The sequence below is a fragment of the Ammospiza caudacuta genome, chromosome 8, assembly GCF_027887145.1.
Source record: "Ammospiza caudacuta isolate bAmmCau1 chromosome 8, bAmmCau1.pri, whole genome shotgun sequence".
Classification (NCBI taxonomy): Eukaryota; Metazoa; Chordata; class Aves; order Passeriformes; family Passerellidae; genus Ammospiza; species Ammospiza caudacuta.
This window is the reverse complement of record NC_080600.1, coordinates 38,710,873-38,954,665: the sequence shown is the minus strand read 5'-3', so window position 1 is coordinate 38,954,665 and position 243,793 is coordinate 38,710,873. Positions and strand designations below refer to the sequence as shown.

General features: G+C 40.6%; 1 protein-coding gene across 1 annotated transcript; it reads left to right on the top strand.

Moving 5' to 3' along the window:
• Window positions 1-274: 274 nt before the first annotated feature.
• On the top strand, window positions 275-173,224 carry LOC131560789 (von Willebrand factor D and EGF domain-containing protein-like). Its single transcript, XM_058809741.1, has 28 exons — window positions 275-453; window positions 40,910-41,094; window positions 51,688-51,913; window positions 54,405-54,637; window positions 63,534-63,623; window positions 65,185-65,320; window positions 69,604-69,821; window positions 72,845-72,918; window positions 78,659-78,929; window positions 82,047-82,225; window positions 86,464-87,383; window positions 100,438-100,574; window positions 101,632-101,787; window positions 106,260-106,364; window positions 109,059-109,173; window positions 112,579-112,829; window positions 114,054-114,273; window positions 118,854-118,991; window positions 120,497-120,637; window positions 122,448-122,603; window positions 136,305-137,150; window positions 145,044-145,139; window positions 146,112-146,207; window positions 148,476-148,571; window positions 150,068-150,163; window positions 163,878-163,973; window positions 165,675-165,770; window positions 173,073-173,224. The coding sequence occupies exons 1-28, from the start codon at window positions 357-359 to the stop codon at window positions 173,222-173,224; spliced, it is 5,622 nt and encodes a 1,873-aa protein (XP_058665724.1). The 5' UTR covers window positions 275-356.
• The last annotated feature ends 70,569 nt before the right edge of the window (window positions 173,225-243,793 follow it).

The following is a 243,793-nucleotide window of genomic DNA, read 5'->3' as shown; positions in this document are numbered from 1 at the left end:
TTTGGGATCAGCCATCCCAGAGAGGCTCAGGCTGTCCTGGAGCTCAGGGACAAATCCAGGCAGCTGCAGCCACAGCAGCTGCAGGGACACGTGTGCTCTGTGTGTGTGTCAGCGTGTGTTCCTGGAGGGCTTCCCTCCTGGAAATTCTGGCATTAATGACACAGCAAGCCCTCTCCAAGAGAGTGCATTGAAAAGAAAGAAAGAAAGGCGGGGAGGGGAAAAAAAAAAAAAAAAAAAAATATATATATATATATATACAGGCAGGCGGGCTGATGGCTTTTCCTGCAAAGTTTAGGACTTCAAAAGTTCACTTGTAAGCAAGTGCAGATGCAGGGATAAAAGCTGCCCTGGGCACTATGCAGCAGCCCCTTCCTCCCCATCAGCATCTCCAGCTCGCTGCCTGCCTCTGCTGGATTCCCCTGCTGGCCATCAGTGCTGAGTCAGCGATATTAGGTAAGGATTTTGTGCTTTTTAATTACCTGATGGGTGTTTGGGGGATAGAGTTTGTGTGTGTTTGAAGCTGAGATGATCTTGTTTGCGTTTACTTCTGAATGTGGGTTAGAGTGACAGGGGGCTATTATTAGAAAGTCTCTGAAATAGGATGGGAGTAAGGTTAAAATAAACACCTAAAGTAATGAAGAAGGTCACACTGAAAGCCAAGCACACAACGTATATTGATCATTACAGGACATTCTCTTTCCTTTCCTACATTTTTTTTAACAAAAAAAAATTAAAACCTGTGAAAAGTCTTACTTCCTTCTAGAGAAAAAAAAGTAAAATTATTTAAGGAGTATACATAACATTTTCCAAAAATGGAATAAATGAAACAAACCATAAAAGAAGAAAAAAAAGGCTTAAAATAACATTCTATTCCTCTAGGAAAGAATTATATACACCATATATCAGAGGAACATTATAGATTAGTTAATTACACATATAATAATCATACACAGCTCTACAGCCTCTAGCAATAAAAAGTTCTTGAGTAATTTCTCTACTACTGTACACATTAAATGTGAGTCTTGTGAGTTTGAAGGGGACATAGATTTCACACGTGTGGCTTGTTTATACAGCTTTATTAATTGAACACAAAAATACATTGAGAATCATGTTAGACATTATTCAGCTAGTGAAAACTGAGTTAATAAAAGAAACTGAGAAAAGCAAAGAGCGTAGTGCTGTGAGTGATTACGGGTTCAGCCTTGGCAAACTCTGCAGAGGCACTCCCCCTTAAAGGAAATGTGTTGCAATATTTTACAGTATTTAATTCCAGCAGAGTCCCAACTGGTCCTAGCAGTGACTGTCAGCCAGCCCTCATTAGCTCCACGAAGATAAAACAATTTGGAGCTCTCCTCACTTGAATATCAAAGGGTCACCCAGAAAGTTCTGCAGGACTGAACTCAAAGCAAATGACCTTATCGCCTTTATCTTCAAACAATGCCTTTAATTTCTGAAACCTTTTGAAGGGTTGTCAGTTTTGTGGAGTGTGGCAGCAACTTATCAGATAGAACAGGCTTTTCATCAGGGGGAAAGGACCTTTTAACTCCTGGTAACTAAGTAACTGTATTTTCCACTGTACTTTTCCTGCTGCAGGTAATATGTATGGACACACTCATTAAACTGGGAACACAAAGGAATTAAGTATTGTGCTGTCTCTTAGGTGATGCAGAAGGATTTATCAGGCTTGTTGTAAGGTTTTTTTTTTTCCATAAAGTGAACTTGGAGTAAATGGAACTGCTCAAAAAAGTTTACATGCTGACAGATTGGACTGTGAAATTACAAGGATATTAACAGAGCCATATGCTGTTTACTTTTGTACTCTAATAAACCTACTAATCCCATAAGAATTTAATGGTGAATAAGAAAGATCTGACCAAAGAGCTCTTTGCAGATGCTGTGTTAAAAAAAAAAAAAAAAAAGAAGATGAAAAAGTAATTTAAAGACTAAGGAAGAACTTTATAATCTTCTGCACTCTTAATTTAGGTAATGAAGCTCCCTGTGAATGAGGGAATTCTCAATATTTGGGGTTTTTACATTAAATCCCAAGACTGAGAAACACAAAAATGTTACCAGCAATACCCATAGCTGCTCTCCATTACAGGACTAAGCACCAGGGACAAAAGCAACTCAGTGAATCACAGATGTGGGAGGGCTGACACAGCACAGCTTGTCAGACTTTTCTGAGATGAAATTCAGTAAATAAGTCAGTCAGGAGAAAAAGGCAATAGATTTTTTTACAGTGGTATCTTACAGAAAAACATTTATCTTAAAACAGTTGCTTGTAACAACACCAGCAAAAAGGAATTTCTCCCCATCCCCTCTGGAGCCTTTTCATAATGTACAGCTGAGAAAGTTTTTAATTTGGATTTGAGTTTCCTGCAAAGGTACCCTTGAAACTCCCAAAATCCACTGGGGCTTCACTGCAAGGTGTTACATATGTAATAAACTCAGCTACAATTAATTGTTTGCGAGTTTGCTCCTGTGGGTTTCCCTCATCTCTGAAACACAAAAGAAGAAATTTGAGCATATCCAGAGGTGGAGAAAGAGAAAAGAGAGGATGGTGCCAGGGGAAGGGCAGGTGCCTACAGCCAGCATGGAAAGGTGGTGTATTTTCCAGTGACCCAAGTGGTCTAATTTGATTTAAGAAAGTAAATGGAAATAGTCAAAATATGGAAAATAGTCAAAATGGAAATAGGCAAAAACCACTCAGTATATCTTGCAATCACACGAGCACTGGTCTTGTTTCATACAGGAGTGAAATGAAAATCAGAGTATCCAATTTGCTTTGTGTTCTACCCACAAGCAACCCCTGATTTCACTGTGATTTTCTGCTGTAAAACCTGAGTGCCATGGGCTGGGCTGTCCATCCAGAAAAAAAAAAAACTCTGCTGGAGCTCAGAAGAGCTCCATTTCCCCATGAGTATTCCAAAAGGAACCAATCAAACTATTCAGGACTTCCCTCACCTGCTTCAAGTACCTGCCACAGGTGACAAACTCTCCCATGCCTTGGTCAGGCTCAGACATTCCACACAGATCTCCAGCATCACCAGGGAGCCCCAGGGCTTCTTCCACCTCAGGGTCCCTGAGCAGAGCGGGGTCTGACACCCAGGATCTGCAATCCCCAGAAACAGCTCACAGGGATCAAGCGGGTCTGGTCAGACCATTCCTGTGCCTCTGGAAATAGCCCTGGGATTATTCTGGCTCTGTGGCTTTGCTCTGTGGCTTTGCACAGCAGACATTCACGAGCAAACAACAACCCACTGAATGCTTTCCTGCGGGAGTGGAGCCAAGAGCCCTGGCCATGCCAGAAAAATAGTAACAAGGGAGAGGAACAACCTTTACCATATGTTTCTCTCCCAACATCAGTTTTAGTCATCAAAAGTTGTTTACACGCTAATATTTTATTTTCCTCTTTTTACATTTTTCCAATATTAAATACCACTATGGCCTCACTGTCTGGAATTATCACAGAGTCCCAGAACAGTTTGGGTTGGAAGGGACCTTAAAGACCACCTGGTTTCAACTCTCCTGCCATGGGCAGGGCTGCCACCCACCAGATCAAGCCACTGGCCCAAATTAAGCCAGTTTGTATTTTTTAAACTAAGATAGAAATCTGAATTTATCTGATTTTGTGCTGTCAAAGGGAAGCAAGGCCTGATTTCTGCTTGCTGATACCTTTTTCGTTCCACTCCTTTTTACCTGAAGGACAAGGGCTCTGCCACTTCAGGGAAAGTTCATTCATAAGGAAGGCAAAATACTGTTTCAGTTTAGGGGTGAGGGAATCTCTGTCACCTTCATTTATTGACTCTCCTGACCTGTACTGGTGTGCCACCATTGGATTTTAGAACTCTGAAATTTTCAGGGAAATATTTTTCGGTCACACATTTGCTTTTTAATCTTCTGATGAAAATTAATGATTGTCTTCAAAGTTATACAGGCTCAAAGATATGCTTGGTGTGAGAGGGCTGTCTCTCATCTGCACCTCCCAAGGATTTGCCTATTTCCCATTATCCTGCCAAACATGTAATCTGTTTAAACCCCTTAGCAGCTATTTACTACTCTGCCCTGTGCTAAAATTGAGAGTCAATTTATTACACACTGCTCATAACAGTATAGGACATCCATGGCCAAAATATTTCCTCTAATGGTCCAGTTCCTCAGAGTTATTTTGTCTCAGGATGCCACACCTGAAGAAGCATTGTGCACATCCAGCTGCCCTGGCAATCGATAGGAGTGGAGACAAATCAGTGTTTGCTGCTGGGCTGACAAGACAGATGCCTGCAGAGAGGGGGCATCATCCCTCTGCCTCCCTGATGGCATGGGCACCTGCACTGCCTCGAGGTTATTACAGCGTCCTGTGTGGGCGCTGCTGGTGAGAGAGAGACGGCGAATCTTGTATCTTGATCAGAAGGCTTGATTTATTAATATATTATATAATACATTATTACTATACTAATAGAATATAGAGAGAGGTTTGCAGAGCTGCTAGCTAAGCTAAGAAGAGATAGAAAAGAATCCAAAACAAAGTTGTGTCCAGGGACTCAGTCCCCTCACTTGCCCTGGTGATTGGCCCTTAATTATAAACATAGGAAATGAGCCAATCAAGGTGTCCCTGTTGCATTCCACAGCAGCTGATAATAATTGTTTACCTTCTCTTCGGGGGCCTCTGGCCTCCCGAAGATGCAGAAATCTGAAAGGAAGGATTTCTGTGAAGAAATGTCTGCGACACGAGGTCATGGGCAAAACCCTCTGCTGAGGCTGACAGGGGTCCCAGGAGTCACAACCCAGCCCCATCGGCTCTGGCATGGCTCAGAACTGGCACAAAAACTGTAAATTTGAGGGCAATAAAAATGCTCAGCCCCTTGCTACTCTCCCTGTAAAGCCTAAGTCAAATGGCCACACACAAACTTGAGGGGACACAAAGTATTCCTGGTAGGTTTTAGTCTGCTTAACAGGTTTTAGGCGGGCAGTACTTGAAATTCCCCCAAATTCCCATTGTTTTCAATGAGAAATGATCCATTTACCTTCCACAATGCTGTAAGTTCTTTATCATATAACTATAGTAGGAGAGCAGAAGGAAAAGTTAATCCTGAATTAGCTTCATTAGAGAGAGAATTTATCTTCCAATTGTTCCTACTTCTTCCTAGACCACTTCTGTAGCCTATTAAAATAATTTGAGCGTTGGAAATGGCTCTTTTCACCAGATACATTTAATCCCTTTTTTTGTGCCATAAGCTTGCTGCCTCAAAAAGCTGGGAACATTGTGGAAATACCATTTTGTTGATTTTGGACTGGACTGCATCTCTTTGAATTTTTTGCTGGGATAAGTCCTCAAGGCAGCCAGATTACTGATTTTGTCTAAAAATGTGTTTCCATGGAAGATTTGTACTGACTTTTTTGGTACTTACTACCTGGATGAAGTGTTGGACATTGCCAGTCCCCTGCAGAAATGGATATTGTCTTTAACATGGTGTGCAGCACGTTGCTTGTTTAAAGATTTTGAAGCTTTTTTTCAAAGTAGCATATTTTACCTTTAGTTACGACCTTTATTAATGTCATTGTGACAGCTACATTAAGTGTTTTGCCTCAGGTAGAGATTATTTATGGTGAAATCTGAAAAAACAAGGATTAGATTGAAGAATATTTTTATCTGTCTCTGAAACAGCACTAAAGCCATGTGTTAGTGCAGGCAATTGTTTGTACAGCTTTTCTGGGAAGAGTTTTCTACGTTAAGCTCTTAGGAGATTTGCTTAATGAGAGTATGGACTCATTTGCTTCTTTCTGACACATCTTATTTTGATTATTCTGACGTCTATTACTTTGATTGCTGTGTTCACACTGCATGGCATCCACAGGGAGCCACCAGGGAATATTCTACATATTGAAAGGGAAAAAAAAATTGATTGCCTAATATAGCTGAGGGATTGTAGTAGTCTGCTCTGCTCCTATTGCTGGGTTTATATTAATTCATCGATTGAGAACAAGTTTGCTTATTCCCCTATTTTTATTTTTTTTTTCCCTGCAAAGAAGCTTCCAAAAGCTGGATAGCAAATTATCTGCTTACCACAGTAATGTAATGCATCTCCTGTGGTAGCTGAAGTGTTTTACAACTCAACTGTCCCTTGGCAGCTTTGTGTGCTGACTGCTTCAGTAAGTGCCCCCTCCTGAAGTGTTTGTTAATCATTTCAGCAGCCACTGTTCTTCCCCCTGTCTGTGAAATCTCTGTCATCATAACTTTGGGGAACAGTTAAATTTAAAGCAGGTATCCCAATCACATCCCATCATTTATATGCACACACTGGTCAACTTTATCAAAACACAATTCCTATGAATTTGGTTAATAGAAGCTTAACCATTAAGAGATTATTAAAAACAAACAAAAAATAAAAAAGCAAGAGCAAGAAAGGCACCCAAAGAAAATCTTCAAGTGATATCAAAATACATCCAGATGTTCTCTTGGCAGCCAGTACTCTTTTAGCCCACTGGTTTACCACTAAGCCATTAAAAACAAAACAAAACAAAACAAAACTACAAAACAAAAACCAACTAAACAACAAACAAAAAACCCTCATGGAATTTTATCTCACTGATATCCTGATATCACCTGCAGGTCTGTATGAAGAGCAAAGGAAGGTAAAATTCAAGCAGTGGCTTATTCAACACCTAAGCTAATGTTTATTTAATTAGTCATAACTAATTAAATAAAAATTTCTTTAGAATTAGCATTATTAGACTTCACTGCATCCATCCATCAGATGTGTTATTTGTTGATCTGGTCCAGGTACTAGATCAGACCAATTCACAAACATGATTCAGAATTTGCTTGAATCTTTTTTGTCCCTTTCCTCCAATTATTTACTTTACAATCATCCGTGGGCTTGCTATAAAACTCCATGTCTGTGACTCAGCCTCCCTCAACAGCACAGCACAGATGCTTTGATTCACCCAGGCTAAATTATCATCAGCTCTTTTCTTAATGGACTAGAGGAAAAAATGTATAAAAATTCACAAAGCCATTTGTTCTGTTTTTCTATTAGATGTTAAGATTAAAGCTGGCAACAAAGACATAAACAGGATGAAATCTAATTAATTTGTTGGTTTCCTTCTGCAAGAAATAGAAGGAAAATGAAGAGCAGGCTATTTCCTATCCCACTGTACCTGCAACTCCCTCTTCAAATGCTAAAATACATGGATATTTGATTTTCTGAATATGTATAAAGCAGGATAAAGGTTTAAGAAATCTATCCTTTCCTTTAGCTAGCCCAGAAGTTTTTGCATCCAACAGAGTCTTGTGAGTGCCAGACACCCACATCCCATAAACTTCCTGGAGCATTTGGGCTCCTTTTCTCCCATATTATCCTTTCTCCCATATTACCCTATAATATGGGAGATATTATCCCATATCTCCCATATTATCCTTTTCTCCCATATTATCCTTTAACTCACAACTGTTAAATATACAAACCCTCCAGCTTCAGATAATTTTCAGTCTTTTGCCAGGTTTATTTTTTTTCCAATTGATCATGCAGCAGAAATTCCCTGGGAGAGCTGGGGTGCCCCAGAGCATTCCCAGGCTGGAGCAAAGATGCTCTTGGCTCCCCCTGCCCTCGCTGGGTGTGGGTTCAGGGCAGGACAGGCTGTGCCATCCCCTGTGGGCTCAGCAAATGCCCTCACAGGGCTCAAGGAAGCTTTGCCATTCCCTTGGGGACTCACAGCACATGGAATTTCTCAGTGCTGGCTGTGTTCAGGATGAGGTTTGGCTCAAGCCCTGTCCTGGTGTGAAGGCTTTGGGCTCTCAGCTCTGATGTGTTCAGGAGAGCTGGGCTGGGGCTGCAGGCAATCCCTGCACAGTCCTTGCATCTCCCAGAGGAATTTCACAACTCCTTGCTCCTCCTGACATGATCGCTGCCTCACAGTGCAAACAGCTCTGACATAAATCATAAATCTGCTTCCTGCCCACGCCAGTCCCTCGCTGCTTCTCTCCCTTTCCCCAATAACTGATATCTTCATCATGAAAATCCCCCACAGTTATTCCTGCTGCTTCCTAAAATCTGCTATCCACGAAGATTTCCTGTTCTGTTTGCTATTACCTCTACTCTGCATGGGTGTGGAGACACTTTCTCTCATTAATGCACCTCTGACAATGTTATCCATCTGCTGTTTCCAAACAACTTCATCTTCTGTCTTAGATCTGAGCTTGCAGTTTTCCTCCTGAGAATACCAAGTACCCCCATGAGGTGCTGGAAGGATGTGAGGGGACCTGGAGAGCTGTCCTTGGTCAACCCCACCCTGGTCCCAAGGCACAGAAACTCTCACAAGGGCAAAAAACTGTGTAGGAATAAGGCAGGAGCTTCTTCACCATTCAGAAAAGCTGGAGGCAGAAACCCTAAGTACCTGATTAGCTGGAATACAACCAGCTCTGGAAACAAAAAATCTGGGGTTTGTGGTAGCATCAGGTTTTACTTTTTAAGACCCTTAGAAGACAACTTTAGGTTGTTTTCAATGGGGCTAAACTGAGTATGGAACTAAAACACTGCAGTCCTAAAAAAGGTGGCACAGGTGGGGACCTGAGGACAGGGAACATCCCTCTGGCCTCCAGGGTTATCCCTGCTTCATGCAATAAGCACAGCAATTAGTGCTGCAGAAATGCTGCAAGAAAAATCACTGTCACAAAAAATAAACCTCACAAATCCACCCATTAAATTGGGGTTTTGCCTCTGAATTCCATCACTGCTGTTACAGCCCAGCTCCTCACTATAATAATCTGCATTATTACAGGTTATGTGACTGCCCAAAGAGCTCCTGCTTCAGCAGGAGCAACCACTGCTGTTCCACACAGAGAGCTTTTCTTCTGTCTGATTGCTGCAGACAACTGCAAACATTTGGAAATTTGAATATTTTTCCACTGAGACATAACCAGGAGAGGCCCAAAGTGTTAACTGATATTTTGTTGATGACTGCTGGCAGGACAGATGTTGTGTTTGAGGATACAGGAACAACTGGATCAATCTCTTCTGCCACAGACAGGTGCCCTCAGAGCTGCTCCATCAATTATGCCACAGAGAAGATCTTATCTGAACTGCTTCACTTTCTATTGGCAATTAAATACATCTTGAAATGAGGGCTTTGGTGTCAGTGTCCCATGTGTTCAGTAAAGGTATAAATACCTGTGATGGACAGCAGCTTCAATCATTCTATGGCATAATGTATATATGCTATTTATAAAAAATAGTAATAAAGCAGTTCTGGCATAGTTAGATGAGTAAATAGACCAATCATCAATAGATCAATACATGTTATTTTGGTGAAACCTTATGCTCAAGTGCATGAGCCTTCAAATTCTTCCTTTCCTAACATAAAACCTTCACCAACAATGAAATTTTCATTCAAATTTCTATAAAAAGTTTCAATAACAGCATGTAAAATAAACAACACTTAAAATTCCTGACCAGCTCTAACCACAACATACTTTTTATTTTTTTTTTCAGAAGAATGAACAAGCTGAATAAAAGGGGCAATACATTTCAATTTTAGTAATGATACTTGTTTGTGAGTCCCTAGCAATACAGAAAGGAGTGATTTATGTTCATTTGTGCTTGGGAAGCAATGCCTTAAAACACCAATTTCCAACTTCTTTGTTTTAATCAGAGGTCCTTTTATGCCAAAAGAAAGCCATGGACTATCCTGCACCCCCTATTGTTTCATGCTTAAGGGAAGGTATAAGGCAACTAGATATTTTGCATGAAGAAAAAGGGATAAAGAGAAGCTGATTTCTATTTTACAAAGAGCATAATTTTGCTTAAAGGACAGGACTCCTTAATTTGGGATGTTCTGGAAGAGCCTGGAGCTGGGGCAGCAGGCACAGCAGACAGGGATATATTGGAGCAATTTCTGTGTGAAGGGCTGGGGGCTCTTGGCTTATTTCTGACATGAGCTGAAATCTGACATCTTAAGAGCCCTCATAACTTAAATAATATTTCAGCCTATAAGATATTCCTGGGAACACCCATTTCCTAATATCAGAGGCTCTGAGCAAGGGGCTGGAAATATATTCCCTGCATCCAGAGTGGGCAGCTGTGGATTACAGAGGCTGCTCCTGATCTTGCTCTTTATTCATTTCCAATAACTTCTTCAAGGCCACGAGCTTATTCGTGCTCTTTAAAGCCACCTTCATTTCCTAAAGTGTTGCCTAGCACTAAAGTGCTCTGTTAAGCTGCTGCCATGTTTTTCCATTCTGCTAGAAAATATTGTTCTATATAGTTTGATTTTAAGAGTGCCTTCTGGCATCCATTTGGGGAAAAGGCACTACATAAAAGCAAAATCAATACAAGGGACAGTTATATTTCCTGAGCTTTTTCATTAGCTGTAAAATATATACATTCAAGGAGGGAGGAGGAAAGAATGTCATTTCTACCCAAAGTGAAGGAGGACAAGACAAAGCGTGGGAGAACTTGCATGAATGTTCACTGATGGCAGCACAGGCTGTGCACAGGCAGATCTCTCATCTCAGCACATCCAAACACCCCCAAAAACATTGCTCTCTCCTGTGACAGGCACCAAGCCATTGGAAAAATGCAGAACTAGATCTATTTTAAAAAGAGATTGATCCCTTGATTTGTTCTTAATGTTTGTTAAAGCCAAAATGGACATTGGCTGAATATTCACAGGTAAACTTTGCCCTTGCTCAGTACCAAGAATTTGGCTTGGCATCATTTTATTGTTCTTTTCTTCATTCTTTCTCAAATCTCCACTGAACTCCACCCATGTTATCTTTGCTATTTTGCCCCAAAATATTAATCTTTTGACCTGAGCATACTGTCCTTGGCTAAGTCCTCATCACCTCAGTGATAAATTTTCTAAGATTTGCAAGCAAAGAGCTGGAACAAATTCTGAAAAACTGTAATCTGTATTTCTACAATTTTGAACTTAAAGCTATTGTACTAAGTTTTTATCAGAATCAAATCATTGCTGCATGGTTAAAGCCCAGCTGAAAAATTAAAATTCAGACTGCTAAATGAGCCAGTATTCTGACACAGGTTACCAAACCAGAAAGGCAAATATCTTATTTTAGCTTGGAGTAAAATTTCAAATCACAGTGTCCATTCAGTATCAGCATGCAATTATGGGAGTGAGGCACTGCACACAAACCTATTTTTTTTTTCACTCTCTTTTTTTAATGCAGGCCTTCTACAATGGCATTTTCATTAGCAGGAAATACCTGTTGTCTGTAGAAAAATAATTTGTCTTGCTTTTTGAAGACTAAATTACCTTCTCTAAAAGATTAGCTGAAAACCACTGTAAAATTCATAGGCATTCCACGTTAAATAACAAAAGTTTTGCTTCTTTCTGGTGACCCCTAGTGATGCATTTTGTGAGAGAGTTCAAGAGTAAACCCAGCATGTTATTTACTTCTGCAATGCAGATAAGGCATCTGGAAGATTTTATCTGTGTGATTTTGCCACTAGCCCATAATTCAGGGAGCTGGAAAATAAAGGCCCAGGAAAGTTATCAGTGTGGGATTGTTGATTTGAAACCCAAGTGGAGCTGGGGAGGAACGTGAGCTGGCAGGCACAGACAGCACCAAGCAGCATCTGTGGGGCAGCCACTGCCCAAAATCAGCCTCCTGGGTTTAAGGGACCACTTTCATCACGCGCTTATCACCAAGAAGTTTTTACACAGCTCTGCCCATATTTGCCTCATGATCTCAGTGTCGCAGATCTTTCATGAAAAATCTTTTCTTTAGGATTTTTCCTCCTGGGAAGCTGAGAAGCCTCAAGAACAAAATGTAAACATTGATTCTCCACTGCTGTAGAATGCAACAGGTGGATCTTTGATTGGCCCATGTTGGTTGTTTGTAATTAATGGCCAATCACAGCCCAGCTGGCTCAGACAGAGTCCAAGCCACAAGCCTTTGTTATCATTCTTTGTTATTCTATTCTTAGCCAGCCTTCTGAGAAAATCCTTTCTTCTATTCTTTTAGTATAGTTTTAATGTAATATATATCATAAAATAATAAATCAGCCTTCTGAAACATGGAGTCAGATCCTCATCTCTTCCCTCAACCTGAGACCCCTGTGAACACCATCACATCTCAGTGCTGTTATTTAAAGAAACTCCCATCCTGTTTTGCCTCCTCTCAGGGCTCTCAGTGAGGTAAGACAGTGAAACAGACAAGAATTGGGCAGCAAAATGGGAGAAAAAGCAGCTGTTGAGAAGAATTTAATTTTTTTTTTTTTCACAGATATCCAACATAGAGATCAAAACTCATTTCAAGCTTATTTATTTCATGAGGGTGCAGCAGAAGGATGCCTCTGTCCCTGTTTGCCTGGCCGTTCTATTCCATGGCTGAGAGGCAGATCTTGCTGAGCAGTAAATCCAGCAGGAGAGAGCTCCAGGCTGTGTCCCAGGGAAGGGCTGGGTGGTAGCCCCAGCCAGCCCTGCCCTGCCCCTGCAGTCTCACACTGTGGCCCATACAAACAGAATTCACAGAACTCACAGAAATGAAGGTTGGAAGAGACCTCCAAGATCATGGACTCCAACCCATGGCCCAACACCTCAACTAAACCCTGGCATCCAGTGCCACATCCAGGCTTTGTTAAACACACCCAGGGATGGGGACTCCACCTCCCCAGGGAAACCATTCCAGACCTTTATCACCCTTTCTTTGAAAACTTAATCATAGCAGCAAGGTGGAACTTCACATTTTTAGCAGGTTTTTTTGCATGTCTCTGTACCCTGCTCAAACAATTGAGTCCATGTACACGAAAATAGAAGAGTGTGTGTGTCTAATTTTAAACTTGTGTTATTTAACATGCAATACCATGGGAAATTCAAGGCTGTTGGTCCTGTCCAGCTCCACTGATTTTCACTGGGAACAGAACAGCCTTACAGTGAACAGAGCTTGGCTCATTTTTTCATTGTAACAGCTGTCCTCAAACTCATTTTCATTAAAAAAACATTGAGATCAGCCTTACATGTCACAGATTCCTCTCTGCATATTTTTACAGTTTTTTCTCCTGAATCAACCTATTGAAAAAATAACATTCATCATCTTGATGTCTGAATTGCCAAGGCAAAGGAAGGCAAGAAAATTCCCCTTCTGTTTTTATAGCAGAAAATTTATTGCAGGTTGCCAGAATCTGGAGTGATTAAGTCATATTAAAGACATTTCTGTCTCCTGAAATTTTATATTTGGTTAAAGAATACAGTTTGATTTTGTATGTGACAATATTTCTTCACTGTAATACAAATATTTCTGTCCTTCCCCAATGGGTCACAATGAAGTCAATAAAATATGCACAGAAGAAATGCAAGCAGCATTTGGCTCAATATAAAGATTGATAATGTAACCACCTAAAAAAAGTACTTTTTATCATCATAAGTCTCTCCTGGTTTTTTATAGTTTTCAGTGAGCAAAACAATCCATCATACTTGAACTTCATACACAATCCTGGAGCCAATATTTAGTACAAGTCAATTTTTAATTATGATATTTTTATAAAATCGACAATTTATTTCCTGACTTTGTAAAACACTTTAAACAGAGAGTCATGGATATAAATTATGCAAATCTCAAGGGACCCCAGATTCATTAATCTGACTGGATTTCACAGCAAAGCAGAACACAGCACAATTGCCTGGCTCTCCCTCTGACACCCCAGAGCAGCAAAGATGGGTACAGCACTGAGGCACAGTGGGAAATCACCATTTTCCTCTACAGCAGAGTGGTTTTTTAACCTTTTGAATCAAGTGCCCATTGTGCTTTGAATACCTCTTGCACTCTCATTTTTAGGGCTAAAGGAAAATGGGTCTTTTAACAGTGAAAGTGTCACAGACATATTTTATGGAAAATCCTTTCCTTAGGATTTTTCCTCCTGAGAAACTGAAAGGCCTCAGGAACAAAATGTAAACAAGGATTATCTGCTGCTGTGGAATGCAACAGGTGCATCTGGGATTGGTCTCATGTGGTTGTTTCTAATTAATGGCCAATCACAGTCAGCTGGCTCAGACTCTCTGTCCAACACGAGTCTTTATCATTCTTTGTTATTCTATTCTTAGCCAGCCTTCTGAGGAAATCCTTTCTTCTCTTCTTTTAGTATATTTTTAATATAATACATATAATAAAATAATAAATCAAGCCTTCTGAAACATGGAGTCAGATCCTCATCTCATCCCTCATCCTCAGACCCCTGTGAGCACCATCACAGTGAAAGGAGTACAAAGGTTCTCATCTACAGTACTGCACCAAGAGCAGTGAACCCCTACTCCAAACTCTGAGTTTACAGTCAGCCTGTCCATGAACTTTTGGCTGTGCCATTCCTGCAGACAGCCACAGCCAATCCTGCTGGCAGCAGAAGGAAATCTGCCCAGGAGGGCTGAGAGCCCTTTGGGAGCAGCAGCCCTGTGCTGGCTTCTCCCCGACTTTCTGCTTTGAAGGGAAAACAAAAATGCCACTTGTGCCAAGCCCCTTCCCCATGGCCTTTTAGTGCCACAGCCCAGAGGCTGCAGAGCCGCTGGAATGGCTTTTCCCCCAACCTGTGTGGAGCACAAACTCTCTTTTCTCCTTCCCATCTGCCATGCTGCTCCTTTCCCAGGCGATCTCTCCTCTCCACACCCAGCACCTGCTCCTCTCACTTAAGCCAGCTTGTCTGTGCCTCCTTTAAAATAACTTTTTATTGTTTTTCAGCTGTTGTCTCTTTTGGTGGCCACCCCAGTCCTGTCCAGCTGCTGTCTCTTCAGGCACAGCTGTGCTGGCTCCATCCCCATCCCCTCCTTTGTGTGCATGGGCATGGCCTGCATCCTTCTGGAGCATTCAGCTGTGGCAAGGACAACAACACAGAGCAGGGATGAGTGAGGATAATTTTTGCTCAGGCACAGGAGAGAGAATCACAGGATTTAGCCTGTGTTCTTTAACAAAAAGAGCATTTTGTGTGTCTCTATTTATTTAAAAGTAGGATGGGGTTATTGTCTGGGTCTCAGGCTGCATGAACAGACATCACCCAAGCTCCTGTAGACCAAAGAGAGGAGGCACTATTGGAAGGCAAAGCACCCTGGCTGTTAATCCCTTCCAGCTTCTCTTGCTCTCAGTGCCTTTCCTTTCACTTTGTGAAAGTCTGTGCAGGAGACCAGCACATCTGAGGCTGTTTGCTAAAATGGAGAGTAGAGCATGACGGCTTAAAAAAAATAAAAATCCAATGGCTTTTTAACCTTTCCTAGGGGACAATTCCCACACACTCCATTCTTTTTTCAGCACTTGAAACAGTTTCTCTTCCTATTTACAGAGTAAGATATACAGTCTGTGCTTCAGTTCATATTTTCTGAACTTCAGATGCTCTTCTCCATATTCAAATATCTCACAGGCAAATGCATATCCTTATTTATACTTCTTATATTAACCCAGTTACATGGTGACTATAAAATTCCATAATAAGAAATAAGAGCTCTCATTGCACATTCACAAAGCCCTCCAAAGAACAGAGGAAGAACAGGCCATAAGCCTCATAAATCCAACTTAATTTATTCATAGGAAGAGTGTAAAAATTGGATATTTTTATATTCCAGGATATTTATGATGAGATGGTGAATGTATAAACCTCCCCCAACAAATAATTCAATAATTGATGATAAAATAACAAAATAGATAACAGGTTTCAAAATACTTGCATCAGAGGAGTAAAATATTGTAAACAATAACATGGTTGGTAAGCATTCAATCAAATCTGCAGTGGGTGAGGGCAAGAATATATTTTCAAAACTTCCAGAGCTCTCTGATCCCCTGATCCGGAATCTTCCAGCTTCAGTGTCTGCAGCAGTATGCAGACATTTTCCTTTCATTAAATATAACCAAATAACCTGGGGAGAGAGATTCTTGGATCATGGTCATTTTTGGTCTCCAGAAAGTTTTTCAGGCATTATAGCCACAAGAGAAAGAGGGTGGTAGGAGAGACCTGTTTTCCCAGTCAGTGTGGCTGGGGGTATCTCTGGGTTTTTGCTTTCCACACAGAGGACTTGTTTTGGTCACACCCATGTTCTGAGACAGAGAAAAGAGAGGATTTGGCCAATGCCAGCACACAGAGCTCCCTCAGTGCCAGGACAGAAGCCCCTCCTGAACCAGCCATGCCATGGCTCTTGCTCGGGTCAAGTCCCTTGCTATAGAGGCAAGGGACAAATCCATCTTGGAAAAAAGATATTTTGCTCAAATCACCTAGATCTTTACCTTTCAAAATAAAGAAATTCCCTGTTTTCCACCTCAAATATGTTGACAGATGTTGCTCTGAAAGCAGATGTTTTCACCACATTCTCCCCTACCCAAGTTCCCCTCCCTGCTATGCACATATCAGCAGCACAAAATGCATCCTCGCTTTCCCTTTTGCTAGGCTAAGCAAATTAATTTCAACCTATACTTTAAAATCAAGCTCTTCATTCTCCTGATTATCCTAATAGCCTTTCCCACTGCTTGTGCAAATCAGAACAAGCAGGCAGGGATCCAAATGAGCTCTGCACAGTGGCACTAATTTAACTGTTGCTCTACTGTATTTCCAACACTGCTTTTCACATTGCAGTGGGAGCAGTCACCTTGTGTTCAGATAGCACGGCCTTTTTTTATTGACCCAATTCTATTGTTAATTCTCAGGCTTGCTAATGTACTGCTCTGCCCTGGGAGTGTTCAAGGCTCATTTGTATGTGAGCAGGACTTAAAAGGATTTTTGGAGATGGTTCTGGATAGCTGTGCATAAGACATGTGCCTGCTCAATTCAATGGGATTTGCTGGAGGAAGGAGGGAAATGAATGTGCAGCAACAAAAGGAAATTCTGTAACTCAGCTAGAAAGGCAAAAAGCAAGAATCCAGTAAATATCAGTCTTTAGGTGTGGAGAGCTTGGTTCAGTTCCCAGGCTTGATTTTGTAAATAACTAGGTTCTCAGACACCTTTTCTATAAACAATAAGATTCTCAGACAGTCTTCCCATAACAGGCAAAACATTCTGTCCTTGGGCTCTCTGGGAACAGATAGCTGCTCTGGGAACAGATAAGAAGGTTTTGAGAACTTTTCATATCACAGTGAGAACGCTGGTCCTATTTTCAATAAACAAACCACAGGTGTTGTAAAACAAAAGGAGGGGTTAGAGCTTTCTCTGTAACCTATCGTGAGCTCGAATTTTGCAATATGCATGAAGTTAATTAACGCTGTTATATAAAGTGGCTGATTTAATCAATAAAGTGAAGTCAATGCTGATCAACTACAAGGTGGGTTGGCTTCCTTCGCTTTCAACATTTAGGATAAAACTTTCACTGCTCAGCTATTCTTCACAGGTTCCTTATCTAAAGCCTCTGTGGCACTCACTGAGGAGGGAGAATTCAACCCAGGAACCTCACAGGAGAAAAGGATGCACACTCTAGGCCCACTTCTCAACCACTCAGCAAATATGAATGCTTTTTCTTGATCATTTAGATTAGATATCAAGCAAAGAGGGCTTTCCTCTCTGGAAGCAATGTTCTGATTTACAGTATTTCTGCTTATAGAACCTATTTCTCCCATTTAAGATTGTTCAAGTGTTTGTCAAGGTCAGTCTTCTGTCAGGGGCCAACAATGCAAAATTTGTGCTTGCGTGATTTTGTGTGATTATGAAATCCTGTTGCTGCTCTCAGAAACTGCAGTACAGCAATCATTCCTGCTTTGTTCTTCCCCATTTAAGTGGCTGTGAAACACTCCACAAAATGCAAATGCAGATCCTCCTGCTCCTTGCCTGACAGCAGCTTACAAAACTGATGGGGAATCTCCTCACAGCTCTGCTTTATTTTATTTTTTTTCTCCCCCAGGCATCCAGGTGAGTCTATCTTTCTCTAGGAAAGATAAGAATTCCTGCTTGCCTTTTTAAAATCCAGCTTAGGGAGCAACAGCCAGCACCATCAAAGCCCCTGTAGTGTCAGAACCTGGGACATCCCTCTGGCTGTCCAGGATGGCCAAGATCCCTGCCAGGGGTCTCAGGGACCCTGGCACAGAGCCCAAAACACCTGTGGGTTTGATTATGACCCATGGAGCAAGTTACCAACCTTAGACAAAGACCTGCAAGCCATGAGAAATTAAGTAGAGTGATAGTGAATTTATCACATGGTGAAAAAGTAGATGTTCTGGTTCAGAGCAAATTTGGGAGAGGATCCCCAAAGGGGTTCCTGTGGGAAAACAGATTCAATCGGCCCCTCCCCCCCAACAAGTCCAGGAGAAACTACCTCCTTGGAGAAAGGTGAAAAGAAACTGTTTATTAAACAATAAAACCTAAACAGTATTGAACAATAAAAGCCCTTGCTGCTCCGAAAGAGATGACAAACTGAGAAAGTCCCCTCAGCTCACTCAGTCTCTGATCAGTCCCTCAGTGCTGGAAATGCCATGGCCCAGGCCCGGCCCGGCCCAGTGGGCCTCAGGTGGAGCTGCCGGTGCTCTGCTGGTGTTCAGTCCAGAGCAGGTTTGAACAGGTCCAAAGAAAAGGGAAAAAGGAAAAAAATACAGTTAGGAGAACTTCTTTGCCTCAGCTAGCTAAACTAACTAACAGCAAAGGAGAGCTCTGTCCCGCTGTCTGTCCATCCGCAGACAACACAGTCAGGAGCAGGACTGTGGAGGAGTGAGTGCAGTGTCTGAAAACAAACTGCTGCTTCTTCTCTTCCTCCTTCACTCTCTGCAACAAGTCTTAAAGGTGCAAAACTTATTATTCAACATAAACAGAATGAGACAATTGGGGATAGAAGCATCATATAGTCAACCCATGACAGTAGATTTTGGGGTTTTTTAGAATGGGGGTTCAGGGGCAAGATGGAGCCATCTGGGCATATCCAGCCTTTCTCCTTCTTCTTGGCCTCCATCTTCTGCTGTGATGGTGGCACTTACAGATTGGTTTAGAGTAGAAGCTCACTGTCTAACATAGGTGATAGGTATTGGAAAGTAATTGTAAACATTGTAAATGTAGTTTTTAGTATAAAGACATAACACTGCCCCAGGGGCAGGCAGAGTGCCTCTATCTTGCTGAGCAGATCTCAGCAGGGCAGGAGAAAGAATTTTATAGCTAAGATAAAATTAACAACCTTGAGACCAAGAAATGAAGAGCCCTGACTCTTTATCCAAGCGCTGGGCTGGGAAAAGAGACTTTGGATCTTTTCTCTGGGTCACTCTGAGCAGCTAAAGATCCCAACACTGATTTGCCTGCCTCCACCTCCCAGAAGAACATGCCATCCACAGGTCTAGGAGGGACCAATTCCACCCTTTTTCTTTCCAAAGTCAAAGAGGGGTTTTGAAGCAGCAGAACAACAATCCTGTAAGCTCAGACAGCCTCAGAGATCACCACAAGTCCCTTCTCCCTTGCTGTGTATTAAATACAGGAAAGTCAGACTAAATACAGACATGTTGAAATAAAACACCTCTTTCTAGAGTGAATTAGATAATAATTTTACCCAAGAGCTGAAGGAGAAGATTACTTATTGCTGTCTGCAGAGAGCCACAGTTTCATCTTAATGATGCTCTGGCATTCTCACTCCAGCCCTCAGCAAGCACTCACAATTAACATAAAAAGGGTGCTTCTTATGCATTAGTTTCTGTATTTGACTTGAAGAGGCAGATGAATAAAAGTAAATATATGTGAACTGTTAAACCATGGGACTCAATATGGTTCTGGAAACAGGAGATGGAAGTTATAATTGCAAACAGAAAGATTTTGAGATCACTGAGCTCGCCTCCACCTGACACTAATGGCTGTGGTTTCCCAAATCAAACCCCAGAATTTACAGCCAGGCTCAGCACCCACTCTGCTCAGATCCTTTTCCACAAGCAGTAATGAAACAGCCAAAAGCCCAGGTGGCTCTCCTGCAAATGTACATTTCAGAGCCCCAGACCTGATCCTGCAGCTGCCAGCTTCACCCTGGGAAAACCATTAGCAGCTGGCTTCACGTCTAGGAAAAGAAAATGAAATATGTTGCATTTTCACAGCCATCAATCAGCAGATGCAGTGCCAGGAAAGCTTCATAATGATGTAGATATCACCAACTGACTTTGCAAAAAAGAAATAAAAAGTATTTTTTGGAGGAAAACGTGTGCAAAAAAACCCAACAACAGATGAGCTCAGTGCGCACCTTGCTTGAGCAGGAGAGGATTGAGGTCAGAAAGCACCTCCTCGGCCAGACAGGGCTCACCCTGCTCCCTAAGGATGGCAGCAGGAGGGCACATTTCAGCCTCAGCACCTCCTCACTGGAGCCATGGCAGGGGGCTCAGCCCCAACCTCACATGATTAAAGGAGTGTCTTTTCCTGCCCTGCTGAGCTTTCTATTATTCTGTGGAGAAGAGAGTTCTGAGAGCAGAAAACCTTAAAATGGAAAAAAAGATGGAACTTTAGAGTTGCACAATGATGCAAGTAAGCCCAGAAATAAATTTAAAGAAAAAAAAAATCAATTAATAAAATGTCACTTTTGGCATTTTATTGGGTTTCCTTCTTCTTAATGTTCTGCAAAATGGCTGAAAATTATCAGCAGCATCGCTGCTCCTAAGTGTTGTATTTCCAAATGGTTTTTTCTGCTTTTACCCCTTTTTATTTATTATCTTCACTATTTTCCTGAGAGAGACACTGCAACGCCCGGCATGACTCATGCTGTGAGCAATCCTTCTGTGAGAACTGAATGAGAGCAGGCTGATAACAAGGGTGATTTCATTAAAAAGAGCTCAGCCCGGTGGTGACTGCTTCCATGGGATGTTATTGAAATTATGCATGCAGAACGCCAGCTCTGTCATATTGGCTCAGCTCGTGTTTTCCACGGCACGGGAGAAAGTCCCTTTGTCAGTTCAGTGGAGAAAGGTTGGAGATGATTGAGGTAAAGCAGCAGGAGGAGACCAATGTGATTAAGTCACACGGCCAACTGCCCATGTATAACACAGTAATGGAGGGGAAAGCAGAGGGCAAACTAAAATTGAGTCAAAAGGACACAGGAGACAAGAGGCTGCACATACAGGACATGGAGAGGGTGCACAGAGAGCTGGTTTGTACAGCAGGCAGAGTGCAGGATTGCCATGCCCTGTATTCAGATATCTCCTGTTAATATTGATGGGAACTCTGCACTCACTGATGCTGGAACGGACAGTCTGTTAAGTGAGCAGGCATGGAGAGAGGCATGTTTAATTAATTTTACAGTCATGAGCAGAAAGGTCAGATGACAGCCTGTGAGTAAAATCCCCAGCAGCCAGATTGGACAAGAGAATTTTTAAAAAAGTACAAGGAAAAAAAAAAGTATTTGAGAGGAAAGAAAGGTCAAGTCTGAACTCACTCTGGTGGTTGTTCACACCTCTCCAGCAGAAAATAAGGTCTTAATTTTGCTGCAGGTCACCAGGTAAGAACAGCCTTATTGCAGGAGATCCTGGTCACTTCAGAGACAACATAGTTCACTTTAATTGTTCCCTCTGGGTAGAGCAGTGCAGATACAAGTCACAAAACAGAGCTCACATGAGACCTGGTTCCAGCACTCAGGAGAGCAGCCCTGCCTGGCACAATCAGAGACCCACAACTCACCTGAGCAGTGGAAATGGCTACAAATGCATGTGTTCACTGAGAATATATTCATTATTCTGTCCTTTTCCAGTGGATAAGCATGGAACAGTGACAGGTGGAGGTACAATCCCAGGCAAGAGGGAAAGACCCAACTCCTTCCAGGGCAAGGAAGCACTCAGCACCCTGAGGAAGCTGACAGGACAATATCTGGCTATTCCTCATGGTCACAGATGGTGGAGAAAGAGGGAGAGCAGCCTGAGCAGGGCTGGAATAGGGTTAGCCATGATTTAAGGGCTGAGACACCATGTCTGGGAGATCATTGTTCACAAAACTCCTTCACCCTGAAGAAGCTGACTGTCGCAGACATCTTTTCTGGAAAAATCCTTTCTTTAGGATTTTTCCTCCTGAAAAGCTGAAAGGCCTCAGGAACAAAATGTAAACAATGGTTATCTGCTGCTGTGGAATGCAACAGGTGCATCTGGGATTGGTCTCGTGTGGTTGTTTCTGATTAATGGCCAATCACAGCCCAGCTGGCTCAAACAGAGACACAAATTTTTGTTATCATTCATTCTTATTCTAGTCTTAGCTAGCCTTCTGAGGAAATCCTTTATTCTATTCTTTTAGTATAGTTTTAATGTAATATATATCATAAAATAATAAATCAGCTTTCTGAAACACAGAGTCAGATCCTCGTCTCTCCTCTTATCCTAAGACCCCTGTGAACACCATCATATGCTGACAGGACACTACCAGGGCAGAGCAAATATTCCCCCTTCCATCTATCAACACATCAAGCCACAGGGGGAAGTTCTCACCAACCAGGAAACCCCAAATGTGCAGCTGCAACCCCAAATTGCACCTCTGCAATTTGTTCCTGGTGCCTGTAAATGGTGATCCAGCCCCTGTGGCACCACCAAGCCCTGATTTCTACAGGACTGATGCTTCCTGCAGCTCCCAGGACAGATGACAGAGCAGTGAGCCAGTATTTCATGTCACTCTTATTGTGAGCACATGGCTTTAATGCATGCAGTGCTCAAAGTAGCAAAACCCATCTTGGAAATGCCATTTATTTCCAGACAGTGTAATAAAGAAGGAAAAAGCCTAACTGGGTACTTAATTTGCAGTCATTAATTTACTTTCATGGCCTTTGTAGAGTGAAGGCAAAATAATATCAATGTTTAAGGCAAAGGGAATAGTGCAGAGCCATTAAGAGGGGAAAAGAACAGGTAATAGAAAGGGAACATAAATGCATTCAAAATCTCTTTTTTTGCTTCGTTTTTCTCAGAGACATTTCATTACAATCAGATATTTAGCAATTTATTTCAAGACCTTAATAAGAACACAAGGCAAAAAAATGAGAGAAAGAGCTAAAAATGGGTATACCACCATGAGTAAAAAAGAAAATCATTAGAAACAAAAGTTGCCTTCAAAAATTAACACAGAACTTCTGACATCCAAAGGGCAAAATCAGAGGCAAAAATTCAGTGCTTAACAAGAAAAAGTGAAAAAAAGGATGGTTTGAGATGCTACAAACCAGCCAGATTGCCTTCCATGCGGGCTCCTCCTAATGATTTGCAACTTGCAGAGTTATTAGGAAAAATTAGGACTGGAATTTGTTACTGAGCTCAGTGCACATAAAACACAGCAACTCATTAGACCTGTGCACATGGATTTGAGAGGCCACAGCTGGACTACTGTGACTAATTTTGATCATCCTGCTGAAATAAAGCTGGACAAATTAGAGGTAGTTCAGAAAGTGAGCTGCAATGCTAACGAGGGACCTGGAAATGTGACCTGAAAGAGAAAAGGAAATGACCTTACCTCAGAGAAGGGAGCACTGGAAGAGGCTGTGATTATTCCTCTTGCATGTGGAGCAGGGAGACAACAGCTGCCTATTCCTCATGGCCACAGATGGTGGAGAAAGAGGGAAACAGCCTGAGCAGGGCTGGAATGGGGTTAGCCGTGATTTAAATGGTGAGACACCTTGTCTGGTGATCATTGTTCACAAAACTCCTTCACCTGGGACTAGAAAAGGACAGAGAAACCTCACAGGTGCATGGCTTAGCAACCTTAAATCCTGCCTCAGAAAACAGGGAAAAAGATGGATTATTAAGAGCCAATTGCAGCATGAGAACCAATTCTCTTTTCTTACAGCATTACTGGTCTAGTAAAAGGCAAATGTGAGGTGTGGGGTATCCTGCCTTCACCAGCATCTCCAGGACAAGGAGTTAATTGTTTTTGCTAATTTGTAATTGCAGAGCCAGGGAAATGGAGCTGAGTGTGTCCCATCTGCTGAGGTGTCTGACCCCTGAACCCACAGCTGCCCAAAGCAGAGCAAGCACAGAGCCGCTCTTCCCTTTCATGAAAAGCACAGAGGCTTTTTTCCACTCTTTCACACTGAAATGAAACAAATTCTTTTGAAATGTTTAGTCAAAGCACACAGAAAGAGAGGGAAAGGGAGAAAGATCCTTTTCTCCTCCCTTTCCCCACATCCACAACCCCCTAGTAGCTATCAGCCCAGGAGATAATGACATTTGGGAAGTTTTACCCAGGCAGACCCAGAGCAGAGCCCAAGTCCCTCATTTTGCGTTTTCTCATTTGCGTTTTCTCACTTTGGCTTTGATTATGCCAAAGTGCAGAGCTCTCTCCCTTTTCTTTTCTCCCTTTTTTTGCCCTCCAGCAATTCTGTACTAAAAAATCACACAACAAGAACTTCAGTGGAGAAACACATCCTGTGAAAACTTCAGCTGTGGCGAGCCAACCTTTTCCTACAGAGGAAAAAGAAAAATAAAGATTTCCATCAGAAATCTCACAACCTGCTCCAACACCAAGATTCCAGAGGCAGCCAACTTTAGGTGCCTCGTATTTCTGCATATCAGGGTCGTCAGTCAGGCACCTAGAAAACAAGGAGCACAGGAGTAATGATCACCCCTGACACGGCTGGAGTGACTTATCCAGCATGACACAGCCCTCATGGCAGCCCTATCCATCACCTCCCCGGGCCAGCATTCCTGGAGTCATTTTTTCCCTCCAAAACATCAATACCAGCTAACATTTTTTAAACACTGCCATCCATTTCAGTCAATCTTATTCTTCATAATTTCAGTTTCTTTCTGTTGGGAAATTGGAGTGTATTTCACAGTGTGAAGTGTCAGGAGAACAACTGCGTCAAGGAACAACATCCTTTCCCCTGCCACTTATATTTGTTTGCTCTTGCAAGATGTACACAGTCACCCCAGCAAGAGATTAACTGTTCTGATGCACCACCACAGCCTGAGCACCTCCCAGACATACTAAAAACCTCAACATTCAAAACCTCTGCATGAGCAGAAATCTGATTTTTAGGTGGTTTCATCTTGCTACCCAGCCTTCTGCTGCTTTTTTTTTTCTTCCTTCATAACATTGGATCATTTAGATAAAATCTTAATGGTGAAGCTGCTGCTTGGCTGGGTTCTCCATGCCATTGCCTCAGCCTATTTATATGCAATAATCTCCCCAAGAACTTATACTTTTCACTTTTATCAGGCAAAAAGCACGCTGCAATTAACATATAGCATCTCACTCTATTTACTTGCTACTGAATCCAAATACTCAGGGGCAAGCTGTTAGCAGGGAGAGAGTAAAATGAGCACAGAAAATCCATGCCAAGCCCTGAACAGACAGGGGTGTGAAGAAGCCCCCTCGTTGTAGAGCAGCAGGGGAATGCTTGGAATCCTCTCCTCAGAGGGACCTGAGATATTCCCATGAGGAGCACAGCTCCAGCAATGGGAGCTGCTCAAAGAGATAAATGCTTTGCCAAAACAACCCAAAAACCCCCAAAATGACCCCAAAACAAGCTCTCTGCTAAGAGCACACACCCATCTCACAGAGTTATCTCATGTGTGACAGTCCCTGGGGTTGATGTTGGATGCAGGGACATTCAATGACCTTCCCCAGTCCTTTCCTGACCTGGTTGCTTTGACGTCCCATTGCAGTGCCCAAGGTCCTGCGGGACCTCAGGACAGCAGGGACAGGCAGCCTGTCCCCAAAGCATCCCTCTCTTTCTCCTTCTGGCAAGGTTTTCCCTTGTGGACAGGGATTTTCCCTCCCCTCTCAGTGTAAGAGGCGCTAACTCAGCTGCAGTGTTAATTTTACTTGGGCCAGAAGAAGTGATTAATTGGTTTATTCTGTTTAATCTTGACATTGTTTGTTAACAGGTCCAACTTCTGCTTGATCTGGCAGGAAAACAACTCTTATTTTTGTTACTATAAATATATAATAACTATATAATATAGTTAAATATATAATAACTATATAATATAGTTATTATAATAATATAATATAATATATATTATATATAATAATAATATAATATATAATATATAATATAGTTATTATATATAAATGTATAATAACTATATATAATGAATATATAATAACTATATAATATAACTGTATAATAGAGTGGTTATGCACCTATCTTTTAAAAAGGGTGAAAAATAGTCTCTTCTGCATATTTCATGTTCACACTCATATGATGGCATGTCAGTTCTTTACATCCCACTCTCAGAAGAAAGGAGATTTAGCTTAATGACTATTTGCAGAGGATTTTGCAAAGAGCTGGACTGCCATTTCTCATGTAATCACAGCCAAAATAACCTGCTGTTGTAAGGAATCTTGGAAAGGATTTTGGTGATGTGAAAATACTGCAAATCATTATTGCAAATAAGATTTAATCTGTATAAAAATCCATGTCATTCTTGGCATGTACCCTCAAGGTCTATCTCCTAAGAAAAGGTTTGCCTTGAAAGAGAAAAGGGAATTTGTCCTGCCTTAGAAGAGGATTTTAAATGATGGGACACGTTCCAAGAACAGGTCTGAGAAGAAAATATGGAGACTGCAACCCTATGATCAGAGCGATAATGTTTTTGGTCCCTGATTAAAGGGAAAAATTCCACTTTGATGTGCTCTCTGCAGCCAGGAGTCATGATGAATAAGCAACAAATACCAAGAAATGGCCTTGAGAGAAACCCAGAAATTAACTGGGGCTCGTGGCCACTGGAGTCAGGCCTGCCCTGCCTCACCCATGTCAGGTCAATCAACACATTTTCATTGTGAAGAACCATGAAAGACCATGAAGACCATGAAGAACTGCAACCCAAAAGGTCCACAAAGGTGGTAAGGACAGCTATCTCTCAGGATGGATGAAGACTGTGGTGCTGCTGAAGAAATATGTAAAAATCTTGCAGGAGTATCTAGGGGAAGTATTCATTTAGGTGCTTGTACTGTATGGGAGATAAATTACAATTAGACATCCTTGATTGAGGTGATTTGCATTTTGGACCTGGCTGTCTCGCAGCCAGAATTAAAAAAAAAAAAAATAAAAAATAAAAAAGAGCTGATCCTACAAAGCATTTCATGTGAATGAAGGCAATGGAGATAAGGAAAACAAAACCACAGGGATAATTCACCTTGGAGCAAACCCAATGCTGTGAGTGCCCTTGGGTGTGGTTTTGGGGTAACAGGGGGTTCAAATGGCACCAGTGACATTTTCCCCAGATCAGCAAGATCTACCCTAATTTTATTTTGAATCTGAAAAGCTGTTTAGCCTAGAGAAAAAGAGCTATATTTTTCTGAAAGTTTAATTTTTTTATCCTTTCAATGTCTTTGCAAATGAAATGCCTCAATGCCTCCTGCTTACAAAATGTTTAATTTTAGGCTGACAAGGGGTTTAGCTTGAATTTCAATATTATCAATCATTCTTTGTGATTTTAAAGATTTTATTTCTCTGGGAAATTGGAAGGATTATACTTTAAATGGAAAAAAGTAACTTTTCCTCAGTGGACCAGTGAATTGCAAATCATCTGCACACTAAATCTTCTGTATGCTGGTAACATCTGTTCAACAGCTGCCTTTTTTCAAAATTTACTGCAGCACACCATGATAGCCATGTCTTTCTGTCCCTCCTACATGCAATCCTTCCCTTTCTGCTTTGCTCTGGGAGCTGTCTGTGCTTATATTTTTGCAGCAGAAAAATGTAGAACATTAGCATCTGTTAATCCTTTTATACCTCAAGCCTTCACATGTTTGTCCAGCTCTGCTTTTCATTGTGCCTTCATGTCTCTGGAATAGCCTCAAAATTCCAGATACAGCAAAATAACCCATGAGTGTATCCCGGCCCTGTGGTGCTGCTGGGGGGCTGTTTCAGAATTAAGATAATTCAGTGGTTTAAGTGTGTTTGCTGGATCCCTAGGAGCAAAGTTTTACCCCACTTTGCAGGGATTTAGCCATTCAGATGTCATTAATATCAAGCCATGCTGCTGAATCTACATGTTCTGTAAGGGAATAACCTAGATTTGAGTCCCTTGCTTTGCAGCAGACATTTATTTCAGAACACAATAGAAAGGATGAAATGGAACTTGACTTTAGCCCAGAGTGTTACTGTGGCATGACAGAAGAGCAATGAGAGGCTGAGGAATACCTAGCAGAGATCTTTACACTAAAATTGGACCCTGGATTTTCTTCCACACCACATTTTAAAGCCTTTGTGGGTTAAAAATAGAATCCTGGAGTAGCACGAATTGGAACGGGCCCACAAGGACCATGGAGGGAGAGTTGAGAGATCATCACAGAGAGCTGCATTCCATGGCCAAAAGGGCAAGCTAGCTTAAGTGATGTGGGGTGAGAATGAGAGTCCAGCAAGGAGGCATTTTGGTGTTAGACCTGTCAGCTTTCTTCAAGAAAATATGCATTTTTTAAACAGTGAAAAGAAAATCTCAAAGAGAAGAAAAATTCAAAGGAAAGAAAAATTCAAAGGAAAGAAAAATTCAAAGAAAAGAAAAATTCAAAGAGAAACAGCATTGGAAGTTGGCAAACTTAGAGATTTCTTATTTATATTTGAATAGTTAACGAAATTACAGAAACAGTGGTTTCAGTGGGAGGGGATCGAATGTTCAGGCCATTGTCTCAGCACATGGCAGTCATGGTTTGAAGTCAGGGAAAATCAGCCAGTTCCAAATCTGCCCATGAAGCTCAAACCCAGCAGAAAATGTCCCCAGGTCACCCTGCCCCTCTCACTATTTTTTTGCCTTCTGCTGGGCCTGTTCTGCTGCCTGTGCCCCAAACACACCCAGAGCATTCAGAGCATTCCTGCTGCTGGCAAGCAACATTTATACAGCTCAGTTTTCACTATCAGAGCTAGTGAGGTCCTCATTGCTGAATGGAAAAGATGAGCACTGTGGGGGAAAATTAAAGAGCAGGTGCTCTTGAAGTCACCTGTGGGTGAATGTGAGAGGTGTAAGGGCTGCACCACCACTCCTCAGTCTGTCACAGGCAAAGCCCTCCTTGTTCATGGGCTGGTAGGTGAGTTACCCAAACCCCGGGGTCAAAATCATCATCACATTTCTCAAAATCATCATCACAGTTCTCAAAATCATAATCCCATTTCTGTGCTACCCCAGCCACGCTGGGGGTGCAGTGGGAGAGGCAGCAGCCACTCCTGCACAAGGAACCACAGCCACTCCTGCCCAGGGAACCACAGCCACTCCTGCACAAGGAACCACAGCCACTCCTGCACAGGGAACCACAGCCACTCCTGCACAAGGAACCACAGCCACTCCTGCACAAGGAACCACAGCTATTCCTGCACAAGGAACCACAGCCATTCCTGCACAAGGAACCACAGCCACTCCTGCCCAGGGAACCACAGCCACTCCTGCACAGGGAACCACAGCCACTCCTGCCCAGGGAAGCACGGCCACTCCTGCACAAGGAACCACAGCCATTCCTGCCCAGGGAACCACAGCCATTCCTGCACAAGGAACCACAGCCACTCCTGCACGGGGAACCACAGCCACTCCTGCACAAGGAACCACAGCCACTCCTGCACAGGGAACCACAGCCACTCCTGCACAAGGAACCACAGCCATTCCTGCACAAGGAACCACAGCCATTCCTGCCCAGGGAAGCACAGCCACTCCTGCACAAGGAACCACAGCCATTCCTGCCCAGGGAAGCACAGCCATTCCTGCCCAGGGAAGCACAGCCATTCCTGCCCAGGGAAGCACAGCCACTCCTGCACAGGGAACCACAGCCACTCCTGCACAGGGAACCACAGCCACTCCTGCACAAGGAACCACAGCCACTCCTGCACAGGGAACCACAGCCACTCCTGCACAGGGAACCACAGCCACTCCTGCACAAGGAACCACAGCCACTCCTGCACGGGGAACCACAGCTGGCTCCTGCACTATTTGCAGTTGTAGGTCCACAACTGTGGCTTTCAAAGTGGCATTTGAAGCTTTAGGAACATCTAAACCTTCTCTGAAAAGGGTTAATTGTAGAAAACTACAGGAAGTTTGCTGCCAGGACTTGCAGGCTAACACTTAGCTATGTGTGGCTGTGCAGGATATCAGCAGATGCCAGACAGGTCTACTTGTACAGACCCTCTGCTCTCCAACCAGCTCCTAGAATGGAATCACAGAATCACAGCTTCATTAAGGTTGGAAAAAACCTTTAAGATGATTGAGTCCCACCTCTGGCCAAACACCACCTTTTCAACTAGACCAGAGCACTGTGTGCCACATCCAGTCAATTCCTGAGCACCTCCAGGGATGGTGACTCCACCACTTCCCTGGGAAGTCCATTCCAATGCTTAACAACCTTTTCAGTGAATAAATGTTTCTGATTTCCAACCTGAACCTCCCCTGGCGCAGCTTGAGGTTACATCCTTTTGTCATAAAACAACTCATAAAACACAAAATGACCAAAGCCTGACACTCACCAGGTTTCACATAATCAAATTTTACAAGTTTCAAAAGCAACTCAGCAATGACTGTAAATTGCTAAAGAATAAAGTAGTAAATGATAAATTGATTGCCTGCTGGTTCTTTGTGCATTAATTTGTGTTATGGCTTTCCAATCTGAAATTGCTTGACTAGATTTTTTGCTGATTGTTTTTTATTTTTAGCTCAAATTGCAAAAGAAATGACTGTGGTAACCTGAATGCATCAAGTCTAATGAAGAATTGATCAATTGTCATATTGTAGGGTTTTTCTGAGCACTGGTTACTGGCCTATCTTCTCAGGATGAAAATTGCAGTTATTAGCCAATTACCAACTAAGAATGCAGAACTGAGTCTTGTTTTCATGACAGAAAGATGGAAGAAAACCTGAAATGCTGCCTGTCTGCCTTGTTTACCTGGGGATGGAGATGCACAGATAAGATTTTCAGTTCAATTATTCCCCAGCAAAATAACTGAGATCTGGTTGCTTCCCCCTTCACTTCAGCAATGCTATTTTTTAAAGCATGTATTTCACTAAAAGGTGTAACTTTATTTCATAATCTAAAAGCATGTTCTGGCTGTTATCAGGCAAGAAGGAGGTGGAAGAGTAGAATGAAAAGCTCAGCATGAAAATGGCTCCACAGAAATAAAAAATTGCTAGGATTCATCTCATCTGGTGAGAAGAAACTGTACTGCATTGTCAGTGTCTGAGGAGCAGAGTGGTTCCCATTGAGAATACTCCATCTGGCAATCTGATTTCCCTTTATTTTCTTTCTAAAGAACACAAAGTGGCAGCGCTATACCTCCTGTAAGAAACACCATGTAGATCATGGTGGAAGAAATCCCCATCCCATTCCAGCCCATCCCTGCATGGGAAACCCTCCCACAGCTCCATCAGCCACTGAGGGACAGGGCTCATTTCTGCTCATTTCCTCTCCTCTGAGGACACAGGCACATTTTTAAGACAGCAGAGGCTTTAAAACACACAAACCTACACTGTGATCAAAGTTAATGCAGTGTAAATGAGAAGAAATCAGTAGGTTTGCCTTCTGCACGGCTGATCCTGATCAGAGCACAGATGCCAATAATGTGCACCATATGGGGCAGCAATTGTCTCCTGTTTGTTCCTGTGCCTCCCTAATCCCCTGTGAACATGCAGATCTGTACCTGCAGCTCTGGCTGCATGGCCACAGAAAGGTGTTGGGCTTTACATATATGTAATTATGGAGATGTTTTTTCTTATTACGGTAATTACATCCTAAAAGGTTGCACAGGTAGCAGCTGTAAATGTGGTGAAGACTCAGCTGATACCAGCTGAGCTGCATTTTCTTTTACATCAAAAAACAGCTTATAGCTGAAGGCCTTATAAGTTCCTGAAACCTTACTATTTTTATTGATGGTCCTACTACTTCTGGTAAATAAGCAGAGATCTGTGGAGCAACCAAAGCAGAGATGACCCTTAATATAAAAAAAAAAAGTAAAATCGGTGCCTGTTAGAACCGAGAATTAAATTCAAGTAAATAAAAATAGCAAACACATTTATCTGGAGGTTTTTGTCTATAGGAACTGAAAGCCTTGCTGTTTCATGGTGTGAATAGGCAGTACCAGACCTCTGCCAGGTGCTAGAGACACAACCAGGTGTGTGAGATTCCCTGGAATTCCATCATGGCCCAGGGAAAATGCTGGCTGGAACTGATACAATCCTGTTTCCATGGGAGGAAGACACTGACTTTTAGGTTTGAAGATACCATGACTATATGTACCCAATCAGAGCCTTTCAAAAGCTGAAGAAACAAACAGTGGGGATTGCTGATAAATTTGGATTTTAGAAATCTATTAGGCTTAATGTCGCAATTCCACGGTTGGGAGTACACAGCTTTATCTTATCACAGTGGCCAGGCAGGCTGCTGGCTATTTCTAGCTCATGACCTTTTATTTCAATATTTTTTAAATCCATCCAGAGTGCTATATTTCATGAGAAGAACATTTTGCATCCACAGCAGGAGCTGCTATGTGCTATGAGCCTGTTTCATATCAACTCTCTCACAGTTTCACACAGCCCACAAAGGGATGGAGGACAGGGTCAAAGAAAACCTAAATTTTAGTGGAGAGATCCTTCCAGGTTAGTGCAGCAGCTGGGAAGTGGAGCATGTCCGTGTGCATTACTGCAGCACTGTAACAAATAAAACCTTACTCCAAAGGCAAGAGGGAACCCAGCCATTCATCCTAAATGTCAGAGCCCTGACAGAAAAGCCCATTATAAACACGTGAGGAGCTGAAGCCACTGCTGTGCCAGTGAATGGGATGAATAACAGCAATGAATAATAGCAAAACAATAGCAGGAAAAATTGCCTGGTCACCCTGCATCCAACAGGAGCTGAATCACACCCAGGACACACAGCAGACCTGGAATTTGGCAGCACTGAGCCGCCTGCACTCTGAGTGCCCTTATCTGCTCACCAGCCTCTGCTGGAAGCACTGACAGCAAGGGAGTGCTGACACTTTCCCCAGCTTAATATCACCCACATCCAGCACTGCATGGAGGAAGTGCAGGAAAATGTGGCCAAAATTCAGCATTATCCATGGGGGCAGTCTGGAAAAATGTGTGGCTGGCGAATGGTAATTAGCCAGTGTCATAGCTGAGGTGTAGAAACACCTCCAGCTCTCCATGGAAATCAAATTTCCATCTGAATAGAGCCCTGTGGCTTCTAAAATCAAAACCTGTGAGTTTGTTTTTGTTGCTTCTATTTAGGAAAGCTAAATTTGTGACTGTATGCTCAGCTGAGATTAGGAGGTAAGAAAGACCCTTTTCCTTGATTTCACTTTTTCATTCTGAGGGATGAGAGCAAAATAGACCAATCAATAACAATAATTATAATTTTCTTTTTATTGATTTTTATTGAGATGCCCTTAAAGGCATCATGATTAACTTAGAGATAACTTGAGGAAATTTATGAGGCTTTGAATTCTGTTGTGACACAGCAATAGTAAGTGATTTCTATATTCTGATTCTCAGCCTTCCTGGCTTTAGGACTGAGCAAGAATGAGTGAGGAGGAGATTTGGTCAAACATAATAGAGCTATTGACACAATTTGGCTTTGCTGTTTTTTCTAAATGGCACATTTATTAAATGAGGCTGCATTTTGTAAAGAAGGTGCACTGACTTCACCTGGCCTGTACAACTGCCCATTGCTTTTTATCCATGTGCTTTTTATCTTGTCCTTTTTGTGTCCCCCACATCATCCATGAGCAATTTCCACACTGATGAGAGATTCCAGACAGTGATTCTTGGAGATTTAAGCATTTTAAAAGAAAACAATTCTGCTGGACACTTCTTGGCTCATTTACTTCAGTTGGCCACACATGCATTATCCCTGAAAATAAAATGTTCCTTCATCTGCTCTATTTATAGAACACCGAAGAAGGTGTTGTTCATCCCATGTGCAGTGACAGTTCTCCAAAATCCCCAGTAACCTGCCAGGGAGATACTCAGACTTTGCTCCCACTCTCCACAGGGACCCCTTGTTTTCACCTGTTTGATCAGCCCCTCCTGGCCCCACACAAAATGCTTCTCTGCCTGTCCCTGCATCCTCCTGTGTGAGCTGTGTGCAGCTCATTATTCTGCAAATTATTCAGGGGATACACAAACCAGAAGAATATTTCACATAATCAATTCCTCCTTTCTAAACCACCAGTTAAAAATAGAAATGCAAGGCAAGATAAGAGATAGGAGCGTGAATAAATAATTGTTTGCTCTGGAACTGAGTGCTGGCCCTTGGTTTGTCAATAGTTTATTGCTTTACTCCACAGCAGACCAGGATGACAAGTGACCTTGTTCCCAGACAAATGAAATTCAGGTGCATTATAAAGCAACACCTTCAGAGTGTAGGTTTTTTGGTTTGGTTTTTATTTTTTCTCAGATCTGCCTGTTATTCAGTACAAATAACATGTCATATTCTTTTCAGCAGGTGCTCAGCCTCTTGCCTCTTCCTGGGTCAAAATTTCTATAATTACATTTATTTTGCACAATGGCTCATTTATCTCTATCAATTTTGCCTTGTGAATGCTTTGTGACTTGTTCAAGACCTGGCCATTACGAGTGTGTGGTGTTTGCACAATGGGCTCCCTTATCATTTCAGTTCAGTAGGAGGTTCCTCTGCTTCTGAAATCTCTGAAAATAGCGTTATTTATTAGCTATCAAGGTTTTTTAATACAGTTATTATGCTTTATCTACCAGAGGAGCATTCATGGTTCAAGCATTTTAATGTAGTGATCGCTGTCACATTCACAACAAATTTCTGCCTCTGGATATCATTAAGAATGAAAATTTTTGTCATCAGCAGGCAGAATAATTGAAGCAAAAATCTTTAAAGTATTGGTGAAATAAGGGCAGGAACTTTTATCTTTAATAAACTGTCAGGTGTTCCTTAGCTACAAATATCTACTAATAGATGTTTGTTCACCTGGAACATGCAACCACCAAAAGGAATTTTTAAATGTTGTCAGATGGGTTGGATTCTACTGAAATTTATTTTGAACACATCCATTAAGAGCCTGGAAAGAATTTCCCTTTCCCAACATCTGCCTTTCCTTCTCTACACAAACTCTCTTTCAATGTGTGGTAAATGACAATTTGGGGAAGAGATGGCACTGACAAGCTGAAAGCTTCAGAAACTCTTACCTGAGATTTTCTACATCACTGAAATCCAGCCCCTGAGCATGGAAGTGGCTGGTGATGAAAATGTTTCCTTCTGTTTCTAAAACAGAAATATAAGAAAGGGAACAACACATCCTTTGTCTGCAATTAATTTGGAGTTATGGTTTATTAGCCTCAGCATTTCAGAATGAGTTTTCCAAAAATATTTTATAATTTTCCTATGAAGAGAAAGTCAAACACAGCAGAAAAGGTTCTGTTCCACTGTGGATTGTAAGAAACAAAAAGCAGAAATGTGAAAATCTGCCACAGAGGGAGGGACCTCAAAAATTTACTGTATGTCACACAAGTGTCAAAAATTTGAGTACTCACGCATAATTTGAAATACTTTTATTTTAATGTATGTATGCTTACATACATATGCCTACATGTATTTTTGGGGCAAACTCCAGATTGAGTTTCCACAATATGAGAGGTGATGGCAAGAAGGAAATCTGCATGTGGGGACCCTTCATTCCTGGTCACAGAGCAATCACAGCCCATCACCAAATGCTGCTCTTGGTTAGCATTGCCTGCATCAGTCACTGGCTTTGCAATCACCCTCCACACAAAAGTTATTTTACAATTTGCCAGCTATTTCCCAAGGCTTTAGAATGCCCTTTAGATATATTGTGTGGCTTTGCCCAAAGCAAACATGCCCCTCAGGCTTGTGGACTATATTTCTTGCAGGGTTACCTGGCTGCCATCACCTATTGATATTATTTGATTTGCAGCCGCTATTCAAAGCAAACAAACAAAGTCTCACAACTTCTTAAACCTTCCTCCACCTAAGCCACTGATATTTACTGGGAGCAGGAGGGACAGGTAAAGCTCTATTACACTTGTACTCATCTGTCTTTGAAAAGGAAAGCAAAGGTTTAGCAAGTTATTTCCTTATGATTTTTCAGCCGCCACTCTTAAGTTTCCTGGGTTTATCTCTGATATGGCTGATGCTGCTTCTTCCTATGGCCATGAGCAGGAGGGACAGACCTCAGCAAAAACACCCAAAGCAGCATTTTTCTCACCAATACCTCTGCCCAAAAAGTGTGCAGAGACTCAGCTGTTTGCAGAGCATCCAGCTTGAAACAGCAGTGGGTGTTTCAGGTGTTAAATGTGTGGGCAGGGAGGGCATCCCAAAGCAGGGAGTCTCCCAAAGTGATGATGCCCTATGTTCACCTTTCCAGAGTCATGTTTGGCACAGAAAGGGCCTCCAGGCTGTCCCCAGGACCTGCTGACACCAATATCTCCTCATGCTGTGGTCACATCAATGTTTCCTTTAGCTGAGAGTCAAACCCCTGCCCTCAGCAGCACGTTCAGTTCAGATACCCATGTCCTGCTCATTTTCCATGCGATATTTCTGGATGCTTCTGCCTTCTGCAGGAGGCTCTCCTCTCCCCAGCGAGCCCACAGGCTGCCTCTCCTTTCCCACACATTAACAGGTGACTCTGAACACCCAGGCATTAACAGCAGCATTCCTGATGGCTTTGATGGAGACAGGCTTTTCCCCAAGGAACCTGCTCCGTCACGCCACCAGAGTTACTCAAATGTCATTTTCACTTAGCAGATACAGCAGGTATTATTATCTGTTTGCTTTCAGTGTCAAAAAGGAGCTACTCAGTGTCTCCTTGCCACAACTTTCTGACACAAAATTGTTAAGTTAAAAAAAATATAAAAGCTTTTGAGTCTCTAGTAAGGCAAACAAATGTTTATGTCTTAGCAACAGCTCCTTGCTATATTGAGTTGGGGGTAGTTCAAGAAGCAGCTCTTTGCAGGAGACTAAAGCACCAGATACACCCAGCATTTCATTCCAACAGCTCTGGATAGAGAGCCACAAAAATCTCACTGCAGAATGAGTCATAATGACCAGTTCCCTAAAAAGCCAGCTTTTTCTTTTTTTTTTTTTTTTTCATGGGCCCCTTAAATACAATAGTAGGAGTAGTGCTGGATTAAATTAAATTTGTTATCCTAATAAAACAAATATTTCCTTTTTAAGACAACCTAATCTGCATAGCCCAGAGCAGCACTGGTTCCATACTAGACATGAATGTGGACATGAAGGGGACAGCTGGGATGTTGAGCACTTCATGGCTGTCCGTAAGCTTGACACCTGCACCTGAATTTAAAAAGAATAGGAAAGTTTCATCTGATTTGAATGTAGCTGCAGCTACAAGTACAAGATACAAGTGGGCATCTCTCAGATGAAGAACCAGCAGGGCTCAGCTGTGCCTTCTTGTTGTTTTCTTTTAAATAACATTTTTATGATAAAGCCTGATGCCTTTATTCATTTATTTCTGCAGGAAAGCCAGTGGTAATTAACTCGCACCACAGCCTGCAATTTGCATGTTAAAGTTTACAATCACCCTGTCACGGGGCCATGATAAGCACCATTTTACAAGGGGAACTTGGTAATTGAGGGTTTGTTTTGCTCATGGCTCATGGCTGCAGAACCTGGGTGAGGCTTTTTGTGCCACCAGGGTCTGCTCTGTGTCAGGCAGGGGACAGAACCCATCAGGCTGGCTCCAGGGCAGTGACAGCAGATCAATTTGCCATCCTGCCCCTCAGTGACAGCCTGCCAGCACAGCTGAACCCAGGCACAGGTACACAAACTCACTCTGGCAGTGAACTCAGGGGAAAACACACCTTCAGAGGTGGCTGTTTGAGACGGGGCTACTTTGGGACCAAACACATGGCTTTTTGCCCCAGATGCTGTTAAATTCTCTGTTAAATTCTCCTGAGGGACCTTGGAGGTGTCCCCCATGTCCCTCCCTGGCCTCTGCCAGCCCATCTGCAGCGTTCAGCTCCTCTGGTGATGATGTGAGAAAGCCTTCTCTAAACTACTGCAAACAAAACCATGCAAGGGATGAAAAATAATTAGCCATGTGTCAGTGTCTGATATATTTGCATTGTTTAGACAGAGTAGTTAATCACTGGTAAGACCACAACATGTGGTGTGAATTTGGATTATAGCTAATACATATCAAGCAGAAGGCTATTAGTTACATCTAAAGGCACTATTTGATATTATTATTATTGAGAAACTGAATGCAATTAATTACATTACAATGCCCTTGCAAGATTCCCATGGCAAAGAGCTGTTTGCTTTTAGATTCTTTTTCCTTTTGTTCAGACAGGAGCCAATTCAGGCAAGCAAAAGGCATCAGGAGCCAAGATTCTGTCCCCATTAACACTCCTGAAGCCTTGAGTGGTACTGGAGGGGTCAGCAAGGGTCTGCATTTTTTCAAGGGGTTTTAAATATAGGGTAAACTTTTCATTTTTGTAAAATAGTTGGTCTGCTGAAATGTCACCTCTTCCCTTGGGCTGGGAATTAGCAAAGGACAGTCTCCATGTGGTCTCCAGAAAGGACTTCTGAGGGAAGGAATTTGATCCCATATTTAATTAGAGGTGCAATATTTCCAAATGTTCCCTCTCTGAAATGTCTCTTACCTATAGGAAAGAAAAGCTTAGGGCACTTCTTTTTTATTTAAAAAGGCAATTGTATTAATTCAGCAGAATTTTGCATTGGAATTGCAATGGCTTTGACAGTTTAGCTCTCTGAAAATTGCAATAAAGCCTTCGCTACGCTACATTTTGTCCCCATTTGTCTTGTGTACCGTTGCCTTGCCTTTGGCACAATCAAAATAATCTTTAAAAATACTGCCATAAATGGATTGACTTTGACCTTCTGAGTATCTTGTCAATAAAATAAAAATGATAAATGTGTTTCAGAGTGCCACTGGCGCAATATTAAAGCAGAGTTACAATCTGAAAAGTGACATTTGAAAAATTAAGTTGTGGGGAGGGGTCTTATTCTCTGTCAGCGGTGCCACATAAATAAGCTCTATTTACAGTGAAAAGAGGTGATTTTGCTAACTGCCAGTTTGTGCAATTCCTCTGATGTGGCCTCTGCCTCTTACATCATCATTAGCAATTAAAGATTACTGCAGCAAGGAGTTAGCTGAGCCCTCTGCTGCTGAGGCAGAGCAGCTCCACCTCAGTCCCCTCCTGTGCCCACTCTGCAGTGCTGACGTGGGGAAAAGGGACCTGGCCTCATCAGGGAATGGCTCAGAAAACCAAGAAAAGGCCATTTTTGCTCGGCTCTTTAGAGATAAACAACTTCTAACAGAATCACCACAAGGCCTCTTTTTATTAGGTGAGAAGAAAAGAATTCAATATTCTGTAAAAGTCAAGAAATGTATGAAAATAAACAGGGCAGGTGAGTAAACAAACACACGTCAAGGGGCAGCAGGTTTGATTCAGAGTTTGAGATGCACACACAGAAGCCCTGATGTGCTTGGCTTTATGCCAAGCTCAAGTGAGTCTGACCTGTGGCTTCAATATTTGCAAGCTTAACTTGAGCTGATTTCTCAAAACCCTTTGCTGGTGTTTTTATACCATTTCTGGGTTTTTTTGTCTTTTCAACATTTCTTGTTCTCAATCTTCTCAGCACATATTTAAAAGCATGTGAAGAGCACTTTGTACTTGAGCACCAATTTATATCATGATTAAATCATTCATGCATGTAGTAAATGAAATTAAAACCCCACATACTTTCAAAGGTCACAAGGCTTTGGAACCTCAAAACACTTGATTTCTGAGGAGGAGATACTCAGATGTTAATCCCTAAAATTAGGCTGAAAACACGTTAAAAGGTTAAGGAGTTTGGTCCTGATTCAGATATGACGAAAACGTAGATAACTAAGATCTTTATGTTACTAAGCTTCCACCTTTACATATTTAAATCTAGATTTGTTTCCCTTGAAAATTATCCCAATCCTAAAACGAATCAGAACATAAAAGGATATAGGATTGTCTTGGTTTGAAAAGACAGATGTCTGCTAAGGAAGGCAGGAGCCTTCATTCAAATGGAAAATGTAAACCTCCTCCTTCCAAATTATTAAAATTTTGAAATTAAGGGGCTCTCAGGCAAAGATATGGAAATAGGAATAATTTTAATTTTCATTTACTAGGAAAATTAAAATACAAATGCCATAGTCCAAAAAAAATAAAACCAACAACAGGACTTGGTTCCCTGTGTGTCAGGGCAGTGTCCCAGCCCCATCCCATGGGGGCTCAGCCCTCCTGCAGTGCCAGCTGTGGCTCTGCTGCAGCAGGGATCCTGCACAAGGGGGGAGTTTTCCTCTGCAGCTCCAGGGCTGCTGGAGAGGGGCCTGGGCTCCCTCTGGCCATGCAAGGCAGCACAAAGCTGCTCCTCTGGGAATGCAGTAGGAAAAAGCTGCTGTGGCGCCCAAAACTTTAGGTTATATCCAAGTAGAAATTCTTGGTTCCTCCCCCTGGGCAGAGCATCTCCCAATGGGATGATGGAATTTTATCAGCCATGCAGGGACACTCAATGGCCCATGAACAGAAGATAATTAATAATTAATGGCCCATTAACAGAAGATAATTTGTCACTGTAGGACGTGAAAGAACACAAGCGCACACCACTGCTCTCAAGGTGAAGAAAAAATGGAAGTTTATTTTCTGACTCCAACATTTATAGTTTTCCAAAAATGACAGTGGATTGAAGGCGCCACCTGCAGTCCCACCTCTCCAATGACACTGGACAAACCAACAGTCCATCAAATTTCTCCTCCTTCATAAAAGAATGCAAAACAATGAGTTATTTACAGAAACTGTGTGAGAAAGTTCGTTGCAAGAACGTCAACATCAGAAGGCTTAGAAAATCTTAAAAAATCAGGGCGACAATAATTAATAGTTAATGGCACATTAACAGAAGGTATTTCCCGGAGGGAGGATTGGTTGTGGAAGAGAAAAAGAAAACTGCCCAATGAACAGAAGATAACTGCCCCACCTCTAACAGACAGGAATAGAATACACACACCCATTTCCAACCTCAGACAAGATTTAAGCAGTTATTAGTGGCGTCTAAATTAAAGTGATTAACTAACGACTCATTGCCCTCTCCATCCTCCCCAGCTCCCGAGTGCTGGCCAGGGGGGCACCGCATCCTCCGCGACCCCCGCAGGAGCACCAGCTTCGACTCCCTGGAGCTGCAGAGGGCGGCGAGCCGGGAGCTGGTGTGTGACCACTCCTTGCCACCGGCATGGTACCGCCTCATGCTCGGCCAGCGGCCCGTGGAAATGCCCACCAGATGTGTCGAGGTCAGCAGAACCTGAGCTCTCCCCTGGGAGCTGCAATAAACCCTCTGGGGGGCTTTCCTTCCCCATCCCTCTCTGTGCCGTCCTAGGCTGTGCATCCACTGGGGATAGGGGGGTGTGTCAGAACCCAGGACATTCCTCTGGCTGCCCTGGAGGACTTGAGACCCTGGCAGGGGGCTCAGAGACCTTGGCACGGAGTCAAAGACACCTGTGCCTTCGATTTTAGCCCCTGGAAAAAATGAACAACTTTGTATGAAGAGTTACAAGCCACAAGAGTTTGAGTAGAATGATGGGAAATTTGTCACAAGGTGAAAAAGTAGAATTTTGGGGTTTTAGAATGGAGCTTCAAGAGGCAAGATGGAGGAATCTGGGCATGTCCTGTCTTTCTTCTTCTTCTTCTTCTTCTTCTTCTTCTTCTTCTTCTTCTTCTTCTTCTTCTTCTTCTTCTTCTTCTTCTCCTCCTCCATCTTCTGCTGTGATGGTGACACTCTGGATTGGTTTAGAGTAGAGACAGACTGTCTAACATAGGTGATAGATTTTGGAAAATTATTGTAAATAAAGTACGCGTAGTTCTTAGTATAAGAAGATAACACCACCCCAAGGGCAGTCAGTGTGCACCAACCTGCTGGACAGATCTCAGCAGGTCAGAGAAAGGATGTAATAGATAAGAGAAAATAAACAACCTCGAAAACCAGAGCCGAGGAATCTCAACTTCTTTGGTCGCAGGGCTGGGAAAAAAGACTCTTTAATGCCTCAGGAGCCATTTCAGTAACAAAAAACCCAATAGGAAAAACACTGAATGGTGGTGGTGATGATGATGATGATGATGATAATAATAATAATAGTAACGACAACAAAACCTCCACCATCACCATCAAACCAACAACACCACTGTCACATGCAAGGGGATCAGTCAGAAACCAGGATCCCCATGGAACAGCCAATATTCAGCCAGGCTAGGAAATACAGCATAAAGCCAGGTGTTTTTCAACTCCACAGAGAGATTTTTAGTAAACCATGTATGTCACCTCAAGCTGTGCTTTTTCCAAGCAACTGTATGGCTGTAAGAATGGATTCTGCAGCCTGTCTCTTCTCCCATATAAATTATTATGAGTTAGGGACTTCTTCTGCTGATGAAATCAGAAGGGAAAAATCAGAAAAAAATATTTAAAGTGATCTTTGGGGAAACTGAAGGAAGAGTTAAAGTTGAACCTCTTTCTGCATTGAATCAATTCTTGCATTCTTTAGTTTCATAAGTATGCTAATGGCTTTGTGGAGCAAAAAAGCCTCTACCATTCTCTATAAAAGAGACAAAACAATAATTATCTGGTTTTATCTGTGTTTAATATGTATGACAATAATGTTTGACTTGCAATCATTGTTGTCAGAGCAACTTCAACCTCTCACTAAAGTCACGGCCACCTCAAATATCCCAGCTTCAGGAGGTTAGCATAATTTCAAACATAAAGTTAAACAAAATTATTCAGAAAATAATAAACTAATTACCATAAATTATTTAAAAGATTAAATATTCAACCTAGAGTGCCAGGATCTTTGGTTTGGGGTGATTCTACTCTAGCTGGAGAACCCTCTCAAAATTAGCAAAAACATTTTATATCCATTCAAACTGGACCTGTGAACTCATCACAACTGAAGTTTACATTAATAATTTAACATTGAGTGAAATTTTAAGAGATAGTTGTTATTTCTGTAGAATTTTTAACACTTTGCATATATAAACTATAAATCTTATTGACATTTATTAAGTGGCGGGCTTATTATTGAAATATTAATTTCATTTGGCATCCTCAAATATCCCGATGCACTATGAAGTTTTCCAGGTTGCTCTGTAAGTGTACATACATATTCTATAATATTATTTAATTTTTCATTATATTTCAGCAATTCTGAGTGTGCAGCAATGCTGTTTGAGATTGCTTTTTTACAATGCATGCTTTTGTTTCTTTTAATCTCTTCTCTGGAGTTTTTCATTCAGGTTTGTGAAGGTATATTCATTAGTTTAGTTTCTTATCTTGTAACATAATTCTTGCCATTGGTTTCTACATTATCCTCTGAATGACAGTAAATCTCTGCTTCGCCATGCTGATGAAGGATTACATCTGTTAGATGTCAAAACTGAAAGAATACACTTCTTTTAGATCTTCACCTTCTAAATCTGCCTCTACATTCTATCTCTTCCACTTAATTAAATCATTGTTTGATTTGGTTTTCCATTTAATTTCAGCAAAACCTCTGGAACAAACTAATTTAAATTAATAACTGTGCAGCTTCCACTCCTTAATAAGCAGTTATTATTGGACATTCCAGTCTGGCTGGAGCGAGCTGATTTTAATTAAAAAAGTCAAAGACAAAACCTTGAACAGATAGAAGAGAAAAGAGACCAAATAAAGCCTGACAATACGGCTGCAGAATTTAAAAGTACATTACTCCAGCACCTTGTAAGATATATACCCAGTGATAGCATGTTGATACTGGCCAGATACAATTAGCTGCTTATCAACAGATGAGATTAACTCCTTAATTCAGAGCGCTGGTAGGTAAGGATTCCTGTCACCCAGCTGAGCTCAGGAGGGATTTAAGCCATAATGGAGATTTGGAGTGTGGGAGAGAAGAGTGGGAGCACAAATGGCTTGTGCTGGGGTGTGATGGTGTTCACAGGGGTCTTATGTAGAGGGAAGAGATGAGGATCTGACTCCATGTTTCTGAAGGCTTTATTTACTATTTTATGATATATATTACATTAAAACTATACTAAAAGAATAGAAGAAAAGGTTTTATCAGGATAGAACAGCAAAGAATGATAGCAAAGGCTTGTGTCTCGGACTCTCTGTCTGAGCCAGCTGGGCTGTGAGTGGTCATTAATTATAAACATCTAAGATGGACCAATCACAGATGCACCTGTTGCATCCCACAGCAGCAGATAATCAATGTTTACATTTTGTTCCTGAGGCTTCTCAGCTTCCCAGGAGGAAAAAATCCTAAGGAAAGGATTTTTCATGAAAAGATATCTGCAACACGGGAGGGGAGCTGACTGACTCCTGACTCCTGCAGGCAGCCTCTCAATGCCTGTGTTCTGAGTCTTGCCATGAAACAAACCTCCACAACAAGAATATGTCCCTGTCTGCACATTGTTCCACAAGCACAGGGAGTGTTAGATTCACACAGGGGGGTTGTGAGAGCCCCAGAATGCAGCCCTGCCACAGCTCAGGGGCACAGCAAATTTTGCACTGGAAAAAGAGCAGCAGTTCTTAAGGAGCTGTTTCTCATCCACTCATTTAATTAAAAAAGGGGGGGAAAAAGGGAGAAAAAACAGAAGAAAACCCCACAAGCTACGAAGTGAAAAAAAAGACAGAAGAAAAACCCAAAAGCTTTTATGTCAGAGAAAATGAAAATATTAATTGCATTCCTGAACTTGCCATGCCTTGAATCCAAGTGCTGTCCATAAACTTATTCCTCCAGTGGCAAAATATTTTTGATTGAAGGAGCTTTCCAATTTAGGCTTTGCCTGCTGAATTTCTCAGGGCAGGTAACAAATGATCTTGACCTTCCTCCCTCTGTTTCTTCCTTGCCTTTCCCCCCGTGCTCCCAAAGGAGGCACAGCAATTATCAGATCCTGGACACGCACTCCTGGCCACAGCCACTTCCCTATCCAAAAATATATTGTAGTAGAAGTCCAACAAAAATTTGCAAATTTTGGATCCTCCTGTGTTGAGGCTGCTGCTGCAGATCATGGTTTGTTCTTCAAGAACTGCCAAATCTTCTGTGAAAGGCAAAAACACTGAATGAAAAAAAGTACAGTGGAGCTTTTACTAAGATTAAAGCAGTATATTAAGAAGCAAGAAACAATGCACAGACATGGCCAGACCATAGTAAAATGACCTTCAGAGGAAGAACAAAAGATGGAAAAATTAAAGCTCAACAGAAAATCTATTAAAAATACAGAGAAGTACTTAACAGCCAATATGGGAAAACACACATCAATTACAGAAATTCCAGCTGAATTCTGAATTCAAATAATACAGGGTATATGCATACACCTGGATACATATGGGCAAGCCCTGTGGGAGGCACAAACATTAAAAAGAAATGTGAGGGAACATCACACACTGATGTTATTGAAGCTCTGCTCCACAGTCAGATAAAAGATCAATCTGTGGATTACAGCAGAGCAGTGCACGCTGCTGCCTGTAATGCAAATTCAAATGCCACACCACACTCACAGCAAAGCCAGAAATGGGCTGAAAATTCTCTTCTTCCCGTGGAGAAGTTCCACTGGCCCCAGGTGCTTGTCCTCACCAGCAGCTGAATGTATTTTTCTGGAGGGAATGGCAGGAAAGGGGAATAATTTCATTTTTTGCACAGTAACAATCTCCTGCAACCCTTGGTTCAGAGACTTCTGGGTTCAGACACTTCTGGGTTGCTCAGTTTTCTTGTGAGGGCAAGAGGAGGGGCAGGCACTTGGTGACAGTGACAGGACCCGAGGGAATGGCCTGAGATTGTGTCAGGTGAGGTTTAGGTTGGATATTAGCAAAAGGTTTTTTCCCCAGAGGTGGTTGGGCAGTGAACAGGCTCCCCAGGGAAGTGGCCACAGCTCCAAGAACTGCAAGGGAGTGACCCACAGGTCCTGACAGAGCTCAGGAGTGTTTGAACAATGCTCTCAGGCTCTTGGTGTGACCCTTGGGGCTGTTCCTGTGCAGGGCCAGCATTTGGACTCGATGATCCCTGTGGGTCCCTTCCAGCCCCACAGGTTCTGTGATTTAAATTAATTTCTCTCCCATGTGCCAGCCCCATAACTGCAATTTTTTGGCACACACAATTCTGTATCAAGCTTCTCTATGGGCTACTTATGGATATGAGACTCTGTTAGAGACATGTCCAATAACACCTGCCTGTGATGGGTTATCAAGATAACTTCCAATGCCTTTCTTCAGAAATTTCATCCTCTAAATGAGCAAAACCCTCTCCAAATCTGAGCGTGGTTTAAATTCATGTGCAACTGTAAATGTCCATGTAAATGGAGGATGTGTCATACCAACCCTAGTAAGGGTTGGTATTTTCTCAATAGTTTCATTTTTAGCACTATAGGTTTACTTTTTTACACATATACTAGGATCAAACACAGGTTTAAATGCTAATCTTTGGTGTATAAAACAAGGTCATGTTAAAGCATGGCAAATCTAACCTGCTCATGATGCTTAATATGTCAGTCCCTAGAGGAGATTTATTTTTTCCATACTTAGTTTCATTCTCTCCTCTTAAACCTCTTAGAGAACATTTTATACTCACAATCAAAACACAGCACCTCAGCTGCATGCCATTAATTTATTATTTTGTTCCAATTATTATTTTGCTCTGAATCCAGCCCCACTTTGATTTGCAATTGTTCTATGAATTTAAAAGCAAGTGACACCTTCAAGGTATTATTTAATCTGTAATTCTTTCTTGAACACTTATGTGAATATTCCAACTCATAATGCTAGGTATGAAGAGCCTTTGTTTTTCTTGCTTGTTTTTCAGACATGCAAAACCCCTTCTGTAGAAATTACAATTGCAGCCTTTATTGTTCAGAGGCATGTGGTTAAAAGAAAAACAAGACAAGCACCAGTTTAATTGCTACTACAGATATTCCTGACGTAATCTGATTTCTGTGGAGTTTGGCCTCAGACTGAAATTAAAAAAAAAACCCAAACTTATTTACTTTAACTAACTACAAAGAAATTTTAAAAAAATGCTAAAGTAAAGTTTTGAGTGGGCAACAGATGCAAAATCATAATGCTTTAACTGCCAACCAGCAGCACACCAAAAAGCCTTCCATCTCCATCCAACTAAAACAATGCATTCCTCACATATGGTGCTACTTATTTTTAACAGCATAATTTCAGCAATCCCCAAGTGACAAGAACAATCGAGCTTGATTTCTTTGTGCAATTATGAAGAACCACAGTGTCCAATCAATCAAACTGGTTGATACTCCAAACCCCAAGCAAATGGAAGGAGATATCATTGGATTAAACAATAATGGCTTGTTCCCTTGTTTTGGCAAAGGGAGAAAACTTTTTTTTTATTGTTTAGGTTTTCTAAATTGGATTATTTAAATTATTATCTGGTGTCTAATTAGGAATCAAAAATACCTAATGAATGCCTACCTGCCACATTGAGGTGTTGCACAGATTAATTGGGTGAGGTTTATAAAATGCTTTGAAGATTAAAACCACCACTTAATTACAATTGGATAAAGTATGGAAGGATACTAAAGAAGGCTGCCAAGAGACTGAAGCGTCCCTTCTGTTTGGAGAATTCTCCTTTGTGCTAGCTGTGTCAGTGGACACCTGGACCTGTGGAGTTTGCTCTCCCATGGAGGCAGCTGTGTAATTCCTCCTTCCTTTTGGAAATGCTGCTGAGTGAGACTCCCACATCTCTCCAACATCCCTAGAGCAGCAGTGACTGCAGGCATTGCAGGTAAATGCTCTGTTTTAAATGCCAATCATTTGCTGCCTCTGTATTCATTTTCTGGTTACTCTCCCAAATGACAGCTACAAAATTCAATGCAAATCATGCCACAGTGGGGACTTGAAAATTTTGGCTCTTTGAAGCCTCTTCTCCTAAATTATTCTTCTAAGTTTCTTTGCTTTTTTGTTTTGTTTGTTTGTTTTTCTGGGTTTTTTCCTGTTCTTATCTCTACTGCTGGTTGAACACATGAATATACATTTGCCCTTGCCTTCTCAGGTCTGTCTTCTAACTCACAGAGGCCTCATGCAGCAAATCCTTTTGGCTAGTGTGTGGCAACTTGCCTGACTCAGAAGGACCACATGCAGCTCATAAGAGAAAATAAATTCATGTGTGTCATAGAGCTGCCAGGAAAACAGAAATACTTGATTTATAGCAAAATCCTTCCTTGGCCAGCCTGTAATCCTGTATCACAGCTTGCTGCAATGACTTGCTGTCTCACAGTCTGATTTTTTACCCTCATAAGGATTGGTCATTGCTTGTAATTTTTGCATGTTATATAACAAACCGTCTCTCAAGTGGTTTCAGTGCAAGATTGGCCAGGGCAAATGCAGGAGATCTCCATGGGGGTTTATCAGAAAGCTGCATTCTGACATCAGTGATGCCAATCCACACTTTTTCCAGCACTGAAATGGCTCAGGGACTGCTGGTGAGGATAAAAACAGGGGGGGGAAACCACCATCCTCTTATTCCAGCATTTCAGGTTTTCCTCTGTGTGTTAACGAGAGATCCAGGCCCAGTTTTATGTATGGATCACTTTCTGCCTTTTTTCACAGCCAGAATTCACTCACATCTATTTATCTCCATGGCCCCCAGCACAGCAGAGAGATGGGTGTCTCATTAATGAATTACCTTCCCAGCCCTGCTGCAAGGCACCAAAGGCTATTACCATCTCAGCCACCTCCACCTCTGGCTGAGAGATAAGGAAGTGAGGTACACAGAGAGTCAGTGATTTGTTATCAGCCCAAGGTCAGGCAGCCAGGGAAACTGAGGCACTGTGTGTGCCTGGCCAGAGGCAGCCCAGCAGCTGCACTCCCAGTGCAGCAGCACTGATGTGCTGGCACCAGTTACATTGGTAAAGGCAGCATCAGGTGGATGTTGTAGCACATTTCAAGCAACAAAAGTTCTTTTACAGAGAATTGCAAGAGGATTTTTTCATTTGGGATGGGTAGGTTGTGCTGTGTCTCCTCACCAAAGCCTTTCCTAGAAGACTCTCTGAGTTTGCACACATCCATTGAAATCCAGTGCTCACCCATCCCTGCTGCTCTGCTCCCCATAACTAATTCTTCCAGCTTGTGTGGTTCCAAACACCTCCAGGGTGAAATCACTAATACCTGTGTTCAGTGTAAGTTCAAAAAGAATGTTCCAGTCCAGCAATCTTTACAGAGGCACTGAGGTTTGTGGTTTCCTTGTGTAAGAGGAAATTCAGGCTGCAGGTATCACACCCAGATGAGGATGAAGCAGAGACCATGGAGGTTTACTTTGCATTCTTCTCCTTTCCCATGCTGCTTCTCTGGATGTTGTCTTTTCCACTTTTCCAGGTCATTACAAGTGTATGCTCATAAGCATGCTTTGGAAACATGCTTCTCCACACCACTCCTTGCACTCCAGAAGTTGACCAGGATGCAATAAATTCCCATATTCTGCATTTTTACCAGCACAGAAAACACTCGTATCCCATAAAGCTGTAAATAAACAAACAGAACAATCCTCTTGAAACTTACACATAATGTGGGTATTAAAGAAAGCAAGGGAAGGGATTGGTTTAAATTCCACCTAGAAGAATTTTTGTGTTGTCCCCCTTTACTTGCAGGGTGCTGGAAGGCTGCTGCTCTCCAGGGAGCTCCAGTGCCACCTGCAAGACCACCACACAGGGGAGGCAGGGTCAGCCTCTCTGCTCAGCTGCTGCCACTTTTCAGGAGAAAAAATAAAACAAACCCAAGGATTCTCTGGAATCCTTGTTTTCAGAAGCTTACAATAACTGGCTCCAAATGGAAATCAGACTGTGCCATGTCACCTTGTTGATTGTTTTTCTCCTACCCTGGATGTCCTGGGAGTGCACCCCTTCTCCCCTGCCCCTGCTTCCTGGCTTGAATAGCTCCCAGGTGCAACTCAGCCTGCAGGAGGGAACTGGTGCGTGACATAATAAATTTATCCTTTGGCTTTCACTGCTTCCCCTGCTGTCACAAATAACGTTCGATCTTGAAAGAGAAACAGGAAACCTGGGCCAATGGGAAAAAATGCTGGGTTTTGGGTTGGTTTTTTTTTTGTTTTTTTTTTTTTTTTTTTTTCCCCAATGTGATTTATAGCCAAACACACTGAGAAGAATCACGTTCCCCAAGCTGGACTAGTAGAGATGGTTCACTGTCATTGGCTGAAGAAATGTAAAGTGACAGCAGCAGTCATGCTCTGCTGAATATGACTGATGTCTGAGAGCGAATTATTGTCAGTATTTGGTAATCATTTCCAAACTTTAGCTCAAATACCTCTGTGCTTTGCATATTGGCAAATGCTAGGTAATGGTGCAGAAAAATGAGTCACCGTTGTAATTGGCTTTGTATATTTAATAAGGCCCTGATTACACCTAATCTCCTCACTGAGGTGCTTAAATTAGAGACAGCTTTAGAGAACCATGTTCCTTTAGTCAGGAGAGAGAGCCTGACAGGTACAGAGGGCAGCTCAGATCTGAGATTCCTGAACATACATCCCTAGGTTGGGAAATGGAAATCAGTCTCTCCTGGCCATGACTCAACATGCTGTCATTTAAACCTTTTAAGACCAGTGCCTTCTGCTTTGGGATTTTCTGTATTCAGGGAATTTGTTAATAGATAAAAGCCTGAAAGCAAAAATAAAATTTAAAAAAAAAATAGAAAGTTAAGTTAAGCATATCCTGCACATATGTTTTTTCCATCTTTCATATGCGACTCTCTTGCAGAATGAGGGAGAGGTACAGACCCCACAAATGTGTCCAGGGTGTGCTGGAAGGGCAGGAGCTGTCAGGAGCAGGGCAGATGGTTTGGGGGCAGGTGATTTAGCCTGCTTTTATGCTTTCATCCTCTTCATAGAAACCAACCAAAACCAGAGGAATATACTTTGGAATCCTGTTATTGTGTCCTCTAAGCGTTTTGTCTGTGTAAGGCCACTGCTCAAAACCGTGCAAGACATTTTCATCCCCACCCACACAGCTTTTTCACTGACCCTCCAGGTTCACACAGGCTCTTGGGTTTTAGTGATCTCCGCTTTCAGGAAAGGGAATGAAATCTTGTGATTCCGATGAGGATTATTTGGGCAAGCTTCTATCCGTTTCCCTGCACTTCTTGTCATCCCATTCACTTTTATTGTTTTCACTTGGTACCAGAATTTTTCCTTTTTCTTTTTTTATAATGTTTCATTTCTTCTGTCTCTTTGTTTACTTTTCTTCCCTGATTTCAGGATTTTAATTGGAGTAATTTTGGCAAGTTTTGGTCCTTTTCACTGCCCCTCATTTCATCTCAGTCCATTTGGTTGTAGTCACTCAGTTTCCTAATTTTCTGGTTTTATTCAATTGCATTATTTTTGATCATATCTCCCTTCCAAAGTGTGTGTTGGTCTTTGTTCTCTGATTTCAAGATTTCAATGAGGATTATTTGGGCAAGATTTGGTCCAATTCCCTCCACTTCTTGTCATCTCACTCACTTTTATTATTTTCACTTGGTACCAGAATTTTTCCTTTTTCTTTTTTTTTTTAATGTTTCATTTCTTCAAATTCTTCTCCTGTCTCTTTGTTTACTTTTCTTCCCCGATTTCAGGATCTTAATTGTAGCAATTTTGGCAAGTTTTGGTTGTTTGCACTACCCCTCATTTAATCTCAGTCCATTTGGTTGTAGTCGCTCCATTTCCAAATTTTCCGGATTTTTTTTTTCATTTTATTGCATTTTATTTGATCACATCAAATGATATCAATTTGATCATATCAAATGCTTCTTTCCAGAGTGTTTGTTAGACTTTGTTCTCTGATGCCACGACTCCGTTCCTTTTCCTGAAAGGAATCTTACCATGCTTAAACGTCTCCTTTGTGTGCACGCTCAGATGAACAAATGTGGGACCCAAGCCCCGGTGTGGCTGTCCCTGAAGTCGGAATCCCTGCCAGCTCCAGGGGAGAGCAAGAGGCTGACGGGCTGTGCCACCTGGCAGGGCTTTGGGGGCACCAGGGACTGCTGCCTGTTCCGCATCCCCGTCGCCGTCAGGAACTGCGGCGCTTTCTTTGTCTATCTCCTGCAGCCCACCCCGGGATGCATGGGCTACTGTGCAGAAGGTGAGGAGCAGCACAGAATTTATCAATAAGATTGCTTGTGCCTCTCAGGCTGGGTGCTCAAAGGCCCCGGTGTTGCAGTGTGCATCTCGCTGACCTTGCGGGTCAAGCGTCGCTCCCGCTAAGGCGCGGAGCGTGTGGGAAATAAATCAGTGGCAGTCCAAGGTGTTCCTGAAGAATAGCTCCTATTACCAGTGCAAAATGTAATCTGGTGTGTATTGCTGGAGCGTTCTCTGCTTGGTCACAGCTCACGTGTAACCTTTCCCACTGTCTTTGGCTCCACTTTGGCTTGAAGTTGCAAAGCGAGTGAGCCGAGGCATCTCAGCTGTACCCAGGCTCTGTATCCAGGAGACTGTCTCTAAGGCCTCTCCTTATCTTTAATAATACAGTATCCCCCCTCAAAAAAAGGTAATTCTGAAACTCTGCAAGGAGAAAAAAAAAACCCAACCAAATTGATAACATCTTTTTCATGACATTTATATAATTGTTCTCGTCAGAAATAATTTTCAGCCTACTACGAGAGATGTAACCCCTGCTCGGTAGCTAGGAAACAAAGGGAAAGCAGAAAGCAATTGCTCATTCAGTTAAACCTCCTGAACTTTGGAGCATGGCCAGGTGCATGTAGATTTCATCAGAAAACATGCTTCTTTCTCAAAATGAAAAAATTACCTTTATACTTTCCTTTTAGTGTTTTTGGACAGAAACATGACACTGAGAAACTAGGGTTATCAGCTTTTCAGTTTTCAAACTCCAAGCTTAAATAAATTTTAAAGAGAAAGATAACTATTTTCTTATCTTTATCAATATTTTAACATTCCTACTTGAAGAAGAGGAAGGAAGGAAGAAAGGCTCAAAGGACATGAGATTAATTCAGTATTAGAAATAAAAAAATCCATTAAAATAAATGAAACCGATTCTTACTCAGAAATTACTTTTTAACTGAATAGTCATTTTTCAGTTTAAGCTTGGCTTTTTTATAAACTATAAGATTTCCACTACTCTTGTTCAAAGAACTTTTTTGCCAATACATTTTGGGTGAATAATTTTGTCCTATTTGATGATTCATACCTGTTCGGTGATATAAAGCCGCCTACATTTCTAAGAAAATAATGCTTATCCCTTCCCCATCTCATTTTCAGAGAGGTCCAGTCCTTTAGAGTCTTTAATTTCTAGACTTTAGTTTTTGCAGTCTCATGCATTGGATAGAAAAAAAAACCAAATCTAGAGTTTTTTTACTGTGTTTTTTTACCTCATGGCTTCAATTCAGCTGTAAATATTGCACCACAGGAGGCTCAGCTGGGTCCAGCTGCCATGGCTTTGTGTTGGGGTCAATTCCCTGGCTCCTTCTGCTGGAGGCTCAGGAGCAGGACAGCAATCAGCGCTTCTGAGCTGCAAAACAAGCTGAATTTAAAACTCCATAACTTGGCAGAAAGGACACAGCTGGGAAAAGCAGAGTTCGTGCTTGCAATTCCACTCACATCCTCCCCTGAGCTGATCACCTAACTCTGTCCTTCTGGGATAATTTCCTGCACACAGCCATGATGTGAGCCACGGTTTGAGGCAGCTCCTCTAAGAAATGAAATACAAAAGGGTATAAACAACTGGTCTTTATTCATTTTTTAAGTAACTTGTTTCTTGCCTCTTGCTGTTTGCCCTGGACAGATGTTAACACATTGCTTCTCTGTTCTGCTAGAACAGCTTCATATTTTATTCTCTTGGGTTCCCACATATTATATTTTCTACACTTGTCTGGAAAAGTTACTTAATTTATCCTTTCAAAGCATCTGAACCAGCTTCATGTTTTGCTTGAGTCTGGGTCCCTAGAGACGAAAAACATCCCCTTATACTATTATACCTTTCTTTGTTTCTACTTTCTAGGGGAGTTTAACAGGAAGAAAGGTTTCAGACTTCATTACTTGTTGAAGCCTACAGAAAGCAAGCTGTATTTTTAGAGCAATAGCATTATTCTGGGCAGAGGGAGACTATATTGAGCAGACCTAGCCTAGATACATCCTAAAACAGCCTGGAAAGGATGTTCAGTAAGGCAATAGAGGCTGGCTGCTTTCTGGGAGTCAGTTTACCTCTGCAACATAGTGATTTCTCATATCTCTCCTGGGCTTTTTTGCAAAACTTGGATCAAAAGGCTGTGCTCCAAGGAAATGAAAAGCTGAGGGCCTTTGCCAGAGTAATTAATTTGTATTAATCTGAGTGCTTCATTTCAATAATGTTTTTCTCACTGCCAAATTAAAAAAAAAATTCAAAACCAGCAGATCAGATGGTACAACAGCAATAGGTAGTCAGGACACAATTAGCAATTTTTGCATTTCATACAAAACACACCTTCTTGCTTGCATGGTTACTAATTAAGTCACCAGAAGACAAAACGTAGTGCTCATCCCATGTTTAATTACACTGACATCTTCTTGTTAGGTGAACAACCATAACAGCAAAATAACATTTTGTGCTCCATCCCTCTTTTGCTCTCCTTTTCCAGACAAGCTCTCAAGCCCGGCTTTGCAACCATCGATCAGCCCCGAGCTCGTGCAAGGCCGAGTGCACCTGAAGTGCAGCTACAGCCCCGCTGCCCCTGAGCCCCCAGTGCAGTTCAGGGTGCTCTGGTCTCGCCTCTCCAGCCCTGGGAAGAGGGAGCAGATCCACCAGGAGACAACCCTGCAGCCGTTTTCCTACACAGAGATGGACGGTGCGAATCTCCGCCTGGGAGACACGGTAACGCCACTGCCTCCCGCAGCACAGGGGATCCCACCTCCCTCCTAAACCTCTGTGGGGTTTTTATTAGTGCTGCTCCTCACTCCTGTGCTTAGAGCTACTCCCCAAAAAAAGATCTGAGACTGTTTCATGGCAAGATTATTTAATAACATTAACCGGGTTCAGGACCTGTAAAATTTCTGTGAATCACAGTGAGTTCTTGGAAGGTACTTTACTTTTTTTTTTAATTGATTATTTTATTACTATTTTTTATTTTATTATTACCTTTTATTTTATTCCTACATTTATTTATTTATTTTTTTTTTTTATTTTATTATTTACCTTTTATTTTACTCCTATGTGGAGATGGACGGTGCAAATCTCCGTCTTGGAGACACAGTAATGCCACCTGCCTTCAGCAGCACAGGTCACACAAACAGAGGGGATCAAATCTCCTTCCTAAACCTCTGTGGGGTTTTTATTAGTGCTGCTCCTCACTCCTTGTGCTTAGAGCTACAGCCCAAAAAAAGATCTGAGACTGTTCCATGGCAAGATTATTTAATAACATTAACCGGGTTCAGGACCTGTAAAATTTCTGTGAATCACAGTGAGTTCTTGGAAGGTACTTTACTTTTTTTTTTATTGATTATTTTATTATTATTTTTTATTTTATTATTACCTTTTATTTTATTCCTACATTTATTTATTATTATTTTTTTTTATTTTATTATTTACCTTTTATTTTACTCCTATGTGGAGATGGACGGTGCAAATCTCCGTCTTGGAGACACAGTAATGCCACCTGCCTTCAGCAGCACAGGTCACACAAACAGAGGGGATCAAATCTCCTTCCTAAACCTCTGTGGGGTTTTTATTAGTGCTGCTCCTCACTCCTTGTGCTTAGAGCTACAGCCCAAAAAGAGATCTGAGACTGTTCCATGGCAAGATTATTTAATAACATTAACCGGGTTCAGGACCTGTAAAATTTCTGTGAATCATAACGAGTTCTTGGAAGGTATTTTGCCACGTTCTAAAGGCAAATTGAATATTTGCAGTTACATTACACCTTGAATGCTGTGGGGTTTGTATAAGTGGTGGGTACAGGTGCCTGAGCCAATTTTTGTTTAGTACTTTTTGTATCTTGCAGCAGAGGCAGGCTCAGCTGCATGCACTCAGTAATTTTTATATCCATGGACCAGAGACACAATAACATCTTTTCACAGGGAAAAAAAATATATTACACATTTTAAAATAGAGGGAGATTCATTTTATGGGATTTTTTTAACTTTGTTCTGCCTCTCTGATTCCAAATTCCTGGTTCAATAGCATACTGAAAGATAGAGTTCATTACAAAACAATCTTTAAGAAGTATATTTGATGGCTTACACAGCAACAATGATCTGCTCTCAACAACAACAACGACAAAACAGAAACCAATACAGATGTGAAAAAAAAAGAATTGACTTGTGTATGAATTCATGGCCTTTTATGGTACAGAAACAAGACTTTTAAATTTAAATTAGGTTCATAACTTTTACAGGCAGAGGGACATTAGTGATGCTGCAGCAAACAGAATAAATAGGGATAATGTCCTGGTGTTGAAAGTAGGCTGGAAATAGTCTTGGCATTTTGCAGCTCTTCTTTGAGATCATGGGATCATAGAATACCAGCCCCCACAGAGGGTTCAGGGTTCATCTGGTCTAAATTGTATTGGCAAAAGCACAGTCTAGACAAGAGAGTCCAGCACTCTTTCCTGCTGAACCTGAAGTGCCCAATGCTGGGAAATCCACCAGTGCTGAGATTATTCCAATGGATAACTGCTCTCATTGTGAAAAAAATTATTTTGTGGTCAATCTGAATTTTCCCTCGTCTTTTCCATGTTCCTACTTGTAAAAAGGGACCCTCCATCTTCTTTGTATCCACTCTTTAAAAGCTGGAAAATGGGGATGAGGTTTCCCCTTAGCTTTCTTTTATCAAGGCTGGATGATGCCCTCACATGTTATAAGATGAGGCAGATAATTCTGCCAGTTTTAAGACAAGTTTGTGCTATGAAGAGATATTCTCATCCAAATTATTTCACTTGCAATCACTTCAAATCTTGTTTTAACAGTCCTGAGGGATTCAGAGAAAATATGGTTCTGTTAATGAGTAGCATTGCCAAATCTTTATAAGACTATTTTTATTGTATTGAGTTTCCAGTAAGCCCTTCTTTGTCCTCTGCTGAAAGTACGTGTTTAATTTAGTGGGTTTAGTGAGACTAAAGCATTCTCTTCCTTGTTAGGCTTTTTTAAAGGTCTTCATGGCCTATTAGACTAATTATAATTATCCATAAATCATCACGGGTGCAACCCAAGTGACGAAGCTGCAGCTGCAACTGAGAATTCAGTTTTACAAAATAAAGATTTTAAAAACAGCATGTCACCGTTGGCCATCCCAGTCTGGGTGTCCAACAGGAGTCAAAAGGGACTCTCACCTCCAGTGGTGTAAATCTGAAGAAATTTAGCATTTTTAGGGCTACCCTAGAGGAAAGCTGATGGCACTAAAAGAGGAATCAAACCCTGGCCCCAAATTCCACCACACAGAGGCAATGGGTAACTTTCACCTGCCCAGGAAAGATGCAGATGGAAGAATATTCTCTCAGGCACTATTAAAGGGAGGCCAGATTTGCACTGATATGAAAGAGGACAAAATAAATCAGGAGCATTTTCCAGTATTTTCCCCTTCTCCATGCAGAGCCCAGTGGGAGCATCCCCAAGGCTGAGCACTGCCAGGGTGCACGAGGGGCATTCAAGGCAGAATTTGGCCCCCAGGACAGAGAATTTGCAGCATTTTGAAAATTAATTGCCTTTTTTGAACCTTTTTAACTGATAGTCTCTACTTGCACAATAGCCTGCATTTGGTTCCACACATTCATGGCCTGAAATCAGCATCTTCTCTGTTCCTTTCTTGACAAAATACCACAGCCAAGCAAGATGGTTTTTTTTTTACATCACTTTTTGGGTGGTTGATGTCAATGCTATTCTTTGTAAAAACACCTCCAGGCAATAGGTCAGTCACATAATGGAATAGCTATTGATATATTTTAATACACAGTCAAACCTTAGAGAAGAGTTGAGATTTACCAGCCAACATCCCTGAACTTGTATTGACTAAACAGCCAGTTACTTTTTAATAGCCATCATGTGTCCTTTCTTCCCCCGCTCTTTGGGTTCCAATTTTGTTATTTCAGACAGTAATGCTGGCAGCACAATGTTCATGAAACTATTGCAGTCTTAAATAAATCTATACCATGCCACTATTTCTCTATAAGCTCTGAAAGGAGCCCACTCCATCTGATATGAAAATCCTGGCATTCCTAAGCCTTATTTATGTGAGAGTGACAGAGGTCATTTCATTCCTCGAGGCACAGCCATCTATAAATTATAGCAGCACACTGTGAGTAATGAGTTATGCTAGGAAAGAAAGGTGTTTAGGAGAAAACTGGGCAGATTTTGCTCAGCACAGCAATCCAAAAGTTCACGTGGTGAGGAGCAATTGTCACCCTACATAAACCATGGTGCTGGTTGTAAAATAAGAATGTTTAAGCAAAACCAGCCTTTCTGAGCTCTCTGATTGAAGTGGCTGCTTTGCATGGCACTCTGCAACAGAAGGAGATTAAGCCCCAGTCAAACAGATAGCAAACTATTGCCTCAATATATGAAATAACTATTTTTCTCTCACAAGGGAAAAAGCATGAAATTTCATAGAGTGGTTGGGATTGGAAGAGAGCCCAAAGCTCATCCAGCTCCAACCCCCTGCAAGGCCAGGGACACCTTTTGCTAGGCCAGGTTGCTCCAAACCCCATCCCAGCTGGCCTTAAACACCTCCAGTGATGAGGCAAGAGATCTTACAGCCCTGTTGTTCTTGGTGCTGAAGGAAGCCAGACCTTGCAGAGCACTTATACCTCATCTCTCAAGGAAATAGGATTTTTGTCTTATTGCAAGCACTTCTAAGAAATGCCCCAGTTCAGCCCAGGGCAGAGAAGCAGCTCATTCCAGATGATGAATTCACTACATTTATTGCATTTAGATGAAAAATCCTGGGCATATGGACTCATAAATGTTAAATCATATTAAGTCTGTACCTATGGAAATACTCAAGCACTTAGAAGGCCATCTTGAGGGTTTGCCCCTTCTCCTCTTCCAGAAATAGCAAGGTTTCATCCTACAGACCCCATTCACTGGGGTCTGTAGCACTGGCTCTCAGCATCTCCCCTCTGGGGTCACTTCATGCCCTTGGCTCAGCTCCCACTGACTCAGACTCTGTCACTGCCCAGCTCAGAGGTCTGCAGCAGCATCTGGACTCCAAAGTGACAAAGTGGCATCTCCCCATCTTAACCACTAATCCCCTCCCAGCCACTGGATTTGTCAAAATCAACAGGAATAGGAAGACCTGCCTGTTTGTAGGTCACAGCTGAGTTTACAGTTTCTCCCTCAACCTTCAGGTAGAAAATGAGAAGCATCCCCACAGAAACAGAGCTCTAGGTGAACTTGAGCAGAGATTTTAAAGCAGAAAGGGTCAGAGAGCTGATAAAACTCTGCAGATGATGAAACACCTCGCTATTACCCTGGGAAAACTTCCTTCCTTAGCAGAATGCTGACCCAGAGTCAGCTCCCACACACTGCCCGGCCATGTGGCACCTGGGGAGGAAGAGCTGCCAGCAGCAAAGTGAGCAGGGCTGGGCTGCCCACAGGGCCAGGTCACACAGCTGCACCTGCTCCCTCCTCTGCACAGCCACAGCCCCTCACAGGCAGTGATTTGTGTTCTAAAACTGCAAGGTCTAGTTCATTAATTAAATCAAAGACAGGTTCTCCCGGCTTTCCCCTTCCTGCTAACCCTTCCCAGAGACTTTGTTCCTACCCCTTCCTGCAAATACCTACAGCCAGATCATTTTCTCAAGCTAATGAGAACTATTTTTCTTTTCCTCCAGCTTCCCTAGAAATGCCATCCCTCAGTTCTGCTCATCCTTTGCTCTTTTCATCAAGGCTGCAAACCCCAGCTCCCTCCCAGCTGCCAGCAGAGTTTCTAACCCCAGCCCATTAGTGTTTAATGGAGAAGGCAAAGGCAGCTGCAGTGCCCCAGAGCCACCAGGACACACCTTTCACCTGGCCTGGTGACTCCCTGCCCTGCCTCCGCCTCCCATCCTGGAGTGTCACCCTGAGCCCTGCAGCCCCAGCCTGCCCTGACATGGGGGGTACTGCAGGAGGGGGATCAGCCCCAGGGTTAATAATCACCTTCCTGTTAATAATCACCTTCCTGTTAATAATCATCACCTTCTGCACCTTCTGCAGGCCCCAGATTGCCCTGCTGAGGGAATGGCAGCAGGAGGTGACCCTAAAGGGCTCCTTGTGGGGAAAAGGGAGCTCCCCACAGCTGCCTTGGTTAACTGAGCCCCCCGCATGATGGAGAGGGAAAAGCTGGATCTGCTGGCAAATGTCCCCATCTTTGCCCCAGCCTGGGCTCCCCACACCACATTCAGAATCATTTAGGGGAAAAGGTGAAATTGAAGACATTATTATCATCAAAACAAGTAGAAACGACTGATTTGGAGGAAACATGAAATCTGAAAGCTATAGGGAAAAATACCCACATTTATTAAGGAGAAATTTTCTGGGGATGGTGACAGGTCCTGGGATTAAAATATTGTCCTAAATTGTTTCACAGAACTAACTGACCCTCACCAAATTAATGAATGACCACATTCAGAATCATTTAGGGGAAAGGTGAAATTGAGGACATTATTATCATCAAAACAAGTAGAAATAACTGATTTGGAGGAAACCTGAATTCTGAAAGCTATAGGGGAAAATACCCACATTTTAATGGGAAAGTTACAAAGGAGAAATTTTCTGGGGATGGTCACAGGTCCTAGGATTAAAATATTCTCCTGAATTGTTTCACAGAACTAACTGACCCTCACCAAATTAATGAATGACTTCTGCCTTTAGCTAAAGAAGCTGCTCATGGGGCTCATGTCAAAATGGGTACAATTCTGTTTGGGTCCATGGAAGGGGGGAAATTTGCTCCAACACACACAAAGGGAGACACTTCTTACCTAAAAAAGCCTTTTTTGATAAGAGTTTTGTGCCTAGAAGAAGTTTTCTGCCCTATTATGGGAAGTTTTGCCAGCACACAGGGAAAACAAAGCATCCCATGTTAAAAAGCAATCCAGTCATCCTGTCCAAGGGTACCTGTCCCTTTAAAAGAGATGATGAAAAATAGAATTTGAATTTTTTAACAGATCCAACGAGTTTGTGGAAAAATACTTCCTAACTTGTCACGGCCATCAGCATACTGCTGTCAGTGGTGCTTTTATCTCTTTGCTTTAAAAAGGCTGCATCCTGAGATGGGTGTAGGGGGGGAAGAGAAAAAGAGAAAGAAAAAGTTGATTACTGAAGTGCAGAAAAAAGAGTTAGTATTTAGCTGAAGGCAAAAAAATCCCTCCTCCTTGGAATGACTATCATAATTATGTGACATATTGTCAACCTGTAGCTCAGGATCTGATGAACATTGCTGATTGTGAGGTGTGCACCCAACAAGGGTGGGAATTATATAAAAGACAGAAATAAAATGTAAATTTTGATGGCTGTCCATACATTTTGAATTTTTAAAGTTTGTGCTGACCTCCAGAAGCACTGAAGATTGAGCTGGGATATCTACAGATATCTCTGTGTGTCATTAGGGAGTACATTTTTATTTGAGTGTTTGGCGCTTTACCTATAAAATATACCTCTAAAATAGATATGAGAGGAAATACAGCGAGGCTGGGTTCTGTTTTTTGCCAGAATATCGCTTTGGGGAAGATCACCAGGCCATCCTCTGTCAGTGCTGGGCATCCCTGTGCCCGTCCCTGGCAGCTGCTGCTCCCTCCCTGGCACAAACACTCCTCGTGCTGGGCTCAGAGGGAATCTCAGTGTGAACATTCTTGGTTAAAAGCACTGAAGCCAAAAGTGCAAACAGCCCAGGGAGTGCACATGCATCACCTGCAATGTGGGTGCAGGTGATCTGCTCCATGAGCTCTGCAAGGGGGTCAGTGCTGTTTGTTTTTGGTAGGGGGAATGTGCATTATCTGAACTCTCTTTCTGCTGTCACCACCTTGCCAGTTCCTGATTTTGCAGACTCTCCCTGTGGCAGCAGCAGGAGAAGCTGCAGGAGCATGATCAACACTCACTTTCTGCCTTCCCAGCAGAAGAGGTGTTTTGGAAAGTCTGTAAGCCGAGCTCAAGCCTTTAGGGGAAGATTGGAAATAATAAATATCTAATGATAACAGGGCCTTATTACCTTGAGGAGACAACAGCTTGCTCTCCTTCAGAGGCAGGCTGGATAACTATGAAATATCTGAGGAATTTTAACTGTAAAGTGTCTCTGTGAGGTGAGATCTGTCTGGTTTTCCCCCAGTACACCCAGTATGACCTCAAGGCTTCCATCTTGTTAATGTAACAAATGGCACCATTTTCACTGGGCCAAACTGTCTGCAAGAGAGTGAGAAAAATTGTGAAGGTAAAACCATCCCAAAAGGCACATAAGCCTGGGACTGAGCTGAACTGGAAATAATCCACTTGAAGAGCACAGAAAACACTTGTTTTTCCCCACAGCCCTACAAACGGCCCTGTATTGCTGGTGGGGAATTTCTGCTCTGCACAAATGAGGTGGGAAAGAGGATTCTTCAGTTTGGAGGGAACTCATGGCTTGATGGTAACGAGGAGGGACTTTTAGGGTGCTAAAAGAAATATTCAGGATGTTATGAAGTTCACGATGGCATGAATCTTGGAATATCCTGGTGCAGAACCTGCTTTGCAGGTAGTGGTCATGAGGGTCGTGCCTGAGCCAGCAGGTGAGAGCTACAAGCATCAGCATGGCCAGTGAGTGATGCTGGAAAAATCCATCCAAAGGCATTTGTTGTAGTGGAAAATAAATTGGACTGGTCCAGTTCTTCCTTGTGGGTTACTTGAGGCTTAAAAAAGGCAGCAGCTATAAATATGTCATCTGAGTATCTGGAATTTGATTTAATGTGTCACAATCTGTTACTTCATTTCCAAGAAGACTAAAAAAAAAAAATATTCAGAACTACAGTTTCAGAGTCTATTGTCATTTGCTGTAAGGAAAATTTCTGTATTTTAATCTTATGGTCCTAGAAATGATTTTTGCAATTTGGGTTTTCTGAAACCAATGAAACATTAAGTTGGCAGATGGTGTGCAGGCTCAGCAGAGATAAAAGTTGTGTGGCTGTGCTAGGAATACAACATAAGTGTCCTAGTACATTGTGTTTGGAGGAGTTTTTTATTTGGGTGAATTTCATTTTTTTAATACAATATAAACCCTATAGGCACATGTGCATCATCTTTTATAAAACTGTAAGGAAATAAAAGGAGCTTCTCTTATTGCTGACGCAGTTTCTGAGACTGGATGACTGTCAAACAAATTTAAATTTTAAAATAAAATGCTTACAAATGTGGTACAGAGAGCAGATGCTTGATCAGTGGACAGACTGGAGTCTGAGATCCCAAGAGCAAATGTCTGAATTCTGACAGTGATATCTATGAACAATGTAGGTTTTTGTTAGTAAAATGAGTCAAAATCACAAAACAAGATGTTTAAAGAAAGAAGAAAAACACATTGTAAGAAGAAGAAAACACATCATAAGCAAAAAGTGTAATTAATTGTTGAAACAACAGCCATTTTCTTTGCTTATTAAATGCATCAAAAATTCTTCCAAATCTCAAAATTTTCACATAAATATTTCCAAATCCTAAATCCCCCAAATATATCTCAGCAGTAGAATGAAAGCTTAAAAACTCTGAGCAACAGGAAGATGCACAATTATACGAATGTTACTCAAGAAATGCTATAGCATGTGATGTTTATTTATTTATTACAGGTCTTTTGCACCGTCACAGCTTTTAGGAGGGGCTCTCCTGAGCAGCTGTCACTGCCTGAGGACAGCAAAGGTTTCTACGCTGGGATCAAGGTAACGCACATGGCCCTGAGTCACTAACTAGGGAATATTTGAAAATCATGGTGAAGAAACATGAGTCCTGATCATCACAAGCAGCACTGTTCACTGTGAGCAAATGGCTTTCAGTTTGTCTGCAAAACGCCCTGGAGCACCACTGGCACTGTTGTGGTGTTTGGGAGGTCCCCAGGACGCGGTGAGAGATGAGAACCTGACTCCAAGTTCTCAGAAGGCTGATGCATTATTTTATGATATTATATTCTATTAAAAGAAAATTATATACTAAAACTATACTAAAGAAAGAGAAAGGAGACAACAGATATAAAAACCCATGACAGACTGAGTCTGACACAGCTGGCTGTGATTGGCCATTAATGAAAAACAATTCACATGTTTGTATAAACAATTCTCCAAATCACATTCCAGAGCAGCAAAACATGGAGAAGCTGAGGCTTCTTATCTTGCCAGGAGAAGAAATCCTGGTGAAGGGATTTTTCATAAAATATCACGGTGACATGGCACCATGTACCACAAAGTATGGGAAAGCTCCATGTGCCAGTAAATGTGCCCTGAACAGCTCTGGGGGTTTTGTGGGTTTGGAAGACACACCTAAAAACCTACAAACCTACAAACCAAGGATGCACAATTCTGTTGTAAATTAACCAGGACAAAGTGAAGACAAAATATGAATTTTTATCTATCATCCTGTTACGGTCAGGCATTACAAAACAGAAGTTGCTGAAGATAAATTCATACTGGGTGCAAGGACCAGGTCTAATCCCACTCAAGGATTAGGCTGTCAGGAGATTTTTGGGATCTTCTAAGTATCTGAGTGTCATGCCTCCATGAAAGGGGCTTCAAACATCTGGCAGCACATTCTATGTGGCATCTGAAGAACAGTTTCTGAGGAATTTTTTTAAATGTCAGGATTTTCCAGGGAGTAGAAATTCCCATTTCCAACCAGCCCTGAGTGCTGTTTCTGCTCTTTTCCCAGGACAATGGGCAGACAGAAAAGGCACAACCCCAGCTTTCTCTCCAAACCTGTAAAATCTATGTGCAGAGGAATTCTTCTTCCTGGGAAGGGGAACTGGTGAAAAATTGTAATTATTTTGCACCTGGTGCAAACTACAAGCCTAGAGCCCATGACCATGAGGTTATGCCAGACTTTATGCCATGGTTCTTCTCCTACTGCACTGGGGTAGGAGCTCCTTTAAACCAGGGATATTAAAAATTAAATAAATTCCACAGCATTATTCTCAGGCTTAATAAAAGCTAGCTTTCTGATTTGGAGATGAGAAGCAATTACACATTATATATGGGAACTGAAAACATTTCCTTAATTGCAAATAATCTACTTAAAGTATGTTAACAGCAATTTTACCTTATAAAAGTGAAGATCACTATTGCAAAATGTATTATTATTAAGCAGATTATGATAAAGGTTATTATTATTTTGTGAGTAATATCTTAATAATTGGTTGAAACCACTTCAGGCTTCATAGATTTCAGCATTGCCTGATTAATGTCATCACTTTTGTCTGTCAAAGTTATCTTAAAGTTCTTTCCTTATTTCCAGTTTTTGCCAGAATCACTGGAAATTGCAGAGGATGGCAAGGAGCATGTTGTGACTGTCCTGAGCACGGTGCCCATTGCCTGTCCTGGGCAGGACAATTCCTGTAAAATCACTTTGCAACTAAGCACTGAGGACTTGGGTAAGAGTTTTACATATTGACATCTAATCCATGTGATTGCTTTTTCCAGTATGTAGGTTACAATGGATTCTAATAGAAAATATAATATATCAATAATACCAAAGGGCAGAAGGCATAAAATCAGCAAACTAGGCCATATTTTTATCTGCAAAATAAAACAGCTGATTACATCTGACAGATTTTTGAGAGAAAAAAAAACCCAAAGCCATAAATCTGACTAGCAATAACCTGAACAGTAGTCTGTTGAGATTTATGGATGAAATAACTGAAAGTAGAAGAACTTGTTTTAAATTCCAGGAGCGTAAAATTCCATTTTTAGGTTTTTTTTGTAGCAGGAATGTTCTTAGGTAGAATAATTTCATTAATTATCAATAAAAAAGCTCCCCTGCAGATTTATTATTCAGCAAATGCATAGTGAAGCCTTTTTTCTTTCTTTTGTTGGCTTATAGTTTTTGTCTAACTTCATACAGGAGGAAAAAATCATCCTTGTGCTTATGTATTATTCTCTTTCTAAACATTTAGGGGTTTTTATTTTATTAACTTGAAAACATTGACAATGTCACTGAGAAAGCTCTTGCCCTTTTATTCAATAAATGCTGTCTTCAGGTCAATCAGGTGGAATACCTGTCCTGCCTAAGGGTGGCATGTAGGTATTTACTTTCCATTTGCACCAAATAAAACACTCAAGCTTTTTTCTAACAAGTTTCTTTCTCTTCCATAAGTGACTCAACAAGAGAAATGTTTAGAGATAGGATTACAGCTGCAATTTCTCTACCCACAAAAAGCCAGCTCTAAAAAATGTTGGCAAAACCCAGACAGGTCCTGATATTTTTCTCTTTTTAATTCCCTTTCCTAGCTCTCCTCACCAATCAGCCAAGTGCTTAGACAAAAGAAGAAAATAATTTAAATGGTATCACAACACAATGAACTTAAACTGAGCAGCACCTTATGGTTCCAGCAGCTGTGCTGGCTCTCGTACTTGCAGTACTTTGCATTTCTCCATGGCTCAGTGCTGCTCTGCTCTACACACTGCTCTTGGCTTGGAGTCTGGGCTGCTCCATCAGGAAAACGTCCTCTGGGCTCATGGGAACGGATTTCCTTGGATATCCAGGTGGAGGAAAGACTGGGATGTCAGGGCTGGTGCGTGCTGGGACATCCCCACAGACCCCAAGCAGCTCAGGCACTGAGGATCAGATAGGAATGAGCCCCAGCCAAGGCCATTTGTTTAAATCACATTTTCTGGGGCATCCATCAAGGCTTTCAGAATCCCTCTGGCACTGGGAGCCTGGGCCAGGAGCTCTCAGGTGGGGGAGGCTGAGCTCAGCACATTGGACTGAGACTGACCCCTCACCAAGGTCTCCTCCAGTCCCACAGTGTGCACTTGACTGGAAAAAAGAGAGGATACAGGACTTGCAGAAGCAGCTCTGTTTCCAAGCTGTCAATGGGCTTGATGTGTTGGTGCCAAGAGGTGCCAAGAGGAAAGCACAGCTCATCCAATTAACTCATATTTGAAGGAAGTTGTCACTGAAGTGGAAAGTTCCTGTTAGTTTTGATCAACTCATTTCTGCAGCTTAGACTAGACCCAGCTCTAGCCCTTGGTTGCTCCATCCTGGGGCTGTTTCCTGGGATGACACTGGGCTGTAATCTATTGAGCTATCTATATATACTTAAGGCTGAGGATCTGCTGCTGGGTGTCTGCACAGACACATTTGCTCTGAGCCTTTATTGTCTTTAGGCTCCATTAGTTTATCTGAAGGAACACTGCAGGCTTCTGAAAAATGTGTGCTGGCCACAGTGCTGGAAATTAAAAATAAAAACCATTTCAGCTGCGATTCGTTTATACTGAATAAATTAACTGACAAGCTCCTTGTCTGGCTGAATCCATATAACTACACTCTTGTGCTAATTATGTAGGGAATAAGTGATAAGAAAGCTAATTACAAGCACAGAAATATCTCTCCAAGTTCAGACAATATCATAATGAATGCCAAGGCACAGCAGAGCCACTGGAGTTCGGCTCCTGTTAAGTTTATCGCTACTATTTTGACAAGATGATTTTCTTTGATTTTAAACTTTTGTTCTGGGTTTTGAGCACAGCTCATGGGGCTGTAATGGCAATAACTATTCCTCATGGAAACCTCCAATTTAATTGAATCAAGAACCTTGAAAATGAGCCAGGACTTTTCTATAAGATGTGAGGTGAAGCAGCCTTTGAGGATTTGATATGAGAGATAAAATGTCATTAATATCTGTAGATTTTAGTTCAGTTCCCATAGTACTTTACAGGGTTAATTTAAATTATATTTCATGAGATTTTTCCATAAGGAATAATACAGTGATTATTTGATTGTGTTAGAAATGCTATCTTAAAATTCTTTCATGCCATCTCTAGAAATTATTAAGCAATTCTACAAATGGGAAGAATGGTATAAAAATCACTTATTTTAATATCAGAAAATCACTTGTTTTCATCTCAGATTAATTTTATGCCCACCATTTCTAGAACTTTATTATCATCTGATGATAATTAGCAGTCTGGGACAGAAAACTAAGTACTCCTCAAGAAACACTGTAAGTCCTGAAATCAGCATTTAGATTCTGACTGGCTTCAGTGGGACCACAGTTTCATTTCCTATCAACCAAAGGATCCATGAAAGCTTGAGTGACTCCTTGAGAAGAAAATGCACACTGTATGTATGAAGACCAGATGGCTCAGAACTGAATGCTACCATAATTCAGTGTGTGTAAGGGAGAACACACCTGTGGAAATATAAATCCAGGTTTGCCCTTCATCTGAAACCTCAGCAGAAAGGGTCAGCACCTGAGAGAAGTGGACACTGCCATTCTGGCTGTGTGTAGAGGTCCCTTCAGGAAATATATGATGTGCAGTGCTATTGTCACGCTGATTTTGTCACCACACATCATTTCTCTACCCACTGCTGATGCTCACATAGCCAGTATCTCCATAGCTTATTATTTTCCTAATTTTTTAGTGAATTTATCAGCACAATACTTCTGTGAAGGATACAAATAAAACTACCATTGTTTTACAGATTGAAAGCAAAACACCATAACATAACTAAGCCAAAAAATATAAATATAGACCAGCTGCATTTGCCTTGCTGTTGTGAATCCACAGTTCACCAAAAAACTTACTCAAGAATCCCTCCCTTTTCACATCAAAATACCTGTTTGCTTTAAATTAAATAACTCCCAGCAGATACCTCCTTATACTCCAGACAGTGAAGGAGAATTGTTTTCCAGAACACAGGTTCATCTCTTTCTTTGTCATGACAACGACTTGTCTTCATTCCCTGGGCATGGACCCATAAAGACAACACCATTGTCCCAGAAATATTAGCACTTGTGGAAAAATAGACACCACCAAGTTTTTAGCAAACTTTGGGGATAAAAAAGCAGCACAGTGAAGAGTGCAGGGGGATGCCAGATTCAGTCAGTCACAACTGCTTTCATGTAAAGCCCATCTGGTTCCAAGGTGTCTCGGTTTGAAAAGACAGGAGTCTGCTAAGGAAGGCAGGAGCCTTCCTTCAAATGGAAAATGTAAACCTCCAAATTATTATAATTTTGAAATTAAGGGGCTCTCAGGCAAAGATATGGGAAGAGGAGTAACAGTTCTTTACTAGTAAAATTTAAAAAAATACAAATGCAATAGTACCAAAAAAAAAAAAACCAAACACCAACGTACAACGAAACCACTGCTAGAGTCAGAGTAGGATGTGACACCCTGTGTGTCAGGGTGGTGGCACAGTCCCACCCCATGGGGGCTCAGCCCTCCTGCAGTGCCAGCTGTGGTTCTGGTGCAGCAGGGATCCTGCACAAGGCGGGAGTTTTCCTCTGAAGCTCCAGGGCTGCTGCAGATGGGCCTGGGCTCCCTCTGGGAATCCAGGAGGAAAATGCTGCTGCAGTGTTCCAACCCTCAGATTGTATCCAGGTAGGAATGCTTGGCTCCTCCCCTGGGCGGAGCATCTCCCAGTGGGATGATGGCATTTGATCAGGCATGCAGGGGCACTCAGTGGCCATGAACAAGGGATTCCTGGAGGGAGGATTGGCTGTGGAAGAGATAAAGAAAACTGCCCAATGAACAGGAGATAGCTGCCCCACCTCTAAAAGATGGAAATAGAACACACACCCCAGCTAAATCCTTCAACCCAAGACACAAGGCGTGTGTGTCCTGGAACGAGAAATGTTTCTGTTAAACAGAGCATGGTAGGGGCAGCACTTTGGCTGACTCTTGTCATTCTCTGTGTTGGCGTTCCCTCCAGGCAGCCAGGTCCCAGGGCCCCCAGACATCGCCCTCTCGGCCTGCCAGGTGGATCTGCTGCCGGGGCCGTGCTCAGGGGGCAGCTGTGCAGCAGCCAGGGTGACAGTGACAGCCGTGACCGACTTCGCGCAGGACTGGGACCGCGTCAGCCGCCTCAGCGCCCAGCCGGCCGCGCCAGGGGATGTGCTCTGGAGGGCTTACACACCCAGGGATGTGAAGGTGAGGTCCTGAAATCACTTGGGAAATGTGACAAATTTTTTCTTTTTTCCTTTCTTTTTTTTTTCTCCTTTTTTTTTTTTCCAAAGAAAATAAAATTTTAGGGATGATTGTCATAATGATTTGGGTTTGAAGGGACCTTAAAGACCACCTAGTTCCATCCCCTGCCATGGGCAGGGACACTTTCCACTATCCCAGGTTGCTCCAAGCCCCATCCAACCGGGCCTTGGACACTTCCAGGGAATGGGCAGTCACAGCTTCTCTGGGCCACCTGTGGCAGGGCCTCTCCACCTTCACAGTAAAGAAATTTTTTCCTAATATCTGATCTAACCCTGCCCTCTGTCAGCAGAGTAAAGCAAATCAGTCACTTTACGCACCACGAAAATTAAATGGAATTCCCTGTGCTCTGACAGATTTAGGTTTGATTATTACTTAGCACATGAGTAAGGCCAAGAGCTGGAACACAGAGGTCACCAGGAATGCTCCTGTCCACTGGAAAAGGGGAGAGGGAGAACATGGGTTAGGGAATGAGCATCTTTTTGAGAAAGAGAGAGGGGAAAAATGAGAAGAAAATGTTTGGAGAACATTTTCTGAAAAGGCAGAGCCTCAGAAAGGAGAGAGGAGAGAGGATTGAGCAGTGCCATGTTCAATTTGTGACCGTGGTGTGAATTGCCAGGACACTTTCAATGACACGTGGCTGCTCCACTTTTTCATTTATACCACTACAAAATGTCCAAAATAAAACAAGCAAACAAACAAACAAACAAACCAACAAAAAGAAACAATCAGGAAGGCCAGCCACACTTTCCCTGTAGAAAGCCTGGCTAAAGAAATGTGGTGAGCAAGGACCAGCCCTTTCTCCATGAAGTTATTTCAGGACCTCAGCTGGGAGGTTTGAGAGCTGTAATCCCACCACTCCAAAAAATTAACCAGAGCACAGATTTGACTGAGCTGAATTTCTCAGAGCAGGGGCACATCCAAGCTGGCATATCTTAAGTAACTGAAAACAACCCCCCAGTGAAATCCACAATTCCCTGCCTTAATTTTTGTGGATTTTGTCATGAGAGAATAAGATTAAACTGGACCACAAGAATTTTTGTCTTCAAAGGCAAAATGGCTAGCATGGGTGTATAGCATTTTATCTCCAGAACTGGCTTCTTTTCAAGATTCTTAAACCAGAAATTACGGCTAATTCAGCATCGTGCACTCACACACTCATATTTTTTCTTGAAATTACAAATTCTGTCATTAAAATATGAAGATGTATCAAGTGTGAAATTGAATAAATCAATTTTAATAATAAATTCCATTTATCTCTGTTAAAACTTGATATATGGAAACATAATAGTCAATACTTCCCTCCCCCCCATTTTCACATTGCTGCTTTGTAGTTAATTAGAGGACTTAATGTAACATAGCTCTTGCAACATAGCAAGAAAAAGTCCATGTATGAAAATCCACATAATCCCTAACCCTTCTGACTTGTTCAGATATTTTTGATTTATCTAACAATTGAACAGAAATGGTGGGCAGAACATCCTAACACATCTAGATACCTGTAAACAGGATTTCCTCAGCAAACTACTCCTGCCTCCGACCAGGAATTGTGTCTTCTGCTGATATCATGCAAGAAGGAACAGAGGAGGAAGAGCCACATGGATTTGTTTGTGCTAAATTTTTACTTAGGATCTGTGAGTCTGTGGAGAAAATGGGAAAATTCTGAGACACTTCATGTCACACCATAAATCCAAATGATACAGCTGACCCCAGATCAAAAAGTTGTTCAAAGAGGAGTTCATTTTTTCAGTCCTCAAGACCATCATTCTAAAAGTTTGGTGTGCCAGACTGGGCATCTCAGTGTTTCTGTGTCATGGTTAAGGGGTATTTTGAGATACAGATGATGTATTGCTGCAGGTGAGGATCGTTGTCAGGAACTGAAGGTCTATCTTCACCCTCTAATTCATTTATTTAATTTCACCCCTGTTCCCAAGAGCCAGGTTCTGCTTTGTCACTGAGAGGCTGCACAGGGATATAGCAGCCATCCTTCTTCCCTGCTCCATGGATCCTGGTAGAACTAACTGGAGTGCACCTCTGGGCTCCTCATGGGCAGGGAGGGAGCAAAGAATTAACAGCCCTGCCCAAGAAATCAGTCTGTCAGGATGGAAAATGGAAAACCATAACACTCCATCACTCCCACCAGTATGACTGGGGGAGCTCTTCATATCACAAATCTCCACACAACCCAGTCCTGCATTTTTGGGAGCTGGTCAGCAGAGCACTCAGCCATTGAAAATCACCCTCTTGAGCAGACCTGGGTCCAGCACTGCCTGAGATTCAGGTGTTACAGCTCCAGAGCCCTGCCCCTGGCTTCTGCAGGCACATCTGCTCCCTGCAGGGCACCAGGGCTCTCTCTGTCACCCAGCTGGTGCCCAAGGGGTTAAGGGCTGCTGCAGATAAAGATCTCTGTAGCTGCAGTAGATCCTCTCCTGTTTCACCCACATACTTACATCAGTGTAATTTGGAGCCTCCTCATCGATATCTGATCAATATCCACATCAAATAGGTAAATCAGCCATTGAAATGCTGTAAAGGGAAATCTGAGGTCAAATTAGGGGACAGGCAGGTACTACTAAAACATGCTAATGTTACTTAATTATAGCATACCTTTTTACTATACTTCAGGCATTAAAATTAGTACAATTTAATGAGCACTCTATTCTCCTGGTAATTTCAGTGAATGATCTGCTCCTTGGCAAAACGTTTTAATAAAGAACTTCAGCTTTTACCAGATAAAGAAAGACATTAGATCAGATGAACAGGAACACTTTGAACTCCCTCATTGGCTATGATTAAACTCTGTTGTTTGAAAGCAAAGCCCATTTTGTCCCTATCTGCAATCATGTTTCAGAAGTCAGATTGTAGTTTGTACTTAACCCATGAATCCTGCCCCTAATGTTTTTTGAGGAACAGTAATGAAGGAAAACTGCTGTGTAGACTGTATTCATTACACATTTCATTTTAACTAGGTCACAGTTCAAGACCTCCCAACAGGGAACTGCTACTCTTTCACTGATCCACACATTATCACATTTGATGGATGGTGAGTATTTTACTTTGAAATAATTTGGCTCAATTACTGCAGTTATCAGTTTCTGGATATGGCATGCATTTGGGCTTACATTAGAATATCAAAAAAAGCATTGAACAGGTTTGCTTACAATGAGGAATGTTCTCCTTCAACAGCACAAGTGCTTTCCTTCCAGCTGTGTACTCCTTTTAACAAAAGGACTAGAAATGGATTCATGCTTGAGAAGCAATGGGTTTGAGTCTGAATAATTTTTACAAGGCAAAGGTCAGGTTCCAAAATGTTCTTTAAATAGAACCATCACCAGGGGCTTTGTGAGGGCCAGTTGTGTTAGTGACACCCCAGTGCCACCCAAGTGACACATTATGTCACCAGGGCAGCACAGCACACAGGGACAGCCTCCACAGGAGTTTAGCAACATCTGCTGCAAAGTCACTCATCAGAAGGATGCTCTTGATTTTTTCTGTTTCCAGAGCTGGTTTATGTCCAGCTGGAGTTGACAATCAGAAACACAACCAAAAAACCCCAAAAAGATGGCTCTAATGTCTCAGATAAAAAAGTGCAGAAATTATTAGTGTCAAATATCAGGAGAAGAATGCAAAAATAAACTTGTACATCCTCCTGTAGTGTCCAAATGTCCTTCTGTATTACCCAGCAATAAGCTGCTTAAAGACTTACAGAGTCAAAGTGGTGCCTTTGTGTTTGACAGCCTGAACTGTACAGAACTTTTCCACATTTAACCCCCCTAATCATTCATTAATCTATTTATCCCAGCTAATTGGCATCACTGAAAGCTTTTAAAATTTGCACCTGGCACATTTGATCCAATGTTGCAAATAGTTCAGATTACATTCCAATTTTGTCATTCTGCCATTGACCTCCTGATGGCACAGACAATGACTTTGGATGCACAGCATTCACAAGGACTTGGCAGGTGGGAATTTCTGCCCTCCTGATATCCCAGTTTCAGTCCAACAGGAGGTGGCATCTGAAATTATGTCAAAGCTGGAGAAATCTGCTGAAGAAATGTGAGTAGGAAAGGCAGTGACTCCATTAAAGGTTACACTTCTGCTTCTAACAAAGATTTCATGTAAATTCTGAGATAGGAGATAACTCTGCTTATCCATGGTTTCCCAGACCCCCTTCTGCTTTGTTGAACAGCATTTAAATGTGGCCAGGAACTTGTTTCATACAAGTTTGGGTGCTTTTCTTGCTTTGGAAGCTTTGGTAGAGCTGCATGAAGTTCAAAGATATTCTCATACCTCATGTAGCTGCAATTATTTAAACTCTGGGATATTAAACTAGATCAACCAGTATTATTTTAAACCTCTCCATACATTTATATTCTAAAATACTCCCTTTTGATTTAGGGCTGGGAACAGGCAGTGATCTGTCAGATTGTTGTGTTTTGGGAGTTATAAATAGCTGGAAAGTACATCTTGGAATGGGGATACCCTTCCAGCCATGTTGCCCATTTTTGCATTGCTTCCATGGGGGAAAAAAAAAAAGGTCTAAAAGCAAATAAAGCAATTTTATTTGAATAACTAATTTTTAAATCCTATTGTTGACATCACACAGAAATGCTTCTAAGTAATTTATGTCCTGTTTTGACCCAGGGAGTTTGGAAAAGCCCATCAGTCTGTGTCATCCTGCCTCAGAGTCACACAAACTCAAAAGAGGAAAAACCCAGGATCACTTGGCCCCTCAAAAGCTGCAGGTTTTGCATTGTGGACAGACAGACATTCATCCCTGCTCTGTCCAGTGCACTTTTAAATGAGCCACGCTGATGGAGTTTTGTCCATCTCAATAACCAGGTTATTTCCCTAAGACGTATCACTTCTTGGTATTCAGCCAAGTTTCCTACCCATCATTTCACAGTCCCATTACTCCTACTTATATTCCCATTTATTATTGTAAATAATTTCTCTTTCAATTATTATAATGATTAGGCTACCTTATTACACATCAGTTAAGCAAATTCTCTGGCTACCTATCCAAAAAAAATTGTTACCACGTTAGCAAATGATTTTTAAAGCTCTGTCTTTAAGGAGTGAGGAAAGCAATTCCTGCCTCTGTCCTGCTACAAAACTATAATCTGGAGGCAAAAGCTGACACAGGGGTCTGGAAGGGAAGCATTCTCCTTTTTTCATGTAAAGGAATCTGGTGGGAAAATGTGTTTGAAATGAGAACCTTTTTGTGGTTTCAAAATTTAAATGAAAATCATTAAAATTTAAAATTTAACTTCAGTAAAAATAGTTATTTAAATAAATTTGTAAAATTGAAAAATGGTACAAAAATCTTAAGTCTGGAAGTGCATTTCTCATTGGCAGTGCAATTTTCTTACTGAAATGGCCAATTCCAATGTAATTTTTAAACTTTTTTGTGATGTTTCCAATGGTTTTAATCTGACATAGTGAGCTCACGTTACATCTGAGGTAGTTAGCTATTCATTAGACAACTGAAATACCCAACTCCCACTCCTTAATAGCACTCCCCTTTGCAGTGCCTCCTGCTAATACATGTCTGTAGGAATATTTATCTTGTAATCTGTTCGTTCTTTTCACCAAAGGCAGTGACTGAAAATCAAAGAAGAATGTGTCATATTTTACAGCATAAGCACAATCAATTTGTGTATATTGGAGTGTAGATGTGAAATAACGTTAATTATACCAGCTAAAATCCAGAGAGAGCACTTCCTTTTATAACAAAGTACCTTCTAAATTAAACAAATGTGAAAGCCTGGTAAAGCAAAAGTATAGCGCTCATTACTGGTTATGGCACATTATAAATATAAAAGCTTTTCATGCCATAAATCGCAGATTCTTAAATATGAACTACTAGCTTAAAACTAAATATGCAGAAAATCCTTTTAGGACAAAGTAAAAAGGAGAATTTCTTTGGATTGGGGATCTATATACATAATTTATGTTATTTTGCATTTTACCTACCTAACAAAAAAAATGTTAAAAGATTTTTCAGACTTCTCAAAAATTTTCACTAATCTATATCATCCCAACAATATTATCACCAAGGAAATTGCACCATTTTCTGGTTGGCTTTAATTGCTTTCATCATAGGAGCCCACAGCAAAGTCCTGGGCATGAGCAGCCCTGCCAGGTGCTGGGGTTTGGATAGTCTGCAGCAGTTTAGCTGTCCCCAGGCATCCAGCTCCTGCTGAATATAACCCAACATCTGCTCTGACAGCAACGTGATGGGACGAACACTCTGAGAGAAGAGAACGTCCTTCAGCATCACCCAACTCTTCATGGGGTCAAGCCTGCCATGAAATTGTTCCTAGTAGCAGGGAAAGAAGGAGCCTGGAGGGTCATGCCAACAAATCAAATAATTTTGTGGCAAAGCTGTGGTGGAAAATCTTCAGGAATGACCACACTGAATAAATACAAAGGGAAAGTGCAGCTTGGTGAAGAGAAAGACCAGGGTATGAGTTAATTGAGCACTACTAGGTAGGAGTTTTCATATATCTGTCCCTCTCTTATGATTTACCAACAGAAATTATTCCTAGAAAAGCTCACTGCCATAACCAAGCACTCAGAAGTGTTTTATAATTACTGGATAAAGAGCATAACTCAAGCCATGACTTCATGCCAGGACAAGAGCTTGCTTCCCCCCTTGGAAAAGAATAGGCACACAGAGAGGGAGGGAGGGAACCCCTTTTCACCCCATCTGCCCATTGCTGCAGGCTCTCAGGGGAGCAGGGTGGGGAAGGGCACTATGGAGGGAGATTTAGACACAAACAGTAGTGCCTGGTTCACAAGGAACCCACAGAACTCCCTCCTGCAAGATCTGCTCTAAGCCTGCTTCAGGGATTTAGTACTACAGGCAACTCCAAGGTTGTCCAAAGAATCATTATCACAATTACAGTTGTGTAAACACCACAAAAGTTTACCTGACTACATCCAATTATCCATCCAACTGATTTGAAGGCTCCTGAAAGCTCTAATTTAGGCACGGTGCAGGTTTGTGCTGTGCAATCTATGCCATGACTTAATTGAACTCAGAGTGACTTCCAGGAGGGTTGGATTGGGTCCACTGTCAGTGATTATTAAGCAATAAATAGCTCCCCTGACTGCAATGACATTTATATGCATATGCAAAAAGAGCCTTGTCTACCAGACAGAGATGATTAGTCTGGGTACAGCCAATCTGATGCCTGATTTCCCATCAGCCTCCTTAAACACCTCTCCTTCTAAGCTGTTCCTGTAGAAGGAAACTGAGGAAGGTGCTCTCATAAAATATCCTCTTTCTCCCCAACAAAGATATCCAAATGGAGCGAGTACCAGAGGTTTAAAGAGATTATTTATTTTTTTATGTTGTCCTTAGCTCTGATCAATCTTAGCAGCAGCATCTATGCAGTGTAATACAGGATTTATGTATCTGATTAGAAAGTAAGATGAAACAGAAGCATTCAAAATCTTATCACTTTATGGCCAACCTAAGTTTTTCAAGATGAAAGATAAAGTCAGAGGTGTTTTCTATCAGAGAAAAGAAGCTGGAGTTTAAATTTTTTACTGTGTTTTAAACTACAAAGTTATCTATAGTTTTTTTTTTTTTCTGAAGAGGAACAAAACAGAAATATACATGTAAAAAAGTCACAGTTCATAAGCCATTTGCTCCTCTGCGTAAGAAACACTAATGGCCTGAAACAATGTGGATGTTTCTATGCACTGTTTTAAAAATAATCCTGTTATTTGGCAGAAGCATTTTTTACATGCCTTTTAATGGTTTTTTTTATTGTAGAAAATAATAAAGCTTATTATTATGAGCTTATAGTTCAGTTTCCACATTAGTTAATTTCATAAAAATTGAGTTTAAAACTAATCACAGTGCCTTAAAAGAAAGCAGAATAATCCATTGTTTTTAAAGATGGAAGCTGTTGGCTTATAGGAAGAAAACATCAGCAACATATATTAAGTATATGGCTACTATTTCCTTTTATATAACAGCATAAAATAGAGGGAGAATGAGACAAGTTTATGGAATGAGAGCACAAAGAACAAGCAGAAGAGGGTCCTCTCACAGTCCTCAGTGGTGGAAATCCATGAGGTTCCATAGGGTTCATGCAGAGGCCAAACACTTGCAAAGTTATTAAAGTTATCCTGCTCTTGGCCTCACCCACATGGAGTGGAGACGTTCCTTACAGAAAAGAATGAGAGTCCTAAATTGCTCTCCACGCTGATTGCTGATCCACTGAGTGTGAAAGTTGTGCTTATGGGCAAATCATTGAGGGGGAGGAACAAACTTCATTTTAGCTGGCTTCCAGTCGAATCCCAGATTTTCACAGGAAGCCTTCACCTAGCCACAGCCAGACTTGTAAAATTTGGTGATTAGTCACAGAAGAGGTTATTTGAGCACTGATTTCCCTTTGAACATCACACTCTAAAATCAGCCAGTTAGAACCAAAATATATTCATTAAGACCTGGAGGCAGGAAACTTCTCCCCATTTGCTTTACATCAAATGTTTACCCTTTTTATCCATGCCCATTGCCATGGCAGCAGCTGGGGCACAACTCCTGCTTTTCACGGGAATCCTTAGGCTCTTCCAGCCAACAACTGCCGCGGCGTTCCCTTGGATACAGAGCCAGAGAAACTCCTCCCCACGTGCGCGTGTTTCCATCCTCCAAGGCCAGCCAGCGCTCTGCTCTAATGATGGAGCACTGCTGTGCAATAGCCAAAGATCTCCCAACACTGAGGGTGTCTAACCCTGTCTGGTTTTGTCTCTTTGTGGTGGTTTAGGCGCTATGACAGCGATAAAATCGGGACGTTCCTGCTGAGCCGCAGCGCGTCGCGGGCGTTCGAGGTGCACGTGCGCCAGTGGGACTGCGGCGGCCACCGCTCCGTCACCGCCTGCAACTGCGGCGTGGCTGCACGAGAAGGGGGTGACACCGTGGTGCTGGACACCTGCAATGGCCACTCTCGGCACAGCAGGCCCCAGCTGACCGTCAAGAGCACCGAGGCATCGCCACAAGTCAAGATCCTGAAGTCTTACGGAGGCAGGAAAATAACAGTACGTGCGTGGATGGCTGAGCGCTCTGGTGGCGGCTGCGCTTTGAGAACACACGTTTAATATTTCTGAATTATCAATGAAGTTACACTCAGGGTTTCTGTGGTTAAGATGACCCTGAAGTGTTAGAAAATCTCCTTTTCCCAGCCCCGAGATCGAAGAAGGTGTCAGGATTCTTTGGCTGTGGTTTTTAAGGTTGTTTATTCTTTGTTATCTAACACATTCTTTTCCTGACCTGCTGAGGTCTGTCCAGCAAGTCAGTCTGTGGCACACTCCCACCCTTGAGGCAGTGTTACCTTTTTATACCAGAAACTAAGTGTACATTATTTACAATAATTTTCCAATACCTATCACCTATGTTAGACAATCTGTCTCTACTCTAAACCAATCCAAAAGTGCCACCATCACGCAGAAGGTGGAAGCTAAGAAGAAGAAAGAATAAGGACAAGGCACACCCAAATCCCTCCATCTTGGCTTCTGAACCCCCATTCTAAAAACTCCAAAATCTACTTTTCTATCTTGTAACAAATTATGATTCTACTTAAACTCTCGTGGCTTGAGAATCCACATATAAAGTTGGTAATTTTTTCCATGGGTTAAAATCAAAGCCACAGGTGTCTTTGGTTTCATGCCAGAGTCTCTGAGCCCCCTGGCAGGGTCTCGAGCCATCCAGGGCACCCAGAGGGATGTCCTGGGCTCCGACAGAAAATATCTGAAGCCATCAGAGTGCCTGCAGGAAAATGAGAGGCAGGGAAGTATCTGGTTAAAGTGTTGGTTTAGCAAAGTGTAAAACCAAACTAAAAAAATGCCTCTGGAAATTTTTGGCGACACAGCGGAGTTCTGATAGCACTGCTTACTCTCTGCAGCACTCCATGTTTGCTTATGCCAGGCACTACCCAACCACATCACATAAAGCAAATTTCTTTGCAGAGCTCAAGACATAAATACGCAAGGAAAGATCACAGGTAGCAGAGTAATGGAGTTTTTGAGTGGAGCAGTAAGATACTATTAGTCAGAGCCAGAGAGCCCCCAAAAGCTATGAAAATGGGCTGTAAATGTGCAACATTTGCTGTAACATAAAGCATTTGCCTAAACAAATATATGGCCACAACTTGCTTTGCATAAGTATTGCTTATGCACACTAATAGACTGAAATCACTGGAAAAATAAGAGCAGGCTGCAGCAGGGGTTTTGGTAAAGAAAAGAGCTGCAAATTATGGCCAAGAAGATAATTTTATCCTAGAGTTGTATCATCAAGACTTATTGCTATGAAATGTTTTGGATGAAGATCGGTCCACAGCAGAGCCAGAATGATGCAGGAAGTGCCTGTGCTTGGCTCTCCTTGTGATCTCACTTGGAACAGACCTCAGGAAGGCAGTAATTGAAAGTCTGTTAATTATAGAATAGAGAAAAAGCAGGAATCAAGCTGTCATTTCATTTTGCAACTGAATGCAATATAATTACTGTTTTATTACCAGGATAATCTTAGTGAGGAATCCCTACTCTCATTTACACCTGAGGTAAAACTCAGGGAAACAAATCAGGGCAGGCTGGGGACACAGTATGGATCCTGCTGCGAGGTGAGTGGGAATCTACAGGAACTGTGCAGCAGAGAACAAGATCCCTGAGCACACCACTGAGTAGGGTGCATCCCAATCCTCCCAGCACTTGTCCATCCTTATCCTCATGCAGCTCAGGAACTGGTTGGGTGGTTGGGTCACGCAAAGTTGGGTGGTTGGGTCACTGCCGGCTTCCAGCAGGCAGTCGCTGAATAACTCTGCAAACTGAGGGCTCAAAAAACCTTCTTTGAAGCCTCAATTAGCAGCATTACATCCAGGTGAGATGCCTTGCCCAGGGCAGCAGGATAGGAAAGGGTTAGAGCCCTCCAAACTCCCAAAATAAATCAAAATATTAATCTGGACAGCGCAGAAGACTGAGCAGCTCAGGCAATTCTGACTGCAAGAGTTTTACTCGCAGGCTAGAAAAAGCCTGAAGTAATGGGGGACTAAAATGGGCAGAATTGTAATTTAGTAAAGCCAAACTCTGAGTAAACCCTGGATTCAAGCACAAGAATAAAAATATGAGCTTGTTACAACTTCACAGGTATGAGTAGATTTGATGGGGAGGAACTTCAAAGGGACCAGAAAATCCCCACCCAAAATAAAGGAAAACAAAGGACTTTATTTGGATGAATAAATTATATTTAGGCAGAGGCCAATTAAAAAGGGAAAATAATTTGTTTGAAATTATTATAATGAGATGTTTGCAACTCTAATGTATTTTTTAAGATTAACTGAAAATATTTACTTTTGGATAAAAAGAAAGTATTAATGCTACTTATCAGGATAGCATGTTCCTGCTCCCTCTCCAGGCTCAGAAAATTTTCAAATAGTTTTTTTAACCTGTAAAAATACAGCAAATAAAAAAAGAAATCAGCTGAACAGATATTTTCTTTTTGCTTTTTTTTTCTTCTTTTTATTATTTGGTTAGTAAAGCAATCTGAAAAATCCATTATCCACACAGTTACTTCTTGTTTTGAACCCTGCTAGGTTTTTTTATCCTTTTAAAGGTCAGTGTAAGCTTACCACTAGTCCTTTAATGAGAAAATTGCTTTATCCACTTTAAAACACAATCATTTCCTGGATAATCCAGCCTTGGAAAATGAAACAGTTGTTCAGAAGGAAGAAAGATATTTTTCAATCTTGGCAGTTTCTCAAAAAAATTTATTATTATAAAATTATTAAAATAAAAGTCACAATGGTGGCCTTATTGTCATGGAAGTCACTTCAAAAATTAGCTGGTAACTTACCACTGGGAAAACTTCAATGGATGCAAATATTAATTTAAGAAGAAAGTACTCATGGAGTTATATATTTATGTGATTTATCAGATATGAATGCCATGGAATCTGAAAGCAAGCTAAATAACAGCACAAATAAATATTTATAGTGTTTCTAAGTGGTCTTAAATTACCTCTGCCATCGCTAACATCCTGCTTTGAAATTTTAGTGTATAGAAAGAGATGTTTTTTATTGCATAAAAAGAGCTTCAATTCACTTTTTAATTTTTTTTTAATTTATTTTATTTAGCTTTTTTTATTTTTTTTTTCTGCCTCTTCAGATCCTGTTCCCTTCTGGGGCATTTGTTCGAGCGGACCTGAGCGAGAGGGGAATGGGAGTGACAGTGAGGACACCGGGCAGGGACTTCAACAGCACCCGGGGCTTGTGTGGCCTCTTTGATGGGATGGCTCACAACGACCTCAACAACGTGCCTGAGGAAGATTTCGTAGAGGAGTGGAGGTACAAAGCCACAGAGATCCCACCCAGGAGATGCTCTTAGCTGTTGGGAAGGAGGAAAGTTTGACAAGAAGGTATCACAGATGCTTAGCGGAAAGATTTTTGAATGTAGAATCTGAAGAAGGAATAGAGATGGAAGCAAGTTTTGATATGGAAGAAAAGAATTGCTGAGCCAGTTTTACTGGACAACCCAGGAGGCAAAGGGTGTTTGAGTTAGAAGGGGTTTTATGGCTTAGAGCAAAGGATAAACTCACCCCAAACAAGAAGATATTTTTACCAAGCATAAAGATAGCACAGGCAAACAAGTCAGCAAATGTGGCAAGTAGAAAAAAGGTCTCAGAATTTTCCACTGCAAGAAAACTGAAAAACAACTTCCAGCTTAAACTGTACTAACTTTTAGTGATTGGAGAATAGTAACATGAATATGGTAATTATAGTAGTTATGATAGGCTATAGATAAAAGTTAAGGTATAGATTGGTTCTGCTATATTAAGATGCTCAGCAAAGAAAAGTCTATAATGCATTGTAACCAAAACCAAAGGGTCTCCAGGCCTGCCTGCAGCTGGAGCTGACAGCTGTGGGCACAGGCTCTGTCACCCACAACCCTGGGCTGCTGTAACCTCTTGGATGGGATAAATTACATTTTGGAGAGCCACCTGGAGTCCTGCATCCCTCTTTTTGGCTCTTACACTTAGCAGTGTTCCAAATGGCCTTGATGGGTTTATTTCATTACAGAGTCCCCTAATGGCCTGACAGAGAGATCTCCCTAACCTAAGGGAGAGGCCTGAAGACCCATCTCCATCCCAGCAGCACAGGGCTTAATCTTCAGTCAGCACAAAACACATCAGCAGTTTCCAAGAGAGAAGTTTTATATTCACAAGTGATGCCATGTTAATAGCTGTGTTAAGATCCCTCTCAGCTGTTAAAAAAAAAAAAATGCAGTTCTCACCCACCCTTGAAAATGTAGGTAGATGACAACAGGGATTAATTAAGGGTTTCATATTTCTCTTGTTCTTTTATTCCTGAATGCTAATTACAACATGTGAGTATAGATTAAATGTTACATTTTGACAAAGTCTGGTAATATATGTACCATGCTAAAACCTAATATCAACTCTACTAATAATGACAGTGAGCTCTGAAAACTTGTACTTTCTGGGACAGTTATCTGGAAACACAGGAGTGTAACTCTGACATCTCCCTGTCACAGTCCCTGTCCCTATCCCTGCTCCTGTCCCTATCCCTATCCTACATTTTAATTCCTGTTTCTGAACTTCAAACATGCCTAATAGGCGCCCCTAAAACCAAAATGGGTTTGCTTGTGTAGCCTGGTTTGTGAAGTAAGGAAAAAGAAGGCAAAACACTAACATAGCACTTAATCTGTACATGGAAGCTCAGCACAGTCCTATAAGACCAACAAATTTTAGACTTCTTACGCTTCAGAAAATAAACAAGCACCTCTTTCATATTCTAGTTCTATTCAGTGGGCCTAAGTAATGGCTATCTAATCTCTATTTTGGCCTGTCATTATAAATTCTACTATTTATAAGTATAATAAATTTATTTAAATTCAAAAGCCATCATTAACATCCTAATAATGGGGTAATCACTCAGAGATTGCTTCTGGGAAGGCAGATGGAGAAATAGCTTGGTGCAAGAACCAGCCAATAACTCACTGCCCCAAAAAAGAGCTAAAAGGTCCTTAGGAGAACTTGCTCAAAGCAATTTTGTTGAAAAAAGCTGAAGCCAAAGCACAGTGCAAAGGAATTTAGTTATGAAACACTGAGGAGTTTTCTAGGGCTGTGTGATGGGGATTCTTCAGGGAAGGGAGAAGCTCCTGCTAAGTGAGAAGGGCAGGAGGGCTGGTGAGTTTCATCTTGCACTGCTCCCAAGGATGGATTCTCAAGGACCTCTCAGACCTCTCTTTCTGTATAGAAAAACCAAACCAACAGAGAAACTGAGGTCACCTCCAGAAGACACTGGATCGTTCTCTGATCCACTCACTGAGAAACAGCCCAGTAAAAAACAAACCCTAGAGGGTGACTTTTCTGCTGCTGTTTTTAATTTCATTTTAAATAACCCTGAAAGCATGCTAGGCTTTCTGCAGCACCTGAAGCCATCTGAGTGCCCACCATCTGGCAGTTCAGAGCTTTCCCTGGCTCCCACCCCTCTCAAGCAGCTGCAGGGCCCTGCATGCACAGATCAGTTTTACACACCAGCTTTCCAACACAACTTTTAAACAGTAAAACAACATCAGATCTTCCCAGCCACTAAATAGCAACCAGAGAAGAGGTGAATTTTAAAACATGTGATTTAAGTAGGCAAAATAGAATCTTCAGACATTTAAAAATACGCCAAGAGACCAGCAGAAATGCTGTTAAATTCTGGACACTTTCTCTGTAATAGCATCCAACTCAATTGGATGAAAAAAAAATTTCTTTAGTTCTTCCTGGATTATAGTGGGTGGCTCAGAAGAATGACAGTCTGGTTATCTCATGCAGGGGACAGAGGGCACATTTGAGCTCACTGAGGAGCAGCTGTATATGCATGGCTGTGAGGAAAGTGGGGTTTCCTTTCTTTCCACACCATACACCTCTGTTCTGTGTTCTGACCAAAAGAAGGTAATTGGTTTCATGTGGGATAAACAGAGGATTTTGTTTCAGTAAGACATCAAAGGAAAAGACTTTCATTTTAGTGAAATTTTCATTGGTGCATTAAGTTTCTGTCCTGATTCTGGACCAGTTTATGTGGTTGATTTATTTTTTTATTAAATAAATAATACTTACAATAGTCTCTAATTTATGTATTATTATATCAAATTAGGATATTCTTCTGCTGCCCTAGTCTAGATTTAAATGTACTTGATGCTGAATCAGGGAAGCTTCAGGGGCAGATAACCCCTCTATTAGAACCAGAGGAATGGAGTGTGAAGGACACTCATTCAGACACTGAAATGTTTTGTTCAAAGGACAAATGTCTCAATCACCAAAACCATTTTATTTTCCTAGACTATAGAGAAGTGCAGAACAGCTTGTGCATTTCCATGATCATGAAAACCACCCTTTTGTCTCATACTGTCTCCTGCTGAGCCCACACTTTGGGCAAAACAGTTCCATAAATGATTGTGCTCATGTTTCAGGAGGAGAAATTGGTTCATTTTGCCATTGTCACTGAGATGTTCTGTTTTAAAGTCATGATTGTGTCAATGATCAAAATGGTAATATCAGATGTGCCATTTAAAATGTATTTCTAACAAATTGGATAAAGGCAATTACAGTTTCCAACAACAGTATCTAGTGTTTGGCTCCAATATGTTGGCAAATGCTTTCCCTTTCCTGAAACCCCAACATTCTGGCTGTAATACAAAATTAATGCCAAAATAATTTTAATTTTTGGTGCTCTTTCAAATTTTTCCAGTAATGACATGCTGCAAAATATTGGGACAAGAAACATATCCTTTCCTGTGAAGCTCTAGGATTCCTCTTGTGCTGCACAAACAAGATCAATAAGAGATATGAGATTTCTGAAGAAACTTGAATCACAGCTGTTTATTCAAACTGAAGTCTCTAGAAGTTCATCCATCATTAAAGACTAAATTTAAACAGGGGGAAGAGAATCATCTCAGCTTATATGATAGCCTAACCCTATGATCAATAGAGAACTGTTTTGTGTTGAAAGAAAAAAAAAATCAGAGAAAACTCTAGTAGAAGGAAAGAATGAAATGAAGTATGAAAAACAAAAATGGGGGAAGACATTTAAAAGAAAAAAGTTAGCAATATACATCTTAGAGGACAGATCAGGCACACAGATAAAGATGATTTTCATAATATAGGATTTGAAACAAATATGACTTTTTTGTCATTCTCCAAGAGTTAGCTGTGACATCCAGGGACAAATCCAAGGCCTTATTTCATGTATAATACACAAAGGGTAACCTGCACCTCAGAGAAAGTCCTGCAAGGAGAAGTCAAGCAGTTGGGCAATGCTCCAGCAAACCACTTAAACATCTGGTACAAAAAGTCTCCATGAAGGGCTAGAAAACACACAGGACAACTCAAGAAGGGCAGTGCAAAAGTGACTAAAGAAAACAGGTTAAACTTTTTTCAAGTTTAAGCATTTTTTCAAGTACTTTTGTAGATTGGGAATTTATGCTTACCCTACCCTCAATGAAAGTTTTCTTTTATGATAGACTAATTTGTTGGAAGTTTTCTTCTTCTAATCCTTTCCTATTTTTAAATCAGAATTCCTCCAGGTAAGAGTTTATTTGACAAGACTCCAGCACCCTCTGAGAGGAAGCAAAGGAAAAGTTTCTGCAGATGCCAGAAGGAGAGCACCAAGCCTGTGCCTGTGGCAAACACAAAATTTGCCTTTCAGACTCCTTCCCCTGAGCCCTCTGGTTGCCATCATGACCATGTGGACCTCAGCTTTGCAATCCCATATCTGGATGTTACATCTGAGTTTGTCACTCACGCAGAAGCAGACCCAACTTTGAGAAAAGATGGGAAACCACCAACCAAGGCTTTTGGTCAAAGATATTTTTCTAAATCACTCCAAAAGCGAAGAAGCCCCGAGGTCCCACTAAAGCCCCTCCCACACAATGTTTCCATGAATAGCAAGACCTCCATTGACTCTACCAAACCATCAGGAGAGCTAAGGAAAGCAAAAAGGCAAGACAAGCACTACAAGGACTCATCCTTTCACCCAGTGCAGGGCCCAGCCCAGAGACACTCCGAGAGCTTTGCATATTTTTTCCCTGAGGATTATTTTGAAGGGGTTCGGATGAAAATTCCACTGTCATGGCCCACTCCCAATGGCCTGACTGCCACCAAAGCTCGGGAGATTTGCCACCAAACTCTTGTAAACTCCACCATTGGCTTGGCATGCAAAGGCCTCCTGGCCAAACACCTGGATGAGACAATCGATATTTGCCTGTTGGACCTGCAGCTCAAAGATGACGCGGCTTGGGCGAGGCCACTGGTCGCCCTTTTGGAAAATGAGTGTGAAAGGAGAGTGCTGGGGAGCAGGAAGGGAGAGTTCCCTGTTGGAAACCAGCCCTCTGCTTCCTGGGAGGAGATCCTCGCTGCTCTCCAGTGTCCCTGCACGGAGCTGGGCTGCCACTGCCCTGCAGGCCGCAGCTCCCACCACTGCAGCTCTGCCAAAAGTGAGTAAAGCCTTCTTTCCATACTGGCAGTGAGTAAAGCCTTCTTTCCATACTGGCAGTGAGTAAAACGTTCTTTTCATATTGGCATTATTAGGCAGAACATCTGCACGGAGTTGTTTGCTCTTCAAGCGGCACTACCAGTTAGGTATTTGATGAATTAGTAATCAGGTTTTGACCTTGAGGAGCCAATCAAAATATCTGGTTGGCTGGTCCTTCGTGCTTTTTTTTTTGCCTCAGTAACTTTTTAAAAATGGATTTTACAAGCCCCTTAGCAAATTGGTTTTGCAGAAGTGATTTTCTTTACATCTGATCTATCACTGGCAAGCTGACAAGCAGGCTTCTCACACAAAAAAAAAAAGAGGAGCATCCTGCTCACCTTGTGGTCAATATTCATGTAAACAATGTAGAGATATGTCTTTCTTTTTTTTTTTTTTTTTGTTCAAGAGGCAATAAAGTTTGAACCTAATTTCAAACACTATACTAGTAACAACACAAAATTAAAAGTGACAAAATGAACAAGTAACCTTGCCAAAACCATCAAATAGGGTCAGTCTAGGATCAGTCACCATGGCTTAGCTGAGACATCCAAATCTCCAGCGAGGCCCAGGGGCTCAGTGGCACATCTGACACCCCAATGCATTTATTATCAGGGATGGGATCGCCCATATTCTTCACATTAAACATTACTTCAGTGCATGGATTTAAAGAAGTTAAAATATATCCTGACATCCTTTTTTCTGTTAATGACAGGCTAAAATGTGTAGAATAACTTCCCAAATATGGAAGAATTAATTCTCTTTCACACAGAGAAAAACTGACACCAGGGACTGAAAAGTGAGTTGAGCAATTTTGAAGCAATTGCCCAATATACAATTCAATGTTTAGCTTATTTCTCTGTGATACAGAGAGGTTATGGGGCTTGCTTGGGCCAAATTTTAAAATTTTATTTTTCTATGGCTGAAATCTCTCAGATGAGAGGAAAATAGCTTCAATATGACCTTTCAAGTAAAAGCTAATGGCACCTTGTCTTCTTGCTGTGACATCAAATATAAACAAGGACAGAGAACAGAGCTCAGCCTGGGATTGCACAGGGAGGTGAGAACTGGAAAACAAGCACACATCAGCTGTGGAAAACACCCCCAAAACCATTGCCTTCCTCTCATTGCCTTCCTCTGCCCTGACTGCTTTTTCTGCCTCTTGCTGCCTTTGCATTGTACATTTTCAATGTTCAGCTGGACAGGGTGCTGGGCCATCTTGTGTAGACAATGCTTTTTCCTGAGCTAGAGAAAAATTGAGAATAAAACAACCCATAAAAATTAAAACCAAGGTAATAACTGGCATGCTTAACTTTCAGGATATTCTCCCTTGTCTTTGGTATAAAGGCAGAGAAGTTAGGAGAAAACTTCACACAATAAATTCATCTCAACATTAACTACAGAGAGGAAAAAGTGGTGCAACTGTCTAGAGTGAATCAGTGGAATGAGCTGCATTGAGGTCCATTATTAAGGACTACTTATTAAATAATTTATTAGTGATTTAGAATATTTTTCTATATATTCAATAATGGAGAAGCTGTTATATATATACATACATATATATATACACATACATACATACATATATATACACACATACATATGTATGTATGCATATATATGAAATTATCTGATCTTGCGAATGAAATATAAAGCAGAACTATACGTACAGCCTGAGGTCTGATCCCCTACAAGGAGAAATAAAATCTTAGTTCTGGCATGCCAATCACCCTGACATTATAATACTAAGAAAAGGTCATCTAGATAATTTGGTACAGTCAATCAAGGCAAGCCTCCATGGGAGTTTCACCTTTAGCTGTTCTTGATTTTTCAACTTAATTCAAAATATATTTAAGGTTATTTGCTTGTTTTCACATTTCACATGCAGAAATGGAATAATTTAGATTGGAAAGGATCTGGGAGATCATGGAATCCAACCCTTAACTCAGCACTGCCATCTCCACCACTAAACCATGTCCCCAAGTGTCACATCTGAGGTGGTTTTTTGAACACTCACAGGCATGGTGACTCCACCACCTCCCTGGTGTTCCAATGCCTGACCACCTTTCCAGTGAATACGCTTTCCTTAATATTCAATTTAAACATCTCTTGGTGATGACAGCACCAAGATCCTCTTGTCCTGTTGCTCTTTACTTGGGAGAAGAGACCATTCCCCACCAGGTACAACCTCCTCTCAGATAGTGCAATAAAATCCCCCCAAGCCTCCTTTTCTCCAGGCTAAACACCACAGTGCTGTTCCCCTACAAATCCCAGGGTCCATGGGTGATGGGACAGAGGTGAAAGCCCAGCAGCACCACACAGCAACAATCAACCTCTCAAATGTCAATTCACAGGACTGGAGGTGCTCAGAACCGAGGTCCTGCTCATGTCACTAAAGGCTTTCACTCCAGAACTGGTTACTAGAGATGAAGAATTAAGATAAATATCAGAAATAAAGCTGTGTGCTCCAACCAGAGCAGCTTGAGCCCCATCCCTGGGAGCTCAGGAGTCCTGGCCTGGCTGGCAGAGCCCAGGAAATCAGCACAGGTGGGATAAGCCCCTGAGCTTTGTGACTAATGAGTGAGGGCTCTACAGGAAGGGAAAGAAAGGAGGAGAAATTAAGAACTGAATTAGGTTCCTGCAGGACATATAAAAGCGCTGTCTCTTTCACTTTCTTTTCAAAAAGTCAGGACAGAAGAAACAGGAGAATGAGTGTTGATCTCAGAAATGATGAGTTTTAAGGGCTATTGCTAGGAAAAAGTTATTTTCCAGGAGAAGCTACAGGAGTAATGAAGGAGGCTTGCTTAGGCCAAATTTTAAAATTTTATTTTGCTATGGCTGAAATCTCTCAGATTAGAGGAGGCAACTCCTTTTGCTGGCTATATATTTTCCCATCAGTTACAAAACAAATCTCTGTCTAATTTCCTCAGGCTGGAATTATAGATGTGAATTAAAACTCCCCCAAGATCAAGGAGGCCATCAACATAATTCAAATATATTTTCCAAGGTCACCCAACCTCAGCTACGCTGCCAATACAGAACAGTGTATTCCGCCACTGGTTTTGGCCAGCAGACACACCCAAAAAGATGAGTCCTGCAGTATTTTTAGGAATCAAAATACAGGCCATGGTATATCTGAAGTGATTTCAAATGAAAACAGAAATGAAGAGAGAAGATGGGAAGCGTGGCTTGCAGACAAGTTCACTCCTCTGTTCTGGCTGACTCCAACAGGAGCAGTCCAGGTGGCCAGAGCTATAATTATCCTCGCACGGAAATCACTATTTGGAGCTGAAAGGCACCTCTGAAACTTGGCAGCACTCCAGCAGCTTAGAATTTCTTAATGTTGCTTAACATTTCATAACCCCCACCCTCCCCCCAACACCTGTATAAGGTGCTTAAAATGTCATTACCACCTGTAATTAAAGGCAGAATCCAATTACAGCAGATAGCAAATCGGGCTGGTGCTTACCATTTGTATATATTGACCATGTTGCTTATTAAAAAATATCAGGACTGGTAAAGCACAAATAGAGTAATGTAATATGCAGATTGTATGAAGCTCTAAAGAGCAATTACAAGATAAAAGGTAATGAGGAGTAATAACGACAAATTAGTTTCAGTGAAGTAATGACACTTGAAGTTTAAATTTCTACGTGGAAAGTTCTGTGGAGAAAAAAAATTAACCAGCAAAGAAATCAAAGCCAGCAAAAAATGATGGTGAGAAGGTGAGAAGGGAATGTTCACCTTCCACACTGACAGAGATCCCATTTTCATATCAATACATTTCAGTGGTGATATTAAGAGGGGCTGTGAACCCAACTGCATTTTCAGAGCTGTGAACCACAACCACACAGGTCCCCCAGACCCATCTGCTACACCCTGGTATTTTTAGAGTGGTTACACAGACCTTTCTGAATTCAGCAGTCTGCTTTGGGTCCTGTTCATGTGCTGTAATTAGATAATATGAATTAAAGCACGCAATATTTTTTAAAATTTATTTATAATGAGCGAATTTATGAGGTCAGCTATTACAGTTCCTCAGGCTGGGTCTTCCAATGGAAAATGCCTCTCCCCCTTGGAAGAATAAGCTTAGAGGTTTGATCAGACCAGGAATGTAAGGTCAGGTACATATTATAGAAATCTTACCATTTGTGTAACTGTGATTTATTTTTAAGCTTAATTCTCATTTTCAAAGACAAAGAATGAGGAAGATATTGAAAGAAAATACTTAATTTTTTTCAGGATCCCCAGGTGAAAGGAGACAGAGCATTTCAGTTGTCTACATCAAACTCCAATCTGTTTTGGAGATTGGAGCATTTGTACGGGAGCCTCCTGGCTGAAGTAAATATTTTTCTCCCCCTTGAATCAATTCAATGATCTTAAAATTCCAGATCATAATGATTATGTAAGGGCTGTTAGGAAGTCAAGTAAATTAATACTTTTTGGTATTTTCAATATGTGTTTTGCTGATAAGATGCAGAGAGAGCCATCAGGGTGTGTTGGCACAATAGATGGTGTCCTTGCATAAATTAAAGTAAACAAATTAAAATATTATGCAAAGTAAAATATACATCTTAGACTTTTCAAAGGAAATATAATCCATTTCCTAAATCCCCAGGATATCTACAATGAGAAATATTGCTCACTGCGTGTAAGGCTGGTGTTCCCTGTGGCTGGGACCAGCCTGTGGTGACCAGACCTTCCAGGGAGACTTCCATTTAATAGCACCACGAGGGCCCCAGAAACAGTTACCAGAAACTGTGACCCTTTCCACAAGAACTGATCATGTTTTTTTTTCAAATCACTTGGGCTTGTAAACAAAGAAAAAACAACCAGGCTTTTTGCTAATATGGCAAAACGTGTTCTATGGCAGAGAGGATGCAGTACACTTTAGCAATTCCATTGATTTTTCAAAATTGGATTTCATAAGAAGAGTCAAATGTGCTTGTGAGAACAGCAAAAACCATTCTTGCTGTTTTAAACTTTTCTCACCAAACTACTATTGCTATAAAAAAATGTTAAATTGCATTATCCCTGAAAAAGCCCTTCTTCTTTTCAAATAGTAAGATATTGGGCTTAATTCTACTCTTCATTATAACAATTCCATTGACTTTGGTGGGCACAGTATTAACAAAATCACAGTTCCTGTCACTTTGATGAAGTTAGACTATCAAGACAAAAATCAGGTCTCTTTTTCACAAGTCTTCTTTCTTTTTTTCCCTTTTTCTCATACTAATTGTTGACTTTTCCACCCCACAATGTTGAATTTTCCTGTCTATCCAGCTGAGGGAGGTTTGAAGCTCTGCACTGCCTGCAGCCTCCCCATTCCCTCTCCTGTTTAAAGGTTCACTCAGCAGCTGATGGGTGTGAGGCTGTGTTCTTGCACTGAAATTTAGAAGCTGGGGCATCTGTTTCTATCAAATACATTTTTGTTCAGTTGTGAATCCTGTAAGGCAGGGAATATTTGAAGCAGATCCCTGTGTACCATTGCAGTATAAACCACATTTTAAAACACAGCTCCCCTCTCACTGGGACTGTGTTCTTTACACTGGGTTTAAAGATATTAAAGATATATTCTTATTTCCTTTAAGCTGACATTAAAGAAGACTCACTAAGATATCAATACTCCATAAAAGAGGTTCTATAAAGCTTGAAAATGAAAACTTTTCTTTTGAGACCTGTTATCTGCACTTACTGTGAATTTTTCCCCTCAGCTTACCAATATTGGAAAGTAGATAAAGAATAAATACGAAGACACATATTATGCAATTTAAGATTACATTGTGTTCAGTTAGTCAGCTTTTTCCTACATAAAACAATTTATGATTTAGTACTGAAAGAAAACTGGGGAAAATATCTTTAAGATGTTTGCTTGCAAAGCACACTTTCCTTCTCCCAGACATCTCCAGAGGAGTGGTCCTCATCGTCATTGAGGCCGTGGCACAGGATGCCCAGAAAAGCTGTGGATCTCCCATCCCTGGAAGGTTCAGGGCCAGGTTGGATGGGACTTGGAGCATCCTATTTGAAGAAAATTATTCTACAGTATCTTCAGTTCTGGGCCATAAAAATTTAAATAAATACATTCTTCTCAGCAAAAAAAACAGAGCCAGTATTAGCAGACATAATTTTAAAAGGTATAATGAATAAATATCAGGCTTTGAGATCACTTGTCAAAACATCAATTTTTGAGCCTAGGACTTGTCACCTTTTGAAAATAGCACTCTTGTTCTTTTAGAGGAATGAACACCTCCAACCACAAAAGTTTTAGTAAGAACCACGAAACTTACAAAAGAAAAACAGTTTAGAATCAAAAGAGAAGAAAAGCACAAACTTTAACTACCACAGATGCATCCCCACTGACACCCACATACTCTGCCCAGAGAAATATTTTTCTCAATTACATCAAACATCTTTGTGGGCAATTCTCAGGGACTGGGGACTTCTTGCTAGTTTTGAAGCCTTTCTTCTTTTCATAGCAGTTTTACTTTAGTTTTTGCTGGAGCAGATGCAATAAACAAGCATCTGAAAAGGCAAACATCAATACCAGCTTTAATCTATTGTTTAAAGTCCCAGTTCTTTCCATTTGAGGCACAGACCTGGCTGAGCAGGAAGAGGACTATTAGCATTAAAGTTGCAAAGCCAATAGAAAATGAATTTTAAAAGGATATCAAATCTTGGTGATAAGGGACATGGAAGGTTGCATGCTCAGTGATCCATAATATTCCCTGCAACCCTGGGAGATCAGTCTTTTCTGCAGATTAGTTTATTTGCTTTAATGCAAAATGAAAACAGGGAAAACAGTCCAAAAAACCATGTAGCTAAACAAAACTATTTTCCAAAGAATATAGAATTAAATTTTAAAATTTTTAAAAATATTATAGGTTTCATTCAAACTGACCAAAGCCAGACACCCCAGAAGCACACCTATAACTTCTTTATATCAGGTACCATAGGAAATTTCAAACTTAAATCTTATTAAATCCAAAAGAAAACAGAAAGCCCTGAAATAACAGCCTCCTTCTCCAAATACTCACAGTGCACATACAATATAAACAACACATTCACAACAGTTTATAAACTAGAATTAAAACTTACAAACCATTCAAAAGTCTGGTTTAAGTTGACCAAAACCAAAAATTCAGAGCAAACCTTTAAGGCCTTTACATAATATTTTATGTTGTGTTAAGAGCTCACAGTCCACCAGATACAGAACATTCAACCAATTGTGAACAAAACCCCAAGTGTAATAACCAGATTTAATCTAATTCAGTAACTTTAAACATGGGAAAATTACTAAAACCAACTAACTGGGGACTAGAGTGGACATAAGGACCAAGATAACACCACGATGACCCAAATCCTTTTTGTGGCATCACTGCATTCACTTTTAGGAAGCCTCAAGAAAATTCCAAGAGTTCTTCCCTAAAGTGCCTTTAAGGGACCAAAACTGAGACTTGCTTTGGTGTGCCAGTGAGCACCATGAATGCACAACCAGAACTTTACACAAGGTCACCTCTCCAGGCCATCTGGAAAAGAAGAAATATTCTGTAGTCAACAGCACAATCCTCTTCTTTTCTATTGCTGAAGTACACTGCTAGCAAGCCTTTTAAAAATAGAAGGATTAAATAAACCTAAAATGTCACAGTGAGTTTTCTAAAGCAAAAAATAATCTACCATATTGTTGCAGCACATGGATGCTTTCAGTGTGAAATTGAGCCAGGCCATTTCTCACATGCAGGGAGCTCTTGCAAAATGTTTTTTCCCCACTCTCTCTCAGGGCTCATTTTTGCAATCCATACTGGGTACCAAAGCAGAAAACCAGATTCACTCCATGCCAGCAAAAGGTCACAGATCTAGAGTTTGGTACTATGGAAACAGAGTTGTTTAGGTTGGAAAAAATCCCTGAGGTCTGTGAGTCCAGCTGTTAATCCAGTAATACCAAGGCCAGCACTAAACCACGTCCCCAAGTGCCACATCTACACAGCTTTCAGATACCCCCAGGGACAGTGACTGCACCACTTCCCTGGGAGGCCCATCCCAGTGCTGACCACCCTTTCAGTGTAGAAAGTTTCCATAATATCCCATCTAAACCTCCCCTGCTGCAATTTGAGTCCATTTTCTCTTGTTCCGTCACTTCCTAGCTGGGAGAAGAGACCAACCCACACCTTGCCCCATCCTCCTTTCTGGGAGTCATAGAGGGATGGTCCCCATGAGCCTCCTTTCCTCCAAACTGGACACCCCCAGCTCCTTCAGCTGCTCTGGTCCTCTGAGACCTGGCTTTGGAAACAGGAAAAACACAGTTTTCCTTCAGAAAGCAGGGAGATCACTGATGTGCAAGAGTTCTGGCAAAGAACATATGGCTGCTGGTAGTTTTTTTCTTAGGGAGGATTAGCACATAGATAGCACAAGTTCTAGGAGACATGCATTCCATGATTGTGTCTATGATTACCAAAATAACATTATACACAAAAGAAATACAATATTTGTGCAAACATTTGGATGGTGGCAGACTCGGAATTGCTCTATCCAAGCTGTAGAGATAATTGAGCATCAATTTGCTCTAATGCAGAACCCTCATACCTGTGGCAGCTGGAGATCCACATCCACACCAGCAAGCTCTGGCATGGAAAGTTGTTCAATCAGCTGCCTGATTCCAAGGAAAGGGCACCTGGGCATCATGGGCCATTTACTTTCTCACTTCAGCAAAGATTTAACCCAACCCAGCACTTATCATCTGGTTCATGATTTGTTTTTCATGGCTTAGATTGCTTATTTATCATCCCCTTTAAGAAAAGCAGGGCAGTTCCTTTCCTTTTCTTTATTCAAACAAAATTCCTGCTGGTTTCAATTTCAGGTCTGCTGCTCCAGCCCAAAGCCTCATGTGTAGTTTTCAAACATTGCAGAAGAAAGTTTATTTGTGCTGGGATACTTTTCTAATCAAATAGTAAATCCAACATGAACCATTTCAATATGTCAGTAAGACTTCAATAAGTGTAGTTTTGCAATATTCTTGATTTGGTGTCAACTGACTTCATTTTACTTATAAATCTGTGCATATTATTTACATAATACAATGCAAAAAATACCTGTAAAACCAACCATGTATTTATGGGGGGGTGGGGGTTTCAGTCTATTATTTAGCCTGTGCTCCTTGTCAGGTTTGATTCATGTAAATGATTACAGAATTAAACTACACAGTCAGCAACTCCGAATTTACTGTTCTTTCCTGTAAATTCCTACTAGAGATGGGAGGAGAAGGAAGGGAAGGCAGGGGAGGTGTGCCTTGAGGGCAAGCATTGAAAACCAAAGAGGAAAGATCCTTTATTCTGTCTGGAGGCCTCTGAGATTTCCACCTTCAACTCCAGACCCTTCTCTCCAACTTATCTCAAGACACTTTCATGAAAACACAAGATTTTTTTTTACTTTTTATCCCAAACATTTCCTGCTGTTCACACTGTCCCTACACAATGTTCTGCCAGGTGACAGATGCATTTTTTTGCATTTATTTGCTGTGGGTACGGACTGGGCACTGGAAATGCAGTGGGATGTCCATGCCTGATCCAGTGGATGTGCACACACAGCTACCCAAATCCTCCTCCATAACTGCTGCACCAGTCACACATCTGAGCCTCAGGTGCCACCCTGAGCTTCAGTTTTTAATCTGCTAGTAAAAATCAAAGCACATTTTTGGCCTATAGGCCATACAGAGAAAAGAAGGAGGATGTTCTGCCCTGGATTTCATTGTATTTTGACATTCACGCTCCCTAAACATAAATTATTAATGTTCATATATATCGTACTTTTCACAAGCACCTTCCAAGAACTGCCTGATTACCTACAGATTTCTCTCCTCTCTACAGACATCAGACATCCATCCCAGGTCTCCACAACCTCAGCTTTCTCTGCACTTTTGCCCTCACTCTCACCTTTGTGATGTTTCCCAGTTCTTTTTATTGCTCCTTCCCTCCAGTCTTTACCTGAATTACTTGCAGCCCTTTTGCTGGGGTTTTTCAGGCTCTCCAATATTTCCTTCTGATGTCAGCACCTCTCTGCACTTCCAGCTCCCCCTCCATGAACCACACCTTGATCCCTGTATCCCCAGCAAGAACAGGGTCTGGATGTTGGAGTGCCCAGCTGCCAACTGCCAGGAGCCTTTTCCAAAGCCAAGGGAATGGAGATTTCCTCTCCCTTTTTTTGGTTGAAACGGCAAAAATTCAAAACCACTAGAAAGCAGAGAGGAAGACAGACAGAAATGCTCATTAAAACCAAATGCTTAAAATTCCTAAAATTTCTACACCCATTACATGTGGCATATATATATATATATATATATATATATATATACATATATATACATATATATATATATATATATAAACCCTTGTCAATGTTTATGTACTGCCTATACTGACGTCTAAAGGCTGAACTCCAGTATCCATTTCTTTAAAAAAGAGACATTGTAATTACTTCTATTTTCCATCAGATTAAAAATTTTTAAGACACTGATGTTTGTAGTTGTTGCCAAGTAGTGTTTGCATTAAGGAAAGGACTTTCCAGGATGTCATGTCCTTCCAATGAGGGGTCTGGGGATGCTCAGAGAGCTGGGAGGGGACACCAAGAGGACAGCTGACCCCAAATGGCCACAGGGATATCCCATTCCATTTGGCATCACTCTCAGTACATAAACTGGGAGAAAAGCTGGGCAGGGATCACTGCTCAGGTACTTGGAAAGTGTGAGCAATTGCATTGTGCATATATTCTAAATATTTTATCATGATTATTATCATTACTGTATTTTCTTCCTTTTTTCTCCCATTAAACTGCCCTTAAGTCAACTCCCACATTTTCTCACTCTCTCCCTTGTGATTGTCTCCCTGATCCTGCCAGGAGGAGCAGTGAGAAGTGCCTGTGTGATATTCAGTTCCTGGCTGGGGTTAAACCTTGACGAGGGTGTACAGAATGGTTTGAGAGAAATAAGTACAAAATGCTGAGCTGATATCGTAAGGCACTGGGCACCGAGAGTGCTTTTGTGGAACAGGAAGGGCTGCAGGAGCACATTCCTGTGCCCCACTCCTTCCCAGGCTCTGAGATTCTGCTTCACCCACAGAAGCCTGAAAATCTGCAGTGATAATGAAAACATTAATGCAATCCAAGCTGCCTCAGTACTAGTGGGGCTAACTATTAAAATCTCATGAAAAACATAATGAAGCATTTTTATTTTTTAATTTTTATGCACTAACCATAGAAGAAGGCAATTTATCAAAACCAGTCACTACATCTGACTAATAGTTTTGTACATTACAGGAATCCACCAGTAAGTGACGAAAGCTGATAAGCTGTAAACGATTTCTCTTCTTGTAAATATTGCAAAGTGTCCAGCAGTGTTGGTAATACTGCTGCAATAAAATCAATTTTTTAAAAAATGAAAGAAAAGCTAAAAGCACTTCAAAAGTGCAGGGGAAAAAAGTATTTTCTCTCTTTTTTTCATGTTTATGTTGCTTTCCTTCCTTTTTTCCTCTGGAAAAACACAAGTCATATGGCTGTGTTGTTACAGGCTGCAATCTGGTGGGATGGCAGTGTTTAAACAGCATTTTTCCTAATGACAGCCTAAATGGCAGAGCCCTAAAGGAACAGCAAGGTGCTAGAAAAGGTTATCAGCTCCACTCAGGGCATTTTGCCCCTCAAATCAGAGCTGAACTAAGGTACCATTAAAATATCAGGTGATGGAGAGCTTCTGTTTTAGCCAAGCTGCAGCTCAGAGAAAACTGATGGGCAATGTTGCTTTGCCAGAACAGTGGGGATGGGGCAGGGGAGAGGAATCAAGCGGAGATAACAACTGGGACAACACTCTGCTGGTGAACATCTTTCCCAGAGCTCCTGGTCATGCTCCTGCTACTAAGTGTTGTTCAGGAGACAAGAAGAAAGTGTTCTGATTTGTATTACTTGTCATTATAGTGGCTTCTCCCAACCACTAGATCTACAAATAATATAAATGAAAATATTCAGCCACGATCCCAACCGATTCCTATTATTGATGTATGATATTGGAGCCATTCTGAGCCTTGTGCTACCCAAGAGCTGTTGCAAATATCTACCAAATTATAATTTTTCTTAATTAAGGATGTGAATTCTGACATACAATGGGCTTGCATTTTTCCTCTGTTGAAATAACCCCAGTATGAAAGCAAAGAGCAATTTTAAAAGGTGAATACCCAAAGTACAACAGAACCCAAATGAAACTTTAACTGAGAGCCATAAAACACTTTTAAAACAGTAATGGGTGGAAGTCAGCCTTGTAAGAGGGCCAGCACAGGCTATACTTCACTTAAGCTCTACTTAAGGCTTTAATGTAGCATTTAAGTGAAACTTAGCTGGTGCACGACCTTTGTGCTGACACAGTGCAGAGCTGAGTGCTACCATTAATGATTTAACCCTCACAAGAAAGCTTTCCTTTAAGGATCCTTTTACTGCCAAAACTTTATGGGGAAAAAACCAACAAAAAGCCAAAAACTTAGGTCTGGCTTTTTCCCTGCTTTTAACACTCCAAGGATCCTGGTGGCATGGTCATCTCTTGTTCCCATATTTCTCTATGCTATGGGATGAGGGCTTGTCCTCTTAGCTGTGCTCCCATCCTGTTGCCTGGATCAGGGATGCATTGCCCCTCTTACCTGGGTCAGGGATGTATTGCCACTGGATACTTAGGTCAACAAATGTTTTAACCCTGGACACCTTTTAACACGAAGCCACAGCTTCAGAGAATTGAATCAAGAGCCCTGACACTCACATCTTGCAGCACTGGGTGCACAGGACAATATTTAAGGGAGATTTGCTGATTCCCCTTCTGACAGCTGCTGTTTCCCTGTTCAAGAGAAATCCACAGGGAGGCAAGGAAGACTTCCTTAAGGAAAAGTATTAAACCACAACAACCAGGAACAGCTACAACAAAATCTCTGCTGCAGCAGAGCAGAAGAGAGTGTAAGTGCTGCTCTCTGAAGCTCTGTATCCATCTGACCCTGCAGAGCCAGCTTTGGAAATCACAGCCCTGGAGAACGGGGGTCTCTGCGATGTCCGCGCCTCGGAGTGCAGCAGGATCCGGGTGTTTGGCCTCGGCTTCAGAGACTCTCCCAGCCTGCACTGCCAGGTCACCAGGCTAATTGTAAGCTACCTCCTCTAAAATATGAAATATGGATGATACAGTCCAACACTGACATGTTTATATAGAAATGTTTTACTCTGATCTGTGCTATCTTCCCTCGCTGTTTGAGCAGTGTTTCACCTTCCAAGCCCACTGCCAATGTGTTTGCTGCAAGTGAGGGGAGCTGAAGAGGCTCAGACCTTTCCAGACCTTCCATCCATTCACAGCTATGAATTCTTGCTCATAACCTCTGTAGAATTTTGTTTGACTTCTGTTTGGTTGAGGCGCTCTGTAGTCCATTGAAGCCTGACATCACAATATTATTTCTCATTTTGTACATCTGGAATCATGACACTTGGTAGTTTTCCTAAACACATTTAAATGTTAAGTTTTGTGGTTGAATATAGGGTTTCCTCACCACAGTTACAGAGGCTCTTATTTGAATTTTCTTAGTCATACTTCACCACCAAATCAGAGGTTTAGATGAGCATCAAACCCGACTCTTATGCAAGCACTGTAATTTTATCATAAACAACTATACACAGGCAATGCTGCAACTGAGTGATTTGGTGGATCAGCATCCTCAGTTATGAAATGTTTGATTAAACTCATAAATCCACCTCAGAACAGACACTCAGCCTGACTCCCAGTCGGTGCTGGCATGCTCACGAGGCACAGCTGAGATTTGCTGAGCCCCCTCAGGGCTCCATAGGCTCTTCCCAAGTTGGGATGTTTTGTGCAGCTGATCTGGAGGAGTAGCTGACATCACCTTCAAGGAGCCACGAGCTGGCTGCTGAGCTCCAGCAGGAAACACAAAGTTACTGCATTACATCAGCCCATCTCATCCCAGCTGCTCATCCCAAGTGCAGACCACAGCACTTCCTAAGTCAATAGACCACCTGCATGCCTAGCTAAGCATGGTTTCCTCTTTACTGTAGCTATAGTAACAGCATGTTTCCTTTTAAATAAACCACTGTGGAATGCCTGATATTATTAATTATAAAAATAAACATACACTGACAACTGGAATCTCTTTATGAGCCTTCATTTTCTGCACTCTCCCTCTGCTTTACTGTAGCATCTCAATGGTGAATGGCTATCAAGAGAAGAAGAAAGCACAAAAGCAGATTTCCTGAGCTCTGAGGCTGTGGACTGCCAGATCCCACTCCTGAACATCACAGAGGCTGTGCACTTCGTGGCCGGTGACGAGCCGTTCGCAAGATGGCAAGTGAAAGTAGGAATTTTATTATGTTTCTAAGAAATGCTTTAGAGAAAAATCAGTTGTCATGGTAAATTAAAATGCAAAGCACAGTTTTCTTCCTTTCAGAAATGAAAATGCCTGTAGAAATATTCGCACTAATGTCATGTAGAGGAAAAGAAAAAACACTCTGCCAACCAAAACAATGAGCTAAACCCCGGTGTCTCTGCAGCCAATCCAAAAGGGCAAATTACAACCACTTCTAGAGGTAATCACATGAAATTGATGCAGTTGTGCTAATCAATTGTTAATCATTAGTATTCCATTTCTGAAAACCCCAACTCAGACTCCTGATTAGGCAGCAAGTGTCAGAGAGCTTTGACTCCCTGGGTGCATGAACAGTGCGTGCTCTGGCCAGGCTTGAGCAGGGATGTCACGATCACAGTCGTGGTCTGAATGGCTGCAGGAAGAAGCATGTGCTCTATCTGCTTCTTCTGGGTTTTCTGCTGCAGTTTTAGCCCCTTTTTTTACAAAATGGTACCTATTTTTCTAAATATCCCCAGGAAACCAGTGCCTTCCCGACCCTGTGTACCTGCTGCCCTTGGTCTCCCTCTAGGCCTGGATGGGTTTTTTTCTGCTGATCAGTTGTTTTTTTACAAAACTGACACTTTTTTTAAAAGCCTCTGAAGCTGAGAAGAATATCTTGCCATTGTAGGGAGACTGCAGATGTGCCCTGAAAATTGCAGAATGCAAAATGAAACACGTAAAACACTCCCCTCACCCCTGCCTATCCTGCAGCCTGCAGCGGCCTGCACCCAGCTGGGGACACGTGCTGCCACGTGGCCTGGGGGAAACAGAAGGATGTTTGGCAGGACACATCTGCTGGTCAGAAATTTATTTTTAAAAGATAAGGATTTGGGAGTTAAGGACATTAGGGTAAGACCCTGTGGGTGCAGAGCCTGACTGTGTGCTGCTGGGGTGGACCTTGGACATTTCTTGTGTCACACACCAGGGCTGGACCAGGAGGGAAGGTGCTCTGCTCAAAACTGCTCCAAAAAGGTGTTGAACTCTGCCAGCTGTGAGATAAAATGCTGCTTCATGGTGGAAGGATCTGAGAGGGAGACACCCTGTGTGTTCCTGGCCCAATAGGATAGGTAAAATCCTGGTTTGGGCACAGGAAGGTTTCTCCAGTGTTCCAGGACATCGTCCTCACAGCACAGGTCTATTACAATTCTGATTGTGTTCAAGAGCTTCCTTTCAGCCCTGAGGAGGTCTGTACAATTTTTCTCATCCTTTCCTCTCAAAAACAGCTACAAAAACTCTTTCCATGCACTAAAGCTCCAGAAAAGCCCTGCACCTGCAAGCTTTCTGCCCTTTCCATCTCCTTCAAACCCTGCAGAGGAACCAGGCTGACGGCTATGCAGCAAAAACTCAATTAAATCATCTCAGTCTGCACGTGAGTCTGGAGCTCTTGTGGATCTTTAGATGAGCAAATTGGGAAGGCAGAGCCTAGTGCTCAGCTTCAAAGGCAGCTGGCCTTACATGGCAGCACAAAGAACAAAATCATGGAGCTTTTCAAGATAAAAAATTACTTTCAATTAATTCCACAGGTGTTCAAAAATTCGTGTTCCAGAAAATTCCTCTTAAGACTTTTTGCAGCTCATAAGACTTATTGATGATCTGGGTTATGTATCTATGTACCTACTTTTCAAAACACAGCTAAAGTATTTTTCAGAACCAAAAGTCAACACAATTTTTCTGGAAATGTCTCTGTTCAATATTTTCAGAATCTTTCCCCCTTCCCAAATGAAATCTCAAAGGAATCAGAAAAATTTCACTACAGCTTTTTTCACTACCAGCATTGGGGGAGCAGGAGCTTTTCTTAGTGCTCTTTCATTTAATCTCTTGTTGTAGTCATGTTTCAGATTTTGCCCATTGTTCCCATGACATGCTGCTGAACGCAGATAAGAAAGTACATGTGGCTGCACCAGAGTGTTTGGCATAATTAATTGAGATATCAAAATACAAACCCATGCTTGGGCAGCAGATGACTTGAGCTGTCCAGGCAGATGCCTGGGTGAAGAGGTGAAAGAGCTTGGCAGGCACTTATCTAATTTGGGAAGCAGCTCTCATCCTTTTCATTAAGTTCTTGGTGCTGTATTTCTCTAGAATGGAAAAAAAATAATCACAAAAAATTCAGTGAGGCAAAAACCTGAATTCGAACTCAGCATAGTTTTACACCTTTCATTTATTTTTTTTTCAGAGACTTTCTGACTTTCTTACAAAGTCTATGTAGAGTGATGCCAATAGCCAAGATCATTTCATTATGGGTGAAAAACCTGAGAAAAAAAGCAACAGAGTTTCTGAGCATCCTTTGCATTTCTGCAGAAACAGCTCCTTCTTTCCAGATGATACCTATGCCCAAGCAAACAAGGCCCAGCTCTAAGTTGGTTTTTGCCTCTTAAGGTCCAAACAAATTAAAGGTTTGCTCAACTCAGTTCTCATCAAAGTACTTGTTCCACATCACTAAGATGACTAATGAAAAAGCAATTAAAATAGCTATAAACCAGCCCAATTCTAAAAAGAGCTCAAAATAGATGTTTATAATAGAATGTAGGGAAAAAAAGCCAAAACAGATTAAAAAATAATCTAATTATAGGAGTTACATCTCATTCACAACACTCCAGACAGAACAATTAGTGCAATTTTACAGCTTTTTATATTTTTCCCTGTCTAGCCATTTTTTCACCCATTATTACTGCACCGATATTGAGACAACATTGGACACACCAGTAAAATAATGAATTTAAATTAAGTTTAAATTGCACTAGTAATAATAAATTCTTAATGGAAATCTTGCTGCCAGAGTCTTTCAGTGAAGAGCAGGTCTACAGGGGGTTTCAGTTTTTTCTCAAACTGCAGGAGAAATCCTTTATTTCTTTGAAAAGCACTTTTACCTATAGTACAACACACTGTAATCTAATATGTCAATAGTCTAATATTTTCCTTAAAATAATGAATTTTACTAGATCAATGAATTTTTGAACCAGTTTATATTAGTCCAAAGAAGTTATTTCACTTACACAAGTTGAAATTGTGAATATCCATGAATGCTGCCTGTTCCTGCCCTTGTGGTGGTTTCTGTGGTGGCAGAGAAAAACACTCAGCTCAAAATGTAGAACCATCCCACATGAGACAGTGTGGGAGAATCTGCTCTATTCTCTTCCATGAACTTGCAACCAATTCATGATAAGTGCTGCTTTTTACGAAACTTACCATGTATTTTTTTATCTCTGTACTTCTGTTTATCTTTGTTCAATTTAACTTGGTATTCTTTCTGTGAACTGGAAGAGTTTATTGATTGATTAAAAACTTTATGGCCTCAGTCTTGTGAAAATCATCTGCAAAGGGACCAAGGATGTTTCAGCTTTGTGGTATTGGGAGAGATGGAGGAGGGCTGGGGATTCTTTTTTAACAGCAAGAAAACACAGGGGTACCTGATGAATCCAAAGCAAGCCCTGTTAGATTTGCTAAGCAGCAGCTTTATTTTGGCTGTGAGAAGACAAAACCTGAAAAATACTTGACAAAAAGGTTTTGCTTTCCTGCTGGTTCTCATCTGTGTCTACAGCATGGCTTTCCCCCAGGGTTTTGAGGTGCTCTTCAAGGTTCACACCACTCAAGACGTCTCACAAAGCACTCTCAAAAGCTTTCCACTTACCCACACTTCTCTGGTATCTTTTCATTTTTACTGTGGAAAAATTAAAATATAAATGTACTCAACTGTTTTGTATTGTGCAAGCATTCTTATATAAAAAGGGCATGTTTAAGGCTTCCTGAATTATCCATTATGAGCTGGGACAGGTGACTGCTCTAATGTACCTTCCTACAGAAATGAGACTGTTTCTCTCTCTCATTGCCATCCCTTCCATCTTTTATAAGGTTAATTTCAAGCAAACCTACATAATGCACATTCTTCTTTTTTTCAGGCCAAGGATTTTACTTACTGATTTGCTATTAGTAAAAAAAAAGGTTCTCATTCTCATTTCAAATAAACCTATATAATACACATTCTTTTTTTTTTTTTTTTTTCACTTTCAGGCCAAGGGTTTTACTTACTGATTTGCTATTAGTAGAAAAGTGGTTCTGAGTCCCAGCCAAAAATGTTAATTGTGTTTCACAACTCCTTGAAATCCCCCTTGTAGTGTTTGAGTAAAGCTTCCATGAGGGTATCAGAAAAAAAAAAAAAAAAAAAAACCCTTCAGGATAAAACCTAATAGCAATCAGAAAGCTGAATGCCAGCTGAGCCAAAAGATCTTTTGGTTATTAATGAAGAATTTCCAGTTTGGAGCATTAAGCCATTTGTTAGCTCGCAGAGCCGCTCACAAGTGGTTTAATTTATCCTGCTGGCACGCATCCAGCTCAAAGGGGCAGTGCTATGGCTCCACAACGAGCAGACAGTCTCCATATGGAGCATGATGAGTTCTGAGGATGATTTTTGTCTCGCTCAGGTCACTAATGATGGCGTGCAGTACAGTAACTCGCGGGTGCTGACCCTGTACGACGCGCTCTGCCAGCTCTGCCAATTCCACCCCACCGCACTCTGCAAATTAAAGGTAATTTAAAGATCATCAAGGTTTCACGTGGATCCTTCATCTCTCCCTTAGCCCTCTCCCTCCCTCTGATGGGCTGGGTGTAACAACTGCTCTGGAAGGGGAAAACCTATTTCACAGATCAGCTGCACAGCCCCACACTCTGCTTTTCTCTTTCACAGCCTCATGCTGCGATATTTTATTCCCTTTTCATATTTACACCTGATAGAGCATGCTTTATGATGGACCTTCCTCACACAAACACCTCAGGAAAGCTCATGGCTGCCAATATTTATCCTTTGCAGCTGTTAGTGGGAGTAAATAAGAGTGAGGAGCCTGCCCTGAGAGGCTTAGCTTCACTTCTGAAGTGTCTCTGCTATTTTCCCTCTCCCAGCCTGTTTGGTGAGGGTATATCATTTCTATTCCCATTTTCTGCCTTAGCAAGAGGCGCACAAAGAAGCATGTTATACAGTTTTTGTCATGTGAGAACACCCTTGAGAGAGCATCAACCATTCCTGCTTGCATTAAACACTGCTAAGTACAAACATTGAGTATTCTGACAGTTTCAAAACCGTAACCAAAAGTCTACAGCTATGTTTTAAACTGCCAACATATTAAAAATTGCCTGCAGAGCACTATAATCCTCAGTTTTCCTGTGGAATTATTGGTGTAGCATCCCTTAAAAAGATCTTCTCTTTTTTCCAGAGGCCTGCATTAAGCAAATTATCTGGTTTGCACAGGGGCTTCAAAAAATTTTGGAGGGTATTAGGTGGGATATTTGAATGTGCTGATTCTGCTTTCCTACCCTGAGGCAAGTATGAATTAATAGGAGGCCAGCAGTCTTCTTTTTTTATAAAATGAAGATTAATCAGGTACATCTTAACTCATTTGCCTCACTGTTCTCATTAATGCTAATGAGAAAATACAGCTTTAAAACCTGCACTGATTGCAAGCACACACCAGTTACCAAAATTTTTTACAAGTTCACTTTTTTTCCAAGTGAGTGAGTGAATAGAAGTTACTTTATAGTAACTTTATAGGCCTATGTGGTAGTTTGACTGGATGTCTCAAAGTCCCTCTGTCACTGCCCTCAGAGAGAAAAGGGCAGGGAAACCCAGCATAGCCCAACTGAGGGTAAAACCACTTTAGTTTTAGATTAAAATAATTGTGTTAGAATAATTTCACTTAAAGCTAAGGTGAGGGCTTTTTGTCAAAGGCTTTCTTATAGTTTTGAAACTCAGAAATGGATGTGGTCTCTCAATATGGTGTTCTCTAGGGATTATAGTAATTTCTATTCTAAGATGCTTCAAGAGAATATTTGAGCTAGGCTTCCAATTGCATCAGACCACAGTCTAATTATACCCCTTCTGCATTACTCTGCAACACCTAAATTGCTTTCAGAAAAGGTGTTTCAATTAGGGGACATTTTATATCAGCCCATTTCACATTCTGTGTTCTTTTATGGAGCCCATTCTGTACCACCACACTGTATCACATCAGAAAAAAATTTTTTATTTTTTTTTAATCATAGCATCAAGCCCTTGAAAACAACAATGTAATAAAATCTAATTAACATCCAGGGTTTAGTGCTGGAGATCTGTCATGTTCTATCATGTTGTGGCCATTATGAGAATGCTTTTTGTTTCTCTACCTGACCCATTAGCCTAAAGTGGTATTACTGACTAATGCAGTTTGCAAAAGTAGTTTGGGACACCAGTAAAGCAATAGACAGAAAACACGGGGCCAGTAACAGGACACATATCAGTCTCAGAAAAACAAAGAAAACAAAGGAAGGAAAGGGAAAATGTGTTTGGTAGTTTGTCTGTCCTGCTGTCCCACTGTGGCAAGGACATCCCCCTTGTTCCCAGGATTATTCCATGTTTTTCTGGGAATCTGCATGGCCAGATAAAGTCCCACCTGCCCAGCACAGGCTGCAAGGCCTGACTCCTCCATAGGACCTTCCCATGGGATAGGTCTTTAACTCCACCTCTAATTATGTCCCTGTGTTCCCTTTTTAGAGATATCCAAATGCCTTCAATCCATGTGGGATCCACAGTGGGAGAGGAGCAGGTCAGCCCAAAGGCTGCGGTGCCCACAGAGCATCCCCTCACAGATGGCTTTGGGGATGTTCTGCCCCACCAAGGCACCAGGGATGTGCTCAGCTCTCCTCTGCAGCTCCCTCATGGGAGCCCGAAGTCTCATGCACTTCTTTATTCTGCTTTTATACCAGAATTTCCTATAGCAGAATTTGCTTTTTCAAATGTTTATGAAGAGCAGGATTCCAATGTTTCAAATGGAAATAGTCTAGTCTCAGATTTTGGGAGTCTTGTGGAGCTCACCTTTCATGGACGCCTGATACTCCCCATACGAACAGCCACAGCTGGGAATTGTGACCACATGCACCACATGAGTGTGCAAATGGGAAAAGTCACATTCTGTTGCATCCATCATCCATCAAAAAGCAACACCCCTTTGCCTAAGCTAAAATATTCAAAGCTACAAGGATCCCAAGCTGGGACTGGAAAACTTCCACAATTTCCTTGCTGTAAGCAGAAAGCACCAACATTTAAATTGCTGCTGTTTCCGTGTTTCAAGAGACAAGTGAATTTCTGCTTATATCCAGAAATTGATAATTGCCAATTTCTTATCTTTCTTATTCCTTTTTTTCATTGCCTTCATTCCCCACCCATTTTTATTTCCTTTTCTTTTTTTTGGCAGGAAAATGCATGCAATATAGATGGACTTTGCTATGGTGAAGGAGAGTCAAGCCCTACAAGCCCTTGTCTTCTCTGTGAACCTGACATTTCTAAGTTCACCTGGTCTGTTAATGCAAGTAAGACAGGGGTTTCTTTTCTAGAATTTAGAAGCACTTATCCGGGAATTTATGACTCGTTTTATTAAATATATCATTCCTCCATTTAGCTGAATCTATCCTGGGAGTGCACATGGACTGTTTCTAGTGGGAATAATTGGGTGCATCAGAAATGCAGACTCCACTGCATGCACTATGCAGCTTGTTCTGTCTGAAACCTGATAAATCTCAGATCAATAAATGAAAAAAATGCCTTAAAATTAGAATTTGGTATGCCTGTGGCCCATGCAGTGCCCAAGTCTGTCAGCTAAATGTGATGAACCCTAAATATCTCTGTCAGCATCTCGCAGGTACAAATCTTTAAGGAGGCAATTTGGGGAAAATACTGTTTTTAAAACACTAGCATGTATTTTTGGTGTCTGCAAGAATTGCTTCCTTTTGCTGAGCCAAATGCTATGAAATGGCTCATAGCAGAGCTTGGCTTGGCAGGGAGTCCAAGTGATAGGGACCAGGCACTCATTACCTGCACGGCCGCAGAGCCCTCATTCTGCAGCCCCTGGAGGCAGGGGTCAGCGGGAGGCTGCCTTTTGAAGCATCTCCTGAAGGATGGAGACTAAATCATAGTTTTTTATGGCTACCTGCCCAGTGTAAACAACAACCACTGCTCACCCCACTCTTTACAGGCAATCCTCTTTACAGCATTATCCTCACAGCCCTTCCCCTCCCTTACACGTTTGCATCTGGTCAATATAAAAGATCATATTACTGCTTCTGTGTAAATCCATGTGGTGCTTCCAGAAGGGGTTTCTCTGCTTTTTAGGCTTTGTAAACCCAAACACATTACAGAAAGGTGTGTGAGTCACAGAACCAGCCTGCTTCAGTTGTTTGGGGTTTTATTACATCCCAAAAGGTGGCCAACTAAAAATCCATTTGGATGAGCAGTTAAAATGCCTAAGGGTGATTTAGATCTGAAAGAGAGACTACACTTGAAAGCTGTGTGTTTTTCCCCAGAAAAATATTTAATCCAATGAGGGATATTACCTGTGACTCACAAACCTTGCCTCCTTTCTGTCATATAATAATAGAAAGTTTTGAAAGGTTTGAAATGGACCTCAAAGATCATCTTGTCCCACCCCCTGCCTGGGTAGGGAAACCTTCCACCAGACCAGGTTGTTCAGAGCCACATCCAACCTGAGCTTATATTCTGCTGGCCAGAGCAGCAGCATCCCCAGGGATGAGCTGATCCTGGGTGTTACAGACAGACTCATTACTAATACCAAGACAGCTTGATTTTCAAATTCAGGAAATGGCTTAAAAATTAAAAACTGAATTTGTTTTGAAATTTATAAAACTAGAAGTGATTTGGGAATTCTGACACACATCATGGTTCACTTTTAAATTATGTAAAAATTTAAAAATATTTATAAGAAAGGGTTTGTCAGACCTTTTTTCAAAAGTATGAAAACTTCTTTAAAAGTTCTGCAATAATAGGGAGAGTGAATATATATTTACTGGATGGCAAGCAGATCTCTGTAGGATTAGAAACACTCCTCCACAGACTCCTTTCAGAACATCTGATTTTATGCTATTTTGTGCCTACCACTTCTACTCACCATCCATTCAGCTAACACCTTTGTGTTTATCCATAAATGCATACCCTGCATCAATATTTCATTGATTACTTTGGGCACAACTTTTATGGGCTCCAAGGCTTTAGTGTTTGGGAAATAAAAGGTAAATGAATAGATGGAAGCTTTCAACAGTTATGCCAGGACAATCTGCTGGACAAGCATTTTAGAAAGCTCTCATAACACAGCAGCAATAAAGGAGACACATATTTAAATAATTGCATCACCTAAGCTGCGCTATGGAAAGCAAAGTTGGATAAAAATTATATGCACCACAAAAAAATCCCTAATGATGATTTCCCATGAGCATAGGGCAAGGAGTCCTTATGAGAACACATACATAGTTCATAATGTTAGAGCATGGCTTGAAATTATTCCTGGGTATTGGAAATGTGCTTTAATTTAAACATAAATATGGTCAAATTACACTGTGAAAGATTAATTTAAATATCAATACCTGTCAGTTTGTACTGCTGGCTAAAGAGGAAAGATGCCTTGAGACTGAGCAGGCTTAGGACATGGAGATGAAATTCCTGGCCCTGAAAAGAGCTGCTGGGACCTCAGGGTACTCATCTGATCTTACTTTTCCTTGGTTTCTAATTATAAAATGTAATAATTTTCTCTGCCTTGTCCTCCTTACCTATATATATTGAAAGTATCTTGAGGTAGCATTTATCTTCTGCTGCTAAATACCCTCGTAAAATTAGGAGGGTTTATCTTCATTAAGGAAATACTGAATGTAAACAGCAAGCCTGGAACTAACAGTGCCAATGGTGACATGATACACACCACTGTCACTGGGGATGGACAGACTCTGGCACTGAAAAGACCTTTATTCCCAACTGAATTCACTCAAACTGCTTCCTTAATTACTCCTCGTGGGTAAAGACAAGAGAGTCTACTCAGTGCAAGGCTTACAATTAATTTTCCCTTCTGAGTTGCCTGCCCAGTTCATTTGTCAATCAGCATTTTGAGATTTATTTTATTTATGTTTAAATGGATGGATGATAGGCAGATTAAATATGTAAGTACAAGAAATATAACTAATTATATCATTATATATTATATATTTTATATATATTATATATAATATATAATAATATAATTAGTTATATATTATATATCTAAATATATAACATAATATGTATTAGTTATATATACTAAATATTATATAAATACTAAATATATTATATACTATTAAATTATATACTATAAAAATATATTAATATATATTATATATAATATACTAAATATATTATATAATATATAATATATTATCTACTATATGCTATATACTATATGTTATATATTATATATTATGTTATAATATATAATATATAATATATATTATATATTATATATTATATATTATATATTATATATTATATATTATATATTATATATTATATATTATATATTATATATTATATATTATATATTATATATTATATATTATATATTATATATACTAGTTTTAAGAAGAACTGGGACTAGGGGGAAGTTATAGAAATCATGTATTATTTATTCTCAAGAATCAGATAGCACATCAAAATTAATCCAAGTTCAGGATGGGACAAAAATTCAGCGCAGGGCACAAAAAAAACAAGGTGAGGAAGAAAATGGTGTTCTTTTGGTAAAGCTATTTGCTGCCTCTAACACACAAATCTCTTCCTCCATCAGCCTCTGGGTATGATCTGCATGTTTTCTTTGAGAGCATTCCTTCAAAGACCCACACTGAGAGCCTTTACGTGGGAGAACGTGGAGTTTATGTAATCATGGTTTCATTTTTGCTGTTTAGACAACCTGCCTCCTGTGTTCCAGGCCCCCTCCAGCCAGCTGCTGACATTTATTGGTGAGAATTTTGTTTACCAGCTAATAGCGGTGGATCCAGAAGGGTCAGCTGTGCTATTCATCTTGGAGGCTGGGCCACGGGATGCCAGGCTCTCCCCTGCTGGCCTGCTCCTCTGGAAAGTGGATTCAGAAGAAATGCAGACCTTTGAATTCGCTGTGTCAGATGAGTGCAATGCACAGAGCAGGTACTCCATTGAGGTAAGGGAAAGAGCACTTTAAAAGCAAAACAAACCTGTTTGTCGTGTCAGTGCAATTGTGCAATTGTCATCAAAGCTAATAATTTGTTACTGCCTCGAAAAACAAGGCTTCAGCTATTTCCTCATAAGTGTATAATATCCAGCGCAGCAATAATGATCAGTTAATGGAATAAATATCTCTGAGAACATAGAAACTATATACACAGGGAACAAGAGAGAGTGCTATTGATTGCTGTTTGAAAGAACATTCTTGCAGAGCCTTTTAATGGTTCATTAATCTGCTTTAAAATTCACATTTTGCATCTGGATTGCACAAAAAAAAAGCATATAACATAAAAGACCAGGCTTTAGCTATAAAAGGGAGATTATAACACATTCTCAATGATATTTTTAGAGATGTCTTGCTCTTATGTCTTTACTCCACACTCTTAAGTTTCTTGGCAGAGCTTGTGCATGGCTTCGTCTTTATTGTATGGGCTAACATTAATCCTCTGATCAGATAAGCTAATAAAGCAGGACACAGACTCTTGACATAAGAACAGTTTTGTGAAGAAAAGGTTTTTATTCCCAGAGATTCCTATTTTTACTCATTCAAACCACAAAATACCAATCTGCTAAGCCCACACAGCAGAAGGGAAACTGGAGCCTAGATATGGCTTTAATGGAAATATTTCAAGCTAGACCTGTGTTATCTGGGGGAGATAATGCAGAGCTTTGAATCTGTAGAAATGCAGTTCTTGTAAATACGTAAAATACAACCATGGATCTCCCTTTCCTGAAGGGAGACACCAGATAAGGAATGCCACAGTCATGTTGGTGCCTGGGAGTCATTTGTAATGTGAAGGAGGAAGGTGGGCAGGCAGGCAAAGAGAAAAGATTTTTCCTTTCTTCTTTGAAGAATAAGGAACAAATTCCGCCCTCAGATACGATGTGAAATCTGCTGTTACAGCAAACAAGATTGGGGTTTTTTCCTTATAAGAAGTCAGAATGTGCCCCTAAATGATGAAAAAGAAATCTCTTTGAAGTCGAGCTCTCAGTCAAATAAACAAGTACAGTGAGTATAAGACCATCCATCTAGACAAAGGAAATTGGTTAGAAATAAGTTTCCATAATAGTGGATAACATGTTTGCAGTGCAAATCTCTCCCTTCCTAAAGGGAACAATCCCCATCCCAGCTGTGGTTATCCAGAGGAACCTTACCAGAATCCCCTCTTGCCTTTTCCAGGTTGGAGTGAAGCCCTGCAGCTGCCTCAACGGTGGCACGTGTGTCACCAATATCAAATACCCTCCAGGCCTTGGTGAATACCTGTGCTTGTGCCCAAATGGATTTGATGGAGAATTCTGCCAGGAGGACACCAGGGACTGCAAATCAAACCCCTGTGGCAGTGGGACCTGCGTGGGCAGCGTGGGGAGCTACTTTTGTCAATGCCCCCCTGGTTTGGGAGGTAACACCTCTCTGTTTGCATCTCTGCTTTAACCACAGGTGTACTGAGCTGCAGGATTCTTTGAGTGTAGCATGACCACAACATCTGCCAAATGGGCTGAAAACAAAATCCTGCTCCTCTGCTGCCATGGCTTAGCTGTAGACATAGAAAGATGATATTTCTCTATCTAATAATGAGGAAAAATGACCTAAAGCTCTGTTGTCCTGAAATGATCACTCAAGGAGGATGTGAACCTCCCAGATCTCTGTTGCTTCCTGCTCATTTCCCATGGGTTTGTCCATTCATGATCTCATGGATGGAAGGAGATCTCATGGATCAATGATCTCATGGAGCAAAGAGAAGGCTGAGTGAAAGAGAGAAAAGGCAAAGATCCGGGGCCTTTTTTGCACTTGACAGGATTTCACTTAATTAAGCTGAGGAAAAAACTAGAATTAAATTAGGAAGAAGAAGAAGATATGGAAAACATGGAAAAATAAATTGTCCTTTAGTCCTGCTTGAAGCTTTGTTAAATTTAAGCACAGTGAGAAAATCACAAGCCCAGTGAGTTGTCAGACATGATGATGAAACAAAATCTAACCCCTGAAACTCTTCAAGGCTGGTGCTCTGGTTTCAAAATTATATCCAGGCCAAAACTAGAACAGCTGGCCAAAATGTGATTTTATGAAATTAAGGGAAGAAAAATGGTCACTTAACCTCCTGCTCTGTTCACATTCTCAAGACCCATAAGGTTGGCTGCTGCCAGTGTTAGAGGCTTGAAAAATTTAAAGTAGAAGTAACATCAAAAGCACATAATTATTACTGTTTATTGTGCATATATACAGAAAAACACTCATTTTTAAACAAAAGCAGTGAACAGATTTTAGTCAGTGGGCAAAGTACCCTTCCTGCCTGTCAGCAGCTTTATTGCTTTGGTCATGTGGAACTGCAAGCCCAGATTTCATTTCTATAAAATTCCAGCAGAAATAAAAAACAAAAATGCTTCAGAAGTCCATAAAAACGGCCTAAAAGGTGTGTGACACCTAATCTGTGTTGACTCCAGGTAATGCTACCTAATGGCCAAAGTCTTTACACCACCAGAGACTCCACTGAGGCAAGAGCACAAGCCTAAGGAGGGAGAATAAAGCTCTAACATAGAAGTTTGATCAAAATATAAAAATCTCTAAGCCAACCAAACACATGCAGAATGTCCGTGATCCCCTGGAAAGAACATTTCTATGAGCACAGGAAAAATTGGGAATTTTTATGGTGTAATTTATGGAGCTATACAATGAGAAAAAGTTTTGATTGCCTGTAAGGAATTTGATTAAATGAATAAAAATAAATATAATTCCATGAGTTAATAACTTCAGTGGACCTGCTGACTGGAGAGACAAGGGCACACAGAACCTTGATGGCAGAGAAAAACCAGGTTTTCCTGCACCTTTAGATCTTGCAAGTTAAATAACAGTGCAAGGGTTTTGCTGTTCTTCCAAAATGCCAAAACACAAGCAACTAAAGCAAATAAAATTAGATATGATTGAGTGAAAAAGGAATACATCTCAAAGTTTTAATAGCAGGTGAAAAATTATAAACAAGTGGAGCTGCAAGCCAGCTGGGAAGCAGATGATTTTACTTCAGGGCAGGTTCGGTGACAACAATAAAAGCTCATTCTTGATGCTGTGTTTATGCCTCAATTCCCCAGAAAACCATCAATAATCTAATGAGAAGGCAGTGCTGTGCAGCTCAAGTGACAGCACCACTTCCCCATCAAACCTCTAGAAATGACAGCAAACAGGCAGTAGAAACAAGAAGGGAACTTGTGAGAGCTTCCCCAACAGCCCTGCAAGGGAAGCAGCAGCTCAGCTGCGTCAGTGTGAGGGTAAAATGTAAGAATGGCAACAAGGCAGGGAGAAAAGCCAGTAGGAAATCTGAGAGAAGGCTGATCCAGAGTTATTACTGAATTTCTGAGTGTTCAAAGCTCATTCATTTTTCATCTGCATTGTCAACAACATAACAAAGCTCCCTGTTGTTTATTCTTTTGGCCACAGAAAGCAAGAACATCTCCCACCTGAGGACTCATGCTTGATAACTATCCCAATCACAAAATCATTATTTCTTTCCCCATATAGCAGTGATTAGTTCAAAGCTGGGGGTTGGATGGGCAGCAAGATGGAACCATAATTTCATTTTATATTTCAGGGAACTGAAGAAACTCCCAGGATTTGTTACTGGTTTCTAATAACCATAGAGACCCTAAATGGGATTTTTCTGTTCCCTTAGAGTCAGCTTAATGTGAACACAGTCAAAAAATCTTTCTTTGCATCTATAGGTGGTCAGCTCCTATCGAGGCATGAAAGGACTTTATTTTCTCAAAGAACTTCCCATGCAGGGATGGAGAAATATAGCTGGCACACACACAGATGGTTCAGCCTTGCAACTTGATGAACTTCTATTCCTATTATTTTTATTTGTACTGTAGCAGTGCCAAGACAGTTGAGACTCCCCTGTGCTACAGCACACAGGAGGTCCTGTAAACAGAATAATTGACACTTCTTGATGCAGCTTCATGTCCATTTCTGCTGCTTCTTCAGCATCATGCAGCCAAATTTCAGTCTTTGCAAACATTTCTCCTTGGATTCATCAGGTTTGTCATTATGCCCAAATTGGTCAGACACTGTTTAAAATCCCTGTGTGAAAAGCAGTGCTTGCATAGTTTCACCTTTACATCACAAAAATCAGCCAAGGGGCTTAATTTTATCTTGTTACTTGTGGTGTTCCTTTGATTTCTGTAATGCCCTTGTCTTTGGGATATGAAAGACAGCCCTTTGCAGTGAAAAAAGGGTATTTAAAGGTGAGAAGAGAAATATGAGAGGGACCAAGGGAGAAGTGACAGTTGTTACTGAAACTGGGGACTTTGATCCTCCTCTCATTGTTGGTGGTAGCAGGTTTAGTCTTTGTATGATACTCAGAAAAAGAAAGTAATTACTAATCTAATCAGAGGGCTACTCATTCAATATTTTCCATGTGATGTTTAATAATTTCCCAATGCATCACCAGAAATCAGCATCAAAGAAAAGCAGCCTGATGTCAGGAATGTGATAATTGAAATATAATGAAATATAAGCAGTCAGTCAAAATTTAACAAGGGAAGGAAAAAGGTAAGCCTACTCCTGCAACACTGTGTGATGTCCAGTTTCAATAAATGAAGCAAGCATGAAAACCATAATAAATGAACTTGAGATGGCACAGGGAAAGGGATTCAGCTTTCTTGCTGCTGCTCTTTTTTTCCTCAAGAAGAAGCAGGCATGGGAAGGTGATCTCACTGTCTTTTTAGGCATCTCAAACTATAAAGAGACTTAAATTTGAGTTTTTCTACACTGAGATACTATTTTAACATGAAAGGACTAGTGGAAGATGTCTGCAATGCTGAAGCAATGAGAGATTATGTTGTAGGAGGTGAATAATAATCCTCTGTTTTTATCATCCTGCAATTCATTCCTCTGTGACAAATTTCTCTTTTGAAGGAAAAAAAAGAAGATTCTTTTATCCTGAGACCTTTTGTCCCAATAAAGCTGGACATCTGATGTGGATCAAACATTTCTGTACCTGGTGCTGTGTGTTGAGGCACGTCCCTGGATTCTCCAATCTCCTTGTTTATTCCTGCAGGGAATAAAATAATAATAAATTAATAAAAGTGGACAGGGCTGGTTTGTGGCTGTCCCCAGGGCTGTACATCCTGTGACCAGCAGTAGCCAAGCAAGTTTGCCCAAATCCAGAAAGAGCAGCACCTGGAGAAGCTTTAAACAACATTATATTTGATGATTCCGCTCCATTGCTGTTCAGATAGTGATTTTATCTTTTGGGTCACCCTCCCTTAATTTGATTCATTAAATCACTCCAAGTTGTGAATTTGAAAACCAGTTTCTTTAAGGGATTTTTAAAACCTTGTTTCTAAAATCAGCAATAGTCGAGAGATATTGTTTTGGATTCAGATCCTGTGGCAACCTGTCCTCTGAATACCAGCACTGTGGCTCAGTGATATTTTCAGAATGTTCCTTCAAATTTTGATTTTAAATTGAAAAATTTGAGTTTTTTTTAAAACTTCGATCATTTTGTAATGTTTACCTCCAACCAGACTCTATCAGGCCAGTTCACAGTTATGTGAGGTTCACACAGAAACAGAAAGTACAAGAGAGGTCAGTGCATAGCTCCTCATATCCTAAAGCCAAAATGGTGAAATTCATGGGGTTCTTCAGGACATGACAAAGATCTCACATTAACAAGACAACAGAAACAGCAGCAAAGACATGGCATGCAGGGGCAACATTAATTTCATTTATGTGCATTTTTATTTAACATGCACAGCTTTCCATGAGCAGTAGTCTCAAATTCAGCGCTTCTGGTGCCAATAATGACAGCAATAAACAGTGTGATAAAAGCAGGTTTAAGTGAGACAGTGGGGAATTTGCCTGGAACATGAGTGACATACCCTGTAATGAGTTTGCAGCTGAGAAGTGAGCCTTTGTCTGCTTCAACATTCGAGCTGAACTATGAACAGGGAGCCTTTCCTGATTATTAACTTCCCCTTTGCTTTGCCACAGGGCTCACTTGTCAGGAAGACAAGAATGAATGTGAAGAGGGACTTTGTTTTCCTGGAGTGTCTTGTATGAATACCTTTGGATCTTATGCATGTGGAAATTGCCCCACTGGGATGGAGGGAGATGGTAAAACTTGCAAATGTAAGTGTTTTACATTATTTATTTTAAGAGATTGGGGGAGAATGGGTTCAGTTCTACTACTATTATCCCTAATTGAGTATTTTGCCACTCATTTCAAGTACAGACCCTTAAATGTACAAATCAGACTATTGTCATGTTATATTAATGTGGGTATTTGCAAATGACTCTGCTATTTTTCATTCTGGTGGAGAAGGAGCACCACAGCCTACAAAAGAGCACTTTACAGATAGATAATTTACCAAGGACACTCTGCACCTTCCCCACTATGTCACTCCTAAATACAGATCCATGAGTGAGCATTTGGTGAGCACCTCCAGGGCTGATTTTGCTGTGGGTGACAGCTGCTAGGAGAGTAAGAGAAGGGTCAATGTGCCCAACTATTCCATCCTTTCACCTCTCTTTCCAAGGTGTGCTTTCATTAGAGGACACGGCCCAGGGAATGCTTGGCATGAAGTCATTCCTCAGATCCCAGCTAGGGAAGTAAAGGGCCATGAACAGTTTTAGATCTGCTCAATATTTGCTTTTAGAGCAACAGACTCTTCATTGGGGAGGCTACAAAGGTGACTTTGTACTCTGAGACCTTCCCAGTGCACTTGATGTGACTCACACACACTCTGGACAAAAGTCTTCTCCAAAAGAATTTTTCATTTTTTAACCAGAAGGAGATAAATTAACACTTGAAGACTTTTTTACTTGTTTCTTGGTATTTCCAAAGAAATCCAAGTGGAAGATGCAGATATTTCCTGTGCAGCCATGTACATTTCTTCATATTGACTACAGAAAGGAAAAAAATATCCATTGTAAACAGACTGACTGGTAGCTGCAGGACCCCGGCACCAGCAGCACTGCTTTTGCCAGATTTACCAAATATTCCTTCAATCACATTGCCGAACACCTGTATATAAAGTTTTATGTGATGTATCTTTTGGCCACATTGGTTGTTTCAAAGTGATCTTGCATCTCTTTCACAAATGCATATTTTAACTTGACCCACAAAGGAAGGATATACCAAACAATGTGCTTTTGAAAAAGATAACATTTCTTATTTTGCATTTTTTAATTACAGGAAAAAAAACTGTTTCTGAAATGAAAGTTTATTAGAAGGAATAAACCTGAGGGCTTATTTGTTCACCTAGGATAGGATAGAAATCATTATTTTTAGCTCTGATTCAGAAACTTAACATTCCTGCTCTTACCTTCCTTGCTTAAGTGAGTATAAAGAGAAGGAGGATTGAAGTTGTTCTGTAGCTTCTAAAGTGAGAAACAGCTCATTGTATTGTTTAAAATATATATATAAAGAGTCAGAATATCAGGGCATAATAATTTCTCCTGTAACTGGTTGAAATTTTGCTGCATGCCAGCAGCTGAACGCACCTGATCTGCCTTTATTTGCTTCCAAAGTAAATTCGTGCCAGGTTACCTGATTTGCTGTTGCTGTGGCTTTTTATCATCAATCACAGCTGAGCTCTAACACCTTGTTTTTGTCTCTGTGATGTTTTCCACAGCTGTGCTTGCTGCTGATGTTACAGAAGCTTTAAGCAGTGGCAAAGGTGAATTGAACAGAACTAAGGTTAAGCAGCCACTGCAATCCTTGGAGACAAAGGATTCTCCTGTAATTAAGAATTTTAACATAAGTGATAGGCAAGGTAGGTATACAAGGATATGAAATGTTTTTCATTTGGGAAAGATTATGGATTCAGAAATCATTAATTTTAGCACCTTAACAGTAAACACAAACTAGCTGTTTATAACACACAAAAATTTGAGTTAGAAAAAAACACTCCATACATCAGACTGTGGATTGCTGCTAAACAATTTGACATGGAAGGGAGGCATTACAACAACAACAGTCAGAGTGGTCAGGCTTAATTTGACATCACCACTTCTGAGGTAGGATAAAACCACCCCAAATTGTAGTGATCAATGATGAGCAAGATGATAAAAGTGGCAGCTTATGCCAGCTTGCCATGGCCAAGTCATGCTGGTGTTTTATTTCAGTATTTAATGGGCAGCCATTGAATTGTTATTGAGTTTTAATCATAAGATCGACTCAAGGAATGAACTTGCCTGTGGCAGTAGCTTTTCCCAGAGGTGCAGCACTCTCTGGCATGGGTGTGCACCTGCACCATGCTTGTGTTCTTGTGTTGGTCCTGCTCTAATGAGTGTTCAATTTTTAATTGATTTTCCAGTGAAAGCGGGCACCAAAAAATTGAGATTGGTCATATCTGTTGTACAGAGACAACAGATAAATAACTTATTTTATATGTAAAAATAACATATATGTGCATATATATAATATATGTATAGATATTATATATAATATATATTATATATGCATATATAACATATTCTATTATATATACCATATGTATATAATATACATGCATGTATATAACATATTATATATGCATATATTATATAAATTTCTTATATGAAAAAATAACATATTTTATATGTAAAATAAAAGGAATTTTTTTTCTTACTCTCTTTTTTAAAAATATCTGTACCAGGCCAGCCAACCCCTAAGCACAGCCTGCCTCCTGCAGGTATCCTATATCATGATACTGTAGGTAAAGTTCAAGAATAATGCAGAAAATACATGAGAATCAGGATGGAGACCTCACTGGAAGCAATTAAAAAGGATCTACAACCATCATTAAGATTGTATTCATCATCTGTTCTCTGCCTTGACACTATTAAATACTTCACAGGCAGTTCATATACACTTGCTATTCAGTGACATCATAAGTGGTAAAATATTATATACTACCAGAGTGTCAAATTTTGCACATAGTCCTAAGATAATTAAAGCAGTTTTCTGTAATACAAGGTTTGACACATTAAGGATGATTTCCAGATCAGAAACATATGTACTTCACAGTGTAATTTCAAAAGTACAGTATAGGTGCTGTAAGGTTTGATAATTACCTTCCAATTATAAAAGACCAAAAAGATGTCACATAATACCTTTTCTCACTCAGTTAAGCTTTCACTTATGCTGAAAATTACATTTTCTATATTTTACATGATAAACGCCAAACAACTTCCAGTAATAAACTTGAAAACACGTAATTAGAGGACTAATAAATCTTGCTTTAATGAGAAACAGCTGTTCTGTTCCACTGTGCCTACAGGACATTCCCATCTTTGGCTCAAGGTTTGCGAACATTTCGCATTAATTAGACTCAAAAAGAATAAAAGCAGTTACAAAGCTAAATTTTAGGTATGTGTTTCATCTGATAAATAGTGAATAAATGCTTGACCTGCCCTGTTTTGGCCGTGCAGGGGCTGTGGCATGGGTGCCACATTCCCATCTTTGGCTCAAGGTTTGTGAACACTACGCATTAATTAGACTTGAAAAGAAGAAAAGCAGTTACAAAGATTTAGGTGGGCTAAACTTTATTTTTGTGTTTCATCTGATAAATGGTGAATAAATGCCGTGCTTTGGCCGTGCAGGGGCTGTGGCAAGGGTGCCCAGCTGTGCCAGCAGGCCGTGCTTCCCAGGAGCGCCCTGCTTTGACCGCAAGCCGCCCGACCTCGGGTACCTCTGTGGCCGCTGCCCTGATGGGTTTGTTGGGAATGGCCGGAGCTGTACCAAAGTCCCCAGAGCAGGTACGTGCTGGTTTTTTGAATTTTACAAAGGTTTTGCATAGAAAGGTGCAGGGGGATAGAATATAAGAAAATAAAGGTAGTGTAGAAAGTAATCTTACCCCTAAGGAGTTGCAGCTGGGCCAATTAGCAAAGATTAGGAATAGGCCTGACTTTAACAGGCCACAGCTGTAAGCAATGAGAAGAAGAGTGCTACAAAAGAGGGGCGTGGGTGGTTGAGGAGGGAATTGGAGTCAGTTGGCTACTCTGTGAAGAAGAAATAGGCAGTGCTCTGAGGAGGTGCCCACGAGAAACACCAAGAAGGTATGGAACTTTTGTGATAAGAAGACAGCAGTATGGAACCCCTGCAATAAAATAACAACAGAAAGGCTGTGAGGCAGTGTGAGCTAACATGGCATCACAACACTCTGGGATCAAGTGCTGGTGGCTGTGCTGTGTCACTCTCACCTGGGGAGCAGCTGGCAGGAATTATTTCAGCAATATCTGGCTCCATGAGTTGAAATCCAGTAGATATACTACCTCATTTGTTACTGGGGGAATTCTTCATGTCAAGACTTGTTCGGTGATATGAATCACCACACCTGTATTGAATCACCACATCTGTGTTTCTGCCACAGCACTGGCACAGGAATGCAGGACTCGTTTCCTCCTCAGTAAGATCAGAACAGGACATGATAGATACATGCCAGTATAACTCAGCCCTCCTTCCTTCTTAATTCTTCTGTAAGGCATCTGTTCTGCAAGGTGACCTGTGAAAACAATAATAAACAAAGTGTCATGCAAGAACAACTGAAGGCAACAGATAATTAAATAATTTCTGTGGTATTGTTCATAGCCTGAGCAATAATCTTCCTTGGGGAGCTCAGAAAATCAGCTGCTCCCATTAATCTGTGAGGACTGAAGAGAAGGCCTCATTAACAGAGATCTTCTGCTGTGGTGAAAGAAAAGCTGTGTCCTGACCTCGGGCACAAAGTGACACTGACACAGCTGTCATCTGATCCTGCTCTCTCTCAATGATATTCCAATGATTCAATGTAAGGTTCTGGATGATTGTCCCCTTTTTACTGCCAGGGGTGCTCATGTTCATTCCTTAATAACAGTAGTTGCCAGGTTAGATTCCTTGACATCTTTTTCCTAAGTATTCAAGACAGAGTGGCTTGGAACCTGTCAAATTGTTCCCTGACCTCCTACACTTGACCAACCCCCCTTCACTTCCCATTCTGTATCCAAATCAATGGCTGTTACCTTGCTGTTATATTTTAACACATTCTATCAAAGTGGGAGCAATTTTACTGCTTAGGGTAGGTATCATCCAATCTCTTGGAACTATAAATTGATTTTAGCCAGTTCTCAGAATCTAAAGGTCACAAAAATAAACTCAACATTTTTCTCTCCCTAGCAATGAGTATGTACAAAGTATTACTTAGTCTGCCAGCATCCCTAAGCCAGCTATTGACTCTTCTATAACTTGGGGAAGCTGTAAAAGTGGTTGAGGAAGAAAAAAAAATCATTGTGCATATAAATAACATTTCTGTTATTGCCCAAAGCTGAGCCTTGTCATTAATGGGATAATGGGAAACACATTGTGCACCCCAAAGGTCCTTTAAATGCTGTTGAGTAGAACAGACATTCTACAGCTGCAGGTATTGGTACAGTAAATCAGGCACACTTATACTGTGCTTATATAAATATTAACCAATAAATTTGTCTGTGTTCTGGAAAGGGGAATGCAGAAAGAAGCTGCCATTTGCTGTGATTCATACCTGCCATATACAACTCCAGGCAAAGATTAAGAAATATCCCAGGTATCAGGACCTGAAACAAGTACATGCTTCCTTCAAAAGTGAGCTGTACATCAGAGGCAGGGGGATTGTTTTACATTTTTCTCTTGAATATGCAAACTGAGCCAGGACTTTATGCTGGAAATGATGCCAGCTTGAACACTTCAGGAAGAGAATGAAGAGGAATTTTTTTTTTTGTTCCAACAGAAGCTTATATTCACTCCTGTGAATTATATCACAATGCAAGCAATGATAATCTTGTGCTTCAAGGTTAAATGAGAGTAGTCACTTGTTTTAATACTTAGAAATGGAAGCAATTGTTGCAGCTTTATGAGTGTCCTAAATTATGGCCAAAATGATGGGTTTAACTTTACTTCCCAAGTGCTTTGCCAGTAGAAGCAGAAGTATTGTGTAGCACTGATGATTAAAAGATATCAGACAAAAAAGAATTAACTCTCAATTAAATTTATGTACAGTTGTGGATTATGATTATTGTGAAATCCTCCCTGTTGTAATAATAGCTTCTATCCCTTGTAACTTATGCCATCAGTCTTCAAATGAAACAGAACAAATCCTCTTCATCTTGCTACAGTGCTCGTGAAGGTACTGAGATTATGTGCCACTTCTTTCCAACTCAAGTAATTTTAATCTAAAAATACTCCTGTTAATCCCTATTTTGTACTTTTATTGGCTGCTTTTCACATGAAATTATAGTCAATTGCAGTGATTTAAGGATTAAAGGATAAGTATTTCTTCATACCAAAACCACAAAAATTACCCAGCTGCCTTTGTAGGCTGCTGAGGAGAAAAATATTCCAGAGGAAAATTGCTTCCTAAGTCAGTGTTTGATGAGCTGCACCCAAAAATTCCTTCAATTTTGATTTATAATCAACAAAGTACCATTTCCTCAGCATTGATACGTGATAGGTATTCATCTCTTGAAGTCCTTGACTTACTGCAAACTATGTAACTCTAAAAATAACTTTCTGAGCTATATTTATCTGCTCTAAAAATGCAGGGCCTCATTCTGTTCTCACGCATTTTACCTGGCTTATATCTGTAGTTTGTACCACTTTAAGATGGTACAAACTACGCTTTAAACCAACCACACTTGGTTGCAATTTTTCTTGAAGTACATCAGAACAGTCTTATAGGAAAGCCAGTATGGAATTTCACATATAAAGGGAAGTGATATTTTTTTTGTTTAAACAGATTCTCCTATCAGAAACAAAAAGCTGTTCCTGTCCCTTTCAGACCCATAAAGCAGGTATCCTACATTTATTTTAAAATTTACTAGTAGGGTCAAAAGTCCCTTAAGTCTGCTGGCATTGCAATAAAGAGGAAAGCCTGAAGAATTTAAATCTGTCCAGGCTTCCCTGGGCACATTTCACTTTTGTATAAAATATCTGTTGCTTTTTTGCTAGAAGAGGCAGACCTAGTAAATCAAACCACCCAGTATCATTGGTCATGTTGTTGGCACAAAGAAAATGAATATATCCTAATGGGGATGCTGGTGATGTTCCTGCACGCTGCAATATCCGTTCTCGTCAGGAGCTGTGGGTATTTCTGCAGACTGCTTTCATCACTCACAGTCACACAGATACCCATCTGTTTGCACTTTTTTCAGCAGGTTAGAGAGGTTGGTGTCATCACAGAGGATTTATTTTTTAACTATTAGTAAATCAGCAATTTTACTGGACAAAGCAGTGCCACATCCATCACCCGTAAAAGATTGTTTGTTCAGAGCCAGCTCCTCCTGCCCCTCCTGGTTTAGGCAGCTGAAGATCAAGGGAGGGGGTGATTTTATGATCTCTGTAATCGAGTTCTGCTTTCCCATTCAGAACAGCACTGCAAGATCTCCTGTCATAGCAGTTAATTTGCAGTATTGTAGACATTTGGCACTTGCTGTACTTTTGCATGTGCAGCTATTTGTTATGTTTACGTGCTCTGTGCTTCACACTCCTCCAGTGTCTGCACTGTGCATCTGAATTCACTTTGATTTTACATCAGAGAGACCTCTGTCACCCTCTCATTTGCACCACTGTCAGATCAACATCAAGGTGTGGATTTAAAAGGGGAATAAAACATTTTGAAGTACCAGAAGGTGTGTGTCTTTAAACACACACTGCTCAGTCAAACACCAGAGGAACATGTTCACCTTAAGTTTTGCATTCTTACATTTTAACTTGGAAATCACTTCTGTCATTATTAGCACTCATCATTAATCACTACCCATGAAAAATAAATATCTCCAGTAAGAGCTTTGGTCGCTATCTCAAGGTTTCATGTCTGGAGATAACTGCAGGAGTAAGGACTTCTTACTGCCTGGAACCAATCAAATGATTTTGTTTCAAGAGATGACTGAGGAATGTAATAGATTCCTTTCATCTTTTATCTAACAGAATTGATGAATTTGCATTAAAAAGATCAAGGCCCAGCTTCCAGCCTCACTTACCCCGGTGTAAATCATAAGTGACTCCACTGAGCAAGTAGCATTACCCTAATGGACTGAGCTGAGCACAGCTCCTGGAAGACACAAAAAGCCCCTGTTAAGGCAGGCACATCACACACAGGACTTTTAAATCTGAGATCTGTGTGTACCAATAGGTGTAGATAAAAGGCAAGCACTGCTCAGCATTCAGAGGGTGCTTTGCAAAGAGGAATTAACCCATCCTGATGTGGTTTATGTAATGAGTTACATGGCCCACGTGAAGGCAGGGATGGAGATGCTGCAGCCATCAGCTGTCAGGTTGTCTCAGATCGTTGCATACACAAAACAGAAACACTAAAAACACAGCAAAAGAGACTCTGACCTGCCTCTGTGTGGTGAGAGCTCTCAGCTCTGCCTCTGGGCTCCAAAACTGGGCAGCATTGAATGTCTGGGCAGCATTAAATGGCTTCCAGCTCCTAGCTCTGACTCAGGCCACGGAAATTGTCCACAATCCATCCCTGGAACGCATGGTGGGAGCTGCTGATCCCTTTCAGAAACACTGAAAGTGTTTCTAGCTGGGGTGTATTTCAGGACAAAATGTGCATTTTTTTTTTCAGATGGAGCAGTTATGATGTAAAGATGTCTCCTTCAAGGGGTATGTGATGGAATGGCCACTGAAGTGGGGTTAGAAATGCCACACAAAGACATTCCATATAAATTTGGTCTTGTGAAAGAGTCGGTTTTGCAAATGGCATGTCAGTAATCTTCACATGAGGCCTGGACCAGCCTGGCAGTTTGGACATAAGTTCTGACCCTTTCCTGCCCTCTGAGTCTGTAATTGCCACTGGAAATCCACTCCTGTACTTGTCAAGACAGAAAGGGATTCAGAGACAGTCTTTCTGATGTCTTTCTCCTCCTTAAGGATACCTCATAAAATATTAAGTATTTTCAGAAAAATATCAAGAGACCTTTACAGTATATGCCATGACCCAAACATAACAACCAAAGTAGACACAGTGGGAAGAATATGTTTAGATAATTTAAAAGATAAATGGTCTCCAGCTTCACTGATCCATACACTCTGTCAATCCAGGACTTGTTAAGTGCTTCCAATACAGATGATATATTTAGGAAATGATGTAGCTCAGCAATAGAAGACCAATGAAGCCCAAGCCATAAAACCACTAGGGAAGAGGACTCAGCTATATGCCATGAATAATATTTACATTCAATCAGAATATCAAGTACAGATTACATTTCTCTCCTACCAAGAATGTGCCACCTTTTGCTTAAGCAATCACTGGGCCATCATGACTTTTAAGTGATAATAACAACTCAGGCTCCAACAAATAATCTGCACAGGATACAGGCTCAGTAGTTTTTTTTTTTTTACATTGACAGAGCAGAGCAAGATTATCTTCTCTTAGAATATCCAGGCTCATTTAATCATCCAGCCATAATAGCACACAGCTTTTAAAGGGAGCCAGCCCTGTTTGCACAAATTTGACAAGATTGCTGTTTTGTTAAAGGCATTTAAAGGCCCCTTTAGACCTGGAAGTAACTCAGACTGGACCAATATCCTGACCCCATTAAAGCAACACAAGAGTCTTTCCACTAAGGGATAAAGCAAAGAAGGATTTGAAGATAAAGGACTCTGAAATAACACAAAACACAACACAGTACAGGGTTTAAATAAAAATAGGTGTGAAATATACAGACTTATCACGGTCAGGACTCATTTAAGATCAGTTCCTGAGCATCTTGCTGGTTTTGAACAGGTATATAAAGGTATAGTAGGACTTCACAGGACTTTCTTGCAGAACCAGGGGATGTTCACTGCCAAATCACGTGAATTTTGCCCCAAATGTTACACATCACATGAATGGGGTTGGTTCATTCCTGAAGGGACACATCAAAAGCCTATGGCCAACACAAGCCAACTGATCCTCTGGGATGGAGGAGAAAATCACTGCCCATGCTGATAATATGTTAGATTTAGAATTTCAGAGAATCAGAATAACAATGTTGGAAGGAACCTCAAAAGATATCCAGTCCAACCTTTGTTTTCTCAAAGAGAACCAGCTAAGTTCTTCTGTGCCACACCATCTGAAATCTTATTCTAATTCCTTGCCTTTTGATTTCTAAATTGGAAAGAAAGTCTAGGTACTTGTCAACGTAATCAGTTGAAATTGTGAAGAATTCCATAAAAGCATGAATTCACTGAGAGTATTTATGCATGCTTACATGATTTTTAAATAGATTCATTACTGGTTCCCAGTAAGGCATAGTTCACTTTGCGCCTTGGCTTTCATATGTAAAATAGCTCAATTTTTATATGTTTACAGCTCAAAACAACATAATTATTGTTTTAGACCATTTATTTCTTGAATTGAATAAAAGAACTATTTCAGTAATTTATTCTTTGCTATTTCTTTGCTGAAATACTTTGAAGTAGTTCAGCTATTTTTTTCTTTGAAGAAATATTAGGGCTTTTCTTTTGAAGAAATGAACTTTCTTTATAATCTATTATTACTCTTCTAAAGGATTCTACATAGATATTTCAGAGTATTAGACAGGGATGCTTCAGAAATGATCTGCCTTAATTTAGCCTATTTTGTATATATCTATCAACCTGTTCATGCCATGAGAGAGCCTGAAGACCCACGAGGCATCATCAGATAAGAACACAGTTTCTATTAATTTTTCCATCTATCTCACTTCTGAGAAGTAAAACATACTGTCAATTCTTGAATAGAAAATATAATTTGGTTCCATGAACTCAATCTTAGCACCACCTTTGCAGCTGCTGAAATAATGCAGCTTCAGGCTCCCATAATTGGAGGAGGCAGAGCACAAAAGAGGAGGGGTAAAAGTTCACACCTGAGAGATGGACAGGGAACAGTGAAAGGAAAGGTGATAAATCAGCTACAGGGGGATTAAGTGGGAGATCCAGGGTGTGTTTTGAAACACAGCCACATTTCTCCTTCCCTTCCTGTTTTCTTGGCTGGGAATTGAGAGGAAAGCACAGGAAGAGCCCTTGTGAGAGCAGCAGCAGCAGCAGAGAAGGGGTTGGACCCAAGGGATTCAAAGGGCAGGGAAGGAGATCTGGCAACAAAGCAGAGAGGGGAGCACGGCTCCTGTGCCAGGGTGAGCGCCCTTCAAACATCCTGAGCTTTTTCCAACTCACACAAGGGAAGTTTTCAATTAAACCTTGAAATAAACTGGAAGGTAGACGAGGTGTTTGAGAAAACATTGCTTGTAACAACATAGCAGGTTTATAAACCTCCATAGGCAATCCAAAAAATAAAAAGATACTGATAAAGAAAATTGTTGGTAGAGAAGGGGAAAAAATCCTTGTGTGGGGAGTATGTTCATATCTTTGCAATCAGTAATTCTTACACCATTTTAAAAATCCTGTCTCTTGTGACCCGGATGGTAAAATTTGTATTGAAAACATACAGAAAAAAAATCCACATAAGAGGAGGAAATGTAATGCACTAGGATAAATTTCATATTTAAAGCTGTTCTATCAGTTTCAGACTGGAGTATGAGACTAGGACTCCAACTCATGGCCTAATAGTATTCTTATCTATCCAGGAGGCGAAAAAAGGAGCTGATCACATAAATCTATGAGAAATCTGGCTTAAATGACTATAAACTAAGGCACTATTAGTGCCCCAACTCTTTGTTCTTCTTAGTTTTTTCTGTCATGTAATCTCCATAATTACTCTTTAATTAATCTCCACAATCTCTTAAACGTCATGAAAGGTTTTTTGTTTCTTAACATCTAAATCACAGTGTTTTCTTTTGAAAGAGTTTTACAAATAGAAAAAATATTCCCAATTTAAAAAGAGCTATACCTTAGCAAAATCTTTCTAATAATTGCATTTGTTTTTTGCATTTGTTCAGTATGAAAGGGATAATCTTTATGTATTCCTTGACACATTTTAGATCAAACTGAAAACTTTGTCAAGCAGTCAATATTATCATTTATATCTTCATGAACTGGTTCTTTCCTGGCCAGCCATCTCAGAATCCCCATTTTCTTTAAAGACAGCAGTTAATGAATTGAGATGTCAATTATATTGCTCTGAAAACCTTGAAGCAAATGAACTGCACAGTGATGCAAAAATTATAAATGACCTTTAATGTGACATAAGCAAACTCACTACCTCACACTCAGGTAATATTTTCTTGGATACTCACATAGATTTTCAACACCCCAGAACTGGAAAAGGATCCTAGAACTAGAAGAAGTCTAGACTCTCCTTGATAGCAGAATTTAGACTCCCTTCCATTTGTGGGAATCATTTACTCTGAACACAGAAAGTCTCATAAACAAGGTTTAGTGGGTGAGCTGACTGAAGATCCCAGGTTTTCTCCTCCCCACAAGTGTTGTGTTAAAACAGAATGAGTCTGTATTTCATTGGCACAAGACAAATTTGCCTTGCAAGTTCTGAATGGTGTTAGGGAATTTTGTATGTGCAGCTGCAGCCACGCTGGCAAACAGAGAGCAGAGGAGTTGTTATAATCAGAGTGATGCAGAGTTCACAAACCATTCCCTGCTGCTCGTGATTTTGGTAGGTGAAGGGGAAGAAAATTGCTCACCAGACAGCAACATCAGCGACACAATCTCATTTTCTACCAGGCTGAAAGAGCTCAGGGATAGTGAACTAGATGTTCACCTTTTAATTTCATCATTAAAGCATCAAGTGAGTAAATTTGCCCATCACAGAAGAGGTGGTTTGAGAGCACAAAGACTGAATACTCCTGTAGAGATGGAGAGACAGTTGTGTGACTGCTCTGCTCTGTGCTGAGCTGTGTGGATGCGAGGCACACCACATTTGACTTTCCAATTTTTTACATTAAAAAATATGTAAAGGATCATTAGGTCAAAAATTAGGCTCCTATCTAAATTTACACTAATATCCCAATCACAATGAGCCTTTGAAATGCTTTTTTTGCGACCAAAATAAATCCTGGAAGTAACTCTGTGTAAAACTTGGGAGGTCGAAGCTGTATTTCACTAAGCTGGTGAGGAATTTATTCTGGGATTGTTGGAGAAGGGATATGGGGACTGGGAATTCCAGCCAGCATCTAATGTGGGGAGCTTCTGGATGCTTAAGAGGAAGGAAAGGAGAATCAAAACTATGTTATATATATTTATTTATGTTATATTTAGGAGCAGGAAGACATTAGGGTATGACTGGATGGCGAAACAAGAGATGTAGGAATTAAACACACTCTAAGTACAAAAGAAAGTAATGCCAGAACATAATAATATAAAATAGGAAACTAAGAGTTGATGAAAAAACTGAATTTCCCTGGAGCATCCTATTGCCAGCTGCTCTTGTTTCCCTTTTCTCACTCAGTAAATACAGAAGCAAATATTAACATGGAAACATACAGAGGGAAATGGGAATATCCTTAGCACTCTAGTAACAAGACTTCTTAGACCAGTGTAATTTTTCTGCTCTCTCTTGACATTTTAAATAAGATTTATGTGCTGGTAGATGTCTCAAATTTTAAATGATGACCCACACAGTGTAATATGTCAAAAGAGCATTTCTCTGCCAACATTCTTCTGAATGAGAAATGGGCTGGACAGCAGGTACTACTAAATGTTAATAGCTCTAAAACTACACAAATTGTAAATTTATTGAATTGTGTTAATAATGAATCCTTAAAATGCTCACAGAATTCTGAAGGAGCTGTAACTCAAGCAGAATTAAAGGTGCCCATAATCCTTTGAAGTCACAGGCAGAGGTGGCCACATCCAGAGGAGTTTAAGGAGAAGGAGCCAGTCTCCACCTGAAGATCAAATTGGTTTGGGGTATTTTATTAAATTAAAAGGGAGAGAACCACTTGAGATTACATGGTGATGCTCAAATCATTACATAAATATAAAATTACACTCATATTTAAAACCCAAAAGGGAAGTTTCTAACTCTAACAGCTACAAAGAGAAGCATGGCAATGGAAAGGTGATAAATACTTATATCTGCAGACAGCTTAGACAATTGTTTGAAGTGTCAGCTGCCAGTTTTGGTCAGGATGGGGCTCCAAGGCACATGGCTTGGGAAGAGCAGTGTGAAGGTTTGTAAGTCTAAAAACCAGCAGAGATGTGGGGGAACAGCACCAAGGAATATGGAAACCAGCCTGGTGCACCCTGCTCTAGGCAGGCTGAGAAATGTGAATGTGTGCTGCTTCAGTGGCAGCAGAAATAGGTGGGGTCAGAAGGGGACATGACTTCTCTTAATTCCAGTCTGGATCTGGTCTTTTTTTGAAACACTGTAAATGTGGGGAAAAAAAAACAAAACAAAACAAAACAAAAAAAAAACAAAAAAAAAAAAAAAAACAAAAAAAAAAACAAAAAAAACAAAAAAAAAAACAAAAAAACAAAAAGAACCTTCCAAAGCTCCAACCAAACAAACCATAAACTCAGAATAGAAAAAATATATTGGATTTCTTTTCTGTTTCAGAATGCTGATGTCTCACCCTGGGTTTAAGAGCCTTCTCTGTGAATGGCTGTTTTCACCAGTCTCAGTGGTTATTTTTATTCCCTTGGGAATGATGTGGATCCTACAGATTTGCTGTGCCTTAGCAACACCATGATGGCACTGGAGAACCAGGGGCTGGCTGAGACAGCTCTGATTTGTGAAATCCCAGTGGGAAACCCTGGGAGAACCAGAGGCTGGAGGGTCACAGGCTGGGGGACCCCTGCACCACATGGATGGAAAGTGTCTTGCTGTCCAGCTGGATGAGGGAGGTTAAACGTGTGTCTCAGAAATTTGCTCTCTGTCACCCTTGCTCCGATGCTCCCCAGAGGGGGGACAGCAGAGGGATCTGTCTTTTTGGGACCTGATCCATACAGGAATGGTCTCTGCTCACAGAGCATCAATAAGAGCAGAGGTCCTGCCATGCCCAGCTGGAGCAGAGCAGCAGCATCTCTGTCCCTTATCTGCTTCTGTAAAAAATAAACTCACTTATTCCACTGCTGCCCAATTGCCCATTAGCTTGGGCAGAAATACTGACATGGAGTGAAAATGTGAGTTTGTTCCACCATACAACCTTGAGCACTTCACCTTGTGGGATTTTTGTGGTGATTTCACCCAGTCCAATATGCAATCACAGGCTGGCATAGCAGGGAAAACCAGATTCACACACTCACAGTTTGCATTGATAATGGGCTACACATTGGAAGATATTGATCAACAGCAAGGAAAATAAATTGAAGTAATGCAGAATTTGAGAAAGCTGCTGACTACAGACAACTGAGTCTGCATTCTTTTGGTTTGCTTTCTTTGTTTAAGCTTATTTAGATTCTTGGAGGGCTGCAGAAAGAAATTTTCAGGTATTTCAGGGAAAAATCTATCATGTTCTTACCTGAACTAAATTGCACACTGTCAATGCAAGCAAAAATCTGAAGCAATGAAAGCTGAGAGGGCACTCAGGTCAACACCCTTGAATGACACCAATATCCTATGAAGTTTAGTCACCTCTAAAGAGTGGCTGAGGGACCTTTATCAGTATATATCATAATGAATGACCAACAAAAGTGTGTCACTACTCTTCAGTGGTAGCATTTGAGATGTAAAAATTACCTTATCACAGAAATACTCCAAAAATATGCTCCCCCATACAGGGAAAGAGGAAGTTTATTTGAAGGATGGGGATCTCACCTCTATTATCTGCTAAAGAAATAAAAGATTTCTCTTTCTCAGGTAGTCAGTCTGATCCCCTTACTAGTTACTCAAATTTAATTGGGAGGAAAACCCATTTAATTATGACACAGTGGAAGGAGCTCAAAGCTATAATCAGGGCTCATTTTGGAAATTTGTCAGAGAGGTCATTCAGCCCTTCCCTGTCATTCCTGTTGATTTCTTGTCCCTGAATTAAATTTTCTAAGGGCTATAATGATCATCTATTACCGATAATTTTCTGTGGAGATACTTCTTTCATCTTTCTCTCATTCATTCATTTTTAAAAATCCTTTGACTTCTCCTATCTTCACATGCTCTTTTTGCTGATGTCCTCCTGCTTCATCATCTTTGTTCTCCCACTGTGTGTCCCCTCATCATTCACCAGCCTTACTTGGGATACTGAAATCCATGTATTTGCCTTCTGCTCCACTAAATACACATATTTACCTGCTGATGGCCACAGCTCGATCCAGCACCATTGTAAATCTCCAAAACATTGTGCTTCAGGGCAATAGAAACTCATCAGCTGACAGCAGAATGACACTATTTATCAGCCAAATAAACACTGCTTTGTCTGCCAGGATTTGTTTTGGTCCAGTCAATGCCCTAACTTTCATCTGACCCTTGCCAAGCATTCCTTGCTAAATATGGTTAAGATCTCCATCAATGGGAGATTTTAGAAAGTGATTAATATTTATATTTAAAGAAAGAGGTGCATCCTGCATGGGGTTAACCCCAGAACCAAGCGAGGGTTGTTGTTCAGGATCCAATATATTCCATATCCTACAGAGTGAGCGTGCCAGAACCGGTTAAAAATAGCCTCTTCCATTCATTAGCGTCAGCAGATGGCCATTAATCTTCCTGAAAGTATTGATTCAAGCTCCTCGTCTCCACTTTCAAGGCCCTTCACAGAGTCCCCTCTGCCCATCTATCATCCCTCCTTACACAGCTGAAAAGGTGGCTGGCTCTGGGACAAGTGGGGGACAGTAACAAACCTCGCACGCCGCCCCCGACGTCTGCAGGGAGCTGTGCACTGCACCAGCAAAGCTCTTCCATTTGTCTCCTTTAAAAGCTCCCCTAAAACTTCCCTTTGCCATCAGAAGGGCTGCAGAAGCGTTCCAGAGTCACCCACTGGTGTGATGGCACTGGAGCCTCTCCAGGGCATGCTCTTGGCGAGGGCCATGTTGACAATGTGTGTTTCTCCACATCCAGAATCCATCTGTGCCAAGCTGTGGTGTTCTGTCTCCTTGACTCTAAGAGCTGGAATGCAGACTCTGAGTTATGCCCTCAGAGCATTTCCCAGCACAGGCAGGTAATAAGAAGCAAATCCTGGCTCAGGAGGTCAAGAACTGGAAGATTCACCACAAAGAAGGTGCACAGTACCAAAACCTCACAGACTAGTGCAAGCCAAAATTAGTAAAGCAGCACTGCAAGATTTTGCTTAGCTGCAATTTAACCCCTGCCTATCAGCCCAGTGCTGCTACTCAAATAATGCCTGACCTTCCCTGAGACTTGCTACCAAAAATATATTTCATCGGGTTCATGAATGCCACCCTTCGAGTGTCATCATTGCAGTTCCCTGTGCATCAGTGCTGGTGTCACCTATAGCAGACAGCTCCACATAATTGCTAAATCAGTGGGCATAAACCTTCCTGTAATATCTGATAATTAACTCTTTTACTTCTAGAATTGATGTTCTGTTGTTTGTTCAAAACTCAAAAGTTCACTGTGGTCCCTTTCAACTCTAGACCAGCAAATTTAGCTAATATATATCTTCCTTCTGCCCTAGTTTCAAGATCATTCCAAACCCACATGGACTCTCCTGGAAGAAATAATGATGTTGGAGACTCTCACCAAGATGTATCTAAGACACCAAGAAATACATTTTCTCTTCTTTCCCAACCCCAAATCCCAAGACAAGATATTACATTCCTTTTGGAAAGAAACCCTTCAGCCATTCACACTCCATCCCTTACAATGGAAGGGGAGACTTCCCAAGCTCAGACATCACCAGAAAAACAGCCTGATATGGAGTTCACAGCACCTGAGAAACAACCTTTCCTTGAGAAAAGAAGTGATCTCACACCCCTTCTGCATGAGGAGCCAGAGCCCATAGCCCCAGCTGTCGGTGTGACCTCCCACCCCCCTGTCCATTTTCAGCAGCACAAAGAAACGACAGCACGGACTGTTCCTCCTCATCCCAACACCAATCCAGGCTCATTCCCTGCAGGCTCACAGACCCATTCCAGGCATGGTTATCCTCCTAGGAAACGGCCCAGTGGAGTCTCAGTCCTGAGGAACAAAGCACCCCAGGGTTTCCCAACAGAGCAGCCCAGAGCATCTCCCGTGGCCGTGCATCGCCCTGTGCCTCCCCAATGGCTGGGCCCCTCCCTGGCTGCTCCATCCCGGGGTGCAGGCTCTGCTCCTGGAGCAAGGCTCCCAGCACACCCCTCAGCAGCCAGGAGGGGCTTCAGCAGAGCAAGGGGGGCTGTGGGGCTGCCCAAAAGCAGCAGTGGGGCAGTGTGTGCTGAGCTGCCCTGTTTCACGGGTGTGCAGTGCCAGCCAGCTGAGGATGGAGAGCTTCAGTGTGGTCCTTGTCCCCCTGGATACAGTGGTGATGGAATTACATGTGAAGGTAAGGGAGAAAAGTCTCTTTTAAATGCTCTACTAACTCCAGGTCTAATAATTCTCCAAAGTAAAAATTAATTTTTATTATAAATTTGGAGATTTTGGGGCCATTCTGTTTGCAAAACCAATTATATCTCAAAATAATAAATAAAAACTATACCTTTGAAACAGCTCTTTCTGCTTACAAAAATGATCTGTTTATTTGATACCATCTAATCTATTAAAACCAGGGACAGATTGTGATCTTGCTTAATGCCAGATTCATTCTACTAAAGTCATGGCATTCAAAACCATATAAAGTTTCTGTGAGAAAGAGAAAAATTGATTCTACTTCTCCATACAACACATTCCAGGAAAAACTAATTTTTCTAATATCTTAAAAATTACCTGTAAATATCTATCTAATATCTCAAATGTGAAACTGAACTTGTCATCTGAAATGTATAGCACCAGAAGGGTTTTCACAGTATATTGAGTTATTTATTAGACACCTGAGAATCCCTCCATAAACCCATAGGATTATGTACTTTGTTGAAGCAATGAATTCCCTGGCTTTGCTATCATTAATCACACATTTTGCTGGCATCCCTCTGATAAGTTGATATCTTAACTGGCCTTCCACCACACAAAGCAAAAGTATTTGTAACATTCATTCCCCTCTTTCTTTTCTGGTGTCTCATTCCTCATGCACAGAGCAGGTGCATCTCAGCCATGATGTACTAAGGGAAGGACCTTGCTGTAAGCCAGGTTTTGTGGGGGAGTGAAGCCCCCAGCACTGCTGCAACTACAACAGAGCACTATTGGAGATATAGTACAAAATGTACAAAAAAAGGTCTTTGTAATGTTGAGCACTTCATTTTTTTGCCTATTTGCACATTTCTGAAACGCCCCTCCTAAAGCATTTAGAGTTACTTGGCACAAAGGAGTTTGTCTTTAACTTCTGGTTTATACCTAGAGATGGAAAAGCACCAAACAGGTTCTGATACTGGGAATCTCAAAGCAAGTCAGGCCACAGGAAGGCCTCTCCTCAAAAACCCATCCCATGTCCATATGAATATTTACAGTCTGGACATAAGGCTGCTGCGTGTTTAGCAGACACATCAGATTACTACTTAAAACATAAATCTACCTTAAAATGTAAATCTCTCTCTGCCTTTTGCTTGTGAGATGCTTCCTTCAGTTACTGCTATTACTGAAAATCTCCCTGGAGAGTCCTTAGGATGAAATACTTTATTACCAACATCATTCTGCATCTTGGGGCTCGATGACACCATGCACAAATATCCTTTTTTGTCTCTTGTCAGTGTCCATGACACCTGACTCAATAATCATCCTGTCCCTTCCCTTCTCTTCCCCACCCTGAGCCCCCTGCACACCTGCACCCTGGAGCAGAGCCAGTGCTGTGAACAGCACCCATTGTACCTCCCGCCGTGGATGTCCCTTCCCATGTCAGATGAAGGTGATCCATCATGACAAACTGAAAGGCTGAAAAATGAGGGCAATTTCTTGGATTAAGGCCTGTCACAGCCTCAGCTATCAGCACCTTGGGGTGCCCACACTGCACCAACTCCCCTCGAGACAGCCGTGCCCTCTGGGAACAGGAGGCACAAATACTTGGCGAAAAATCAAAGCTTGGATGAGAGCAACACTTGCAAAGTCTCCAGGCTTCAACACAACATCCTTGGTAAGCCAGCAAAATGTCAAGAGACTCAGACACTATTGATAGTTGTCACCATCTTATTTCATATCAAAATTCAACAAGATAAAAGAGCCAGCCTGCTGATAGCAAGTTTTAATGCCTTTGGATCTTGAGGGGATATGACCTTTGTTTAATAAGAATGTCTGAAAATAATCTAAAATAAGAAGTACTTCACCAAGTGGTATGTATGCTGTGATAGAATACAATTTATTTCTTTCCAAATGTGCAGATTCAAAACCAGGCTTGGAGGACTCATAGGAAATAAACATAAGCAGCATTCTGAAAACTAATTTCTTTCCTAAAGTATTTAATAACATATTTAATATCTTTAATATAAAATGCTATATATATATACACATTTATACCATTTATAAAATATATATATACATATACATATACATTATGTATATACACATTTATATAATGTATACATTATATACATTTAATATATTTAATAGATAAAGATATTTTATATTTTTATACATAAAATTTTATATCTTTAATATAATTATCCCTCTGGACAAGCCCCTCAGCCTGCCTGTCACAGCTCATTTGGAAATCCTCTCCCTCTGTTTTGTCACCCTGCACTGGGGGTGACACAATCTCAGGACCACAGGATGGAAGAGAGCCCTGGGGACCATCAGGTGTAACCTCCTACCTTCTGTTGGACAAACACAGCTAAATGTCAGTGTGTTTGGCTCATATTCAGATATCCAAACTGAGACATTTTCAGACTATTTCAGCAATTTCCATTTGGATCACTCCACCACTGCTGACATGTGTTGCCTGTCAGAAGCAGAACCCTGCTTTTGCTCCTCCTGCTTTGGTGTAATATTATTACTATAAAGAATATTATTATTATTATTATAAAGATTACAGATTATTTTCCTTCTATCAGCAGCCATGTACTCTGCAGGTGAGGGGAGATGAAACAGTGCCTCAAGGCTCTGCAGCTCTTTCCCTTCCTGCACAAAGGAAATAGGACCTTTTTGTAGTAGCCTAATATTCAGACTTCACAGCGCAACAGGGCTTTAAAATCTTCATTTCAGAGCAGTGTTTTGGAGACAGTCAAAAATAAAAAATAAGTAGGGGAGGAGAGGCCTGCTGTAGTCCACTGGATTCTCCCACATTTTCTCCAGCAGAAGATGCTCTCTGGCATTTCTGGAGTGAGCTCAGCCAAGCATCTCTCGGGTGATGAGGGAGGTTTTGCTAAATACCTAATTTTCACTCTGAGTGCTGTTTCCAAGGATATCTGCAGTAAAAACCAATGCATTGGTACAGTCTCCTTCTATCAGGTTTTGGGACAGCAAAAATCACCTGCCCAGGAGCACTGCAGGAGCAGCAGAGCACAAAGAGACCTTTACACATTTCAGCTCCATGTGCCAGTTGAATAAAAAGCTAGCACTGTAATGATGCAGAAGGAGCCCAGACAGGATTGGTATCAGATATCAAAGCATTTCTGACATTTTGTCTGTGGCACATGTGCTGCAGTGATGTGTAACACTTGGGGCTAACACTCTGATATATTTTTTAGTGTTGTTCGCCCCCCTAGAGCAGCTCCTTGCCATCCTGCCCCCGTTCCCCGCTCTGCACAGGCCATCACTTGCAAAGATGCTGCATCCACTGGGCAAGGAAAAGGGGAAAATGCTGCCATTTCCCTGGGCTCGGCTCACTCCCCAGGGTCTGTGCATATGGCACTGCCTGAGAGCAGCTGTTGGAGCTCCTTAAGGTGCCCCAAGGTGGAACACTGCCTTTCCATTTCATAACAGAATTCATCTGAATGAAAAATTCTGCTCTGGGTATCATTGTTGGGCTTCTTTCTGAGAGACCTAGACCTGAAAACGGATGAAACATAAGGATTTAAACCAAATTTCTTGTCTTCTTTTCTTCTTTTGTTTCCCTGACTCCAAGCTCCTTTGATAGGGATTTTCTGATCACTTAAACTATACAATTAAAAAGTCAGGCCCCATTTCATAGAGTACAGACAATTATTTAAAACCATTTTGGATTAGGTTGACCATTAAGGAGTCCTTCTGGTATTTCAGTAGTCACAAAAGAGCCTCGGCATTCCTGTCAAAGATAAAGTTAGAATACTTTAGAAAAATATTCTTAAGAGGGTGAAGTCAGCAAAAATCTGAATTATTTAATTGGCTTTGTACAGCATTTTCAAGGAGCAGGGGAAGTCTAGAACAATGGGAAGTCTAGAACAGTGGGAGTGATGTTTTCTGCTCAGGAGTTAAAAACACAGCATTGCCTTGACATTACAAAACCACTTTTCATAATTTTGATAACAGGAGTAGTTATTATGAGATGGAGTAGTTGGGAAAGCATTATGACTTCACCATGCACAGCCGCACGAAATGTGAAAAAAATTGGGTAGCTCACATTAATTGTTTTGACATTTTACACCCAAAAAGATCTACCATCAAACCAGAAGTCCTTTCCCTTTCTCCAACAGCTGCCAACTGCATTTGTCTGGCAATATGTGGGAAAGATATAGGGATACTCTCTGGAATATCTTCTCAGAAATTATGGATCACATGCTCCAAAACACCAAGGTGATGCCTTGGAACTTTATCCTGTTCACCCTTTTTAGGTCAAGTCTGATTTCACAGTTTTCTACCCTAAAGTCATATTTTTCTGAAAGACCTCATTATTCACTTATTCTCTGTACAAAGGCTCTTCTATAACTTTTTTTTATTTATCCTTCCATCTTTTTCTGCATCTTTCCCACCTTCACTGTAGCTTTTCTGAGCTGAGAGCTCAGCCCTGCCCATGGTATTTAAGATGGAGTTTGCCATTGGTACAGGCCATAAAGAAGTCTGGCATTCTGTGCTCTGCTCCTTCCTGAATCTCCTTTCTGAATCTCTGCTCCTTTCCTACCACTTTATTTGGGATTTTTTGGCTGCAGAGGAGCACTCAGCTGACATTTCACAAAGCAAAATGCATTGGTACAACCTAGCCAGCGCTGGTGCCTGCATTGGTATTCCCAATTTATTCAGTCAAGTTTCTCTTGTTAATATTCCAGTTGCTGTGATGCACATTCCCCTCACAACTGGGCTCCAGACTGCTGGACTATTTAAATATGCAATGAATTAATTTAATTGCAGTAACACATGCTTTAATCCTATGCTTCATTTCATTTATCTGTGCATCTTACATGCAAAAGAAACGCTTCACTCCACAGCTTTCCAAAAGAAAAAACAACAGCTGAGGAACTTTCCTTTCCCTTTTTTCACCTTGCCCTTGTGCTGAACACATTAAAACTTCATCTGCACATTTAGGAAGTTAGGTTAATGTATCTTTGAAAGGAAATAAATAATGTACAATGAAACAAGGTAGACTTCAGCAAAGTCTGTCCTGATCTGACTTTGGTGCAAATTTCTGAGCAGGCAAAGCTCTCACAGCTCCAAGCTTGGCTGTATTTGCACAAATCCAGGGCCTCACGTGGGGATGGCATAGGGAGTTACTCACTGTGGAGATGCCAAGCAATAACTCCATCCTGGAAGACATTTGCTGATTAGGCTATGGAAAATGAGGGAAAAAACACAGCATCTGGTATTCCTGAGTGCCCCTGAAGTTATTGCAGAGAAACTTATAAAAACTGTATGATCTCATTTTAATGGAAAATAGAAGTTTGGGGATATTTCCCAAAAAGCCTTTTCAAAGGAAACAATAATGCACTTCTCCATTTTCACCTCCAGATTTTAAATTGTAAACATAAACATGCGTACACTTGACAGCAAGATTGACCATTTGCAGCAGTGTTTTCCTCTTTGCTGCTATTTTTCCCTATCCAAAACTGCTTAGTATAAAAACTCTGCAATACCTTCCTACAATTTAGCAAATGCTCATGGAAAAAAAGTATTCATTTCAGAAGATGAAAGATAGAAGTTTGGGAAAATAATTTGACATAAGCAGTATATTTCTATTACAGTGGGAAATGTCTTTTAAGTGAATATTACTCTTACTCTCGCAGAGGAGCCAGTGTTCAGTTTTTATCTCTTGCTTTTCACCAGTAATAGAAGAGTTTTAAACATTATACTATTAAATGTCACCATAAGAGCTAAATGTTTTAATATCCAAAATACCACGTTCCTTTCTGACAGTTCAGATGCATCTCAGGATGTGCAAAGGCCAGATGGGAAGTGCTCTATTCACACGGACACACTTGCTCTAAGTTCTACACAAACCAGGCTGAAATAAAGCGTAAAACGCTTGAATGTCACCGTGCTTGGCACAGCTCTGAGGCACCTGGAGCCTTTATGCAACCATCATCCTGCAGGAAAGGCAATCACATTTCATGTACTTTTCAAAGAGTGGTATATTTTTTTCCCCAGGTTTTGTACCCCCTTTACAAAGGGGGACAAAGAAATCACAATCCCAGGTTGCTCCAAGCCCCATCCGAGCTGGTTTTCGGACACTTCCAAGGATGGAGCAGCCACAGCTTCTCTGGGCAACCTGTGCCAATGCCTCGTCATCTTCACAGCTGATAATTTCTTCCTAACACCTTATCTAAATCTGTTTAGTTGTCCAGACAAAGATGATTTGGGTTTATCCCTTCTTTTTTTATTTTTTTCCCCCACAGATATATACTTGGAATTTCAGCTAAGCTCCTGTTGATTTGCAAATGTCTCAACCTTATCTAATCAAAACTAAATTTAGCTTAATGACATTCTCAGCATATACGGTATGGATCTAAAATACACTTGTAAGTCTCCTATTTTCAGGAAGGTCAAATCCTAAAGTTACATAACGCAGCATTGAAAATGTCATCATTAAATACCAAAAACATTTCTTCAATGCTATTTGTGTCAAAGTGGCTTATTAAACAGCACCTTCTTGGAGTTTGTCTTTTTTAATACAATTAGAAAATGTGTGAGGGCTTTCATTATTTTTTTTGGATGGCAAAGTTCATATTCCATGGCCTGGTGACAATCACAAGGGGTGATGAGGTCTTTAACACAATAACTGCATTTAAATTATGTGGCTCCCCAAGAATTAGTCCTTCATTTAGCTTTCCATTTCCATAGCCCATTTTCCAGCTTTAGGAACAAAATGTGGTGCATTAAGGTTCTCTTCCCTCGTAACAATACTTAAAATGAAAGATGCTTTGTTTCAGGTCTCGTTAGCTTCATTTTGCTTTTTCCTTGGAATAACCTTGCTTAGCCTCATATCCTTCATAAAAGACAAAGCTCTGCCAGTGAAGTGAGCCAAAGTACAACATTTTTCACTGTATTCACTTCCCACACACAAGGGAAGACATTTTTCATTCTGTTATGTGAGGTGCCCTTTTTTTCTTTTTCCAATAGCATGAGGTGCCTCTGGAACACATTTCTTGCTCTGCTTCTGCCACAGAGTTTCTCCTTTGAGTCTTAGAAATCATCCTGTCCCTTCTGTGATGATTTTGTCCCTTCACTGATCATTCTGTCCCTTCTGTGATCTTCCTCCTCCTCTTTTGAGTTTGCCATATGCAATTACCTCTTATTAGAGGGTTACAAAAGAATTCTCAGGTACCTGCCTTAGATCTTAGATTTAAGGGTCCAAAATCTCCAGGCTCCCTGTACAATAAAGTTTTTAGATTCAAAATTATCAACATTTGAAAAACAAGCATGCCTTCAGCAAATAGCCTGTTTCAGGCTTTTCACACTCATCCTTTCCATACTCATCCTCTTCATTTCACAGAATTACAATAAGTCAAGAAATCTTTACCTAACTTGCTGCTTTGTCTGCAGAGCTCATGCTGTTCCTTAAATATTAGCTTTTTTTGCTTAAATGTTTGCCATTTTGCTGACAAATCCACTCACAAGTCTTTTCTATGAGGAAGAAACAATCTCTGCCTTATTGTGAGTTCTGACACCTGTTAAGGCTTACTGACCATCCACAAGGCAAATTTCTAGAGAGGGATGGGCAAGGTCTTGAGTTGTGACTTCATCCATCACTAGCCTTCCAAACATGTCCTTAAAAACGTGCCTGCTCATAAATTAAACATGATTATGTTGAAACCATTCCCTTGCAGACTCCATACAGCTGCTCATTAGTGCTGTGCCGCTAATGGGATAGCTGCTGCTGTCCTGCAGTGTTTTCCTCAGTCAAATGACTCACTGGATTAATAAAATGGGATGGGGAAAGGAGTAACCTGTGCAGTGCTCACAACCACAGAGAATTTCATGTTTGAACTGTGTTTTTTCCCTCTTGCAGCTCAGTGTGAGCCCCCGTGTGAGCATGGAGGAACTTGCCTGCCTCACAACACCTGTTCTTGTGCTTATGGATTCGTAGGGCCTCGGTGTGAAACAGGTATGTATGAACTCACTCAGGCTTTCCTCATCACATGTTTCAATTAGCAGAAAATTACAAGAGAAAAAAAAAAAAAAGAAAACCACCAAAAAACCTTCTTTTCTTTTTTTCCCCCTATATTTTCCCTTAAAATGTTTCTTGAATACAAAGGATTCAAGTAATACAGTAGCTATTTCAGAGCATATATTTACCAGAAGCATTGCTGTATTATGTAAAAATATGGACATCTAAATCAACATTTTCTACATAAAATTGCTTCAGGAAAAACAAACAAAAAAGGAAGAAAAAAAAGTGCATGTTATTTATAGTAATATTTAGGAAATTTAAGATTGTGAGTGAACGCAGTAATGCTAATTTTGAGAACACAAAAGAGCAACCATACCTATTAGGAGTAATGCTACTCTGCAATACAAGTTTAAAAAGAGATTCAATGCAGAAATTATCCGAAAATCAGCCTTCAAACCCTTCTCTATCAGCAAAACACATGCACTTCCATCATTACAGACCTCCTTGCTTATTTAAATATCAGGCTGCCCTTGAGAGGAATATAATTTTATCTATGAAACCGAGTAGCTGGAATACTTAAAAAGCAAAGGATTTTAGTTGTGTGGCTTCTCATAGAGAAAGCAAATCAAGGAAAGGGAGAAAGCAAATCAAGGAAAACTTTAGTTTATCTCCAGGACTAATACTATCAGTTATTGGCTGTAATAGGGCAGATTTAGGATCTGCTGAGGTGTTGGTGATGAGATATTTTGATTTTTCAAAATTATATTTTTTTTAAATATTTTCAAAAGATTTTTCAAAATCTTTTCTCATAGAGAAAGCAAATCAAGGAAAGGGAGAAAGCAAATCAAGGAAACCTTTAGTTTATCTCCAGGACTAACACTATCAGTTATTGGCTGTAATAGGGCAGCTTTAGGATGTGCAGTGGAGTTGGTGATGAGATATTTTGCTTTTTGGTGTGTTTTGCAGCGGTGTGCAGCAGGCACTGTCACAACGGGGGGGTGTGTGTGTCACCAGACGAGTGCCAGTGCAGGCAGGGCTGGAGCAGCCCCTCCTGTGACACAGGTGAGTGCTTGGCAGGGCCTCATCCTCTGCCCAAAAGTGCCAAAAAATCCCTGACATTTCCCCACAGCTCGGTGCCCAGACTGGGAATTGCTGCTTAAAGAATTAAAGCCTAAAAAAGAGGAGACCAAGTAAGAATGAAATCTTAAGAAGAGGAGACCAAGTACAGGGCAAAACTTCAGAAAAGCTTGAGTTTACATAACTGTTCGTAAGTTTAGATGTTTATGTAAGTATTCCTGAGTTTAAATGCTTACTTAAATCTCAGGGAACTTACAAACAGAATCTTTTTGCAGCTTTTCAACTTGTGTGATTCTGGAGCACGGAATCTTATCACGCTGTGCTGCCAGAATTCACACTGCTCCTCCTGCCTGCATCTCTCACTCACAGAGCACCTACAGAAAGCATCCACACGAGGGGGGCAGCTCAGGAAAAAGCCACCTCCACCCAAAATGACAAGCTGTGGACTGGAATTAGAGACTTATTTCTCAAAGTTTTAAACAGACACAGCTCAGAGCCCCCTCTCAGGATCAAAGTCCTAAAAGCTGGGGTGGATTTTCTCCAAAGGCACAGAAACTGCAGCACTCACCTGGGACAAGGCATGCAAAATAGTGAAATATTAAAGATGAGAACTCCCTGAATCAGTGCCAGACCTGAAGGCTCCAGAGGCAGTCTGCCTCTGCCTCGGTGAATATTAAATGGCTGAGACACCTTCAGCCTGCGTTACCTTTCCTGGAAGGTGAGAGATGTCATTTTAACCTCCATCTCCTGGAGATTGCTCTTCCTGTAAGTGTTAAAATGACAGCCCTACTGAGGGAACATCAATTAGCCCAGCTGTGATCCACAGGAAATGACTGGGATTGTCACTGCTGTTCTGGTTCCCACTAGCTCTTCTTTTTCTTCTCAAGGAGTTCTGCAATTTTATTTTGGGGTGGCTTTAAACAGAATTGTTCCAAGAGAAGGGCAGACAACAAGCAACAGTAGCATCAACTTCCAGACCAGAATAACAGCAGCAGGATTTTTTGTCTTCTGACAGCTTTGGTGAAAGGCTGCCAGACTCCCCTCTCTGGCACGGTCTTGAGTGCACTGCACAGAATATTTTGTGGGCACTGCTGGGGTTTCCCACCTCAAGTGTTATAAAAGGAATTTCAGGAAGAATACAGGTATAAAATTTAAAAAAAAAATTTTAAAAAAGAGGACTTCATCCTGGAAATATAAACACTGACAGACTGACATGATTATGGACACCTATGAAGTAACCAGGACAATGACATGACTAAACCAAATTCCTCTTAAGCAATGAATTAAATCCATTTTGACTCCATAAGTTACCGTTCCTTTGTCAGAAAAACCCCTCATCTAGACTACAATTTCACTTTTTTTTTCTCTTTCCAAATTGACATTTTATTTCTTCTTTAGTTCATCTGAAACATTTTAGTGACCCCTAATTTATTTAAGCTTAAATGCATTTATATTTTCTATAGGCTATCCTGTAAGATACTGAAAGACAAAGGGAACAGAAAGAAAAAGGCTGGTTTGAAGTGTCACTCTGCTTTACAATGAAAACTTTATCAGATTCCTTATTCTTCACATACTGAGTTCCCATCTAAATCAATTTGAAATTCTAATGGTTTTGTTTTTAACAGTCTGGTACTTGCCACATAGAAATATGCAAGACAGCTTTTAATTCCCAATGCCTGTTGTATCATCTAGAGTAATAACAGATACATAAAGAGGCAAAGGGAGCTCAGCCAGTGGCTTTGTTGGTGATGAATGAGCCAATGTGTTGTGGGAACTGGCATTTAAATGAGGCAGAACAAACAGATTTTTTGGTGCACACCTATTCAAGTCCATGGAAATGCCACAATGCTCTGCTGAACGCAGACAAAGCAGCAAACAATTAATATCTCATCTCCAGGTTATCCAGGGTGTATTTTATTTGACTACATTTACTGCCTTGGGATCATGCTTGGTGAGAATACTGGAATGGAAATAAATGAACTGTGCGAATAAAAGAATACATCCGAAATAAATTAAATTATTACATTAAATTATAGGCTATTTCATCTCCCAAGCTATGCTAAAACACCTCTGAAATGCTCCCACTGTGTCGACCATGAATAAGTGCTGCAGCACAACTGATCTGCAAGGGTTGCATTAAACTTTTCACTAGAAATATTCACTTTAATGGCAAGTGAAGCAGTGAAAGAGTGCCTGCTCTGAAAAGTCCAGCATTATCAGAGATTCATGAAGTTATCTTGTGTTCCCACCCAGCTGTGTGCAATCCTGTGTGCCTGAATGGAGGAGTCTGTGTACGGCCAAACACGTGCTCCTGTCCTTCTGGTTTCTATGGGCCACAGTGCCAGAGAGGTAAGAAAATTTCATTTATCATCTTGATAAAGGGCCCAGGCTCTAAATAGAAATATACCCATAACATTACCTACCCCCACATGAAATATATCCAGAGACTCTCCTTGTCATATCTACTTATACTCCCTTGTTGTTATAGTCTGCTATAAATCCACTTTTTATTGTTCCTGATGGTATTGGGAAGAAGTAAGAACTTATTGGTGATGCCATTAATAGTAACTAAGTAATTACTCTAAAACAGTGATATCATTAATTAGCAAGTATTCAATTAAATGAGAAAGCATGGCAGTGCTTTGTTCATTTTGGTACCCTGCGGTGTGTACTATACTGGTTTCAGAGCCAGGTGATAATTTACCTTCAAATGGGGCTCACAATGTCACCTACTTGACCACCCTAAAGTGCTGTGGGTGGGAAACTTCTGTAGGACTCCATCACATCACTAAAAATGTGATCCAATATTGCTCTGATGGAGCAGGAGCTGATTTTGAATCCCTGTCCCAACTCTAAACTGAGGCTGACAGTGTCCTGGGCTTCTCACTCACTCTCTGCTGCAGAAGGCAAATTAATTAATCCTTTAATGACCCAGTATCTCATACAAGGAAGAGAACTTAGGGCCCAAGCAGCTGGACCACCCCTGTGCTCTTTTTTTCAATATGGATTGAAGAATTCTCTTTTTTAATATGGATCTAGTAACTCCTGAATCTGGGAATATAAATGCACCCTTATTATCAAAACTACTTCAACATTTAAGTTCTTTGCTCTTACTCTCTTTTGTTTCCCATATTCCTAGATTCATGTGGTCCTGATGTATATTTTTGCAAGTGAATGACTCACACAGAAAATCCTAATTGCAAATGGAGCTTGCTGGAAACTTTTTTTTAATGATATTGGGGGTGAAGGGGAGAGTGAAAATTATAGGCTGTAACTCAATGATCTTGCTCTTGAACACAAAAGGTGATTTTCAACATCTAGGTGATTTGAAATTTTTGCTCTCAAGTGTTGTGGTTTAGACAGAGCTAAAATTTGAAAATAAATAGCCACATTCATGGGATCTGAAATTGATGGCAGGATATAATGGATGGATGCTGAAGGAAAACAATGCCCTTCCTTCTGCTTCTTTGAGAAAGGGAGGAGAAACAGCACCAAGGCCAAGTTAGCAAATGTCCAAGACTGATCTGTATTTCATGGGGAGAAGCCCTTGAGGAGCCCTGTGACAGAGACTTAAAAATCTGACACCACTGGGAATACTCTGACCACTTAAATATCTAAGAGACCCTCAGGTACTGGGAATCACGTCCCGCATTTGTGCCACAAACACAGAGTCAGGGTCTCCACCCAGGCAACTGCCCAAATCACCCTTTGGGGAGACACCATCCCAAAAAACACCTCTGTGAGCTGCTCTCCCACCAGAGGCACCCAAATGAGGAGCCTGTGCTGTGACAGGGCTGATCCCCAGGTGAGTTTGGTGCTCAGAACATTTCCTTTCCTCTCCCCAGCTGTTTGCATCCCCCCCTGTAAGAATGGTGGCCGCTGTGTCCGGACCAATGTCTGCTCCTGTGCCCAGGGCTACACTGGAAGGAGGTGCCAGAAAAGTGAGTCACACATTTCCCTTTCTGTTCTCTGACTCCTAAACACCTTTTCTCCCTTTTGTGCCTGTTCCACAGAACATTCAGCCTGTATTTGTGTTGGGATCACCTGTATTTCCATCAGAGCCCATAATATAGCCAAAACCAACTTGTTAATTAGAATAAGTCAAGTCAAAGTAGGGCGGAGAACATTTTGCTGGAATCCTCTCTAAATATTTCATGCATTCAAAGTGAGGAACATTCATATTCGGAGATTAATTAATTATTTTGCATGAAAGACTTTTTTGGGGGAAAAAATCAGGGCCAAAGGCCAAGAACCTGACTAAGATCCTTAAAAATATTAGAAAGTCATAGTTCCAGCTTAATTAAGGTAATTGGTTAACAGCCCTTTATCCTTGAATTTGTTCTTGTCACTGAAAACTCCCTTTTTTCACATTACCATCAGCATTAATATTTGATTCTTCGATTCTTCTGGGGAAATAGGTTATTTTGGCACTTTTACAGACTCAATTGCTCAACAATATCTGTCAGCCAGGGGGTTTAGGATATGTATGCGAAAACTTTTTTTTTTTTTCCTTTATTATTTCTTAATCAGTTTGAAATTGGCAAGAGGGGAGCTGTGAAAACAACCATTCTTGGCAGGAAGAATCTGTACATTTCCAGAGCATTTTATGTCTCTCACACACAGAGGGAAAAAGGAAAAAAAAAAACAGTAAAAAATTCCCTGCAGCAACAAAAGCCCTCTGATTCCCCACGCTGCAACTCTCCCCTCCTTCAGCAGAGAGGGTCGAGACGCACAGTGCACGACTGAATAGTCTGTTCTGGCAGGAATGTGCTGGAGGGAGAAAAAAGGAGGAAAAAAACCTTATGTTTGGCATCCTGTTTTTGAGGTTAGGGAACATTAGAGAAGTGCTGTTTCCAGCTCTAAACACCCTGCCACATCTCCAGGCAGATCAAATGGAAGCGTGCTGATGATGATTGCAGCCCAGCAAAGCGCTCCTCCAAACTCCACCAACTCACAGCAGGTTCCTCTCCACTTTCCAAAAGTTTCTGAGGTTTTGTTGTCCGTCTTGCTATAAGCTTTTGCAAAAATTTTTTTTTTTGAGATGATGAAAACAATTTTGTTCTGTCTGATCCAAGCCTTCATTCTACTTCAATAACTGCTATTTAGTCTGGTTTATTTAGTCTAGTGTTATAACAACTCAAATAAAGGGCCTGTGAATGTGATGAATGAAGAGCAACATAATTAAGTGGAAAGAAAACATTACTTTTTGCTGATTCTTACTGGCCACTGACTGCTAATTGGTGAAAAATGTTGAGCAATGTTTCTTTTTTCTTGCCTAAAATCAAGAGGACATGGGACAAGTATAAAGATCCATCAAAAGAAGCAGTTAATTATCAAGATTTTGTAACAAGCAGTTTCTCTTAGAGCTGTATGTCTTCTTATTGTTATATAGAATAACTTCTCTAGCAATAACCTCTAGAATAACTTCTCTAGAACAACCTCCTCTGTCAGAGGTTCCAGATTTTGCAGCTCCCTTGGAGCAGAAGCCCACAGGGCACAGCAGAAATCAGTCTCAGCTGACCTTTGCCAACTTTCCTCCCCACAAAATGCAGAAAACCAGTGCTCCCAGCAGTGGGGGGCTGCTCTCTGTCCCATAAACACATCTCACCCCCTTTTCAGGCATGATTTCGTGTCATTTTTCATCAGGTATGGACTAGATTGGAGGATTAGATAGAATATGTGGCATACACTTAAAGGCTGAAGTGTGAACACAGGCACATGTTCCTAACTATACACAGACAAATGAAAAAGTAGAGAATAAGTCCCTAGCATGAAGAATTCACTCTTTTTCTTAAATAAAACATGTAAAAAGTATATTAAAAACTACTTGTAAAATCTACCATAATATCCATTTGAAATTCCAAATAGAGCTGAGTATCATGCTGCTCATTCTGCAGTGTCACTAGCAGTAAACATATCGGTATTTATACATCAATCAGGTTAATTTTGATAATCCTGAGGCCACCTGGGGCAGCTGACTGCAGAGGTGAGGCAGCCCCATGGTCTGTGTGCCTGAGTGCTCAGAAATCCAGCTGGGAATTTTTGTGCAGGGCTTCTGCTGGCCTTCCTGGGAAGGGTATGGCAAGAAGGAATCAGGAAAAGCCAGTACATTTCTGCTTTACAGAGGGTTTTTTTTCTGGATTTAAACATCTTTTCTGTCAAGTTTGAAGGACTCCATGCAAGGTAGCTGAGCCCTGAATTTCACAGGACATTTCAGCTTGCAGAGTTGTAAAATCCACACAAAGTGTGAGGGGAAAAAATGCACATATCATGATAGCAAAGCTGTGATCAGTTGTGAAGTTTACTGGAAGTTTAACACTGCATTATCTCCCTTTTCCAAATCAGCAGGACAATGTCAGAGAGGCTGCTAAAGGCGAACCTGTGGCCCAAATCACAGCTCAGTGGTGTCCCCTGTTGCTTCCAGGTGATCTCACCTGAGAAACGTACAGGTGGCTTAGCCGCAATGATGAATGTGACAATTCTGAGGAAAAAAAAAAAAAAAAACCCTTTTGAAGGATTTTATCATTATTTTAATTGTTCTTTTCACTCTGAATATGAAATTGCTGTGTTTTTATGTACTTTTACACATCGAGTACAGTTTCAAACACTTCTGACAGCAAAACAGCTTTATTATGTACTTATATATACTCAGTCTATAATCTTAGAAATTTGGGGTGGATTATTACCTGACTAATAAAACCTATCAAGATAGAGTGAGTAAACTTAATACTAAGGCAGATAAATTGGCAGTTAATTCAATGTTGTCAGTGTTTGATACATTGATATTGTTTCCACTGCTTTTAGACGTTTCTCTTTCCTTCTTAATATCTCACCTGCAGGGACAGAGAAAAAAAAAAGAAAAAAGCTTCTATTTAATTTTGGCAGCTTCAGGTTCTCAATTGAAGGAGATAATAAAAACTAAAAGCCACACAACCCTCAAAGAGGTTATTTTTGAACTGAACCCAAACAGGCTATTGGTTTATTTTAAACACATAGAAGCACGGCTTAGGGTTTTCATTTTTATCCCTGTACAGTTTGGAATTTCTGCCTTATGATTTTTGGTTTCATCCCTGTACAATTTGGAATTTCTGCCTTATGAATTGTATTTTCATCTCTGTACAGTTTGGAAATTCTAATACTGTCTGCATGACAGCCAGAAAGGAGCAGGACACCGTGGTGGCACCTCATCTTTTCTATTCAGGCTCGTTCTCTTTTTCCTCCTGAGTGTGTGAAGAAAGGCATTCAGCATGAAAGTTTTTGTTTTGTATCTAAATAAACATCACTCCAAACCCCCAAAAAGTGTAAATCAGGGAGGTGTGAGTGGCTGCCAGCTGCAGTAAGTGCCTGGTGATTATGCAGAGCAGACACCCACACCCGGGCATGGGTGGCAGAGCTGACAGGGAAATGTGTGTTTGTGCATCAGCAATCTACAGCCTCATATTCTCATTTGAGAAGGATTGTTTCCAGTGTGATCAGTCTTGTTGAGAGGGAAGACGCAAATGCTGGCAGCACCTCAAAATAAAATATGTTTCTGGATCAACTTTGCATCCAGCAAACACGCTCGGGCGCTGGAGAAAAACTGTTTGTGCAGTGGTTTGAATTCCCTTTTGAAAAACACAGATTTAACAATCCTGGGATGTCAGTGCTTTTCAGGAGGCTTTAAAGCAGGGTTCTGACTGATGTCTACTGCATCCCTACAAAAATTATAAGCAAAGACAACACAGTGGGTTTCCTTTATTTACTATGTGTATTTTCATAGGACTGCTCTACAAACAACCTTCAAAAATGAAATCCCATAAAAGCTGAGTTTTCGTAGGAAAGGTTGGAATGAAGAGAAGGGGAGAGGAAGAGGGATTCACGGGACACACATTTATCCTTTCCTCTGCTGTCTGCTCCCTGCGAGAGCATCTCTGAGCGAGAAAAGGAGAGCCACAGCTCCCTCTGGAGCTCATCAGCAACAGAGGTCAGGGAGAACAGCATCCTCCTGCTGCCTTTCCCAGCACACCAGGCACCCCTGGAGCCTGACCTTAGCCCCTCTTCTGGCACTGCCTCATGGCCAGGCAACACAGCCAGAGACAGGGGGTTTGCTCCCCATGTGAAACTGAGAGCGAGCTCCTGTGTGCATCTGTTTCATTGTGTTGGGCTCAATCCTGATGAGTTTGTACCACATAAATCATCCCACTGACACTGGGGCTTTGCAGATTGGATCTCGGAGTTAGGAGATAACTATTTCTCCATTTCAGTAATTCCTGCAAGCCAGGATTTATAGCCAATTCACAGTGTGCAATATAACTCACAGTCATTCCTCCAGCTCTGCTTGCTTCTCTTCCCTCCTCCTTTCTTTTCCCTTCCTGGTAGCATGAGGACTTCCCTTGCATGGGAGCTGGAGGCAAACTAATTGGAAATGTGAACACTGGGTTTCAAAGGCAGCTTTTTGCTAGGCAATGTCATATTGTGAAAGTCACTGATATCCCACATTCCAGCCTTCCCATGTAATGTTTCTGTGCATTATTGCCTCGCCAGCTGCATAAGCAGGAAGTTTTACTGCTCAACAAATCAGGCTCCCACCGAGTTGTCATCTTGACACTGTGTGATATATTCTCTGCAATGTCTTCACTGAGTAGCCAGATTGACTTCAGCTATCAAAAACCAGCCAGTTTGCAAGCCAAAGGTCCAGCAAACCCTCCCACGCAAACAAGCAGGGAACAGACCGCGTATCTCATCCAAATGGATGGAGAAATCATTCACAACAAACTTGCTTTTCATACAGCAAGGATGTGCTTAAAAGCAACAAGTGTTTGTCTAAGATTCCTGGACAGCAAATATGCTTGAACATATTTGGGTGTTTGGAAGGAAATGAGCAGCTGCTTATGGCAAACAGACCTGTAACCCCCTGTTCAAAGCAACAAAAGTACAAAGGTTTGTGGGCTGGCTTGTCCCCTGGTTGGTGCCCAGTCTGGAGACACTGGAAGAGGAAACACTGGTCTCAGTTTTTACTTGATTTTCCAGTCTATGTAACAGAATAGGTTCATATTAGATGTCATCTGCCTCCCCTGGGCAGGAAATACAACAGAAGATGAACAAAAAAACCCCAAAAAACAAACAAACAAACAAAAAAAAATCAGGCTTCTGCTGTCTTTCCTCTTCAGCTGAACAAAACATGATCCGTGCATCCTGCCTGGGGGGAACAGGGAGAGCTGTGACTTCCCAACAGGAGACAGTGACTCAGGCACAACCTGGTTTTTGGTGTGCTCTCAGAGCACTGCTCCTCACTGCTCACCCTTAGTAAGGATTTGTGACAAAACCATTAGTTGGCCTTTCCTAAAAAGTAATTTTTTTTCATATATATGTAGCTGATGCATTTATTTTAATAGGAGGTCTGAGTACATGCATCTGTCTAAATTTATTTTTCAGGAGGGGAACAAGAATAAATCTGGTTAAGAACTGAATATATTACCTAAACAAGCCCAAAAGTGTTATTAAATTTTTTATTCATTCTATAAGCAGAACATTCCCAGACTACAGCATGAATTTTACTAGAGTTGAATATCTAAATTTTAATATTCTTTACCTATATCTTAAATGCACTGAAGAAATGGGCCAGATCTGCTGCTGTATGTAAAAGCATGCTCAAAGCAAAAGAAAAGGGATTCCTGAATTACTGCATCTCTCTTTGCAGTGGGTTTCTGTGTGACAAAAAGTGCTTTTTGCCCACTAATTGATTTAAGAAACAAAATTTTGGGGATCTATTTTTTTGATAAAAATATTTTTAAAACGTCTCTTAAAAAAGGAGCAATGGATCTATCACTTGAAAAGCCCAGAGGACAGATGGTCATGGAGATTAATGTTGTCTGTTTATCCACAAAAAGACACAGGCAAGACAGTCCTCTCCAGCACTGATTTCCATGTAAGCTCAAGCTGATTTCTGGGGCAGATAATAACAGGGTGATGAAGAGATTGGTGCAGTGCCAGAGCAGGCAGCAGCCCTATCCCAAACTTCCTGACCAGATCCTCATTTTTCAGCTGGGTTATCAACCAGAGCACTGCACCCTGTGGCTGCTCCCCTTGTCTTGAGACTTGAATCTCCCTTTTCTTTTGCACAGATGAAGATGAACCAAACTGCACCAAGCAGGGCAAGGAGAATGAGCCCAAATGGCCCGAATTGCAGGTCATCCTCAAGCACAGAGCTGCAAAAACAATCAACAGAGGAGAAGCTGTGTGTATGAGCCCTCTTTCACTTCTCATTCAGGCATGACAAGGAAGCAGCTCAGCAGAGCAATTTATATGCAGGCTGGAATGGTTCACTGACCTAATAAAACACAGAGCATTCTTCAATGAAGAGAAAATGTTACCAAACTCAAGCCCCTAACAAGTTGGGAATATGACCTGTGCTGAGAGTATACTTTGCAATTCCCCACATTAATTATACACTAACAGTTGCAAAGCTGAGAATAAAGTAGAGCTATAGGCTTTTTCAAATTAATAGTGTTGCAATCAGACTAAAATGAGAAAAAGGATTTACTAATGGTTTCTAAATCTCACGGTTCCTGGCAGAATATTCCCCAAACATCTAAGTATGCACCTACACGTGCTTTGTTTATGGTGGTTTCATTCTGCAAAGTGCTGAAGCATTCCACAGCTATCCCAACACACTATTGCATGTCCAGAGTTTCACCTGACAATAGGCAAAATGAAGATGATGAGACCAAGACAGAGACATTTCAGTCCAAGGGGAGTGGGGAGTCCCCTGCCTGTATTGCAGTGACATTCCCCACTGCTTCCCTGAGGTTTAGGAGCCTTGCCTACCACTCACTCCCTGCTGTAGCCATGATATTTTCTGAAAAATCCCTTTGCCAGGATTTTTTCTCTTGAGAAGCTGAGAAGCCTCAGAGGAAACAGAAAAACATTAATTATCTGCTGCTGTGGAATGCAACAGGTGCATCTGTGATTGGTTTCATGGGGTTGTTTCTAATTAATGGCCAATCACAGTCAGCTGGCTCGGACTCTCTGAGAGTCACAAGCTTTTGTTATCATTTCATTCCTTTCTTGGCCGGCCTTCTGATGAAAGCCTTTCTTCTATTCTTTTAGTATAGTTTTAATGTAATATATATCATAAAATAATAAATCAGCCTTCTGAAACATGGAATCAACATTCTCATCTCTTCCCTCATCCTGGGGCCCCTGTGAACACCATCACACCCAGGGGATCTTTTGGAGGTGGAGATGGAGAGATCAGGATCCTCCTTGGCTGACAGAAGATGTTTTCAGCTGCTGAGAGCAAACAGGGTTGCAGTGCATCACACACTGACTCTGGCAGTGCAGCCTGGCAGCTGAGGAGTTTTTCCATATAGCAGTAATTATTTTTTCTCATTTTTACTGAACTAATAACTAAATTAGATTTATTTCCTGCTTTAATATCTCTAAAAGGCCCCATAAGTATATCAGAGTACACATCAGAATGAAGACCCAGACATAATTAGGCAAAGCACTGACATTGCACTGCTATCTATATGGTTTGCAATTTTTCTGACCATTTTTTTCTCCTGAAATGTGTGCTAGGTCATGCAAACTAACTCCTATTGTTAGAGCTCTGTGGTAAAGTGAATATATTAGAAATGCAAACTGTCACCACAACCATCACAATTACATTTACAGCTCCCTCTGTGTCTTGTAGTAATTTGTTCTCCCGCACTGCATCCCTCAGAGGTTTCTACCAGATTATTTTTTATTATTCAGAAAGATAATTTATTGAAGAAGTGCTTTGCATCTCTGTCAGAGCTACGTGAAGCGAGAAATAGGGTGAGCAAACCTCAAAATGATTGGTAGCTTGATATGGATAAGGATCCAAATTTTAGAGCATTGCACAAAATTCGGAATTTTATTACATGACAAGTATTCTTTCTCCCTAAAATTTAATCTGTGCCTATAATTACTGGCATTCAATGGATCACACATCTGAGGTTACTCAGACAGAGCTTGCAGAGAAAGTTATTCCTTTATTTACAAACCCAAACCAACACAGATGGGGAATTTGAGATAAAATCAAGCTGTGGGAAAACATATGTGCCTAAAACTCAGCATGGGCAAAACTATTTCCTCACTGCCCTTGGAAGCAGAAAAAAGGGGACTAGAAATTGCTGGTGTCCCGAATCCATAACGTGTTTTTCAGAGCTGTGTGCATTTGGGACCTTCACAGCAGCAGAAATATTGGTACATCCATCTCACTAATGATCTGTGGAGCATCAGTTATACCCTCTAAAGGGTGAATGACATTTCTCTACCTCCACTAGTTCCTGCCAGTAGAATCCAAACAATGGTGTCCTTTGTTAGAAACATCTTTTTTTGGCCAGAACACACCCATGTGGGGATTTTTTTTTTTTTTTTTTTATTTTAAAGGATTGAGAGTCACTCAGCAAGATCAAATCTTTATTTGGAGCCTAGAAGAATCCAAAGAGTTGTTCCCTTTCGGCAGTCAGGATGATGTTTCATCCCAGCAGTGCTCCTTGGGTGCATAGGGTACACAGAGGGATGGAGTGCCTTCCTCCAGTGGATCAATTAAACTGTGCAATTTGGTGAAACTGCTGCTCTGACCTTCCAGTTTGTGTCCTGTGAAAGGGATCAGCAAAATCCCCACAGTGCCATGGTCATGCCACTCCTGGCACAGAGCTTCTCCACCTTCATTTTGTTTTATCAATAGGTGATATATTGTACCTACAAACACTTGAAAGGGCTAGCTTTAGCACAAAATCCACTTTTTTCACATTTACTGGCTTCATTTTTGTCCACAGCTCTGCTTCTGCCAGCTGTATTTCCCTGGCAAGAGCAGTCAGTGATATTTTTAAATCTGTCCCATGCTCTGTGTCCATACTGGGTTGTATCTCCCCAGCTCCACCTCTCTGCTTTTGAGGATGTCACACCAAATCAAGGTAACCACTAAGCAGCAAGGAGGAAACAAACATTAAAACAACAAACCTGAGGCTGATCAAGCTCCCTGCTCCACAGAAGAGCAATAGAACAAGTTGAAATATTCACTGGACCCACAGAGAAATCATCAGCTCAAAACCAACACCAGCCAGAAATAAAAGCAGGGCCTGTGAATCACCCAGAAATGTCAGCACAGGGATGGTGGCTTAAGGGATAAGTTGAAGTATCTACCAGTAGGTGTTCTTTTGGCTGCATTTCTGTGCTCTTTGTCAGCAAGATACAGCCTGATGCATTGCCTTGGCTGGCCCACACAGATGTTACTGCTTGAGGCTATTTTCTCTCTTCCATCCAAAGGCAGGATGCACCCAGAAGCAGGTCAATTTACTCAGCTTCCACAGGAGGAAAAAAAAAAAGAGAGAGAGAAAAAAAAATAAAAGAAAAGCTATTTTGAAAACTACATCTAATCAGCACTGCAGGCTGATTCACTGTCTCCTCATCAGAGCCTTGGCTCAGGATACCTGATGACAGGTAATTTTGATTCAGAAAGAAATAGTCTCTGCAGTCTCATGGCCAGGAAAGGACAAGGATGTTTCAGTTCCTGAAACATTGCAGAAGATCTCTTTATTCTAATATTTTGATATGTCTTATTTCAGCAAAATTAAAAGCTTTTCAGTACTTATTATCTCCTTCTAGTGTGAAACAGTGTAATGAGCTCCTTTTGTCTAAAGGTGGCTTAGGTTAAACTAGGAAAGTTTTTGATAATCCACAGAAGCAGTGGAGGTTTGGAGGGCATGTCTGGCTGTTTGTAATCTCTGTATCTGGTCAGCAGATACTGCTGGTCAATGGTGTGACCCTTCATCCAGCAAAGCATGTCCAGTGCTTAACTTTGCCCCCATTCCCATCTGGCTTTGCATTACAGGGATATTTTGCTTTAATACTGTTTACATTTTAGTAGGAATGTTGCTGCAGATCAATGGGAACAAAGGCAGGCAGCAGAAGCCACTGAAATTGTGGGTGTCCATGGCTGGTGCTACTCACAGCAGGAGAACAAGGCTCACTTCAAACACATTTCAGGTGTTGAGGAGTTTTAGTAATTTACAGAAATATGTATTTTGCAGGCAAGTTCCTCTCTTTGGCTGACAAGGCAGAAGGTCTGAATACCTTGGAGATTTTAGGGGTGAAGAGTTTGGTAGGGAGCTTCATGGAGGTTGATAAAAGAGTTTCAAAAAGCACTTCACTGGGTCAAGTGAGCCTAGAGGGGATAAGCCATGAAAAGGGTCACAGGAAATTTTAAGTGATTGTAAGGTCAAAACACATTAAAGCCATCAAAGAGAAATAGCTGCTGCATTAAACAGAAAACTCAGCAAGCTGTGAATGCCTTTCAGTGTGTGGGAGGAGTGTGCCTGTTTTATGTGATGCTCTGTGCAACACCTGTGTTTTATCTTTACACCTGCAGCTGCTTGTTACCTTATCAAAACCACTCCTTCAACCTGAAATACAGCACAGAACCACACTGCTCCTTCATCCTGCATCATCATCGTCAGCGTGGCTTATCCCATCTAATCCACCAGTTCAGGGAAACAGAAAATCATGGAAGTGGTTCTGAGCTGTAAATGGTGGCCTTACAGAATTGCGGCACATTACAAGGCTTGAGAAGCACCACACAAATGTGTTTATACCCATGGCATTAGGACCAGTCCCCAAGAGAGATGGAAAACTTATCAAACCCTTCAGTCTCTGGGTCAATATGCCAGGGCTTTCTTAAGAGGAGGGCAAAAAAAAAAAAAAATAAGTGAGTCTTTTCAAAGTCATGCCAGTACCTGGGAGGATTGCAATAATTTGATTTGCTCTCCTAGTGTCTGATAATTTATTTAGTTTTCCTGTGAGAGGCTCTAGCATTTTTGTTTGCTATTTTGAAATTGGAACTCCTCCACAGAGGCCAAGGAGTGGGACCAAAAAGGATCCAAACTAGTTATCATTAACAAATGTTGAAGTCTGCCTGATGGGTATTGAGATGGAGTTGTACTTAAGTTAAAGAAAGGGAGGACAAGGTGGAGGTGTCAGGAAGGAAAAGGGGAGAGATAACACTGCATTCATTTACCTAAAGGTGAATTCCTTGGCAAAAAGAGAGTTTCACAGGCAGGCAAAAGTGCTCCTCCAGTTCAGAACAGGTTTGGTACTGACTAGAACCTCAGTTCACTTTGAATTGAACTCCTTTGGATTTATCCCTGCAGTCAGAGATGCCATAAGTAATAAAGGCAGTTCATGCTATATTTTCATAGCTACTTGGTCATTCGTAAGGCAACTGAACCAAAAAACAGGCAGAAATGGAAGGTTGAAAGTCAGTTTGAAGTTATGTGTTTTATTCAGATCAAGACTGGACCTCACCTGTTGGTGAAACCATTGCTGAATTACTAATTTGATTCCCTGAAGCTGGGTCTGCTGTCAGTACAAAGGAAAAAAAAAAAAAAAAAAAAAACAACAGGAATGTGATTGTTTGTGTAAGGTTAAAAATATACAGAAAATGTAAGCAACAAAAGAAAGAAGAAAAGGTGAAATCCATCTGAACAAGTGCTGCTGTCCTCATTGCCTTTTCTTGATTTTACTTTCTAAGATATTGTCCAAGTTTCAGACTATCTCAAAAAAAAATCTATAGATTTTCAAGTGATTTTAGGAGAGCAGGTTAGTGCCGGGGACATTATGGTCCATGAATATCAAAAAGCACAAAGTGATTTTAAATCTAGAACAAAACTTCATTGTTTGGGCTCATCTTTTCTAAATTCTAAATGTCTGAGCTGTTTTATAATTGAACTATGAATTGATCGAAGATTGCGGATCAAAAATCTCTGACTGGAGATGTGAGATCAAAGGGGAGAGAAAAAGGAAGAGGGAAAATAAGAGATTAAGTGATTTCAGAGTTATGGAGGCCACGACCCTTTGAACTCATGCAGGTTTGAACCAGTAATTGCAGCATTTTTTAACAGCTCAGCAGGAACAGTGGATCCCTGTCACCCTGAGTGAGCAGAGGCCAAGATTGCAGCATGGATCAGGAGAGGTGGAGAAGGAAGGAAATGGAGGGTGAGAGTTTGAGGGCTGGGGTCCAAGCAGCCCCCACAATTCTGGCCATGCCTGCCCCGCCTAAGGGCAGGTCAGGATGCTGAGGGGTCCAGGAGGCTTGGCACAGAGTGAAATGCAAATGCAGCAGCCAAGCAAGAGCAGCAATACAGCTCCAAAAGCTGCCAGAGCAGCAGCAGCATCTGGGCTGAAGGAGAGACCAGCACACAAAGTGCCACAAAAGCAATATTTCACTGCATCACAGCAATAATTAGGCAACCTAAATCTACCTACTTAAAAATGCCTGATCATCCCTGAGAGAGGAACAAAAGGTTATTCTCCCATCAAATAAAAGGGCAAATGCATTTTTGCATGCTGTCTTTTAGTAATCACCCCTATTTTGGGGCTCTATCAGGATTCCAGCTCCTACAGCAGAGGTCTGAGGGGGGACTGTGGTCATGCAGGGTCCTGCAGTCAGGATTGCTGCAGCATTAACACCCACTGATGTGCACAAAGGCAGCACAACCTGGGGGCTGATGGAGGCACTGCTGTGGTTTATCTGCTCTGCTGAGAGGAGCTGGGTGTCCCACAGCCTCCCATCCCTGCAGGCAGGGAGGAACAGCAACAATTACCACGGGTGGGAAGGGGTCACTGCCAGCTCCACTGTGCAAACAAAGCTCTGGACATGGCAGGAGCCCTTGGGCACAAATGTGCTCTCACACCTTCACTGCCAAACTCCTCCTGACTTGGCTCTCCTAGCCCAGAGCAGCCACTTGCTGTGTTACACAGCTTTTTGTACTCCACCCAATTATCCGATGCCTCCTTCCATGTAAAATGCAAATCTTTCCCATTCCCACCATACTGGCACTGCCATGTTTCTGAATTACCCAGCCCATGATGGGTGCTTCTACATTTACCTTAACAGGCAAGGAGAGGCAGGACAGGAGGAATTTGGGTACCTGCCTATGGCACCTCCCTATATCAAAGCAGGCTGTGTGACCTCCCAGAAATGTGAGATTTTAATGTTAAATGTTCTAAAACAACATTGACAAGTACAACTTAATCAAAGACACAAAGACTAGCTATTCAATTTTTTCATGAAGTCAACAAAAACCACATCTGGCTTCTTGTGTTTGAAAGAACAGCTCAGCTCTCACATCTTATTTGTACAAAAGAATAAAGTAAAAAGGTAAGTATTTTAAAAAGTAATAGTTCAAAAGAGCAGTGAAAGAATAGATCTCTAGGATTTTTGCTTGGTTGAATGCAAAATCGCACCCAAAACTGTGTGAAAACAATCCATCCTCATCAAGGCTTTTCTTATCTATAAGAACATCTGAGAACATGAAGGAGGAATTTTCCCATATGGAAGTGAAAGCTCTCACAATCTTTGGCCTGTCCTCTTGCTTTTCTGAGAATCTTTGTATTCAGACACTCTGATTACAAAGATTCTCAGAAAAGAATCTGCCATCAAAAGTTTTCCCCATGACACAGCATTTCCCATAAGGATTTCTGGCACCTATCAAGCCTCTGCGTTTCAGATTCTCAATTCCAAACCACTTCCCTGTTTCTTTTTTTTAATTACAAGCCAACTAATCTTCTGCAAGGAAGCAAGTGAGCCTCCACTGAAGTCTTCCCTCATTTCCCAGCCCCACATTCTTCCTTTGTTTGCTCCTGCAGGTGTGTGTGAGCCCTCGTGCATGAATGAGGGGAGATGTGTCCACCCCAATGTCTGTGACTGCCCGTCTGGCTGGAGGGGAAAGCACTGCAGCAAACGTAAGCACCCCTGCTCCCATCAAAGTTTATATTCGTTAGCCCAGTCAACAGCAATTTGCAACCTTCTAATACTAAAAACCAGCACAGAATCTGTTTTGCTGTTTCAGCAGTTTGAAGAAATAACAGTTTTAAGTACAGGTGCTACAAAATGCTGTAAACACTTGATGCTTGCAGAGGAGAAAAAGCTGTGTGGGGGAACCCTGGTTCTGCTTCATGCAGCTCTGTTATACATCTTGTTATGGAAATTCATTTTTACAGTATTAAACTTGAAGCATTGATTTTATGTTTTAACAGCTTCACATATTTTGTTATATTCTGCTGAGAAATGTCATGTATTTCAAAGTACAGAACTATCTAAAGCCTGCTATAAAGCTTTCCAAACTGATGTACTCTCAAGGTCATCGGTGCATAATTTGGAGAATGACGTGTTCTTACCCTGTAACTCTGACTACAGTTACATAAAAATGTAATTAAAAAAAAACCTCTCACCCTAAAATATTTTCAAGGAATATTTTTCCCTACATGGCTATTCATTACCATGAAGTTGACAGATAAACTGAATAAATTTATAATCAAGATGACATACTGTATGTAAACCAGATTAAAATATTGCCTTTTTACCCTTTGGGTCCTGCTAGTAAATATGATTTCAGAACTAGTGGCTTGAATTTATAATATTAATAATTTATTCAGAAATGCTGAAGGAAGGAAGTGTCTCTCATACATATACACCAGATCATGCACTCACTCTTTCAGGATCTCTGAACAAAAAATACATGCAATAAACATATCAAACTTTTCCATGAAAATATTTGGTTTTTTACATGGAATATGTAGTGCTTTAATGTATCACAGAGAGATTATTCTTAGCTGATGATGAGCTAAGCATTAGAAATGCCAAGTCTCCCAGTAGACAGTTATCAGAGATAAATTCCTTAAGAAGAAAATAGCAAAGATTCCTGCTCATCATACTGATGATGTGATGAACAGAACACACCCATTCCTTTGGAAGTCAGCTGTTGTGAACAGGCTTTAAAAAATAAATTTCTTAAAGAACAAAGAGGAGGCTTGTTGCATAAAAACAAGGTAAGCCTGTTTATTGCAAAACCAAAAAACTGGAAGCAAAGCCCCTGGATAAGCCAGAGACTTGTATCAACAACTTAGTAACTATAATTATAGTACAGGGGTGCTTCCAGGGAAACTGGCTCCAAGGAAAGACCTGGGTGTCCAGGACCTCAGGCCTTTTAAAACCCCTCAACTCAGCTGATTGAGGTGCTCAGGATCCATGTTGTGACAGGCCCCTTCTTTCCGTCTTTAATTGGTTTATAGCTTGGATGGTTCTGAACCAATCATTTTGGTATTTTCACTTCTCATTGGTTGATCATTCCTCCAACCTTGCCTCTAGCTAGTACAATGACTGCCACTTTATCTTTTCCCTGGTTCCACTCCCCCTCCGTAAATACACGACAGCATTAGTTTCTCATACAACCAATTAGAATTAGTTACTTGTATTAACAAACATTTAACTTTACATACACACTTCTCAATTTAATTAACTACTTTATCCCAAAAAGTTCAAATTTTTATTTCATTCATGACATCAGCCACCTGGAATAAAGCCTAGCAGGTGACATCTCACCAGCTCTTGAGCACAGAGACCCATCCCATCCATGCTCTCACTTGTTCCATGTTCCTTCCCAGCTGTTTGCCTGCACAGGTGTCTCCATGGAGGGGAGTGTGTGGGTCCCAACACCTGCCAGTGCCCTGCAGGATGGGTGGGAACGCTCTGCCAGACCCGTGAGTGCTCCTCATTCCTGCACCTTGTAACCACCTCAGCTTTTTACACATCGCATTTTCTCCTCTGTGTGTGTGTTCTGTCAGGTTTGTGCCTGAACTCAGTCATCTTGAAGGTCTTTTCCAACCTAAAAGATTCCATGATTCTATTACGTGTAAAAGTCAACCTTAAAGGTCTTTTCCAACCTAAAAGATTCCATGATTCTATTATGTGTAAAAGTCAACCTTAAAGGATTTTTTCAATCTAAAAGATTCCATGATTCTATTACACGTAAAAGTCAACCTTGAAGGTCTTTCCCAACCTAAAAGATTCCATGATTCTATTACATGTAAAAATCTACCTTAAAGGTCTTCTTTTCCAACCTAAAAGATTCCATGATTCTATTACATGTAAAAGTCAACCTTAAAGGTCTTTTCCAACCTAAAAGATTCAATGATTCTATTATGTGTAAGTCAACCCTTACATGATTAGCACCTAAATCCTTCCTCTGATTTGTCAGAACTGTCCTATGCTGCCAGTAAAACTGGTTCTTTCAAACACATTTCTAGACTCAACATAAGAGGCCTGACTCATCTTTTTTTCTTACATGGATGCTGACATCAACCTGTCAGACAAAATAAGTACTTTTTAAATTAAATCATTTGAAATACAAGGTAAAAAGGAGAGGTCAAGGAGAAAAGGAAATACCCATTCTCTATACCCAAGTGGCATTAAGCACAGAAATTCTGTGTGTCTGCTGACTTTAGAGGCTGACCCTGTAAATTCTGCTTGTTCAGAGTGACCAAGGTGGCTGGAAGTATTCCCATTTGGGTGGGGTTGGAAGACTTGGAATGGGAAGAGATCTGTTATTGCCAATTACATCCAGGGTCACTTCAGTTTGTGGCTGCCATTAGCTTTACAGCAAAAGGGTATGAGGAAAATATCAAGGCATTATCCCCTGTAAAGGGCATTATCTCCTTTATCTCCCTTTCCCTCACACTCACAGAGCATAATTACTTATGGAAATCTTCTGTCAGCTAACTCCCAATGGCTGTGTAATTGTTTCTTTGTGCCAGCTGTCTTCTAGTTCAAACATGGGAATGTTTAAAGTTATTGATGGCATATTCTTGACTCAGTTTATAAAATAAATAAACAAATTGTGCTTGCTCCTGTGAAAGGCAAGTAGGACTAGCATTAACAATTTCTGCTGTCCTATGCAGGCACACAAGCCAGGTACATTTTATAGATTTATCTAACCTCTGAAACTTTGCTCCAAATCCCTTCATCTGCTAGTCATTCTGATTTTACTGCTTCTTCCCATAGTGGGAGGTTAAATCTTTTTTTTTTTTTCTGTCCTAAAAGGGTCTGGCTGAAACTCCCAGGTCCCACAGCAACCCCAAATTTCTGCTTTTTTAAAGAGAAGGAGAGAAGACTTTTGTCAGAGAGCAGATGGTGAGGCCTTACAATGCTGCTCCAGGGTATTCACAGTGAGGCAGGGGAACAGGAAAACCTTCATCCTCACAGATGTTAGGTATGGAAGTGTAACCCTGAAAGTGAGTCATGTTTCATGTTTTAATGGGAGGCTATTCCCTCAAACCCTGGACTCAATGGAACAAATGTATTTATCTGTCTAAACATGAGAAGCCTCCTGATTGCCTCCCTTGCTCATCTCCTCCTCAGCTCTGGCAGGGCTGGGACCAAGCCCTGGTTGGTGTTTGTGCTGCTCTTGTACTGCTTTGGCCTCTGTCCCACCTCCCAGCAGCACAGGGACCGTGGGCCAAACCCAGAGGCTCTGCCAGAACCCCTCAGCTTCTGGCAAGGAGCTCTTTGGTTCACCACCCCACTCCCCTGTGCAAAACTGCTTTGTCACATTTAAGCTCCTGAGGTTTCCCTGAGCTCAGCACCCCTGTCTTGCTTGGATGTGTATTCCCAAATTCTGTGCTCCACTGTAACATCAGCAAGGCTGAATTCTGCCTAGATTTGCACCCCTTTAACCACAGACTCTGGCTATTAAACTCAACAATGGAGCAAAATGTTCACATGGTAAGATAAGAAAGTAGTAGCTGTCATTATATGAAAATATCATTTCAGATAGGAAATTTTAAAATATATTTTGATTATATGAAAATGTTATTTCATGAAAATTATTTGATGAATATTAAAATATTGTTTCATATTTATATATTAAATAATCTATTATTATATGATATTATTTCATATTTATATCTATTTATTCTATGACATTAACTTAAATCAAAACTACAGGTTTTTATACTGTATTTGAATATTTTGGTTCATACTGTTGATTCTATATTTTTAAATTATTAATCTTTATTATCTGAATTTTGTTAATCTCAATAGTTTCCATTTCATAATGCAAATATTCCATCTCACTCTACAAGTAACAATTCAGAGGATAGGTGTTTTCATCAATCACTCTGTAATCCAGAATCCATTAGGGCAGGATTGTTTCCCAGGGGCTTTTTCAAGGGTAGGAGATGATCAGATAATCCCAGCTTCATTCTTTGTTTTCAGACTGTGAATTCACTTGAGTGCCCTTATCAGGATGGTGATGGAAATGCAGACACAGGTTTCCTGTACACCCTGAACCTCATTTTTTCCTCCCTGGCTTCCTAACACAATGAGGAGGGTGACTAAACCACAGGACACACAGAGACTTCCATGACTATTTTCTGGACATGTCCCAGATGGAACAGGTTGTTGCAGTCCTTTATACTGAGATAGCCAGAGCAGGTTCTTAAGCCAACAAAAGGAACAATGGACAAATACTAAGAAATCACCTTGGATATCTAGTTTTTGATTTATCTTTCATAAGAGTCCCAGATCACCTCCATCTGTTCAGTTTCTAACTCACACAGGCCTGAGCCCACATGGACCATTCAAGAAGATGTTTGGAGGCAGCAGCTGCCACAATAATTCCTCTCTAAACATTTTTTTCCTTCAGCCTTCTGCTAAACCAGAAAAGACAAAACATTCTCTACTTTAAGGTCTCTAATAATTTAACTATTTTCAGCCTCAAATACTGATGTCTCAGAGTTTCTTGTTATATTTCACCAGGAACAAAGACATAGATCTCTACCACAAGTGATAACCCAAAAGGTTTCAACCCTTCAGCCCTTCAAACCCATTGACAGCATCCTAGAAACAGATTTTTCATTCTACTGCAATGAAGATTGGCAATGTCTAAGGCAGAATAATTTTATGTCTAAAATATTTTGAAAATGCCTCAGAGAGCTAGAATGGGCTGTAATATCAGAGGTAACAAGGAGCTTATAAAAAAAATTTGGAGCAGCTCTGCTACATTTTGGAGATGCAACCACACAGGCAGAAACTCTGCTTCTTTTGCAACGTTGCACAATGAAATTGCATTTCCATGTCATGCAGTGAATTATGATTTCTTAATGCTAAAATCAGTCAAACTCACAATGACATTGCAGAGACATCTGTGCAGGAAAGTTTATTTACAGTTTCACAGGTCCCTGGCTGCAACTAGAGAGCTTGGCAAGAGCAAAAGTGACTTTCAGTAGACATTGATAATGGATAAAACACAATAGTCCTCCTTTATCAGACTGTAAATAAAGAGGTCAGTCAAAAGAGTAGTTTTCTTCCCCACTCATCTGCAACTGAACAGAATGGCTTCTGAAAGAGAATCAATAAAATAGGTCATTTGTCCCAATAAATAAGGTGTGTGGGGGAATACACACGTTAGCCTTGATAAATACCTGTGACTTTGAGGGGCACAGTTTAAGGAATAATGGTCAATTTTCAGACTGTACTGCAAATGTAGGGAAATAACCTTTTGGAAGAACAGGTTAAAAAAAGTAATTTGAAATATTCAAAGCATCTCAGTTATAGAAAAGTGCAGCTTTATTAGTGTAGGGTTCTTCCATTAGAAGCTTTTTTGTGTGACTCTGTTTTTATCTTCCATGGCTGCAAAAATATCCAAAAACTTGGGAGAAAAGGGAGGAAAGGGAGGGTCACTATGTTTTCCCATCAGCGATTTCATTCCTATTCCATATTAGACACCACTTAAAAGCTCCATGCCTGTGGCTTCTCCTTGCCTCCTGTGCTGGTAATTCACATCTCTCTTTTTTTTTTCTTGGACTCAGAAGGAAACATTGGGCCAAAGAAATGAACATCTGGCAGCAGAACCTGATCACCCTGACAGATACACCCAAAACACAGCTCAGTAAAGTCAGGAGGCTTCAGGCCAGGGGTACAGGTCTGCTGTTCAAGGCTCTGAATGCAGGATCAAGGTGTAATTCTAACAATTAATTATAAAGTATAAGAAGGTTATAGTTGTGAAGGATGTTCATCGTTAAAATTCATGCTGCTGTCTTCTGTTCTAATATTATTGAACCCATACTGGCTCCTCATTGCCCTTCAGAATAACTTCTCTTTATTTGCATGTTATAAGTGTCAAGCTTATGGCCTTATAATTTCCTCAATATTCTTCCCATTCTCTCTCTCTGCCTTGAACACCATCCTAGGCAGGATTTCCTCAAGCTTTCCTCTGTAACCCTTCCAAACCTTAAAAAAAGGCAAATAATTTTGAAAAGAATGCCATTCGCATGCAAATTATAGCTCAGTTCTTTTAACATGCAGGGATAAAACTCCTTCTGTAATTGGCATTTATTGATTATAATTTTAACATAAGCTTAGCCTGTTAAATGACTTTGCTGAATCTGTGCAGGATAATGCATACATAGCTGGTGCCATTTTTAGTGTTTAGTGGCTTAGCATCCCTTGTAAATACATTTATGAAATATTCATTTGAACTTCAGCTCTGTTATTATCCTCTGTGATGTCAATTCCAATTTTCCTCCAAAATGTTTTTAACTTTTCTCCTAACTGAGCTCTTGTTTTTCTGAGCACTACAGAAAGAAGCTGGGGGATGAACAGGGAGTGATGGAAAGAAAAGGATGAAAAAAGGAGGAAATATTTTTCCCTTTTTAAAATGTTCACATACTGAGAATCAGGGAAATCACAGACAGAAAACAAAATCCTGGTACTTCATCTAATGCCCATGTGTACCAGAACACCCCCAGATGCTATAGGGATCTGTAGAAAATCCACTTCTCTTTGCATTACCTGTTCCTATTTCATCTGCTACCAAGATGAAAGGAAACCCAGCTTCCATTTTTCTGCAGCCAATATTCATATCAAACAAATAAGAGAAATATACACAATTCTTTCTCTAATATTATTAACACAGACAGGTCTCTCTCTTCCTGCTTACCACACAGTGGAACAAAACTTGCTGGGGCACAAGGAGCCTTTTCTGTGTACAATGCAATCCCTGTTGGGAAATGGTTTTGTTCCAGTGAGCCAAACTCTAATTTTCCAATTGGAATTCTGTCTTTTCAAGGTTCCTGGAGGAGCTGGAGTAGCACTCCAGACATGATAAGCTCCCTGTTCTAGCCTGAGTGTGATTTCATTCCTTCTCTGCCCCCTCCACACCCAGAATTCAAACCTGCCCCCTGCCCTCTCAAAAAAAAGGAGAAATTCTGAGGTTTGCAGTTCACTATTCTGTACCTTAGGGAGATTTTTGCAACAGACACCAAACAAAACCAAGTTTCCTCCTTAAAATTTGTTTCAAAAACCAGCACTTTTGCCTTTGCAAAGAGGCAGGAATACATCAATGAGCCCGTAGACCAGGAAGGCAAGTTCCCAGCTCCAGGTCACTGGAGTCCTACAGCCCACAGCCTCTGGCACAGCTGGCTTTTCCCAAAGGAGCACCTGCAGGCCACAGCACATGCAGCTCTGTGTGTGTTCTCATTCTGGACATGCTCTGGGGCAGTGCTTTTGACACCACAGCATGAGCTCTCACTACCTGATCATAAAAACATTCTTTTGCCAAGCTGGTTACAGACTCTCATCTTTAAGATGTGTAGAGTGGCAGCAACCCTGGTTCTCTGCTTCTCTGCCCCATAGCTGTGAAGTTTGTTAGAGATATTTAAAAATCCTCACTGGCATAACAACCTGACAGAACAAGCCCAATACAAATTCCAGGTCATTCCATGCACCCAAGGTCATTAAAACAATTATTCTAACACTGACAATCACTTTTGGCTGCCTGAGGATCCCACAATGTGTTTCATAATAAAGTTTGCCCTGGTCTATCTCTGAGACTTCAGATCTCAGCACAAAGACTTTGCACGAACTTAAATCAGAACCTAAGTGCAACAAACTGAAATTGTGGCATTTGATCCTTCAGCCCCTTAATTTTTTTATGTTGATCATCTGTAGGAAAAAGACAAATAATCTCATAGGAATACAGCAAATTCATTTAAATCTGATGGAACATCCTGCTCCATCATGAAGGAGATTGTTCACAGACATTTTATTATTTAGTCTACTTTATTTTCAGCTCAGTGTGGTTGGCAGCTTCCTGTACTCCTTACACAAGAAAATGTAAGGAACCACTTGTTGAGTCACATCTGACCAGTTTTTAAGACACTTAGTTTGACTACATGAAACTAGGATACAATATTCTGGCAATATTTATAGAAGGTTTAGCTCATGAGATCTAATTAAAATACTATGTGATGTGTGTTCTTCTTGAATTGGTGCCCTCTGAATTGGCTGCTCTTTTTTCTCTATGCCAAAACAATGTCATAACAATGAAAATTGCTAATGAGGATGAGAAACCAGCTGAAATTTGACTAATTGCTTTTTTCTTTCTTAAAAAATAATAGAACACTGATTCTTTTATTAACAGACTATCTTCAAATTGATGGGCCTTTATAAATGCATTGGTGCTCTAGATAAAACATTTCTCTGGTTTTTTTCCTTGGGATAAGTAGTTCATTACTAAGTCTCTATGACCATGAAATCACATGCTCTTATTTGGTTTCCAGAGGTGTGAAGTTCACCAAATTCTCCCATTTATTTATTTATTGTGATAGAATCACCTTTGGGAGTAAATATTTTAACATATTCTTTCATCTCAGCTCGAGGTCAGCTCTTTTAACAGCTGTAATTTATTTTAATTGGAACAAAAGAAAATCAATTTTGGCACCAAATCTTGCCCAACCATCAACGCCCAGAATGTATCCTGGCTTTCAGAATTAGGCCTTGCACTGATCCATTTCCAGCTGAGCCAAGGTCATGACTTTGTCAGTCTTCTTTTTCCCCCATAAATGAGAAAAAAAGGAAAAACTAAAAATTGTAAACATGAGACACGGAGGCATGAGAAGCCTGTGACAAACCATCTTTAATTTTCAATATTTCTAAATATTCACATGCTTACTATGAGACTTAGAATAAGTGGATTTCTAAAGAATTTTGTTTCTCATTTGTGGCACTTTGTGAGCAAAACTGTCAATTTGGGAGCAGATGCATCAGACCAAATGTCTGTGCTTGCACAAGTGGCTGTGCTGGTCAGCATGGGAGAAGAAGGCAAGGCCCAAAGCCACTGATCCTTGTGGAAACAAAAATAACCAGATATAACTGAAACAGCTTACAGGTAAATGAATAAACCCTATGGAAGATGCAAATAAGGTTAGAGAATATTTGAAAGGAACTTGAATGACTGCTCAGCTGCAAACTAGGCCAGTATTCAAGTTCTAGATAACTTTTTTCCCCCTTTTTTATGCCTTACCCTCAGTCAGACCTGTCTGACTACCAGAATGGCTATTGCACATCTGGGCCTGACCTGGCCATCACAGCAGTGGGGTTTTTCAGCCACAGTCATTGCCCAAACCACAAACACAACTCCTGTCAGAGGTCCTGGCTGTCCAACCTCCAGCTCTCAAACAGGAGGCTGCCCCATCATTTACCTGTACTAGAAGGCCAGAGGCAAAAATCAATGTATTTTCATTTCAATTACATAACACATTAAGAGAAAGCATGAAACTCTATTCAAATAGTCACTTAATTTTGTTAATGGTAATTAGAATTTAATATCACAATTAAACTCCGGTATAGATTTTTTTAACAAGTACATTCTCCTAATAAACTACAGCTCCTACATCAACACTGAAATCATCTGATGTAGATAAGATGAGTAAGTGATGTAATTTTCTCTACATAAAAAAACCTATTTAACAGGTTGGCCATAGCCTAGGAGATTAAGGTGCACATTTTCTCAAATAATTACCAGAAGAAGTCTAAATGAAGGCAGGGATATTCCAGATAAACTGGAATTATTCTCTGCAGGTGATTTCATTCAGGAGACTTTCCTTGCTAGGTCAAGAGTTGACCTTTTGGATCCATCAGACCAAGATTAGCATGACTGCTTTAAAGAATTATTCTAGTTGTGAATGTGCAAAGTATGATATTTATCATTTCACAAATGAGGGGGAAGTCTGTTACACTTAGAAGAAAATATTAAATAATAATAAAAATCAAGCTTCCTTTTCCACATGAATAAACCATTACACACTAAATCAATCCTGACAGAAAAAGAAAGTAGAAAAAGACTTTGCAAATTATGTATGTCCAAAATGCCAAGTCACCGGTGACACATGCAAACACACATGTCTCTCTAGCAGTGATCTCACAATTCACAGTTTTTAACATTGTTTGAGGAACTCTTCAGTTTCAGGGTTTATTCTGCAGAAGTTCTGATCAGGCACTCTGATATGGACGTGTATTGCTTTGATGTGAAGAAGGAAATGTTCTGAATAAAAGGGACTTAGCAGGTTTCCTTCAATCTGTGAGCCTTGCTGAAAGCTAAATTCAGTTAGTAATTAAAATTATGGATTTCATTGTGTCTAGTATAAATTACATGGCTTATGTTATATGAGAGCAAATGAGCTCCTCCTTCAAAAAGTCAAAACTATGAGAGATATGGGAATGAAAAGGTGACTTGCTAGCAGGGATTATATAAATTGTACACATACACATATTTCTGTAAAAAACTTGGGATGATAAGCCTCCCAAAAGTTCATTTATCAGACTGGATTGGGTGCAATGAACAATCTGTATAAGCTTTAATCAACTTCTCCAAGCCTGTCAGTCATGGAAACCTCACAGTTTCTCAGAGTCATTGTTCAAGTATTTAACTACATTATTAGAGCACAGTTTTGACTTTCCTAACACTGAACATCAAAATCTGCTGTGAGTAAAATTGGTACTGCTTGGTGCCACCTTGGTGAGCACAGGGTTAGCTCAGGTCTCTCAGTGGCAGCATTTCCATGGCTGAAGGAAACCCAATCTCTGCTGCCTGATTTTTATCCCATTTCCCTGAGCCAAACCAACCAAGCTGCAACCCCTGTTCTCTGCCCAAACTCCAGTTTCCCCATGTCCTTCCTGGTGTGCTGTGGCTGGGTCCAGCCCCCAGCAGCTGCCTCCCCAATGGCTCCTGGCTCTGATTAATACGTTTAAACAAAGAGATTTATATTTTTCTGCCACAGCCTTGACACCTTATTGCTTATTTCCCCTCCCATTTGGCATTGGTGCAGTTGACTTTTCCTCTGAAAGCACCAACGTTATCCTCTTTGCCTAATTTTGTCTTATGGATTTCAAGCTGCTTCACCCATTTATCATAAAGATTTTTAATTCTAAGCCTGCTTGCACTGCCTCTGAGTGTGACATTGTTCAAGAATGTGACATCTCATTGCCTGAGACATTAAGGAAAGCCGTGAATAGCAGAAAAATCAGGAGCTACAGACTATTGATAAAATTATTCCTTGATAAAGTTTTCTCAAACAGGCCTTGCTCCTTAGTGATTTATTATGAATCATACTTACTGTTATGACTGAGTCATATCAGAAGTCTCCCTGAAGTGAAAAACATCTGTTCTTGTGGGCAGACTGACTTCCTCCCTCACTAAGCTTGAGGAGCTTATAAATTGATTGTTTAAAAATTTATGTTAGCATCTCCCCAGATACCAGCTCAGTCTGAATCTTTGGCTGTCATTCCCTTGGTTTTTTTTCTTATTTTTTTTCTCATCTAAAGACATGTACTGTGCCCATTGGGACTATTTATACGCTTTGGGAGTTCTCAAAGCAAATCACTGCTGGTTTATAAACTGCATCTTTAAATATGCTGGGGTAACTCTGAGGATCTCTTGACCTGCAAAAGCTGCTTCATGTAAAGACCCTCTTGTTTGCTGAGATGTTCCATATGGGGAGTCAATACTCAGCAGACAGCGTGCCATAAAAGCAAATCCCAGTTATTGCCCAGCCATTTAACCTTGCAAACAGACCTTAAATCAGACTTTTCTGAATCTACATTCCCAGTTCCTTCCCTGTTCTCCCTTGCATTCATGTTGCCTTGCTAATTCTGATCGTGTCAAGCCTTTTGTCACATTTAACCTTTCTGTGGAGAGTGAAGAGGAGGCGCTGAGCACATCAGCCTTGCCTGTGTCACCTGCAACCTTCTCTCCTGCCTGCTGATTTACCACTGCATTTTGCTATGGGAGTTAAAACTCAGGCTTTGCTCTGTTTCTGTTATGAATCTTCGAATAATGGGAACAATACAGTAGCAGTGACACGTAAAATTTCTCAAAGAATCCTGGATTAAATTGGAGAGGAGCAGCCTCTCCCCTCCCTTCAGCAGCAGCTGACTAGAGATGCTCTAGGTGACTGCACCTGAGCTTAACTGGGGAAAAGACTGCAAGGCAATTCCTTCTTATTCACTTTAGGACACTGATTTCCTCCTTTAAACTTAATTTTTGGTCTTCAACTTATTCTCATAAAATTAGAGTGAAATATTCATTTTCAGCATTTATTTTTTCAGAGTACAGACTGAAAACACGAAGGAAATAGAATCATGGACTCACAGAATGGTTCAGATTGGAAGGGACCTTAAAGATCACCTAGTTCCATCCTCCCTGTCCTTTATTTTTCTTCTCTTTGCACCAAGAATCTGCAGGGCAAGAATTATTTACTCTGGAAATACTGAAAATGTCACAAATCCAATCAAATTTTCTGATGTGAATAGAAGCAGAGAGCTGGGAAAAAAAATAAAAAGGCCTCACTGATTTTTTTTTCCCCCACAAAGTAAATAGTGCCTGGAGCCTGGTTTTGCCAGTATATTTGGAAAAACTGGATGGCCCATATTTGTTTAATCAAGTTATTCCCCATTCTCTGCTGTAATCGTCAGCATTGTTCCCATTCATGCAGTTAGGATTCCCGGAGGAACAATATACATTTCCCTAAATTATTCTTCATCCACATCCTATTTCTCCCATTTATATTGCCAATTGATTTGCAATTCATTTTGTGGCATTTTTGGTTTACTTTGTTTTGGACTTCTGCTAAACAAAGCCTGCCAACAGCATTCCTCAGAAGGCTAATGAACTTGCTAGAATAGCAATCACTCTCTTAGAAACCTTGTGCGTATTTTTAATTTGTATTGACTCGGAGAGATCCAGATAATTTAGCAAGTTCCATGGCAGACATGAAGACAAATGCTCGTGCTGACTTTCACATTCAAGCCTGCCATTAGAGCACATTTGCTCAGGGCTGCAAGGGGTGACCCAAACAAAACAGGCCAAGCAAACCTCATTTCCAATGGAAGCACAGTTAAAAACTTTGGCATTTGTCCCAACAGAGGCTGAGACAATCTCTGCACATTTGTACAACAGGGAATTTTGTGGGAAGTTGGAATTGATATTGTATCTGTTGTCCTAACTGATACCATCACGCTTTCCTGGTTGTTTTTGCCTTCCTAAATGGATTAAAGTAATAGCATTAATTAAGCCAACAGAATTAAGTTAAACAATGTTATCTAGTTAGATATAAATGGTACATAATACTACATTACAAGCTATCATGATGGTGTATCTTCCCAATAAGAGTTTAAATTTTAATGTGCTAAACTTGTCTGTCTCTTGAATATTTATTCTAAGGCAGAAAGGTACTGAGAACTACAGCCAGTTGCAGAAAACAATAATTAAGGAAAAGGTAAATCTTACAGAAGTTACTTTTAACTCTGGAATTTACCAGTGAATGGAACAGTAACTGGCCATCTATTCCCCAGGAATGAACCCAGTGAGCACCTCCCAAAGATTAAACACACTATTGATTTCAGTAGAGCCTGAAAATACACAGTGCCTTTAATAAACTGTTTCTCATATTAAGGCAATCCTCTGCTACAGCTAGTGACCTTCACATCACTATTACTTAGTTCATTTATACATTAAGAGACATTAAACCACAAATCAAGGGTGCTCAAGTTATCCAAGCTGCATTTCAGCACCAGTCAATGTACAAGTCACCCATCTGTGGAGTTTTCTGAAAATACAGTTTGTCTCTTTGTAAATTATTTGACAAGTAAATGGAAGTAACGGGAGATTAGAAAGGGAAAGTCAAATACAAGCAGTATTGAGCTGCACATGTCTGCTGGTCAGACTATTTGTGAATATATATACATATATTTTTACATACACATATAAACTTACACATAAAAATATGCACACCTAAAATCCAGACAGACATTTCAATATAAATGTGTATTTACACACATGGAAATATGTAATGTGACACAGACATGCACATCAATTTTTATTTGGCCTCAATAAGCATATGTCACTCTTCCAGACAGTACAAACTTTTTTTTTCTCAAATCCTTATTCTAACTAAACCTGTCTAAATCCCAGTAAGCACTTGTGGGAGTCTTTTAATAGAAAATAAATGTGCCATGTACTAGTCACAAATAGTGCCTGGATACCACTATCCAAAAGTAAGGAAGGGTATTTTAGAGTCAAACTGGGAAGAAAAATTTGGATACATGATGTTAATATCAAGGTCAACCTGTCATATCAAATTCAGATATATCAAGATTAAGAAACACCTTTCTTCTTGTCCTGAATAATAAAATAACATCAACCTCTTTATGTGCTTTGTAATAGAGATTTCTATAAAAATGCCCTTCAGAATGGGTTCTTAAATGTATATGCCAGCATAAAATAAAGCTTTTCATATCATCTATTATCTTGCTTTGGGATAAAGCAAATTTGCTGGTGTATTTAAAATGGGATGATATTCATGGACAACTTCTGCTGGATGAAAATGGGATAAGTGCCCTGAAACGCTTTCAGGCAAGAAGCCAACGATCTCCATGCGTTATACAGAAGTGGCAGAGTGATTTTTTTTATTTTTTTAAGGTGCACCTGCTTTAGATGAAAGAAATTGAATTCCAACTCCATAACTGTCAGGCACCACTGCAAATAATAGAGGCTGAGCGGAATCATTGCAGCAATATTGCTATTTTCCTGTTGGGGCGATGGAGCAGAAACCAGCCTCAGCTCCTGATAGCACTTTACCTGCATGCTTTGGGAACACTTCCATTCATCATCCCGCTGCTTAAGCCCTTTCAAAAACATGTTCCTCATTCCCAGGTTAATAAAACCTTTGGTTAGCTAAGTGAAAAGTGTAGGGAGGAGGAAAAAAAGGGGAGGACTGTGATTTTACCAGAATTACATAAATTCCAAAGAAAATGCTACAATGAATCATTTGAGCACTTGCACGTAATATTTCTTACATGAAACTCCATGCATGAGGCTGTTTTTTCTGTTGTCCCGTAAGCAGCTGAATCCTCATTTCTTTTTTGCAGCTCTCAATAGGATGAAGAGAACAGCCAGACAATGAAGACAATCATTTGGGTATTGATAATCTGACTGAGCACATTTTTCATTTGGGAAGATGCAGTGTGGAGAAATTGCTACTTCTCTCCCTTCTATCCTCATATAATCACACAGAAGAATGAAAAAAAAAAAGCTGAAATCTTTCTTTTATGTCAATAAACCAACATTTATTTTCAAACCTGTCTATGGCAAGACTCAAATTTATGATCTGCAGCTGCGGTGACACCATCACAACTGCTCCTGACAAGATTTTACAAGGGTACAGACCACTTTACAATAAAAATTTAGTGCCATGTTATTCTGCTTTCATTAAAATTTGATGGCACAGATGAATTCCCTCCTTTTTTTTGATTTTTTAAATAAACATGAATGTTTATCCACAGAGACAAATGAATGAATTAGATCCTGCTTTTACTGAGATATTTCAGTGACTACCTGTGAAAATACCTCAATCATGTTTAACTAACACAAACTTTTTTTTTTTCCTGCTGTGTGACTGCTAAAGCCAAATGTTTTCCTTTTCTGAGTTCTGAATGTGTCAGCATTTGTTTGGGGAAGTATCAATGCATCACCTGGGGAAAGAAAGGCTTTTCCTGGGTCACTAAACCATTGATATGCTAAGGACACACAAAGCCCCAGCCAGCCAAACAACGTAAATCCCTGAAAGCATTTTAGAAAACCATCCTTCTAATCATCTATTTGGTAAAATACTGCAAAATCTAGATGGGCTCAGAAATTTGCAGCTTGATCTACAAAATTCAGATTTACAGAAATCTGCCATTGTCTCACTTACCGCTGGTCATGTGCTTCATCACAAGCAGATGAACTGATGTGGATAAAGAGAGGAGAGGAGAAAGGAGTGTGAAGAAGGGAATAAAAACAAGTTCAATTGGGAAGAAAGGATCCTAAATTGTCACCTTGGACTACTCGGGTGCAGTAAGGTAAATCCTAAACACCCTGGGTATCCACCCTCTCCTTTTGTTTGTCTCACTGGAAGATTCAGGGCAAATATTGACTGAAATCTGGGATGCCTTGATTGAGGAATACAGGAGTTTTGATATTCCCTCACTCTTCCTGACGAAACTTAGGGGAACAATGATACAAGCAAGGATTTTCTCACTGAACCTTTGGGACTGTAACAGTAACTAGGTGCAATATTTGCAATATTTGATCTGACTCTTGCTGTTAATTTCTAAGAATAAAAACGCCTGTCTGTGACATGCTTGAATACTTCAAATTAAGGCTTTTTAAAAAATCTTGGAAAAACTGTAGCTACTATAATTCACTGAAACACTCATCCTTCCTTTTGCCCTGCTTCTAAGAGTAGCATTTTTCCCCTCACATTTAACTAATACAGCAAAAATTGCTTTTAAATCCATGTATTCTGTTCTCCAATAGATGATTTCTATTCTTTATTTTTGAAGTTTCATTTTATGTTACCAGCTGCTCCAGTGTAAACAGTATCCCAAATGCAAAAGATTTAAAAAGCAAATTACCTTCAACACTCCTTGAATGTTTCCTACAAACACTTAGACAAAGGACCAGACTTCAAAAATCCTTGCTATATTTTACTAATACACACTGATCTAGACCACAACTAGCAATGTTAATATGAAATGAAGCTTTTCAGAAGTTCCTGGAAGACATTAATACTAAAAGAGAACATTGGCACCCGATGTGTATCTACAAGATTAAATTTAGGATGACAATTACACCTTTCTTCAAGTACAGTCCCAATCAATAAAAAAGATTTCTATTACTTTGCCTCTCTGTCTACCAGAGACAATGCTAATGATCAAAACTGCTTGCCAAGATTGGATTTGAAAATCTAAAACAGCTTTCCATGCCTTGCAGTCTCTCATTGTATTTCTAGAAGGGACTATTTGAGACAACCTTCACTCCCATCTATTTTTACACAACTCCAAAATGGTTTGGGGTCACTGAGGATTGTTCATGTGTGGTCAGAAAAGATGAACGATTGCTAAGAAATTGCAACACTCAAGCTCCAGTATGCGATACCAAAGTATGGTAACCTGCAGCTGCTTTGGCTCACAGGCCATGTCAGTGTAACTCTCCTTTCTGAAGGATGAATTTGACACTCTTCCTTTTCTCACTGTCACTTCAGCACTTAGCTAATTTGTTTCCCTTGATTATTCAATATGCTTTGCTAAAAACTCCCTAGATGTGACAATTACTTTACTCCCTGATTGTGTTTTAAACAAGCTCTTGGATAAGAGAAAAATCATACTTTAGAATCTCATATGTGTTTCACACCATGTTGAAAGATACCCAATAGGGACATTTACTTGAAAAAAAAGCCTTGTTTTTCTAAATTTTGTCTTATAAGCCACTGCTTTTGTAATATGTCCAAGAACACAGTAAGGAGCTGAAGACAGTAACTGCACTCTACCAAAAAATGGTACCAGCTCAGTACAGTTATCTGAAGTTATGAGTAACTTAGTTCTAACTTCTAATTGTCATTATGACTTCCAATATTCTTTGTTTGCTGAATACTTATTTCAAAATCCTATTAAACCCAGAATAAATAGGGTACAATAAATCATGATCTCTCTTTATGGGAATGGCAAACAGAGCCATTAGGCTGGAGGGGAGTTTTGCTTAATAGAAACCTTTTTAAGAGCACAGTAATTGGCAGATTTAACTCATCCGTGGCTTACAATATTCATTCATGTGGATGTTTAAACATGAATCACTGCCTCTATTCTTTTAGGATTATCTTAGGGTTTGTGGTGTTTTCAATCCAAAAAGTGCCCCCTACACTTTTTCTGCATAGAAACAGGAGACTGCAAAATGTAGAAAGTTTTTTTTGGGGGGTGCCTACTTTGCCACTATTAACCTTTGCCAAAAAGATGGGACAGGTTACAACTCCATTGAACATAGATATGTTTGCATATAAGTGCATCACCAGAGTACATCACCTCAAAACCTCAGCTCAAAGTAGAAATTGCTTCAAAGCAAAAAAAAAAAAAAAAAAAAAAAAAAAAAAAACAATATTTTTAATAGGAAAATAGCCATGTTATTCACCATTCCATAAGGGAAAATACCATTTAGTTTTAAATGGGTTTTTTCTCTCTTGTTACAAAGTGTCAGTTAAGTTTAAAGAAGTACATGTTCCCCCTGTAGAAGAGATAAACACAACATCTTCACTCCTTTTAAAATAAGCAGTTTTGCATCAGAAATGTCCCACTTCTGGGTGCCTGCAGATCTCATTCTTTGATTTATCCACAAATAATTACAACAGCAGAGGCCACTAATTCTGACTGAGGGAGACCAGCCACAGGGAGAGGAGCATGATCTGGTCTCTATGAGGATTTAATGCTCAGCCTTCCTACCAGAAAACCCCCTGGTTCCCCATGGATCACTGACACAACAGCTGGGATGGGTGGAAATGAGGAAAGTTTGGGGCTCATTTCAAGCTGATGACAATTTGAGAGGATCTGCCAAGTCACATAGCACATCCCAGATGAGAAAGGCTTTGCAATACTACATATACATAAATACAGGAACATGGAATTATGCATGGAATTATTTTGCTTTTTAATTATTTAACTACAAAAGCTGTAGTTAATGATATGCTCTGTGGGCCTTGTAGTACATCTTTATGCTCAATTAATTTTTTAACATTAATATCATTTGGGGAAGAAGCAGGACTTACCAGAATATACAAAATATGCATAACAATATGTACCTCTAAGATTAATGTTTATACTTGGGCAAGCTAATTCATGCTCAGGAGCTCTAGGTAGGAGCTGCCACATCCAAAATTAATGAACTTTATTCAAAAAGAAGTTGTCACTGTGCTCGGGACAGGTCTGGACACAGACATTCCTCTGTCCTCTGTATTGCTGCCCTCTATTTCTGCTGGGGTTTGGGGGATTTTAGCCGGTTTCTCCCAGAAGAGGAACACACAGATGCTTTGTGCAGTTCTTTTATAAAATCCCCAGGCCCTGCACTGTCAGCAGAGGTCAAGTTGGCTCCAGCAGCACATCCTGTGCCTGTCTCCTCTCCAGACCCACTCCCATACCCAAGAGGATGTGTTCTGTCTCTGCTCCTAAACCAAGACACAAATTGCCTTTCTTTTCTGCCTCTGCCTGAATCCCAGGCAACTCAGTTCCAAATTGACATCTTAGCTGACCTCTTCAGAGTTCAAAGAATTACATCCTTCCCTCTCCTCTCTGTGTCAGACCCAGTTCTGTTATTACTTTCCAGTGTGACAGGTAACTGCACAACTTCCCAAATTCTGCAGCTAACCTGGCTTGGAGAAGCCTCTCTATTAAAACTGGAAAGTGACTCCAAGGAAAAACCCTAGCTTGTCAAACTCTCAGTCTAAACCAGAAAGAACTTTTATCCTGATGATCATAATTTCGTCAAATTTCCTTTGTCCTAACTTTGCTCTTGAAATTTTATTCACAGTGTTTTGGATGGAATCAGCCAATTTCCCAGATGATTTTTTACCACCTGGCTAGATTTCTTTTCCCTTTGTTTAGGAATAATTTCAATCTGACATTTGTGCTGTATCAGGGAGATGGGAATATCTTGCAATGAGTTTACTAAGAGGACACAGAGACTTTTTAATCAGTTTGCCTTACAGCCATGGGAAGAAAGGAACCTGCTCCTTATTTGCTCTCAAGTCCCTGCCTTTTTCCTCTCTTTTTTTTTCCCTGAAGCAGCTTTCAGCCTGCATTACCCATGACTGATTTATTAGATTGTCAGTGCTGTTAGAGTCCACGTCAGGTGTATGACAGATTTGTCATAAGGGTGCAGCAAACCCAGATTACCCTATTCAAAAGCTGCATGCCTTCCTATTCTCTGTGTCAAGCTTCTGAGAGTCAACAAAGGGTTTGTCACTAAGGTGGATGTCTGAGAGAATCAAGATCCAAACCTTTGTGATTATCAAGCCTGTTTATTTCAGCTTTTAACTAAGTCTGCTGGATTGAAATAGAATTTCAATGTGCACAAGATGAAGAAGCCTATCTGTTTAATACCACAAGCCACTATCAACCTCATATGTTCATTTGCCCTTTAATACAGAGACCATTTCAAAATCTTTCTCCTGCTATTAAAACACTTTTAAAAGCTTATGCCCTTATAAACCAAGCAATCATTTTCCCCTCGACAGCTATGACCTGCCATCACTTTACCAGACCAAATTACTGAAGAAGATTGGAAGTTCATGAAGGCAAGAGGAAATCTCACAAAGATATTTCCTTCAGGAGATAAAAACAACCAAGGTTCTATTCACACACATAAATTCAAACCTGGCTCTATTCACTATTTCTTCATAAAGAACAAAAACTGTTTTTGCAACTTCTACTTGGAAACACCTGAGATTAAAGATACAAGTCCAGTCATAAGAAATGAGCTAAATAAAATTGTTTTAGACTGCAGCTGGGAAAATCAATAAGGAAAACCATCAGTTATTGAAATTATGCAAGGTTCAGGACGTTATAAAATAAATTTAAAAATTGAATAAGTAGGGTGGTATCTGAGCAAGACAAGAGCAGAAGGATTAACAATGTCATAAGGATATAGAATATTACAAAGTAGTCCCAGAACACTGATTTGCCTTTCCTTAAATAACCAGAATAGAAGGGGATGAATGAATTCAAAATAAACAGAGGAAAGCCAGGCCTAATATCTCAAGGTAACAAAAGTTGAAGGTGAATTTTTGGGTCAAAAGGTCTGGGGAAAAATAAAAATAAAAAAAAAAAAAAAGAAACTGGGAAAGGTTACAGGAGCAGTTTAAAAAGCTGGGGGTAGATAGGATCTGAATTAGATATTAATACATAAAAGACTACCTGGATTAGAAAAGAAAGTTAAATAATGTTTACATAAAATAGAAGGAAACTACTATAGGCTTGCAGTCTAAACAGGAATATTTACATGTGAAGAGTGTTAAAAATGTGTCTTATAAAGAAGATGGATGCTCCCTTTCCATGAGGAGCATAGAAAAGACAGGAGGTGATGTGTCGGGTTTTCTGGCTGTTGCTGTTTAGGTGGCCTGGAAAGGCCCAGGGATGGCCTTGGAGAGCCGACGCTTCAAAGGACGAGGAGAGACTTCTGATCTTGTCTCGGTCTCGGTGTTTATTAATTGTTTATCTAAAAGATTTTCTTTCAGCCCGACAGAGGTCTGCACAGCAAGTCAGCCATGGGCACACTGCGAGCCCCCTGGGCGGTCACTTATCTTTATACTCGAAGTTACGTATACAATATTTACTATTTCTCCCCAATACCTTCTACTCTTATTAACCGGTGCACTTTTAGTAATGACCAATCCCAAAGTGCCACCACCACCACAGAAGATGGAGGCCAAGAAGAAGAAGAAGAAGGACAGGACACGCCCCAATTCCTCCATCTTACTTCTTTAGACCCCCCTGTACCAAAATCCTAAACCCTGTGTTCTACACTTTAACTAACTTATCCCTTCACCATTCACCCAGTGAATTCCTCCCAGCCCTCATACAGGTCTCATCTCCTGTGTAGGATCAAAATTCTGCCACCAGACACTTCTGGCAACATTCCAGGATTCCCGAGCCCCCCAAGGGTGGTCTCGGCCTCTCTGCACCTCCATCCTGAGGTGCTGAGATCCCACAGTGATGGGCAAAAATTAATCCTGGGAGATTCTGATTGGAGATATGAAGAAAACTTGACAATGAAACAATCATTTGTTTGAATAATCTCCTCGGGTAAGTGGTGGATTCCCTGATGTTGGACACTTTAATAGACATGGTGCATCATGTTCTATGGAACACTACTCAAAAGTAGTGTTCAATAAATTTTTCAAAGTACATGACTGGTGTAAGGGCACAGAGCACCACAAAAAAAACACCTAAAACTCAGACAAATGAAAATCAAAGTAAATGTTTCCAAGGCCTGGCTGGCACGGTTTGGTTACACAGTTCAACTGCAACAAACTTTAAAAAGCAAATTTTAAACACATTTCAATAGCTAAGTTATAACATGAACCTAAATGCACTTGTACACATATCCCAGTTAATTAGCAACCTGCAAACTAATAAATATTCCATAGTCAAGGGAAAAATTGTCACTGTGCTTAAAAAGAAAAGTTTGGTGCCAACAGCCCGACACCACAAAGTGCTTCCAGTGTTTGTGTGGTGTTCTGTGTCCATGAAAAGAAGACTTAGTCTGCAATTTTAATGCTGTGCTGAGAGTAAAGTTTGCAATCTGTTCCTGCCTGAGTGCTGGAGAGTGCTTTGCCTGGATGCTCTAGGCTAAGTCCTGTCCTTGGGTGCAAGGGCACAGCAAAATGCATCTGTGTACTTGAGGGCTAAATTTAGATGAAGGAGAAAAGGCCACATGAGATAGAGTTTCACTTTGGATCATTTCATGCTTGGATTTGTAGTCAGGAGCTTTAAATTTTACTGGTTAAGAGAGGGCACCTGCAATACATTTGGTTTTATCCGGGTTAGGGGCGCTCACAGATTTGCAATACCCTGCTGAAGTAGCTCTTACTTGATCAAATTCTGTACAAAATTAATAGCAGAATGAAGGGGAGATGACTTAAAAGAGCAGCAAAACACATCAGGCAGGGGTTTAGAAAGTTTTCTGGCTAATTTTGAGGTCAAGCTCACAGCCCTTATACAAACAAAGCTCCCTGTAGTTCCTCCACAAGCTTTCCAACACCACTTTATCCCTGCTGGATTTCCAGCTACAGATTCTCTTGCCTCAGGAAGAATCTTCAGAATTCTCTCTTTGTCCCTCATTTAATGTGGATCACATCAAGCAAACATCCAATGTGCATGCACTGACCTACCCAAAAACCATCCACATTTCCTCCTCTGGCTCCCTCAGGAGAGGACCCACAGGGAACAGGAATTATGTCCCTGCTCAAAAGCTGCAGTGAACTAACAAAGAAGTCCAAAGAAAAGAATTTCTTTGATTTCAAAAGGTTATAGATAAAGAATTGAAAACACACAGAACTGAAATCTGGAGAAAATAAGAGCTTGTAGCTAAGTTCTAGGCTGCAACAGCAAAAAAAAAAAAAAAGCCTGAAATTATTTGCACAGTAGAAAGATATCTAGCAGGCACTGGGATTTTAAACCATTCCTCAGTGGATCTTTATTGAAAAGCACATTGTCATTGTTTAATATGCCATACAAACTAATCAGAGATTACTTTATGTTAACAAAATTACAGCAAGAGTTACTGAAGACAAAAGCTAAACCTTTATTAAATAATACACTCCCATTAAAAATTATAAAGTGATTGTTTGGTTCTCTTTGATACAAGTAACTACTAGGGAACACAAATCCAAGTAGACATTTATTGAGCACAATGCACTTAGTTTTTAATTAGTAGTTTATAGGTAAAATAATGTATAACTCAGAGAGACAGAATCAGATCCATTTTGGCTGTTAGATTTTCCAAAAAATTAATTTAATATCCCTGTGTCTCATCATTATTTTATAAAATTACCACCAAGACAATGAAAATATTTACATTTTATCTTTCCAGTCAGGTAAACAATTTCTAGTGAAAAAAATAGGCCTGCTCAGAACACCAAAACTTTGAATGGACTTGGATCAAAACATATAATGAAAGGAAGAGGTGGTATGGGGAAAATCGCATAATCCATCTTCAAAATGAGGAAAAAAGAAATCATTGAGATCTCAAAATTTAAAGCCTGATACTTAGGTAAAATGGCCCATTTCCTATTTTTGTGTTTGTATTATCACTCAATGCACCTCAGTTGCTATTTCCTGGCTTTTATAAGCTGTTAATATAAGCAGGAAAGAAGCTAAAAGTTCATTTTTGAGCTGAAGAAGGGATTAACAGTTAAAATCTGAGTTTACCAGTACTTTATAACAGAGAGAGGAATTATACCTGAAAAATCTTTTAGGTTGGCACCAGACACAGGGCACAGCCAGTGGAACCTCACTGGCAAAAACTGCTCACACAGGTGCTGTGAACCACCAGGAGCTCCTCAGGTTTGCTCCCTCCTCTCCCCACTGCAAACACAACTGGGCCAGGTTTCCTCAGCTGACTCAAAAAAACAATTCTGACACAGCTGCAAAAGTCACTGCAGTCCAGGCACACACAGCTTTCCACAGAAAACAATTTGTCTGACATGAATTCTTCTTAATAAACTCATTTTGACTATTATTTATGTTGCTGTTAGTGTGCCCTCTGTACATTTAGAGACAAAAACAGCACCATCAACCTGCTCTTCTTTTTCCCTTCCTTTCTTTAAGTAGTTCCCATTGTAACTCAAAGCCCTAGAGAGATAGAAAATATTCCTTACTCCTTATCTTTGGTTTCAAATAGAAGCATGATGGATTTTCTGACAGAAATGAGAATAGACATTAGGCCATAATAATCCTGTGTTCTCAAATAACTTAAGGCACTACTTCAGCTTCACTCATTCAGCAACACAAAATATTATTTATTGGCTGTTAAAGAAAAATATGGTAGCACTAGATGGCAAATTCATCCTCATTTTAAACATATGTTATCAGTGTTCAGAAGGGAAGCTGTAAGCTTAGTTTTTAAAATAGTCCTGCAGAGACATTAACTCTGAAAAATTGAAGGAGAAACGGATGGAATTCTGTTTATAGACAGTCAGAGTCACAGAAAGGTTTGGGTGAAGAGGGGTCTTAAAGCTCATCCTGTTCCACCCACTGCCATGGCAGGGAAATCTTCCACTGTCCCAGGTTGCTCCAAGCCCTGACCAACCTGGCCTTGGATATTTCCAGGGCCTGCCCACCCTCACAGCAGAGAATTTTTTCATAATGCCTAATTCCAAACCCACCCTGTTTCATTTTAGAACTATTGTCCCTTCTCAGGGCTGCTCTCAATCCATCCTCCCCTCAGCCATTCTTTGTGCTTGGGATTGCCCTGAGGGAGGTGCAGGACCTTGCACTTGGCCTTGTTGCAATCAAGATTCCCACAATGGCCTGCTCTGAAGCCTACCAAGGTCCCTCATGGTGGCATCCCTCCCTTCCTGTGGGATGACCACAGCTCACTGTGGTGAGCAAACTTGTCTGGAGTGCTGTCTCTGTAGCACATTTCCCATATTTCCAGCAAAATGTCTAAAACACAAGTGAAAGCACAGAAAAGTGTTGGCAGAGAAAGGCAGGCCTCACTCTCCTTCCTCACATCCCCTGCACACACAGCACAGGCTGGAGGCATGTGGGACAACACACAGCCTGAAATTGCAGCGTTTTTAATCCTCCAGACACTGTAATAGAGGTCAAATACCATTTACAGTGTTTAATATTTTATTTTTAGGAAGACTGATGACATTACATCTCATTGGATATTTATGAAGAGAGAGTCTCATTTTCATGGGTAGAAAATGCTGTGGACAGAAACGTTCACACAAAACCCAGCTGTTGATGAGCTGCACTGGGAATTTTTTGCTATCTTACATATATTACCCACAACACTGACATTCTTACAACTGCCAAGCCTTGTTTTGAGCAAAGCAGCCTGCTTGGCTGGTGATTTCATACAGCAGAAGGCATTTTGAGAAAAGAAAAAGAGACAGGGAGCCTCCAGCAGCACAGCTTCATCAAGTCATTGCAGAACAACTTAATTTGGCTGTGGGATGTTATTTTCCATGGGAACTCTGGTTTGTGCTAACACAGTCCTACAGGAGGCCTAATCAGAGAAATCTGATATATTTAGTAAGAACAGAGGAAGAAGGGCCTCTCTGTGTCCTGTGAGCCCTCAGCTGCCAGGACCACAGCTTGTGGGAGCAAAATGTCTTTAGGTTTTTTCTCCAACTTCCCAAAAGTTGGAGAAGTTTTCCCATGCTGGAATCCCTCAAGATTCTGGAACACAGCTGCAAACTGTGCCTGGCCAAGGCTGGGACATGGGATGGCTGTAGAATCATGGAGGAGCTCTGCTGCACAGCAGAAACAACCTCACAAGAGTAATTTTGTGTCTGCAAAGCCACTTTGGATGCCAGGGAAGAGCCCTGGAGGCAGCAGGTCCCACAAACCCTTTATTCCCCACTCCAGGACAGCCAGATAATGCCCCTGTTCCTGCAATGGCACCAGGAGAATAAGGATTTCAAGTGCCGTATCTTCTGTAACCATGCTCAAAGGCTGGCTTTCTCCTAAAACCAGGCAATTTATCTTTTAAAATTTCTGCGTCAGGCTGTCGTTGTCAGATAATGCCAGACTGATATTTATCCTGTAAACCCTGAAAAAGCCCTCATAAATGGAGTGATATGGGCTTTAATTGCAAGGACACACTTTTCTGTAGGGTCCTGCTCCATCCAGGGCTCTATATGGACAGGGGAAGGGGTCAGACCCAAATTGCACACACTACCACAAATCTGACATTTCTCCCCTCTCAGCACAGAGAAGATTTCCTTCTTTTAACTCAGGCACCTTCCCTGATTAAATACTGATAACTAAAGAAACTAAAGAAGGTTTTCCCCTTAAAAATAAAGTCAATTTTACAAGCAAGAAAAGCTTTAACAGTGAGGTGGCATTTTACAAGTTTAGTACATCATTTTCACTAACTGAACTTCTTCTGTTATGTGAAAGAAAACAGTCAAACATAGAAAACTTATCAAATTTAAGTTCTAGAGATATACTAAGTATTTTCTAGTAGTTGGACAACCATATTATTTTAAAAGCAGAAGATTATTTTGAAGGTAAATACTATTGTCATTGTTACCATGGTAGAACAGCATTTAGTGCTCATCTCACAGGATATGCACGTCCCAATAATGAACACTTGTTCAATTTACTGATTATATTAATATTAAAATATCTCCTTTTATTTCTAAATCACTTGTCATAGGCTGAACAACCTATTCCACTATTGTCATCATTAATAAATGCAAAGTTGATCTGTAACAAACTACTTCTTTTGAGTTTAAAAGCAAGAATTTAAGGAGAGAGGTTTAAATAAATGATATTTCAGGTGGTAGCTTACCAAAAAGGTTTTTTTTCTTCATTTAATTCTACTCTGTTTCACATTGATAAAAGACACTTTTAATTTTACTTCAGATGACATTTACATAGATAATGAGTTCACACATCCTTTAATTTCTCTAAGTGCTAAGCTTGCTCTCTACCTGAGCTGAATAAAAGAGGTATCAATAAACCTTGAGTTCATTGTAGCTTAGTGTGGTTTTATGTCTAATACAACCTATTAACAGAAAGACTCCACTGACATATAAAATTCACTGATCCTCCAGAACATTTCCACCTGGAACTTGACATCTAGCATCAATGCTAAAATGTAACAGTATCACGCAGCGACAGTCTGAAATATCACAAAAATATATGTAATAAAGCTTACTCTTATCCCAAAGTATTAGAGAATTTTAACCTCTAAGACAGAAAAAAAAAGCTATAGGTTTATTTCTCTAACATTTCTCATCTTTGTGAACATTGGTTTAGCTCCACTGGTTTGGAGCAAATTGAAGGCTGCAATTTCACCAAGCTCCAATAAAATGCATAATGTTCAATTTCACCCTTTCTGAAGCTCTCTGTCCATTACCATAATGGACTTAAATATCTATCACTCAATTCTCCAACTATGTGTTGAACACACAGAACAGACACACATTAAACACAGGTACAGGCTTATGACAAACAATTCAGGCAGAAATGTGCTAAAAGCATTCTGAAATTTCCATCATTACCATAGCTATAAGACGCTGTCCTTCTTAGACCTGTATTTTAATATAAATGTTCTGACCTTAAAATAAACAAACAAATATAACTAAACTTTAGTAAGGTTGGTTTATTTTATTATGAATCTTAAGGCTCCTACAGATAGACCATGAAAATACACACTGGTTACTGCACTTTAAGAAAATGTAGGCTATGAGATATTCTCCAGCCATTCTGGGGAAAGCAGTAACAATTATGAACGAGCCCCTTGAGGTTATAAACAGATTTTCCATAAACTATTATCTCTTCTCAGTTATTACACCAATTTCCTTCTTACTGCCATCACTATTTTTACATGTGATATTTTTTCAGCCTACTTTATGCAATAGCTAAGTAAAACTCCATGTAGCTGAATATTTATCTTTGAGAGATCAGGCTCAAGGCTCAGCTGAAGGAACCTATTGGAAAATAGTCTTGAGGGGAACACATTCTTCTATTTGGCCTTCCAGAAGAGAATTTTATGCATTAATAACTTTCTGACAATATCTTGCTTGCACCCAGGGTCAGAAAGTGATCAGCTTATTGATTTAAGTTGTTCTCCAGGGTTTGTTTTTTTTTTTGCTATTTGGAGATTATCATCCATTCTTCAATTTCCAAATATATATGGTTAGGTTTCGTTTACCACAGGAAGGAGCAGAACACATTGTAGGAATGAGTTAGCAGTTCATAGCTTTTGGAAGAGGCTGCCAGACAGAACTGAGTCAGAAAGACCCTTAAATCTGTGTGAGACTGTGTTTAGGACTCAAATCTGCCACAAATTTACCATAGACCTTCAGCAAAGGCATTAAAATGTTCTATACTTCAGTAGCTTCCATTATTAAGACTTATAAAGAGCTCTCTTTCTTTTGAAAATCTTCCCTTTAGAAGGATAAGCTCATGGAAAGGATTGTGGGGAATAAATCCCCAAGGTCCCACCAATCCTCAGGCACATTTCACCATTACCTGCTGCTGCCAGAAGTATCACACACCTGTGAGGATCAGCAGGGAACACATGGGATTCCCTGTAATCCTCAATTTCCTTCTTCCCTCTTCACCACCCCACTGGTGATGCATCAACCTCACCAATGGGACTGATTTTGAACTCAAATTGAGTTATGCCATGAGTAGAAATTCATTCTAGGCACACAATAATCCACTCTGGCAACAATTCTCCTCCCTGTTATTTTTGATAATCATCCAACACAACCAATAACATCTGTAGCCTGGGATAATTTTTTGAGGTTGTCCAAATGATTGTTTACCAATATGTGAGCTGCCACGAGGTAATTGGCACAAGGATGGCATGGATATGATGTGTGCAAGAACCCAGGAGAGGAGAGATCCTCCCTTTCTGCTTCAGCACACCTGGCCATCATTTGCCCTGGTAAGGATGGAGGAGGTGAACACACCAAACCAGGGGTGTGAAAGAGGCTGAGCAAGAAGATGGGTGAGGACAAGTTGTTTCTGGTAATGACAGGAACGGAAAAGAAAGAAGAGGAATAAAAAAAAAAGGAAATGCAGCAGTTGCAGAGATCACCCGAGGGACAGGTAATTATTTCTATTTAATTGCAGCTTCTCTCCTCTGCTAAACTGCATCTTTGGGTGAGCTTCCTCAAAGTCTCACATCCAATTGATAAACATCAAATTAGCACATCATTACCCGTCCTTTTTTAAGGGCTATTAGGTCCATGGAACAAAAACTCAGGTCTGATTGAGACTAAATTCATGCTGAATTTTGACTCATTTCAAACAAGTGTCACCCATTAGAGAGGAGTCCTGAGTTTCTGAAAGCTCAGCTGCAATTTGAGCCTTGCTGCAGTTTTCACTGGGCTGATGAGAATTGTGGTGACTGTTTCCAAAGCATGTGCCAAGCCTCAGAGGAGGCCCAGTTTCAAGGGAGGAAGAAGGAAACTTAATTAAAGCAAACTGAAATCACTGCACTGAATCCTTTGGGAGATTTTCACCTAGTTATCTTTTTTTAAATACTGCTGCAGCAGGACACACTGCAAGCAAAGAAACTATAAAACTTTCTGGAAACTCTTGTATGGCATTCTAGCATAACATTTCACAGCCAATAACAGGCAAAATGCATCCCATAATTACAGACTATCAGGCTGTTGACCAAGATCAAGTTCAAAAAGACATTAAATTCAGTATGGCTAAATTATCAGGGAGGATTCTGAGACAAAAGGATGTAACCAGGCTTCATAAAGGTCAATAAAAAACAGGGAGGAAAGTTAAAAGGAGGCAATTTTCTTCCTGCTGTTTTTATAGATTCTGTAAAAAAACTGGATGAGGCAGCCTGTCACCTTCCACAATAACTGGTCTGTATTGTGTAACCATTCTCCAATTGCGATTTCAGACTTTTGCCCGGGATGGTGCAAGGAATCCCACCAGAAAACACTGATCTGAAGCCTGAAGTTAAAATCTTTGATGGAAGAGGCCTTGTCCTTCTCTGTCCAGATAACTGAGCAGTGCCCAGCCCCATATCCCATTGAGCATTGGAGCCCTATAAACTCCTGCTCGTGGGGAGGGGAGTGGTAAGGGAGCAGGATTGATGATTCCCTGACCCAAGGAACTGCAGCTCCCCTGTCCTGGGGTCCTGCCTCATCTTGCCATTGATTTCTGTGCTTCCTGATCAGTCAGAGAAGCTGTTAAGTCATTATAAACATGTTTTCCATTCTATTGTGACAGATGTTCCTCCAGTGCAGTGTGCAGTTGTAAACTCTGTCTAATACATTAAGCTCCCGAGCTAAATTGCATTGGTAATTTTATCCCCTTTCCTTCCTGACCTTCATAGGTTTAAAAATCAGGTACTTAACCTTGCATTAATGGCAGGGGTTTTATTGCACAAGATTACACATTTAAAGCCATTATCATAACCTTTGCTCCCAGGTATAAAAGGCTGAGAGACATCCAAACACATGCCAGGAAAATTACGGGTAAGGAAGAATAGGAAACCTCCTGACACCATTTTCTTCTTTTTTTAACACTGCTATGAAAAAGGGGTCTTCCAGTAACTACACAGAAAGCTCTCAACCATAACAAAGTTACATGAATATTTCTAATGTTTTAAAGAGCAACTTGTGCAATGTTAATTGTAATTTAGGAGTTAGGCCTTGTTTTCACATGGAAAACATTTGGCATTTGCCAATTACAAAAAATTCTAGTAAAAGCAAAATTAGTGTCATCCTAACATGGGTTTTTTGACCCAGTTAAAGAAGAACCTAATCATAAAACATCTTCCAAAAATTATCTTTACCTGTCCACAATTCTCTCACTCAAGCTTTGTGCTATTTAAAATCCAGATTGCTGGAGGTGTAGGATGCAGCTTGCAAACTCCTCCAGGGCTGGATTTCTCATGGGTGCAATGAAAACCCCCTTGTGCTCAGCCTGTCATCTCATGCCTGCTTTGAGTTTGCATTTTTGCAGGGGTCTGGAGTGACAGGACAAGGGGCAATGGCTCAAGCTGACAGAGGGCAGGGTCAGGTTGGATATCAGGGAGAAATTGTTCCCTGTGAGGGCAGTGGGGCCCTGGCACAGGGTGCCCCATCTCTGGAAGTGTCCAAGGCTGGATGGGGTCCAGTGAAATGTGGAAGATGAGCTGGAACAAGATGGTCTTCAAGGTTTCTTCCAACCCAAACCATTCCATGAATCCATGGTTAAACCTGTGGTGCTGCAGAGCTCCAGGTCTGACAGTCAGTCAGACCCACCAGAAATTAGATCTATTTGTGCACAAACAATCCCTTATTTGATTGGGGCTTTTAATCTCTAAAAAGCATTTTGATTGCAGAATTTCAATTTGCAGGTCTTTGGAGCAAAGCAGACAGATTCTAACTGGAAAGGTCAAGTGCCCAGAAGTGTTACCCAGAAATTCTGCAATTTTGCATTCAGGTGGAACAACCCAGTAGTTACCAGAACCTATCAATACACAATAAAAAGTGGCAGCTCTTGTTCATGCTATCCCTGGGAATGCCAGATGGCTTTTTCTGGCTCATGACCCAGATAGATTGCTGGTTATGTTGTTAGTTTACTTCAAATATCTATTTGCTTTAATTGCCACAGTGCTATGTTTTCTAATGATGTTTCTTGAAGAGGCATCAATTTATTTGTTTCACCAGCCATTTCCCATAAAATGTGATACTAAATATAAATTGAGATAATATTGATGGGATGGAAGTTCCTTTTTTAAAAAAAGAATAAAACCAACAAACTTGGAAAAACAAAAACTTTAAATTTCATTGAATCCATAGGTCTTTATGGTTCACCTTAGATTTACTAGTATCCTGTGGAGACCTTTTATATGCAGTAAAATATCTGCCCCAGGTAAAATTGCCAGCACTTTAGAACAAAGGTTTTGTAAGTGGTGGTTTATAATGCGTGTGGGATTTGGAAAGTACATTTTTTCTTGTCTTGAAGATAAGTCTTATTAAGATGGCATACCCCCTTGGAGGCAATAATGGGTTTTTTCCATACCTCAGGTTTGCAATAATACTATTTCTTGTGAGAAAGGCAAGGAGTGTTTTTTTATCCTAGATGAGGTTGATGCTTTCTGACCCGATATTGTTACTGCAAGATACAGATTTAAAAGGAACTCTTGAACTTCTAAGCACAGAAATCACTACTGCCAATATAAATCAACAATATTCAATCTATGGCTGGACTGAAATCTTCAATTTTTCACCCTGTGTTTCCTTCACATCCTCACAAGTAAAGCTATTTGGGATATAGAGCTCAATTTTGAAATAAAAGAAATTCTAGAGAAGATAGATAGATGGACAGATAGATAGATGTTACTGTGCCTGCAAACCTGAATCAGGATTTCTCAGTAAAGTTCTAATTATGCCTCTAAGTTGGTATATTTTCCAAATGCTTTCAGGAACCCCATTTCAGGGCTCACCTTGCACCTCTGAACTTCACCAGGCCCCAGCTGTGCCATCACCCCACCAAACCTGGCTCCAGAGCTGCGTTTTCCAGGCTGGGGAAGCACATGCCCTATCACTCTGTGAGCCTGCTCTTTGTTTGCTCGACTTGCCAAAGAGTTACAGCATTTTAGAGCTGCAGGTTGTTCTGAAATCTTCTATTATATTATATGATTAAGGTAAATCTTGCTGAATGCATGCAAAGGCAGGTGAATCACTTTAAACAGCATAATATGCAGCACACTTCAATTATTCTGCTGTCTCACCTGTATTGTTTCAAGCAAACCAGATTTAACAGAACATTGGCTTTATAGTAGCATCAATTTGTCAACTAAACTAGAACAATAAATATAAAACAAATCTTGCAATAAAGCTGCATTTTTAATCTGGTTAAAACAATATAGAAAGCAATTACCAACACAAAACCTCTCATGAATGGCTTCTGAGGGCATTGTGGGATCAGACCACAAGGCGCTTCAATGCCCAGCTGAGGTCCTGGTTTCCTCATGAGGACATCACAACTTAGGGATGTCCTTATGAGGAAAGGGGATGGAAAGGCACCATCACCATGAGGAAAGGCACCTTATGATGTCAGGTGCCAGCTTGCATGGGGTACCTCAAACCTCTGTTGGGCTACAATACATGCAGTCTTTAACCACAACCTCAACTCCACTCAGAAATTCTCTTTATACACAACCAATCCATTGGATTGTTCCCTCTCTCCCTGTTTCTTTGAACTGCCCTCCTTCAGTAGCAACCAGATCCTTGGGCCACTGCAAAAATCACAGCAAAATGCAGGCTGGAGCTTCTCCTGCTAGAAGCAGGCCAGATTCCCAGGGAGGTCAGTGTGCCCACAGATGCATCCACTCGAGTTTAGAAAATCCCCGCAGCCCCTGTGGGCTCCTGTGCTGGTGTTTAACCCTGCTCACTGTGCCAATTTTTATTCTGTGTGTCCAATGACATACAGAATGTCCCTTTCTTCTCCAGCAGCCCCCCACGGAAAATCCTCCTTTCTGTGTACATTTCCTGAAATGAGACACAGCATTGTGGTTTCAGCTGCCCCAGTGCCACCACCAGGAGAGGGATCCCCATCCCCAGGTGCTGAACTGCAGGCTGGCACTGTGAGTTTTCCACTGATCAGTCTTTCCAGTCTGTTCAGATCCCTCTAGGAGACTTGCTCTGTGCTTTCCTCAGGCACTGCAGTGAGACTGACACTCCTCTAACTCCCTAAAACCCCCTCCCTGCATTTCTTAATTATTTCAGATGCAGAAAGTGACATTAAAATCTGATATTTTTCTGAATCTTATTATTCTGAAATTTCCTTCTCACATTTCTTTCCAGTAAGTCCTATTGCATTAGAGCTTAAGGGAAAGTTTAATAAGCAGAAAGACAACAACTTTACTGCATATTATTTCATTAGTTCCAGAGCCAACCTCAGTAACTCCTCTGCCCCTTCTATTTACATTCTGTATTTGCAGGCAACTACTGTGTCCTTTGCTTTAGTAGTTAAGCCATGCCTTGCATATTTAACTCTTAATCATTTCTCATTAGTTCATCTTTCCAGTTCCTGACTCACTTTTGTGAATATTAATTAGCTTGTTAAGAGCTTTGTGCCTCTGTTGGCCTCGGTCCCGCCTTTATGGAAACTGGGGGAAAATTCCAATTCAAGGGACCAGGCAGCTCCTAATCCAACTGTGACATCTCTGGATAGGAAGGAGAATAATATCTTCTTTCTTGTCTTTGCTTGGGGCATTTCTGTCACTTTTCCAGGCCCCAGCTGCTATTGACTCCCCAAAGATTTCCAGCTGTGGGAGGCTGGCTTTTATCACTGAAGAAATACAGTACCTTGTTCTCTCAATAAACCAGAGATGCAAAGGAGCAATTTATAGAAAGGAGAAAGAAAAATTTTAGTTCAGTATTGGAACAGACAGGTTGTTAAAAACTGCTTGGTTAATGGCACAAATATTGATCAATAGCACTGAGTCATATTAAAATACATGTTCTTTCTCATAGAGAGGTAAAGCTACAGAAAGAAATTTACAGCCAAATTTTAAATAAAAATTGTTGTTGATAACATGGAATTAAGAAATAGAAGAAAAAAATGTAACAAAAACAGGAGAAGCACACAAACTTCTTACCTTTTAAATAGAAACTCTTGATTCTGCTCTCTTTTTACATTATTCCTTTCAAGCTTTTCTTTAGTAAGTTGTAAGTGTAAACATCTTTTTTGACTGGAGAAAAGATTTTAACAGCTTTTGATTTGGAAAAGCACTTGCTTTCATTCTCAGATTTTAGAAGTCAAATGGAGAAATCTATTTCTATCCAAGTTCGATTTCATTTTCCCACCAAGCAAATCAGTAAACAATATTTGGTAGCTAAAAGACAGTCCATTAAGACACTCAATTATCTATTACCATTTAAATGGGTATGCTTTGAATACTACATAGTCCCTAAATCATCAGAGGAAATGTTATCTGGAACAAATAAAACCTAGGGATGAATGCTTTCATCTTAAAAAAAGTTTGTGCCAGTTATTACTGTAGGTCACCTTCAAATTCTGTCTTAAAGAAAGCACTTATTTTTATGCAGAGCTCTATCTGACAGAGGGGTTTGTATTTTCCTTTAGGATAAAAAACAAATGGTACTGAAACTCCTGCAAGTCCCTAAGCTCATTCATTATGTTGAGAGAACTGGAATATTAGTGCAGGAAACAAAGCATCTGAAGAAGAAAATGGAGGTGGTTACGGTAGAAAAATATTATTAGTGTATCCCTCATCCTCCCAGTGCTCCCCACACAGGAGGGGGACATGGATCTTTGAGCAGAATGCAAGGTCTGCTGCTCTCTCATGGATTCAATCTTTCCATTAAGAAAAAAACCAGGAGAAAATATGAGAAATCCTGATCTTGTGTTGCAAATAAATTAATCAGCATGCTGACATCTTCCACGGTGGTGCTACACATTTAAAACAGTGGCATCAGCCTGGGGTTTATTTAAAATAATTTGCATAGTTCTATATGAATGGTTTTTAAAAAGGAACAGAGGGATAGAGAAAACAGGGTGATTTGCAGGAGTTATTTTTCAAAGCTAGCTGTAGGACATACTTGTCATGCCTTAAAAATGCATTTTCCATTATAGAAATGGCGTAAGAAATATGTGGTCTAAAATCTTTGAGGCTGCCTTAGACTTTCAAAGAAGGGATCCACAACTGACCAGTTGTCCTTGGAATCATCACCATCTGCAGAGAAGACAAGGACTTCCCAAAGAGCTTTGAGTGTGCAATCTTCACTAATCCACTATCTACCATAAAAAAATCACGGAGTCAGAGAGTGGAAGGGACCTTAAAGATCATCTAGGGACACCTTCAGCTATCCAAGGTTGCTCTAAGCCCTGTCCAACCCCACCTGGAACACTTCCAGGGATGGGACAGCCACAGCTTTTCTGGGTAACCTGTAGCAGAGCATCACCCTCACAGGGAAGATTTCCTCCCAACATCCAATCTAAACCTGCCATCATCAGTTTGAATCCATTGCCTCTTGTCCTGTCACTCCAGACTCTTGCCCAAAGCCTCTCTTCAGCTCTCAGGTAGCCCTTTTAGGCACTGGAAGGTGCTCTAAGGTTTTCCCAGACAGCCCCAGCTGTCTCAGCCTCTCTCCATAGAGCATAGGTCACCTTGGATCACCTTCATGACCTTCAGCCATTGCCATCACCACATCCAGCACATCATCCCCAAGGACACACCAAATATTACAGTAAAAGCACTTCAAGGGCCACAAAAGTCTCATTCTCCTGTAAAGGACGCCTAGACATTCCACCATCTGTATTTCAGCACTCCTCACCTCCCAAGGAAGGAATAAAAAACACTTTGGCATATTTCTGCCCATTTCCAAGATTTAGATGTTTCTGATAATTTGCATAGGAAACCAAATATTAATATCCACAACCTGCCATGATATTCATCACAAAAAATGTTATTTTTCATAGTAAACTAATACTCAGGACACACCAATAGCTGTCCCTGGCTTAGGTGGTCTAAACAACCAGGTTGTGATGGAAAAATGCACCCTCCTGGGCTGTGTGGGTGAGCTGTAGCCTGGCTGTGGCTGTGCTGGGTAACAAGGCACCATCATTCACACAATGACAAACTTGCCAAAACAATTAAAAGTGTGTAAGCTCCCTTCATCCCTCATGCCAGACCTGAACTGATTATTCCTCACAGCCATATTTTTCAAAAATAGCCTCTTGATGTAATCAGTCATTGCTACATCCCCACTTGCTGGGGGGTGTAATGTGGGTAACATGCAGGTAATAAAATGCTTGCTCTGCAAACAAGCAGACTCTGCATTCAGCACTGAATTAAGTTTCCACATTGGATTTAATTACTTCTACTTTAAAATATTATCCCTCCTTGTAGAATAAAACCTCTATTTGTGTAAATCACCGTGTCAGGGAACATGCATCATCATCATTCAACTTTCAGCAGAATAATTGAACGTGGGGGTTTTCATCATGATCGTGCAAGAGATCCAGAAGATATCTCTCCACAGCAGTAAAGTAACTCCAGGGAGTGCAGTTATCATGATTATCATCAGGCAATTACAGTCTAGCTACTGAAGGATAAGAGACCTTGAGCTGCATTACTTGCATCATAACACTGACATTACGGGTTCAATTATCACATAATTCCTGCTTGTTTACCCTCTTTTACTATTTAACTTTCTAGGATGCATAAAGGGAGACAGGCAGCAGTAAACACACACAAAGGGCAAAGAGCACAATAAGAAGCTGCATAGAAGGAACGGGTAAACATCAGGATGATATAAAAAATTAAAATAAGAAGAAAATAATAAATCTGTAGAGAGGAATATTCACAGCTCTTCTTGGAAAGCTTCTGCAACATTTTCCCTGGATGGTAACTTAATAAAACACAGAGAGCTACTTGTAATCAGCCAGCTAATCCCACCATGAATCAGTAAGGCTATGATCCAGCAAAGTGCAGCTCCTTCTGACTCACTCCAACAAAACACTTAACTCCTGCTTATTTTCAGCACTTGAGAGTCCCTCTTTGACCACAGGAAGATTTAAATCTGATTAAAACAAAGCAGATCTTTCACCAGCTGTGGGATTTGGGGTTCAAGCAACAAGTAGGTCAATCTTACATTTGTTCTGGGAAGAAGAAAAATTTATAGTTCTGTAAAATATGGTGGTGGCAATATATTCTAAAATATTCAGAAGAAGCTGAAGTCCTCTGAGAAACATCATTCCACACCTGTATTACCTTGTGCTGTCAATTAAATGCACATTTGGTAACACACAAAATGTATGTCTATGCCTAGTTCCACATGCCTATGGAACTTTGCTTTCCAACCTTTTATCTGTAATTATGCTTTACCTTATGGTGACCAGGACAAATATTGACACAATTTGAAACTGCAGTACTTGCATGGATGATTTGTCTGGATCATTGGGGCTGTAGGTTTTTTCCCCCAGGAAGATCTCCAATTAATTTTATGGTGTCCTATTCTGCTTCAATGGAACATTTTACTTAGAAAAAAGGGATTTTTGAGGTTGACACCAAGATTGAGACAGTTCAGAGGAAATGTAGTGTCATACAAATGTGGAAGTAGAGGCAACTCATTACATTTACTGAATCTTTAAGAAACATTGTAAGAGTTTGGTTGTTATTGTCACTTTTTCCCCCCATAAAGATCCAAAGAAATAACCAAAAAAACCAGGGAGGGAATACGCTTTTAGGCAAAGGCATACCCAGCATAGGACACATGAGTATATTTAACATCATGGATTTCAATTTCATAGTTGTAATTGAGTCTTTTGTTATTTTGCAATGTCATGTGTGACCCAATGTTTCAGATATGTATATAATTCTACATTAATAGCAATTGCTATTTATAACAATCATAATTGACTTTAAAATATTCAAGGTCTAAAATACCATCATCTCTAAAAAATGCTTTTGTCCATTGCGTGGTTAACTTCAAAGACAAGAAGAACTGGGCTTGAAAGGGAAAAAGAAAGAAAAACATTGGTGAAGTAAATCTGGATGCAAGAATAACAGGAAAGTAAACAGCCATGGTTTGGAAAGCCTTGTTACTCCTTGTTTCCTGGTCCTTGTGGCAGCCCCATGGATAGTTTATATTGCAGTTTTCTATTGCTAATCCAACTGGCACATCAGGTTCAAAGGATTTGCAGAGGGTTTTTTCAAAGCCAGTTAATTTGCTGTGGCCTGCACTTGGTTCCTAGCAGACATCCAGCAGTGCTCCCTGGGCTGAGAGGTAGCAGCAGGCTAGGGAGATGCTTACACGGCTTTTAAAACCAAAAGGCAGCCTTGCCACGTTCAGTGACCTCCAAAGTGAGTAGAATTGCAAATGGCAAGGACTGAATTTAATTCAGTACCCAGCATGCCACCGATGTTTTACATGCATGATCAATGAGCAGAGCCGGGGTGAGAAAAGTGCTGAATATTCATGGAAATGAAATTCTCTAACCCTAATTCCAAAGATAAAATACCATTTCCACTTTGACAAGACTGTTCCGGGTGTTTTCCAAGAATATTGATGCACAAAAAGCTGATTAGAATCTTTAGACTGAATTAACAACCACTGCCCTTTGTCAGGCCTGGATTATTCAGGGTGGAATTGGTTGTGTTCCCATGACTTATTGGCTCTGGTAACAACTTATCCATGTCAAATCATCCTGAGGAGCTTCCACGTTGTGTCTGTAACCTTCACATTTCCTCTGCCACCCCTGCAGCTTTGCTCCTGCTGTTTGAGGTTCTCAGATGTCCTCACACTTATGGTTTGCCTGTTTCAGCTCACTGGAAATCTTTGTGGTTTGAGTTCTACAGACAAATGCATCAGGCACAGACAAGCAGAGCAGAACACCTCAAATATAGATTTGAGTACAGTCTCCAGAAGGGATCACTGCGATTGTGGATGGACCCTGTGTGATGCCATCTGAGTTATGGCAGGGAAGATGAATTTCAGTCCCTCCTCCACCTATCTTCACCAGAAATCCATCACAGGCTCACTTCAGGCTGCTGGCCCCTAAAAGCTGTAGAGCAGTTGATAAAAAGATGTGTCATAACCTGTGAAATTCCTATCATTTTCTGTCCTAAAACCAGCATGAGATCCCACTGGCCTGTGCTCAGGTTCAGTGTGAGTATTGACCTATTCAACCCTCTTACAGCAGATCTATAAATTCAAACCACATTTCACCAAAGATCAAACTTCTAAGTTTCTGCAGAAAATGCCAAAAACCTACCAGAAAGAAGGGCAGCCTACCAGACTGTCCTGTCCAGACAGAAGAGCCTTTCTTGATAATCATGGACCATTCACTCAGGACAGTCATTGATTCAGTTTGACCATATCAGGAGCAAGATGTTGCCCTCCACCAGGGAATAAAGGACATCCCTGCTGGCACTGGGGCACATCTTGTGCTATTTCATCCACTAACTTCTACTTTGAGCCAACCACTATTAGAAAAATTAGTTTAATTTTCAATTTGTTTCTATACAACTTTTTATTGTTCTAAATTTACAGTAGAGATTTTTCTAGAGATTATCTAGCTGCAGACATGGGGCTTTTTTCCAAACAGTTTCAATTTTCTTTTAAAAGTCCACATTTAAATTCCACTTTTATTACTATGATTCCATTGAATGCTAACAAGTGCATTGGCAGTTGTAGGCATGTAGCATTCTGATGTTACCTTGCAAGCAAAATGCCATTTTCTCTACAGATAAAAATCTATTGACAGGATTCTTTTTCTACATCACAATATCCTGCAACATTAGACAAAGATGCAACACATGCTGTTTTCTCAGAGATCTGTTACCACGACTACATATTAATACAAGATTCCAGGGACAGCTTTCCCTTCTTTAGAAATCCCACACTGCAAATGTAGAGGGTTAAGCTCTTAGCTGGAAGGATGGAAGCACATATCTCTGGGAGCAGCAATAATGCAGAAAGGAGAACTGTGAAGATATAGAGCAAAGACACAGGGTCTGGTGGCAACATTTTGGAGTGGTAAACGGTGCTGTAATTTTACTGCGTCACCTGCTTGAGCAGATTTTTAGGGGTTTTTTTATTATGCACTTTTTCCCTTTGGCTCTAATAAAGGAACTTGCAATATTTGAACTCCAGATTGGAAAAACAGGGATTTAATTTATTGGAATCCGTGGTATTTTCACACATGGCAGGAAGGGCAACAATTATCTCCTGAACTTTAAGATATCATTACAATAAAATTGGAACTGGAAACAACTTGTTTACTTTGAAAATTGCCTTCTGTAAACAGAAACAGTAATTTAGACCAAAAAGACAGCTGGTCAATTAATCCAAAGCATAACCAGAGAGTTAGGTGAGGTTCCTCAGCAAGAACAATCCAAGCCAGACCTGGAGACATTCAGACATTTGCAAGCAGTGACAAAAGTTTGGTTGCCAAGTATTAAAGCAGCAGAATCATGCTGGGACACCAAATCCTGTGAGTTTTTATCCTATTAATTAAAGCTCCTCTTTGTGAGAAGCAGCATCCCAAAAAATGACACACTGAAATATTGCTGGAAGGAATCAGATGTATTTGGGATGTGCAGTGCACATGCACATATGGAAAGAGGTCCTGCAAAGCTCAGATCCCAAATGAGAGCCAAGTTAGAGTTTTAAACAAAGAGTAAATTCAAAGTGGAAGTATTTTCAAAGTGAATTCATTAGCAAATTCAAGATGACATCCATGGCAATTAAAAAAAAAACCTACAAGGGGTCACTTACACTTACCCATCTATTCCTCTGATGATTTTTAATGCCTTCTGAATTCTTAATTAGAAAGACATATCTGATAGTTAAATATTGCTGGATGTTATCTATTAATTATTGCCTCCTAGTATTTTACCAAAAGTATAATTGGAAGCACATTACTTGGGAGAAAACTAGTTTTCCATCCCTGTGGATAGGTCTACCTCATGTCTATGATAAACTTTGAAAACGCTTGGTTTGATTTTCCAGAACATTTTACATAATTCACACAGATTTCAAAGAAGAAATGTAAGTTTTCAGAGAGAAACAGATTTTTCAGACAGTAGAAGTGCAGTTTTCCTCTTTGTTCTTTATTTCTGCATCCCCTGAACAGAAATGCAGTGTATTTGTTTTCTGTCTTTGGCATGGCTGGAGGATAAGAGGCAGCAGCACATCCCAGCCCTGTCCTTTCCCTCTCTGTGCACAGAGACCCTCAAGACAATGAGTAATGTGAACAAGGTTGTGGCTAAATTGCTCTGGAGATGACTATTCAGCAAAGAGGATTATCTAGAGGCAGGTTACACAGGCAAGATAAAGTTCATGGTGTAAAAAAATGGCCTTTTGTCTAATTAACCTGTGCTGATCATGTTCCTGGGCTGATTTACAGATCCATGCTCGGGGGTTTGGGCTGGAGGCTGGGTTACACAGAGCCCAGCTCTGCCATTTCAAGGCCATTGGCTCTCTGCTCTGAGTGCCAGCATCCCTGTGCAGCCACAACAACGCACTTCTGCTGGGGTTTTTTCAGCGGCAATTCTTAAATTCTATCAAATTCATCATTAAATCATCTTTCACAGGGGTGGGAGTTGAAGACACACTTGCTACCTCTAAGCAAGGCTGTATTTTATATAAAGTATTGCAAGGCATGAGCTTGTTTAGTCTCAGTGCTGTGTGACAGCTGTTCAGGTGTCTGTCCTGACTCCTGTGCAACACTTCAAGTCACATGGTGTTTAAAATATTTTTTTTATTTTTGGATTTCAGTATTTTGCAAGGAAATAAAATACATAATGAGATTTAAACCCCCTCCCTTTGATATAGGTAAATTTGAAGGGCCACAGTAACATGAGCTGGCTTGGCTCCACCTGAGGAACAAGGAAAATGGAATATAAAGTAGGCAAGATCCCTTTTTGCTACAGTTCTATAAGTAGTTGAATAAATTTCAAGTTCACAACACATGGTAGCACTGAAAATGGAGAAAGCCATAAAGATGATGCTGTTATTGCCCCATGCACCATTAGGATTTTTGGCAGATATGCCAAAAAGCGGGAAGTGTAGGAATTTCTGGGGGCACAGATTGCACAGCACAAATACCTGCACCTCCCAAAGTCATGGTTTAACCCTCACTGACACTTGCAGGTAGGGTTGCACGTTCCTATTTCAGAACAATTTGATATAATTTTCATAAGTGATGGAGAGAAAAGAAGTGAAGAAACTTTAAACTGTTTTTGATGCATGCTAATAGAGGAGGAAGGATTTCTCACCCTGTAGATCCATGCAAGTGAAAATGGGAGAGCCAGAACCAAAGGGCAGATATTGCCACTGGCCATGGACATCAAGAGGGGTAAAAGGTGTTTTGATGCAGGAAAGGTGAAGAAATCTTGAGCAATTTGGTTCATGGAGAGGACACAATCATAAAAAAATCCAAACTAAAATTTGATAAATACTTAGGTCCTTGAGAAGTTCAGCATTTCATTAGAGTCCTCTTCTTAAAAAAAGGCACATGAACTCCTGCTGCAGATTCACCAATGGCAGCAGAATTCCATCACAGATCAGTTTGAAGCACTGTCGTTCCAGAAGTTTCTGGGACAAGATAGGAATTGTCCTCTTGCTGCCACAGGCAGGCTGAAGCTCATTGCTCAGTTCAATCAATGCATGCACTGAACTTCAAAAGTTTCACTTCGCAGAATATGTAATAAAAATAATAAATTAAATTTTTCAAATGAAAAATAGGGAAAGTTATGCTACATAGTTCACAACACCACAAAATAGTTATTAAAAATGATCTGGCCGCAAAATTATTCCTGTGGAGAAGCAATACTCTGTTGCTGGTGGATTTTGCCAGCAATATCTTTTCCACCTGGTGGGTTCCTTTTTTAATACAGAAACTATCCACACTACATGATTTAAAACTAATCAGTTTGCAAGCTGTTCTTAAACATCTACAGCACTATGTGTCTAAAAATAATGTTCAGCCATACATTCCCTATCTATATCATATCATTCTCTAATTACATTTCACCACAAGGGCATAAAAGAGGAAGGCATCCTCATTTAACACTGTAAAGGTGGGTAAAGCTGTCATCTCAACATTCAGGATCACTTAGCATTAAAGTTTGTTCTGTACTGATGTTTATTTTTAATTGCATGCACCTCCATGCCAGCATGTGAACAGTTCCTCCACGTTTCTTTCCAGGAGCATTCTACCGATTACTTGGCCTTCTCCCTCTGCCATGTGGAGAGTAAATATGAAACTGATACAAATAAAACTGTAACAGGTCTTTGAATTTTTCCAATTAAAAAAAAAAAAAAGCATTTGGGAAAAAATATTACATTTACTAATAAAAAGAACCAAACAAATGATGGGGGAAAATTTTCATTTGATTGTAATTATGATTGCTGTGGCTTGAGAAAAAAAACCATTTTCTGTAAAGGAGGTGAAAAAATATGAAAAATTAAGATCTTTATTTTCTGTTATAAAGGAGAAAACCTATCTTTTATTAGAAGGTAGTTATCCTTCTCTTCCTCAGGAAAGCCAGATACAAACAGAGCAAGAATCTGAAGTGTTCACTGCTTTCTTTGGGCTTGTGCTCCTCACTGACAGAGCTCACACAGACCCACCTGTGGATCCCTCTCCTGGTACCTCTCCCCCAGGACAAACACTCAGAGTTTGATCAATTGGGTTGAGGTTGATCTCATTCAAATTCTGGTTTTTTCCAGGCTAAGAGACCCAAATTTCCTCTTTGTCATGGCTAAAGCATTGATTAAAAGAAATCCATCCACTCCAGTGCCCCCAGTGGCACCTGAACAGTTTGCCCTGGAGGGCACACGTGCCAGGGCATGACAAGACACCTGAAGAAGCAGGATTCTGTCAAAGTGCCGTGGGACCCATCTGTCAGGTTGGATGCCCATCCCAGCTCCAAATCCAGGAGGGAATTTCAGCCCAGAGGTCACCTGCACTGTGTTCATTCAGTGTCTCTGCAAAGATTTCAGCTGGCAAAGAGCTGATAAAGAACATCACAGATAAAGCAGCTCAGCAGACAGCCATCAGCAGGAAAACACAGGGATTTATCAATAAATGTACAATCACATTGTCAGTTTAAAATAGCTGAGCAAGGTACCTAAATAGTCAGCATCTATTCATTCTTTATAGACAATATGCTGTTTAATATCTCCCCAAGTGATATGGAAGGTGAGATCAAGTGTACCCTGGCAGAGTTTGCTGAGGACACCAAAGTGGGTGGGGAAGTGCACATTTCAGGAGGAAGAGCCAGGCTGCAGGAGGTCCTGAGTGGGACAGGTGAGTATTAATCATTAAAAAGTCATTCTATGCCCAGGTCACACTACTTCATATGAGGGTAAGATCAGAGCACATGTCTGTACCACAGAGCATTGTGGCTCAGCCCCAGAGAGCCCCCTAATCGTCCAAACTATGACCATGCTCCATTAGAAGCTTTCTTGTCACCACGTCATCATTATTGCCTGGTTGGATTACACATGATTGGACAGATTCATTCACATTAAGCAGTTTATTCCAAGGGAGCCCAGCCCATTGCTTCCTCTCTGAAAACACTGAGTGCTAAAGAAAATTATCCTGCATATTTTAACAGAAAAGCAGCACTCTAATGAAGGAAGAACACAGCTTTCCTTGTCACATACAAGTTTCCCAGGGAAGTTTTTCTTTAAACCTTATCAGAGAGGAAAAATAAACAAAAAAAAAAGTCCACCATGTAGCTCTGATTTAAAGAATTGGCTCACATTTCTCACACTCCTGCCTTTCCAGCCCCTGTCCTTCCACTCCTCTGCAGAGGTGAGGTTTGTGATCAAAATCACTTCTTTGCAATCAGTGTAAATGCTCACATTTACAGTGGGCCTTTAAAACAGCCCGCAGCCTTTGGAATCAGAGTTATCAGAGTTTAAGTGCAAGGGAAATTCTGCTAAAAGACCTCCTAGCCTAGCACAAAATGGATCCCATTGACACCATGTAAACCTGCAGTGACCCTGTTTGTAAGAAACTCATAAATGATTTTCAACACAGGCTGTTACATTTACCAAAGCTTTCACAAGTCCCTTCAAAACATTCCACCACCACAGTGAAACTTACAGAAATTAAAAACAATATTAATTCTGCTGTGATTAAAGTATACAAGAGTTACCAAATAAAACCAACATTTTCACATTTTTTCTTGAGTTTTAAATATGTATTTTTAGATTCCTATATTTCAAAACATGACATCCTAGGAGATGATTATTATTTTTTCCCCTGGCTAAGCACAAAGCAATATTAGCATCTCTAGCAGAAAGCTCCAGTAATTAGTTTGACAATTAAAAACACAAATATCAAACCACTGAGGGAAGATTACCCAGGACCAGTAATTTGCAGTTCTGTTGAGCAGGACAGGAAGCTTAAGGGCATTCAACAAAGAGCATAAAATGTGCTGTATAATGGCAGTGACATTTTCAGTTATCATTACTGTAAAAGGCAACAAAACACATATTGTCAGCTAACATACCTGCAACAGCTCATGACCTCGGAGCGTTTGTTGGAAGAAGACATTTTTAGAATTGTCCCAGATATTTGGGGCACAATTTCTTTTAGCTGAGAAAACTCAAATCCATATTTTGTTATAGTTGAGATGGCCACAATACACAGAATATCACCATACTGTTTCAGAAGGCTTTAAGCATTCACCCAGAGTAACACCATACCTCACCAGAAAGCTTCAGGCATCTGCCCATACAGAGTAACATCACCTCAGAAGGCTGCAAGTATCTGCTCTTCCTTGTTCTTTAGCCCAACCTTTTATACCCTCATGGTCAATGCACTGCACCTGTGTGCCCCCTACTCCCTTTGGTCATTGGTCAGTGCCCCTCATCTCATTCCCTTCAATGCTGCTCACCTGCTTCTCACAGCTGTTCCCACTGGGGATGAGGCTGGGCCAGCCCAGTCCCACTCCCAATCACCACAAACTGTGTCCCTACAGTACCTAAATCCTGACTTGCTTGGATTCTTCATTCTGTTTTGATCACAATAATACTCCAAAATAAGGAAATGGCAACCCCAGGGGCTGAAGATCCACTGTCTGTGCTAGCACCTCCAGAGGTGGAGATGCATTGGTTCTCTCCAGAGACAGAACAGCATTCCAAAATACCATGGATGCAAAGGGTGCCTTGCTCCCTTTCCAGCACCTAAACTCACACATGCCCATAAAAACCAGCACAAAATGGGTGTTTCCTTCCTTGGGCTTCTAAATATTGAAGATTTCAGTACCTGCAATACCTTTGCAATGGTTTTATCTCTAGGAGAAAGTCATTCAAATCAATATTAAAAAAAAAAAGGGTGAGATGCAGTCAGAACCCTACCTGCAAATAGTTAATCTACAAAGACAGCCTAGCCAGCTCCTCCATCACATTTTTCCTCAGGAAGAAATAACTTTCAAATAGCAGTAGCAGAAGAAGAATAAAGATTTCACAAGGAAAAATCCAAGGAATCCAGCTAAGAACACTGGACATAAAAGAAAGATACTTTCTTTGTTTCCACCATTTTGACAGAACCAGACAGTGCCTGACAGCAACAAGCACTCAGCTCAGTCTCTAAAGAACATAAAGCAGGTCAAGATTTCCAGTTTACCTTTCTACCTAATCCAGAAATAAAACAGTTTTTTGGTTTCATTTCTACAAGAATGTAGAAATTTGCTGTAACTATTGGTGACCAAAAGCACTTTTGCATTTACTTTTAGGAGTACAGGTGTTCATTTCTTGATTGGTTCTTCATTGGAAATTTTTTTACCACATTTTTTGCTCAGCTACTGTTTTCCTTATATTGGCTTCATAAGCTTAATATTCAGTGTGGTGGTGGAGGTTTTTTGCATTCTTTGCAAGTGTTCTGTCTTTAAATAATAAAACACTGGCATTGTGAGGTGCCTGGAAAGGTAACAGCCAGAACAGACCCATGGCATTCCACACCTGCTGTGTGGGGAATCCGAGCCATCTCCCTCCCTCCCTGCCTCCCACCAGAGCAGCATTTGGTTAATTCTGCCTAAGGATCTGATCCTCACTTCATATCTGATATAAACTCTCTCTGCTGAGACCCTCCTGGGCTAATGAAAACAATCTCATTTGGCCTGTGCTGTGAGATTGAGTTTCTTAAATATCAGCTCAGCCCAAGGAGAGAGCATGGGGGGGATGAGGAGCATCCTCTGCATGGTCTATTGATCCGTGCTCCAGCCTCCTGAGCCTCTGCAGCTCCAGGCAGGACACAGGGCCAGCCTCGTGCATCAGCCCTGATTAAGGATCCTGGCTGCTGCCCTTATGAGAAACACTTAGGGAAGAAATTGGGCAAAGGATGTCAGAAGCTTGAGGGGGGAAAAAAAAAAAAAAAGGGAAATGAAAGAATAGAAAATGAAGTGTGAAAATAGCAGACAAAGATATAAAGGGGCAAAGACAGTGATGAGTCAGGTGAGCTACGAGGATGAAAATTACCTTGAAAAGAATTAAAGGGCATTAGAGATTGGAAAAGAAGCCCATTTTTAAAGTTCACAGTCTCACTTTCATTTGGGAGAGTCTGATTTTGAAGAGAGAGGAGATTAGGAGTAAGAAGAGTAAATAATGAGTCCACATCTAATTTAGCCATAAATTAAAGGCAATCACAAACCCAACTCAACAACTTAGAATTCAGTTGGGCTCCTCTATAAGGCTACTTTAAAAATGAAAAAGGGACATTTGGGAGTTATATTTCAGTAAGGAAATTCTTAATTATCCTTGCCTTGACTCTCCATTGGTGCAGCAGATCACTTTGACATGAGCACTTACACTGCCCTCCACATGGAGGTTCTACAGCAGCTGCTACTAAAGCCAGCAGGATTCCCTTCTTTCTGCAGGGCACATCACAGGCATTCCATCCATTCCTTGCAGTTCCCTATTTAGACATCAGCAATGTGATTGATGATTTGAGGTCTGCTCATTGAGGTATAGATGTAAAGGCCCAGGTTGCAAAGTTTAGGTTCTGAATGTGAGGAACTGCACACACAGAGGTTGTGTCACACAGATTACTGAAGGCTGACTAATCATAATTGCAGTAACTTGGTGAAAAAGCTTGCAAGGCACAGGTAAAATTGTGCCTTTGTAACTCACCGTTTTTCTCCAACTCACACTCTCAAAATAAGAGCACTCATCTCCCCGAGAGAACTGAAATTGTCACAGAATGAGAACCACAACCTGCCAGCCACAGGGATCAGAACACCAGAGGTTTGAGAGAAATAAACAGTAATGAACTGCAGACAGGAGATGACAAGGACTCTCTCAGAGACCTATTACTCCACTGCTGGCTGGCCTGCAAGGAGCCTGGCTCTGCTGACACCTCCAAGGGCAGCCAAGAATGTCAAACCCAGCTCTCCTGTGCCTCAGCTGATGCCACAGCCTGCCCAGGAGCCACCAAGCCTCACTTTCTTATTGCCAGACACTCCCAGTACTGCTCCCAAAAAAACCCCACATGTTGGTCTTCAAGGCCTCTGCACCACCAGTGTCCTTCATAAATATGCACTTGCTCAACTCATTTGTAAAACAGACAATTCGTTTTGTTTTTAAGAAACAGCTCTGAGGAACAAGTTTAATAGGAAGTTGGTAGAGGCAGGGTTTGATGAGGGATTCCTCCAGGCCCTGATAGGATTTAAACCATATTAACTCTCTTGCTCAAAGGTAATAAGCTCTCCAAAGCAGCCACTCTGCCTTCCTGCATTAAGAATAATATTCTGCACAACCCAGGGATTATCTAGTACTAAGAAAATAGTTATTAAAAATCTATACTAAATGATTCAGACCTTAAATTATGCCCATTTTGTAAGACAAATTGCATTTCTGAGTGAAAATTAAATGCATTTTAGCCTATCCAGACCAAGGTTTCAGCTGGAATCTCCATCATAAATAACAGTAAGAAATTAAAAGCCTTTGCTAGGCCAAGTGAGATATTGGCCTAAAAAAGCGATCATCAGGGTCTGCAGCCAAGTCCCAGACTCTGGTGTTGGAAAGCAAGGAAAGAGTAAATCTATCTTGTTCTTTTAAACATTTGCATTCATAGTAGCTGCAGAAAATAGCTATTTGGTTTGGCAATTTACTTTTTTTTCGCTTTATTTGCAAGAGATACAGACTTTTAAGGATTGTTTTCAAGACTTGTCAGCTTTTTGAAAGTCATAGATATTGTAAGTGTTCCTCTGAGCCCTATGGCCCTGCAGTTCATGGACAAGAGAGGGAAGGGCTGGAATTCTGAGCTTTTCCAACAATGAAGATGCTCCCTGCAAAGGAGGACAAGAAGTTGTGACTGTGTTCACAGGGGTCCGAGGATGAGGGAAGAGATGAGGATCTGACTCCATGTTTCAGAAGGCTGATTTATTATTTTATTATATATATATTATATTAAAACTATACTAAAATAATAGAAGAAAGGATTTCATCAGAAGGCTAGCTAAGAATAGAAAAAGAAGGAATGAATAACAAAGGTTTGTGCGTCAGACAGAGAGTCTGAGCCAGCTGACTGTGATTGGCCATTAATTAGAAGCAACTACATGAGACCAATCCCAGATGCACCTGTTGCATTCCACAGCAGCAGATAATCATTGTTTACATTTTGTTCCTGAGGCTTCTCAGGAAGCCTCTCCTTCTTCCTAAGGAAAGTATTTTTCAGAAAATATCATAGCTACAAGGAGCTGCCCTAGCACTAAAACTTTCCCTCACTGAAACTCGAGTTGAAGAACATCTGCAAAGGCTTTCTTTGTTATTGCAAGTCATCCTCATAAGCAAGTTTGTTTTCTTGGTGTTTCACATTGAAACACACAAAAATTTACCCAGGTAAACCGGTACAAGATCTGCTACAAAGCAGCACCAAAAGAGGCAGCAGGGCCAGCTCAGCATCATTCACCTTCAGTGGTTTATTCTGTCTCTCCTCTCCTATTGAAGGGACAGAAAGGATTTGGGGAAAAGAATTAAGAACAGACAGGAGTTTCCCTCTGTTCTCTCCCCAAATCCTGCAATTGTGTTTGGTGAAGTGCAATTTACAATTAGCCAAATCCTTACTGAAAGTCTGTTCTGCTGCCTTGCCTTGTTTGTTAGTCCTTACCTCGTTCCTTGCCCATGATTGAGGTGCTTACTTTCTGCAGCCTGCAGAGCACTCATCCCCTTTTCTGAGCCCTGCTGCAATGTGACATTTTCAGCTCTGAAGGCGGCCTCCAGATTGTTCTACTTCTGAAACTGATGCATTTTTAGTAGTAACATTTCCTTTTCTCCCCTCCTGATTTATTTCTCTCCTTGATTTCATTCCTCCACCCTCTCCTATATGACCTGCTTTTATATGGGTGACATCTGTGGATGCAAGAAACCCTCAGTAGCTTTTGGAGCTTGGAAACAGAGACACCTACTTGTCAGGATCACAAGCCATCTTCTCCATTAGAAGTACAAACTCACATTTCAGGCAAACAAAGTCTTTTCTCCCTTCAAGACAGGTAGAAGATGTCAGATAGAGGCCAAAAGAATTGCTCATTCTTTCTCCTTTCTTATCACTGACACCAATAAATGGACTTGTGAGAGCCCAAACTCCCAGTAAAAATATTCCTATTAACTAATTTATTTTTATTACTCAAATATTTGCTGTTGCAGCATTTAAACTTGATCAGTCTCTTCTTTCAGCAACTCAGCAAACTCACTAAAGCAAAACTCAAATATGAGATCAAGGTCTCATATCTCAAACAAAACCTCCACAGATCAAAGCTGAACTCTTAAATCAGGTCACAGAAGGCCCACTATTTTACTGACACACACACAAAAAAATCTCCAAAACAAAAGTTCAACATTTCACTCTGCAGGAGTGATATCATTGCCATCAAGAGTTGTGATTTTGGACCTGATGTGAGTTTCTATGAAAAAATTAGTAATCGATTTTATCATGAAAATTGCTTTTATTGAGGTTAGAATACACTCAGAACCATTTACAATGACTCAGATGAGAAATTCCATGACTTTATGCAAAATTGGTAGGTAAGAATTAAAATAATATATTACAGTCAAACCCCAAAGAGAGACAGAATTTAACAACAGCAGGTGGAACTTGAGTTGAATTCATTTAAGCTGGAACCTCCCCTGTTGTAAAAACAATTTTTGAAGTATCCTGTCCTCTTAGCTCAACACTGTTAACTTGCACAAAGGTCATGCACCTTGCAAATCTCTATCAATTAAAATCTACTTTAGATCACAGCAGGTTTGAGCCAGTCAATTATCATTTTACCTCCTCATTACTGAAATGTGCTACCTGCGTCCTCATTTATAATTCACATTCACACTCTGAAATCTTGCTTATTCCCTTTGGAAATCATCTCCTTGGCTGAGATAAACTCACCCTGATAGATAACAGCTCTGTTAGCACTTAGTAATCTAGAGCAGATTATTAGATTAGGGCTGAACATGCATTAGTATAATAAGACAGAAATCTATTTCAAATAGAGTGCAAACAAGACCTACTTTAGAAAACAAATGAACACAACTCATCTTTGAGCACTCCATTCAGTGGAGAACAAAGATGATCTGCTGAGAAAGCCTGGAGGAGAATGTGATTTGTGGAATGGGCAGAGGTCCAGAAAACATTACATCTTGCTGGTCCTTTCCTCCTTTCTTTATAATGAGATCATCCCTGAGAGCCAACATCCACTTATACACTAATTATAAACAAAAATAAGCCTCCTGAATTTTTGCTATCATGCTGGAAAAAGATCCTAAGTCTGCTTTGAACACAGTATCTAAACAGTGGTGCAACTTTTTCAGTTTTCTGGAGTCTTTCTTTCATAAATTATGCAACAAAAATGCAGGAATCTTACTCTAAGCCTTTTCCCAAAACTGTTTCATAGGGGTTTTTGCTTTGGAATCTTCCTGTTCCATTCTATAATCTCTTCTGTCCCAAAGAGACTCTTCAACTCTTTATCCTTGCTCAAGTTAATAGGGCTCTGAAGATTTAGCAGAATAGTTCTTCATCTCCAGGAAGGGCTCAATAGTTTCAAAATGTGATGACTTAACAACACACCTTTATCGACTGACAAATTTCTTGCATTTCTCCCTCTCCTGCGCTAAAACAGAAAATTCAGCTGAATCCATTCTAATTCCTGGATCTCTTTTTCAGTTCTACAAACTACCTAGAGAGACTTCTGAGCTGCAGTGTCTTTGGCTGAGATGTATGACAGAGTTCTCCTCAACCCCCTTTTTTTGTTCTTCACTGGGGTTAGAGGTCTTTTCCTCCTGTGTCTTGATTTCTCTGGTCAGGGCAGGCAGGAGGATGCTGGAGGAGAGCCATGGAATAATCTTGCATCCTTCAAGCAAAAGAGCTCAGCTGTGAAATCTCTGCCCTGTGGTCTAAGTATAACTTCTGACCACATCAATCAGATATAACATCAAATATTCCTTGAATATTTAATATATATAATGTATATATAATATCTTGATTTGATGATTGATGAAGATTGAAGATAAAAAGAGAAATGGACCTCCAGCCTGCCCCTCCTGGTGGGCACTCATAGGTCAGACTCACTCAAATATTTTACTCTGCACTGGAGGCTTGCAGAGCTGATGAGACTTCTGTGCCTCCTTTATATTATTTAAATAAAATTGGACTTTAATGTAAAAATAATTCAAATATAACTTCACATTATTTAAATTCCTAATATTCTTAATTTTCTAGGAATCCCTGCTAGCCAACAGGTCTGCTTTTCTAATTTTATAAAACTCTTTGTGCTTTGAGGCTTCATTGAGATGGATTACAATCTTCTACTCTTCTGCTTGCAATTCTCCTGGAGTTTTACAAGGAAATCAAAACCAGACTTGAAAAAATATATTTCAACTGCCAATTAAACGTTGTGAAAAGATAGTTTAATCTCAGTGGACCTCGAAGTTGACAAAGTCATTGTTTAATGTGTTTAGATACAAAGCTAAAAGAAATTTGATAACAGCAATAAGGCACTGCCAAGAATATCGTTACCATGAAATAATTACATCCCAACAGGATTAGGGGTAATCAGGCACACTGTGCCTCAGCACACCTCGGGGGGTGATTATCTTACCAAAACAACACCACCCATTGTGCTGCACTGCTTCAATGTGTTCTGATAAAATAACACACTTCTGAAGTTTGTGTAGCTGTTTGTGTCAGCAGAGGAGCATTATTACCGTCAAATTACAGTCATCGTGTATTTTCTTTTCCCCAGCAAATTTGTGCTTGGAAAAATTTAAATCCCACTGGAAATTTGCAAACATATTCATTACAAAAATATGTTCAGCATTTAGACTGCAGCATAAATAATCAGAATTAGGACATTCACATTTATCTTGGCAGCCTGCACTTCTTTTACGCTGTGGTGGCTTTAACTTGTGCCACCATTTTAATGTTATTTAAATATGGAATTGTGCTTAATGCATTTATAAATTGCTAGAATGAAGGAAAATAAAGCAATGATTCATAGAAGATTATGAGCCACACAGAATATTATTTATTTACTTAAATGACCAAAAAATAAAGCAATAAATCTTAGTCTCTCAAATAAATGAAACTATTATGCCTGATTGAATGTATTTATTTATACTAATAAAAAATAATACCTCCACAGGTATTACTTGGCTGTTATTTGTTATGTGCTGTCAGTATGTTAGGAAATATAAAATCAAATAAAAATGCATGCAAGGACAAGAGTTTGACAGCATTATTTTACACAGCAGAGTATTGGGGCTCCACATGGGTTCTGCTGATTTCCTAAATCTGCCCATGGCAACCCAGGGCTCAAACCCACCTCTGATGCTGGATCACCACAGGCACCATTTCTGCAGTCACAGGCAAGAGATTCTGCTTCATTTACCAACCCCTACACACAGATCTGGTGGTGGCAGTTTATCTGTCCTGCAGATATTCAGGGAATTTGTGAGATCAAACCAACTTGTTCCAGTTCCTTTATTACCCAAACTTAACCACTGGCACTGGAGTTTGCAGACTCAGCTTAAGAAAAAACAACTTATCCTGGGCACATGAGAAGCCTTGGCATTGGAGAGGCACAGAGAGGGCAAACAATAAATTACAAATGAAAAGAGATTTATCAAGAGCACCAACTACTCAGAGAAAGATCATGTTTTGGTCTTCTTGACCTTTCTGAACACTGGCTTTCTGGCTTATTACCAAGAACTTTAAAGACTGTTATAAATGGTTGACTCAGCAATTCTAAAAATTAATTATGCAGGCTAGAGAGGGAACTTAGCTGACCACATACACAGCCATCTTTTGAATGACTATTTTGAATGAAAAGTCAAAGGGAAATTAAAATGGTTCTCTTTATGATTGTTTTAAGGAATTTTAAGCCCATTATTGAAAGATAAATATAAAAATGTGCATTTTTATAGTGCATTACTCAAGAATCCCAAAAAACAGTTATCCCCATCTTACAGATAAGAAAACTGAGTCAAGGAGATAATAAAGAACAAGTACACCCAGAAAACTTACTGCCTTTTACTGACAAAAACTTCCATTAATACATCCCAAGACTGTGTTCCATTAGTAATTACTACATCATGTCATTTTTACACCAGTTTCTGCTAGAAAAACTTATCTTTCAAGAGCACTAGCATTTCAATGTTCAGAAAGCCAACCTGAGAATAAATAGTGAAAACATCCTTCTCCCACATGCACTGTCTTCTTTCATAGGACCCCTCTGAATTCACCTATTTTCTCTTCTGAGAACATCTAAATAAAGGTGCTAATGCTGCATGTTTGAAGAGAATCAAAGCTGAAATGAAAGAGCAAAATGTCTTGCTGTGAAGGCACCCGTGTCATTTTGCAGACAAAGAAATAAAAGCCTTTGCACCATCAATGGGGCTTTGTTTAAACTCTGCATCACAGACTTGTAAATCTACTGCTCCAAAATTTCTCCTACAGTCAGCCAAAATCAATGATCAAATTAGAGGTTTCCAAAGGACTTTTTTTTTTTTTTTCAAATTCTGAAAACTATTTATTTTGAGAGTTAATCACTGCTGTTTAAGTCTCACAGTGGAACTAGTACGAACACATGAAATGAAGGAAAAATGTTGCTTTACCTATTTGCTTTTGTCCTTATACCTGTAACTGCAATGCCTGAAATCAGCAGCTATTTTGGGCTTTGTGTGCTTTTCATCAAATTGCAGTCAGTAGAAATTTTTTCCCTTGTGATCTTCAAAACTCTGATATATGTGTCATAAAAATCTATTCATAATTCAATATTCACATTAACACCAGTGCCATTTGGGAATACATCATTTCGACAAGGACTCAAAACACTTACATAAGGATGAGAAAGATTTCCTTTCTAGTTAGGCATAACAGGGCAGATCTTAGTCTGCTTCATATCTCCTCACAACAGGCACAAAGCCAAAAAAAAACCCAAGCAAACAAAAGAAAAAGAAAGAAGGACAGTGTAGTTAGCTAACTTGAAATCCCTTGCAGGGACTGGAAATACTGGGTACCCAAGGAGAAAATGGGCGTTTGGGAGGATCCTGACCCCAGCCACTTCTGGTTTCCACAATTAAAAGTTCAGTTCCACAACACCAGTTCAGAAATTGAGGATTAACTGAAGAAAATATCAGAGGGTCAACTGCTACCCTCTGTATCTGTGGGCAACCACAGTGCATGAGTTTGTTCATGAACCAAGCAACCTCTGCATCACCTGGCTGTGGTCTGCTGGAGTGTTCCCCTACTGTTATCACTCTATATTCAGTGTATTACATTGACCCTGCTTTGTCCACACCAGAGCTCTCACCTTTGGGGCCCCCTATTAACTACAAAATTGTAAAATGTCCCTCAGCAGACGGAAGGAACTGGATGAAGGAGGGATTCTTACAGCCCTGCTGGTATCACTGCAGAGCCAGGCTCAAGTCTCTCCTTTTCCCATGCCAGAGGTGCATAATGAGTTATCTGTTCATCTTCTCTTCTGCTTGCCCATCCCAGCGTTTGATCTCCCTCCAAGTGTCTGCACTTCCTCCTCTCTCCTTTTCCTCTGGCCCTTGCCATGGAGCTGTGGTGTCCCCCTGTGTCACAAACCTTGAGAGTTTCCCTTTCACTGGTCCCATTGATCCTCAGCTGATCATCTCTCTCAGTTTGTTGAAGCTCCTGCCTACAACAGTTGATTAGAGTTGTTCTATTCATGTCTCAAACTCTCCTTTTCCTTTGGCCATTGCCATGGAGCTGTGGTGTCCCTGTGTCACAAACCTGTGAGAGTTTCCCTTTCACTGGTGCCATTGATTCTCAGCTCATCTCTCTCAGTTTGTTGAAGCTCTTGCCCACAACAGTTGATTAGAGTTGTTCTTTTCGTGTCTCAAACTAGAGACAGCTCAATCTAGCTCTTAGGTGTCATTAACTTAGCCTTAATGTAATCTCCAAAATCCTGAATTAGCTTCCATTCTTCCTTTGTGAATCTCTGTCCTGCAACCAGCCTCTCACTTGAATTCTTTTCTTTCTTTGACTCTGTCTGTCCCCTCCCAGTTTTCATTATTTCTCCTTCTTTGCTTTTTAATGAATGTTTCTAACTTTCCACCCCTTCTTCCAGCTTCCTAGGTGGTTCCACTGTGAGTAAAAGCATTGGACAATTCTACTGAGAAAGTAAAAATAGGTGAAGTACTTATTTTTGTCTTTGATGTTTTCAGATATACTCGATAACCTCTGATGTGTTGGGTTGTCCCATTGTCTTTTTTGGAACGTTGTTTTAACAGGTTGGAAAAAATTAATGCAACACATCTGCCATAAAAAGCAGGAAAATTTGCTTCATAATTAATAAGTGCTTTAGATGTGTTTATGGAAATGAAAAGAACCTCTTCAGACCTGTGCTTTAGCCATGTTTTGCCTTGACTCAAGCTTTGTATCCTTTTTCAGCTACCAGTTTGTGGTTAGATGGTGGGGTTTTTTCACAACTTATTTTAAGAAAATAATAAAATAGTCACTACATACAATCAACCAAACTTCTCTCATCACAAATGATGTCTTTGTTTTGTTCTCTCTGTTACCTCCCAGTTTTCATTCCTTTTTTACTTTTTGATAAATGTTTCTACCCTTCTATCCCTTCTTCCAGCTTCCTAGGTGGTTCCATGGAGCTGCATCCATTCTCACCCTTTTTGCTCCTATCTTTTTGCTCACTATTTATTTGGATAATGCCATCAAAGCCACGAATTCTGTCATTGCCCCGAGGCTGATGCTTCACAGAACTGCTTTCCAGCTCAGGCAGATCTGCCCAGGCACTCTGTTTCAGCATCCTCCAGCAGCCAGGGAGTCATCCAAAGGCCAGGAAGTTTTCAGCTGAGTCCCAGGGGACCCTTCCATCCACCGCAGGCACAAGCAGCATCCTCACATGCCCAGCCCATGTGCACCAGCTCTGACTCAAACCTCACCCCTGCTGCTCACGTCCAGGCTGCTTCCAGGAGCTCCCTTCTCTTATCTGAGGGCTTTCTTGTGCATCCACACGGTCAGGCTTTCATCTGGGATCCCGGAGAGGGGTGAAATCAGACAGTGCTCTGGAGCAGTGGAGCTTTCTGCAGCCTCACTGTCTGAAGCAGCAGCTGCAGGCAGTGCTCGTGGTGCAGGAGTGATGCACAGCTTTTTGAGGGATGGATTTTGTTTGTATATAATACAGCTTGTCAGATCAACAGATGCCCCAGACACCTCCATGATCCCTCTGCTGAGCTATTTCAAAGCTGCCTCTTGTTACCAAAACTTTATTTTAGTGTTTTATCTCCTGCTAGATATTTCTTCACACGATGCAAAAAAAAAAAAAGAAATGAAGCTTTAAGAGTGAAAATACACAGTTTCCCTAAACTCAAAAGTTTCCCCAAAAGATTCCACAACTGCTAATAGCAATGGTGGCTACATTTTTTTTCTCCTCATTTCATCCAGCTTGGGTCTCTTGCCAATGCTCACTGCCTGTATTTTCCTTCTTAAAATTAAAAAAAAAAAAAAAAACCAACAAAAGTTTTCTTGGAGTAAAGAAGCACTTAAAACTGCTGTTAACATTTCTTCAGTATTCTAATGAACTTAATAAGCTCCCATGATGCTCCTTATAATGCAGAGAAACCTTCAAAAATATTAAAGTGACTTTGTTTACTCCAGCAATAAGGAGACTTGCAGGTGACTGGGGCAATGCATCAATAATACACATGTTCTTAATGCTGGAAAGGAGCTCACCAGAGGAAACAATTCCTCACTTTGAAGCTTTTTAATATTTCTGGATGTGACTCAATTATATAATTCTGCCTGTACATGTATTTTTTGTCTCACCTGAAATATCACTTGATTTATGATGAAGTCATATTTTCTCACCCAGTTCTAATTTCATTTATACCACACTTATGAGTTCCCTATAATTCAGTGGAAGTTGCAGTTTGACACTATTCCTCTGACACCAAAATGAGCTCCACGAGCTAATGAAGTCCCCTGACTCTGCCAAGAGTTTTGAGATAAGAAAATCTTATTTTTAAATATTACTTTTCTTACACAGCATGTAGACCCTCAAGAAATTGTTTTAAATATTTTAAACAAATAAAAGCAAATTATGTAAATTATTAAAGTAAATGCATAATAATCCTATTTTTAAAAAAATTCTTGTGTAGAACCCATGTGATATATAAAATTTCCTAGCAGATACATGAGTAATTCTTAAATAATTGTTACAGATATAACATTAAATATTATATATGCATTATATTCGTTACATATAATTGCCTGAAGTATTCCTACCATTGCATAAGTAATTATTTGAGGCAAGACTTCAGCTGAAATGAGCTTGTTGTCACCACCAGAGCAACAGATGGGGTTTGGCAAGGCTCAGTCTGCTCCCAGCTCTGCCAGTGCTTCTCAGGTTGATTTAATCAGTGAATCACCTCACTTCCCCATCCACAAACAGGAAATGCCTCACAGCCCCCTCTGCAAGGCATTTTGAAATCCAATGATTGTGCAAGTAAATATTTCACATATCAATCTTGTGGTTAATTGAATGTTTAAACTCGAAGGGTAGCAGAATTTGTGTAAGTGCCTGTTTATTGAATGTAACTGGGTCAGAATTAAGCACCTACCTCAGATACACTTTTAAATAACTTTTAGAGAGGTACATTATTTCGAGGTGAGAATTTTTTCGAGAATTCGAAATTTTTGAATTTGAATTTTTGGGGTGAGAAAGTCAAATGTGTTGCTAACAGGTATAAACGACCTGTTGGCATCAAAATATGTAGAAATTATAAGAGAAATTAAAATGTTGAAATGGGCATGTTAGCAGTAACAAGAGACTTCAATTTAGAAACTGATTGGGACAGAGGGGAAAAACAAACATGAAAAGAAGCAGTTTGCAGAGTGAGTTGGTCCTAAGGAGGAATCCTGGATGAAGGTGGAGCATGGAAGGTCTGGAAAAAGGGCACCTGTGCCATGGTCACACACAGCTCAACCCCACAGGGAACTTCAGCCACTCTGGCTGGTCACAGGCAGCAATTAAACTCTGCAATTAGAAGGTGCTGTAGTTTTGCTCATCATTAAGAGATTTAGTGAATAATGCACTTTACTGGCTCAGGACTCAGCAAGTCTTCTGGAAATCAGCACACTTCCTATTCCCAGGGATCATCAGCAAGGCTGTCCTGGCTTTTGTCACTCCCAGTCATCAGTGGAACACAAGGAATCACCATTATCCTCTCCACACACGTTATTTACCCTTCTGCACTGTTTATCTGCATTGGCAGCACCTCCATTCCAGACATCCCTCACAAAAACACAAAATTACAAGATTTAATAAACCTCCAGGAACAATAAAGAAGCTTAGTTAGGCAGCTCACATGTCACAGGAATGCATCAGCTGCAGTGTTATCACACCAGCTGGATCTTACTCTGCCTTTCCACAGGGACTGATGTTTCCCATTATGATCCTGTGTTTTGGAAATTAATAACATTAACATGGAAAAATAAATATACTTAGTTAATAGCCTATTAGGTGATTAATTTACTGATAGCTCAGTTGTATTGAAAATTGCTTACATTTGTATAATAGCAGATTATGGTCTTAAATTTCCAACAGGCCGCTCTTTCACAATAAAAAAAAAATTAAAAATTTGAAAATTGGGAGGGGGAAGATAGAAGATATACACCATCCCTTGGCATGGAAATGTTACAAAAGAAGCTTTGGGAAGTAGAAGAACACTATTCTTCTTCTGCTAAACTGGGTCTAACCCTGGAAAACATTTCTTCTGAAATTAGCTAAAGCATCAGTCCTTTCTAATTGCAGATTTTGATATTCTTTTTTCTATGCTTCAGCTTCATAATCTCCTAAAACTCTTAAAGGAAGAGGTTATATATTATCATGCAATCAAAGCCAGAATGTTTTTATATTTCCATCTGCTTCTACTACACTCTCATTTTATAGAAAATCATTTTCATTGCATCTTCTTTCTTTAATTTTACTGTCTATTTACCTCTTAAAAACTAATAAAAAAAAAAAAAACCTTAATATTCTACAAAATTCTTATGTAAGAAAAGTGCTTGAAGCACCAAAGAACCAAGCTTGGGAACTCACATGAAGGATGGGAAAGCATTTAATTCTGAAACTGCAGCTGGGGAGATGCAGTGGCAGCCCCAGTTTCCTTCCTTAAAGGAATTTTAGCAGCACAATCCTTATTTTTCATGTTAACAAATCTGAACTGCCACATTTTAATACAAATTATGTACAGAAATAAGGAAAGCATAATAGGGGAAGCAAGTTATTAATAAAGTGAGTGCACCAGTGATTTAGTAGAGAGATAAGGCTGAGATTCTTTAAGAAATAAAGAGTCAAACTCTTTGAGGCATAAAGAAGTTCTAAAGGAAAGAGACAAGGAAAATGTGTACAAAGGATATTTGACTACCTATGACATATATAAAATTGACCAAAAAACTTGGACCAAGAAAGACCAGGCAGAAAGGGATTTAAGACAGGACATAATTATTTTTTTTTCCAGCAAGACCATAAAAATTTAAGCTAAAAAACAAAACTCAAATGGCTTGCGATGAGAACAAGCAGTAAACATTATGAATTTTTAAAATGTGTTTGAAGGATGAGAATCCTGCCTGAGAACAGAGAGAGGAGAATGGCTAATTAAAACTACCGAGCAAATGCAGCGCCCGGGCTGTTTCCTCACGCTGGTCTCAGACACCCCACATCCTGCATTTCCTGCAGTTCCTGCATCCACTGCAGCAGGCAGGTTGCTTGGCTCCACTCAAAATATTCTTAATTCTGGTAACACAGAGCCCATTCCTACCAGAGCTGGGTGTTTGCACCCTGCGGTGTCCTGCTACAAATCAGCCGCAAAGCCCCGTCCAGGTGCGCTGCGCACACAGCGCTGCTGCCCCAAAGCTCTGCTGCACAAGCAGCAGCTTTCCCTGAGCTGCTCAAGTTCCCTTTTCTGTTTGTTGCCAAACACCAGTCTTCTAGTTTAAAAAAAAAAAAAAAAAAATTTTCCCGCTGAATTTTTTTCTGTGCACTGATTATTTTCTACTGAGTGCAGATGGGAACAGCCAGTGTGGGCAAGTCTGCAGAAATATTTTTCAACACAGTGGGCAATTTTTCATTGATGGAGAACTTATGAAAAATCCACAAAAAATTACAGAAATTTGCCATTTTTTCCTCTAAGGATAATCTTGATTATTTTTTACTAGTTTGAGGGTGGAAAAAGTAGGAAAAAATTAAAAATCCCAGCTCTGCTGTTTCTTTATTTTTCTAAGGGAAGAAAATCTACTGTCACAAATTTCAGTTGGCATGAATGTCATAAATACACTTGCAATATTCCTGTAAATTCATAATTTTAATGTCCCAAGTATGTGAATTTTGGAGACTGAGTACTTGGGCTTCTGAATTCAATTGAGAAAATCATCAAAGAATTCAATTAGGAAAAAAAGAACTGTAATTGTTGCTTCTGGCATTCACTCTGGATTTAGTTCCCTGCATTCACTAGACCACAAAAGACTATCCAAAACTGTTTAAGTTTGATCATAATAAAAAAAAAATCTTTCTTTTCTGGTTCCATTAAGCAATCTCAATTTTGCAGGATGTAACACTGGAGTTTGCACATTACATCCCTGGAAGCTCAATTTTCTATTCGCTAGTGGGGAAAAAAAGAGGAGCAAAGTAGTTTTCACTTGGAAAAGAAATAACCAAATGACTCCATGTACAAATGTGTGCTACAAAATGTAATTTTTGGGTGGCTTGACTACAGGAAGAAGGGAGGTCAAAGATGCTATTAAAGAAAAAGAGGATCTATCTCTAGGCCATTTAAATAATAACGTGCAATTGCTTCTCGTGGTGTATTTCCTAATGTCTCATTCATAAGAGTTTGAAGTAATGAGATTTTCACAGTTATCTTTTGAAGAATATTCCATAATCCAGTGACTGAATCCAGACTTGAGTCAAGGTCCTGAAAGAGTTATACACCCCCTGAAATAAGAGAGAACTGGGAAATAAATGCAAGACTTTACAGGACTAGCCCTTGGTAACTCATTCCCAGCTAAGAGGGAGGAAATACCAAAAGAGTAACATAGGGGGAGAATGCAAAGCTAATTAATTAATTAATGTTGATTTATCTTTTTCTCTGGAGTGTAGGTATGCCACGAAAGTGAACCATCTTAAGTACCACTTACGAAGGAAGCAAATTTTGGTTGGCTGGGGAAGAGTTATACAAGATCAGAGGGGAAAAGGGCAAAGAAAAGGTCAGGCTTCAACTCATCCGTGTTTTGTGAGCGTTTGGAAAAGCAAAAGTGGGAAATGGTGGCCTGAGCAGCCTGAAGGCAGCAGAATTGTGGAAGTGCTGCTGGAAGTCCAACACACCTGTAAGAACTCCAGGCTGTCTCCTGGTTTGCTCCATGGCTGGCTCTGAGGCTTTAAACCAAGCTAAATTCAAGAGGAAATGAAATCTCTCAGAAGCCTTGCAGAGCAGATAAGTGGAAGGTTTTTTTGGTGAAAAAAGTAGAAGGAAATCTGGCACATTTGCAATTTTTGCATGTTACTGGAGTATTCAAATGTGACCTAAAAATTTGTATCTGACCCAGAGGAAGTTCTTTACATTGGTTTCACGATTTTTGATGCCTGTAGTTAAGCAGAGTTAGAATTTTCTATTCAGCATCCAGTTTTTCCTTGCACCTAAATCTCTCTCAGAGTAACAATGGAAATTTCCAAATAGTATGTTCAGGTTTGGACATTGGTTGACTCTTTTTTATCTTGAGAAAAGCAGCTGAGCTGTTTTATTGGAAGGAAGTCTGGTGAAACCATGCTTTTTGCATGTAAACATTTGGGACAGTCTTATCTAAAACTTTCCTGCTCGGAAGCAGAGACTGAATTCTTAGCAGAGGGACAAATCGCGCAGAAGGAAAATCCTGTTGCCATATCATTAAACTATTCAAATCTGGCCGCTTTTGAGGCTCTGGAAATATTTGCTCAGTTAGGAACCCAGTAGAATTCCATAGTTAATTTCTCAGCTCAGTGCCCTGTGCCCTCACAGCTCCCTCAGTGTGAGTGGACGTTGCCCAAGGGGAAAGGGGTCCAAGCCATTCTGGGTTGGGATGCAGAGTGGAATTGTACATACAATTGTAAATTAATGTGTTTTAAATATATGTATGTTGCTATCGTATTAGGGACAGCTGAATGAAGTGACACAACTCCTATTGCCTATTGTTGTCAAAAGGCAAATGTCAAGTTTTTTATACATCACATTCTTTTATAGAATGTTCTGAGGAAAGCTGGACCTGATTGGGCCTCAATCAACACCCCTCACATCACTGGGTAATTAGGAACAACACCCTTCTTGTAAACATCTTAAAGTTCAAAGCATCAGCTGCAAAGATTAAGGATTATTTTAATTCTTTCTCTGAGTTTTCTAAAAAATCCCCAGAGTAATGCCTGGGAAAGTTTATCTGACTTTCTCTCTGACCAGACAGTCAGCAACCACATATATAAGCAAATAATTTTTTTATATATGTATACACATTCAACATAAACTATGCACACATACATAAAAATACTTTTGAGAGCTCCATTACAAGACACTATGTCAAAAAAAATCATTAGGGTTGTAAAAATCGATTTCTCCAAAAATAAAAATGTCAAAATGAGAACTGCAGTTGGACATTTCTTTAGCTCCCATAGACCTAAAGTTCCTGATACAACTTCTATGTACATGACTGTATTAATTTTTAAAGACAGGAGTTCAGAATTGTGAATTCAAGCATAGACAGACAGGGTTTGATTTGCAAACAAGCAAACATTCACCTCTGTAACTGAGACCAGCAGAAAATGCAGTTTGAACATATAGCATGCTACTAAAGACACGTTACTTTGCAAAAACTAAATGTGAGTAATTTCAAACTGGATTTACAGCATTAAAACTCCCTTTTAATCCATGTTCTAGGTCATAGTCACACAGGGGCCAACACTTGCAGGGGTGTCATGCTAATTAATTTAGCTACAACACTGAAAGCATGATGCAAAACCACTAGAAGTCTATTTATTTGATTTGTTGATGCAAGGCTTCAGTAGCATTCAGTAAATAATCAAAGAAAAAGGACTAAAATAAATACTGACCAAGTACTTATTCAGTAGGCACTCTGTATGCTGAGCAAAGCAAAGCTTATCTGGAACTAGGAAAGGGGTGATTTAAAGTTTCATAGGTGACTTTGATCCTGGGATTTCTAACTGCTTGACTTACTTGACTTTGTACTCTGAGCTTTTTTTTCCCCCTTAATATTAGTATTGGTTTGGCAAGGTCAGTTTTATGTAAATTGGACTAATTTAATGATACTGGGTGGAATTCAGACTGGAATGTAGAAAGCCCCCTACAACTCAGATGAAATTTAAAGGGTTCCTTGTTGTAATTAAAGGTGTGCTAAATTGATACAGAGGAAAATCTGTCTGGAGGGAGCATAATGACCGCCCTTGAAATGAGTCACTCCAGGCTCAGACCCATAATGTTAAAGTCACCTGCCCACATAGGCAAAAGAGCAAGAAAGGCAACACTATACGCATTTGACATTTCCATTTCCTTGGTGATTTCTGTTCTATCAGCAAACAGAGCTCCAAGTAACATCATCACTCAGAAATAATGGGAACTGTTGCCACTTCTTCTAGAAACAAAGTCCAAAATTCAGAATCTGTCTTTCAGGATGAAAGATCTGTGCAAAAAGTGTGGGGTTCTCCTGGTGGGTAACATATTCCTGAGAATCTCCTACCATACACAAAGGAAGATTGTAGAATATGCCCAGCTGAAGCATGCACAGCAGCTCCCATTCAGAGCACAGAGTCCAAATTGATTTAGTCATCTTGCTCAGATAGAAATCTGAGTATTGAATTTCTTGAAGAGAAAATTCCAGGTCTCCCTATGTCCTATTTTTGGTGCCCAAATCATCTTTCTGGGGCTGCCTGGGGCATCAGTTTGTCCATGATAATACAGACTAACGATAGGTGCAATCTCCCTGTTCTGCTGGGTGCCAAACAGGAGGAGAAGGAAATTCCTGGGTTTGTAGGAGCAGAGCAGGCACCTGCCCCTTTTCAGATTCTCCAACAGACCCCTGAGTGCATTTCTCAGGTGCCTCCCTGAAGTGGTTTGTGTTTGACACCAGCTCCCAGGACCTCTCTGATGTGGGTCTCTAAATCATATCCCCTTGGCTGGTGATTGCTGCTGCAGCCTGCCAGATCTCTCTCCAACTGAGGTTTTTCCTTGTGGAAGACAAGAAGCACTACTAAAAGGCTGTGATGCAGAAAACAATTTCTTCAAAACAAAGTGTGATTTATTTTGTCAAAAGGTGTGCAGCGCTCAGAGAAATGGAGTTAAAATGGCAGAGCCCAAGGCAATACTGTTACTGCCTGGCATCCCCATCAGCCTCCAGGGAGATGTGATTTAACCTCGGTGCCCCCTGCTCCCTCGGGTACCTTGTCACAGCTGCCCCAGCCCTGGCTCTCCATCAGCTCCAGCCGCCTGTGGCAGCTGCCTGCTCCTCTCCCCACCAGGTTACAACACTCCAGCCTTGTTCCACATCAGGGTCTTCTTGCCTCCTCCTGCTCTTTCTCAGCAAGACAGCCCTGCTGTTGCTATTAAAGCTCTGCAGCTGCAGCTCGTGGATATAAATATGACCACTCTGTTCAAGTGCTTCTGAAGTGCTCTTTTTTAGCTCCTTATTTTGCTTTTCTTGCCTGTTTTTTTTTTTTCCCTTCTTCTTTGTTCCCCTATCTCCCTCTTACATATTTCACTTCACATGATGGAACTCACTCCACAGAACCAGACAGACCCGATAATGATAGAAAATAATTCCAAGATAGAGGAATGGAAGTACTGAGCAGAAAAAGAAGACCTTGAATTTATATCTGCTCCCAGAAAAACATCAAAAGCAAATCCCAATAAGTGTACAGCCCTTGCATTCAGCCCAGGGCTATTTCCATCCCTCCTGACCCCATAGCTGGAAATCATGAACTTTATTACCCACTCTGAGATATCTTCTTCTCCCTCTTCCTCCAGGATACAGAATTCCACTCAGAAACTAGATTTAAATGTACACCTTAAACAAAGACATCAATCTTATCCTTCTTCTGTGGCATTCACCCTACTGCAACTTTCCTCAGGAACCCTATGGAAATGCCATTTTCTCTCCCACAGAAATCTGTAACTGAGTTGTAAACATTCAAGAGTTACTGGTCATGAAATGACATGGCTAAAGATCATGAAAGGAATTGCTTTAATGTCTACACTTGGATTTTCAGATTCAGCATTTAGTGATATTTGCTCCTATGTTAGCCAAGTGTTATCTTACAAAGTAATTTTCACTTTCTCACAACCCAGGGGAATGGAGTTAACGATGACTAAATGAAATGCCATGGCATTTTTTCCATCTCTCTCAAATGCTGGGGGTGTGAAAGTCCAGAGAACGAGCCATAAACAGCAAAATCACACAGTAGGTGGGAAAAAATGAGGAGGAGGGAGTGACTGGGTGAACCCTCCATGGCTGATTGAACAGGACAGCACATTTGGACAAAATTAAATTTCAGTGTTGAAATTATGTTGCAGCAGTGACGATCAGAGGAAAATATTGATAGCAATAAAACGAAATTCTAAAGAAAGTGGCACTACATCAGAAGACAGCACGTTGACACGATTTATGTTAATTTCTTCAGGTTCCATCCCCATCTGCATTAATGTTGACACCTCATGTAACCAAGCAAATAACTCTCAAAGAGCCAGGGAGGGAAAGTAAATGATTGCAGCTGCCATTAGGCTCCTATATATTGTAGGAAGCAAATGCACCAACTCATTATGACCTTGATCTAACAACCCCAGGAGATGGCTCATCGAGCACCACATTTTTAAACATTATTTCATGGAGAATGTGTATAAAAAAGTTACATTTCTCTTGCCAGTTTTCAATTATAACAAGCAAAAGACAATGGCAGAGAAGAGAGGGAAAGTAAAAGCGAGGGCACAGAAGGAAATCAGAGGCAAGTGACTCACAAGCAATAAACAAACCTCTCTCTACAGTCAGGTGTGTTTTCAAAGCTATTTAATGGGTCACAGATATCAGGGGACACTTACTTGGGTCACCTTAGCATTATGTTAGCAAGAATCCCCACCAATCCCATCAATGCAGAACCTGACTCTCTAAGCAGACTCTCAGGCATGAAAATAACTTTAAATAAATGGCAGCAGAGTCCTGTTACCCTGCAATTCAGTCACTCTTGTGAAGCTTCTTGCAGGGGCTCTTTCCACTGGGAAAGAGAATACACCGAGTCACAAACTCTTATTTATTCAAAGGAGTGAGGGCCTGATTTGGGCAACTGAAGTCAATAGAAAAATTCCCACTTACTTCACTGGAGTTTGAATCCTCTGCTAAGTTCTCAACAGGTGTTTGCCTTGGCTTTACTTCAGCTCTTGTCCCCTCTCCTTCAGGTGCAGTTGCCATTTGGTCAAATAAATCCTGTCAGATTCAGGAGATAGATGGGATTCTGGATCTGGCTGTGTGGCTGCCCCGTTACATTTTCATTTTATAAACCTGCCGCTCCTGTTTTAATTTGAAAATTACTTTGTTACACTTAAATTGCCTTCAAAGGCAGTCTGTCCAGGCAAGCAGAGGCACTAATGAGGGTTCTTTATCTTTAAAATGTGCAAGGAGTAATTTCCTTTTTTCATTTAATTAAAAAAAATATTTTATTCTGTTATTTTTTGGTTCACATTTAATTCCAGAAAGAAGGGACAGCAACATAAGATGCTTTGTTGTAATCCTTAATGGATTAGTGGTATTGATCAAAGCTTTGGGTGCTGATGTGAATTTGTCACTTAATCTTATAGGCATGTTTATCTATTTACCAAGAATTCAGAATACCAGGCTAGCAGTGCTCAAGGCCAAGGGCCATCTGCTTCCATAGCTGGATACACTTGCTGAGGAAAAAAATAAACGGTCAAATGATTTATTTCTTTATTTCTTCTCTTTGTGTAGTAGGGTGGGCATTGCTGTTTCTTTTGCTAACTCACAATTTCCCTTAACTTTATCTAAACAGGGCAGTTTCAGCAAGAATGGAGCAAAGCAAGACAACATTCTGTATTAAATTAGGTAGTAACCTGTGAAGTGCATGTTAATGGGAAGAAAAGCTGCATCGCTGGGATTTCTTTCTTTTTTAATTAGATACAATCAGTTTGACAAAAGGACATTGAGTAGTCTTGATTTTCATTTCAGAGAGATGTGATCATACTTACAATATATTTGTATGACAATTTTTAAAAATGCCATATTAGAATATTAAATTAACTCTTTAGATATATCATATTGGCGAATTAAACCTGACGTGACCTTGAAGAAATAGAAGTGTCAGATTTTAAAAAAAGGAGTTTCTGGAGGGGAAAATAGAGAGGTGGAAGAGGACTCATCCCAGCAGTGGTGGGGCTGAGCAGGCTGGGGTGGGGAAATGGGCCGGTGTGGCTGCCAGCTGCACAAAGGGGGCAGAGAGGACTTACTGTGGTGCCAGGGAAAGAGAATCCAGGATGAAAATGAAGACAGGAAAACAGGAAAACACTATTTGTGCAGCAGGTGTTGAGATGGTCCAACACTTGCAGTCATGTGTCAGAAAAGGTGCAGTAAAAGCATTGCAGCACTGTGAGAACCAGTGCTGTAAGGAAAACCAGTGCTGCAAAGCCACTGAGCTGCCAAATGGGCCGGCCAGGGTGCAAAGCACCACTGTGAACCTTATAATCCCATGAGATGGGCAACCATCTTCCACATGGTGTGTTTTAGCAGACTGCAGACTGAACCCAGATACAGTGCTACCTTTCCATCCTCCAGATTTTCATGTAATATTTGCTCCTGCAAACTAAAATTCATAGCATTTTGGATAAGGTATTTGCCTCTAATAACTCTGATCTCTTTGATCTTTCTTGCTGCCTGGCTCCTGGTTCCTAATTCCTACCACCAACTCCAGTCTCAACCTGTACTTTCTGCCAGTCCTGTCCCTTTACCTGAATTGGATGCTGCTACTTATTCACAGCAACTTCCAGCTAAACTGACCTTCTCCTGCAGACTCAGGAGGCTCTAACATCTTTTAGCATTGGCACAGCTTAAATGTGTCAGCTGGGGCCAAATCTATTTCCATATGCTTGAAATTTTTCTTCTGTGGATATAATGGTTACTCTGGTTATAAATGGTTACAGTGGTTCTGTGGTCATAAAGGTTATGCTTTAATCTAAAAGACTTTCTGCTCTTTTCCTACCCAGAACAATTGCACGCATTTCAAAAGCTGCAGGTGATAACTACAAAAGCCTGGCAGCACTGACTGGAGAGTTTTTCTGAAGTATTGAGATGAGCCACTCTCATCAGTGACTTTGCAAGAACATTAACCCTGATCTTCAGGAGCCATCTTCAGCTGTATCAAAAGTATCCCACTAGAACAGACCTCCAGGCCCTTCAGGATATCCTCAGCCCAGTTGTACCCTCTTATCAATTTGGGTTAGTGAAAACATGCTTGTGCTGTAAAAAACTTTTTTGCCTCTCTGTTTGCAAGTTTGCAAATGAGACTTCTGCAATTTATGTTTCTATCAGTGTAGTCTTCCCTGTACCAACACCTTAATTTTCTCTATTGAGGATATATCCCCATAAAACTCCTGCAAGCTGCTGTGACACAGCTCAGCAAAGTTTCTTAGTGGCACATAATTCACAACCTTTTCCTCCACCTGCTCCAGGCTGGGCAGAGTCTCAAGCACAGACAGAATCAGAGGATCTATAGAAGGTCTATAAAGGACATTATCCCTGGAAGGAGACACTGGGATTTATAACCTATTCTCTCTGGGCTAATGCTTTAATGCAAGTAAAGGCTTACAGCTATAAACATTCTGCCAACAGTACAATGAGAGTGACACCCACTAGAAATTAAGCATTCTTGTTTGATAAAATCATTGCTCATATTTTTTTACCAGAATAATTCTAAACATCATAGAATCATAGAATGGCCTGTTTTGGAAGGGATCTTTAAGATCATCTGGTTCCAACCTTCCTGCTGTGGGCAGGGGCATCATCCACCCAGCCTGGTTGCCCAAAGGACCATCCAACTCGGCCTTGAGCATTTTCAGTGATGGGACATCCACAGCTTCTCTGGGCAACCTGTCCAGGGTTTCACCACCCTTACAGTAAGGAATTTTTCCTTTAATATCTAATCTAAATCTGCTCTCAGTTTGAAGCCATTTCCCCTGTCCCATCACTGCAGGCACTTGCAGGATGACTCTCTCCATGGCTCTTGTAGGCTTCTTTTATGTACTGGAAAGATCATGGAGGAAAAAATCAAACTCTTGTCCTGTGAGTTATCTTTCCCCTGGTTTGAACAGAGGAAAAAGTCACAAAACAAAACCTACCCTGTATGTTCTGACCTGAAACAACAAAAAACCATCAAACCTCCTGCAGAATGGAAGCCCATGCATTGAGCTGCCTGCACATGGAATCAGGTGCAAAGACCCTTTGCCTGATGCTCCCACACACACTGCACTGGGTGCTCTACCATTTTTCCCCCATCTGGAGGAGATTCAGGTAGCCTACAGAGCTGTCCCATTTCTGCAGAAACAGCAGAGGTTGTCTATAAGAAATGTAAGCCATTAAAAAAAGATGCTGAGGAAACTTTAGAAATGGAGCTGTTGTCAGCAGAGATTAAATTGTATACCAACAGCACGACATTTATGCACTGCTACTTAAACTGTGACAAATGGCTGCAAACGTGATAGTTTCAAGATCTTTAATCTAAATGAATGGTGCTTTTAGCCTACCTCTGACTGGAATTCATTTTGGAAATAAAGAAGCATTTCCTACTCATCTGTGTTGAGAACTACACCAGCGATGACTGAAAGGGAAGGAGTTGCAGCTCCCAACAGAACTGTGGAGCACTGAAAGGACTGGAACAGGCTGTCTGTATGTATTTATTCCCTTCTGAGTCCCAAGCAATGTAAATTAAGATTTTACCTACCTGTCAACCATAGAGAAATTGTTTTCAAAGAGTTTTTTCTCCTCTTTCATTTTTGTTGTTACAACAACACGCATAATACAAGCTTGCATAAGACAGCAAAGATCACATTAAAATGTAATTTTTTTAATTGCAAATATCTCAAATAGCACTTTGTTCAAAAATAACTTCCATCATTATCAGTTTAAATGTAATATTAACTACTGGAGAAAACTGATGACATAGAGAGTTGATTCTACTTGCACTGAATTTATTCCTCAGACACTCAGCTGAAGGAATTAAACACACAATTCTTACAAACAAGTATTTACAAAGTGATTATTTTAGAGTTTACAGTCTTGTCATACAATATTTATAAAATAATATCATTTCAAACATTCCAAGGTGTTTTTCAGTTGATGGCACAAGAGAAAAGTAACTCTTTTATCATTCCCCCACTAGCTACCCCATCTCAATCCTGGTTCTCAGTCAGACACTTAACTGTACCCCTTAGAGATTTTGGAATTAAAGGAAAAGAAAGAAAAAGGTAGGAAAAAAGAAACAGGAAGAGATGTCAGGTGAAAACCATTTCTTCAAAAGGAAACAACTCATCACAATGACAAAAAACATGAATTTGGCATACAACCAGGTGCTTGCGGGATATTTTCAGCCCCCTTGCACAACTGCAACTTTTGCAGCTGCAGGGTGACCTAAGGTGGTGAACTGGGTGGCACACTAAAAAAAAAACATCCCTTCAAGTTATCCCTTGAAACCCTGAAGTTTCCGCCAGCTTCTTTTACAGCCACTAAATAAAAAAAAAAAAAAAAATTAAAAAATAAAAGAAAAAAAAAAACCAAAAACAATAAAAACAATCTTCCCCGCTCAGTTTTTTCAGGGAAAATAAAATCTCTGCTCAGAAGAAATCCTTCTGATGAAATACTTAACTGGGAGCGAGGTTAGAGCCGAGGCTGTGCGAAGAGCAGGAACGCAGTGCCATCTCGTGGTACCCGCGCCGGAGCCGGGGATGAAGCGCATCCCGCCCATCCTCATCCTCTGCGCACACACACCGGGGAAAGCACGCCCCGGCAGCTTGGGAAGCTATAAAAATTTCCTGAAGGACGTGCATCTGAGCAAGTAAGATAAAAGACCTTTAAAAGCCATCTAATGCAGAGATCAGGGTGATTTTTAGCTGTGTTGCTTTGAGGAGGGAGATTTCCCCCCTTCTGTACCGAGAGGTTTCCAGCCCGCTGCAGAAACCAGGGGCGGCATCAGCGGCAGCTTGGGCAGGGAGAGCTGGCCTGGCCACGGATGTAGCAGAGACATCAGCCTCCAAAACATCCCTTAGAACAGCAGATCATGGTTTTTGGGCAGCTGGATGCTCACAGGGATGCCCGGTGAGTGACCCCTGGCCAGGCACGGGCAGAGCTCTGCAGCCCCGCAGGGAAATCGCCCGGCTGGAACTCAGTGTCAGCCTCTCATTTCTTCATATCAGTGTCTGTTATTTCAGTGTATTAGAGCTGAGATATTCAAAGCTGCCTGAGGGTTTTGGAGAATTAGATTCAAAATGTTCTAGGCAATTCTGAATATTCCTAAGAGAGTGATTTTACAATGCTATGAGTCTGATCCTTCAATCCCTCCTTGTGTAAGGAGCACTTACTTAGAGAAATAGTTTAAGTAGTACTGTCTTAGAGCCAAATTTTGACATTTAGCTGCTGGCCATGCCGGTAGCACATTTTTTTTCATGCTCTCCAATCTACAGGTAAACTCAGAGTGAGCAAAATCTGCCATCTTGCCTTTGGGCAAGGTGCACTCCTGGACATGCACCAAGACAAAAGAGCCCGTAATTCAGAAATGATGTAATGATGAGACAAATTCAGCATATGGAAGTGGAAAATATGTTCCTTACATGCTGTGTTAGAACTGGGGAAGACTTTAATTATTTTGCAGAAAAATATGTTTTGATTTGCTTGTGTTGTGTGTTTCTGCTGAGCTTAAATCCAAAGGCAAAGGATGGGAAGAATGGGGCCACACATTGCACCAGGATGGATCCTCCCTTAATGAAAAGATGCAGCAGATAAATGGTGCTGCAAGGCCAAAACCAGAGCCCTGCTGAAGGCACAGAAACCAGCTGGGAGCGTTTTAAGGGCCCCAGGACAGGCAAAGGCTGTGTGGATAGGAATCAGGCTGATGGCTGGTGTCAGTCAGATCGATGGAGCAAAGGCAGAGCAAGCTTAGCTCCAGCTTCAGAGGGATGTCAGGGACAAACAGGGCCTATGGAAGGTGTGCAGCTCAGGGAGGGGTGAGGTGAGATAGGCTTTTTGCATGGATTTTCAGGGGAAAAAACATACACAAGCAGTTTGCTTGTGTGCCTGTGTCTGGCAGTCCACTCAGTGGTTTTTAAATCTTTGAGCTAGTTTAACCAAACGCAGCAGAGACTCAGAGTCCCTGTATCCCTAACACAGTTTATCAGTACAAACACTTAGCCATAATAAACTTCACACTCCTGTCAGGAAAAAACTGCAGCATGAATCAGAGCTCAGTCATAACCCAACTCCAAAACAAGCACAGAATCACAAGAATCCAGAATCCAGGACTTCTGCATTTTGTAGGACTAATGCTTCCTCTAACACATTTATTTCCATCACTACATTTAGTGGCTGGTTTTCCTTCCCAAAACATTTAAATTATTACATCTCAGGTGGCAAAAAGGAGATGGGGTGGAATGCTGATTTGATTTAAAAACAGGATGAGCAGTGGGATTTCATTTGGAAAGGAGCACAGAGTACACCCATTTTTTTTGAGAGAAACAGCCAGGAGAAAATGAAAAACAGGTCATAGCTCACCCTGAAAACATTATGCCTGAGAAAAAGTCTGGCTCAAGTAAAGGGTGGAAGTAAATATTCTCCATTCATGCCTAAAATAGCACTTCCAGGCAATTTACTCTCTACCCACTGCATCAGAATGGGTACTCACACCCCACAAAGTAACCTTGACCAAGGTGTAAAAAATGCTGTGTGCAAGAAGCTGGCCTGAGTTTCTAAAATGCCCTGAGTGTCTGATTGGATCCAGGGAAGGGTTATGAACTGAGGACAAGCTGAGGTTTTTCCACTTCACTCCCAGCTGGTAATTGCACTCATCATTCTTACTGCAGGTAGGAGACCATGGCATGCTGTGTGAGAAATATTTTGTTATGCAGGATAGAGATGAAGAGCATGGACAATACCAGCAAAAGCCTGGCAGGGACTTCAGCATCACAAAACTCAAACGAATAACTAAGGAGAGCTCAGATCTGTGTTACCCTTTATTGAATTCACTAAAGCTTGGAAGGTCAGAGGTTTGGTTACCCATGTCTACTGCAGATTTAGTTCTCTAACACAGTCACGGGATTTCAGTCTCTTTTCTTCTGTCCATATCTTTTAAAGTCTTCTCTTTAGTGTTTGATGTTTCCCAAAATACACATAGATGAGCATCAGAGGATTTTTGTGCAATACATTTGGCAAACTCCAAAATGCTGAGTTAGAAAAGTACACTGCAGCAATGAAAAGAAAGTCATAGAAAAAACAGAATGGTTTGGGTTGGAAAAGACCTTAAAGCTCATCCTGCTCCACTCCCTGCCACAGGCAGGGACTCCTTCCACTACACCAGGTTGCTCCAAGCCCCATCCAGCCTGGAATCAATTGAATGATTCCAGGGATGGGGCAGCCTCAGCTTCTCTGGGCACCCTGTGCCAGGGCCTCCCCACTCTCACAGGGAAGAATTTCTTCCTAAATAATTGCTTCCTATTAATCCCTTCACAGTCGTTGATGAAAACCTGAGATTTTTGCATTTTCTTCAATAAACTTTGATGTGTCAAATGTGCTATTCAAATTACTCCTCAAAAATTATTTAAACATATTTGGACCAATAACCTGACACCTATTATCAAGTGATACATATGTAACAGCGTGTCATTTTATTATAAACATTTCCAGGTCTTGCAGAAAGCAAAATATGAACTCAAGTAAGGATGGTTTCAGTCCTGTTGATCAAAAGCTACCCCAGTTAGTGGCAGATAGAACCAGGACATCTGATGACTTGCAACAGTCCTGGTCTGGTTTATGAGCAAGAAAGTGACCCTGATTCATTACAGGCTGGGAAAGGGACTAGACACAGCCATGTCCCAAGAGGGATATTAAACAAATATCCTACACCCAAATATTATACCCAGTTTCATTACATTTTAGCACTGGCAGCTTTTTATTTGTAATTGGGCATTTGCTCCCCTGTCATCACCCAGCTCCTGTCTCATGAGCAGGTCCTGCTTTTCAGCTGCACCTCACCTGTGTGTGATGGAGAGATCTGTGCTGTCATTTGTGCTCCTTTGAAACTGTGAATGCTGTCAGTGCTGCATCTGAGTGCTGTGGCAGTACCCAAAGGTCCAGCCTGGTCACCATTACACTAAGTATAGTCCTTGCCTCTGAGGAGTTGTTTCACAATGAATAATTTAGCTGACAAGCTTAGTCTGCTTGAGAAATACCCATGAGCAGATTTCAATTTCTTCAGCCACAATCATTAGTCAAAATATGCCGGAATAAAGATGGGGTGAAAGAGGTTGAGGGAAGGAAAGATGAGGAGAAAAACAAAGGGGATCATACCTGTATTTCTGGATATCACAGCACGACTTCAGGCTCCTAGTTTCTATTCCTCATGCCCAGTGAGTGAAATTAATTTGGGCAGAAGAGGGAGAAAAAAGCCTCTCCATTCTACAAAACTAGCCTAGATTAGAACTAAACCACTAATATAAAATTCGCTGCCTTCCTTTCCAAGTACAAGATTGTCTTTTTTAATCATGTTTCTTCTGTGATACAGAGCCACCAGAGTGCATGTAAGGAGAGGGGGAATATCCTCCTTGCTGCCCAGCCCAGGTGCAGAACTGTGCAGCAGCAATCCCCCATTCCATGCACCGGGGGTGTGACACAAATCCCACTGGGCCAGCCACAAGCTGGGAGCAGCTTGCACTGGGCATTGCTCCCCACAGCCAAGCGAGGAGTGCATCCTGCCTCAGGGGGGCCACACTGGGACAGAGACTCCATCCCTAAGTGCTCTCCATGCAGACAGCCCCAGCTGGGAGGTTTAGGGGAACTGGAAGAGGGAGAAATCATCCCTGACAGCAGATATTAGTCCTGGAGTGGATCAGACTGCAGGAAGAAACAGAGTAGGACCAACAGGTACTGCAGTCCCTGCCATGAGCTGCTGCACTCCCTGAGTTAACAGAATGCTTTCCAAACACATGGGATGTGTCACACTGCATCCAGGAATAACATAGCTAAAGCAAAATTCCTGCTCCCTCCACAAAACACAAGCAGAACTAAAATAAGAGGCTAATTCTGAGCTCATTCCATGCCTGCCAGAGTGATTATAACCAACTGCAACCAACCCACTGCAGAATTACACTGATATACTTACACAACAATATTGCACCAAACATAAAAATGCTTAATATCTGATCTCTCCTTTATCAGGTGACTTAACTGCTGCTGGTTTATGGCCTTGGGGTATATATCTTTTTTCCCAAGACTAATATCTGACTTGCAATCTCAACTTCTCTAAGAAAGGAAAAGAAATAAAATTGCGTTTTACAGTCAACTAGTAATTGCTCTTTATTTTTTCCCAAGTGAAATAAAGCATTTCTTTGATTAGAAATGAGCATGTAGCACTTATGATGCTGTATAGTGGCTGAGAACTGGATCCCTGACATAATAATTAGATGCCATTTTTAAGACTGAACACTGAAATACAGTATCCACCTTCCCTTTAGTCCTTCAATGCAGCATAGCAATTTTGAAAAAAAATTTTTTAAAGACTCTCCCTACTCCCTTCCTTCTCTTCAGCAAGTTTGGCAGTCTGATTACTGCCACAGAAAGCAGCATGTGTGAGCTCTGTGCTATATTAGCAGAAATTTTTGACAAGCTCTTTATTTTATTTTTCTGAACGTGGGAGAGGGATGTTTGTGACAGTGCTTGTACACGGGAGGCTAATAGAGAACACCAGGCACAGTGATCAGTCAGCACTCAGCCAGTTCATGCTGTAAATGTCCCTTTTGGAGAGATGCTGTTGGGGTGCCTAATTGCTCAGGATTTTCCAGAAGGAAGATGATCAGCCCAAGAACCTCCCAGGCAGGCAGCAGCGAGCCCACTAAGGACACACAGCTCAGAGTGGAGCTGCTTCAAAGACAGCAGAGATAACTAGACAGATCTGCCTTGGAGGCAGGTTATCAACAAAGGGCTGTCTCCCAGACAAGTACCTGTTCTTGTCTGCCTGGAAAGTGAGTTATGAGCCTTTGTACAGCACCTTTCAGGCAAGCAACTCATTCAGGTCTGCCTGCAAGGCAGGTCAGCATGCAGATATGTGCCTAACAGGCACAGAACTGTGTGCAAGCCTGCCTCCCCACACCTTCAAAGATCCCAGGACAAGTCAAGAATTTCATTTTAATGATCTCAGCAGAAAGCCATTATTTCCTGTATGAAATAATTTTCAGTATAGTTGGTGGATATGTCAAACTGAAGTTTCTTTAGCCACAGTTTCTTAATGCCAGACACAAGAGCAGAATTGCTTTTTACAAGGTTCTGGTAGGAGTCTTTATATAAAAGGAAATGTTGTTTTATAAGATTTGGCAGAGGGTTACTACAGAGAGCAAAGTGTCCAAAAGAACCAGCAAGTACAAATGGAAAAATGAGAACTGACAACAGACACACCAAAAATTTTATATACTCCACCCATACAAACACATCTCCCTGTAAGTAACATCAATGATTGCAGCAGAGGTTTAGATAGAATTGACAAAAGCAAGAAATTAATTTAAATGTCATTCATTTTAAAAGGATTAAATTTTTTTAAAATCTCCATTCTGGAAGGACTTTAGTAAAACCATAATTTTAATAACTTAATCAGAGAGATTTTTAACAGAGATGCAGGGCTTACTGTGCCCATACAGAGGTGTGGTGCCGTGTGTTTGTGAATCCAGGCTGGTCTCCTTCAGGCACACTCAATTCAGGACCTCCAGTTTCCTTGTCTCTTATATGATCTGCATTTTCACTGTGCCCATGAGAGCTGAGGTCACACACAAGCCAAGTTCTGGGACAGTTTTTAGTTCTGGGACAGCGTTTGGAGCACCTTGGCTGTGTGTGCTGGCCCAGAGCGAAGCAGGAGCCCTGGGCAGAGAGTGGTGAGGGACATTCTGCAGTGGGCAAGGACAGCCTGTGACATGAGCCAGTGTTTCCAGCAAGGAAAGGCTCCACATCTCTGGGAAAGATCCAGCAGCAGCACTGGGAGGGAGGAGCACTGGTTTGGACAGTGGGAAGGGGTCCATTCCACCCAAGGGGACCCCACAAGGCAGCTTTGTTTTAAACTAAAGAGAAGTAC

Coding starts and splice junctions, on each gene's coding strand:
- LOC131560789 (XM_058809741.1), top strand. CDS start 357: ATGCAGCAGCCCCTTCCTCCCCATCAGCATCTCCAGCTCGCTGCCTGC. Junction 82,226..86,463: donor GATTTCGTAGAGGAGTGGAG/GTACAAAGCCAC, acceptor TTTTTAAATCAG/AATTCCTCCAGGTAAGAGTT. Junction 101,788..106,259: donor TCGCAAGATGGCAAGTGAAA/GTAGGAATTTTA, acceptor TGTCTCGCTCAG/GTCACTAATGATGGCGTGCA.